This window comes from Chlamydotis macqueenii, chromosome 2 (assembly GCF_036417535.1).
Source record: "Chlamydotis macqueenii isolate bChlMac1 chromosome 2, bChlMac1.mat, whole genome shotgun sequence".
NCBI classification, from domain to species: Eukaryota; Metazoa; Chordata; class Aves; order Otidiformes; family Otididae; genus Chlamydotis; species Chlamydotis macqueenii.
Window position 1 is genome coordinate 88,533,066 of NC_141557.1, and position 288,358 is coordinate 88,821,423.

At 38.4% G+C, this 288,358-nt stretch overlaps 3 protein-coding genes across 3 annotated transcripts; all 3 read left to right on the top strand.

Annotated features, from left to right (window-relative positions):
* Positions 1-4,370: 4,370 nt before the first annotated feature.
* UPP1 (uridine phosphorylase 1) lies at positions 4,371-18,421 on the top strand. The gene is made up of 8 exons (XM_086742027.1): positions 4,371-4,463; positions 6,842-6,906; positions 9,317-9,434; positions 9,935-10,093; positions 13,871-13,985; positions 14,419-14,628; positions 16,119-16,265; positions 17,748-18,421. Exons 2-8 carry the CDS (start codon positions 6,854-6,856, stop codon positions 17,885-17,887), a joined length of 942 nt encoding a protein of 313 aa, XP_086598153.1. The 5' UTR covers positions 4,371-4,463; positions 6,842-6,853; the 3' UTR covers positions 17,888-18,421.
* Positions 18,422-47,078: 28,657 nt separating this feature from the next.
* Positions 47,079-70,471, top strand: LOC147601719 (ATP-binding cassette sub-family A member 13-like). Its single transcript, XM_086741486.1, has 11 exons — positions 47,079-47,242; positions 49,921-50,036; positions 51,138-51,271; positions 55,737-55,939; positions 58,016-58,143; positions 59,156-59,250; positions 59,495-59,671; positions 60,081-60,271; positions 62,948-63,000; positions 63,652-63,769; positions 65,785-70,471. Exons 1-11 carry the CDS (start codon positions 47,079-47,081, stop codon positions 70,469-70,471), a joined length of 6,066 nt encoding a protein of 2,021 aa, XP_086597612.1.
* A 1,919-nt stretch (positions 70,472-72,390) lies between these two features.
* Positions 72,391-218,333, top strand: LOC147601720 (ATP-binding cassette sub-family A member 13-like). Its single transcript, XM_086741487.1, has 44 exons — positions 72,391-72,427; positions 73,881-73,999; positions 75,271-75,443; positions 76,606-76,682; positions 77,216-77,337; positions 80,002-80,196; positions 82,194-82,358; positions 88,921-89,098; positions 91,340-91,479; positions 95,044-95,157; positions 96,261-96,351; positions 101,576-101,752; positions 103,342-103,642; positions 104,373-104,487; positions 105,699-106,028; positions 107,877-107,946; positions 111,576-111,710; positions 113,068-113,205; positions 120,014-120,200; positions 121,282-121,500; positions 123,326-123,522; positions 124,298-124,455; positions 124,904-125,134; positions 130,303-130,393; positions 147,242-147,488; positions 148,436-148,525; positions 149,118-149,190; positions 150,557-150,675; positions 154,708-154,795; positions 160,214-160,322; positions 166,827-166,881; positions 167,479-167,656; positions 171,031-171,146; positions 176,386-176,542; positions 177,477-177,730; positions 177,993-178,185; positions 179,297-179,406; positions 189,183-189,333; positions 197,823-197,957; positions 200,523-200,626; positions 203,902-203,994; positions 215,574-215,679; positions 216,552-216,689; positions 218,244-218,333. Exons 1-44 carry the CDS (start codon positions 72,391-72,393, stop codon positions 218,331-218,333), a joined length of 6,366 nt encoding a protein of 2,121 aa, XP_086597613.1.
* Positions 218,334-288,358: the final 70,025 nt, after the last annotated feature.

Below are 288,358 nucleotides of genomic sequence, written 5' to 3' on the forward strand. Positions count from 1 at the left end.
AGCATGTTAAAACCTGTTGATTGATGGTCAAGCTTTTAACCCTAAATGAACATCTGACTTAAGATGGTAGTGTCACACTCTCTAGGTTTTGTGTATATTTAGGATGCCAGACATAGATCAGGTTTTTATTATAATGAAGATTACCCCTCAGTTGTGTTGGTTCGATCGACGTTGAGTAGACCTTTTATTTTCAATATTACAGCATTATCACTGGCTGGTGCAATGGCCAAGTAAACTACTGGTTAGGTGACTCAGGTTCTGTTTCCAAGGAAATTCTTCAGACTCACATGGTGGTCTTTGTATTAACACTTGTTTTCCATCCAAAATGCAGACCTGCATTTTACATGCTGTGTAGCAGCTGTTAGTTGGTTGATACACTGCATTTGATACCAGCAATGATTTGCTTTGCCAAGTTAGGTACAGCTGAGTTAGTACTTCTCAGGTAAAGTAGAGAAAAATGTTGTGGTGCTGAGACCTGACGGGATTCACCTGTCCCAATGGGGAAAACGTGTCTTTGGACGTAAGCTGGTGGGACTGATCGAGAGGGCTTTAAACTGGAATCAGTAGGGGAAGGGGATACCAACATGATTACCAAAGGTAAGTCAGTGGTTGACAGGACATCGGCTGAGGATGGCAATGCTAGTGGGAACATTGATGCTGCTCCTGGGAGCATGGAGGGCTCAGGAGCATATCTGAAATGGTTGTACACCAACCCATGCAGTATGAGAAACAAAGAGGATGAATTGGAAGTATTGGTCAGCTCCCAGAGCTATGATACCATTGGTATTAGTGAGACCTGTGGAATGAGTTCCACGCTTGGAGTGCTGGGATGAAGGGCTACAGGCTGTAGGGAGGGACAGGCGGGCAGGCAAGGTGGAGGTGTTGCCCTATACGTAAGGGAGAGGCTTAATTGTACAGACCTTACAGTTAGTGATGGTATGGTTGAGAGCCTCTGGGTGAGGATCAGGGGGATGGAAAATGATGGAGATGTTGTAGTGAGTGTGTACTACCGATCTCCCAGTCAGGATGAAGCACTGATGAGTTATTCTATAGGTAATTAGAAGAAATTTCTGGATCAGTAGGCCTTGTCCTTATGGGAGACTTCAACTTCCCAGACATCAACTGGGAATATCATACTGCTATGATGAGCAGGTCTTGGAAATTCTTGAAGTTCTTATCACAAGTACTCAGTGAGCCAACTAGGAAAGATGCTCTCCTAGACTTGCATTTGTGAATAGAGAAGGACTTGTGGGATATGTGATGGTAGGTGGCTGTCTTGGCCACAGATCATTAAATGGTTGATTTTAAAATTTTCAACATAATGAGAAAAAAGGACAGTGGAGTTGTTACCCTGGACTTTAGGAGAGCAAACTTTAAGCGGGGATGTCCCTGCTCCTTGCAGGGGGGTTGGACTAGATGACCTTTGAAGGTCCCTTCCAACCCTAACCATTCTATGATTCTATGATTCTATTCAGGGAGCTATTTAACAGAGTACCCTAGGAAACCACTTTTGAGGCCTTTGGGGTCTACAAGTGCTGGTCAGTTTTTAAGAACCACCTTTTAGAAGCACAGGAGTGGGTAACTCCACAGTGTCATAAGTCAAACAAGTGGGGCAGAAGACCAGCTTGGCTGAATAGGGAACTCCTCATGGACCTCAAGAGGAAAAAGAAATTGTACGACCTCTGGAAGCAAGGTCAGGCTTCACGGGAAGATTACAGAGCTGTGATTCATTTATGCTATGGTATTCTAGTAGATGAGGGGATGTAGTTTTTCTGGATTTTGGTAAGGCTTTAGGTACTGTCCCTCACAGAATCCTTATGGACAAGTTGTCCACTGTGAGATAAGCAGATTCACAGTGTGCTGGATGAAGAATTGGCTGAAGGGCAGAGCTCAAAGTGTAGCAGCGAATGTAGCTGCATCTGGCTGGTAACCACTCACCAGTGGTGTTCCTCAGGGTTCAATTCTAGGGCCAGTTCTGTTCAATATATTTATCAATGATCTGGATGCAGGAGTCAAATGCACCATTAGCAAATTTGCTGATGATACCAAACTGGGAGGTGCTGTTGACTCTCTTGAAGGACAAGAGGCCTTGCAGAGGGACCTAGAGAGATTGGAGCATTGGGCTATGATTAATGGGGTGAAATTTAACAAGTCCAAATGTGGATCTGCACCTAGGATGGAGTAAAGCTGGGCACAAGTATAAATGGGGAGAGGAGTGGCTGGAGAGCCACCCTGCAGAAAGGGATCTGGAGGTGCTGGTTGATAGCAGGATCAATGTGACTCAGCCGTGTGCCCTGGCAGCCAAGTGGGCAAACCACATCCTGGGGTGCATCAAACAGCAGAACCAGCCTAACTGCTGTATTCAGCACTGGTGTGGCCACATCTTGAGTACTGTGTGCAGTTCTGGGCCCTGCAATTTAAGAAGGATGGGAAGACCCTTGGATGCGGCCAGAGGAGGGCAACATAGCTGGTGAAAGGGCTGAAGGCATGTCCTTTGAGGAGCCGCTGAGGACCTTGGGCTTGTCTAGTTTGGAAAAAAGGAGGTTGAGGGGTGATTTCATTGCTCTCTACAGCTTCCCGAGGAGGGGAAGGGGAGAGGGAGGTGCTGAGCTCTTCTCCCTGGGATCCAGTGACAGGATGCGTGGAAACAGTTCAAAGCTGCATTGGGGAGGCTCAGACTGGATATCAGAAAGCATTTCTTTACTGAGAGTGTGGTCAAACACTGGAACAGGCCTTCTAGAGAGGTGGTTGTGACAGATGTGCTTGACTCCCTGACCAGACTGGCAGTGGTTTGGTGCAAGCTCCGGAGAAGGTAAAGGCCTGAGCTGTAGCTGGGCCAAGAACTCCTCTAATTTCAATCTGTTCTCTGAAAATCCACAAAGGAGCAGAATGGCACAGTGAATGTAGATGCATATGAGCTTGGAACCCTGATCATGCAATTAACACATGAATAGCTGGTAGCATTTCCAAGACTCATTTATCAAGAAACAAAGAAAATTGTGGGTACAAGGAGTCTCATGCATATCTTTCCCTATTGCATGTAATTTGACCGTGAGCCAACCATTTTATCCCATACAGACGACAGCCTAAGTGAGCCTTATTTGAGCTCTCCCTGCTAGGCAGCGTGGCTGCACGGCAGTGATCTCCCCTTGAGCTGAGACACCCCTCAAGGTTGCTCCTCGAGGCAGAGAGACCCTTTACCAACGGTAGATTTTCGGTAAGTGACCGATATCGTGCATAACCCTGTAGTAGGAGAACTTTGATTTTGCCTTGGTAACTTTGATTGCATGCTGAATTGATGCTAATGAAACATATAAACTTTGCATATCTAATCCTTTAGACATAAACCATTGACTAAGTCTGAGACAACGTCTGGATCCAGCTGCACCTAGACTTGCCTCTGAGAAGGAGTTTAGAAAGCAAGGGGGTCCTTTCTGAACCTCACGACTCAATGGGAGGTTCTCCTTACCCTTTGCATCTCCGGTCTCTCTGTGAATCATTCTAACTTGAGTGTAACACAGTTTTCCTTTGCATACTTTTCCATGCAGGAATTAACAGAGTGATCCTTGCCAGTGAACTTTGCTAAGCGGCACTTTTACAACATCACATTAAAACCACTTTTGCTAAAGTGTCTTCGACAGCGGTTCTTTAAGTGATCTAAATCACTCATTCCCTACAGTGGTTGATGCCGCAAGCCTGTCAAGTGTTTCAGAGGCATTTGGACAATGCCCTTATCAACATGCTTTAATTTTTGGTCAGCCCTGAATTGGTTCGGCAGTTGAACTAGATGATCGCTGTAGGTCCCTTCTAACTCAGCTCTCCTCTTTCTCTTTCTCTTTTTCCTTCTCTTTCTCTTCCTCTTTCTTCTTCTCTTTCTCTTCCTCTTTCTCCTTTCTCCCTTCTCTCAGCAGAAGTCATCTCTGCTCTTTTCTCACCACCTTTTTTTTTTGCCCTACCACAGCGCTAGTAAAAGAAGTGCAGTCTGAGACAGTCCGCACGAATACGCATTTACAACGACAGATGTAGATACCAACGCCCCTACAGCCTAACCCGACTCTGCACTCCTCAGGGTGCCGACACGCACTTATACACATATTTTATATAAAGATATACATACACACATTGCAAGATTATCTTAAAAACGCGTAGCCTCGAGGTCGAGCCCCCAGAGGGGCGGCGGGCGGCCCGTTGCTCTCCCTTCCCTCCCGCAACGCCGCCCGCCCCTCACCGCTCCCCGCTCGCCGCCATGCAGCCGGCTCCGCAAGCCTTACCGGCACCCCCCACCCTCACCGGGCCGCCGGCGCAGCAGGAGTTAACCGCGCCCGGTGCTCCGGCCCCCGCCCGGGGCGGGGCGGTGCCCGGCCGCCTCAGGCGGGAGGCGGCTGTGCCGGTACCTCCCGCAGCCCGGCCGGGTGCAGCGAGAGTTCTTCCGCGGTTCCCAACGGCCGTTCCCGCCGCCGCAGGTGAGAGCCCAGCCCAGCCCAGCCCAGCCCAGCCCCCGCAGGGCCCAGGCGGGAGCGAAGCCCTGCGGCCCTCCCGGCAGCGGCACCCCGGGTTCCCGGGCGGCGAAACCTCTGCGGGGTGTGGGGCGGGGAGCGACGGAAACGTCTCCGCCGGCGGCTGGGGGAACGAGGAGCCACGGGCGCCGTGGTCTGGCCGGGTGGGTGGGTAGGGGGTGCCGGCCCCTGCGGGAGCCGCCGCCGCCGGCGCCGGCGTGTGGGGAGCGGAGGAGATGGCCTGGCCGTGGTGGTGAGTGGGCTGTCACCGCCTGTGCGGTGGGAAGCGGGAAGCCAGGGCATAAAAGTCGGTTCGGCGATGACTTCGGTCTCTCTAATGGTGGATCAACACCAAACTAGAGTTTTTCCTTAAAGATACTGTTAACTGAGGTTTTGCTTTTTTTTTTTCTTAAAAAAAAAAGAAGGTGAAAAAAAGGGAAATAGTAATGATAATAATAGATTCTGCATGGTTTTAAAACATCTGTCAGAGGATTTGCAGACAGGTTAAAGCGAGCTGTGCCCTTTCTTCAGCTGAGTTCTCCTAGGAGCGCATTACTCTTGAACATCACTTTTAGCTTTGGCTGAGGAAGACTGCCGAAACTTTTGATGAGGCTGTAAAAATTTCCATTTGTCTAGACAGTGTTAGGATTTCGTGGCTTTCTGTTAACTGGCTGCCTGTCAGCTACCACCTGGTTGCCGGAAGGGTCTGCCATGGGAAAGCTGCTTTCTGCTCGCTCCTTTCTTCCGTTCCTGCCAAGACATCTCCTGTTGGGCGCTGTTGGAGAGAGAGGGTATTCAGGACCTTTGGACTGTCAGAACTTTGTTCTCGGTTTTTGGAAGTACATCGTTACTTAGGGGCTCACAGAACCAAGAACACTATTAAAAATCACATGGCTGCTTAATACTGTGAACAGCAGCTGAGTGAATATCCTTGGTTTATTTGCAGCCGTTTGTCTTCTAGGTACATAAAAATCACTTTGCTCTTTCTTCTTCTTATCTTCCAACCCCTTGTTATTAAGACTAATGGCACTGCAGTCTTCTTGGAACCAATTACGCGTTTTTCCCGTAATGTACGAGATGTAATAGCAATACCCTGTAGTAACTGACACTAATCATACAGCCGTAAGGATGCATCATTGATTCCAAATGTGACTTTTATACTTTACCTCCCTGAGCATAGATTCTAGTATACATTTAGCGTATCTAGTACATGTACATGTGAAGTTTAGGTCTATTTCATAAAGGTGAGTATTTTAAATGAAGAAAACTAATTGTCCTTATAAATTTTAATACATTGCCATTATTCAGTGGCTTTTAACAGGCAGACTTCAGGTTTATTTTGTTTGGCTCTTCAGTTCTTTTAAAATTCACATATCGGGTAATCCTGTTGCAGGATTGATTTCTTTCTGTTTCCTTGTACTGTAATCCTGGGGTTTTTAAGGATTACAATCCAGTCTCTGTTATAATTTATGTGCTGTCAGGCCCTTTGTAAGGGAGGGTAGAGCAAAACCTAGTGATTCAGTACTTCCTGTAAGGCCTTTCCCAGAAAGTACCAACTTTGGCACATAGCCTTAGTCAGCTCTGAAAACAATAAGTTAATCGTTCTATAATTATAATTCTGTCATTGTATCAGCACCGAAGCCTCAGTGATACATTTGTCTATTTAAATAAAAAGGAGAATGCAGAAAGGAGAAGGTTTTTGGTATAGGTTAGGGTAATGCATTAGGAAAAAAGATACTCAAGATGGATGATAAACTAGAGTGCTGTGACTTCTTGGAGTCATGTTTTGGTTTAGTCTTCCTCACCCTTAGGCTGGGGCAGATAGAAATGCTCTTAAGGTCAGTAGGAGGAGTTTAATGAAGAGGATGTTATGAGTAACATGCTTCCTGGGCTCAGGTTTCAGGCATATGACAGAGATGAGCTTTGGAGACCTTCAGGAGCCAGAGGTGAAAGGGGGCTAAAGCTAGTTCAGCAGTCACTGTCGCCGTGGGAGGTGTAGAAGAAAGAGGATTAGTTAGTTGGCTGTGAGACTTGCCTCTCTCTGGCCCGTGAGCAAGGTGTTGCTTATACCACAGAACAGAAATAGTAGTGAGGTGGGGGTTACATTAGCAAGGGATTAGTTTAGGCTTCAGTGGCTTGAAAGCAGTGATGCTCGGCTGTGAAAAATTGGAGATGCTAATTTTCCTACAGTTATAAAAGCTTTAGAGTGGCTGGATTATTTTGGGGGTTTAATATTCATTATAGTATCATCTATATAGAAGGTTTCTCTCACTGCTAATGATGCTGTCTTTACAGATGGGATTATTCTGATGCATTTATATCTAATTTTCAAAATATGATTCTAGGTATAAGCATAGATGGCTCCTGGTGTCTCAAATGAGAAGAAAACTGATGATGAACAGTCTTCAAAGTAAGATTCAGAAATGAATTATCTTGTCCAAGTTTACACTTACCTTCTTCCTCAAACTTATTTAGTTTGAGATAAATCCTTAAACTCATTTAGTTTAAGATAAAGTTTATGATATAAATATTGATTATAACATTAAGTATCTTGTAAAAGCTGTTTTGACAAACAGAGTCTTTATCTGCTTTAACCACACCTGTGCAGAGGGTTTTACTGGCTAGCCAGTTTCATATATCACAACAGTGAATTTTTCCAGGCATAGGTGATGTTTTTATTGTTTGTTTTTTTTTTTTAAAAAAAAAAAATCCAATGAGCTGTTGAAATGTTGACTTTGGCTGTTGCATATGGCCAGACCTACCTGCTTCAAGAGCTTGAACAAATATTCCAATCTGTCTCTCTAATCCTTATTTTAAGCTTATTTTAGTAAAACCATACATGTATGTTTAGCTCTCAGAAACTAATGATTTATTTAAACCCCCTAGAAGTTGTAGGTGCTTTACAACCGTATGAGGGGATTAAATTGTCTGCTTCTGAGAGTTATAGGCCACAGATTTTTATCAGGCAAACTTTGCCTCTCCTGTAAATCCATGGCATAGATCCCATGTACACATAGTAATATGCTTACTTTTATTGCTCATTTTACCCCAGGGTCCAAGTCTGCAATTAGATCTGGATGGACAGATAACCAGTACAAGTTAGTGACAGCCCCTAACTGCAGTGAGGTGGTGGGTTGAAGAATGTTGCTGCTAGGGCATGAGATGGAAAAAGGTGAAATACAGACACTGCTGAGGCAGGAAGCTGTTTTTAGGCCAGGCATGAGGACAGTGCTGTTGGCACATACCACATGAATTTCTCTGTACATTTAACAGAGGCCTCACCTTTTCCCAGTTTATTTCCTGGAGAGGAGCTTTTATTGCTGGTATTCTCATAAAGAAGGAAATATTTTTTGGTTGCCTGAGAACAAGTTGTAAAGTGATTTCAAATCATATCCTATTTGTATGTAAAAGCCACTCCAATAAACATCAGCACAGCCGGCTATTTGATCTGCATTAGTAAGTGATGCATTAAATATGGGTAGAGAGTTCCACAAAACCAAACAGGAATAATTCAGAGGAGGCAGCCTGTGAATTCTGCTCAAAAGAGCCGACAAACTCTTGGGCTGTCTGCGCCTTTCTGAAGAGCCATAAATGTGCTCTTTATTTCTCCCAGAGTCAAACAGGTCTCTGGAATGGAAGAACAAGGGCAACCAAAGCCTTTGTTTCCACCTCAGGCGGGATTTATATGAAGAGAGGCAAATGGGGCACGTGGGAGATGGAAAGGAACTGCTGAAGGGGCGAATGAACCACCCGCTTTGTTGGGCTTCTTTTTCAGTTGCTGAAGGTGGTAGTCTGTGGTGGCCAGGAACCAGTAGGTGGATTGGGGTGATACCTCTTTCTTTGATTGTGCAGCTGCTGCTGGATAGTTAGTGACACTGGAGAGAGAATTTCAAGAACAGAAACAATTGTTATTCTCGGAATATTGAGGTTGTAACTATTTTCTTTGCTTTCCGAGGAGCATTCAGTGACCTCAGTATGGGAATCTAGGCTGCTTTGGACTTCTTAAGGTAACCAGTACATCCTACACAGGATTGACAAGACAAGACCTACAGAAAAGCACTGCCCTTCTGGAGAGGCATTAGAAGACAGACAGGATAACCTAAAACATCTAATATAGCACTAAATGCCTATATTTAGGCTTCAGAGTTGTTCCTGCAGAGTCTTAACAATTTTTTTTTGCATAAACTCCAGGCAAACTCTTTTGTTTTTCTTCTCTGACAAAGCAGCTTGAATTTGCTGAGCCATGCTGTGACTGCAGTGACCCTTCATTAAGTTATTAAGTCATCTTCTTGTGTCTGGGAGATATTTATTGCTTGATTTAATTTCTCAGAAACTACTTTGAAGTATTGGCCAGTATTTTGCTTAAGCTTGTGATTATTGACTAGTTTTTTTACCTGTTTCAATTGAACATAAAACATCAAGCACAGAAAGCAGACATTTTATGAATCATGCAGCTCGCTTAGTTAGTCCACTACCAAATTTTCCATGAAGGCGTTCGCACATGCTAAGTAGTTCAGTTCCCTCCTTGCCTTGTCATTTCCTAGTTCTTCATCCTACCGTCTGGGCTTTTCTTCAGCAATTTCATCGCGCACAATGAATGGAATGTTAAATATCGTGTGTGATTTATTACGAGACATAAAATGGTCATGAAATTTAGAATTTCCTTAACCTAATACATGAGGAACCAAAATAAGGTAGTGCAGGCATGCTTAGGTGTGGCATTTCCCAATTTGTACTGCTTGACTTTGCAAAATTAGCATCTGTTAAATGTAGGGGTTTGTATATACTCTATACGTTTCACAATGCTGTTGTCCTGGCAGAGAGAATTTTATCTGTCTCTGCAACCCTCACCTGGAGAAAATGAAAGAAGACATCCTGTACCATTTTGCTCTTGGGACTGGTACCCATGATTTTCCGGCGTTGTTTGGAGATGTAAAGGTAAGATGCTTCAATTCATTCAGCAAGTCCCAGCTTTTCTGCAGAAGCTGGAAGTTTAGCTGTCTTCAAAATAGGACTAAAAGCGTCAGCATACCACTGATTGCGGAATGAATGGAAAGGGGATGAGATTTTGTGGGTTCTTGTCACTTTCAATATCAGGCAAAATTGGGGATAATTGTTTCTGACTGTCTCTTTTCATCCAGTAAAAAGGCAAATGCTACAGTCTCTATTTGGGTAGAACTCCCTTTTGGGCGGGCCTTCAAGCCAATATTTGTCTTTTAGTAGTTAGGATGAAGGCATTTGAGTGCTATATAGAAGGGTTTTCTTTTCTCCCCATAATTTTTCTTCATAGCCTTTTAGAATGATTATGAGAAAAATCATATCTGGGAATAGCTTTGTATTACATGAAGGTGTTTGCATCCTCATGCTGATCTTTGTACATTCTTTAATACACTGATTCATGCAATTGATTTTGTTTTGTTGAATACTGTCCGCCCCAGTTTGTATGTGTTGGAGGAAGTCCTTCACGGATGAAAGCTTTTATTGCCTACATAGCTGAAGAACTGGGGCTTGGGAGCCCTGGTTGTGACTATCCTAACATCTGTGCAGGAACTGACCGCTATGCAATGTACAAAGTGGGACCTGTTTTGTCAGTCAGCGTAAGTACCTCACTTAATCAGATACGGGACACAGTTCAGTGATGCTGTTCAAAGTAGAAAATATGAATGCACATTTCTTTTAAATACTTAATAGATGGAGTTAGATTTTTTTTAGTTTTTATCAGCCATGCTCAAAATAGTGCAGTCAGCTAATTCAGAATTCCTTTTTAGCTCTTTCTTATAAAAGGGCAGATGTCTGAGGCTTTCATTCCTTTCCTGCCTCCTTTTTCCTCAATGTAGCACTGAGGTGTTGCAGGAATGGCCTTAAAATTTTTTGAGCAGAGTTACTCTTGCCTTGTCTCTATTCTTTATCCTGAATAATGGTGAAAAAAGGTCACTTGATGCATGTGGGGTATTGGAAAAAATGGCTTTATCACATCCAGAGCTATGTATCTGCAGTGGCATTGTCAAATGTGCTAACATAGCTTAAGAGTAGATTCTGTGGGACTTGTGCTGCTAACTCATGTGTGCATTTTAAAACTTCATACATGTCATGGTTTAACCCCAGCTGGGAGTTAAGCACCATACAGCTGCTCGCTCACTCCCCCCTGCAGGAGGGTAGGGGATAGAAAATTGGAAGGGCAAAAGTGAGAAATCTCGTGGGTTGAGATAACATTTTAATAATTGAAATAAAGCAATAACAATAATTATAATAATAAATTGTAACAAAAAGGAAAATAACAGAGAGAAATAAAATGGAGTGGTGTGAGAAGCAGAAAAGGCCTTGACTCTGTGTAAGCACTGCTCAGTAGTAACTGAGACATCCCTGTATTATCAACACTATTTCCAGCACAAATCCAAAACATAGTCCCATACTAGCTACTATGAAGAAAATTAATTCTACCCCAGCCAAAACCAGTGCATTCTCCACCCCTTATTCCACACCATTTATGTCATGTTCAGGTACCACACTATCGAATACATTCTCATAACCCACCATTACCCTTTGCATCCTGTGATACAATACACAGATATCATTCCCCTGGTCTATGGACTACCCCAGTGAAATGCCTGTAAAATGTCCATAAATGTCCACAAAATGTGCATTGAGTTAATATAGTCCACGATGTTGGGCTCCGTATATTATGGAGGTCACTGAGGACAGGAGAGGTGGTGTCTTGCATGGAGTTACTGGTCACCAAAGCTAGCTCAGGCTGGGTCATTGCTGCACTTGCACTGCTGCTTGTAAGGCTTGTCCTCCACTGGTTTAGGTTCCTGCTATAGTAATTCCTATAATATGTAACTCAAATAGTGGGTTACAACAATTTAAAGGTGTTTCCATTACAGTCTCCACCCTGGTCCCTTTGGGTCTAGTTATAGGGTTTAACATGGCAATGAACTCCTCCCATTGCTCCTAGCGTGGCTAGCACCAAAGGGTTCCTGCTATAGTAATTTGCATAACATGCAACTCAAATAATGGATTATTTTTGCCTAGGATTAAATCATGTTGAGGTATGTATTGGACTCTCCCATTCTTTCAGTACTACCCACCAAGTGCACCCATTCCCAGTTAGGCTTACCTTAGCCTCCAACACAGACAGTTCTTGGGATCATCCTACCACTCAAATACAGATGGATTCTGGACATTTTTTGGGTCAGTCTGTCCACAGCTGAGACCCGGGGCTCAGGAGGAAACAAGATTATCTTTGTATTCTCGGAGTTGTCTGTCCAATTCATCTATAGTTGGTGCTTCTTTGTCCAGCTCATTATTGCCAGAGTGTGGGTGTATGACATCAGTGCATTTTGTACAAACCTTCGCCCTGTGGACTGTATGCATTGGATTTAATCTGGGTCTCTGGATGCCTGGTTGTCACCCATGTTGTTATAGATCATGTCCAACATGGCTGATTTCCTCAGATACTGGATACCACCCTCAATGTTGGTCCCTTTGCTTTGGGAATTTGCAGGTTCTTCCTTGAAGGGCTACCTGTCCTTCACACTTGACAGAAGTTGCCACCAAAGACTGAGGACTCCTGTCTTTTTTCCAATCCCTTTGTCAATGGCCTTATCCTTAGCCAGGGATCCTACTTGTTGGGCTTCCTTACCCTCTAATTCCTGACTGCTGGCCCCAATATCCCCGCATTGGAGTAACCAGCTGAGACTTAGCTCACCTGGTTGACAGCTATAATCTTATCGCATATCTCGTAGCTCACTTAGGGATAGGGATTGAGTGGTTTCTGTCTCATTTATAATTGCAGTCTCTTCCTGTTCTTGGGGCTGCTCTGCTGCAGAATAGGCTGCCTCTTCTGTATTTCCTCCACAAAAAAAAAAAAACCTCTCAGAGGAGGAAGTATAATTGTTAATTGTCTCCATAAGATGGTACCTGAAGTACAGTAATGGCATCAGTACAGAGTCCAAACACCAGATTAAGCTCAGGGTCAGTGTTTTAATATCAAATCTCCCAGGCAAAACATCACTAGTCACTACAGAGCACAGCAAACTGCAAAAGCCAACACCAATCTTTAACACATACAGCAAAAAAAAAAAAAAAAAAAAAAGAGTATGGCACAGATTAGATAAACTAATATCAAGAACAAATGAATCAATATAATGACCTGCGACTGTTAACAGATACAAATCCTTTCAACATGCTGTGATCAATCTGTTATTATGTCAAACCCTTTGAGCCTCACGTTGGGTGCCAAAAGGACTGTTGTGGTTTAACCCCAGCTAGCAACTAAGCACCACACAGCCGCTTGCTCACTCCTCCCCAGCAGGGTGAGGGGAAGAGAATTGGAAGGGCAGAAGTGAGAAAACTCGTGGGTTGAGATAAGAACAGTTTAATCATTGAAATAATAACAACAACAATAAGAAATTGTAATGAAAAGGAAAATAACAAAGAAGGAGAAGTAAAATCCAAGAAAGACAAGTGATGCAAATGAAAAAAATTGCTCACCACCATCCGACTGATGCACAGCCAGTCCCCGAGCAGCAGTCCCCTGGTCAAACTTCCCTCTAGTTTTATTGCTGAGCATGACATCATATGGCTTGGAATGTCCCTTTGGTCAGTTGAGGTCAGCTGTCCCAGCTGTGTCCCCTCTCAACTTTTTATGCAGCCTACTTGGTGGTGGGATGGTGTGAGAAGCAGAAAAGGCCTTGACACTGTGTTAGCACTCCTCAGCAGTAACTAAAACATCCCTGTGTTACCAACACTATTTCCAGCACAAATCCAAAACGTAGCCCCATACTAGCTGCTACACAGAAACTTAACTCTACCCCAGCCAAAACCAGCACAATACCTTTAATTTGTAGATATGATTACATACTTGAATTGCAGCTGCATTACTGTAGTATCATTCTACACCCTTTCTTTTGAGTTGTAATTATTGCATTATCATGCAAGGTAAGGTGGATTTACATTTGCTGAGCTTTGTGACCAAACCACAATGTCGATGTTCTGAAAAAAATTAGCTTAACTATTCACTAGCACTTCAGGTTGCTAAAATATCAGAGTATCTTGTGTTTAAGAAAAGTTCTGTCAGGAATGTGTTTGTCAACTGTTAGGAGAGGACACTGCTTATACTTTTGAGAATGTAAATATTTTATAATTATTGATTTTTAGAAGTACTGTACTTCCTCCATACTCTACTAAAGCCAGTGGGAGTCTTTCTGTTTACCTGCAGTAGCCTTTCAGTAGGCCCATAGGTTAGGATTTTTGCAGGACTGAGTTATGTGGTATTTGGAAAGAAATATCTGGAAGGAGATATTGTGCAGCTCCTGTATGTATTTTGCTTTGTCTAGGTGAATGTCAAATATAAATTTCTGCTTTCATTTCAGCATGGTATGGGCATTCCTTCTATTTCAATCATGTTGCACGAGCTGATCAAACTGTTGTATCATGCCAAGTGTTCCAACATAACCATTATTCGCATTGGCACCTCTGGTGGAATAGGTATTTCCCCTCTTGATTTCTTTTTTTCTTCAAACTAAAGCATCTTTGTAAGAGAGTAAAGCATCTATCCTAAGTAAGTTTTCCACAGGAGATGACTCAGTTTGCTTCCGTAATTTTGAACAAAAAGGTAATATCTGCCTCTGGATAGAGAAAATGCACTTAAGAGATCTGACAATGTGAGGAGAAGGACATTCCTGTCTTGTAATAAAAGTATGAGATAAGAAAGAACATATAGTGAAAAAGGAAAAATTTTATTCTTTCAGAAATTATTTATGATAATAAATTGAAGCAGATAGGTATGCACAAAAAAAATTCTCTTCATGAATTCAGGGGCAAAATTGCCACCTTTAAAAGAAGCAGGATTGGGTTAAGTTGTATGTGTGCAGAAACAAGCATTAACTACATTGTGAAGCTATGTTTCTTTTTACTGCAGGTCTGGAGCCAGGCTCAGTGGTTATAACTAGGCAATCTGTAGATGCCACCTTCAAACCTCAGTTTGAACAAGTTATTCTGGGAAAGACTGTAATTCGCAGCACAAACCTAGATGAACAGCTAGCTCAGGAACTGATGCAGTGCAGCAAAGAAATCAATCAATTCAATACAGTCATCGGAAACACTATGTGCACTTTGGATTTCTATGAAGGTAAGGCTGGCAACAGACTAGTAGAAGTTGGTAAGCAGCAAAAGATAAATATTGACTAATATTTTAACATTAAGGTTTCAGTTCACTGAAAATAACTCATTCCCTACTTTGAGTTGTCTTGTTAACCATAGCTAACTTATTTTTTAAATATGTAAAATCATGCCTTGTGCTTAGCAGTTTGCTGTATCGAACTTTTAATTTTGTGGAGGTTTATTTCCCTTCAGTTCTAATAGATCCTCTGAAATGCATATAATCTACTATACGCTTTTCACATACTTGCCAGTTAGGCACGTTTATCACAAAATTTCTGTGATTTACTGAGGCATCCTAAAGGATTGAGAATTATTGTTGTCTCTTTTCATTTTTGTTTGTTTGTTTGTTTTTTGCACTGGTTAAAGTGTCTAAAGTAAATATTTTCTAAAAGAAGTGTTGGAACTTATTTCCCATGCACATATTGAGCAAAGCATTGATCAGACAACAGAAGACAGTGTTTTGCTGAGTTGTGTCAGTGCTGCTATGTAGGAGAGGCAAACCTCCAATGCTTACTTTGCATAAATGTATAGACAGTCAGGTGCTTTTCTGATCTCCCAAGTCTATTTACAAACATCTTTCAAATCTTGCAAGAACAGAATGTACCTGGCACCTAATACTACGTTCCCTAACTGTTACTGGATTGGTAACAAAGGGTGCAATGCGCACTGGAACACATGGTCTTCATAACAGTGTTCAAACTTTGTCCAAGGCAGACACTGTCAGTTCGTGTATCTCCTCAGACTCCCATCACAGGTGCAAGCTGCACTTAAAAAAAGTGTCAGGAATATTTTCAGCTCATACAGCAAAAACTAAGAACAGGCTCAAGAGCATTAATTTCAGAGTACATCTCCTGAAAACATAAAACAACTGAGTAAAACACTGTGTAATGTAACTTTACTGTACTGTACTGCTGCTGTTTTATCTGTAGCTGTTAGTCTTGAATAATTTGAATAAACTGATTTTCTCAAAAAATGGTAAAGTATTAGCTAGTTAGCTTTAGAGACTCTTCGTCTCTTACCTTAGGGAGTCTGTAAGTAATAAAATGTTAATCCTTCAAAGTAGCATCAGGGAGGCATTTTCAAGCCTGGCAGTTCTTTTAGACAATTAAACATAGAAAAATGCAGCACTTCCATACAGCTTCAAGTTTGTTGCTGAATTTTGATGCATACCCCACATGCAGAAAACTACTGCTTACATTTTCCTGCTTATAAATTTGAGAATTTAAACTGGAGAAGACCAATTAAACTGCTGTGATTCACATTATAAAATAATACAAATAATATGTAGAAGCTCTCTAGCAATAGCTAAAAACCACTTTGTCCTATTTCTCTTGCACATTTAAAGAGTAGTAGTAAAAGCTGGACACGCTGAGGGGAAACTACGATAATTAGGTGTTTTAGAAACTGCATTTGTTGTGTGAGTTCATCACTGAAAATTTCTACAAAATTACTTTGTAGGACAGGGCAGGTTGGATGGTGCAATCTGCTTATATAGTGAAGAAGAGAAACTGCTGTATTTGAAGGAAGCGTACGATTCTGGCGTTAGAAACATAGAGATGGAGTCTTCTGTATTTGCTGCAATGTGTAATCTCAGTGGTGTCAAAGGTAAACTAACTTAGTCACTTTATTTAAGCTGTAGGAAATTTTCTGCATTGCAGGGGGTTTGTGGTAAAAATTGCAAATGAGGTGTTAAGATACCTTCTGAATATTAAAAAAAACCCTAGTTCTTGTTATATTTCTGTTGCTATGATTGTTTGATTTGTGTCATATCTACTCAAAACTTAGGCAAACTTCCTCACATAGTTCTTATACAGTTTAGTTCTGTCATTTGCTATTCCAGCCCATGGCAAACACATAAATTATTAAAGTACCTAATTACCCTGTAGCATTCATTTATTTTCTTCAGTTAGTTTTTGAAGTTTGACAGGAAGCAACTGGTTAATTTAATCAATCAGGTGATTCTCGTATGCATAAAACTATAATAACTTTCTATACTTTCTTATCAAATTGAAAATAGAAGTATTTTGTGTAGACATGTGGCTTTAATTCTTAAACAGTTAAAGATTTTTAGTAACATCATGAATAAATCCTTTGTAATCATAAAATGAGTTTTAAATTTTTTTACAGAAGCTAACTGATTTTCTGTAAAGATTAGGAAAAAAATAAGCAATTACGAATAATCTAATACAGTGCCTTTCTACTTACCATGTTAACTGTAGTGTCTCAGTTTCTTTGGCAAGAAATTTGCCAATGTAAAACACTGATGTTTCTCAAACTTCCTTAAAATCAAGGAAGATAAAATGAAGAAAAATAAGCAAAAATGCCAACAATTATATCAAACATCCCTAGTTCTTAGTGACTTGAGAATGATTAAAAACCCAACTCGTGCTATCCCTGAGCCACTAGGGAACCTGGTCCTTTTTGCTGTCTGTACCGTATAGGTCTGTAATGTGTCTTACTGCTTGTGCTCTGCAAATTGGCACCAGCAGAAACCCCAGATACAGAAGGGTGATGGTAGAGCTCAGCTTGAGTGAAAGGAGGGATTTTACCTTTGGGGCTGTGATTACCAAAAGGCAGCAGATATGCCTGAGATGATCCACAAGATCCTCATGTACTTGCTGTGCTCACCATCAGTGAATGTCAAAGCAGCTCATCTGCTGGTTCCCGAGGGATGGTATTTACAGCACAGGGATCTGAGTAGGGGATAAGGTAGATAGCAGAGGGCTGTACCTACATCTGCGAGAACAGTGTCTCTGATCAATTCCCACCAGTCAAGTTCTGGGCTTGTAAAATATAATTCCTATGCAGAAAAACATAAGAATCATGGTATAACAATAAGTATGTGCAGCTGCCTGACACTTGCTTTATTATTGTAGCAGTCAGTTGTCTTAAACTATTTGTAACTTTTTTATATCATCCACAGCATGCCAGTCCCCTAGCATCTTATGGTAATGTGCACTGGTTTTTTTGGAGGTTTGTTTTCTTTCATATGTCTAATTTTCTAGCTGTTCATTCAAATGTTTATGATTTTGGACTGTAGAAGTTTCAGAAAGTTATTCCTAACTAATGCTGTTTTTTAATTTCTAGCTGCCGTAGTGTGTGTCAATCTTCTGAATCGGCTTGAAGAGGATCAGATTAGTAGCTCACATGATGTACTTGTGGAGTATCAGCAGAGACCACAGAAGTTAGTGGGGTATTTCATTAAGAAAAGTCTTGGGAAAGTATGAAATATCCATCTTTGTTTATGGAAGCAGAAGGCTTTTGCACAGCTGAAGTCATGGTCATTCATGGTCATGGACTTCAGGGCACTAAAGGTCTTTTTCTTCAGAATAGCTCACAGCATTCCATGTGTTGCGGAAGTTAATCATTTATGTCACTGTGCTTTGGGAACTGAATGTGCTGAATGGACTTCAGTTGAGTTTTTCTTAGTTATGCATTGCACTTTTCTGTGCATTGGAAAGTGGATCTGTTGTGAAGGACAAGCCTGCTATAATTTATAAAAAAGCTTTATTTATCCCTATTGTAAAATAAAAACTAGGAAGAAAATCAAACTTTATTGTCAAGTACTTGCAAACCACCAAATTAAAATTAACTTAAGAATGGTAATCCCTTTCTCATTGTTTTAAAAAATTGTATAAATTATAATTGTCTTTGTTGCTTCACTTGTAAAGAAAATGTAAAGCGAATGCAGTTTGTTTTTTGCAAACTTTAACGAATAAACAATACTATTTTCATATATTAAAATTTCATGAAATTGCAAAGTGTGGGACTGAATTCTCTAAGAATCAAGGACTCGACACTGAACTGTTGAATATCTGTACTTCCTAGATATTGATCCAACAAGGTCTTTCATATCCCATTTTAACTATACAATTGAATCAATACCCAGGAAACATTTATGCATTGAGTAATTTTGCATTGAAGAACTTGAAATCTTTTGCTGAATCAAAGCTCCTGCTTACCAAAGAGGAACCAAAGGCATTCAGGAGATGCACAGTATGTTCACAGGACTGCATTATGATAGTTATTTTTTTTTTCCTTTTACTTTGCTTCTTTTTAAATTGTTTTTCATCTCCATGTCTTCAGGACATAACACTCACTGTTGCAATGGTTCCCAGTTCTCCTGAAGAACAGGAGAATATCTATGGACTGTATATGCCATCAAAACCATTTCTGCATTTTTTAGCACTACCACTGGTCTAGTGTTTGTTTCTTTTATAAATCATACTCATTGCTGCTTTGCTATGGTTGGCATATAAATATGTGGTCAGCTAAAGATAAATGCATTTATCTCTTTTTCTACTGCAGTGGATGGTCCAGTCCTAGGAGAAGTCACAAGTTCGAAGGGTCTGAACAAACTCTCAGCTGTCACTGATCCAGCTAAAAGAGATTTTATTTTTGAGTATTGTAGTCTCCAACACCTTGTTAACAAGCATTAGGGTTACACCTAAGAGGGAGTGATGTAGTAGTAGGCACATTCACCAAGAAGTGGCAGAAACTGGAAGCAATGTAATGAAAATGTTGAAAAAGGAAGGGATGACTTATGAATAGGAAACTGCCAATGAGGATTAATCTCCTTAAATTTGATGATTTTTCAACTGGAGAACAGATAAAAAGATAAAAATATTGGATTTTTAAAATGTACTAATTTAGTCTTCCTCTAATTTTAAATATATATTTTCTTATTTATGCTTGGGATATACAATGAATGTAAGTTTTCAGAGAAAGTCTTTTTTTCCCTAAGCTTGAGGGAAGGAGTCAGATGAGAATGGTTCCACATTTTGTTTGAACTGTTCCTCCCTTATTAAAAAAAAAAAAAAAACCAAACCAAACCAAACAAAAAAAATAAAAAATCTGTGCTTAACTATGCCTAGTGCTTGCCCGGACATTGCACAAAGCCCGGTGAGGTCCCGTGGGGAACTTGAGCAAAGCGCATCCTTGCTCTGCAATCTCCTGTTCCCGGAACAGTATGAGGAGACAAAAAGATGACTTCAGAAGCAATGTGCTGCACTGAAGAACCGAGTTGACCAGTATGGGTTTGGAGCAGACAGTTTGCTGTTGTAAAAGAGATACTTACTATGAATTACCTAAAGAGGAGAAAAAATACTTTATCAAGAAAACAAATGAACACCTGATGTGGCTCTGTGAAGCTTTGGGAAAGCATGTTGCTGCAGTTATCCTGAGGGTATGAATCTGAAATGGTGGGATTTGTCCTTTTAAAGGAAGGGCAGCAAGAATGTGGAAACTGGTTAAAAATAAAAAGTTCTTAAATCATTTAACAGTGTGAGCTGTCAATTGAAACTACAAAGCTGTTGTATTTAAGGTCATATAAAGTAGGCACTTCTATTTTGATAACTGGTATGAAAGCTGTTCTGTGCTGCGTGCCGAAATAGAACTTCCATTATGGCCTGGTCGAGTTGGAGCTAAGGTTCCCCCATTCATGGAGTGATGCAACTATTCTATTAAATCAATACACAAGACCCTAGCAGAAACCCCTGGAAGACTGAAGCCATTCACTTGTTGCCAGTTTGTCCTTTCTCCTTCCCGCTGTTCCTAGGACATTGTACTGTTCTTCCTGCTACAATATTTTTCTTCCTGTGCTTCCTAATAGATGGAGTAAAGGGATGTATCATGACTTAAAATTAGAATTCAAAGGAGAGCAAATATTCTGCTGTTTTCCACTGGCCAACGTCCTGTAATGCTGTATCCCTAATGCAAGACACTGCTTTATTGACACCTCTTACGTGCAATAAAATGCTTTTCTTAGCTTTGCAGGAAACTTGCCAGAATGTTACCCTGATAAGAACAATTGTATTTTTCCCTTGTGACTGTAACTGGACAGAGCGATAAAGAAATGACTCAGCTGCGTGCATCCGGCAGTGAAGTTACCTTCCTGTAGGTTTTACAAAGACATCCATGAAGAATTAGAAAATATTTAACGGGCTTTTATCTGCAAATCAATTCTTTAATGTTAGCGATTCACATTATTTCTATATCATATAGAAAAGCAGCACATGTAGGCTGCAGAACATGAATCAGAATTTGGAGTGATAATATTTTTAAAGGCACGTAGGATACTACGTATATGTTTGATATTACATAGTGCAGTGTCTCCTGGTAAATCTACAAATCCTGCAAACCCCAGAAACCTCAATTTCAAATCAAAGGCTTGCTTTTGTTCTCCATGCCACCTCGCACCAGCAATACACTACATAATCAGTTTGCTCCAGAGATCAGAAGGTATAAAAGCAAAGAAGGAAGGCAGAAGATACAAATAGGACGGAAGTATGGAGAAAATGGTGATTTCTACCAACGGTTCGTTCTGTTATTCATGGTACTTTTCTAGCCTGTTCCTACCTTTTTTTTTTTAAAGAAATGGTTGAGACCTGTCCTGGGTTCAGCTGAGATGGAGCTAATTTTCTTCCCAGTAACTGCTGTATTTTGGATTTAGTATGGGTTTTGGTATGTAAAGAATGTTGGTAATACGCTGATGTTATTAGTTGTTGCTAAGAGATCAAGGACTTTTTCCAGCTTCTCAGGTTTTGCTAATGTGCAGTTGCAGGCAGCTGGGAGGGGTACAGCCACTACAGTTGACCCAAACTGGCCAAAGGAAGTATTCCATACCATACACGTCATGCTCAGTATATAAGTGGGCATTGGCTGGTGGGCAGCTCTCACGCTCTTCCTCTAGTTGGGATCATTCCGAGATTGCTCTCGGTTCTGTTCCATGATAGCTGCTCGGGATGGGCTGTATTGGCCGTTGGGTCATCAGGTGATGAGAAACTGTGCATCAGTTTTTTTTAAAAAAAGTCTATTATATGTTGTTATTATTATTATTTGTACATATATTATTATTGTATTTTCCTCTGCTGTACTAGTAAATTGTCTTTATCTCCACCCATGAGTTTTCTTTTTGTTCCAATTCTGTCCCCCATCCCACCTGGGAGGGAGGAGGATGACCAAGTAGCTACATGGTACTTAGTTACTGCTTGGGGTTAAACCATGACAATCCACAATGAAGATAGACTAGAACACATTTATTTCACATTTGCGAGAGACTGAGAATGCAAAGTAACTTGATTGGTGACTTGAAGAAGCAGATTTTTATTCTTGGCATCTTGATGTACTTCAGAGGAAGATTTTCTTTGATGGAAGGTATGAGAAGTCCTGAAAAAGAACATTTTGGAATCACCTATTGCCAAAAGTGCTGAGAATATAAATCTATTTATCAGTCCTTCAAAAAATAAGCAAAATAATTCAGTATTTTCAGTATTTCTTGAAAATATATGCATGTTATATGCAGTATTTTTTTTAACATTCTTCCTAAGTTCTTGCAAAGGAGTTTCAGTGCATTATGTAACAGAACTGCATTTTCTTCTCAAGTCCTGCTGGATCTCAATGTATTCCTAAATAAAATGTTTATACAGTGGATTTGGAGATGTGTTTCATTTCCACTGACAAGCTAGGTGAAAGAAACTAAAGTGTGAATGTTTTTGAATTTGCCCATCAGCAGTCAGTTCTGTTTTGAATGCAGCGCTCAGTACTGCATGCAGCAAACTGGGCTTTGGAGATTGGATCTGAATGCAACAACCAAATACGAAAAAGTACAGTAGTGTGATTTGATGGCAGTATTATGGTTTGCTGCAAGATGTTGAGGCTTGCTTTCCCTGAAGGTTTCTCAGTCTTTAAGTTGGAGTGACTTAAATACGTGCTCTCTCTTCTTAAAATAATAACAATTTAATATTATACTCCAAAGTATGGATGAAATTACAGTTTTAAAAGTCTTATGCCTGAAGAGAAAGGAGGTCACTGAACAGAGCAACACTAAGTCTGAAACTCTATGGTACCATAATAGAAGAAAGAGTAATGCTGACAGGAGCAATGCTTTTGCTCAGGCTACAAACAAAACGCAGCAGCAGAAAAAGACACAGCTGGTTTTGCATGACAGAGAAACCTGATTCCAGATGCTTCTTGTTGGCTGTGAGCTTGTAACTGTGAGAAAATTTTCAGTTTATTATCAGTCTGTCGTATTAGAAGAATAAAATTCCTAAAGCTTCCTAGAAACTCAAACAAACCACTGATCTCCTCGTGAGATTGGGTCTGTTTGTTTGTTTAATGCAGAACTCCATTTTAATCAACCCTGTTATTTGACCTTGCCCACAACTCATACTTTTCATCATATCCTAACTACACACAGGAAGTGTCTCCCAGGAAAGATACTACTTATTGATGTCATCCTGCAGGCACTTTGTCTGCAAACCAGGTCTCTGCTGTGTAAATATTTACAAGTAGTACTCCTAATAATGTTAAAAGGAGAGCTTTGTGATCACACAGTAAAGCTTGTGAAAGAAATTGGAGGTGGTGGTAGGAAAATACGCTAATTCTTCATATTCCCAGACATATTCTTGCATAATTCAACAGCATTCCTGTCTACCAAACAGTATTTTTGGCTCCTGGGCTTTAACCTATTTAACATACAAAACGTTGAATGTGCTGAGAATGTGCTTGCCAACCTACTTTAATTAGCATTTATTAAAACTATAGGCTAGACGTGGTGTGTTGATGGTATCATCTTATAAAGCAGTCAGGTTCTAAAACCAAAGGTGAGTGCTGCCAGAAGTTTCTCTGCCTTTTCTGCCCCTATAGTTTTGGATATCTTGCATACTCTAATAGTAAAATTTTAAACTAAAACCAAGACAGCCTGCTAAAGCTAAGCAGAAGCAGAAAAGGGCAAGTCATTGTCTAGTCCCCACTTGGAGACCTGTTTGTGAGCATTTTTTTTTTTTTTTCCATTCCAGAAGGAATGAGGACAGCCCTGAGGAGAAGGACTTGGGAGTGCTGGTGGACGAGAATCTCAACATGAGCAGGCAATGCGCCCTTGCAGCCCAGAAGGCCAACCGCATCCTGGGCTGCATCAAGAGAAGCATGGCCAGCAGGTCGAGGGAGGTGATTCTCCCCCTCTACTCTGCTCTGGTGAGACCCCACCTGGAGTACTGTGTCCAGTTCTGGAGCCCCCAACACAAGAAGGACATGGACCAGTTGGAGAAGGTCCAGAGGAGGACCACAAAGATGATAAAAGGGCTGAAACTCCTCTACTGTGAGGACAGGCTGAGAGAGTTGGGGCTGTTCAGCCTGGAGAAGAGGAGGCGGTTTAGTAGGGCCTGTTGCGATAGGACGAGGGGTAATGGTTTTAAAATAGAGGGGGGTAGATTTAGATTGGATATTAGGAAAAATTTTTTTACAATGTGAGTTGTAGAACACTGGAACAGGTTGCCCAGAGAGGTGGTGGAGGCCCCATCCCTGGAAACGTTCAAGGCCAGGATGGATGAGGCTCTGAGCAACCTGATCTAGTTGGGGAAGTCCCTGCTTCTTGCAGGGCGGTTGGAATAGATGACTTTTGAAGGTCCCTTCCAACCCTAACCATTCTATGATTCTATGATTCTATGAAATATAGGACCTTCTGATTTGCCCTTCAATATTCAGGATGCTGCTCTTGACTACAGACACTCTGCTAAGGAGCCCTGGAAGCATATAATTTATTTAGGCTATCAGCAACTGTGCCGCACTGGAGCCTTTTTAAGCAATTTGTAGATGCAGCTCCTAAACAAAGTTCCTATTTAAGGCTGGTACTTGTACAGGATACTGCTTGATGCTGTACTGATGAAATCTAGATCACTCAGAAGAGCTTCTAGGATGGCAGCAATATAGCTTACCCATCTTTCAAGAAACATTCAGAACTGATTTGCTTTTCCTGCTTGTGTGCTTAACTTTGAACACTATTGTCTCTTTTGTGCCAAGGGTTTATTGCGGGGTGCGTGTGTGGGGGGTGTGTGTTTTAATATTTCTCATATTTCTATAACATTGCAAATAATACAATCAAGCTCATACATCCTGTTTTAGAAGTAATTTACCAGAATGCCACTGCCGGGATTGCTCTTGGTTGAATGTTTATGACATTTATTTTCATAAATCGTCTTCTAGAAAAAAAAAAATATACTGCTGGAGAACACCATACCAGGCGAGAATGAATTTCTTTAGAAAAGGATAATGATCTATGAGGCAAATGAAATTAACAGATCTTGCTGATGAAAGGTGTTTCTCTATTGGGTGTCTTATATAGTAAAATGAGGAGTCAGTAGTTCGTTAGTACTAAACACTAATTGCATATAAAATAATTGTTTCCTGTATCTACGAAAAGCTGTATAGCATTGAAAATTAGAATGCAACATTTACAAGTAAGTAATTATATGGAGCATAATAAATTATGCACATCACACAGTCGGATGAGCAGAGATTTTGTGGAATTACTTGTTCAAAATAGTTTGGCAAATGGTTCATGTGAGCTGTTTTAGCTTATGTACTAGTGAGGAACTGTCTTCCGTTATCAGTTGCTTTGATAAGTAACTGCTTGTAATTTATTATGCTGACTGATTAGTTTATCATTTCCTACAAATCCCATACGATAGATTGTGCTCCCCAGCTTCCAAAATGTCTGTGTGAACCCATACATATATTCACAATATTCAGTTTTTGACACATATTTGTTTAAAAATGCATGCTTTGACTGTGCACAGAATTTACATCTCAGCTATTTCTGAACTTCACCTTTGCTCCTGGTGAGCAGAAGTACTGTATATGCTCTGAAACAGCAGGGATTTTAGCATTGCTTGACTAGAAGTGGAAACATCTTTTATACAAGTGCCACCTGTGAAGCGGGGCTCCTTGGTGAGGTACGTTCTTCCTTTTGGGTTGTTTGCCCTGGTGCATTCTACCACCACAGGCCATGCCATGAGAAGAGCCCCAGAGGAGGGGGATGATAGGAGAGGTGAGACGTGGGGGATATGAACCTCTGCTGCACAGCACGGGGAATGCTCTTCAGCACTGGAGGAAGCATAAAAAGATGGTGACGTGCTTGATTGCTTGACCACTGGAGGTGCATGCTTTGCCAGTACCACAACAGGGGAGTGGAGTGGGAAATACGGGTTAGTGGAAGAACAGCAACGTGCTCAATATCTCCCCCTTCATACAGAACTTAATTAATCCTGCCTCAGCGGTACAAACATGCTTAACAACCTTCAGGTAAACACTGAAGTAAATTTTTTAGTACCTTCTGAGGACTTTTGCATTTCTAGTTAAACCTAATGATTACCTTAGTAATTTTTTTTCAGCTGCAGAGCACAGAAAATAAAAGGAAATCTCATCATATTTGAGGAATAAAGGTGTCTACCTCATCATATTCTGCCATGACTGCATCTGTGATTTTTGCTTTGCTGGGAGGCGATTTTTACCGGTCCTTAAAAATTTAGAAATTGATGACACCTATACAGTCTGGTTTTTCTCTACCTGAACCCATGGAAAAATTAGAAATTAAAACTAAAATTTGCACTATTTCTAATACAAATATTTTGACAGATTAATCACACAGTTTAACATCAAGTGGAGTGACCAAGCTTCACAGCATGCTCTAGGGGGCCAAAAGCTGCTGCTGAGTAACCCAAATCTGAAGCTTGGGAAAGGGAAACTGCAGCACAGGGCATAATACACCAGCTGAACCTCATCCCATGGAAACTGGCAGAGCTTGGTGGAACTACAGATGTGCAGTTGCTCACTGCAGAAGTATCAGACTTCTTAATTTTTTAGATTGCTGCCTTAGCTCAAATCTAGTGGATGTCAGATTGCTCACTGGTGACTTCTGTATCCAAAAGTTTTTTAGATTTGGGGGGATTTTACTCTTAATGTGGAAAAACAGCTGTTAATGCTAAGATGTCTCTCTCTCATTCAATAGTAATAAATTTTGCAGAAAGTTTAATGATGCAATTTACTCAGCAGTAATAAGAAATAAAGAATGTTTGTCCAGGCATCGCACTGTCCTAATGTGTGATTCATGATTCAGAGTTTTAGTAGTTTGAATCACCTATAATGGCTGTGCTATATGTCTCCATTGACCATAGAGAGAGATTTTAGGGATCAGAGTCTATCTTAGGCAATTCATTTGGGCAGAACAAAACATCAAGAAGGTTTACTCCTGTGCTGAAAGTGGCATTCCTCATCAGTAGGGTAGTCATCTTCACCCCCCAATAAAACAGTACAGCTCTGCACCGCCAGACACGTGCTGTGTCTCCAGGTGGTCCTGGTGCTGCAGGTATGCATAAGCTCCCCTCCTACAGATCCCCCCGCACAGCTCCAGGAATTGCCCTCTCTCCTCTTTGCTGAAGGAAACACTGGAAACCTGATTTTCATCCTGGGTGGCATGTGGCAATTAATTAACACAGTTTTCTCACTCATTGGAATATTCCACCTTTATGTAAGCACCGTATGCTGAAAGAGGAGAATGGAATGTCAAACACGCACCCTTTTAAATATAAAATTAAACAGTCATATGACAATGCAATGGGACCACCATAGTGCTGGATGTGTACTTAGAAGGGTGTTCTAGAAGTGCACAGACATTCATAGGGCTATGTGGTTAAACAGTGTACTTATTTTCCTACTATTCTTTTTTTTTTAAAGAAAAAAACAACTAAGTGTATGTATGCAAAATGACATTAACACTGCAGTGACATAAAGTCACCAAACTCTGGAAAAAGACCCATATATGCTACATATTCTGTTTTCCTGTCATTTGCATTAATTTTTATTCCAGAAAAGTAGAAACAAGTGGAGAATATATACGGTGGAGTAGAGCACCCTGAAGGCATTTATAAAACCCATCCCCTTACTGTTCATTGCACTGAGAAAATGGAAAGATGAGATTCCTCAGCGAATGCAAAACAAGAGGCAGAAACATAACCTCATCTTTTCTCAGCAAGCAGGCAAATCTCTCGCACCATTCTCTAGTGCTGCAATTAATCAGCTACTGAATAATACGTTCAGACTTCTTGGTGAGATGATTCTGAGTTAGAAGGTCCTTAAGAAGGCACTCTGCAAGTGGATAAAGGAAAGAAAAGGCGATATGGGGCACGCTGTACACCAGTTCAAGGCTCTGTTTTGGAAGAATTGGCTCTGTCGTGTGAGGCAACCGGTGAGTTTTTGGAAATTATTAAAAAAATGAATATTCAAAATCATCCTTTAGTATCTGTTGGAAAGAATATACCTATCGGTTTTCCCTTTTCACTGCAGATTGTTAAAGACAGGTTGTCTGCAAATGGTTCTTGTTTTGCCTTTGGTCTCCTAATTGTTGAAAATATAAGCAGAGAAAAACAGTGTGTTATAACTCCAAAATGGCTGAACACAGCAATGCTCCTCAATTTGCGAATGATATGGGAAATCTCATAAAAGTTTTGAAGAGCCACAGCTTATCTTTTAATTATCATTAGATACTACCAGTGCTAGTAGCAGTGGTGGGGATGAAATAAAATTTCTTCACATTACAGGTACTCATTGGTAATGTAAGAAAGTTTGCACAATTGTGATAAAAATCTAGATATGAAGAATGCAAGAATTGTGTATTAGAATGGTATGTACTTCTAAATTTCCTTTCTTATCCACTCTACAATGCCTAATTTAACCTTTCAAATTCTGATACAGAGAAGAATGTGGCAGCTAGTTCAACAGCACTCAAAGTTAAAATAATACTCAAATATGAGAAGAGATGTCATTGTTTGCTTTTACTGTGATTGATGTGATGTTTAAATTTAAAGATAGAAGGAGGTGAATTTTCTCAAGTGAGATAACATTTTGTGGAAATAAAATGTCACTTCAATTAATAGTTTCTCATTGATGTCCCCTGTCTGTGATAATCTGGAGATTTGTAATGAGGCATGTTGGCTGCTTCAGATAGGATTACCTCAATTAAACAAACACACATCTTTTCATTTCAGTAATATTTAATTTTTTAAAAGTTGTGATTTAGAGAGAGAATTTCTCCTCCAAATTATTTAAAGTGATTTTTTTTTTTTAATAGGAAAGACATTTTGGGGAAGATATTTTCTTAGTTATGTTCTTCTCCATTCCTAAACACTTCTGTATAATCCCAGTTCCTTGTACTTCAATCTGTGTGCATTAAGTGGCTTCTCAGTATCTGCTATTCTTCTCCATACTGATCTTTTTCTCTTCTTGTGCTGTCCAGTCTTCTCTCTTATTTATTTTTGAAGGACAAAATCTTCATTCATGTAAGTTTTTAGTTTGCCTAATTGGAAGCTTTCCTGAACGAAGAGCTCACTGCTCCAAGTGTGCAGCTCACTGCACACTTCCCCAAACCAGGAATTACAATTAATTACTCAAATCAAACTTAACTCGGCCTGTTCAGAGCCAGGAGCTACCCTGGGGAATTTGCAAAACCTCCTTATGTGCTCATTGTGTGAACATCGAGCCATGAAGGCGCTCATTCTACAGTTACACAAGGAGAAATACAGGTGGGTTTTCCACCTACGCAAAGGGCAGGTCAGACCCTTGTGAATCGGAAGAGAGAAGCATCTCCTGAAAGATCTGATGTGCTTCAGCTCTGCATTATACTGTGTAGATCTATTTGTAAAAGGCAATTGTCTTATCACGGTTATTTATCAGCAGTTAGGGCTAGAAGACAAAGTGTGATCTGTTGAACTAAGGATGTGCAATGAGTGTCATGTGGCATTAGTTGATATTACACAGTGAAGGGGCTGTGAAAGATTAAGTGTTCTGTAAAGAGTAGGTGTTTTGACTGAAATTCAGACAGGCATCACTGCCTCTTGTTAACGTGGTTCAAAGGCAGCACAGTATAATACGGATGTTTGGACATCAGCTGGAGTTTGCAATTGCAGTTAGGCAGAAGATACCTTCTCCTTTTTGTTTTCTGAAGATTTTGCTTCTGAACTACAGATTCTGGGAGCCGGGGAGATACGTTCTACTGGGCAACTGTATTACTTAATATTTTCTATCACTGCATTTCTTAACTATTGTTTATATAGTATTTATTACCATTCAAATTTGTAGCTAGGTAAAGGATGAAATGTGATTCCCAAATTCTCTTGTTCTGATACTCTTATTTAGAGGAGAATTGGGTTTATAATCATGTTGTGAAATGCTTGGAGTGTGTAGTTGCTAATATGGCTATTAGGAAAAAAACAGAAACATAGCCTATCCTAAAACTATGCCTTTTTAAACAAGTTCATATTAATAATTATTTTAATTTCGGATTAAAGCATGAGAGAAAATGCCGGTATAATCCTTGCTCTTCATCTGCCCCTACACTGAGTGTCATTTTTGCCCTGTTTCTGTCCTTTACAGTTCACACTCCTTTCTTCCACATTTCAAAAGATATAAACATCCCTAAAAGTTGCTTACTGCCAAGTGCCCTCTGTTTTGCACATGTATGCTTTTGCATCAGTACAAAAAAAAAAAAAATTAAAATAAATAACAGTGAACAATTACAAAGTTGTCTGCTTTTATCAGCTAGGTTTTAAAGCTCCGTTACCAAATTCACCATTCTTACCAGGTGCAACTCACCAAAATGGCATGACCTCTCAGACCCCAGTTTCAGACTCTCAAAGTTTTAGGCCAAGTGTTATATCACATCCCATGAAAGTTGCAAAAGTGGGCCTCTGGTGAGCTGCTGTGATCACCAGGGGAGTGTCAATGTAGAAAGTCCAATTAATTGCTTAAATATGAATGACTGGAACTTAATGCAGCCTAATAGGCGAAATGGTAAGAAAAAAGAAAGTCCAGAATGAGGGTATTTATTTGGTGAACTAAGCTAGATTTTGAAGTCAGAAGCTTGCTTATTCTGAATTGATGGGAAATTTGTTTCTCTATTAGTAGGGTTTTGTTTTGTTTCATTCAACCAGAAACACAATATATTTTCTGCTTTTCTGTTGTGGTAAGCAACTAGAATCTTTCAGATACCATAACTCCTCTAAAGCTGTTTGTACAAGCTCAGAAGCATCCCACACTGCAGTACCAGTACCATGCTCTTCCTCAATTTCAGTGACAAGATAGTGTGACATTTTTGATCCTAGGTCTACTTCTCCAGTGATACTTAATAAAAACTGTTCCATTCCTCTGGGAAGGCCATTGTAATGATTAAAAGTCTTGAAGTCTATCTGTTTTCTGCTTTGTAGCACAAATAAATCCCTCTTACCAACATACTGAATCTCCTGCATTTTTTTTTTTTGCTTGAAACCTTCTTACTAGTTACAAATAATGTGTTAGATTTCCTTGATCAAACAGGTACTCTCACCAATAAGTGTCCGAGTGAAATGCTGCTTCAAATTCACATCTTTTTTAATAAGACCTAGATTTAGCTCTACACAATAAGACTAGCTTTTTTTTTACTAATGTTTTAGATACTGGTGACTGAGCCAGTAGGTAAATACATTCCTGTTCTTCCCACATCATGAGTTCTTGTTAAATATAACGAAGAACCTCCATGTTGTTTGGTTGGTAGGTGACAACTAGTGACTTGTTTTGGCTGTGAGTCCAGTCCTGGGCTTTCAGAAATAGAGCTGTCTGGAATTAGCTGTGGTAGCTCCTCACCATGGTTTTGTTTACATGACTTTGTGTTTTGTCCTGGTTGTTTTACTGAAAGAAAAAAAAACCTTGCACAGTTATTTTAGGGCCCAGAGCTCACAAGTATGATTCTGGATATTGTCCAATGGACTTGGAAGCTATTGAGCCAACCACACTTTAAATGTCTTTCTTTATGCTTTATCTGCTTGCAAGAGGTAAATGAAGTCCCTGGTAAAAGTCTGGTGGAGCAAGATAGAGAACAGAACAGCAGGCTTGAAATCAGAAAACTTCTGTTAGTCCACAAGTTGCCCAGACATGGTTCCCATGATACAGAATCTTAAGTGGCTTCTCTGGCTTACAGAAAGGTGAGTGGGAGGCAAAGAAGAGCAGATGATAAATAGCTCTATCCTATTTAGAGGGCATTATCAAGAGAATACCTAAATACACCTACAGCTCTGCTCAGAGGTGTCAGGGTGCTGAGGGCACCGATAGGCCTTAATGGCCCTGAACAGCCTCACCTGGGGCCTCCACCCGCACAGCCAGCCCTGCCCCTATTTAAGCTCAGTCTGGGGCCTTCACTAAGAGTGGTAGTCTCTGGCTCATAGGTATTTTCTCATGGGCTCTGCTAGTAATTGCAGGACTGTTTCTGACCCTGGCTGCTTTCATTGAGTATGACCATGCTCTGCAGGTTAGCTTCCTGGCTTGATCCTAGGCCTGTCTCATCACTGCAGGCTCACCTGGGGATCCAGGCTCTCAACTGAATCTGGCTGCTGTTGCCCAGCCTGCCTGCCTTGCTGGGGTACTGCAGGACAGGCCCTGCCTGACAAGGACCCTGCTGACCTGGCATCCCCTTTGGCTCCCTGCCCTTCAGGGAGCAGCTGGCCGGTGCTATGCCCTGACTGCCAGCTTAGGTTGCCTTGAACCCTGAGATGAGCACCTTGGAACTCAGCCTGTGGCTATCCAGGGCCTTTTCCCTATCAGCTTCCCTCCTGAGCTCTGGTCTCCTGCAGCCTTGACCCCCCCACCTGACCTTCTTATGGGACCTCCTTTTTTCCCCTCAGGAGTGGCCTGGGCAGAGGTGGTGGTAGTGTGCGTGTTACCCTTTCCAGCCCCTCACGGGCAGCCTGGTGACCCCTCCTCCAAGTCTTTCCTGCACTGTCCATTTTCTAATCTGCTGTACCTGGCTCTACATCCTTGCCCCTAAAATAGCCCACTGATACCCTGCAGCAATGGCACCACTCCACAGCAAGAGCCCTCTGATCCCAGTTGGGAGGCATGGGGATGAACATGCTGAGGAGGGGAGGCTGCTGCCAGGGCCCTGGGGGCATTGATAAACCTTAATGGTCCTGTCCAGCCTCACCTAGGGCTCTATATGGTCCCAAGCCTCATCTGAAATGGGGCTTCTGGCCTTGCAGCTCCTGTCTGGGTGAAGTCTGAAGGAGCACTGCCCTCCAGCTCAGCTCTTGTACTTGGCCGCTGTCTTTGTGGCTTGACCATGGTCTTGCCTCATGGTGGTGACCTTACTTGAGGATCTGAACTCCTGGTTGAAGTTGTGGCTGTGATGGCTGGGCCTGCCCTGTTCACCTTGTGAGGTCCTGAGGGACGAGTCCCCAGCTGGCGAGGCCCCTACCTTGCTCTGGGAGGTGTTACCATGCATGGCTCCCTGTGCCTTGCTGCTCCCTGAAAATTTGAAAGCACCAGGCCTCACTTTTTTTTTTTTTTTTGATTGGGTCCTATTGGGTTTGGAGTATGTTCAGTTTAGGTAAAGCAATTTCCCTAAATTTCAGAAAGGCTTTAGTTCCTTGCCTCATGTTTGGTAGAGCAAGCCTTTTCCACAGGGAAGACTCTGCCACTGGATTTTGTTCTTAAGCATTATGATCTTATTTTCCCTTAAGTAGTAGTAGAGGAAATATTTAATTTTTTTTTTTTAATTAAAAGCTATATGAATTTTAAATTTTTTTGTTCCCAAACCCTACTTTTGGTAGTACTGACAATATTTTGATTTGCCTTTTCAGGTCCTGTCTCTCACTGAAATCATCTGGCCATGTGTGCTTTTCTTGATTCTGGCTGCAATCCGCTTCCAGGAGCCCCCAAAATACAAGGAAAACTGTATGTTTTGTTTCACTTGTGTTCCAGTTTGGTTGCCTCTGCTTATAGAAGTATTTAGGAAATATTAAAGATATTCTAGAAGAGGGGACTTAAATGTAGTGGAGTCAATAGAAAGAATCCTACAGTGGGATTCAGTCTTTTCTAGCTGTGGATCTTAGCAAGTTATATTTAGGCAGAAAAGAAATACAAAGTTTAAGGTCTGATTTTTCAGACCAGTTTTAGACATCTACTTTGGAATAAGGTGGATTACTTGGGTTTTAGTTGTACTTATTTCTTTCTATTAAGTAATGGAGTTCAGATGCCTGGCTCAGAAGTAGATAATTATGCAGCAGATATTAACAGTTAGACAAGATGAGGCTCACCTCTACCCACTTCCTCGGATTTAGAATGAATATTTTGTAAATAATAAATTCTTCCATTTCCATCAACACTTCAAAACTTGTGACTACCTCCACCTTATAAAGTTCTTTCTGCTTTTATGTTGTCAAATGTTAACTTCATGCAGAAGAGTGACTTACCATATCGTCGTCTATTCAGTTTATTATGCTGTTATTCACAGATATCAATAAGCTGGGGAAAAATCAGCTTTAGCTACATTAGAAACCAGTTTGGTAAAACAATTATAGATCTGTAGAGTAAAACATCTGGAGAGAATCTAGCCTGTGCTATATACATTTACTTTAGACTTGCTCTAGTCTGGACCCAAGGATGTAATGCATGGTTTGAATACATTAAGTGTGCTCTTGGAGTACATCTGCTTTGTTTTGGCTGAAAGGGATCCAGTGTATGTGCTCAGAGAGCTTTCTACAATGTGAACTGGAGTGTGCTAAGTAAAAGTAGCTAATCTGCAAATGACAGTGGTCATTCACAACTCAAAATTCATTATTTTATACATCAAGTGCAGTTCCTGAGGAATGAAGGATGGTTTGACTAACAGTGCAATTTCTAATGGTATATGTCTCAAAAATAGTGGCACCTGAATTTACATAAAATCAGGATTTTTAACTATCATGTACATGTAGTAAATTCCTAATTTTTGCGTCTTTCAATTTGGAATATTCAGTAAGAGTGCTAGCCCAAATGCTAGCTTTCTTATCTCCTTCTTTTTTTCAGTCCCTTAATTTTGATGTAATGGTTGCCAAAAGAAGGTTATCCAGAGAGAGGGGAATGACATTTCAAGTATTTCTCAATTTTAGCTGTTTCAAAAAATGAAGTTAAGTTAAACAGGAATGCTGTAGCTATTTCTTATGTTTCAAAATAAGCAAAAAATTATTTTAAATTTTGAAGTTTAAATTCTCAGAACTACGGAGAGATATGGATAAATTCCAGAGATACAAAAAAGTTGCTGTTTAGACAGTCTTGATGGATGTACATTTAGACGTTGCAGAATACCAGTTCCTTCATCCCATGAAAGCCTGGGAGAAAAGAGGAAATACTATTTTTTTTTAAGAAGTCTGTATTTTAATCTAGCTCACAAGTCATTTTGGGCAGAGAGGCTAGCAAGCATATGATGCTGCAATGGTGTTACTACCATGAAAGTCAACTTTTTAAAGACTGCTCTCAAATGTTTTACCCTGTTGCCACAGTCTGACACACAAGTTGCTCATTTTCTGTGGTGAATTAATTGTTCTTACGTGGGACACCTGCTATTGACACAGCTTCATTGTTTGCAGGTGGCAAAGCCACTTTCTAGGAGAAGGGAACACAATGTGATGGTACAGGTTTCTAACTGCAATGTCACTGGTTTTACTTCTGCTGCTGCTTGGTTTTAGGTTACTTAGAAGCTCGGGATTTACCAAGTCGGGGCCTTTATCCTTTCATACGGACCCTTTTCTGTAATGTTGGTTCAAGATGCAAGAATACTAGTTATACAACACAGAAGAACAACCGCTTCCGGTAAGGTATACAAATTTGACACAGCTGTCAGTATCACAGTGCATCTTTTTCTACAGCAAAGGTTCTTATTGTCTTGTAGGCAGGGAGAATAGGAGTTTTGTTACTCTGTGCTAAAAGTTTCCTTCAGTGTCCTTATGAATGCAAAAGATATAGGGCCTTAGTCATGCCTTTTCCTAATTTTTGTTTGCCTTTCTTAGGCATTTCATGCTCTTACTAGATACTGAAAACTGTTTTAGGGGAAAATTGGAGAGGCAGCTTCCATATTCTTGCCTTTCACTGCTGCCACGTGAAGGCATACTTTTATCCTTCACTAGAAAGTCTTTTATTATATGAGGGTGAGATTGAGCAACAAAAAATTATATCATACATGGATTTAAACTTTGAATAGTTCAGGAGCATATATGGTGGGAGAAGTAACACAGAAAAGCAAACCAAGGATAACTTGAGTAAGACCCACAAAGAGCCAAAAAGGAGTAACAGAAGATCTGTAATAAAAAGACCTTGAAAAAGTAACCTGTAAGAGGGCCTTGTCATAGGACTTCAGGATGCAGAAAGAAAAAAAGATGAACTTGAATTTGGGCTTTTTCTTTAAGAAATGTAGTAATTTCATCTACTTCAAAATGTTGAAAAGCACTGAGATGCAAAGGCACATATGCAGATTGGCTGAAGGATGTAGTCATAAGCAACCTTTCAAAATACATAACAATAAAGTCAAATTAAGGTGAGCTAATCAGAGTATATGCGTGTATATATGTATGTTTATTCTTAGAAAATTGAGAATATCTGCCAAAAAAGATCTTAGATGTTTGAGCCAGGGAAGCGTGTAAGAGTATCAGGTTTTTATGGTTTATTGTAGAGGCTTATAGATAGCAATAAATTCAGTGTGCAGCAAACTGGAAAGCTTTAGTATCACAGTAACAGGCCATAATACTTACTGCTTGATCTAGACAGTTTGTTCTAGTTATTTGTACATGTAGAGAACTGTTGACCGAGCATAAGATCATGCAAAATAAATCTTGTTTATGGGCAAACACCTCCTGCATAAAGCAATAATTTGCTAGTAGAATTGAAATCTTAACAGTTTAAGCCATGAATCATTATTAGTCTAGATCTATTATTACACAAAATACTTATATACAAAAATAACAGTATTACAGTAATATCCATAAACAAAAATTCTCCTAATAATAATATAGTTAAAATTGTTGCACAACCACTTAGTTTCTACTCCTTTCCCTGGGGTTATGCTCACCTTTCCACTGCTGCTATGGGTCACAAGGTCAGTGGTGGTGGTGGGGTTGTTATAGCAAGTCATGATCTGGAGCCCTTTACCTGGAGGAATGCAGTGTTGATGGCTTCTTTTTTACTCTAGGGTGCACTTGGAGTTACTTGTATTTGCTAATGTGCTTTTATAACTTGCTTATTCTCCATTGGTCTGAATCTCTATGATGCGTCTGAATTTCTATGGTATATCTGAATAGACCTTGATGATATTTTACATTTTACATATGTTAGGTACCTGTTCTTTTTTCTTGATACTTACAATTGGCTTTGTCTGGCTACAGTTCTGCATTTTAACTGACCACTGACGAGTTGTTTATAGCCATGGGGTCCTCAGTGCCACCTAGTGCCCCATCTCTTATCATCCTGGACCTGTACTCCAGTACAGTGCATCCTATGTCCCCACTTCTCAAGGTCTCTACTACTATACTGGGCCTGTGTTCCTCTGCACATGTATTTGTTTAATCATATCTCATTTTGCACTGAATGATCACTTGTTACTACTATCTGTATAAAACTATGGTGGTGTTATACAATGACAAATGAAAGTAAAGCAAATAGCCATAGCCATCTGTCCAGGAAAAAAAAAAGTTAAAACTAAACCAAGTCAAAACCAAAACTGCAGGCACATTAAGGCAAGTTCAGACAAAGCAAAGGTGGCAAGCCTCTGTGCAATGGTCTTGCAAACTCAGTACAAAGCCTGTAGCCTGTTACTCGCAGTGGCAATACTGTTTCACTGGATCATAGAGTTACAATAACTGTTGGCCTTTTTAAAAGCTGTTTCCTAAAAGGATAGCTTTTACTTGTATCACAAGTCCAGATGCCATCTAAGTGTATTAAACCTCTAGAAACTGTGAACTATATTGACTGCTCTGCATGATTATTTACACCGCTTTGACTGAACTGCCCAAATTATATTTCAGTTCAAAAGAAAAGCAGAAAATAATTTCCTGGAGGCAGTCTTAGACCCACTTAAGAATTGGTGAAATTATTCATAGGCTTTCAATTTTTCGACTGAAAAATAGAATGCATGCAAGTATGCATATTTATACACTCAGTAGGCTACACTGAGCAGCATATAGCCTAGGTAAGGAAAAAGGGTAAAAGGTAGGATGAAGTTCATCCTGAGGTCAGTCTATTCCAGCAGGTCCATCAGTATAAATTAAATCAACCTCAGGGCTGCTCTGACTTATGCTGGCTGCCAACAGCCTTAGGAATACAGACTGTCAGCTTGATCAGCCAAACATAACTGAATCCTACAATGTCCTTGTGTTTACTGGAGAGAAGGGATGGCACAGGAACAGTAATATCAATTATCTTCCCTTTGAGGATTTATATCAAACCATAGCTTGTTCTTTATAACCACTTTTCAGGGACATTTTTTCATCAATAATGTTGTGTTTATTAAGGGTAAATCAAAGACTGTGCACAGTTTGTATGGACACTTAACCCATTTGTTTGCACAGTATGTGCCACATCGGTGCTATCAGTTTGAAATATAGTTGTTGTCTTTTGGAAAAAGTAATTCTATGACTTCAGTTGAAACCTCCAGTATGAAAGCCATAAACCACCCAAATAACTATTTGTCAGTGAGCAGCCCGAGCAAGGCTGCTCCATGAGGGGGACTGAGCCAGCGGTTGAAGTCATCCTGGTGCAGGCCATGCCCTCACAGATGTGGCACCATTCCCTCAAGCAATGGCCTCTGACATGGTAAGAAGATGAATCTGGTGAAGGCTACAACTACCTCATTAACTCTGATTTGTAGCAAAATCTGCCACTTCCTCTGATGCCTCAGAAAGCATCAATTTTTAAACACCTACAGGGCTTTGCTCCTTGCTCCTCTCTTCAGCCACTGCAAAAGCTGCTGGTTTGCAACTCTTTAATGTGATTCCCTAGCCTGTTACACTCATTAGTATCTCAGAGCAGAGGAGTAAGGAAATATTTAGGAGCTCCCATGGAAAAGGACATTTTCCCTGCTCTTTCCAGAATGGTCCACCCCCCTACCTCATCTTAATGAGCACAGAGTAAAATTGAGAGCATGCGAATACAATAAAAACCATGCAGCACAGTGTCGTACAGCCTTTCACCCACAACCACAAATGAGAGTGGGTGAGCATGGAAACAAAGTATTCCCAATACTCTTAATTCCACTGCAAATCTCACAGAATGTGCTGGGATTTGCTCTTGCAACTCAGACTCCTAGATCTATATTTTTTAGACCTCTCAATACCTAAGAGAAAATTAAGCTTAGGTTTTCTCAGACTTAGAATTACAAAGATCACAAAAACACATTTCTAAGCACATTCGTTTATTTATTTTTAATTAGCTACAAGTAGTAGCAGCCTGAGCAGCCTCACCCTGTAGGTGTGCTGGAGCCTCAGGTCTGTCTCTGGCATCTCCTGGATGGACCCCTCGGACCCATGTGGTAGCTCCATCTCCTTTTGTACCTGACCGGACTCCTGGGCTCATCCCACCATGCTGGGGCTGTCACTGGAGCCTGTGACCCATCCCTGGGTCTCCCTGCTGGCTAGGATCATGGGGGATGGTGCCTCATTGGTGAGGGCACGGCCTCCTTCAGGGTCACCTCAGCTCCTACCTTGGTCCCTGCCTGGAGCAGCCCCTCTCACTAGTCGCTTTCTTGTTACTGGTTTTATTGATACCTGGGCCTCTGTGGTTCTCTAGTGGAGTAGTATCAGAAGAGCTCGTGTACAGGAGCAGATGTGGAAAAACAGAATTAAGGAAGGTCTAAGCATCAAAGATAGCACTTGCATAAGAATTGCTTAGAGGGTCAAATTGTTCTATAATGATGTGTATCTTTAAATGAATAAAAATAATTCTGCAAGATAGATGCATGTCTGGAGCATACTGTTATTGGAACAGTAACCCTATGTGGTCTGGGCAAGCTTTTGTTCTATTGTGCTATGTAATTGGAAAACAGAAACCTAAGCAATTTTTTGTGATCTTGCTTATAGATTGTTAGAGAGTTGGGGAGAAAAGGAATTTTAAACGTGAGTTTACTCCACTTTATAGCCAATTAAGAACAACGCTTTATTGGTTCTTAATATTTTTTGGTCCACTGCATTTTAGAAGTGTTGTAATAGTATGCAACACAGAGGGGAAAGATAGTTCTGTGACAGACATGCAGTAGGCTCCTGTCCAGCATGTGCATTGGTGTTGATGGAGATGTCACCTCCCCAGGCTGTCCTGAAATGGTGCAGAAAGGGAGCTGGCACAGCTGGGCTTTGCAATTTTAGAGACAAATATTTAATACGATGACAGGGGTGAGGTTAAGACAAGAGTTTACTGAGAGGCTTATGAAATTCACCAGTATAAATGGCATTGCATATCATAGCTGAGATCTCAGATGATCTCTGAATAGCTCTTATTGTCATCCTGAGTAACTGGGTAATTTGGACAGAATTAGTGTTTCTGAGTCATAGCTTTAGGAAATGTCAATTGCTTTTATGTGCTCAAAGACACGCAGAGTATTTTTGCTCTTTTGCAGTGTTTTGCCATGGTCAAAACTCATATGAATTTATGTCTTTAGTTTGGTTTCTGTCCTCATGCAAGTATTTCTGGAAATGCACAATTAAGGGAAGAGTTACCATGGATGATAATAAAATGATAGAAATCTATGTACACACACACACATATGTATACACACACCTTCTCCTAGCACCCCAGTTCTAACTGTGGATGTCCTTTCCTACAAATTACTGGCTTCCTCCTTTTGTCCGTTTTGTCACCCCTTGCTTCTCCTCTTTGTTGTTCCTAGCAACTGCTGCTGTCAGCTTCCTTTACACATACATAAGTATGTTAATGCTGTCTTCTGCTCCAGAAAGCACACAGCAAAGGCTTTTTGGGAGAATAGCTGTACAACAATTAAGTATTTTTGTTGGCACACTGTCTGAAAATTGCTTGTCTTGACTGTCCCTGAATATGGTTTTGAAGTCTAGTTTCTTATCTTTTTGGCAGGATGGTGACCACTTCCTGCAATTTTTTGTAACTTGTGTTAAATTAAGAAATTAGTAGTATCTTGTAGCATTCTTATTAGGAGACAAGTATGATCCCCTGTTACCATGCTGAAAATATACAAAATATTTTAAAACTTATCACAGATATTCAGCAAACAGAACCTTTGTAATATTTCAATCTGTTTCATAAAACTGAGCCTGGTAACTAATATCGTGCCCGACACTATTTCCTCTTCCAAAGGAGGTTACACGTAGGTCCAGGAGTAACCACAGGAGGGCTGTGGCAATGACAGCAAAAAAGGGGCATAAGTGGCAGCTGACTGACATCACTCCTGCCCTGGAAATCCCTGTAAAGTCAGTAGTTCAGAAACAGCACATCTGAACCGCTGCTCTTGTCCTGCTGAAAGGCTTGTGCTTGGGATTGTGGTGTTTCTAGGAGTTTTTCAGGTTGCACGTGTCGCCCTCTCTTCTGTAATAGCTGGGTCTTATGCCTGGTTTTTGGTCCTTCTTCCATACCCTAAATATCTACACCTCCCTACTGTTTCCCAGCTCCCTCTCCAGTTCTACCATCAGCTTGCTTTTCCTTGCACTTCTCCCTGGAGCTTCTCAGAGCCATCACGCTCCACGTGCTGCTGGTTGTTTTCTTTCATGTTTCTAGTCGTGTATCTCCACCAGTCCCTCCTGTGTACTCCGTGAGACCCCTCGCAGGGCAGTGGCTTGTCTTCCCAGCCCTCAAGCCTGAAGACACTGAAAGCACAGCACAGCCCAGCCCAGGTCAGCTTGCTGTCCTGCAGGGGCAAGGAGCAGAGCAGGAGGGCTAAGCAGGCTGCTGCTGCTGCCTCACACAGCGCCTAGGGCAGCACCACCTGAAGCCTTTTGCCCAACTTCTTACTTCAGAGAAAGCTTTACAGCTATCAGTGAAACATTTTGAAGCTAAGTGATGAAGAGCAGACAGCATTTTTCCTTGCTTAAATTGCCGGGGTTCAGTTTTCCTCTTATTTGAAAAGCTATTGCTAGACAGACCCTGCTTATCTGTTACATTTGCTACATACCTGCTCTGAGATCTGCTCGCTGCTCTGCTCGTGCACTGTGAGGCTGGATGGTTTCTGGGCTGAGATTACTCACAAGAGACTCAGGTTAACAGAAGTGATTAATGTTCACACAATTCAGCCTGTGTGTGCTTCTGCTGTATATCAAACAGGTGGCTGTAGCACATAAGCTACATCCACCCAGAGGTGGTGGATGCCCCATCTCTGGAAACGTTCAAGGCCAGGTTGGACGGGGCTCTGAGAAACCTGATCTAGTTGGAGATGTCCCTGCTCCTTGCAGGGCGGTTGGACTAGATCACCTTTGAAGGTCCCTTCTAATGCAAACCATTCTGTGATTCTATAAAATTAAATGCCAAGAGTTTTTTTTTTTTTTTGTTCCCCTGCTCTTTACCAACCCAAGCCTTTTAGATCCAAGGTGCAGCAGAGTCAACGATGGGGGTACAGGAGAGGGAGTTACTGACTCCCCTGTCACTGTTATCTCTGCAACCTGCTGCTGGCAGGGAGGCCAGGCAGCACCAGTGGCCCTGGAGCCAGTGTTGAGCCCAGCCATATGCTCTGATGTGAGTAAAAGTGTCCTTTTTTCGCAGGGTATTATTGTTTGCCATGCTTCTAAAACAGGAAGATTTGTACATGTGGATGCAAGGCTTATGTCTAGTTTAGAGGAAAAACGATGTGGGTTGAAATACTGCCTTTATGCTTCACTTCTCTGAATACTCATGATTATTTTAAGTGGCCCTGTTTTTTGAGTTTAGTTGTCAATTTAAAGCTCAGCAAGTAATTTTTAAAAAATAATCTGTGGAAAATCCTGTGGAAACTGAGCTAGAGTATTTTTTTTTTTTTAAAGTTCTGACTGGATTTGTGTTTTAACCAAGGTGGTGGCTGTGATTCTGGTCAAGCCCTGGCCACTTGTTCATGCTCAAAAATCATAGTGCTAGAAAGTTTTCAGTATGTAGTTAGTGTTCTTGTTCTTTGGCAAACAGCAGTGTTTCTAGCTGTCTGTAATTTCAGGCAGTAGATGTGTTAGTAATACTGGAATTTATGTGATAGTTTTCAAAAGCAATAGCTAAAGTGCAGCTATTAATCACCCTAAAAGCCACCCTCTGAACAATGAAACCTACTTTTAAAACTCCATTTAAAAGGAAAAAAAAAATACAGTGAGGAATTGTTCTGCCATTAATCCATTGAAGTTTGAGGCTGGTGAAAGGGTTTTCCAAAATCCTACTGGCTGTTGGCCAAGCTGGGATCAAAATAAGCTGCACTGAAACAGTCAAGAAGTTGATTATTTTAAGATTAAATTTTCTTCTCATCCCTTAGTCTAAAGTTTCAGGTAGCTCTGGGGGTGTCTGAACAAATGAGAATCAGAGAGGGAGAGAAAGAGAAATGAGAGGATCAGAAAGCAGTGGCTGATGGTTTTGCTTTGGTTTCTGAATCTATCTCATTAGGTTTTTCTTTACCACTAAGTAATTTGGCTTGAATTGTGCTGAAAACTAGTATTCACATACAAGTTTGACAAGAAAGGAATGTAGCTGTCTATTATATTTTTGTAAGTGAGGCTTATGTGACAATTAATTGTTTTTCTGGTGAAAAATAGCAATATTTTTGCTACTCAGGATTTCACTTCGAGATCATTTGAACTTCCTGTGAGATAAAACAGAATTCAACTGCCTAGTAATATGCTAAAGATGATTATTCCATTGTTTATGGTGCCTTAGAAGAGTCTTAAGTAATTCTGTCCTGTAAAGAGATGTTTAAAGGACTCTCTGACCTCTGATTTAATCTTGAAAGTAGAAAATTGTTGTGCTGCGGAATAGCCACCAGATGGTAGTATGATAGAGAGAATAGACATAACTTGTACCAGGGGTTTAGCTCTAAGCTACAACGAGGGGAAAGCCTGTAGTGGTAATAGGATACTGTTGTTATAGGTTGTTGCATATATTTGAAAAAGCACACTGTCATATCTCAAATAAAAACTGTACGGGTTTTCCTAAAAACAAACACTTTTTGTGTGTGTGTGTAAGTATAAGGCAAAAATAAGTAACCACAAACATAATTCTTCTTGCTTTTCAAGTGGAAGTGTACCTTGAGGAGCATATTTTCTGGAATTGGCTTGTGTTTGTTAGTGTGGATGCTCTTTTGTTAAGGTGGTGGAATTGTTATCATAGTTCTGTTGCTTAGTAAACTGACTAAAGAGGAAGCACCAACTTTCTTCAGGGCCCAGAAAGAGGGACTTACCTATATTTCATCTGGTGACACTGACCAACTTGTCTGTTCTGGTTGCTACGTGTTGCTTTCATGCAGTAGCAAAGCCTGAACTTCAGGGTACAGGCCATCAAGGAACCATCACCTGGGCTCATGATAAACAGGGAAGAAAAGTTGAGTGTGTTCAGAAACAAAGACTTCTTTGGATGTATCTGTCTCTGGCTGCTGCCAGAATTGTGTTACTGGCGTAGGGGAGCTGGTCCTGCTCAGCAATTTTTCACTGCCCTCTTTCTTGAGGTTTTGAGACTCAGTGCTGCAACTTGCATGCTAACAAACTGAACTAAATAAAAGTTGTGTAAAGGTGTAATAGTTTTTTTAAAAAAATCAGAATACTACTGTGAGTATATACAGCTTTTTCAGCTACTTGCTTCCAGTTTGTAATTACCTCCCGTCCCATTTCTTTCTGTGAAAAAGTACTTCAGGCATCCAAAGTGGTCCAGAGAGCTTCACAGGACCTGATCTAGACTTCATGAAAGAGATAGAAGAACTTGCAAGGGGATTTATTGTGACCACAGAGAAAACCATGACTTTAGAAAAGCTATGGGAGGAAAACTCCAGTAGGTTCTCAGGTAAGTTGTGATCTTTCTAATAATAAAATGCTTTATCTATCAGGTAGTGATAACCATCAAACAAAGGAATACCCTTATCTTAAAAATAAAATGAACAAACCAAAAACCAGTTAGCTTTCTAAAACTGTGCCCTTGTTTTACTACTTGATAATTAACAAAATACTGTGAGGGGAAAGATTTAAAGGTAAGGATTAATAACCTGAGTACATGGTTACTTGGTCTAACATGCATTCAAAAGAAATTTAACACTTAAGTCTTTCTCCCCAGGTTTTTTTCTGTTGTACTAGGGAGTATAGGGATGGAAAACCTCAGTAGCTCACACCTGGTGACCTTTAGGCAAACAAGTCAGTCTTGCACTAAGAGAGTGAGGCTGGAAACACCAAGTTCTGATGCTCCTGCTCTGTTCCCAGCCATACTGTGCAGCTTTGCTGCTGTAGCAGGTAGGCATTTAAGACCTACTGCTACCATGCCTTTCTAGTTGAGTTTTCAAGTAAAAAGATTTGGGTGAAACAGTCATTATCATGCCTACCTGTCTGGGAGCTAGTATGTTCATCTAGTGTTGATGTGATGATTTTGTCTTACTGAAAAGTGAATGGTAAGCAATTTATTTTAAATTGTTTTTGTGATAATAGTAAAAGTATTGGAAAGCAGAGAAAATCAAGTGGATCATTATCTTTCTAGGGTATTAGTTGTTTCACACACATTTGCTCCTATAGAAATGCTCTTTACGTACTACTTGCTTGTAAAATTGATTCTTCTGAAGTTAATAATGCCTCTCTGTAAAGGAAAATATTTGGTTTTACAGGGTTCCATAACATCACCACTTTTCTTACTGTAAGTATTTTTACATTCTATTTCTAAATTACAGTTCTGGATTTTGAGGCATCTTTGTTATAATGGTTAGAAATGTATATCCTGTCAAGTTTTAGTAAACTATCTTTAAAAAACATTGGTATACTGTTGAAGAAAAAAATAATGGCTTGTAAATTTGGCAGAAGTTCAGTGGTTTTTAGAGAGTTGGGGCTGTTCAGCCTGGAGAAGAGGAGGCTCCGCGGAGACCTTATAGTGGTCTTCCAGTACCTCAAGGGGGCCTACAAGAAAGATGAAGAAAAACACTTCAGCAGGGCTCATTGCAATAGGATGAGGGTTAATAGCTTTAAGATAGAGGGAGGTAGATTTAGATTAGGGTTTAGGAAAAAAATTTTTACAGTGGGGGTTGTAGGACACGGGAACAGGTTGCCCAGAGAGGTGGTGGATGCCACCAAGGCGAAGTTGGATGAGGCTCTGAGCAACCTGATCTAGTTGGAGATATCCCTGCTCCTTGCAGGGGGGTTGGAGTAGATGCCCTTTAAAGGTCCCTTCCAACCCTAATCATTCTATGGTTCTATGATTCTCTTACTGATTTAAACCAGTCTAGGTTGTTAGTAGCTAAAATTCACAGCTATTTGAAGGCTAATTGTTCATTAGTAGCAATTCAAAAGTGCATCTGCCAGCCTTTGTGTAGTTGTATAAAATCATATTACAAAATGTCTTGCAAGGCACTCTTATAATAATGTGTACTTATTATTAAAAAAACCAAACCAAAACAGAAACCTCCCCCAAACTAACCCAAAACTTAAAAAAAAGATGGCAGTGAGATTGAAAAGATGGGGTGCTTGCTTGGATGAGGTTAGTTTGAGTTCAGATTTGTAATCCAGTAAATAAGGCAAGCAGACTCAAGATGGGGTGAAGGAAGATGGATTTCCAAGATGTAGCATAATTCCTTCCAGAATCAATTTGGCAGTTTATATGAAATGAGTTTGGTCTTTGTAATGTCCCTAATGCATTAGTCTTTCACCCTTGCAATCTCAACAAAAAGAAGAAGGCTGAATGGGCACAGTAGTGGATCTCCATTAGTGTCAATTTTTTACCTTTTACAGATCACTAGTTTAACTTTAAAAATATTTTTAAATGCATTTTCTCCATATGTGATTGATTGTGACTGCTACCTCATGAAACATAGATTTTCAATGCATAACTTAAAATCAGATGGCATTTTTATAGTAACATTTTAAAATTGCTCGTGAGATACTTGATTTAAAGGAGATGTATCAATATGAAATTTAATTTCTGGAATTGAATATAAAATATAAATAATGTCATTATCAACATTAAGAAAATATTTATTTGAAAGTAGCCTGTCATTATTAGTAACAGAACTTGTATACACAAGCTTCATTTTCTATAAACCGTGCTCATGTTACCATTATCCAAAAGAGCCCTAGTGAAACATTAATTTAGAGAAACAAAGACTGCATAATAGAAAAGTACGATAGATACCTACGCAAAACATAGGATCTGGTAGTGTAGTCCTATTAAAAAAGTGCTTTTATCCCAGTCTATCTTTAAACAGCCATCTTTATCAATTATTATTTGACACTCCCACACACCCCACATGGAGCTGTGAGGCAAGGATGACATGTCTCTGGCAGTCCCCTGGTCTTTATACTCTGGACTTAGAAATTCATTCCAGGACTAAATTGCTCCTTGTGTTTGAGATCTCAAAGATGATCTTCCTCTTTGGGAGAAAGTTACTCTTCCGAGCAGAAAGAAATTGCTTAGCTTTTCTCCCAGCTCCACTTTCCATCACAGCAGAGAAAGACATTTGGAACAAAGCTGCCACAAGTTCAATGTACCACCAAAATGATACGGTCAATTATCAGAACTGGAGGTACATTTTCACTTGAAAATAAATAAATAAATGGCTTAAAATTCAAGAGAGCAGGGGTAGAGGAAGTAACAGGTACTTGCTATTTTTTTTTCTCTTAATGGAAGTGTTGCTTCTATGATTCTATGTAAATGTGTTTTCTTCACATAAAGATGGATTTGGGTGAAGTGGAGGAAATGATTTATAGAGTAGAAAACTTATACAAACAACCGTATTTCTGGAACCTTCTGCATTCACTCCCTCGCCTTGAATTGAACAACTTTTATACAGAAGATGGGTTAGCTGCTGTGGCACAGTTTCTAGAAGTTATTCAAAAGTAAGTACTTCTACATTCTTGAAAGAGCTGTTTTAATATTTTACCTGCAATTCTTGTTCTTCTCACTGGCTATTTAATAAAATAAACATACTTACCAGTGTAAAGAGGCTGAAATTTCTTTCTGTTTATCAGATTCTGCTTTAGAGGTGTGATAGGAGTTTTCACCCATTCTGATTCCTTCATAACTGTATTTTTCATCTGTATCCAGCTCAGCAGAGATTCCTTAGGAGTCTCCAAGAAGTCACTTCATCTTAGCAATGGTTGCAATTAGCCTATCACGTAATATGGCTTTGAACTTTGTACTGTGCTTTGGGACTTTTTGAAAGACAGAATATTTGCATATGACTATAAGAAAAAAAAATAGTTTGGATTCTAATCAACTTAACGTGTATGCAGCACTTGGTCAATATTGGGAAAATTACTCCATTTTGTTTCTCAAACCTCTTGCTATCCAAGAGGTTCTCTTGCAAGAAATGAAGCAGTAACAAAAAACCCACAGAGACTATATTCTGAATATGAAAATTTTCTGCCCCAAGTGAAGGATAGCTGGATTCAGAGGAAGACATGGTATCAAAAGCACAGACTAAGACAAGTTATCTACAGGATTTTTCAGTAGAATAAGGGAATCATTAGGAAAAAGTAAAAATGTATTGGCCAGAGTAGCTAGGTGGTTGTAATAGGTTGATAGGTAATTGTCAATGTAGTAAATTAACATATTTACAAGGCTGGAGGAGGCCACAAAACCTGCCTGCCTGTGCAAGACTGGCCAGTCTTACCCCAAGGTGAGGCAGAGGGCCAAAGACTTTGAATGGGAAATAACTGTTATGCATGCTTTCCGGGAAGTGATCAGGCTTTTGCCTGTTGATGGGAAGTAGTGGATAAATTCCTTGTTTTGCTTTGCTTGTATGCACAACTTTTGCTTCACCTATGTCATGGTTTAACCCCAGTTGGCAACTAAGCCCCATACAGCCACTTGCTCACTTCCCCCTGGTGGGATGGGGAAGAGAATCAGAAGAGTAAAAGTGAGAAAACTAATGGGCTGAGATAAAGACAGATCAATAGGTAAAGAAAAAGCCACTCATGCAAGCAAAACAAAACAAGGAATTAATTCACTGCTTTCCATCAGCAGGTAGGTGTTCAGCCATCTCTAGAAAAGCAGGGCTCCAGCACATGTAATGGTTACTTGGGAGGACAAATGCCATCACTCCGAATGTCCCCTCTTCCTTCTTCTTCCCCCAGCTTTATACTCTCAGCATGACATCATATGGTACGGAATATCATTTTGGTCAGTTGGGGTCAGCTGTCCCAGCTGTGTCTCCTCCCAACTTTTTGTGCACCCCCAGCGTACTTGCTGGTGGGGTAGTGTGAGAAGCAGAAAAGACCTTGACTCTGTGTAAGTACTGCTTACCGTTTTCAGCACAAATCCAAAACATAGCCCCCTACTAGCTACTGTGAAGAAAATTAACTCTATCCTAGCCAAAACCAGCACAACCTATTAAACTGTCTTTATTTTGATCCATGAGTCTTCTTGCTTTCCTTTTATTTTCTTCCTGTCCTGCGGGAGAAGGGAGTGAATGAGCAGCTCTGTAGGTGCTTGGCTGCCAGCTGGAGTCAACCCCCAAGTGATTAATAAGAGGAGACTCAGATATTTACATTTGGAGTTTGGTTTTTTTTTTTTTTTTTTTTTTTTAAGACTTTGGTGCCCTTCAATGACCAAATTTGCCATAATTAATACAACTTGAAAAGCAAGCCACAAAAACCAATGCTCACTTCTTGACTAGCTTCGTATTACTAACATACATTTATAGAGGTCTTACAGGGCTCAGGCAGAATGTAGTCAGCAGAAAAGGTCCTGAATTTACAACTTCTCTCACTTGCTTTGCTGTACTGTTTTTGGTGTGTCTTTCAGAGACACTTAACAGAAAATTTCACACCTACTTGATGAAGTTAAATACTGTTGGTTTTGGGGATTTTTTTTTCCTCCTCTCACATATGTTGGAAACAGCTTATCTGCTCTTACAAAACTGGTTTCTTTTTGTCCTAGTTACAAAGGAATACTCCATAGGAAATAACTGGTAAATTTAATGTAAACTTTAAGGAGTAAATTACAGCTACATTGACAAAGAACTTTGTTTCACAGCCAAAGTGACTGAGACTGAGAGTTGTAAGAAATTCAATAGATATATTTTTATCAATGCTTTCTCTAATATCCTGTGTTTAGCTTGTTGTGAGAATAAGTGTTCTCTTACTTTAACGTTTCTTTTATTCTCTGCAGGTTGAGTGGATATAAAAGATAAGTATTCTGTGTCCATCCTACCGTATTGTGAGGATAACTCAGAGAACTCCTGTGGTGGTTTTGCTCTCATTTTTACTCTCACTTTTAACACTTTTTTTTTCTGCTATTCTTTTTTTTTTTTTTTAAGATGATATTGGTCCTTGTAGAAGACAGTTCCTTAATGAAAATTGAGTGAAAATCTAACTGTAAAATCTCAACTTGTTTTTGTTTTGTTTTGTTTTGTTTTTAATGAAAAGTCTAATTTCACAAGATGTCAGTTTTTCAACAGTAAATAAAGTATTTTAATATTCAGTTCCTTGAACTTCATCTTTTTCCAACAGGACCTTTCAGGTTTTTTTGGTTGTATAGAGAGCTTGATTTTTGGTTTGTTTTTCACTTTCAGTACCTTAGCATCATTGAAGGATCTAGCTATGATGCCATTGAGCAAAAGTTTCTATGAAGTGGTGAAAACAGCATTGAATTTAACTGCTGCATCAGTACAGGATAGGAGCTTAGAAGGTAAGAAATTAACTTCATTTTTTTTTTTTTAAGTAAGTACCTTATAAGCATGCTGAGAAAACACAATAGCACTAACTGTCTGAGCTTCTGCTAAATACCTAATGTAAAAAATCTAATAATTGAACTATATTGCTGTAGTGCTTACCTATTTCTGTATTGATCTGGTTTTTAAATACTTATAACTAAATTTTGTCAGACTCTGGTAACTATTTCATAAACAAAATGTGCTGGTCTCATATATTATGTTTAGAATGATCTTTTAGTGGTGAATTCTGGAGAGACACTAAATCACTGCGAAGGATAATTTCTTCCATTTGATAGGAGGATAGCCTCTTGTTTTGCACATGCAAGTTAAGCATTATGGCTGTTTCACTTTAAGCTTCATTCTTCTGTTATCATAAATTCTGGTCTCAGCTGATGTGCTATGTTTTCCCATCTGCTGCTTGAGTATGGGAGATGAGTTTAACTGGAGAAGGTAGGCTGGCCCCAGAAAAACTCCTCAAGAAAAGGTCAAGAACAAATTTAATTGGCAAACTGTCTGGTGGCACACAATTAGTTTCTAGGTGCAGCTGTCTGCTCTGCATAGAAGGTCAGACTAAGAATTACATGTGGTCTAAGTCTCGCTTCACTGTCAAAACCGAAACTGAAGTGGTACAAAGGTGATCTCCTGGAGCCCTTGCACAGAGGGGGAGCTTGAATTCTGTGGGTCTTCTGGTATTCTCCTGGTGTTCTCCCTCTCAGCAATGATTCATATCTAACCTATATGCACGCATTTGCATGACTACGTGCAGAATTAGACACACAGTTCGGAATGGCACCCTGCTGGGTCTGCTGGCAATCACTGTGCATCTCACCATTATTGTATCAGCTGTTGGAATACCATCAGATTAACTGACCTTACTGTATTACTAATGAAATAATGAATTTTATCCCAGTGAAATTGGTGTTCAGGTGCAGGTTTTTTTTTTTTTTTTTTTGCTTTTTTTTTTTTTTTCCCTAAGGCTGGAAACATAGTAATGGATCTCATCTAGTGTGAATTATTAAGAAACAACATGAACAAAAAGAAGGAATAATGCGAACAGACTTTTTTTTTTCTTTCAGGTTTTCAGTATAATCTTTCTCTTGGGGATATTTTGTGGAATCCACACACCGTGAGATTGGAACTTGAATCCAGGTTTGGCTTTGATGATCTACATGTTGAGAAGCTGCTAAGTTACACAGCACAATTAACAAAGGTAAACCACTTTAAAATTTCAGTATTCCTTTCATCTTTTTTTTTTTTTTCATTTGTATCCTGAGGGATTTTCCATGCCTTACAGAAGTTATAGTCATATCTTAGATTTGTGAAGTAGCCACAAGACTGTTAAGTATTCTGGCTTCATTCCCATCAAAATACATGTATTTAGCTTCAGCTGGAAATTCGGCACATGAAGATGCTAATAGGTCTACTTGTGTACATTAATGAATTTATGGTGCTCTGAAGTCACCACTGGGTATGGCAAAGCCCTGAGTTTATTATGCAGTCCTGTGGACAATTCTGGGGTTTGCTCTGCTAAGCTTTTAAACTAGATCCTAGATCCTAGCTGCCTGGATTAATTTGGCAGGTAGCATTTTTCATGTAATTTGCTGGTCAAATAATGCCTGTCTCTTCTGTGTGTAAATTAAGGCACATAAAGAGTCCTTTCTTCTCAGTTGTGTAGTCTTGATACGAATATGCTTGTTTGATGAGTTGTCTCAGTGGGGCAGTTCAAATACACTGGCAATGTGTCAAATTTTGAAGAAAATCTCATTTCTCAGAGAAGGTTTTCTAAACTTTCTTCTAGACTGAAGTGATCTGTTGTGAGGGTCTGGTTTGAACCTCAGAAAACTTGAAACACCTTTTGAATTTCTACTGAAGTCCACAGTTTGTAATTAGAACGCACTGGTATTTATCTGAAATCTGTTTGCTCTTTGCCAGGGTACAGACTAGAGTTGTACTCCAGAAGAGGAGTACATCATCATAAAAATAGCTGATTTAAACAAAGGGCTAAATTATAAAAAAAACCTTGACTTTTGAAAGATCTTTTAATGAAATATCAGTAATGGCCAGTTTGATCAACTGAACTAAATTAGCTATGAACTAGTTAGCCTATTAGCTATGGTTGGCTGTATAATCACCAAGCTGTGTGGTGCCATCGACATGCTGGAGGGAAGGGATGCCATCCAGAGGGACTTTGACAGGCTGGAGAGGTGGGCCTGTTGTGACAGGACTAGGGGTAATGGTTTTAAAATAGAGGGAGGTAGATTTAGATTAGATTTCAGGAAGAAATTTTTTACACTGGGGATGGTAGAACACTGGAACAGGTTGCCCAGAGAGGTGGTGGATGCCCCATCCCTGGAAACATTCAAGGCCAAGTTGGATGAGGCTCTGAGCAACCCGATCTAGTTGAAGATGTCCCTGCTCCTTGCAGGGGACTAGATAACCTTTAAAGATAGCAACCCTAACTATTCTATGATCCTATGATTCTAGTGAAAAATTCTAGTGTAGGCCTATTGTATAATTGTCAAGTTAATTCAACATCAGTCTGAAAGTGACTGTAGAAGTAGCAACACTGGTGTAGCTACATAGTGAAAATTCCTTCCATATACAAATGTAATCATTCTGCCTGGTGTATCAGAACCCTAATGGGGCCACTGGTATTTTATATAGCACTCTGCATGTGGAGTGCTTTGAAGTACTTGCCCCAGAATATGAGGCTGGATTAAATGGGCTTTGTTCTCACTGAAGGAGGCTATGTGATATTCCTTTTTTTCAGCATATAAGTAAGTTGATAGTAGAGATGACACTCAGCAGCTCTCTTGAGATGCTCATCAATTTCTTATGTCCCTGCCAGATTCCCACAGGAGAGACACTGGAGCAGTTTGTGTGCTCTGCTTTGTCCAGTGTGCTGGAAGATGAAGCAAACAAAGAGAATAATGAAGAGGGTTGTATTCATGAGGCCAAACTGTATCTTGTTCATGCTGTCAGCAAGCTCAGACTCTACGCACAGGTAGACTTCAATAAATTAATAGATTAAATTCCTAATTTTTGCATGTAGGCTGTCAGCAGTAACTCAGTTAAAAGATCAGAGTTAACTATTAAATCTTAGTGTTATGAGCTTTTTTCTTCTTGCTAATAAGACAAAGTAATTCTTATAAAGAATTGTTACAGTGGAAATATAATCTATCACCATGTGTTTGGTTAATCAGATTTTCTCATTAATTCAAATACAGATTTGAAATCTAATAGGGAATATAGTGAAATATACTTCACTGCAGATGCCGGACAGGAGGAAGACTCATTTACTCTCCGACCTGAGCCTGAATTTTGGACAAAACTGAAAGCAGGCTACAGGCCTCGACAGATATAATATATAATTCATTTATTTTTAATTCCTCTCCACTATCTCTTGCAATAGTGGCCGAAGCATGTTGGATGGGATGAGAGCAAATTTCCAGTATAGTATCTTAAAATTCTGCTCTGGCAGAACAGCTTGGCATGCAGTCTGTATGATGATATATTTCTAGTTGCATAGAGAAAAAGATAAACTATTCAGATGTTCCTAAGGAAAACACTTACCTAACTGCCTTAATGCTGGTGTTTGTTTTTCCACTGAAATATGGGGTTTTTCCATTAAAAAATATCAGCTCTGTATCAAGCTGCTCTGGAGATGTTTGCAATATCATAGAAAGAAAGGGTGTGGAGCTTATCATGTATTTCTGTTGCAGTTCAGTTCCGATCGGGACCAGACTACGCAGTCTCTCTCTCACTCCCCCCACCCTCCAAGCGAATAGGAGGAGATGATATAAGGAAAACGGCTTGAGGTTTGAGATAAGGACAGGGAGAAAATCCTTAAAGTTACCGTTAGGGCAAAACAGACTCAACTTGGGGAAAAACTATTCATTTATTACTAAAACTAGCAGGAGAATGAGACAGAGAACAAGATAACCTCTTCCCACCCCTCCCTCTTCCCAGGCTTAACATTATCTCTATTACCTTCCCCTCCCAAGCGGCACAGGAGGGAAGAGGGAATGGGGATTGCGGTCAGTTCATCACGCGTTGTTTTACGCTGCTACTTCGTCGTCAGGGGAAGAACTCCTCGCATTCCTCCTCAGCTCCGGTGTGGGGTCCCTCCCACGGGCCACAGTCCTTCATAAAACTGCTCTGGTGTGGGTCATCTCTTCCATGGGGTGCAGTCCCTCCAGAACAGCTGCCCCAGTGGGCCCTCCACAGGCCACAGCCTCATTCAGGCCTCCACCTGCTCCGGTGTGGGGTCCTCCACATGCTGCAGGTGAATCTCTGCCCCTCCGTGGACCTCCATGGGCTGCAGGGGGACAACCTGCCTTACCATGGTCATCAGCACAGGCTGCAGGGGAATCTTGGCCAGGAGCTGCATTACTCCTTTCCCCTCCTTCTTCACTGACCTTGGTGCCTGCAGCTGTTCCTCTCACAAGAAATTCTTCATTGTCAGGCTCGGGCAGACGCCTCTCACGTTCTCTTCACATCTCATCTTCTCTCCACTTCTTGCAGCTGGGCCTGGCCGAGTTGGGCCCAGTCTGCTGCCCGGTGGGAGGCCAGAGGGTGAAGCCTGCAAAGCCCACAAGGCTAGCGCCACCCCTGCTCAGCTCCTTCACATCTTCTCTTTCTTTGTTTTTCTTTTTTTTTTTTTTTTTCCCCTTCTTAAATTCGTTATCGCAGAGGCATTATCACAGAACATTCTGCTGCCAATTGGCTCAGCCCTGGCCAGCAGTGGGTCTGCCCTAGGCCCAGCTGAGTCCACTGAACAAAGGGGAGCAACTTCTAGTAGTTTCCTACAGAAGCTGCCACCTTAGGCCCCCCCTCACTAAATGAAACCAGAACAATTTTCTCAAAAATGTAGCCTTTGATTTCTCTCTTGATAAAGGTTTCACTGATGTGTAATTACTTGAAGTAATAATTTAATGTGATTGCCAAAATGAATGGACTAATTGCTATTGTAGCTGTAGGAAAATCCAGTAATAATTTCAGCCATTATTTTAAAACTTCATGATAGCTGACATCTTTGTGATGGCAACTTGAAGTACTGTAAGCTGCTGGCCACTGGGAATTCCCTTGGTGAACAGGACATCTCTTACAGTAAAAATCTGTTATAACCACTTGGCATTAAAAAAACGTAATAGTGGAGGAAAGGAGAGTAGTCAGTAGGTTTGGACAGGCCTTGGTATGCCCTGCTTTAGGCAATACAATGGGAGCATGCATTCATCTCTTTCTGTAATGGGGCCCTAAAAATGTTGAGGTTGCTGCCTTCCATTGTGTTGGTAATGTATGCAGAAGTCCTGTAAGGGAAAGCAAATCTGACTAACTGACCATGGAGGTCTGCTTTTGGCTGTGTTCAGTCTCAGGCCATCTTTTTACCATTCTGGGGTCTTTGGGCAAGGACAGCACAGCATAGGATGTTAGTTCTCTGTATGGTGTAGTATGTTACATTGCCAACTTGTAGGTCAGTCCAAACTGTATTGAAAGTCAACCTTTCTGAAGCCAGACATTTCAGAGTCTAGAAACATTGTTAGGGAGAAATTTTACTATCGTTGTTGATTGTGATTTATTTTTTTTTTTAAGACAGGCAAATTCTATATATTGTCTAAGTAAGAAAGCTTTGATTTTCTAACAAGGTGCATTCTGTTTTGCATTCAATTTCCTAGGTATTTGAGCAATGGTTCTTCAGCAGCAGGCTCTCTCAGAAACTTCTTTTGGAACTTGAAAGAATCATGGCTGATTTGACGTCTCAGTTTCTAGATGAGAGGGAATCCAGGGAACTTTTTTCAGAGATAAATACACTAATCCAGCACTGGAATGAGAAACCAGATGCCTACTTTTCAGAAGGATATATTGCATCTCATGATCTGTAAGTTATACTCTTCTTTCTGCAACTTGTCTCATAAAGTTCAGATCAACTCGAGTATTTATTTTCACATTACATTTAGTTGATTTCTGATATTTGTCTGTTTTGTGTTTTTATTTTTTATTCTGCAATTCAAAACCTCATATACAGTCAAATAATTGTGCTGATGCACACACGTTCTGAAAAATAAATTAAATCTGTGATTGAAAATGTAGCTACTTACAGGTTCAGCAGAGGACCTGAGTAGATGATCAGGACTTGTAAGAATCAGCAGCTGTGTGTAATTAAGCATTTTAAACTAGGACTTGAATTCTTCGTCTTGTTCTGCAAATAAAGTCTGATTCCCACAAATAGTTGCTGTGACTCAGTAATACTTCTCATGAATGTATGCTATAGGATCAATCTACTCATCTACAGCAAGTCCAGTGCATCTGAAATGTTTTGGATTTTTGTTGTAGTAGTAATGCCCATGTTAGTTTGTGCAGGAGATCTTGGAACAGAAGCCTACTATGGGGAACAGAATTACAATATAATGCTATGTGTTTATATATAGATGTAGCTTCCTATCTTATCTAGGGCACTCTGGGGCTAAGATTCTTTTAGTGTTTTTGAACTTTTCTTAGAGTTTCAAGTTCCTCATTTGGCTTATCACTTAATGCAAATGTAAGCAGTTTATATGAAGATACAGCTATAAATTCTGTACTTATTCAAAATGACTTATTTTGTTGAAGCAGTCCAAATTTTCCTGTCCAGTAGAGTTATTCTTTCAGCAGTGGGTCACTAATCTAGTAGAAATCTATTTTGTTGCAACTTTGGAAATGCCTGCAGTTTCCATGTCAGGACAAGTGTAACTACAAGCTTGTATGGTTTAATTTCAGGTATTCTGATTGACAGCATATGTTTTAAAATAAAACAAAGATGATTATTCTGGGTGATTTATGCAAAGCAAAGTAGTTTAAGAGCTCTGTTTCCCTATCTATTAAAAAAAAAAGAACTTCTTATAAATGATCTGGAAGGTTCTACACAGGATTTAAAAGTTGTGGATACAGGAAGTTAATGTTTGCAGAGTTGGCAGAGCCTCATGAATACTCTATGGCAGACCACAGGAACTGATACTTCTTTCTAACTGTGCATTGGATGACTTGCATCGCCTCTGGGAGTTATAATGTTGGCCTCAATTTGGAACTGCTTGTAATAGCTGTCCTTGTTCATTGGAGGAGGTATGATTCATTCTATCCAAGTCAAGATCTGAGGATAAATCTGAAAGATAGAAAGTGCTCTAATACAGCACACCCCCAAGGGGGAAGTGACCAGGTAATATCTTTGGTTCTGGATTTGTTGCTATTTTAATGAACTTATATAATGGACACAGGCCTCTTTCCATTTCCAAACAAATCTGTTTGGAGAGGGACACAAAAAATGAAAGATGTTTTGAATCTCACTGATGTGGGATTATAAACAGGTATATAACTTGTGTGCTTAACCTAACAGGTGCTGGTGGAATAGCAGCCACTATCTTCTTTTCCCACCTTTGAGTGTTCATAAACAATTTTTTTTTTTAGTAAAGTAAGTGGCTTGATAGAAAATGAACGCTTTCTTTTTTTTTTTTTTTTTTCCCTACAAAGAGGAGGAAAGGAGATTATTTTGTATGTAAATCTTCCCTAACATTAATGGGTTTGGCCTTCACGTAAATTAGTCTGAAAAGAAGGAGACTTGTCCATGAAAACAAGTTGTACTTCTCACCTGGGAGGCTGAGCAGTCAATGCTGAGAGTTAGAGGGGTTCTTTTGTTTTGTTTTTGCTGTTGTTGCCTTTGTTTGCCAAGGTTTTTCTAAAATCCATTATCTGCTGTCAAGAGGGAGACTGCAGTCAAATTGTTCAACAATTTAGTAGTATATTTTGGAGTTTGGTTCTTTTTTTTTTAAAAAAAAGGAAACTGGTATATTGCTGCTGTTGTAAGAAACTACAAAGTAGATGGTATAGTGACTCCACAACCAAAAAAATCCCATATTTTTTCAGCAACTTTACCTTTTTGTTTGTAGTACATAACGATTCTGTGCTCTACCTCTTTTGATTGCAGAATTCTGCATCTGGAGAGAATGCAGTCTGTACTCCAGGGTGTACCTCAGTGGCCTGTTACAAAGAAATTGCTTCTGGTAGATGGAGCTATAAGGAATGTGATAGCACAGTATTTATACTTCACTGAAGGTAAAGCTGCATGGTGGTTACTCATTACTAGCACTCAAATAGCTTCCACAGAGTAACATGGGAAATGGATGACATTCTACCTCTAAGAAAGCATTTGGGCTCTGTAATACATGTCACACTTAGATATTTAGAGCAGCTTTTGAATTCCTGAAATTTTCTTTCTCTTAGTGATGATAGAACACAACCTAGTACCTGTTCCCACTTTTCATATCAGGAATATCAGTTTTCTTAGGTATCTTATGCGATGTTGTATGCTGCTGCTCTTTAAAGATCTAACTCAAGAAAAAGAGCCTACTTCATAAAAATTGAAATTATCAATGCCTGAGAAGTTTCTGATGCCATCAGTTGTTTGTGAACAAGAAGTGTTGGTTTTAGATTTAGATACAGCTTGATTTTTCTGGCTGGTCATTGCAAGTGAAGGAAAATGCTGAGCTGGACATACAGATTTTCTGATCTCTTTAAGCAGAGTGACAGTATTGAAGAACTCGGGGCAAGTGGAGGTGTATTTTACAGGAAGTTGGGGAATTGGATCAGTTTTACGCAGTTTTACTGAATAAGATGAACTAGCTCCCATGAAGTTCTCTTAAATATGTCTGTTCAGGAATTGTGACTTTCCAATTTGGAATACATTTATGATATTATAGGGTGTGCTAGGACTCAGATTGTGTGATGCTCGTCTCCATGATGCCCAAAAGTCTTTCAGTGGAGAGCTGCAAGACTATAATGCAGGCATATGGGTATATATAGGAAGAACACTTGTATTACTCAGGTGTAATTAGGTATGTGAAAAATGCTTTAGTCCTTGTGGAAACATTGATAGTCTTAAATTACTTGAGACTGGCATATGACTTTACAATAAAGTGAAACCATTATGCCTCTCTAGCTGCTGTATTTTTAAACCAGATAATGCACAGTATTCTTTCCCAGAAGGATGCTTCCTACTCTACTGTCCCTGAATTACTCTGTAGGTTAACTATTTTCTTTGTGGGGTATGGGGGGAAATGTCTTACAGAAGCTTTACATAGCCTGGAAAAACTGATTCCTTTTACCCAAAGAGATGGATTAATTCATCTAGACGTCAGAAAGCTCTTTGTGGAGATAAAACAGGTATGTTGTTATTTAATTTTGTGTATTAATTTGCATAAAGCTGTAGAGGCTTATTTTGGGGAGTAAAAAATACTTGCTAAGTAGATAATTTCACTTCTTTTTCAGCAGTGTTTTGGTCCAACTTTACTTTGTACTTTTTTATCTTTTGACATTTCATGGTGAAAATTAATATGGAATGTGAATTAAATCTGTTCCTTCACCATGAATTAATTTTTAAAGTGATACCATATTCATTAAATTTTAGATGTTGCTGAGCAATGCTTCCTATATATGCAATGACATGCTTACAATGTTTAAGAAGACCTTGAGGCTTCCACAGGGCTCAGATGACATTGACATTTTGGCAACATACGTGTGCCCTGGCAATGGTTCAGAGGTGATCTTCAATCTAAGTAACCAGGTCCAGTCACTAAAGGAATCTGTAAGTGTTTCTGAATTCTTTTCATGTTTAAACTTGCAGTGCCTTACTTCTACTATTATTACAAAATGTAATGAATTACCAGGAGTTATAGCTTGCTACTTAGTGTTTGCTGTTAATAAATGGATAGGTAACTGATTATTCAAACTGATTAAAATGTCCTTGAGAGCAAGGCAGACGTGGTCCTGAGAAGTCTCTTGAGTGTATGGGACATTTTTAACACACTAAGTAGATGTGACTTCCAGAAAAAATTGAGAGGATTTGAAAGACTGCTCATTTAATGTGTCTTGTGTTGGATTTCAATATCATCAATATTACAAATCTAAGAAGCAGAGCCAAAGTCTCAAGTGAGTTTCTCTTTTACTGGTTTCAAATATTGATTTCTTTACTGTGAAAGGTCCTGCTTCTGCAGAAAATAACTCAGGGACGCCAGAGTGTGCCAGACTCTATAATGGATGATTTTTTGGGATGGCAAGAAATCGAAGAGCAGCTAACGGAAAATTATGTTTATTACTGTGAAATTAATCAATTGCTGAGCACAGAGGCACCATCTGAGGAGGATGTCCATTTTGGTTCTTGTCAGGAACAGCTGCTCTTTTCACTGTATGTATCTTGTATACCTTTTAATACGTAAAGATCCTGACTGGTACCAGCCTGAAGTAAGATATTATGATCAGTAACTGAATAGATAAAAAGGCTAAAGCCCTGCTTTTTGCTTTTGACGACCACCCAGTGTTAACAATTTTCTATAAGCACAAACAGGAAGGTAGAGGATGGGTTTTTTTTTTTGTTTTTTTGTTTTTTGTTTTTTTTTTTTAATAATTAGTAGCAGTATTTTGGGGGAGTAGGGGTGGAAACAGGCTGAGGATAGAAAGGTGTCTAGGATTCTTAAAAGCCTGTTCTCCCTTTTCATCTCCTCACATTCAGGCATTTTCTCATACTTTTCAGCCTGGTTCCTGGTACGTACCTCTCTGTTAGTGTGCTGCTCAGGATGCTTGGAAACTTGGATCTGAAAGACTCCTGGGAGATGCAGGAAAACATTAAAGACAGAGTAGTTAGAAAGTGCACTAGGAAGGGTATTGCAGCCTCAAGTTGCTTTCCGAACACATCAAGTGGTCACCATTCCTTATTTTGACAGAAAATCCATTCATCTGTTTATTATGTTGATTGTCATTTGCAATGACTCAGTAATTCTGCTGATTTCAAGCTTTAATGGTGTTAAATAAGAGTATATTACAGACAAATCCCTATATCAGTAAAGTGCTTTAAAATAGGATAAGATTTTATTATTCTTGCTTGGCAATGTAAAGCATAAGCAAAATGAATTTCATGTGAAGTTGCATTTCTACTGGACAGATGTCCTAGGTCTCAAACTTAAACATGTATAGAAGACAACTATCTACACTACTTATGTGTATGAGAAAGTTGACAGAAGAGTTTGCTATTGAAGCAGTAAAACTTTAGCTCTAAGCATTCAAGAATCTGTCAGAAATTCCACAAGCTTCATTGGCAGCAGGGATTACATCCACAGATACTAGTAACATCTTAGATGTTAGTAAATGTATGTAATTTTTCTTGTCCCTTTTGCTGCTGGCTGGTCAATGGTTGATTGCATTCCCACCCTCAATGTTTCTAAGTGACTGTGAAATCACTGGGAGGACTAGTTTTACTTTTTCTTTTTTGAGCATCAAAAACATTGATAGAGCTAAAAGGCCCCTGGAGTAGGGGCTTGTGTTGAAGTAACATTGAAGAGCAAGAAAAGCTTAGTGCTACTTTTATGCAAGGTGTTTTTTTGTTGTTTTGTTTGATTTTTTTTTTTTTTTTCAGGGACAGAGCAATGATTTTTTTTAATGCAAAGGTTTATTTCAGGATAAGAGGAAGCATTTCTCCATAATTATTTTCAGTTTCAAAATGCTACTTTTTGAACCAGAGAATTTTGTTGGGCGTTCCTTAAAAGGCTTTTAATTTATTTTTTTTTTATTTTCTGCTCACAAACCTGTGTAGTAAAGTCTAGTTGTGGTTAGAGTGATGTAATAGCTATGCCACTGATTTCTTTAGGAAAGGACTCTGCTATTAGCCTGCCTGCACCAGTTCTTCTCTAAGTCAATAGCACTGCCTGTATGCATAAAGTAGCAATAGAATTTAGGTAGAAATTTACAGAGAAGCAGCATGTGTTCACAAGGAAATTCAACTTTGAAAGAAATCACTGGTTTAATCATGGTAGCCTTGTTTTCTGTGTCGTTTCAGAATTAACAATACACTTGAAGACATTTTTTTTGCTTTTGAGGGAAACCGATACTGGAAGGATTTAACAACTTTTATCAGTTGGACATGCGAGGTAACTCAATATGTGAATGAGGAAGCAGGCTCCACGGGAGGTCGGTCAGGTGAGGAGGCAGTGACTGCACAGCACAGGCTTCATTCTGATGGTTCCCTGTCTGGTTTAGAGTATGATATTCCTCAGAAAGGGAAAATGTGATAGTTGTGAGCCTGTTTCTGTTTGTGTTTTCATCAGCCTTAGGATTCACCAGCTGACTGAATCATTAGCAAGGAAAACTTATAATATACAGAGAGACTGACTCTGGTAAGCAGCTGTGACTTTAGTGCCAACTGGAAAATTTTTGGATTGTCTGTTTCTATGAGGAAAATTACAACTGGTTGAACCTGGTTGAGTCTCTACTTTTGCAACAGTATTCTGTCAGGAAGACATCTTAAGTCCAGGATATAAATGGGAGACCAGACTAGCTGGTCACCCAGTAGAGGTATTTCTAGGCTTGTTTTATACTAGGCAAGGACTTCATACTTGATTTCCTTCATCCCAGTTGTCCTGTGATATTCCACATGTCCTCACCCATCTGCTGTTAACTTTCTTGGAATACACTAGTTTTTCATTATCTGGGGAAACCTTTGAAATATCTGAGATTTATGCTGAGGAATGTTCATAACTCCTTCTCATTAAACGTTTGTGTTACTCTTCCCATTGTTTTAGTGGAGCTATGAAGCAGGGCACAATGTGGATGATTCAAACAGCTCTAAAAAAATAACCTCATTCAAGATCACCTATTTGTTTCTTTTAAGTATTCTTACCATGCTTCCAATTCTTCCTTTTTTTGATCACTTATATTTCCATCTTCTGAAGGATTGAGGTTACTACTGTATTTTTTTTTTTTTTTAAGCTAGTTCTTGGGATTTGTGAAATATCTTATTTTTGCTAAAGTTCTATTTTTCTGAATACACTTTTTTTTTTTCCTTTTTCCTCTCTGCTCTTTTTCTTTGTAGAGTTAGTCAGAAATGTGCTGAATCCCTCATCAGTAAGTGGGCAGCTATGGAATGTATGCAAAACTAAGCAGTACTTTTTTAATCAAAGAACTGTGTTAGTGAAATTAACTGGTCAAATGTGAATTGACTGTAAAGGTTTTTTAATCTATTACAGTTCCACATATTTATCTGAGCAGTAATAGTGAATTTCACAGAACTGCTTTATCTTTACTGAAATTCCAAGGAAAAAGAAATATTAAAGTTTATTTTAGTTCTGTGTACAGCACTAAGTGTGCTCTGGTATGATAAAACTAATTTTATTTGAACTAATTCTGCTGTTCATGTATGATTCAAAAGATACCATCTATTTTTCCTTTTTTTTTTTTTTTTGTGAATATTTGTATTTGAATTTTACTGTAAGGAATTCTGTAAGGAAAATACAGATATTGGCATATGGTGCTATTTAGAGATGATATTTACTGATTCTGCATTTAATTCCTTTAAATAAATCAGTAAAACTTACATAAAACTCTTTAAGAACTACATGTTTACTTCTTTTAAAACGTACATAATGTATTTCTCTTTCTGCACACTCAAATTCTACTAAATTTGATAGGACTTATTGAAGTTGTTTCAGTGGAAGTCAATCAAGTGGTTCATATATGTGTTCATAAAAACTTTTTTTGATCTGTCTTTTGATGTTGAAATTTTTATTTTCTTTGCAGGTGCACTCTATGCATCTCTATGTTCTAGAGAAAAGCTCAGTCTGAAGACCATTCTAAGTTATTATTTAGCATTTCTGCACAACTTACAAGATTATTCCTCATTTGTTTCCTGGGCAAGGTAAGCTTGAACTACTCAATATAATTTCTTTGTTTAGCCATTTTCCAGAAATCCTTTATCCCACCTCCACTTTGGAATTTTTTAATTCTTGAACATAATTACCCTGCCTCTTTTCACCAAGTGACTGGTGTTTTTCAGTATTATTGGGAAGAAATAGAATAATGCAAAGAATGTTATGTCTTGGTGACTGTCATTCAAAAGTGTTAAAAAAAGACATCTCAATTGCTGGTGTGTTATCAGTAGTAACCAAAGTGGTGAACTCCTGATTATTGTCATGTATGGTTACAAGGACTTCTTGTCACTAAGTTACTTGCATTATAGCCCTGCTAATGTGTAGATGAACAGTGAAACAGAAGCCATTTAATCATCACTCTATTTAAAAAAAAACACAACAAAAAAAAAAGTCCCTCATGGAACAACTTCAGACTGATTGTTGAGTGCTGCCTCTGCTTTAAATGCTATTAACTATTTACCGAGCTGTGCTGGTGGTCACAGCTATTAAAAGATAAGAATAATTTCTAAATTACATTTCTGGACTTTGAACTTTACTTTTCATTATGGTGCTATTTAGTTCTTTGCTAAATCAGTCCCTTGTTTAACCTATCAAATGGAAATAACCACTATAAATGCAGTGAAAGATGACGGATCTAAAGTTTATAAATGGTACAATTGGAATATTTGCTCCACTGTAGACAGGTCATATCATGCTTTTAATTCAAGCAGAACTTGACAGGGACTTTAGCAGCTTGATTAAAATGGACTCTAGAAACAAAGAAGTCCTGTCTGGGGTTTTGAAAATCTTAAATATTCTTGATATCTACAGAAAAAAAAAAACCAAAATGGAGGTTAAGGAGTAGAATACAAATTGATATCTTGAATGTTCAATTCCTTTTCTTTTGTGCTCTTTCCCAACTTTATAATAAAGATCAATACAGACACATTTACTAGGGCAAGGATTTGGATTTGGTCTTAAATGCTGTTTCTGGAGTATATGCTGTTTTCTCTAGAGAGTAGTACTTACCAAATCACCTGACTTCATCAGGGTTCCTTTGCTATAGATGCAGAGGTATTTCTTTCACTTGAATATATCTAGGAAAGAGATTCTACGTGGGGAATGCTTTTTTTTTTCAATGTTTGATATCTTGATTTCTCTACTGTAGAAGCCATTTCAGTAATTGACAGAGAAGTTCCTTCACAAAGCTTTTTAATGGTGTGTGGTGTTCTATTAACAATATTAAAAGAAAACATATTTAAGGAGAAGGGTGTTTTCAACTCGAGACCTTTGCATTGGAATGCTCCTTTTTCCATGCACCTCAATCTTGACTAATCTTACAGAGCTAGGAAGCATTTTTTTTTTCTTTTGATAAATAGTATTGACACATTGGAAACATCAGTTGGAGTATTCAAATTTTCACTGCGATTTCATATTTTGGTGTTTTTTTCTAGATATTAAAATAGCAGCGCTCAACTATCAGTCAGTCAACTGGAACATTTTGGCTTTCAATAATTATCAATAAAAATTATTCAGAATTCACTGAAAATTAGAGGTTTTAATCAATTTTATTGATACATTCCTTTCTATAAAATAATTAGTCTGTAGAGCATAAATCTTTGCTCTTTTCAGCAGCTGAAAATGTGGTGTACTTAAATTAAAGATGTTTGACTCTTGATGGCTTACAAACTTGATTATAATTGCTGATAAATGCACACTTCTTTAACCTAACTGCCTGCATTCAGGCTTTGATTTGAATGTGACTGTGACTTTTCAGTGAGTTGTAGCACATTTTCGAAAACCAAAGTGATTGTTATTTCTGTTACTTCAGGTTTTGTGGTGATTAATTTGTGACTGTTATTTAAATGATATTTGAACTTTCTTTGAGTTAAGTACATAAACCTATATTCTAAAATTATAAAATACATATTTAACCAATTCTTGTCAGCCTGCTATGTAACTAACAAGAAAAAAAATGTGCTTAATTTTTCAGGATTTTGATGTCTTTCAAATATTTTATGAGGAGAGAAGAAAACTTCTGGATTTCTGATGAAAAGGAAATAGATAATCTTTTTAATATTGTCAAATTTGCAGAAGAAATGAGGCATTATAATTTCTCAGGTTCTTCAAACCAGTCTCTAATCGTAACTGTCTTGAATAATACAATTATATGGATGAAAAAAATTGCTGAGGGGAAGGAATCTGCCACCAATTTCTCACTTGCAGTTTCTGAACTCCATAATGAGCTTCAAAAAATTTTCCAGCCTCTTCAGAGATTCCAGACAAAAGAGAAGACAGAAGTTTTCTGGCATATAGTGAAAATTTTATTCTATGAACTTGATTCTAGGCTCTCTCATTTGAGTCAAGTGGAAGAAGAGGAGGTATTGGAGAGCTTATCTAGAATTATATTTTCCATTACAGAAAGTAAAATCCTTAGTAGAAGTATGCTATTGCTCCAAAATATCCTGACTGGTTGGCCAGACTTAGATATTGCTGCATTGAACCACCTAAAACACTTAAGTGAAAACTTCCTAAGGAATCTGTATGAGGTCAGATCATTGATTGATGATCATGTCAATGTGTCTTTCAGCACAATTCATGGCGTCAGTAATGCCTCCTCTTTAATACTCTCAAATGCAACTTTTATATATAAAGTACAAGAAATAGAAGAAATTGTGCACGATTTCTTCAAAAACATAAAACAATTAAACAGCACTGGTGTGGCCTCACTTGTTCCAATACTTTTGTCTCTGTATCACAGTGATGATCTGATTTTAAATATAGAAAGCAATAGCACTGTTTTAACATTTCTTTATGAAACTTCAAAAGATATTTCATCTTTTAACGTATGGCATGATTTCCAAGATAGGGATGAAGTTTTTGATTTTCTGTCTGAAACTTTTGATCTTCTCTGGAACTTCACCAGTAAGCCTATCTGTGAAAAGATACTAATCATTTACAACTACACAGAGTTTCAGGCCCAGTCTCTTGCACAGAAAGGAAAAAAAGAGATGCAAGTTGTCTATAGCACTCTGAGCATCCTTAAAACCTTGTTTATAGATGAAGAGCTCCAAACAGTTGCCTTTTGTTATTTGGAACAGTTTCTTGATATCTCCCCAGAATGCCTGGTAAATAATGGGTGCATTGATTTTTATCTGTCAAACAGTACTTCTGTAGATCATTCAGCAGAGGTTTATGACTTACTTCTGCTTCCATTGGACAGTGTTCTGTCTAATATAACAAACCTGGGAGATAAGATAAGTGTGCCTTCTGCATTGCACTGCACTTTTACATGGCTTCAAACCTGGACAGAAATTTTTGAAGAAGCATCCAAAATCTTAAATTTGAATTCAACCTTTTTTGTCCATCTAAGAAATTATTTAGCAGATCTCTCCGAAAGTCTTTTAAATGCAACTGATGATGAACTGTGCAATAATACAGCTATGGTTATTCTTGAAGCTACAAGAGCAGCAATGAATCTATTAAAAATATTTGAAGGAGGTGGTGATTTAAATGACTGGAAAGATTTTGAAGCTTTTCTTTCTAATCTTCAAGGTTTATTTAACAATGCAGTTGATGTTGCAAGCTTGCTTAAAGGTAACAGTTTAGAAAGTGGTTTAGAAATTATGGGAGTCATGATAACTGAATTGCAGAAATCTATACTGAAGGTTGTAGATGGAGAGTTTTTGAATTCTTGGCTAGATGCTTTCATCTCAGGAGGATCTGAGGGAGAAGATAGGGGTCCTGGTGTATTTTCCATTGGAAATTCTCTTTCTGCTATTCTCAAGCTCTCCCAAAAGGAACTTGGAATTATTCTCACTGAGATAAAAGAGACAATTACTTTCATTAAAAGTATACCTCAAGGCAAATATATGGTTTGTATCAGAGTTTTCCAGAATATTACCAAACTAACTTTGAACAATACTCTGAAAGACATAAGCCATTCACAAACAAATTTTACATCTCATCTTCATTCCTTTCTAAACTTCTATAGTACAGTGGATGAAGCAGAGGATTGTAACACATGGATACATGGATTAAGTAATCTCAGTGAAAAATACAAGTTATCTTCCCACCTTGAAAGTGCTAAACATATTTTATTTTTACTGAAATCTCTGGGAAACGTTGAGACAGATGCTAAGCTAATGAATGTGATGGATTTTATTAGTTTGATTTTTGATTTGATACTCCCTGAATGTTCCCTAACTAGTTCTGATGTGATTTGTGTAAATGTTTATTTTAATATTATAGCAAAAACTTTAAAATCTATTATCCCTGAATTTTATGTAAAAGGTTATATTAGTGTGCTTGAATTTATTTTTACACTTTTAGATAACTCTGGAGGGCAAATAAAAATGATTGTCAATGATTTAGTGGGCCACTCATGGGACACATCAAATAAGACCCATTTTACTCAGTCAATCCATGGATTTAACAGGACTTCGAGGATGTTCCTTAATCCTTTTCGGCACGTTCAGCTTTCCTCAGCAGAACTTTTGGCAGAAGTTGAAACTCTTCTGAAAAATAAAACTTCTGAAATCCAAGAAAACAGCTCCTCTCATTTGGATATTGAGACTGAAACTTTCTTGCATGAGAAAAATACCAGTTTGTTGATGGAGTTCTTGCAATATGTGATTAGTAACCTTGACTCAGACTTGCAGAGTGAACACAACACATTTCTCCAGAAACTGATAGGAACAGCAGCTCTGAATGTTGAACTGGTAAGGAAGGCACTTAAAATTTTCAAGTCTTCTAGTTATATTAGCTTTCCATTAAGAGACAATAAAGAGTTTCTAAAGCATATGGTAGCCTTGGTGCAAAATATGAGGAGCATGGATGTTGAGTTCTTGATAAGTCAATTCAAACATGTCCAGAGGAGCCTAGATAATTTCTTTAAAATTATCAAACCTTTGTATATTGAGACCTCTGAGTCAGGAATGTTAACAGACTGGTGGGATGCATTTGAGAACAATTTGTGTAATTGGAACCTGACTGGCTTATGGCAAATAACACGACTTTTTGAACAAAATGAGGTCTACAATGTAGAAGAGATGTTCCATCTGCTCCTTGATGTCATCAGCCTTACAGAAAGATTAGCTCATGGAAACATCACAGAAGCACTGAATGAAGTATATGCTTTCATAATGACTCAGGAAGCAAAAATGCCAATGTACACTGAAGAGGAGTTATCTCATCAAGTAGAAAGTCTTCTAATGTTACTGGAGACATTGACAGATACGTCTGACAAACCTGCAGAGGCCTCAGTTTGTTTTCCTGCAGCATTCTGTTGGACTGTCACAACAGCAACACCTCAGAGTGATCCCACTTTTAAACCCTGTGACCCTGTGCATAGCAATTCTACTCTTAGTTACAATGCCATCATTGAAGTCATTAAGGAGCTGAAACTCATTGCTCTGGAGGACAGTTCCTTATGCACTATGGAAGACTTTCAGATGGATATTACTCGCAATCTGACTTGCTTTTTTCGTCAGATCAAAGAATGGAACTCTATTCTTTTGAAGTTTTCTGAGTTCCATCATGTAAATGGCTCAGTTCTCAAAGAGCTGATAGATTTTTGGAATGAGCTATTCCTCTATGCTGTGCCACTGCAAGTGAATAATACATCCTCAATCAATTGTTCCTCCACACCAAAGACACAAATGGCTTTACAAATAATAGAAACACTGGGTAGTATGCCAGTAACAGAAATGGAGATGGCCAAAGATGTTCTTGAACAGCTGGATAATCTTTATGGTGGTTTAAGTCAGAAGCGACATTCAAGAACATCACTTATAAGGGCTGTTCTTACTAATGTTAAGAATATGACCAGTGAAGTTTCTGAATTCCTGGATACAGAAGCTGTCCTTTCTTTCCTTTCTGTAATTCAGCCTTTAATGATGCTGTCTTCTGTTGGAAACCAGACATACTCAATGCTTATGATATTATCAGCTTTAAATGGAAACAGTAATATATCTGATAACTTTGAGAACTTCTGGTTTCCTATAGTTACAAGCATAGAAGATTTATTGGTGAATTTTAATGTTAGACACTTACTTGCAGTGATAGATCAAGAGTTTCAATTACTAAGGTTAGCCACTGGACAGTCCTCTTCAATGGCTTTTGATGTTTTAATACAACAATATAATACATCATCTGTAGATGCTATGTTAAGAAGTTTTGAAGACATACAAGAGATTGTGAACAGCTTTCTATGCGAGTGTAACAGTACAAATTATTCTGAAATAATGCACACTCTAATTCTCTTTATGGCTAATGAAAATTCATCAAATGACCTCCTACTGGTTGTCAAAGACATTATTGACTTTCTGGAACTGTTCCAAAATAAGTCCAAGGAAGATTACACTGGTATATTGTTTGTTGATCGTCATCTTAGCAGAGAAAAATTGAATAGCACTCATACTGCTAATTCAGTTTTGCTAAACAATGTCCTTAATATAATTGTTGATCTTGCTGTTATAGAAGAAACTCTGTATACAAACAATATTTATCTTCAGATAGTTGACTTCATTGATTCATTTTTTGATAACACACAATATAGGGAAGTTTCTACTCAATCCCAAAACAGAACTCTGGAGAACATGCAAGAGATCTTGCAAATGATATTTCAGTCTACCACAGAACATGACAGAAACAAAATAGACTTCTTACTAAAGGATTTGCATAAGGATATAATGGCAGAAGTGAGGTGAGCATTTTCTATGTACCCGTTTTGACTGTGTGCTGACAGTGACAGAAAGGATCTTTCTTTGTAAACAGCTCAATCAAAATTTTTATTGATTTAATTACTATTTAATTTCAGATTTGTGGCTCTGAGTAAAACAGTATTTTGTATCAACTTATATTGTTCAGACTAGCTATATTTGGTATCACATTACATTGTGTGGACCAAGTTACTGATGTATTGCAGTCATCTGTATTGATACTCAAAGTGCTTTTTTTGGACTTATTATAGAACCAAATGTTTGAAGATAGTGGTGTTTTAAAGTCCTTGCGGGTCTGAACACTGAACTCACAGTTATTGCTGGACAGCAGTCATTTTGGCTATGGAGCTAAATGTCAAGGAGTGCTTGGGACTAATGTTTTGTGGTGTTATTTTTTTTCTTTCTATATCCAAATGTAGATATACTGTATTTGAAATGTCTTAATTAATTTGAAACGTAAATTTACTGATGACATGCAAACAAGATGACCTTTTTGGGGCTATAGTTACAATGTTAAGTTGTTCAATTTAACAAATACAGTTTCTGAAGGAATTTGAGCTGAAGGTAATTATTGCTCAATTAATCAAATCAAATGTAATCCAGCAGCAGAGGAAATTGTATTTTAGGCAAGTGCTTACTGACAACTTATTTAATAAAAGTATTGCTGGACTGGAGTTGCTGCATTTAAGTAATACATACTGAATGAGTCCCACAAGATGATTGCTCCAAACAGCTCTAGATTGTCTTGCTGATGGAGCTACTGATTCTACTGACATAGACCAGCTGAGAAACTTCATACTGAAACTGATGCATGACTCTGATTTAGACCTTTATGATTAATTTTATGCAAATATGTCAAACCAGTGGTCAGCAGTGACAGGTGTTAGCCAAATCTGTTTAAACATAAAAAGCAAATACTAGAAAAGTGGTTTATTTTCTCCAAATGCTGATTATTGAGAGATTTTGAGTATTCTGCTCTTTGCCATTGAGTCAGTATATACTGTGGGCTCTCAGTGTTTCTGAAGCCATTATGATTGTGCTTATTTTGCTAAGGTACTTTCTAGCACTCCTAAGTTCTTAAGAAAGCTGACGACTTGCTACCTTGATTAAAATGTGTTTGGTGGGGTTTTTTTTAGTGTTTTTTTTTTTTTTTTTTTTTAAGATGGAATTATGTTATGATTTTGAAATAGTTTAGACAAATGTAATAGCTGTTAGTATTGAAATCCTTATACGGTCCATTGAAGATTGCAACCATACATTTCACTTGTTGAATTTTCTGTAGCACCCTTGTTATGAAAATAATCCTTTCTTATTAATCTTTCTACAGAGCATCTAAAATCTGCAAGATTCTTCAGAAGCATTTACACCCTGCTAGTGTTCCACTATTGCAGAAGTTGCAGTTTACCATTTTAAATGTTCTTAAAAACTTTTCAGGTTGGTTACCACAGAAGTTACTGTATTGGTCATCATACATGTTAGTACTATAATATTAAGGCTTTACTCTGAGGAGCCTTTTGTAAAAATAAGTTAATTTGGGTGATGCCAAGTGAGGCAAGCATACTGATGCCTGGAAATTAACCCAGCAGAGGCACAGGGAAAATGTTGATGCAGATCACATAAAGTGATGAATTCTTTCTGGAGTGATCATGTTGATTCAAAGTCTCAGAGGAAGCAGAAGGTCTTGCAGCTCCTCTTCTCTTATTTTTAGCTGTGTGCTCCTTCCCTTCCTCCTGCGCTTACTCTGATACACCAGGATCTCTTCCTTTTTTGATTTGATTCTCAAACCCGGCAGAAGACTGTGTACACATTTGGGTTTTGTCTTATCTTTTTTATTGGATATTTTTCTGCCAGGCTAGTGAACTGAGTCAAGTCACAGAGGTTTTTTTTTTAAATGAACCAGAGTTGGCATGAGGCAGCACGTAGCTGACAAAAAGGAAAAATTAGGCAAGTATATAAAGGAAGTGGCACCTCCCACTTCTGGCTGTTTTGAGCCAGTGGATTGGCTACCTGTAGCTGAATGATTTCACCTTCAACAAATTGTTCAAATTTTAATATGTTAGCCTTGTTTTATTCCTTTCATGTAGGCATCCAAAATGAGCACTTTAAGAAAGGCTCTGTGTTGACCTAAGGATGTAATTTAATTTTATATTTTCTTTGGGAAAAGCAAAGCCTTTGCTCTTCAAACTTCATATTTTAACCCAACTATCACCAGAATTGTTTGCAAAGAGCAATTAGGAAGCATTAACTTGTTATTCTAGAGTAATGTCTTCTGTCAACATCATCATTTCCAAACAAAACATAAGATTTGATTAAAACCCAGTTCTTACTATATTCTCCACTCTCCTGTGACTGATGTAGTTCCCAAAGAGTAAACAGTAGTAATGTTGAGCTCAGAATGAGTAATACTGAAAATGCATGCCAGGTACCTGGGATCTGTCTTTGACCTCTGAAGAACAGTCTATTTACTGGGAGAACTGAGATTAAGGAATTAAAGTTTTGTCATTCTTATTTCCATGCTCTGGTCATACGGATGTTTCAAAATGTTTCATTTGATATAGAAAACATTACAAAACCTAATAAGGAAAGATGAAAACTGCTTGACATGGTTTGCATTACTGAGCTGCTTTGTGTTACTTCTGTGAACAAGATCAAGATTTGCTTGTTTCAGAAGCAATGGTGAATGTTTATTATTCTTCCTTCTTGACTTCTTATCCAAACATAAGGAAAAAAGCATGGGGGGGAAAAAAAGAACTTGATCCTTCCATAAACCAGCATTCAACTGTCAAGCTGAACTCCTTTCCTGCTATCCCATGTACAAACCCACTACAGATAGGGGAATGGAGCTTTTTTTCAAGGATATGGGGGCTGCAGGCTTGGGTATAAAATTCCTCCATGGGTGCTCAGGTGATAAAGCTCCCCTATATGGATTATTTATCCCTAGATATGCAAAATGTCTATGTAATGCTGTTTCTCTCCCCTTGCAGCTAGGGTGTGAAAGTTACTATTCACTGGAGGGTTAGTAACATCCTGATGTTTCCACAGGGAAATAGGGCCAGGGGAGCCTGCCCGAGCAGGGGGTAGATGTGGTTAATATACACGGCTTTTCAGAGTTATACTTCTTGCTCATAAAGAGCAAAAATGAAGTTTTCTTCTCTGATTCTGTAGCAGATATTGCTGTTCTTATTATTGATAAGGAAAGTGTAATGGAAATTGGATCAAACTAGCTCTTTTTGCCCTCTACAATGATAAATAAGTTTAGCCAGAAATATTTCTCAGCGCCTTAACACATCAGACACTCTTTGCTTTTCTGTTCCTTATTATTTGGTTAACTTTTCATCTGATTACAGTGATTTATTTATTTTTTTAACCGATTAAGTGTGGGCACTTTCTCTTACAGAAGAACCAGTTGTCATTGGCAACCTTTTCTGTGTTGTTACAAAGTGTAAAGATGGATTGATAAGTCACTTACTTCTCTCTGTCATTGAAGGAATCACTCTGGTTCAAGATCATTATCAGGTTTGAGTGGATTCGACACCTACAACTGTTCTTCATGATGTGCATTAAACTTTGGAAACTAATGGAAATGTCTTATTTTTTTTTTTTTCCTACTGTCAGAATGATGAGTTCTCACAGTGGCTATACACAGCTAAGGTTTTTATGGGTATAGCTCTGATGCTTTTGATGGTTATATTCAGAAGGAATTCCTTTAAACATTGTTGAGCTTTTAAAGCTGCAAATATAACTAGAATTCCTAGAATTCCTATGACTAGAATAACTAGATTGCCAATAACTAGGTTACCAAACAGCAGCCCATTTTAAATTCCTTTAAATTTTGTGATACGGCTAATTTAATGAATCAGAGTCCATTTATACTTTTAAATCTTCACAGGAACAGCTGTGAAATGAAGCTAGATACAAATAAACCTTTTGGCCAGAGTTCTTCAAGTTAAAACAACAACTTTGGTTACTAGTTGGGGTTAATCTGTTTTTCTTTAACGGTGCATGAAGCTACCAACAGGAGAGAGTAACATTTGAATTTAGAGACTCATCCAGAGCTGGAAGCAGGCCATTCCATAGCACACATATATGTGCACACGCAGACAAAATACTGAAGTCATACTTTTAATTTAGAGTTTGCCTCCTTTTTATGAAATAGCTTTACTAGTTTGTCTGCCTGGACATTTTGCTGATATGAACAGCAATGTTTTAAGGTAAACAGATGTCAGAGGCATCACTCATATCTCAAAGTAGACTTTTGCAGAACAAATGTATTTCTGTAGTCACCACTATTCTGTGACCTGCTTCTGCAACTATATATATAAAAAAAACCATAGCAAAATCAGAAATATGAATATTCAGGAGAAAAGGAAAAAGTGATTACTACACACAGCATAATACAAGAACAACTTTGGATATGGGTATCCAGATATTTTCTTTTGTTGAATGGAAACTTATAATGTTTAGAACAATTTTTTTTTTGAGCACAAGATAAAAATGGTCAGCCTGAAATAAAAAAAAAAAGAAAAGTTCATTTTATTTTGAAATTAATTTTAAATGAAAGTACTGGCCTTTCTATTACTGGATGAATCTCCTTGATAGGCTAGGTCAAATTCACGATTATTTTTGGTTGTTTCCAAAACTCAAATCTTTGAAAATTTGTTGATTCTCAAAAGCCCCTTGCTCAGTTTCAATTACAAATGCATCATCTAGTTGCCAAGACCTACTACTTCAAGCAATAACATAATCTCTCATGAATTTGCTAACCATATGATCACTGTGTTTTGCAGGATATTGAAAAAATGTGGCCTGCTTTCAGTAAGGGGGGTTGTGAGAATATGGCGTATATACACCAAAAACTTTCCAATACTGTGGAGAGCTTCCTGAGAGCCTTGCAGAATACCAGCAATGGCAGCTGTGAATGTCAACTAATGTTGGGGAACGTACGGAGAAAGCTGCAAATGTAAAGCCTTTATGTTTTGGTACCCCAAACTATTCTTGTTAGAGATGTTATTTTGTGCATATGTCTGTGTTCTAAATTACATAATTACAGGAAAAGTACTGTTTCTCAAAGCCTCTTTAGGCTTTGCTTATTTAACTGAAAATTGAGTGGATAAAATGCACAAATTATTTAAGTAATTTAGCAAAATTCTGGTTATTTCTAAAAGCCCTTATACTTTTGCTGAGCACTTGCAGTAAATCTTGCCACTCTACAAGGAGAATGCTTTCATTCACAACTAAGAAAATTTTCAATTTTTCATGATCTCAGTTAGGTAAAAATTTTGCTATCTTAATTTTTTATTTAAAGCTGTTTTGCTGTGGCCTTTTCCTCTCAGCAGCTGGATATCGCATGCAAAACATTAAATATTCAGATCAGTTTAGCAGTTCAAACAGTCAGAAATGCAGGATGGTGCTTGTAAGCTGGCAAGCTTGAACCCCAAATAATTTCAGATATTTGAGGAAAATTAGTAGATTTTACGTAAATGAATAAAACTGCTACTACTGAGTATTTCAAACTTGCTGTCAGTTAGAAGTGGTCCTTGTTATACTTGTTGCTGTACTGGTTTGACCATTGGATTGTTTTCATAATAGGCTTGAATGGTCTCTGTCAATTTTAGTAGTAATACAGAAGAACTTGAGCATAGGTGCTGCTCTTATGGACTATAGCCTCATGTCCAGTTTTTGAATGGTAAATAATATCTGATGTGTGTATACTCTCTATTACTTAAATTAAAATTAGATAGACTTTTTAAATCCTGAACTGCAGTTCTTTGTATCTCTAGGTTTTAAAAATATGTGTTCAAAAAGCAACATGGGAGTAAGATATTGCTATACCTATGCTCCTCCATAATATGCTATTGCTATACATATGCTCCTCCATTTGCTACAGCACTTAGCCAGCATGGGAATATCTTTACATTTGCAGTCTCATTTAGGCATGAAATATGATGATCCTTGCACCATATAAATAGAGTTTCTTACTGCATGCTCAGTGTGTGAACATAGAGCATAACATAACAATTTTGCCTCGTTTAGTGGCTTTTTCACTATTCATGTTACTCTCTATAGATAGTAATGTCCATGACTTAGTTCTGATAACTATGAAACTGAGGCTATCATTTCAGGGTGGCTGAAAATTTGGAGCTACAGTTGTCAGAAAATCCAGTGGAAGCTTTTCGAAGCAATTTTAATCTTTTGAATGGTGGGTTCCAGTTTTCTTCACTTTTTTTTTTTTTACAAGTCACTGCTGCGTAATTTTGCAGGACAATAGTTCTTCAAACTTTAAAGGAATATTGCTTATGGATACTACTGACTTAATGCAATATATTCTCATTGTACACATGTGCACATACATGCGCTTGAGTTGGCACAGGAGAGCATAGTTTACCCTCAGGCCCTGTCCAATAAGATGCAGGGATTCATTAGAAAGAAGGGGACTTAAGTTAGTGGAAGAAGAAAATCTTGAAGGCCTAAAGGCTGCTTCACTAATTTCAGATGTTCTCATGATACAGAAATGTAGGATAACCTGAGCTCTTACAGGATAATGCAAACAGATGCACAAGCCCTTCAGTCTACCAGAAGAGTGATCTTTACATTTGAAGAAGTTAACTACATGATATGGAGCTTTTGTGTCCTTTATTACCCCTCAGAATAAATCTAACCAAAAGGATACAGTCTGTGGGCAATTTAATTAAGCAGATTGGTACTGTTTGCACTATTTTTCCTCTTTTCCAGATGTGAAAGTCAAAGAGTGTGTGCAGAATCTTACTCAGTTGAGGCTGGACATTGTTTCTTCTGTCAATATTTCTGAAGAAACTGTCAGTGCCATCTTAGAAGCCAGTATTTCTCATTCAAAGGTAAAAGACTGAAAAGAGATGTTAAATTAACGGGTCAACCTGTAGCCTTATGTGCTAACCAAAACAAAACAAACTACATTGTTGGTGTGGAATCTTGTATTTTCAGTTGTCACCTCTATATGGAATATTTTGAGAGATTTAGGACTTCAAAATAGTAATGAGAAGAATTAAGAGATCAATTTTTAGTAGTATTAGCTTTCTGGTTTAAATGGCACTGCTTCATTACTTTCAGCAGTGTTTTACCCCTTTTGTGCTGACACAGAATTTGAGCTTTGCTATCTTGGTACTGTAGAAAAGGTGAGGGTTCCTGAAGAAATAATTTTGTATCTTCCCACCTCTGATCCTCGCAGTGCAGAGTTGTCTAACCTTTTTTTTTTTTAAAAATTCCTTATTGTGCTCCTCGCTGTTCTTACATTAACTTACCAGTAAGTTGCCTTACCTGCACTTTATTTATCTGTTGTCTCTTGAGTATTGTCTAAAGGGTGGATTGTGTAAGTTTTCCGAGTGAGGGACTGTGTGTATTATCATTGCTGCTGTTTCCTGTGATCCCAGTGATTAGTGGAAATAATGAAAAATGCCACCTAGCTTACAGGTTCTTTCTCCTGTTAACATTTGTATGATTGAAGACTTGGAGCTACATTTGGTATAATCTAATCAGGTCAATCAAGCAGCCACTGGGTGTCACTGATACTCCACTTGCAGAAACAGTTGCAAGTTTTGTTCATGAATAGTGTGGCTATTAAAAAGGCAGTTCAGACCGTCACAACTACTTATAGGCAATTTGTTCTTCTGCTTCTTTGGCAGGGTGACTGCCTTTATTGTTAGCTTGTTATTTTGACACCAGTACATGGTAATGAGAGAAGTCACCTGGAAGTGACTCAGTTAAATGGGATTCTTGTGCACCTTTGATCTTTTTGAATAATAATGCTAATTGACTGTATTTTCAAATTACTTTCTGTCTTTATTTTTTTGCCAAAGTCCTAGGTAGAGTTTAGATACATGTACACATTTCATATTTGCATATCTAAACAGAATTTTTTGTTTGCTTAAGTGCTTAAATCCTCCTCCAGTCCAACTGGGGCATTAAAGCCTATGCCTCTTGCTGATCATGCAAGATGCAAAGTACTTTTCAAAGCTGTAATTTAGGCATGCCCATTACGTTTATGGTATATATAGCCACTGTCTGATAACCCTAATGATAGCTGCAGGCCCATTGCAGTCTTATATTTCCGTGATTGTATACTGCTACTGTGCTTGCCTCTGGAATGGTAAGAGTAAGGCTGTGAGTTGTTTGTGCTTATTGCACTTACCCTTAATTTCTACCACAATATTGTGCTCTGGCCATGCACATTGCCATGTGTTTAAGTGTTTTGAAACTGCTCAAAATATGTAATAAAGACTATAAGCATTCATTTACTGAGTATAGGAGTTTGGACTAGCTCTGGTACTCATGAAGTTCAGAGGGACTTAATCTAGTGGGTAAAATGAATGGATTAAAACTAAACTGAAATGGTGATATTCATGTAGGACATGAGGAAATACATTTCAAATTGTATCACAGAGTCAAATTTCCTCCACAGTAAGAAGTCAAAATCAGTATCCTTTTATGCTGCTAGCAGTACTATATTTATATGCATATTCTGCTCCTTGTACATGAACAAAAAAGTGAAGATTTAAAAATATAGGAAATCTTTTGGAATCACAAAGGCAAATTTCTATTCCAGAATAAAACTCAAAAGTCAAATTAATAAGTTGGAAATTTAAATGTACATAGGAATTAAAGAGTTAAATTGCATATCTTTACTAACTTTGGCTCTTAATTTGATTTTCTTGAGGATCCCCTCCCTCACTGAGTACTGTTACTAGCTACACATGCATTCAGTGGAGACAGTACAGGCAGATTCTGTCCTAAAGAGTACAGTGGAGCCCTGAGTACTGTACTCAGGCTCCTACAGGCTCCAAACTTGTGATGTTTCTGGACTTGCTGCCATTTGCTTTCTCTCAGGCATTTCAGGAGAAAGGGTAGCTAAATCTCCTCAGATATATGGGCTGCAAGCATTTGTCTTCTGATGTGACATTTTTGTAGGAAGAAAAAAACCATCGTCATCAAAGGAGTTTTTGTTGTAGTCTCATCCAAGGTCTGCTTAGGCTTTTGTCCCTTCATCCACTATTAAATAATAACACTTCAAAGGAGTACTGAACTGAGAAATGTGAGCTGGCTTAAAGTGAACATTGTGCCATATAGGCATCCCAAAGCATTAAATTTGTGTGTCCTCTGAAAGAGGAAAGGGCCATATTTTTTAATTTTAGTGATTCATACATCTAGATTTTAATCTTTAGGTGTTTCTGCAACAAAGGTGTATACCTGCTAGAATAGGTATATTCAGCCTTGCCTCCTTATGGTATAAATGCTCATAGAATGAATAATTGACCTATTCACAAATGAAAGTAAATATAAGAAATATACTTCATCTTTTTATATGTATATAGAATATACAGTAAGAACATACTAATCTTATATAGAGCTATATAGTTCATTATTTCAAGTCTGTTGATGACTGCAAATTTTCATGTTACTGTGACGCAAATTCTCACCTTATTGACTATAAAAGTAGATGATGCATTTCAGGGAGAAAAAAAAGTAATACACCTATGTTATGGTAGGTTTTTTACAGTGCCTTTGTGGTAGCTTTAACTGGAAGATGTGATGAAGAAGTACTCAGCCTGCTGCTAAAGCTACCTGAAAACAACAAAACTTCCCTGGTAGCAGAAGAATTATGTTCTTTACCAGCACTGGACTTGTATACTATGTTTGTACTGATTATACAGAATTTGAACTTGCGTCATATCATTTACAGGGTAAGATGGGAAAAAAAGCATTCAGTTCCTACATTTTTCTTTTGAAGGTAGTCTAAAGCATGCAAGTATATAAATGAGTAATTCTATAATTTCTTCAGATGTTCTTTCTCTGTGGAAGCAACACTGGATTTATGGCATTTTTTTTGGTCTTCATTTAGCTCCACAAAGCAAACACAGCAGTTGAAGAATGGGGTTGGTAGACTCTACAGTATTCCATTTCTTGCTTCCTTAGGAAAATTTTCACTGAGGAGTTAATTATAAAAGCTTTAGAGAAAACACAGGATGTCAAAGACGTAGTTTTATTAATCTTCAGCAGAGTTTGCAGTTCATGCAATTAGTCACTTCTTAATTTGTAAGTGTGGAAGACTGATCTGGCATCATTGGAACCAAAACAAGCATAGAAGCTTACATTACAAGAATTATAAAATTATTTTATAGGAAAAAAAGCATAGCACTCTGGAATGCATTTTATTTGCTGTAGAAATCATGTTTGCAATTCAGGTGACTGCTTCAAGAAAGAGCTTTTCCAGCTCTTTATATATTTTATGACTCGAGTTCAAACAACTTTGACAAGAATAATATAGTGCCAAAACTATAACGAAGGGGATACAGAAGGCTGTAGCAAAACTATATTATCTCTACAACTGTAGATAATCTGGGATCTAGTGTTGGTTTTCAGTGAGATAATATTTTTACTGGTAAGAGTGAAATTATTGGATGGAATTTGTGATAGCTAGCAGACATTTATTTCGGTTCTTTAGGGGCAATTGATTGACAGAACATAAAATGTTGTAAGTACAAATAGTTAAAAATAGTTATAATGTTGGAAAGAATAATACTTTGGTTTAAAGCTGGGTTATATTCTGGATGCTGCAAATGCAGTTTAAACAGGTTGGACACACACTTTTAAAAACAGGAAAATTTTCCAGAATATGTTAAGATACCAGAGGGAAAAGAAAAGATTTCTACTTTCTGAATTATCTGCCAACCTGGAAGTGGGAGGAGGGGAAAGAAAAAAAACCAGTGCTTATTCTGATGGGCTTTTCTACTGAACCCTGCTGAAGTGTAATGAATTCCTAGCAAAGAGTAAAAAATGTTCTCAGCTCATCTTAAATTATTATTGAAGTTTGGCTAGATTTTAAAGTGAATTAGATTTTTTTTTAATATAATTTCTTTTTTTTTTTTTTTTAAATGTGTAAAAGCGGATGAAGGTTGAGAAGAAAATTAAGCACAGACATTATTATAGTAGGAAGTCAAATAAAGGTTGATAAAGTAAAGATAATCAGAGGAAGCAGCTGAAAGTATATTATGACATTATATTGTTTTTATTATCATGCATAAGCAGGTAACAATGAATCAGTTTGTACTACCATATCATCTAAATAAGAGAGAGAAAATTCATAATGCTAAATATTGCATGATGGAAACAGCAAACAGCCAGTTGAACTTTAGTCAAGGATAGAATGAAATGCACACAATTATTTTAGGTAAAAGGCAGCGTGTATGAAAAATGCAAAGGGAGGAACAGTGTGACAGGAAAGTTTGTTGTCTAATACAATTCCTAAAACAAATAAAGGGGTTGCTAGATTTAATTTAATTTATGAATTATTTTTAAGATATTAAACTCTTGCACTGAGAATCTTGAACCTTTTGAGGGAAAAGTTCTCATTTGTACTGAATTCCAAGGGGCCAAGATGTTGCAGATCCCATTAGCATCTTGGGTAGTAGTGCTCTCTTCTGCTTGGTACCTATAAACATGTTCTCTAGATTTTAATTTCTGATTTGTCATAGGCTAGTTATAACATTACCAGATAATTTTTCTTTAGCTGAATTTGAGAGTTACTGGGGAGTCACACTAAAAGGAGTTTCTTAAACGTGGTTTGCAGGAACATTTTATAATCAGTTTCAGAAAAATACTGAATAATTTTCAGTGTTTCATTGAAAGGTTGAAATTTGTTTGGAATTTATTTTTGTGATTTTTTTCCTTCTTTTCCAAGATTAAGATACCATCTGAGATAGGCAATGTACTAAACATGCTACTGGATGTGGTTTCTAGTGTCAGCTCTCTTCTCAATAAAGCCCAGCATATCATGGAAAACCTTCCAGTGTTCCTCCAAGGAATTAAAAATACTGGTGTCCTTGACTTCTCTGCATTGCAGCAGGTATGTGTATGGTTTCAATATGCAAACTCAATTCCCATTGTGAGGTGTTTTAAAAAAAAAGTGGCATGAGGTATGTGTGAGTATATTTCTTTTGTCTCTGTCTTTAAGGGCAGTTGCTGTGTGCATGTCTATACAACTAGCACAAGGGTGCATCTAGTATTAAATAAATCAGAAAAAAGAGCTCTGTTTTTAAGCAGTGTCCAATTCCATAAGAAGATCTGCTGACCCTTAGAGCATTACCTTCTGCCTTTGTTACTTTGTGTTGAAAGTTTAGGATTGCGTCTGGTTCTAAAATTGCAAACATCTAAAAGATCTCTCGCTGGTAAACAGTGCAAACTGGTTTGTGACTACAGTGCAGAGTAAACACTGCCTTAAATACTGTTTTCCCTAGTGATGTAAATATTTCTCAAGATCTTCTAATCCCTGTGACAAGGAGTCGTGTTGTAAAATGATTTCTGTGCGTATTAGTTTCGTTTTCGAGCCCCTCTTCTTTGGGGTAGCTTTTGGCTGCAACGATAAAAGGTGGCTTTCATCAGATGCTTAATCTTTCCTGCTTTCCTTAAACTAGTCTATTCGTGTCAGACTTTCCTTCGAACAAATGAAGTATTCCTTTTGGAGTGAAATCCCGAAGTTGCTTATTTGATAGAAGAACCTCTCAAGAGGTCCTGTTAAAAGTTTGCAGAGGAACAAATCGAACAGCAGAGGGCCATCTTGTCACAGTTTTAATCTTTACTCTGTGGCAACCCATATTACCCCCTAGTATAGCATAGATTTAACCTTGGAATTTTTCTTCCTTTTTACATTTTACCTTTTTTGGTCACTGTCGTAGTTCAGCCCTGATCGGGACCAGACTACGCAGTCTCTCTCTCTCACTCCCCCCACCTTCCAAGAGAACAGGGAGAGAAAATATAAGGAAAAACGGCTTGAGGTTTGAGATAAGGACAGGGAGAAATCCTTAAAGTTACTGTAACGGGCAAAACAGACTCGACTTGGGGAAAACTATTCTTTATTACTACAAACAGGAGGATAATGAGACAGAGAACAAGATAACCTCCCTCCATCCCTCCCTCTTCCCAAGCTTAACATTATCTCTACTACCTTCCCCTCCCGAGCGGCACAGGGGGGAAGAGGGAATGGGGGTTGCCATCAGTTCATCATACATTGTTTCACGCCACTGCTTCATGGTCGGGGGAAGAACTCCTGACATTCCTCCCCTGCTCTGTTGTGGGGTCCTACCCCTACGCCACAGTCCTTCGTGGAACTGCTCTGGCGTGGGTCATCTCTTCCATGGAGTTCAGTCCCTTCAGAACAGCTGTCCCAGCGGGCCCTCCACGGGCCACAGCTGCCTTCAGGCATCCACCTCCTCCAGTACGGGGTCCTTCATGGGCTCCAAGTGTATCTCTGCTCCTCCGTGGACCTCCATGGGCTGCAGGGGGAGGAGCCGCATTACTCCTCCCCCTCACTTCTGAACTGACCTTGATGTCTGCAGCCGTTCCTCACAACAGGCTGGTAGATGTCCCTCAGGATCTTTTTTACATCTTATTCACTTCTCATCTCCTCTCCACTTCTTACAGCCAGGCCAGACCGAGTCGGGCCCAGTCGGCCACCTGGCGAGAGGCCAGAAGGTGAGACCTGCAAGGCCCATGAGGCCTGCGCCTCCCCCTCTGCGCCTCTGCCCCCGCTCAGCTCCGTCACATCTTCTCTCCTTTTTTTTTCTGTTTTCCCCTTCTTAAATACGTTATCGCAGAGGCATTATCACAGGACATCCTGCTACCAATGGGCTCGGCCTTGGCCAGCAGTGAGTCCGCCCTAGGCTTGGCCACGTCCCCTGAACAAAGGGGAGCGACTTCTAGCAGTTTCCTACAGAAGCTACCACCTTAGGCCCCCCCTCACTAACAAAACCACAACAGTCACATTGAGTGAATGAATAACTTCCTGAGGAAAAACACTACTGATTTTGGTCATGATTTTTGTTTGATTGTTTACTGTTGGAAATTATTCACTTATATTTGCATATTTAATTTTCAGTATGTTTGTCACTCATGTCATTCTGTAATCACCCTGCTAAGTTGTTGTCCATTAAAACTATTACTGAAAAGCCTCTTGGTGTTATATATGTATAAAATTCTGACTTAATTTTATCCATAGCTAGTATGTTTACTTTTGTTTAAAAAACATTCTGTAGCTTTTATAACTTCTCTGACTTGCCCAAGTGTTTATGGAAGGCCAATCATAGTTTTTCGCTGTTTTGATAGGTTAAATAGATTTATTTTAGTGTTTGTTTTGTTTTGTTTGTTTGTTTAGTAACAGGCTTCCAGTTGTCTTGGACATCCTAGTGTCATCTTCACATGCTGTGTTAAGGCTAATCTTGAATGTTGGGAACAAGAAATGTGTGCAGTCTTGGAGGGGAATTATGGCTGATGACTCTAGTAGTTCTGCTCATTCGTGTCTATACCTACTAAAATAACTTTCTCTATCTTGCATTCATCTTTTTCGTAAGCCACATACTTTTTTGTCTCTTATTTGATCAAGGATCAGTGATATACTCAGATAAGCTCTGTTTTATAACAGCATCCCATGATTTCAGGTGATAAATAATGTTTTGCACTGGTTATCTTTATATTCAATTCGCTTTAAATTAGGTAATTTGTTTCTTGTCATATGGCATTCTGATCTTCTTTTCTCTTGCAATGCCTTGTGCTATTAAATAGGCGAATTTCAGTCATTTGCTTCTTTCACAGCTAAAAATCTTATCACAGTTGTCGTGGTTTTGTTTAGTGAGGGGGGGCCTAAGGTGGTAGCTTCTGTAGGAAACTGCTAGAAGTCGCTCCCCTTTGTTCAGGGGACTTGGCCAGGCCTAGGGCGGACCCGCTGCTGGCCAAGGCCGAGCCGATTGGTAGCAGAATGTCCCGTGATAACGCCTCTGCGATAACGTATTTAAGAATGGGAAAACAGAGAAAAAGAGAGAGAGGAGAGAAGATGTGACGGAGCTGAGCGGGGGCAGAGGCGCAGAGGGGGAGGCGCAGGCCTCATGGGCCTTGCAGGCCTCACCCTCTGGCCTCTCGCCAGGCAGTAGACTGGGCCCGACTCGGTCCAGCCCAGCTGCAAGAAGTGGAAAGGAGATGAGAAGTGAATAAGATGTAAAAAAGATCCTGAGAGACATCTACCAGCCTGTTGTGAGGAACGGCTGCAGACGCCAAGGTCAGTTCAGAAGGAGGGGGAGGAGTAATGCGGCTCCTGGCCAAGATTCCCCTGCAGCCTGTGGTGACGACCATGGTGGAGCAGGTTGTCCCCCTGCAGCCCATGGAGGTCCACGGAGGAGCAGAGATCCACTTGGAGCCCGTGAAGGACCCCGCACCGGGGGAGGTGGATGCCTGAAGGCAGCTGTGGCCCGTGGAGGGCCCGCTGGGACAGCTGTACTGGAGAGACTGCACCCGTGGAAGAGATGACCCACGCCGGAGCAGTTCCACAAAGGACTGTGGCCCGTGGGAGGGACCCCACGCTGGAGCAGGGGAGGAATGTGAGGAGTTCTTCCCCCGACCATGAAGCAGCGGCGTAAAACAACATATGATGAACTGACCGCAACCCCCATTCCCTCTTCCCCCCTGTGCCGCTCGGGGGGGGGGAAAGGTAGTAGAGATAATGTTAAGCTTGGGAAGAGGGAGGGGTGGATGGAGGTTATCTTGTTCTCTGTCTCATTATCCTGCTGTTCGTAGTAATAAATGAATAGTTTTCCCCAAGTCGAGTCTGTTTTGCCCGTGATGGTAACTTTAAGGATTTCTCCCTGTCCTTATCTCAAACCTCGAGCCATTTTTCCTTATATTTTCTCTCCCTGTTTTTCTCGGAGGGTGGGGGGAGTGAGAGAGAGACTGCGTAGTCTGGTCCGATCGGGGCTGAACTACGACAACAGTGGACCTAAGATCAGTCTTACAGGAATAACACTAGTAACTTCTTTGTGATCCAGTGTTTTCTTTCCTTTTAACAGGGTCCCTGCCATATCTTCTTAACACCATTTTTTACTTACCACATAGTTATTGGATTAATGCTGATTAATATTTTCTAGGACAAGAACATTAATTGGTTGTTAGAGTTCACCTAGTTTAGAGATGACATATGTCTTTTTCAGGAGAAAGCACTTGCCCTCTCACATAAATATATTGTATTGATCTGGAGTGATAATTTGATAATGCATTAAATTCTACTTCTCACATACTTTTTGTCTTTAAGCACTCTCCATTTTAAAATTTATTGTGTATCTTGCGATATTAAAAATCACAACAAAATATCCATTATTTTCTGGAGCATTATGTCACTCATTCTTGAGTATAGATGAATTTTATACTTTTCATTCAAATATTGCCATCTGAATTTGATAGGCTTCTGAAAAATAATTTAACCAAATAAGCAATTTTACGGGTTTTTTCCCCCTGATTTTGTCAATTTCAGTACAACACAGACCTTGTTTTGTTCATGGCTCTACCCAGAAGTAGGAATATCTATTTCTCTGCATTTATTTCCTTTAACTCTTTGATTTAATAAAATTTTGAATTTTCTTTAACCTCCCTTTATTTTTCCAGGAAAACTGCATTTTCTTTTTCTCTCTCTTGATGTAATGATTCTGAATTTATTTTAGTTTTATGTACAAGCTGTAACCTGGCTTGACTTTTAGGTTTCTTTTGTTGAATTGCTGATATTTCTACTTCACATTGATTTGTTTTTATTCATAATATGTTTGTAAGCATACAGCTGTCCAATTAGGTTAGAAGCCCCTGTGCTACTAGGTTTTTGCCCCCATTTGAGAATCCAATTCCAGATAGCTTTTTAATCTGCAGTACCAGCCTTCCTCTTCAATGAATTTGTTGGAGTGATTGGTTTGACTGCTTACTCTGTTTGTAGGAGGCTGCTTGTTTGGATTCATCATCCATGGTTACAGACCTACTTAATCTAGTTTAAACTAGAACAACTGAATCAAAGATAACTTTTTGCGAACATCCATCCTACACAATTCTCTCACTTTATTAAAGACAAATTTTAGGAAACTTATCTTATTGAGTCAGTGGATATTTAGTTATAAAACAGTACGTAGATTCAGTCTGTTGGTGGCAGCTTACCCCATAAATATTCATTATTTGAATTTCAAGTTATTTTGATTGGTACCGGAATTAATTAGGAAGTTTGTACTCTTTGACTGAAATAATTCTCATTTATCCTTGTAGTGCAAGTAGTCACTAATAAAGGATTCAAATCCACTTTTATTCAACATTGTGCATAAATAAAGTAGATGATGGTATTCTGAAATGAGGATATTATTTATTTACTGTGCTGTATGGTGAAACTGTATGAAAAAAGCCAGATCTTGAGAGCAGCCAATACTGAGTTTTTAATAACACTTCCTGATATTCCTCCAGGATTACTAAAGAAGCACCTGGCACTTCAGTAAATGCATTGGTCAGGATAAACTGTTTCTAATAGCACATTCTCTAAACTGTCTGTGATTTATTATTTATGTAAAGTGCTGTTCTACTTTGAAAATTGACTCTTCTGTTTAAAAAAAGAAAATCCAATGATAAAATGATAATTTATTTCAGTGTCAAATGTATTTGGTTGACATATCACAGTCTTTTTTTCTATTTACCAGTTGTACAGTCTTCAAATTATATGTGATAGTCAAGTTATGTTTTTCTTGAGAAGCATCTGCAACAGTATCAGACAGGCTAATGCATCCTTCAGTTATACTCTAGTAGCACGTTGCCTTGCAGTTGTGTCCTCTCTTAGAACTGTGCAGCTGTATGGACTTCCATGAGAGACCAGTTACAGCTGAGCGCATTATTTGGAAAATGAAGCTGCATAGAGGAGGCTGGTTTTGGTTGATCTTTTTTTTTTTTTTTTTTCTTCAATGTTGTGAATGATGGTGCTTAAGCCATAAAAGCAGTCAGATTGCTCTCCCCATTAAATGTATGCTAGTCATGCTAGTAATGAGCAAATGGCAGTAACAAATGCTGGTATGACTCAAGATGTGCAAGAACTAGAAGCATGAGAACAAGTTAAAAGATGTACTTGAAAAATTGGTGTTTAGAGCATGTGCACTTGAACACTTTTTTTCTTCTTAGCAACCATTTTCACTGCAAACATTCATATGCAAAATAGTTTTGGTTGTTTCTGCTGTCTCTGTGACACAAGAGTATTCTACCAGAAAGGCAGATTTTGCGAAAACTGGCATTGTAATCAAGGAATCTCTAGTCCAGTTGTCTTGATATTTTAAATTTATTTTCTGCCTGATACATAGTATTTTAAAAAGTTTAATGTAGCACATTATACGACTGTCTTTCATAGAGTATCCTAGCAATTAAAACTGCATTACTTTCCCACCACCCACCCCTCCATGATAAAAGTGATCAAGAGAACAGAAAAGAGCACAGCAGGCCTTTATCCTTGACAGCAGTTTCAATAGTCTAATTTTGTCAGTCTCCTTGGATGCCAATATTGAGAGAACATCAGTGCTGCTCCCTGAAGCTACTAAAACCAGCTTCGATTCATCTGTATTTCTGTTTGTTTGTTCTAGTTCTTGCAAGGTGGGCAGTTCAGAAGTTCAGCTGTTGGATCCCTGGAGTCTGTAATCAAGGCAGTGTGTAAAGAAGAATCTTCATTTTTCAGCAACGCAAATCTGTTCATTGACATGCCCAGAATCATGGGACTCTTGGAGGACAATATGGCAAAATATGGCATTCCTGAAGACTCAAGTAAGAAAAACTATCAATCACAAGTTACATGTATGCATTCAGAGTTTAGAGAAGTTTTTCCCTCTTAAATGGTAATATTTATATACCAGTCGACATCTCAGTTGACACTGTAATCCTGAGCACAAGGGTTGATCAATAAAAGTTTTATGGCTATGAGGTAATTGTTGATGAGACACAAGTGATTCTGTTTGTTTTCTATCTTTGCAAAAAATAAATAAGAATATTCCTGTCTTAGAGACATATTTATTAGAATTTTTAAAGCACTTGGTATTAAAAATGTGTCTTTGAGATACAAGATTGAGAATTTATTGCTGCATGCTTTTCTTCTGTGAACACAAATCTGTGGTATTATTGTGCAGTAAAATATGCAAACTCTCTGGATAAAATAAGTTTTTTAACAGTTGATATTCCTATTCTCTTTATCAAGTGCCCAGAAAAATCTCTTAGCTCTTATATAATGTCACCTTTGCTCCCTTTCCTCAATACACATTTGACTTACCCAGATTAATTTTAATGTTGTTAATAACCTTGCTAGTGCCTCGGTGTCCCTCTGCAAGAGAAGAATACAGTGATAGAGTGTCACTAGGGAAGGATCTGTGCCTGTGAATCATGGTGCTCTCATCAATCAGTTTCTACAACCAGAAACAGACTCTGGCTTGACTGGGACCCTTGGGAGGGAGCCAGAGCTCTGCCCTGGCCTTCTTCACTTGTGTGAGATATCAGTAAGCAGGCAGCTCTGTTTTTCTTGCCTATTTGAAGAATGGAGCTAGCAGAATGGCTGATTAGAGAGATTGTTTGGGACTTAGTTTCTTTCGAAGCTGTTTAGGCCAGAAGTACTATCTGTTTCTTGATTTTTTTTTTTCAAATACTATCACAGCTCTGGAGTGTTGTAAGGCCTTTTACCTTAGGACCTTGAAATATCTTTAAAGTATCAGTCAGTTCCAGCATTTCTATAAGTGAATTAATACACTTTCCCATATTTTACAAATTGGTAAATGAGGCAATGGAAAATTAAAATTAAAAAAAAATTATATGAAGCCACAGAAACTTTATTTCTGTTCCTTCACAGTGAGTAACTTGTATATATTTTGTGTACTAGACACTTGACAATGACTTTCTGAAAATCACAGCAAACTCAGACCAAAAAGTCCTCTGTGTCTTTAGCATATTGATGTTTCTGACTGGTCAGGTTGGAGCCTCTTAATTCTTTGCTGTCATTTAGTAATGATTGTGTTTAGTACTGATTGTTTCCTTGAAAAAAGTAAAAATTTGGGCAAATAACTTGACAATCTTAATGATACATCAGTAACACTTGTTAGCAGAAGTTTAAAAGTTTTGGCCTAGTTTTTCATTACGTACAATAATTTGTCTTCCTTGAGGAGTTAATGACATTACTTAGTATTTCTTCACATCACTGGAAATGGAATATTTCTAAATCCACTCAAAAGAAATAATGAAAAACCCCAAAACACATGAGCTGGGCATAAAAATCTAAATGTTTCTCACAGGAAACTCATTGCCTTTACTTGAGTACAAATGCAGTGGGATATCTTGGAAGCTATTCCTTGGATCCTAGTTCTGAAGGACATACACCCTAATGCATTAATAGCTCCATCTGATGTAGGAACATGTTTTTTGGTTAAAGAATGGAAAAGTGATTTGATTAGATTTTTGAAATCAAGAAGTTAAGTGTTGCGCAATTTTTTCCCTGTATTTTTTGTAGATTCTTATCAAACTATTAAAAAAAAATCTATATTTGTGAAGGAATTTGTGTATAGCTACTTTTTTCTTAAGTAGGAATAGAAAGCTACAGAAAAACCAAGAGTGTGGAGTGAGTCTGTTTTTTTTTTTAAGGTGACTTTTCCCTCAGCATTCATTTTGTGGACAGAGGTTTTGCAGATGTCGTTCCCCTCTAAAATGCACTAATGTAACTTTTAGGACAGATGGGGTTCACAGACCGCTTTTCACAAATATAAGAAGCTATTTGGATTTTGATTCTTTTTTTTCTTGTCTTATGTTTAGAGTTCTGCATCCTCAAAACTATCATAGACTGTGGTTAAACAGTTTCTATTCAGGGACCTGTAGTGATTGCTTAGTGGCAGTGGGATGGTATTTGGCATGGTGCTATGGCAGATCCTAAACTAAACCCCAAACTTTTCTTTGAATTAAAAAAAAACCAACAATAATCCAACCTCATCTGTATTGTCTGTCTTAAATGTGAGTCTATCTTTGGTTTTGCAGCTCCATTTTGCTTGAAGCTTTATCAGGAGATTTTGCAGTCTTCTAATGGGGCTTTACTATGGACTTTCCTGAAACCTTTATTACATGGGAAGATACTGTACAATTCAAACATCAACATGATTGACCTGGTGATGGAGAAGGTGAGTATCAAAAGAAACACTATTTCTGTTCATTGATTTTTGTCTTTGTACTTAATTTTGAAGGCCCACTTCTTTCAGGGTAGGTAGAAGCAATTGGATAACTGCCTTTCAGAAAACTGCATCCACCCTGCCCTCTGAGTTCTCATGTCATTCTCACTTTAAGCTTAGTATTTTTCTTAACTTTTATCCTACTTGTTACAGTGGCTTCACCTCAGTGTGAAAAGCAGAATTTTGTTCAAAGTCCCTTAAGCCTTGTATAGAAAGATTAAAAGAACACATAAGCAGAAGTGTTGTGTGAATCATGTTGTATCAAGGTGTAGGATATAAGTATTCCAAAGTGAGCTTTTGCCCTCAACGTTTTCTTGTGATGGGAACTCTAATGGAGCAGTATAGGGAGCTGTGGGGAAGGGATGCCCCCGGAACGAAAGCCTGTTCTGAGGGAGTCACTGAGCTGCAATTAAAAAAACCCAACAAAACAACAACCTAGAGTGCATCTTTCCTGATTACGTTGCTAACACCAGTAGTATGAATGACCAGTAGTAGCTGAGCTGCCTGATGACTTGATATTATTCATCAGTTTTACTGTCTCTGCAGTTTTGCTATGGTAGGTGCTCTGTCTTGAGCGTGATTAGCTACAATGACATGTTTGTTTATGAGTAGCTTTGAGGCACTGTGCAAATTTTGTGTTTATCTTGCAAATATATGATTTTTACCCTGGAATACTACTTATTGCAAGAATGGTAATTTAGGCTAATTTAAAATATGAAAAAAAAAAAGCATTACTGCTTGTAAGTGGTACACAAAAGGTCTATGGTAACTTTAAATGTGATGGTAACTGTTTTCCATGTAAATGAAGTGCAGCATGGTATTCTGACTTATGCTCTAAAAAGACAGTAAAAAAAAACCAAAGTCAGAAAGCACATAGTAGATACTAGGTGACTTAATAGTTTCTGCTGTGAATCGGAAATAAGGTTTCAGTGATTTCATATTTTGCAGTTAAATAATTTAATTTGGGCAACAGGCCATCTCTCTGGAGTTGAGTATAATTAATTTCAAATTTTTAGTCAGCTAAAAATGAAGTTACTTTTGATCTTTATAGATGGAAATTCAATAAAGAATGAGTTGTAAGAAATTATAACAATTCCAAATAGTTTTGAATACATAATTATATTCTATGTCACAATTATATTTGGAATAATACACTTAATACATTTAGATGTTATTTTGCCAATTAATATGCCAAATTAATATGATGGGTCAGGCTTGCCAGGACTTTACTGCTATAATCTGTCAATTTGCTTTTTGAGCTTATATAAACTCTTAGTATTCATCGTGCCTATGGTGAGACGTTTTGCATCAACAACCTCTTCCTCACTTGCTTGTTCTTCAGCTTCAACTGAGGCAACTTCTTTTTAAATTCCTGTGTTTGTATGTCCCAACTATATTTATTTCTATTCTCTATTTCCACTACTGCTCTTTATTGTAATTTTTTATTATCATTATAGCAAAATTAAAATTTGCTCAGTACAGATTTCAGAATTATTAGTCTGTAGTCCCCTGGTTCCCCTAGCATCTTTTTTATGAATAGCATCGCATTTGTTATTTTCCAGTTCCCTGATAACAAGGGGATTTTAATCAGGAGGTTACACTAGAGTTAGTACTTCAACTATTTAATCCTTGAGCACTCTCAGAATTCTTGACTGGATGTCATCTTGTCCTGGAAACTACTTATTGTTCATTTTGCAAATTGTATGACCTTTTTTTACGGCTGCTTCAATTTGAGACAGAATCTATAAAGTGCTTCTGACACAGGAATGTCTTAAAGGCTTACTGTGGTGAATGAGAAAGCAAAAAAAATTTAAACAAAACCCTTTTTTTTCCCCCTAGTCTTTCTTGTTTTATTTTTTGGATGTAATGTCAATTTTTTAAACGGATATTTTCTAATAGCTTCCTACGGTATAATGTGTGTATGCACATGTATAGTCTTTCTCAAGTCTCTTTCAAATATTTTTTTGATAGGTGATATGTATTTGTTCAGTTTCCTCTGTGCTGCCTTAAATAATCTCTGTACCTCCCACACACAACTTGTCCCTTTGCTGCTTTTAATTTTTTTCGAATAGGCTTCTACTTTACGTAAAGTTCATTTTTTTCCCAAAATCCATGCTACTGCAGTAAATTTTTTTAAATTGTGTATATAAGGAGGTTGAATACAAGCACAGTATGGTTACTGCAGATCTTTGAAAGTGACTTTAGCAAAACAAAGAAATCTTTTGCGCTGTTCAGAATCCAGATCTGAACTCAGGAGAGTTTATGAGCTACTTGATATAACAATTTCTAACGATGCCTGAAAATTTGATCTCCTTGTTTTCCAGTGTGACCTGTTCTTGCTCTGTACTCAAGAAACAGCAATCTCTCATCTTGACTGTTCACTACCCTTACAGCCTTTCTAGTCTCCCTCACTGGCATGCTTGGACAGCCCGTTACACAATCCTAAAATTGTCAGGCCTGGAATTTCAGTTCATGAGGTTTCTGTGTTGCTTGTTAACAGAAGAACTTGTTTAGCTGATTTGACACCAAACTTTAGTTTAACATTTAGGATCACTCTCCTTTTGAAAGTGCACTGGGGAATCTCGTAGAAGTTAAATGCATAAATTCTTTCAGGAAAATGAAATTATCTGCTAGGGTCTCTTTCCCTTCTGTGCTACAGACGGGAAGAAAGATCCGCCACAAATTGTTTTCCCATGTTGTGCTAGGAGTGGGATTTTGCCAAAAACTGTGTATTTTCAGTAGGAATTATTGCAAAAAGTATGGTCCCAAATTGGAGTTTACAACTCATTGCAGACACTCTTTGCTGAGAAATGTCACAATCTCTACCGTAATAACAATGCTGGATTGTTCTTAAATGCATTTATGTGACTTATAACACCAATTTAAACAAAAAGATACTGCAATATTTTCTAATCTTGAGTACGCTTGTGATCTGTTTAAAACAGACTGGAAAAAATTGATAGTTGTTTGCTGGTGGCTAAGAGAGAAATTGTAGCTTATGTTTGGCTGGGTCAGAGAATATTTTGCTATACACAAGTCTTACTCTGTGAAAGTATTTTGAAATAGATTGATTGGTCTATTGAATTTATTGTCCAGACTGTGCTTACAACTTTCACTTTTATTATATATTCAGTCAAAATAATTGGAATAAAAGACCCACAAAATCTGGAAAGGCTTCCTTTTGAATATGTCCTCACTGTATATTTTTTTTTTGTCTTTCTGAAGCACCTTTATGAGACTCTGTATGAAAGAGATGTAAAATAAAGAGGTCTTTATGATACTTCAGGTAGGAAATAGACATGCTGCAGAGTTTTCTTTGGTTTGCTTGGTATTCAGAGACTGCAACAAATAATTTTCATTGCCTAGCAGGAAAAAGAAAACAGATATCCTTGCTGCTCACTGTCAAAGTGAAATGAAAAGAAATTGCAAAAGAACTGAAGCTTGCCAATTTTTCCTGTTTAAGATTTGCTGTGCATGATTTTTACTTCATTTGTCTTCACATATTCTTTTTCCCAGGCTAATTTCACTTTTGCTTTTGTGGAAAACTTGAAGACTTATTCTGAGACATGGCTTAGGATGTCTGAGGTTTTTAAAACCAGTGGAAATGTCCTTATGGTCTCACGACTGCAGGTTGGTGAACTGTAGGAGGGCTTCCTATTTTCCAGTTATTTGCTATGTGATCTAGACAGGATTTCTGTACGTGAAAAACTGCCTATCTATCTGGTTCAGGTTTAAAAAGAGATGAAAAAGAGGCAGGTTAGCTTTAAATTACGAGCCTACAGTGTGATACTAAGAAGCTTCTGAGACAAAGTGCTTGAAGTGATGTTACCTCACTGTGTCCAGTATTACCAGGCAATAGGGGAAATAAAATGAGTAGGTACTCTTACAGGCTTTATACACTTATTTAAAACAAATGTAAGATTGTAGGAAATGAAATATTTTCTGGAACATGCTTATTTGTCACTTGCTTTTTTCAAGAATATGTGCAACTGATAAAAAAAACCCCAAACCAGACGTGAGAAAAAACTGACTGAAAAAAAGAGTATTATTGTTACTGAGATTTTTTGCATTCTACATATTTGTGTCCTTTTTTTTTTCCACAATAAAACTTAGTTTTGCCATGTTTGACTTGTTAAAATATGCATGGCTGTTACACTTTGGGAAACTAAGCAGAATCTCATAATGGCCTATGCATATCAATTGATCTGTTAATTTTAAGTTAAATTGAGGAATGATGCTAGTAATCATGCATTAGACTTGCAGATACCAGGATGCTCTTATAGAGCTAATAATTTTTTTCCCCCTTAGAACTTGGCAAATGAGGTGAAGAAGTTAAAATAATGTTAAAGAAATTTCCGAATGCCAGGTTTTTAAAGGTATTTATTTTACTACTACCAGTGCTAATAATATATGTGGCCCAAAAGTCTTGCAGAAAAAGAAAATGGGTTTCTGTCCTGGAAGACTTGCAAGAACACGGATGGACTCACAGTTAAAATATTTGCAGTAAAGGACAGTGATGTAGAGCAATGGGGAATATATGTTCTACTGTTTGTTTGAAATGTGTGGAGTAAACCTGTTAAGAGGGGAAAACTTAAGACATGGAAAGGCTAAGTGACTTCTCCAGTGTTATGCAAGAAGTCTTGGTAATGGAATTGAACATGAATGCTTCTGTATATTTTATATTTCTTTAGAAAAAATAAACCTGAGGTAACATCTAATACTTTTCATTTTAGGAAGCCCTGCAAAACAATTTCATAAAGCACTTTATGGAAAGCAATTTGGATATTGACATGGAAAAACTCTTTAAAAAAATGCAAGCATATGGTATGTACATAAAAGTGCATGTACTGATTACCCTTATTAGACTTTAACTTGAACTTAGAACTACATTCAGTTGAAATTGAATGTTTTACCTACTTAAATGATACTAAAGTGCAAGACTTCAAATTCTCTTGTTGAGTTAGTCTCAAATACTTCTAATTATCTTTTTTTCTTCTGAATGACTGGATAATTTGCATTTCAAAATATTGAAAAACTTGAAAAATCTGTTAACAATTAGAAGTGGCAAACTGTCATAGGACAGTTATAAATATTATAAATGTTTATAAAATTAAAGGGAGAGAAGGACAAAGTAATCCCAGTACCCACAGTTCCATTAGGTAGTAGTAAATTTTTGTAGTAAATTTTGAAGGAGATCTATATACTTTAAATGGAAATAAATAGAAAATGAGATTGGATACAGTGTGTTTAATCAAAAGCTGTCTGTATTTTTTTCCTCCTTTTATTGCGAATTAATTGTGTGTGGTCTCCTTGAGCCTCAGAAAATCCTAAGATACAGTTACAATCAGGGAGCAGCAAGGCTGAGCTTAGGTCAGTACTGAGCAACCAGGGTCAGACCCAGCCCTGGGATGGCCAGACAAGGCCATGGGTGGCAATGCTGAGGCCAGGGCAGGATATCACCCGGTAAGTAGAGATCTGGGCCCAGACCAGCAGGTCCATGGCCGGGTCCACGGCCAGCCTGGGCCAGGCCCAGCCACAGCTCTGTGCAGCTCTGATGGGAAAGGAGTGGCCCTGGTTCAGATGTCTGTATGAGGCTGCCCAGCATTGTCCCTCTGGGTCACAGCCATCCTTGGCTGCAAGTCTCTTAACATGCAAGTCCTGCTGGAAATATGGCTGCCTCAGTATATTAGTTGAGCAACAGATGGATTTTGTTTGTTTGGACCTAACACTGGGAACTACATGATAGGTTATGGGCAAACTTCATTAAGTAGATATTGAGATCTCTGGAGTTATCAGGCCCGTCTTCACTGTTGCAGACAACATGATCACAGAAATCTGTGCATGTGTTTCTCAAGCTGTAGCTTTTTAACAGAGCTAAGGACATTTGACAATATGTAATATATGGTTAATAGTCTTGGATGGTAAATACAGGAAATCAGTTAAGTAGAATGGCTTATGAAACTAGAATTTCTTTATTTTACTGGAATACAGTCAATAAAATTAACATCATATAAAAAGTGAAAATCGATATGGCTATAGGTCACAATAGCATTTATGCCTTTGTGAAGCTCATCTGCCCAAAGTGCCAGAGCACTCTTCTGCATTACACTTTGATTACACTTCTTTTTACAGATTCGCTTTGTCATTTTGCTTCTTGAAAAATGACTATTTTTATGTTGGTTTTGTATATGCGTTTTGTTGATTTTATTAGTTTATAATCGTGTGCAGCTGCTACTGTAAACTCTTGTTCTTATGGGTTTTTTAAAATTCCATTACTCTTATACTGCATACAGCTTTTCAGTGCTGTAATTGTCTTGCTTGGATTCAATTAAAGTCTAAAATGTATCCATATATGTTATTGGTTTTATCACTCACAACCTGTTTATTTCCATCCAAAGCTCAAGTTTTCTAAAATCATCTAATCTATGTGAATATGTATTTTGTTTTCTAACTAAAGCAAATATTCCCTTAGTTTATTACATCTACACTAGCATTAAGCTGACTTCTAATTATGCTCGAATCCAAGGTGCTTGTGTTTGTATATCTTTTTTATTTTTTTACCTCTCTATGATGCTATAAAAATGGTTAACAGTGACATGTTGTTCAGCCTGCTACTCCAGCTGGAAAGTGCCATGGACACAGAGTGCATTGATATAGAACTCTTCCAACCTTTCTGTAGAATTATCATACTATAAGACCTTGCAGAGTTATCAGTTTCTCAAGCTGTTTTACAGTGTTACTGTATCAGTTTTACTCACCTGGAATGAAGTAAATATTTAACTGAGGGCAGAAAACTTTGTGGTTTTCTTTTTAAAACCTTTACTTTCTAAACTTGCTTTATATAGACAAGGCAACTGTATTCCTCTGTGCTTGCATTCTGACCCAGCAATTCGCAATACTTTACTGTCTGTCACTGATTTTGTATAAACCCTGTCACGCTAGAGCCTGTGTGCTCCTTGCTGGGCATGGTGCTTAATGAACCTCTCAAGAGGCACTGGGAGGCAGTTGTGCTGCAGCCTTTTATTTTAGATTCTTAGTCACTGAGTCTTTCTCTTGTCCTTCTTCTGTGATTTCTCCCAGATGTGAAGTGTTTTTTCATTATCAAGGAATCTCCCTTATGGAGGGCTATGTGTGATCTGGAATGTCACCGCCAGTGTGAAAAAAAACCAAGCAGCTTTCCTCCGTGCTACCCCTCTGTTGTCCTCGCTGTAAGAAGTAGTTTTATGTGTATGTAGGAAGCTGGAAAGAAATAGCTCTAACATCATCACTGAAAACTCTACCACCACCAAAATCACCTGATAACTAGAAACTTTCTCCTAATTTCTAACCTAAATTCATTTGTTGCTTATTTATTCCAATTTATTCTTCTTGCAACCTTTTACTTAAATAGCACACATAAACCCGTGTATTGTGTCTGTTCATATATATGTGTTCCTTCTACGCTAGAGTACAGAAGTTCATGCTCATTGTGAAAGACAATATTTTGCTTCCAGAAGCATTTAAACATGATGCCAGCTAGTTAATATTTCTTATGCTAAAATATTCAATAGTTTAATTCATAAGAGAGAAACTTTTTTAGTTAATTATTGATTTCAAATTAAGATATTTCAAAGATCAACTGGTGAAGAAATCTCTGGTGATTTTTGTGTATGTGTATATATAGAGCTATGTATAATTACACACACACATATATATAAAAATATAAGAATATTCTGTGAAAGCTTAACCCTACTATTTGAGCATAATGTTAGGAATATTCTATTCTCTCTAATGCCATAAAACAAGTAGCAGCTGTCGTAGTTCAGCCCTGATCAGGACTAGACTACGCAGTCTCTCTCTCACTCCCCCCACCCTCCGAGAGAATAGGGGGAGGTGATATAAGAAAAACGGCTCAAGGTTTGAGATAAGGACGGGGAGAAATCCTTAAAGTTACCGTCACGGGCAAAACAGACTCGACTTGGGGAAAACTATTCATTTATTACTACAAACAGCAGGATAATGAGACAGGGAACAAGATAACCTCCTCCCACTCTTCCCTCTTCCCAGGCTTAACATTATCTCTACTACCTTCCCCCCCCCCCCCCGAGCAGCACAGGGGGGAAGAGGGAATGGGGGTTGCGGTCAGTCCATCACGCATTGTTTTACGCCACTGCTTCATGGTCGGGGGAAGAACTCCTCACATTCCTCCTCAGCTCCAGCGTGGGGTCCCTCCCACGGGCCACACTCCTTCATAAAACTGCTCTGGTGTGGGTCATCTCTTCCATGGGGTGCAGTCCCTCCAGAACAGCTGCCCCAGCGGGCCCTCCATGGGCCACAGCCTCCTTCAGGCATTCGCCTGCCCCAGTGTGGGGTCCTCCACGGGCTGCAGGTGAATCTCTGCTCCTCCATGGACCTCCATGGGCTGCAGGGGGACAACCTGCTTCACCATGGTCATCACCACAGGCTGCAGGGGAATCTTGGCCAGGAGCTGCATTACTCCTCCCCTTCCTTCTTCACTGACTTTGGCATCTGCAGCCCTTCCTCTTAAAATAAAAATTCTTCACAATCGGCAGGCAGATGCCTCTCAGGTTCTCTTCACATTTCATCTCCTCTCCGCTTCTTGCAGCCAGGCTGGGCCTAGTTGGACCCAGTCGGCTGCCCGGTGGGAGGCCAGAGGGTAAGGCCTGCAAGGCCTACAAGGCTCGCGCCTCCCCCTGTCCCCCTCTCTGCCACCACTCAGTGTCTTCACATCTTCTCTCCTTTTTTTTTTCTTGTTTTCCCCTTCTTAAATACGTTATCACAGAACATTCTGCTGCCAATTGGCTCGTCCTTTGCCAGCAGCAGAGCCACCCTAGGCCTGGCTGAGTCCACTGAACAAAGAGGAACAAGTTCTAGCAGCTTCTTACAGAAGCTGCTACCGTAGCCCCCCCTCACTAAACAAAACCAGAACAGCAGCATAGGTATTTCCTTTGTTGTCCTCTTCAAGGATAGCAGTAAATAAGACAGAATATCTACAATTGACATTGTTTTCTCTGAACACATGAATTCACCCTGACATTTCTTGCCTGTCATCTAAGTTCTAGACTATCAGTTCCTCTACTTTTTCTCTGTGATCTTTGTTTGTTCTCACTGATAATAATGTCTTTTCTCCAGCCTACTCTATACATTTTTCTTGTTATCTACCTTCCTATTTTAATATTTCCTATGCTGATACTGAATACAATCTATGATCCAGGGTTTGCCTGTCACCACTGTTATGAAATAAGGTGATTGCCTATCCTTTTAAAAGCCTATATCTTCAAGTGAGTCTTGAAAAATTTAAGATGGAAACTTGTATTGGATGTTTTATAACATTGTTTGTTACCTGAGAAATTCAGAAGTTTCCATTAAATCCAGACCTGTTAAGATTGTTTCTAGATCATGCTATCCTTCTGGTTATTCTCTCAAAAGTAAGGATATAGCACTGTCTCTACATTCTCTACCAATGGATGAAGATTGGTATTCCTCCAAAGGTTCAGTGTTTTTGGAAACCAGGCTTTGGTTGAGGTATACATTCATCCTGGCTCCATAGATAAGATAAAAGTCAAAATGGAGGAGTGTAGGTTTTTTTCCAGATGCTTATGCCCTGTATAACAAGGTGCTTGAAATATTTGTAGTGTCAAAGAGACAAAAACTGGCCAATGTATTACTAGATGAGAGAGATGACTCTCTTGTGATGTTCAAAGTACAGTAATTCACTTGTATTTGTGGGAGTAGTAATGGGAAGAGAGGGAAATGTTAAAAGTCCTACAGCTTCAAGAACATGGTCTCTTTCTAGAACTTTGCTAGAATTTGTTACGTTTTTCTTGTTCTGAAATTAAAGGAAAACATAGCTGAGGACTTGTAAAAGCCACTGAGACATGAACTACACTTCCACAAGTTCACACTAAAATTTCTCTGTTTTCACAACTTCTTCCTTTTTTTTTTTAAATACAAAGGGTGTTTGCTCTTATAGGACATGCAAGTGAGAACATACATTTCTGTTCTGTTCATTAAATCTAAGGAAGTCCAATTTGTTTCCTCATCTTAGAAACTATGATGAACAAGATATTTAACAGCTCAGCAAGTAAACAGATCGACCTGTTGTCACAGCTTGTAGTAAATATCTCTTCCTGTGTGTTATTGGACCGCTTCCAGCCTTTTGACTCTGTTGAGAAATTGGAGGAGAAGGCTCATGAACTTATGCAGCAAAATAATTTTTTGGCTAGTAAGTACCTTATTTAAAATGTATATCGACAGAAAACATCAGACTTTGTATTTGTTGTCTATGTTTATTGATAAGGTAGGTTAAGCTTACACAGTTTCAAAGAATGTATGAAAACCCATGTAATACAGCCCACATTTGCCTTAGAGGTGTTCCCCAACATTTAAATGCTGTAATACATGCTGTAAAGATTAGTTATATTGTTGTTTTAATTGTGGAACTACCAAGTGAGTTCTTGGAGTCTGTTATTTCTAACAAAATACTGAAACGACTAGTCATAATGTTTAAGGTAGAATAAAAAGAGCTGAAAAATATATAGTACTGAGGAAACTTGACTACTTGTGACAAGATAATCTAGTTTGCATTCTTTCAAATTTTAATTTTTATATTCTTGGATTTGCAAAAAGGAGGAAATAAAGGGTTTTTTTTTTCTGGGGAAGTTTTATTCTTAAACCAACACTTCAGAGAAATTAACTTGCTTATTCAGAGTGAATAAATTCTTAAGAAGTGGATATATTTCTTTTCTTCCTGGTGATTACACTATCTATACTTTTCTTGCACTATATCCTTATTGCTTAGAATCAATTAATTGTACAAAAGAGTTTAAAAGTTAGGAATGTTTTTATTGTTACAGACACTTTTTTTTTTCCTGCATAAAATGTTTTAAATTGCATGTAGCCTTTTCCAAAGAGAACCCCATTTAAATCTATATAAAGTGTGCCATGTTTCTTCCCCTCTTGTTTTGGTTTTTATTGTCTCCCTGGACTCATGTAAGTACACAATAGAAGACATGTCAAAGCAGTTCTAGAGAATGAAACCACTCAGTTTGGAATCCTGTGGTTTTTTTTCTGTAACCTGCACAGTACACCCATTTGCAGAATGTGGAAATTACCACCCTCCATCAGTATAAAAGCAACAGGCCATACAATGAGATAAGGAAAATTTCTCAGGAGTATTTTGTAGGGAGTGAAATTGTTTGCCCCTTCCAGGGAAGAAACAGACAGATAGATCGTGACCCTCAGAAAATTGAATTGTCAAGTTCTAGATGTTGCTTCCACTTATATAGGGAAGGGTCATATGCTAACATAAGCCAAGACATTTCTTGGGAGTTTTTTCAGTACTGTGGCGTTATAATCTCTTCACTTGTTTAAAGAGGGAAGATGGCATTTTAAGGGACCTAGCCATGTCCAACATGTCGATATTACATGCTCAGATATAGGCATACAATCCTTCCATAGTAAGATATGAAACTAAAGTAGAATTTTCCTTACTTTCTTTGTAGTCCTCAGAGCCTTCGTAATCTCATGAAATGTCTTAGGAAGTTAAATGTTTGCATAAATGGAAAAATGAGATTGGCTAGTTGAGAAAATAAGCTTTACAACAGAGTAAAGTATTCTAGACATATTATCTTTCAGAAAGCCAGGCAGTAGGTAAGACATCTCTCCCCTTTGCTAAGGTAAAAAGGTCAATATTTCACATTCATCAAGAAGTCCTAAAAAATCTGGGTCATCCAGAAAGAAAATACAAGCAATTTGCTGCATTTGACTTCATCTTTCCAGCTACAGATTAAGCGCCTTTTCTTCTTGTGTCAGGTATCATCTTCGATACGCCAAAGAACAAGACGCGAGATTCTAGCAATCTCCTTCCACGACATATTTCCTATACAATTAGAACCAGTGTTCTCTATAGCATGAGAACAGATTTGATTAAAAACCCAGCATGGAAATCCCATCCCCAGAAATTGCCATCAGATGGGTTTAAATACAATCACATCTTTGTTCCTCTTCAAGACATGATTGAAAGGGCAATTATTTCAGCACAGACTGGGACAACTACCTCAGAGCCAGCCATTCAGGTGCAAGCCATGCCTTACCCTTGTCATACCAGTGATCTGTAAGTAAACTTTCACTTTTTAATATGTATGTCCAGTATCAGAATATTACAGCATAGCAATTGTTTAACAGCTGTGACCACAACACATTATGCAACTTCTGTCTGGCAAATGATGTTTTACAAGCAGCTATACTACGGAGAAGTCTGATGGATGGAGACTGTGTCAACATATTGTGCGACTAACATAGACTGTGCTAAGAAACCCATTTTCCATCCTTATTTGTCCTATACACAAACTGTAAATCGGTGCCTGGTATGTGCTGAAATACAGCGTAAAGTTGATGAAGCAAAAGAAAAACTGTAGGATTGTTTTTTGTAAAACCATCAAAGCATCTTGACTATTTGAATATAAAATTAGTCAGTGGTAATAAATCTGTTAAAGCAGAGCAAAAGTTAACTGGCTTATGTTATTCCTTACTGTCCAAATGTATTACTTAGGTGTAGGTACAAGTCTGAATTCTGTTTGACTTTGAATGGAGCCCTAAAGAGTGGTTACATTACTTGTATTGTTGACAAATAGTAATCTAATATTGTAGTACCAATACATATATTTAACTTGTTACGTGAAAAGTAAGCAATTCTAAACAGAACAAGAATAAGTCTTATTGCTCATGTCAGATCTTATTTTGTGCATCCTTTGAGAATAGTCCCAGTATTAACCTGTTAACGTTCTGCTAAAAAATATTTTACCTTTGGGGGCTAACAAGTCTGCATATATATTTTTTCATAGATTCTTGAACAATATAGGGTTTTTTTTCCCACTTATGATGATGTTAACATGGATGCTTTCAGTTGCTGGCATGGTTCGCAAACTAGTTTATGAAAGAGAAATTAATCTTGAAGAGGTAAGAGATTAGCCTCTGAAAATAAAATGTATTTATTAAAGTGTAATGAAATACAGAACTTAAATTTGAGGTACTTTTGTGTACTTATAATCCAACTGGCTTTATTTTCACTTGTTTCCTCTGGACAGTAGATTCTAGTTCTAGCTTCCAACTCGGACTCACAACATTGAGCCTCAGTTCTCTTAGTGTGCAAATGTTTTCCCTGAAACAAAAAGCAACAAGCAAGAGATCCATAAAAGTTGGAGCTCAAAACTGTTTCTAAAAAGTAATTATGATTAGAGTGGTTATTATTTTTGATTCTTTTTCATATTTTACTATATGTGGCCTAAAATGATAAAACTTCCTAAACCCAATAAAAAATTTGACATGTACAGTGTAATTGTCAGAAATCTAAAAGAAGATGACAGAAAAAATTAGACAATTAATTGCTTATATCAACAGCTAGTCTTAGCAGGTGCTAAGCATAGGGAAGGACGGGGGTTTTATGATACATTTTCTGTATGGATAAATATACTTTTTTAAGAATTATACTGGACTTTATATTGTTGGCATAAGCTTTTTAATTTGGAAAATTATTTAATTTCTCTAAAATTTGTGTTGTAAAATAGACCTTTTAAATACTTTAAAATATTAAACAACATAATAAATTTAACTTTTATCATCTTTTGAAAAATGCTTCGGAGGTAGTATTAGCTTGTTTCCAAAAACATTTTTTAAAAAGAATGGGTGATACATCATACTTGGCTAAATTATTATTTGCATGCTAATATATAAAGGTATATACATATCCATATATTACTATTAGTTCAACACCAAGTTGTGAAAAAACATTTGTTTGTACGGTGTTCTAGATATCCTCAGTACTTTTTAGAGTATAAAAAGGCACACTCCTCACTGGAGGACCAAGTAATCTGACATCTGGTCCTGCAACCCTGTGCAAAAGAGAGTTGTGCCTGAGCACTGAGATTCCTCATGTTAGTATGTGATAAGCTCAGAGCCAGCCCTGCTCAGGAACTGTGTTTGATCCAGGAGAGATCAGCAGAAGGGGTAGCACAGGAAAAGGGAAAAGAGATTAGTAATTTAAGGGGAAGGTAACTTCCTTTGAGGAGCTGATAGTGTCTTGGCAGCAACATGTTTTGCTTTTTAAAAAAAAAAAAGAGAACAACAACATTTATCTCTTAACATTAATTCTCTGCTATGTTGTCTTGCAGTATATGAAGACAATGGGTGTACATCCAGCTATTCATTTCTTCGCTTGGTTTCTGGAGAATGTCATTGTGCTCACAATAAGCAGCTGTGCTCTGACCATCATTTTAAAAACAAGTGGTATCTTTGCTTATAGCAATGGCTTCCTCATCTTCCTTTTTCTCCTGGATTTTGGAGTTACAGTTATTATGTTAAGCTATTTTTTAGGAGCGTTTTTCAGCAGTGCGGATACAGCAGCTCTGTGTGCCAGCCTTGTGTATATGATCAGTTTTTTACCCTACATAGTTTTGTTGGTCTTGCAGAACCAGTTGAGTTTCACCAACCAGATTATAATGGTAAACATTTATTTTTCTTTTCTAATTTTTCTCCTCCAACTATCTTGTAGATTTCCATTATTTTGAAACTTCAGGCTCTAATTTACTACTTTTTCCACAGGTTTCTGTTTGCTTTTGTGTTTCACTGGAAATAAGTCCCATTAATAGATATTAAACTGAGAAAATGTTTTGAAAGTAGAAGGGAATAAAAAAAAATTTAAGGTAAATCTTGTAAACCTACAGAAAATGTATGGAAGTTGCATTCCTCACGCTGATGAGTTCTCTTTATGTTTTGGCCTCAAAATGTTTGTAATGTTAGTGTGCTTTCAAGCACACCTGATGACATGCCACTGTTGAAAGTCATGATTTGTTTTTAGGGAAAACTAGTGATAAATTCTCTGTTAAATACAATTTGGATTAGATCAGTACTTATCTAGCTATACAGTCTGAGGTATATGTTTTTTTTGGCATCAGTTCTTCCATATTCTTTCCTGTTTTATGTATGTCATAGGCTATTTTATGTCTTTGTACTGTCTTAACATACTGTATCCCTGATTGGGGCATCAAATGTCATCATCATACAATGCAAACCATATTTCACACATTATGGCTTCACTTTTTCAAAATAACTCACATGCTACATTAAGCTTATGGAATAGTTCATACACTATTTAAAAAAAATGGACACTTTTTCAGTGTCAGTCAGATAAAATATATTGATTCTTTGCATACAAGTAAGCACAGGTGCAAGATTGCAGAATTAAGGCATAAATAGGCAGGGTGGAATTTGTTGGATTTTTTTTTTTATGTTATTGCATTTTTTTTTTTCCCTCTGGACTACAGAGAGGGAAAAGTATGCATCAGATAACTTGCACACTTTAAAATCAGTTATTTCAAACTAAGTCTTCAGATATCCTGCATTTGCTGAATATCAGAGGCAGCAGCATGTGAAAAAGGTAATAATTTTTGAAGAGAGGGGAGAGGCCATCAAGTGAGATGGTGAAGCCTTAGCAATGGAAGAGGCAGGGACTCAGTCAATGGGAATTAGTGTGAACTTCTCTGTACAAAAATGTAATGCATACCACTAATGATTTTGAAATTTTTTAAAGTAACAACGTGTGTCATAACTTCTTTCTTCAGACTGCTGGCAGGATAAGTCCTTTTGTGTTAAATATTGCAGAAACTTTATTTAATTGCATTATTTTAAAATAGGAGATAAAACAAACTTCTATTTCAGCTCACTTTCAAACTGCAGACCTTTATCATTGAATAGTGCTTATTAATTTTAGTGATGTTTTGGACATCAGCCTTCACGAGCACACCAGTTTTTTTTCCACTGATCATCAGTCACACTTTTTTGTTATAGTAAATCACTAACTTGCTCATTTTCCATTTGGTACTGTTGTGATACAGCATGACTGTATTGCTGCTTGGAAGTAAAACATTACTTCCTTGCATAAAAATGCTGTCTCAGCATATAGTACCAAGTATGCATGTTCCTTCTGCCTCTGTGCCTTCTTGAGTTCTGGTCTTACAAAAATAAGTAGGACCACTGCTCTTAGTACTGAAATTATATTCCTTTGCATGTTTTTACAGTGTTATACATTTCTGATGGTCTGTAACTTGTTATGAAGTTAAATAATACTTTCCAATATTAATAAGTAGGTCAGTGAAGCTCTTTAAGGAGGAGTAAATACTACTGCAGTATTGTTAAAACATAAAAGGAAATAATGACCATTAGCTTATGTGAAACAATGGTCTATTTATTTTGTGCTTGCTTTTAATATCACAAGCTATTTTATTTCATGGAGCTTGTTAACAACATGTTTTGTTTGATGTTCACATCCTATTTCTCCTCTGGTGTTGTAGTGTCTCCTGTCTACAACTGCCTTTGGGCAAGGAGTATTTTTCATTACATTCTTTGAAGGACAAGAAATAGGTAAGCTCTCTGGTTAGAAGAAAAGCTCTGTAATTATTATTTCAAAAACTACAGTTTGAAATGTTTTTCACTTTGTTCTGAAAAAATCTCTAATCATGAGTTAACAGGATAGATCATAATGGTCCTATGATTCTATAACAGGAGAAAAACTTATTAAATGCCCCTTGAAAACTAAGTTAAGCTTGTGTCACAGTCTAGCAGTAAATTAACGTAGGCTTAGCATTGCTTTATTTGCAATAGGTAGGAGGAAAATCTCCACATCCTGCTAGATGACAGAATGAGTGTATTCAGTCAATGAAATTGTTCTAGAAATGCAAACCCAAACTTTATATTTAGTGAAATTCAGTAAAGCTACCGAAGAGTGAGCACCTGACTGAATATTATTTCACAGATTGAATGTGTTTTTTCTCTTAATCCAGTGGAGGAAACTTTAGCAAGGCATTTAAAGCAGTCTCTTTGAAGTCCTCATTGATGTCAGTTGCAGCTCTAATGCTTGCTTTCTGATGAGGATATCAATAGGCAGTTTGATAGAAGCACAAAATGGTTGAGATTGGAAGGGACCTCTGGAGATCACATAGTCCACCCTTGTTGCTCAAGTAGAGCCATCTAGAGCTGGTTGCCTAAGACCGTGTCTGGACGGCTTTGGAATATCTCCAAGGTTCGAGACTCCACAGCGTCTCTGCACAACCTGTGCCAGTGCTCAGTCATCCTCACAGTGAAAAGTGTTTCTTGGTGTTCAGAGGGAATCTCCTATGTTTTAGCTTGTGCCCATTGCCTCTTGTCCTGTCACTGGGTGCCACTAAAAAGAGCCTCACTCAGTCTTTTTTGCACCATCCTTTCAGGTATTTATACACATTCATAAGATCTCCCTTGAGCCTTCTCCTCTCCAGGCTGAACAGTTCCAGCTTTCTCAGCCTTTCCTCATAGGAGAGGTTAGGTGCTCCAGTCCCGTAATCACCTCTGTGGCCCTTCACTGGACTTTCTGCAGTACCTCCATGCCTCTCTTGTACTGGGGAGCCTAGAACTGGGCACATTACTCCAGGTGTGGCCTCACCAGTGCTGAGTAAAGGGGAAGGATCACCTCCCTCGACATGCTGGCAATGCTTTGCCGAAGACAGCCCAGGATATCATCAGCTTTCTTTGTGACCAGGGCACATTCCTGGCTCATGTTCAATTTGGTGTCCACCAGGACCCCCAGGTCCTTTTCTGCAAAGCTGCTTTCCAGCTGGTTGTCCCCTAGCATGTCCTCCTCCCAACTTTGTTTCATCCCCTCATCTACCTTTCATCACAGAAGTTTAATCAAGTTCATCAAGCATGACTTCATCTTGGTGAAGCTATGCTGACTACTCCCAATGATATTCTTTTCCTTCATGTGCCTGGAAATGGTTTCCACAATTAGCTGCTCCATCACCTTCCCAGTGATCAAGATGAGGCTGATCTGCCTGTAGTGCCCTGGGTCCTCCTTCTTGAAAACAGGACTGATATTTCCTCTAGTCTTCGGGTGCTTCTCCCAGTTGCCCTGATCAATCAAAGATTATTGAAAGGGGCCTTGCAATAACATCTGCCAGCTCCCTCAGTGCTTTTGGGTACATTCTGTCAGGGTTCATGGACTTAGGAATGTGCAGTTTGCATAAGTATTCCCTGACCTGATCCTCTTCTACCAAAGATACATCATCCTTGCTCCAGACTTTTCCCTTGGTCTCTGGGACCTGGGATTTCTGAAGACCAGACTTGCTAGTAAAGACTGAGGCAAAGGTGGCATACAGTACCTCAACCTTCTTCCACATCCTGTGTAACCAGTTCCTCTGTCTCATTGAGCAGTGGGCCCTCATTTTCCCTGGTCTTCCTTTTGTCACCTGTGTACTTATAGAAGCCCTTCTTGTTGTCTTTGAAATCTCTGGCCAGATTCAATTCTATTTAGGCTTTAGCTTTCACACCTTCATCCCTGGATGCTCAAAGTGTTTCTGTATTCCTCACAGTGTTATCTGTCCTTGCTTCCACCCCCTGTATGCTTGCTTTTTGTCTTCAAGGTCAGCTAGGAACTCTTTGTTCATTCATGCAGGCTTCCTGGCATTTTTACCTGACTTCTGATTCATTGGATTGGACTACTCTTGAGCTTGGGAGATGTGTCAGGGTTCACACATGCACTAGTGTATAGCACAATGGAGGTTTATGAGAACAATATTGTACAGAACAAGAACAGTGTAAGTCATTCACTCTCAACATAATGCTAAGATGACTATTTAACTATTATACATTGGAAAGTAAGAAAAAAAAACCAACCTTTACTTTGTAAAGTATTTTGTACGTTTCTCCTGTGTAACCCTATTCGTACTCAGCCTGAGCAGCAGCTTGCCTCTGCAAGCTTGAAGAGAGCTGGTGAAATCCCCACTGGGCTACTGGGCAGGTGCAGAAATGCATGAGAACACCCTATTTAAGTGTTTAAGTTTTAGGAATGAAAAAAATGTTTGGAAACTGGCTAAATGTTCTAACAGATTGCTACATATATTAATGTGGTGATCCCTACTATCTCCAAGCTAAGAGCTGCCCAGCTGCTAAGGTAGTGAACTTCTAGAAAAGTAAGAACTAAATGTCTGAGCCCTTGGTAAATGTCTACAAAGGATATACATTTATGTATCTAAATATATAAAGAGATGTAATCCCTTTCTTTTTTTTTTTTTTGCTACTATGGCAAGTTTGATACTTATGAAAGTGGATGTTTCAAACCACTAGGCATTGAAAAAGTATCATGATGATACAAAAGTTGGTAAGAGTGGAAAAGACAGTTGCAGAAAATATGACTTAAATTTCCCACCAGACACTTAATCAAAATGACTCATCTTTACTGAAGAAAGGGCAAATCATGCTTTGTGGAAAAACTGCTTTTCTTGTCGATTGTAGAAAAAGAATTGTAGGAACAATATCATAACCCACTGTACTGCAAACAAAGTAGCATTTTCAGAAAAAAAAATGCAATGCTTTTTTGTAAATGTGCAATTTGGTTAATTTTGTTTTCCATTTAGCAGTACGGTAGCTTTCTGTAGTACTAGTATTTTGCACCTTCCTTCTTCCTTTCATGTCTTCTGCAATGTAGTAATTTTGTGAAGCAATTATTCGGTGAGTTTGTTGTTCCAGTTTACCTCTAAAGACAGTCAATGCACACAAATACTTGCTTCTTAGAATTCACAGATTTAAGTTTTAAGATTTAGCACTATAGAAATGACTGTAAACTTTGCGTAACGCATTTCCTTATAGTATCAGCAGAACGACATAAATCTTGATTCATTAAAGAGGTCAGTGCCCCATTTTGTCGGAGAGTCATAGTTCTTTTTCTTTTGCCAAATTAAAGGCCAACTAAAATTTCATAAACAGCCCTTTCTACAACAGCTTCTCTGCATTTTCCCGGCCGCAGTGTCACCTGCTGTTCTAAACAGAGGCTTGTAGAGGTATAGCAATTCATTTCTATTCATTAGGATTACTGTTATTAAGTACAGGTTTTTTTTCTATGAGTGCTTAAAAACACAGAAGTGTGTGGTGTTGGTGTGTTTCTGATCTTTAATGCTGTACTGATTTAGCTTTGACCTTTCAAAAATCATTATTATTATTATCATTATTATTATGACTACCAGGAATTCAGTGGAATAATGTGCACCAGTCAATAGCACAAGGAGGATACATGACCTTTGGATGGATGTTGTGGATGATGTTCTTTGACTCCATTTTATATTCTATAGGCGGTTGGTATTTCAGCAATATTATTCCTGGTAAGATCATGGAGTTGTTCTTATTTCATGTTTTTGAAGAAGTTACTGAATGGAATGGATAGAATTGGCTTTCCTTGTTCTATGCAACTAAAACAAAAATGTATCTTTTCCTGAGTTGAGATTTAGATGTGCAGTTTGCACATCTGCCTAATTGCCTTTAAGGGCTGGGTAAGAAAGTCTTCCTACATACATAAATATTGAGTAGTGCTAACATGGGAACTAGAATTTGTACCCAGGCATGAAATATCTTCTCTTTGGTTACAAGGATGACTAATATTTGAAGGACTTAGGAATTTGTTGCACTTGACAGTAACAGAGCTCAGTCTACTAGCAAAACTTCCTGTGAAAATGTTGAATCTTCTGAGTCAGCACTTGGTCTGAAACCCATGAACAACAACATGTTTTCAGATCACAAAGACCTTGAACTGCCTGGTAACTGTATCTTGCTCCCAGTCAATTCACAGTCTAATCAATAAAAGAAAACTAATTAACTTTCAAGTATATTTTCAGAAAGTAGTGGGATTTTTTTTTTCATTAGCCAAGTTTTATGAATATTACTGAGTTGGCTGATGCATTTTTAATCATAGCCTAATGCCTCACTAGCTGTTTGAAATTTACCTTGCCTCTGATTCTCATGTCACCTTTTCTCCCAGCTACTCTGTATGTGTTTTAAAAATATGAAAATGAAAAAATGAATTTTGCCTTGAAAGATAGCGGCATGTGGAATATACAACTGTATTTTACAAATTTTGTATTAAATTGACACCTACCCTTCAGTGTCAGTGAAATGCAACTCCAAACACACAAGGAGTGTATTGTGTAACTGGTAAATGAAGCCTGGAAAAATCAGGCAATGCCAAAGTTTAGGTTGTGTGTAGGAGTATTTTTTTTCCCTTTCTGTTTGCATGCTATAATAAATGTTTCTCATGCTGGCTGATTCATTTAAATTGTGCAGATAGTAATGGAAGAATAATCTTTAATGATTGGTGCAACGGATTACTGTTATAATTAAAAATAAGGCTGTTTGCTTTGGCAGGGCATTTGGTACATTTTCTTTCCTCTAGGTTACAACATTGTGTTAGGCTGTGCCTACATATTGTTAAGTCTATGATTCTGTTGTATTTTAAAGCTGATTTGGAGATATCACTGAAGGTTGATCATTTTATGGCAGGACCTGGTGTTAGAGCCAAATGACTTTTTTCCACTTTATTAAGGTTTGTTAAGTGCAGCTAAGAGTTTGAGCTAATGAAATGGCCTAACCAGCTCTTTGTAAGTAATGATAGGACATTAGTGGTCTACAAACAAATATAAAATGACTATAAATCTTGAAACAGTTTCTATCATAATTATTACCTAGGAAAATTTGGATTAAAGAACCGATGGTACTTTCCCTTTACTCTTTCCTACTGGAAGAATCTATGTGGTGCAGAGAGGAGGAAGAGACATTATCTGAATTCTAATATGTTTTTCTTCAATGAACGCTTCCAAGAAAAAGGTTTGTAGTCATAAAAAATTTTAATAATGGCTCTTTTCTGAATGCTGTGCTGATTTTGATCAATCTGCTTTTACCATTTCTTGATCCTATATTACGTAATTAGATCTTGTCCCTTTCTCACCTCCATTATGTAGTGTATACTGTGAACATTATTTACTAACTGTTAATTGTGCTGTCACCTATAATGTTTAAATGGTTCAATTAAACCATTGTACACAATTGTTTAAGAAAACTCTTTTAAAAATAAGTATCTCCTGGGTTCATCTTGTCCCTGTGTATTACTTCTTTCCTTTTTTAGGATCTTCTGAAGTTCCTTGAACCCTTTTATACTCTTATTGAATCTGAAAAGTGTTATGCATTATTAACCATTTTTTTTTCCCCTGCAGTTTGATTTTCTTCTCCTCCTTTGCTGTTTTTATTTGCTTCTTGTTTCAGTGGAAAAATTAGCTTTGTTCATGTCTTTCCCTTCTATTTCTATAGTCACTGTTCTTTGCCACTGATTCTTAGAGTTTTGTTTATAAAGCTACTATTATTGTAAATAATTTTTATCTGCCTCCAGATACTTCCACTGCTTTTCTATTTCTGTGTTCATTTGCTTAAAATTTTTCCCCTCTCAGATCTCCTTAAAGACTTTCTCGCATTTAATTTATATTTGTGAATGAAGGAGTAGAATCATAGAATCAAAGAATCATAGAATGGTTAGGGTTGGAAGGGACCTTCAAAGGTCATCTAGTCCAACCCCCCTGCAAGGAGCAGGGACATCCCCAACTAGATCAGGTTGCTCAGAGCCTCATCCAGCCTGGCCTTGAACGTTTCCAGGGATGGGGCCTCCACCACCTTTCTGGGCAACCTGTTCCAGGGTTCTATAACTCGCATCGTAAAAAATTTTTTCCTAATTTCTAATCTAAATCTACCCCCCTCTATTTTAAAACCATTACCTCTCATCCTATCGCAACAGGCCCTACTAAACAGCCTTTCCCCATCTTTCTTGTAGGCCCCCTTGAGGTACTGGAAGACCGCTATCAGGTCTCCACGGAGCCTCCTCTTCTCCAGGCTGAACAGCCCCAACTCTCTCAGCCTGTCCTCATAAGAGAGGTGCTCCAGCCCTTTTATCATCTTTGTGGCCCTCCTCTGGACCTTCTCAACTGGTCCATGTCCTTCTTGTGTTGGGGGCTCCAGAACTGGACACAGTACTCCAGGTGGGGTCTCACCAGGGCAGAGTAGAGGGGGAGAATCACCTCCCTTGACCTGCTGGCCACGCTCCTCTTGATGCAGCCCAGGATGCGGTTGGCCTTCTGGGCCGCAAGGGCACATTGCCTGCTCATGTTAAGCTTCTCATCCACCAGCACTCCCAAGTCTTTCTCCTCAGGGCTGCTCTGAATCCATTCTCCGCCCAGCCTGTATTTGTGCCTGGGATTGCCATGACCCAGGTGCAGGACCTTGCACTTGGCCTGGTTGAACTTCATGAGTTTGGCACGGGCCCACCTCTCCAGCCTGTCAAGGTCAAGTAAGTCACCCTCACCTATATTTCGTCTTGGGCCTTAGAATAACATGATCAGTTGTAATTTTTTGGAAGTTACAGTAGCTTGGAAATGATCCAGTTGTCTGTAGCATAGATGAATCATGGAATAGAATAGATGAATCATAGAATCACAGAATGGTTAGGGTTGGAAGGGACCTTCAAAGGTCATCTAGTCCAATCCCCCTGCAAGGAGCAGGGACATCCCTGACTAGGTCAGGTTGCTCAGAGCCTCATCCAGCCTGGCCTTGAACGTTTCCAGAGGTGGGGCATCCACCACCTTTCTGGGCAACCTGTTCCAGTGTTCTATATCCCGCATCGTAAAAAATTTTTTCCTAATTTCTAATCTAAATCTACCCCCCTCTATTTTAAAACCATTACCTCTCGTCCTATCGCAACAGGCCCTACTAAACAGCCTTTCCCCATCTTTCTTGTAGGCCCCCTTGAGGTACTGGAAGACCGCTATCAGGTCTCCACGGAGCCTCCTCTTCTCCAGGCTGAACAGCCCCAACTCTCTCAGCCTGTCCTCATAAGAGAGGTGCTCCAGCCCTTTTATCATCTTTGTGGCCCTCCTCTGGACCTTCTCAACTGGTCCATGTCCTTCTTGTGTTGGGGGCTCCAGAACTGGACACAGTACTCCAGGTGGGGTCTCACCAGGGCAGAGTAGAGGGGGAGAATCACCTCCCTCGACCTGCTGGCCACGCTTCTCTTGATGCAGCCCAGGATGTGGTTGGCCTTCTGGGCCGCAAGGGCGCATTGCCTGCTCATGTTAAGCTTCTCATCCACCAGCACTCCCAAGTCTTTCTCCTCAGGGCTGCTCTGAATCCATTCTCCGCCCAGCCTGTATTTGTGCCTGGGATTGCCATGACCCAGGTGCAGGACCTTGCACTTGGCCTGGTTGAACTTCATGAGTTTGGCACGGGCCCACCTCTCCAGCCTGTTGAGGTCCCTCTGGATGGCATCCCTCCCTTCCAGCGTGTCGACGGCACCACACAACTTGGTGTCGTCGGCGAACTTGCTGAGGGTGCACTCTATCCCACTGTCCATGTCCCCGACAAAGATGTTGAACAGGGCCGGGCCCAGCACGGACCCCTGAGGGACGCCACTCGTGACCGGTCTCCACCTGGACATCGAGCCGTTGACCACCACTCTCTGAGTGCGGCCATCCAGCCAACTCCTTATCCACCGAGTGGTCTGTCCATCAAACCCATGTCTCTCTAGTTTAGAGAGAAGGATGTCGTGCGGGATAGTGTCAAAAGCTTTGCACAAGTCCAGGTAGATGATGTCAGTTGCTCGTCCCTTGTCCACTGATGCCGTCACCCTATCATAGGAAGGCTACCAAATTGGTCAAGCACAATCTGCCCTTGGTGAAGCCATGTTGGCTGTCACCAACCACCTCCTTGCTCTCCATGTGCCTTAGCATGGTTTCCAGGAGAATCTGCTCCATGATCTTGCCAGGCACAGAGGTGAGGCTGACTGACCTGTAGTTACCTGGGTCTTCCTTATTCCCCTTTTTAAAAATTGGAGTTATGTTCCCCCTCTTCCAGTCATCGGGCTCCTCACCAGACCACCACGACTTCTCAAATATGATGGCCAGTGGCTTGGCAACTTCATCCGCCAGTTCCCTCAGGACCCGCGGATGGATCTCATCAGGACCCATGGACTTGTGCACCTTCAGGTTCCTCAGATGATCCCGAACCTGCTCTTCGAGTACAGTGGGCAGTTCTTCATTCTCGCAGTCCCTGCTTGCACCTACTACAGCTTGGGCGGTGGGACAGGAACTCTTGTCGGTGAAGACAGAGGCAAAAAAGTCATTGAGAACCTCAGCCTTCTCCATGTCCTGGGTAACCAGGACACCAGTTCCCTTCTGGAGGGGGCCTACATTTTCCCTGGACTTTCTTTTGTCCCCTACGTACCTATAAAAGCTCTTCTTATTGCATTTTATGTCCCTGGCCAGATTCAGTTCTGCCAGGGCTTTGGCCTTCCTTACCTTATCCCTGGCCACTCGCGCAGCCTCTTTGTAGTCCTCCCAGGCTACCTGTCCCCACTTCCACCCTCTATAGGCTTCCTTTTTCACTTTCAGTTGGTCCAGGAGCTCCTTGCTCATCCACGCCGGCCTCCTGGCCTTTTTGCCCGACTTGTTTTTCATCGGGATGCACCTCTGCTGAGCTCGGAGGAGGTGCTCCTTGAATATGGACCAACTTTCCTGGGCCCCTCTTCCCTCCAGGGCCGCCTCCCATGGCACTTGGCCCCTCAGGTCCCTGAAGAGGCCGAAGTTCGCCTTCCTGAAGTCTAGGGCAGAGAGCTTGCCATGTATTTTCCTTGCTGCCCCGTGGATCTTGAACTCCACCATGTCATGGTCGCTGCAGCCAAGGCTGTCCTTTAGTTTCACATCCCCGACCAGTCCCTCCCTGTTGGTGAGCACAAGGTCGAGCATGGCACCCCTCCTTGTCGGCTCCTCTATCGCCTGCAGGAGGAAGTTGTCATCCACGCATTCCAGGAACCTCCTGGACTGCCTGTGCCCTGCCGTGTTGTCTCTCCAACAGATGTCAGGGTGGTTGAAGTCCCCCATGAGGACCAGGGCCTGTGACCGTGAGGCTGCTTCTATCTGCCTATAGAGCACTTCGTCCGCTCTATCCTCCCGGCCAGGCGGCCTGTAACAGACCCCTACCGTGACGTCCCCTGTCCGTCCCCATCCTCTAATCTTGACCCATAAGCTCTCTGTCAGCTCCTCCTCCATCCCCAGGCAGAGCTCCACACACTCCAGCCGGTTGCTGATGTAGAGAGCGACACCCCCTCCTCGTCTCCCCTTCCTGTCTTTTCTAAAAAGCCTATACCCCTCCATGTTGACGCTCCAGTTGTATGTGTCATCCCACCACGTCTCCGTGATGCCAATGAGGTCATAGCCCTGCTCGTGTGCAAGCATCTCCAGCTCTTCCTGTTTATTCCCCATGCTGTGTGCATTGGTATAGAGACACTTCAGCTGGGCCCCCAACAAAGCCGACTTGCTGGCTGGAGCGACAGGGGTGCTATTGGACCGCAGTTTAGGTTTATTTGCACTTATCTGTGATCCCTCCTCAGCTTCTGGACCCTCGGTGCTGGCACTGGCGCCATGCTGACAGCAGTGGGCTGAACTGTGCTCCCCCTCCCCCAGCAACACTAGTTTAAAGCCCTCCGGACAAGCCTGGCAAGTCTTTGTCCAAGCACACTCTTCCCCCTCTTGGTTAGGTGCACGCCATCCGCCCCTAGCAGCCCGGGCTTCTCAATGCACGCCCCGTGATCTAGATACCCAAAGCCCTGGCTGTAGCACCACTCCCTGAGCCACGAGTTAACCTGCCAGATACGTCTGGCCCTTTCAGGTCCCTGCCCTTCGACCGGGAGGATTGATGAGAAGACCACCTGCACTGAACAACTCAGCAGTTTAACATATTGATATCTCCTAGAGTAGGGCAAATTTCAAAATGTTTTGAGGTTCATTTAAACATTTGTGGAAAAACTATCAGTATGAGTTTTGTCTGAATTTCTGCAATTTGGAACAATTAAATTTTGTTGAGGTGATTTACAGCTGCTAGCTTGGCTGCTCCAGTGCTTGGATACTGGGGCTGACAGTCAACAATTAGAAGGTAAGGAAGTCCAATAGCTGGGATCCCTTACCAGAAACTGGGGAATTGGGAGAGAAATTGGAAGAGGCAGCAATTTGCAGTCTCTGGAGATGTCTCCTTTTAAGTGTGAGGGCAAGATATTAATTCAAGGAAGAATGTCCCCAGGAAATTGGACTACCACAGATAAAGGCATCCAGTACCTGAGAGAATTAGCAGTGCTGGAAGTAATCTACAGTGATCTAGACAGTGATGAGGTTTCCAAAGATGAAGAGGATGTCCTGTGCACACAGGTCACGTGCAAGTAGGTGATTCAAAGTGCCTCAGCATCATATTCTAACAGCAACTGCAGTGGAAGAGTGAGAATGTGTGAGAGCAACAGCTCTGCAGATGTCAGTGAAGAAGGAGGGGAAAGAGTAAAGTTGGTCCTGGCAGAGATTCCCCTGCAGCCTGTGGTGCAGACCACAGTGAGGCAGGCTGTCCACCTGCAGCCCATGGAGGCCTATGGAGGAGCAGAGATCCATCTGCAGCCTGTGGAGGACCCGTGCCAGATCAGGCGGATGCACCTGAAGGAGGCTGTGGCCCCATGAGAAGCCTGTGCTGGAGCAGGTTCCTGGCAGGACCTGTGGCCCCACGGAGAGAGGAGCCCAGGCTGAAGCAGGTTTGCTGGCAGGACCTGAGACCCCATGGGGGACCTAGGCTGAAGCAGTCTGATCCTGAGGGACTGCACCCCATGGAAGGGACCCACACTGGAGCAGTTTGTGAAGAACTGCAGCTAGTGGGAAGGACCCACATTGGAGAAGTTCGTGGAGGACTATCTCTCATGGCAGAGATCCCGTGCTGGGGCAGGGAAAGAGTGTGAGGAGTTCTCCCCCTGCGGAGGAAGGAGTGGTAGAGACAGTGTGTGATGAACTGACCACAACTCCCATTCCTCGTCCCCCTGCGCTGCCTGGGGGCAGGAGGCAGAGATATCAGGAGTGAAGTTGAGCCTGGGAAGAAGGGAGGAGTAGAAGGAAAATGTTAAGATTTAGGGTTTTTATTTCTCATTACTCTACTCTGATTTGATTGGTAATAAAATTAAACTAATTTCCCCAAGTTAAGACTGTTTTGCCAGAGACAGTAATTGGTGAGTGATCTCCCTGTCCTTATCTTGACCTACAAGCCTTTTGTTATATTTTCTCTCCCCTGCCCAGCTGAGGAGGAGAGGTGATAGAGTGGCTTGGTGGGCACCTGGCATCCAGCCAGGGTCAACCCACTGTAGCCTGTTGTTGTTATGTGCCTGAAACTGGCTGGCATATATGGAGTAGTTCACACAGTTCAAATGTTCTCATACTTATGGGCATAAAACAATGATGAAAGCAACATTATTTTAAGTGTTTTTTCTGCTATAAATAACATGTAAAAACTATTTTATGACTCTATGGAGACCTATGTGGACATGCACACAACTTGGCATTATTGTTTTAGGTTGCTTTTTAAAATGGCAAATAGGCCAAATTCTTAGCGAATATTAACTGGCATAGTTTCATCTTTGATTTCAGTGGAGTTTACGTCAGATTGGAGCATCTGAACATCTGTTCTAGGCTTTGGTAAATGACAACAGGGATTAAGTTAATTTGTTATTCCCTATAAACACACACACATGTTTAGATTCAACAACTCTCTCAGTCTGCTGCTCTTCCCCATACAGACCCAACACCTCCAAGTTGGAAAGGCCCTTGCATTGAAGAAGCCACCATTGGTGTCGTGCTGCTGTCTCTCACCAAAGAGCACGTGGATGGCCAGAAGGCTGCTGTTAAAGATCTAAGCCTCACTTTCCACAGAGGTCAGATAACAGCGCTCTTGGGACCTAATGGAGCTGGCAAGACAACAGTTATGTAAGTCTGATATTTAATGATATTACACTCCCCTCTGATCTCTGCTATGCTTTCTCACTTCAAAACGTTTGTGAACTCTTTCCTATGTCTTTTTTTTTTCCCAAATAAATATTTAATAAACTCCCTAAAGCACATGGAAAGTGAAGACTATATATCTATAAGAAAAGTAACATAATGAATAGAGAACTGGGTCCTTTGTGCCCCTGAGACCATTATGTAATAGTTCAGGAGCAGCTTAAGTAGGAGCTGGGCATGTCTAGTTGTGGAGTTGATCACACGACAGAAAAGTGTTCTTTTCTGTCATCACGTGTATACTCCTATCACATGGAGAGTGTAGAGTTTTATGGGATTTTGTGCTTTGATCCTAGAGGTTGCCAGGGGCTTCTTTCTTGGCAGTTGACCAGAAACAAAAATAACAAAATTAAAATTACATTTAAAAATATCTCAATTAAGAAGTCTGTATATTTAAATTAGAAGGAGGTAGGTTTAGATTAGATATGAGAAAAAAATTTTTTACAATGAGAGTTGTAGAGCACTGGAACAGGTTGCCCAGAGAGGTGGTGGATGCCCCATCCCTGGAATCGTTCAAGGCCAGGCTGGATGAGGCTCTGAGCAACCTGATCTAGTCAGGGATGTCCCTGCTTCTTGCAGGGGGGTTGGACTAGATGACCTTTGAAGGTCCCTTCCAACTCTAACTATTCTATGATTCTATGATTCTATGATTCTACCTTTGTTAACTATGATCATCTTTAATAAAACCAGAGATGTAAGATAGGACCCAATTAGAATTGCTCCTCAGCTAGAATACACATATGAAAAAGGAAACAATGATCTATTATATTTAGTTGGGAAAAAATGGATTTTCTTCTGGAAGTAAGGAAATGAAGCATTGTTGAGATCTTGGTTTAAACAAACAAAAAAAAAAAGCCCCAAATATTAGCAGTGTTTCTGTAACTATGATCAACTGAATTGGTGTTGCTGTAAGGATGCTAAGATGTGCCTCAGGAAATCCAAGCGTGAGCTGTGTAATACAGTCATTACGTGTGATCTTGCTGAATTATTTTTTCTTTTCTTGTATCAGATCACTGCTGACTGGTCTGTATCCACCGAGCTCTGGTACCATTATTATTAATGGAAAGGACATACGTACTGACCTGGCCGCCATCAGGACAGAGCTGGGTGTTTGCCCACAGTATGACGTCCTCTTCAACACACTAACAGTGCGAGAACATCTGCTGCTTTATGGATCAGTGAAGGCACCTGACTGGACAAAGGAACAGTTGAATCAGCAAGTCAGTGGGTAAGTTTTCCTTTCATTTATTGAAATCTGCCAAGCAAATAGGTAGTGTCTGTTGCAAGCCACTTAAACAAGAAAGTGCTAAAGCGAAATTGCAAGTAGAGGTGAGTGGGAACTGCAGGTTTTCCATGAGTTTTTATCATACTTCATGTCCCAAAATCATGTCTTGAGAATAGATTTCCTAGTTTCTAACCTTTACCCAAATGTATTTGTAGTGAAACTATCAATGTTTAGAAACCTGGTATACAGTACCATCAAATAATCATGTTTTGACTGGAGTGGAAATGGTTAGCCTGGTAGCAGCTGCAGTGGCTCTTGCTTCGTGGTGCCTGCCTTACCTACACCCTTGCTGGAGAGGCAGATAAAAAATAGACTGCTGTGTGTTCGCCCTGAGTTTTCAGATAAGATACTTCAGGTATTTATTATCCTGTATTCCCTCACCTGCAGTAGAGGGAAGACTGGAAAACCAGAAAAGGCAGGTAAAGGTAGTGCTTTTTACAATCTTTTTTAATAGGCGATAATCTTTTTACTTTGTCAAATTCAGAATTTAAATGTGTTTAATAAGGGAAGGGGTTTAAAAACAAACAATCCCATAAGAAAAACAAGACGGAGCTCTGACATGACCTCAGAGGATTTGCCACATGTCAGGTTGAGAATGTTTGCTAGTGTTTTTAGACTGCTGTTTCTTTGATATAGGACTAGATCTTAATTTTTGCATCATGTATATTAAACTACTAGTAAACCATCCAAGGTGAGATCTTGTTCACTAATAGCAAACTGCATTTTCTGAACTTTAGGGATAAAATATGTGCTCTTCTAATAGTGTAGCAGTGTAAATAGTTTCTGTTTACCTTCTGATTTATGCTAGACTGTGTGGAGGGCTTGGCACTTCCACACTTCAATGGAAATAAATGCCAAGTTGATAGGACTTCTTATTAAGTGTACAATTAGGCATATGCAGACACATTTGTGGCAAAGTGGCTTTCCTTTTTAGTACCTATCATCAAAGTTTGTTACTTTAAAATTTTGATCTGAAAAATTTCTGATGTGGGACATGGCATCCTCTCTAGAAAAAAACAGAAACAACTTTCTAGAACAAGGACAAACCAAACATAGTGTTTGGTTAAAATTTATGCAAAATAATATATTGTATTTTGTTATACTTAAGCTGCTGAATTTTAATTTCAACAGTAGTCTGTCATAATAACGGCACATAAGAATACTCAGGACTCTCAGGCCTTGCTATTAAGAAAAAAATATTTTTTTTAAAGGCGTTGAATGATATAAGATACTGCAGAGGAGTTAGAAAAATAACAAAACAATGAAAAAAAATTGCTTTTTACTAAGCAAAAAAAGATGGCTTCTGAAGAGATTAAGAATAATTTTCCTGTATATATAGCTACTATAAAAACCTGTTTTCTTAAAAATGAAAAATTCTCTTAGGGTAAATGGCATGGTTTACAGACTGCATATTCACTCAAATAATTCAGGAGATTAGCTTAGAACTGTTGAACCTTTTACGTCTTACTTGCCAGGCTGATAGCAATGGAAAGCTTTTAGGTCAATTAGTGGATGTTCAAAGTTATGAAAAATAAATTTTTGGTCTTTCAGAGCTGCCTGTGTTGAACATGTTTCCACACACCGCTCAGATGCAAGATCATATTTTTTTTTCTCTTCATTTTTTTCACCAAATTGTATAATCAGTCAGAGGTAGTGGGTTTTTTCACTTTCCGTTTGCAGTGACTTTTCAGTAATTCTGCTCTGAGTGGATGGGATGTGACTGGAAAAACTTTTAAAAAAAAATTCCATTTCTGTACTGCTATTTCAGAGCTCTGGAAGATGTGGATTTATCCCAACATCAGTACAAACCTGTTGGAGCCCTTTCTGGGGGAATGAAAAGGAGGCTGTCGATTGCCATCTGCTTTATTGGAAACTCAAAGACAGTTGTTCTAGATGAACCCACCAGTGGAGTAGATCCATGTTCCCGCCGTAGCATCTGGGATGTTCTTCTAAAGTACAAAGCAGGTACAAAGCTTAAACACATTATTTGCTGCTTATTTTCATTTCTGGAATTCTGATTCAAAAAATGGAAACAGAATCGTCAGAATATTACTATTGCTGTTGAGTAACTAAATGTGTTAATTTCAGAGGTAACATTTGATTGAATTTGGGAAATTCTAAAGCAGCCAAGTGAGATTAGAAGAATTATCTGCTGTCTCACAGAAAGACGCCCAGTCTAACGGAAGATTGAGCTTAGTTCTGAGTCCTGTCCTGAAGTTTCTCTTCTCTCACCTTTTCCTTTTTTGTTAGCTTCTCAAAATTATTTTTCATTTCCCATTTTGCACATATCTCTATATAGATGCATATATACTTCTAATGAAAATAGACTCATCTGTCAGTCTGGTGCATTAATTTAAGTGCCAGAAGGTTAAAAACTAATTGTGGGAAGCAAACTCTTCAGCTAGTGAGCACACAATTAGCTGTAATAACTCACAGTGAATGATCCAGAGAAACACACACTGCTATTATGTGGTTTTAAGGAATTAAGCTTAAGCTCCTGAAACAGCCTGAAGTTGAAACGGCTTAATACTGCTTACTATGTGTAACACAAGAGAAAGCACGTTTAGACCTGAATCTAACTCCAACTGTAAATCTGAATGCAGATTTTGTTTGTGTCTTGCAGTTATGTTTTAAAGGGACCTCAGACATGTTCCCTTATGGTTAAAGGACCTTTGTGAAAGCAAGACGTGTTTCTCTAGAAACCAGGTTTTGTGGACATGTACCAATCTTTCTGATGCAGGTTGCACACTGATCTTTACCACTCACCATCTTGATGAGGCAGAGGTGCTCAGCGATCGCATTGCCATCCTGCAGCGTGGCCGGCTGAGGTGCTGTGGATCTCCCTCTTATCTGAGAGAAACATATGGCCAGGGACACAGTCTAACGCTCATAAAAAAGGTATACTAAAAATGTACGGTACAGAACTTAACAGTGCCTGCCAAGTAATAGCTGTGTATATTCTAAGGGAGCTGTATGTCCCTGCCAGAAAGTAATATGTGATATAGATTTTTAGAGAGCCAGCAAAATATGTTTTTATCAGCTTTTTTTTTGGTTGTTTTGGGTGGTATTATTATTACTATGATTACTTCTGCTGCTGCTGCTACTACTACTACTTCTATTATTATTATTTAGAATAACACAATGACATCTTTGAAAATGATGAATTTCAGTATTTAGCTGAAAAGGGCTTTGACTCACTCTTTGTTCCTGGGAAGTAGTCTTTGCATTCCAGGTTTAATGCAGTTTCATAAGAGGAAATTTTCCTGTTTGAATTCTACTATCAAGTCCCGTACTTCTGGTAACATTTTTTTTTTGTGTGTACATTATTATCTTTCTTTCCTCATAGCCCTCTGTGTTTGAAATCCAGGATCCTAAGCATACTGTTCGAGTCACATCTTTGGTACAGACCCACATTCCAGAAGCCTTCTTGAAAGAGAACAGTGGGACTGAGCTGACCTATGTGATTCCAGAAGGGGCAGACAAGACCTCTTTTAAAGGTCTTTTTCAGGATTTGGATCAAAGCCTTCACTATCTACATGTGACTGGCTATGGCATTTCTGACACCACCTTGGAAGAGGTACTTTTAGTTTTTCTGTGTAATGGAGTTTTCTTGGTTAGAGAACCCTGTACTACCGTTCAGCTTCTCTTATTGTATCTTTAACATTTCACAACAGTTTCTTGTGAGAAGCATGTTTTCTGAAAAAAAGAAAAACAAACAAAACCTCAGCCAAAATGTATACTTTATAGTTTTGCTGTACTGTTAATTTCAGCACCCACTCTACTATGACTTATTTCTTATTTCAGGAATCTGATGTGAACAGTGAGGAACTGTACAATTCTTAAGTGTTTGTTTCTATATTTACTTAAGGAAAATTTAATGTGTTATTGATTCAATAAGAACCACTGTTGTTGTTCTGAATCTCTAGCATTGGAATGATCTTTGCAATTACAAGGCTGAAGGTTCAGTTTGGATAGCTCTTGGGACACAAAAAAAAATTGCTGAGAATACTCTCTGACATACAAACATCTATATTATAGATCTCTGAAAAATATATTTTTTCCACTTATTCAAGTGATAATAGGAGACTAATGTCAGTATTTTTTTTTTGATGCACAGAGCACATCTCTTTCAATTCATTCAGTATCACTTTGTGAAACTGATTTCTGCAGTGATTACCTATAGTGTTAAAGACAGGCAAGGCTGGACTCTTTTCTAACAGAAAATTTAATATATGTTAGAAAAAAAACCCTCAAAAATAATGAAATGCAGATTCCCGTAGAGTGATATTTTTTAATATATAGCAATAAATACTTAGTATAGAAAAGGGATGTTTCCCTTCTCCCTCTGTTCCCTGGAAATGTATGAGATTATATGATGTAGTAATGTGGTCAGCTGGAACACAACATCTCACAGAGAAGATGCTCATCTTTCCTGGTTTTATGAAGATGATACACTTTATGGCCTGTCAGATATCACTTATGCATTGTATTTTTTGATGAATGAGCTATACATATTGGAATTAATAGGGTCAGATATTTGAAACTGCATCAGTGGTTTTGCAAGTTTAGAATTGTTCGTCTTATGTAATCTATGGAAAAAAATGTAAATAGAACCCCAATAATGCAAGTAAACCTGAAATGACAATTGTTCATTAAATTTATTGAACCACTACATGACCACATGGAGCTGCTATATCCTGAAGTAGTCCATCAGGAGACATCTTTAGGACTACATTGATTTGCTACATAGGTCTTTAGGATCCTGCACAAACATAAAGGATCTAGTTTTGCACATTTGTTTTTAAACTGCAGTTCAAAGAATGTTCTTCCACCAAGTATGTGGTTTCCTTTGAAGTTAAGCTCTATACAACTGAGTTATTTATAAAGAAAAAAAAAAATTGTCTCTTCAGTGCTTCTCTTATAGATGACCACAGTACATAAAGCTAACGTGGCAAGCATTTGTTATGGCAATGGGAGGAAAATAAATCATACCAGTTTAATAAACATTTTACATAATGCTATAAAGTAAATCACATTCCAGCTATACAATTTTATGAGTCAAGTCAAAAGCTTATTGAAAAAGCTCATTGAAAAATTGTTAGTTTCTTTCAAATTATATAGAGTGATTAACATGCTATAAGAAAGAATACTGTTCACTGCCAAACTTTATAGATTTTGAGGTAATATATATTGAGAACTTTTTTTTTATTATGTCCCTGTGGGATATCATAGGACTTTCCAGACCTGGCATCTGTAAAGTAAATGTGAAGTTGTCATCATATATGAGGAAGCTCCCCCAGTGTGTTGCGTCTGTTATTCAGTTAAAAGCTTACTTTTCGTTGTTTTTTGCAGGGGAGGTTAAAAAAAGCTTTAAAGGTGGTATTAGATATTGATGTATCATTCTTCGGCTTGAAGACTTAATGCATTAATTTGGGGTGATTTCTGTCATCTCTGCATCGAATCATTAGTCGTTGTTACAACCTCAGTTCTCCATTTTCTTATCAAAAGCCTCTTTGCATTGGCAACTAAATGGATAGCACATAATAGCGCTATTTAGTCTATTCAAACAATTCAATCTGGAAACAAAGAACTCTAACTTTAAAGAAGAAATGTGTTATAATTTTTATTTTATCCTTTCTTTTCATTCTCTCATATACTTGCCGTTATTCTTTTTCAGTCTGAGGGACACTCACGCTCTCTAAAAATCTTACTCTTCAAGGGAAAGCAGGCTTCCATTCATACTTTACAGGAATCTTGAAGTTGTAGCAAAATCAGTTCCTGACATTTTCAAATCTCACTAATATTATATTAGCTTCATCTTAGGTCTTAAATATATTTTCAAACCGCTTGTATTTGTCTACTTTATAATGCTTGTAATCCAAAGAGTGTTAGCAGAACCAAAAGGAGGATAGAAGGATGGTTAATTAAATTAAGTGTATAAGAAAGCTCTCTGGAGGAGAGCTGGCAACTCTGGAGGTTTCAAAGCTTATTGCTTTCTTGCTTTGCTTTGAGGATAGAACAAAACCATTGAAATATCTTTGCAAAATAAGATGTATTGAAATACCTATTAATGGAGTACTACTTTAAATTCTCTTCCTTGAAATGACCAGAAGGTTTGCCCCAAAACTTTCTAGGGAGAGCCATAAACCTCCTTGAAATACTTAAGCCTTAAAACACTACGTAGCTTCTAATGAGATTCAGTTTTGTTGAGAGTGCTTTAACAACATAAAATAAAGGTACAATCATATTAATCTATTTCACTGTAGTGTTGCCATCTAGCCAGACCTTTTTGCTAGAGGGGAAAAAAGCACTTCCTATACCTACTGACCTGGTGGTTTGAAAGAAGCAGCCAGGGCAGTGTCTGCTGCTTGCAAGTAGGTCAGTCCTTCTGAACAGCCAATACGACTACCTGCTCTCTCCATCCCCAAGAGTGGCTGAAGTCATCCTTCCGTGCTTGGCCTGGAGCAAGCTCACAGGGGCAAGCGCTGGAAGTGAGCCATGCTGCTCCTTACCTATTTTAAGCCTTTTCCTCGATAGCATACAGAGATTCTTCCTACAGCTTTGAGCTGTGCCAAGTGTCTGTCTCCCTCTGTGTGCGTGTATTTAACTGTGACGGTCAGAAGTGTTCCTGTTTAGTGGATAAACATTGACCTGCTTGCAAAAGTTCCTCAGTCAACAGTCATCCACAGCGAATGGTTCTAATACTGCTTTTGCGTTGTTCTGCTTAGTGAGACACACTTGTAGCTATAGAAGGCTATAATGAGGGTGGACTGCCTGGAAGAAATTACAAAAACAATCTGAATAAAAATGTAGTAAGAGGAAAATTGGCTTCTACATAGAAAAGTTATTTAAGGTAAAATATGGGTTACATACATAGGTTTAAAACTTAGAAACTTCCCAGGGATACTTGCCCTGGTACTGCTCAGTTACTGAAGAAAATTCAGTGATGCTGAATTACGCAGAATGTAAACGTTTCCCAAATGGAAGATGAATATTTCTTGAAAGGAAATATTTCTGCTAATAACATGGTTAGGCTAATACTACTTCTATCCACAATATCTTGTGCAACATTAGATAAATTGTCATTTCTTCTGTACAATATGGTCCCTAATGACCAGTAAGGATCTCTCTCCAGGGTCTAAAATAGAAATGTCAGGAGGTATTAATTTCTTCTGGCCTTGCAGTTGTTAACATCCAAGAGTGTTCCCCGAAAGCTGGTAGGTAACAAACGCAATCAATAACCACTGTTAAATGGCAATTATATTGACTAAGCAAAATACAGTTTATGTAACAGTCAGACCGTAGCAAATCAAGAAATATCTTTCCACAACTATAAAGTACTTCAAATTGACTGATTTTTATTGTCTATCATATGAGCTCCTTGGAAACAAGGAATTTTTTTTTTAATAGCTGATATCAGGTTCTTTTGTGGGAATAAATAAATGGTTTCTTAATGATTTCTGAAAGTCGCACTGTGGTTATTATCTAAATCTTGCAGCTCGATTCAAACAGATAAGAGAAAATAAGACAAAGCTTTCATCAAGAGAAAGCAAAACGTGGTTGTACTTTTGCTGTTCAACTAGAGATGCTTGTGGTACCTGTTAATTTTTCTTTTATTTCTTTTTATCTGAAGTTTCTAGATCACTATTTAAATTGCAGTTCAGATTAAGATAAGAAAATATTAATTTTATTTTTCATTTGAGCTTTTGAGAACTGTAGTGAGTATTAATAACCGACTCGCTAGGAAAGCTGTTCCAAGCTTCTGCAAGGCTGAGGGACTGATAAATGAAATACATCTCTATGAAATTCAAATTACTTTATGTGGACAGAACTGTGAAATATGATTAAGCATGAAGTAGCAGGTCGAACACAAATCTGTTTGGCAAAGTGTATATACCATTTAAATAGATCTTGTGATTATGAAGTTGTTTTTAAAAAATGTTATCTTTAACTCCCTTCTGATGTGTCCCCCCATGCTTAGGAAGATTCAACCCTTACAATTTTACTCTAGTGAAGATTTTGGATTGTTACTTTTACAAAAAAATCATTTCAGCTTTTCCCGCAGTGATTTTAGGTAACAGGATCCTATCATCTTCTTCCACTTTGGCGTATGTATGCTAATGGTTTTGCTACAAAACATGCATTGTTGCCCAGTCTTCTCCATAGTATTAGCTAAACATGACTTTGTTAATGTTGGCTGTTCCTGATGACTGCATTGTCCTTTAAATGTTTTTCAACCGATAGCATTATTGCCCACATGCTTGCATAAGTCTATGGACACTTCCAGAGCTCTGTGGATTCTCAGTTCTGTAGGATTTTGTACATTAGATTTAGTCGTACTTGTACAACTAGAATTCTATGGTAGCAATTCCAGTTGCATCCACAGATTTCTAGCTAGAGTACCAGAAAAGACTTCAAGCTGTCAATATGCACTTGGTAAAAACTGTGCCGCAGCTTAGGAGCATAAAATGTCAATCAAGGGCAGCCCATCTTTGCAGACAGTAGTGTGCATGCACCAACAATGCTGTGCAAAGATACTTTTGTATCTTTTGATGTTTATTCCTTTCCTTTTATCCCCAAGATTCCTCCACTGGAGAGCTTGACTAATTTTATAGTCATATTCCAGCAGGGTGGCTACAGCAGCCACTACTACTATCTGACAATCTGGATGGTTTGATATATATATATATATAAAGCAGTTTTTAGAACATGGATTCTAAATTTTTTTTTCCTATTTCACGAAAGGTATTTCTGAAGCTACTGCAGGACTCAGAGAAGATGACCTGTGTTCCACAGGGAGCACACCTGGACCATAAGAATGGTGCTGAATCAGCCTGTAAGTAGAAAATTACATACCTTCTGAAGCAGGCAGACATATAAAGATCACAAACATAAAGATAAACATGCACGAAATTTCCAGAGTTGAGGAATCCACAAGTAAATGGAGAATACTGTCTGCTACCATCTGGTAATCCTCTTTTTGTGTATGTGACATGATTTGCCTTGGGTAGCAGGTTTTTATATGTCTACTGTGATTCACCTCTGTATCACTTCGCAGTCACCTTCCCACCCTTCTAGTATGTGTACACATGCACACAATCATTTTCTCACTGCATCAGCACTAAGGTACTGCTTCCTACCAGTCCCTGGCAATTAGTTACCCTCTTTGACTCATACTGACAATGGATAAATATTGCTGAGATGTAGCACAGATATAAAATCTAAGGTGCATGTATCTCCATCCATGTGCAAAAAAAAAAAAAAAAAAGCTGTTGCCCTCATTTTTCCTCTCAAGCATATTATTTCAGGTTCCCTTACACAGCTGTTTTAAAACAAGTCACTTTGTGCTTTCTATTTTCCTGCCCTGCAAGCCTGAAAGGAGGCCCTCATTAACGTGTCTGAAAACTTAGGAAGCTTGTTCTCCTTAAAAACTCTTCTTAGAAGTCACTAATGTGATACCTTGCAAAATGCAAGACTCAAGTTCTCTAACGACAGTGCCCATCAAGCTCATCAATATTTTCTCATTGTTCCTGGGATTCTCATACTTCTATACTTCCCATGTTTCTTTCTATTTGATGATTTATGTCTAGATTATAGTTGTCTTCAGTTAGATGTCAAATATTTTGTTCTATATGCAATCCTTTTTGTTTTGTTTCTATAGAACACAGGCACAGAGTGGTCCTAGTCTGTGACTGAGGACCTTCGTTGTTACAGTAATGAAAATAATAATTTTGAACCAAGGTTCTTTTATTTGTTAAGAGAAATTAAATTGGAACTGCCAGTAATGAGTAATCAGTGGCAAGAATTGTGACCAAAGATGAGATCTTTTCTCACAAAGAACAAACTTGACTGCATGAGTTTTTCCAGAGGGCCTTTTTGCTGAACCGTTGCTGTCTCTCCTTAATCAGTGAAGATGTAACTATATAGCAAAAGCCCTCACTAAACAAATAAAATATCCACTCCTGGGAGTGGTGAGAACAAGACTTCCTTTCAAAATACAGCTTTGAAGATCCCTTTATTTCATAACAGTCAGTTGTGTATTTCTTCAAGGCTCAGCTAGGATACCTGAACTAATTTCAAATCAAAACAGCCTGTCTTCTCCATATTGCATTTTCATTACAGAGTAAGATTTACAGTTCCTAAAGTAATGAAAACAGAGTATACTATACCTAACAACTTGATATCTTTTACCATCCACATTTCAAAACACATAACTTAGTATTTGTTCAAGTTGTTACATTAATAAAGAATCTAGTAATCAGAGACCGTATTTTTCAATCTGATAAATTACAGCAAGAAAATGTGATGATAATGCCATTTCTTTGGGGATGAGAGTACTGGAAAATTGTCATTCATTGCAGATGACTGTCATTCATCATTAAGGGCAATTGTGAAGTGTAGGCATAAGGGATCTGGGAAATGGTCATGAAAGGTATCCATCATTGTCAAAGCTAACCAGAACACTCCATGGGCAATAGCTTGACCTGTATAATTTTGTCTTTGAAAGCAAATTCAAAGGCAGTCAAACTTTCTGTTGTCAAAGTAGTCAAATGAATTTTCAAAACCCCCTAGAGCAAACAGCTGGGTTATTGAGAAGATCACAGGATGCTGCTATTTGATTTGTAAAAGAATTTGGATTAGAGAGCTGCTTTGACAAAGCATGAGTCTGAGCGCAAGGACGGGTATTGGCTATCCTTTACTGGTACTGAGCCCTTGAGGCATCAGGACTGTGTAGAAACCAAAATGTTTCTTCTTGTCTCCCAGACCAGGAGGTGTAGTGGAGCAGTATGTGTGTCCCTTTTTAGATGAAACCACAAAAAATCAGTACATGATTTAGGCTGATGACCAATGCCAAAAACAGGCAAGAGACATTACTTCAGCAATATATGACAGTACCTCACTGAAGTCAGAGATTTGGTAATTTCTAGTTGTGTTTTACAGTGTCTTATTGTACTGGATCTGGCTGGAATGGAGTTAATTTCCTTCACAGCAGCTTTTATGGTGCTGTGTTTTGGATTTGTGACTAAAACAGTGTTGATAACAGGACAGCATTTTGGCTGTCGCTGAGCAGTACTTGCAGAGTCAAGGCTTTCTCGTTTTCCCATTCTACACCCCCTCCCTGTGATGAGTAGGCTGAGGGTGAGCAAGAAGCTGGGAGGGGACATGACCTGGACAGCTGAGCCAGATTGACCAGAGCGTCACACGCAACAATAAAAAGTGAGGGGAGAGTTTTTCGGGGGAGGTAGCCATTGCTGCCAGACTGGCTGAGCCTCAGTCTGCTTATGGGAGCTGACAAGTGATTGCCTTTGCATTGCTTGGGTTTTTTGTTGGTTTCTTTTTTTTCTTTCTTTTTCCTCCACTCCTTCTTAAACTGTCTTTATCTTGACCCATTGCTTTCTATCTTCCTATTCTTTCCCCTATCCTGCTGGAGGAGGGGAAGTATGAGCAAGAAGCTCTGTGGTGTTTTGATGCTGGCCAGGGACAACACACCACAATAATGTAAAAAAAACCTCAGAATTATTTGACCCTTCCTAAATGCAAATATTAGAGGTAAGTAGCAGTCCATTAATTAAATTAATTGTAACAATTTTATATTGGTAACTTTAAAGATACAAAGCACACTGTGTAATTTCTAGTGGTTTAAATTTTCTTTGTGGAAGTTTTACTTGTAATTCTTAGTTTTATTACAATTAAAAAAATGCAATATAACTCACCTTTTGGGGAGAATAGTGAAAGTTTTATTTTTAAGTTAAGGAATGCCTATGTGTGCAGGCATAATACTTCTATATATTACAATACAGATGTGCATAATTAATTTCTACACAGCTAAGGCACAGAAGTGATGGTTATTGTTTTGTAGATCTACAAAGTGCATGCAGAAAAAAGGTTAGAACTGAGCTTGCAATGACTGCATGACAGGATCATTGGAGCCAAATAGCCTTGAGAAAATGGAGAAACCAACTCTATGGAGTCCAATAAAATTATCATAAACTGCATCAGGCACTGTGTGTACAAAATAACCTGGAAAGCTAAGAGCAAGTCTAAGGGGTGACTAGCCATCCATGGATATATAACAAAATATGCTGAGCATATGCAAAAGCAGACAATAGGCTACAGAATGGGGTAACTGGATAGTTAAGGGACAAATACTGCAGAACTAAGTTCTTTAGATATCTTGCTGAAAAGCCAAATTAATTAATTTTATATTATTCTCTGTCTTAGAAATGTTTGTGGGATACCAACTATGAAACTAATATCTTCTGGCAGAAAAATACAGTTGGAACCTGACAGATAGTGAAACTAAACTGTAGAAAATTCAAAATGGATAAAATTGTATTTTTCACACAGTGATACATAAAATTTGAAATTCATTGCCATAAAATGTTATGGAAACTAAGATTGTGGTAATATGTTTGAAAAAGCAAAAGTGTCGTTATTAGCATATATATAACATTAATAGCTATAGTAACAGAACTGCTATTAAACCTTATATATCTTTGAACTTCTTGGATAGTTAGCCACTGAAAGTGCTGGAGTGGAAGCAGGTTGATGCATAACTAATTTTTATGGCTGCTTAAACCTTTCTCTGAAGCAACTGGTATTAGCCATTTTGAAGGATGTCAGACAAAATGTTACATTGCTTCTATTAGAATTTAAGAGATAACAATATGCAATACTTAGAAAGCACATTTGAAAGCTGATTTAATTAAGCAATTGTAGCTGACAAAAGCAGTCATCAATAGCAAAACATCAAACTGAAGAGCTTTCAGTGAATTTTAGACTCCATAGTTTCAGCTCTGCCTTTTGATTATTTCAATCAGTGATACTGGAGTAGATATAAGCTTGCTTATGAAAAAAAAAAAAAAAAGTGACTGCTGCAAGGGATTGGTAGAATGGTAGTAAGTCAGACCAGTCCTAAAGAGTGAGTTAGATCACCTGAAAAGCTGAATCTGTTTTAAATAAAGTGTGTTTAAATTAAGTCAAATGCTAGGCAAATCTGTGTAATGGGGAGTAATATCCTGGAAAACACTGATTACTAATCCTAGTGAAAAAGCATTTTAAGACAGTATGGCTAAGATGATTTATATTTCAATTTCATGTACAAAAGGATGTGAAGAGATCATCTTGACTGTCAGCACAAAATTGATGAGACTGATGCTACAATACTATGTACAACTTTTACATCCATGTTTTTAAGTTTGAATGTTGAAGGAAAAGTTAAGAATTTGGAAAAGCAACACAGAAGAGTTGGAGGTGAAGTCCTTATAAAGCCACCATCAGGGCTCAGTTAATGTCATTTATCAAAAAGAAGATAAAGAAGTGATTTGCTAAAAAAGCCTTTTTTATGCAAGGAGAATATTTTCTATTAAGGAATAGTTCTAAATTTATAGGGTAAGAAATGATAAATAGAATAAAGGAAGAAAGAAGAGAAACAAATATTTGGAAGCTAAAGGCAGGCACTTCTCCTAGATATTAATTAACAGTTGGAGTTCGTCTACCCAGGGAAGTGTATTTCCTCTCCTGGTGCATTTGACACAAGCCTGAGGCCTTTGCAGAAAATATGCTACAGTAAAAGGTGTTATTGATTTCTGCACATTGGTAACAGAGTGGAATTTGGTGTCTGTTGATAGGTGATCAAGTGGTTTATTCTGTTCTTAGAGAGGAGGTTTTAATCCACTATGACACATTGGGTTCCCTGTAATTACAAAATAAGAGTTGACAGAGTACCTATTATAATATATTTGAAAACATTAGTTTTTAAGTGGAACTCTCTTCTTTCATTTCCCTATATAATTCACTTAAAAGGATCTAAGAATGACTTTAATGCTCCACCTTGCAAAGTGTAACTTGATTTCTGAGTAGAAAACTGTGGACAATAAGTAGCAGTGGCTCTGTTTAGAAGAAGTGGCTACTGACATGAGACTGATACTAAAATTTTCAGATTTTTTTCAACTACTGATAAGGAGAAGATGCAGCATACATTTCAGTCTTTTGGTAGTCTAACACTACCACTTAAATTCAGCACTAGACCCTGAAAAAGAAGTGTCAAAAAAGCTGGTCTAAAAATCTTGGGTATATTATATTTTCCTTTGGTTTTTTAATTGTTGTTTTAATTAGTTTCTTGCAGGAAATCTTGTCATTGTAGCATATGTTGAAAACTTAATTTCACCTTTTCTAAATTTTGCTTCCTTTTCCTTTTGTCGCCCTTTCAGGATTGTCTCAAGCATAGAATGAGGATGGAGTATCTTTATAATGTTACCTATCATCAGTCACAAAAATATATCTGATCTCAAAAATAAGATCATCTTACTTGCTTAAGGTTTATATAAATGTGTTTTCTCAATAAGGGCCTAACTGTTACTCCTTCTATCCTTCTGAAAGTAAGTGGTCAGGTTCTTCCGCTTACCTCAAATCTGTTTCACTTTTTTCTTCCACTACTTTCTTCTTTCCTCTAAACATTTTACCTACCAGTTTGTTTCCTTGTGGTTGCTGCCTGATCCTTTTCCGCTTTTCATCCACAGTATGAACATCTTAGGCTCTCTGTTACACATGCTCAGACAGAGAGCTGTTAGAAAAACAATGGAAAGACAGCTGTTTTCTAGCAAAGGGAAATACTCTTACAACACCAAGAAGCCGACCCACTTCCTGTTCTCCACCTGCTTGTCCTCATGTTCAACTCCTAGCTGTCTGCAGATGAAAGAAGTGAACCCTGCCTGCCTTTCTCACAGAGGTCTTTTGTTCCCTTCAGCTCTAAAAAAAAAAAAAAAATGGTCAGTAAAGCAGCTGCTAAAAACAAGGATCAATTGAAAAAAAGACTGTAGTTTTCTGCAAATGCTAAAGCACCAGAGAACAAAACAATAGTCCCTCCTGAAACTTCTATTTTGAAAAGAATATTAATTGTTCATTAATGTATTCTTTTGATGGAAATAGTGTGATTCCATAAAAGATCACTGGTGTCACATACTAGTTGCTTTCCTTCACTGTGTAATTTGGTATTTTTAGCTTGTTCTTAAAATATATGAATCTCATTTAGACTAAAAGGTATACTTGAAGAAATATGTTGTGTGGTAGATATAGATCCAAACTTCAAATTGTGGTCTGAAGTTTACTGAGTATTTCCAGTTCCCAACTGATTGAAAATGAATGAGGAAAGATGTTGCATCACTCTATCTTATGAGGGAAGAGATGATGCCTTTTCTATCCTGCCTAGAAGAAACAGAATCATCATAGAGGCCTTTTTTGAAGTGATGGGTCACCAGAACTGATACACATGGTGATGTGATGACTATATATGTTGATGACTATATATTGAGTTTCTACATATCTCAAATACCTTCTAAAAAGAAAATTGTATTTGATATTGACATCTCTCAGCTCTTGCTGCCGGATGTGCATGTATGAGAATATTTTGAATCTACTTTTTCCAACAACCTACTGCCTTGCCTTCGTCATGATCTAGATTGTTTGTCATGTTAGTTATTAGTAGTGCTTCTTTCAGAAATTAAATAGCTTGGAGGCTCATCCACTGTGCTCAGATATTTCTTTGAGTTGAAGGACAAAGGATACATATAGTTGTGGGAGCACTAGGAAGGCTTTATTTGTCCAAAGGTAATTGTTAGATTGTGAACTTCCTTAACATCTTGAAAACCAAGTCATCAAATAATCTCAGCTGTGTAGCTCTTATACCTTGCTTATAATCGTTCTTTGATTTCTTCTTGACAGTGTATTTCTTCATACAGGCTCTTTTTTTTCCCTCAGACTTGCTAGTACTTCCTTCTGTTTTAGGAGTTACACTGACAACACCCGAAGTAGATTCAGTATGAAAGGCAGTATGCCGAGCAGCCAGCACTTAGGACTGCTCTTCTTTTTGCTAATTATTCATGCAATAAATTTATATGGGTCACAAAGTGACACCTTTATAAGATTTGTATATTACACTGCTGCCAGTTTATTCCTCATCTGAAATATATGTGGGACTTTATGATACGTAGATGTGGTGTTGGACTTTTGTATAGGCTGAAATTTTTACCCATACAATTTTTTCTCTGTCTGTCTCTTGCTCTGTTTTGCAGTTTATCTAGGCTACCATATTAACTGAAGGCATTAGAAAAAACGGAACAGTTGGTTCTGTTAATCAAGATCTTTATAGCTGTTTAATACCGCTATTTATGAGACAGCAGAATGCCTGAGGAAAGAGATTATTCACCAAATACATTTTTCAATTGTTTGCTATAGCTGTAGGTCTGAATAAAACATGCCTCCTGTAGAATTCAGTCATCTTTCAGTTTTGAATTGTTTCCCTGCACAAACTTTGATATAATTTTATTGTTAAAAGAATGACTCCAGTAGAGATAGTGTCTAAAAATATTCTTGATTATGGAAATTGCAATATTTTAGACCAAGTACTTTGTTCATGTTAAGCTAATACTTGCAAATATTGTAAAAGTCAAAGTGGATAAGAATGTCCTTCTCTGTCAGGTTGAAACCTTGGCCCTGCTGAAGAGGTTTGCTCCATTTGGTGTCTGAGTTTTCTCTGAGCAATTCCAGGAGGCTTATTCCAGAGTGTTTTTTACACTGCCTTCAAAGGCCATTCACTGCAAACTGAGCAGCTGCAAAACAAAAGTCATCTGCAGTATAATACTGAACAGCTACAATTTAAAATTTCCCTTTCTGGGAAGTAAGTTACCAGTGGGAAGTACTTGAGAACACCTGATTTGAATACGTAGTTCCTTCAACTCTTCCTATGTTTAGTCTGTCTAGTTTTGAAAATGCTAAGATATTTAACATTGTCTAACACTTAATGTTAAATGCCATGGTAGAGAGAACATTCAGATTTTATTGCTGTCCTGCTGTTTCACTAAATCTTCACCAAAATCCAGCAAAAGTACTGTGGGTTGTAGCCCTACTGGATTAAATCCTGAAATGTTGTAACATGAGTCTACAGGTTGAATCCAGTGGGTTGAATTCTAATAGCTTTCTGAGTATTGATTTAGACTTCTACAAAGAAAAGGAACTGATCTTAAAAAGTTTGCTGCTCATTGTAGTAAAAGGGTACTTTCTAGTGCAGAAGATGTATCTGGTGGATGTTTGCCTGTGCATGTACAAATGTATTCTTGTCTCTGCCAAGTCTGAGAGAGAGATATATACACACACACACAAATATGAAATCAGTTGGGATCCTTTTTTTTTTTGAAATTCTGAAAGACTGTACTTCTCCACTTTTGTACTTGTACAGAGATAAGGTGCAAATAGCCTTCCATTTTGCAGCCACCATTCTGTGCCTGTTTTTCAACTATTCCTCCTCTTGTCTCTGCCTCCACATGGCAATTCATTGCAGGTGCATCACTTCAGGGGAGATAGTACTATAATAAAAGCATATCTATTTGGAAAATTATCTCCTGGAATTTGAAATTAGCATATTTGTTAATGTTGCAAGTTAATCATGTAGAAACTCAGAATCAGAGAATTAAGGCCCCAAAATTAGAGTACTTTTTATTTTCAGGGCATGATAAGATTGTGTCCAACTGGCTGAATATTTGTCTTTTAGTCATTTCTGAAGAATATACCCATCTCATCATGATGAAGGTTCTCTGGCCACAGTAGAGTTCGCTACACAAAGCTAAAAAATACTTAGTGCTTAATTGCAGCTTCTTTTTCACTGTCATTTAGACTGGAAGCAACTTCAACTAAAATGTAGACGAGAGGTATACACCAAGGCAAAGCAGAAGAAAACATGGAAATGTAACAACAGAGATTGTATTAGGTACTGAAAGTCACAGCTGTAGCAAGAAATGAAACTCTGTATTTGTGACTTATGGAAACAGTGCATTCAGCAGTGTGTCCTTCTCTTCCATCAGGACCAGACTACTTTAAATGGCCATTCATCAAACCAGCTTCACTGTCAGTCTAACAACCCTTTTTGGTTCTCTTTGGGGTCTGTAGGCTAATGGATAGGAAGGCAGCACCATTGTTTCTCATTTCTTTATGCTTGTGCGCTATTTGTGTGGTTCTGACTGGAGAAGGGAAGAAAACAAGAAAAACAAGAAAATTAATTCCCTTCATTGAAAGTTATGACAGCGCTTTTATAACTGGAGTAGGTGCTTCTGCTATTCACTAAAGGAGTTACAATCAAAAATAAATATATACTCAGTGGAGTTTCTGTTATGGCTACATGCCTACCCGTTTTCATACTACTGAAAACAAGAAGTGGTGTTTTGACATCAGCTAACACTTCAGCAGCAACCAGAGTGCTGGTTTTTTCCTAGCTGTTGTGGTGGCTGTTATTGTTTATTATATTAGCAGCAGTACCTTGGAAACCAAATCTAGTCAAGCCTGCTTCTTCCAGACACCTTATGGACTAATAGTAAGGATAAAAAAAAAAAAATCCAGATTCTCACTACATTTGACAGCTTGCAGTCTAGTTGTAAGACTGAATGCAATAAGTAGATAAAAAGACAAATAGATTTGGGAAGGTCATATTATAAATCAGGTCCATAAATTAAAACAGAGATCTCAGTTCACTGGCTTTATACTTAACATATTTACTTGCTAAATGCCACTGGGACAATTTTGCTTCCCTAAATTTACCCCTAAAATTGAGAGTGGCTGTGATGCACATCTGTCCTAAAATTCTTATCTATTACCACACATGAGGTGCTGTTGCATGGTGTGGCATTTATACTTTTAGAGGTTTTTCTGTTATTTGGATATGAGTGAAGAGAAAGATTAATGGGTTTTTGCAGTGGTATGAGATTGGGTGTTCTTGCATTAAATAGAAGGTTAAAATAGTCGGGAAATGCTATGTGTATTTCAGTATTAGTTATATGTGAATTCAAGGGCCTGGCTTACCTTGTTTTTATTTCATATGGGCAGTAGAAATACCTAAATTAATACTTCATATGATAACATTATAATGTTTGCTATAAATAGTTGTGGATGTCTGAGAAGCTATAGAGGAAAGGAAAACTGATATCTGATTTTTTAGTTTTTATCTAGTGTATATGATTTTAAAACCTGTTTGGTTTACATTCAATAGTACTCACCTATTTGTCTCTATAATACAGGTAATAGCATGTTCTAACTTTGAAAAAATGCAAGTTCTTGAAATGAAATGAAATGAAATGTGGATGAGGCTATGGTATGCCTGGAAAGAACACCTTGAATTGGATTCTTTCTTACATGAAAATCTCCTGTTCTGACTATTATGTAGATCTTTGCAGCAGCATACTCTGATGCTGAACTGCTGTAGGTATCTGTTCAAGTTGACTTAGTAATCTGTATGAAGGCTGAAGAGGTTAGGCGGCAGGACTCAGTCTTTTTGGGGTAGTCTTTTGCTGAAGAGATGTCTGCAGTGTTGAAGCTGTGATTCCACATTTTCATCTCCAACTGCTCGGCTCGTGTCAGCAAAGGCAATATATCTGTTTAATGAGCTGTTGAGAATCTAGATAATGTATTCTATTCAGTTCGTTATTTTGATGTCTGTAATATTTTCTATTCAGTTGAGTTATTCAGTGCCCCAAAATTAGTCCTGGTTTTAAGTATTTCTCAGTTTGCTATTTAGCCATCCCAAAGCTATCCCGTGGAAGGTAGGGTAAAGGTGCATCACTGTGCAAGAGGAGTGGAGTATTTTAGATTAGTGCTTGAAGTGTTTGTATCAGTTATATTTCATGTGAAACAGTGACTGGAAAATTCCTCATTTTAACTGTTCCTACTCTCCCAACAGAAAAAAAAAAACAACCAAACAACAACAAAACAACCAAACTGCAGTTCATTTTTTTTTGTTAACGAATTGACTTTTTTTGGATGATGTCAGAGTGCTTTGTGAAAAACTAAACTAAAATAACAGGAAGGAAGGGGACAAAAACCTGCTATACCTCTGTCTTGTTTCTTCCCTTTTCTCTGGTGGATACTAGCAATGTATTTTCCATTGCCATTTAATTATGCACCTTATGTGACTTTGTACAAAGTGTTTACCACCTGAAACAAATCTGAATGAAAATCCTGGATGCAAACAGTGATGTCCATGATCAAATGCTGTTGCTTGGATGCACCTCTGTCACTGTTTTGATAACAATGCAGCAAGAAACTGTAAAGAAAATTATTTTGCAGATGAAGGTCTTGTCCTTTAACTCCTGTGTGTTTTACACTTTTCCTTTGCACAAAAGCACTTTACATGACTGTGTCTTTTATTTAGCCAGTGAAGGTCAGATGTATCTCCTCTTCAACCAATTGAGTGAGGGCAAATGTAAAACGTTCCTGCCTCTAAGAGATTTAGGTACAACGGTGCCTTACCAGTTCTTCAGCCTCTTAAACATTGCTGTGGGTAGATCATACCTGCTGTGTTTAGCCCTGACTTTAGAATTTATTTCTTCTAAATGGAGAGGAGGGTAGTTTGAATGAAGTTGCCGGGGTTCAGTTTTCCTCTTATTTCAAAAGCTATTGCTAGACAGACCCTGCTTATCTGTTACATTTGCTACATACCTGCTCTGAGAACCGCTCGCTGCTCTGCTCATGCACTGTGAGGCTGGATGGTTTCTGGGCTGAGATTACTCACAAAAGACTCAGGTTAACAGAAGTGATTAATGTTCACACAATTCAGCCTGTGTGTGCTTCTGCTGTATATCAAACAGGTGGCTGTAGCACATAAGCTACATCCACCCAGAGAGGTGGTGGATGCCCCATCTCTGGAAACGTTCAAGGCCAGGTGGGACAGGGATCTGAGCAACCTGATCGAGTTGGAGATGTCGCTGCTTCTTGCAGGGGGGTTGGAGTAGATAACATTTAAAGGTCCCTTCCCATCCAAACCAAAGTGAGTAAACAAATATGTAAGAAGATGAAGGACATTTTTATTTCTTCTAATGGAATGCTGTGCACAGCTTGGTAGGCTAGCACTAACTCTACACCAGTAAGGCATATGCTAAAATGCAGGATGATATCAGATAAGTAGCTCAGCCTAGAACTACTCGTTGGCACAGAATTTCTGATTAGCTAATAAATATACACTGCTTCTAAATGCCCCCAGTTTTATGTGAGCTAGCTCAAAAGTTTTGCCAAGGTATTTCATTTCCAGAATTGTCTTCCAAAATCTGGACCTCCTCTAAATTACTTGTCTAAAAGCCAAAACGACAGAAGCAGAATTTAAAATGTATACTCCTGGCTCTTAACATAGCCATTGCATAGCCCATTTTACTTAATTTTATTGTGCTATGAAAAAAAGTTTAGAATTACATTATTTTATAAAAAGACCATGTAATATCCACTTAGAGACTCCTATTAATTTTGGTTCTGCTCCCAATTCTAGAGCAGTCTATAGGTAAGGATTTTCAAAATCTTGGTTCCCAAATTTTAGGGCTTATGCTCTGTTTCCCTGTACCTGATATTAACTGTATGAATTGGAAAGTGGCAAAAATCTTCTCCATAATACAAAAGAGAAGCTTGATGAATTGGGAATTACAACTGCCTTGTGAACATAATTGCACTTCTCATGGATAATTGCAATTATAAGTCAAGCAAGACAGCTTCTAACAGTTGGGTCAAATTTTTAATTTTATGATCTAAATTATTAATGAGAATATTTCCATAAGCTTTCTGCATAAAAATTGACTTCATAACTGGGAGGTCAGCTGGTCTTGACTTCTAGGCTTTATGATCATCAGTGGTAATCAGAAACTCTTTTCCTATAAATGCGTGCTTCTTTTATGCCTCCTACCAAATGTAGGTGGTGAATTAGTAACAAGCTTTATGAAGCAAAAATTAATTTTGTAGGTTCTAGTTAAAAGAAAATTAAATTTGACTAAGCGTGTAGGATTAAGAAAGATGAAGGGTTAAATGGCAAGTGTACACAGGAATAGCATTTAGCTTTTTCTTTTTAGTATTTGATACCTTGGGAATCTTGAAAGCTTTTTTGAGTCAATTATGGAAAGCCCAATTCAGGCTGCTTTTCACAGTGTGGCCACACAGCCAGACAGAATTGTATGATGCATCAAAAGACAAGCAGATCAGTACAAGAATGCATAATGCTATTGTATAAATCAGTAGTGTTTCCACATCTGATAGACAGCTGTGTTGAACACAATGTGTCTTGAGACTGATACAGAGGTAATATAAGGGGACCTGGGGCAAGTGGTGAGGGTGATTAGGACTATAAAGATTTTTATAAGAGGAGACTGAAAGGTTGAGCTTATTTATGCAGAAAATAGATTGGAAACTTCTATAACCTGCCTCCTAAAGCAAGATTTAAGAGCATATCCAGTACCATCAAAAAGAATAAATTCAAAACAGATAAACAAGATTTTTGGTTTTTACCTGAAACACAAAGGAATAATGGAATTCAAGGTCACAAAGATTGAAATTTAGATATGATTTTGAAAGACATTTCACACCTTTTCAATGAGAATTTTAAATAATAAACTTACACTTTTTTATAGAGAAGACAAATCATTTTAAAAAGAAGTGCCTGAGGCAAACTTATACTTTTAATATAATAGTTTATTGAATTTTGTGATGTATTTTGGCTAGCTAGCATTAGAAATATTGAGTAAGAGTCAGGATATTGGATAAAATTGACAATTATTTTTATTCAGGATGACAGTTTCTCTTCCTATTGCAATCAGAATTAATTTGTTATCATTTCTCTCTGCTTCATTTATCAAGAAAAAAAGAATGAATGGCAGCATTAATTTCCCTTTCTGCCCCCAGAACGTAGTTGTCATAGTCCACTTTCAGAGATTCAAAGGGGGAAATATTTTGAAGCATCTTTCACTCATATTTCATGCTTATAATCTATGAACATGTCCAAGACCATGGCAAATATCTCATTCTATGCTCCTTTTCTGGCATTTCACTACTTTGATAAATGAGAGATGGTATATTTTACAATTTCAGGGATGCTCAGCTGGAAAAACGTGCAGGATCTGTTTTATTCTAAGAACACTAATCCCTTGAAAGTTGTTCTGCTTCCAAGAATCTCAGTTTCTGTATTGAGTCAACTCTTGAAAGACTTACCATAATAATTCCAAGAGCTTAATACATTCATAAGAATTTCTCTTTAAAAAAAAGATTCCTTTACTAAGATTATCTTCTCCTACAAGTCCAATTTATAGAAAAAACAGGTTCCAAGCCAAAAATGTAACCATTATTGATAGGGACACTCGAATACTGAACCAGGATCTGAATTTTGTAGCTACTTTTTCTCTCCAAAGAGATTCAAGATCCTAAATTCCATTTGTGTTAGCTGTCAAATTAGCAAGATATGTCTGTGATTAGAACTGCTTAACAACAGAATTTCTCTTCTATGGGATTTTCTAGGGAAAAAAAAGAAATGTTATTCAGTTGCAGAATTAAAAGAATAACTACTGGATTTTTTTTCCCATAAATAAACCCAAAATTAATTACTTAGAGTTAACTGGCATCTGAAAGAATCGGAGAATATGAAGCTTGGAAGAGCAAGTCGAGTAACAGCAAGTTACTCAGTATGTTGTCCAGTCTTGTTTTGAGTTTTGGTTGTCACCATCACAGTGAAAATTTTTTTCCTGATATATTAAGTCAGAATTTTCCATGTTCCAGCTGGTGCCTGTTGCTTCTTGTCCTTTCCCTAAGCAGAGACTTTGCTCCCCGGTGCCGCTGGGGTCCCCGGTGCTTCTGGAGAGCTGCCAGGAGGTTCTCCTCATCCCCAGTGCCTGATCCACAGATGCCTCCAAACAGTGTGGATCCCCTCCAGAAGCAGATGTGCACATGTGTGTGTGTGTACTAACAAGTACTGTTAATCAGCATTTTCCTCATCATCACCCCTGAGGGACAGCCCTAGTAACCAACTGCTCCTCAGTTGGACCCAGTACCCCTACTCACAGCCCGCAGTGTGATGCCTGACAATCTGGCCAGCAGTCCTTGTAGTCCTCCTCACCCCATTTGCTCTAAGGACACCGTGGGAGACCATGTCACAGGCTTTCTAAGTCAAAGTAAACAACATCCACTGCTATTCCTTCAGTCACCAAACCAGTCCTGTATTCATGATGAGCTCTCAGGTAGCATTGTACAACCTTACCAAGTCCATCTTGTCTATTCCCAGCCATTTCTTGTTTTTTGTATGCTGGGTGTTGTTTTCTGGATGATTTGGTCTGTAACCTTCCCAGGACCTGAGGATGATTAGCCTATATTTACCTGGATCCTCTTTTTTGCTCTTCTTGGAGGTGGATGTGATGTTTATCTTTTTCCAAAAGTCTTAGCCTTGAGATATTCTGTGTCATCATGAAGCCCTATCTCACCTGACTTCCTCTTTTTATGCAGGCCAACCCTAAAAGCCCCAGTCTCCCAGGGGAGATAACTTTTAATGTCAAAATAGATGTAATTTTTGATATAAGAAATCATAACTTTATAACTCAAACTCCAGTTGTAGAGTACAGAATTTGAGCTGTTTTGCTCAATGGCCACTCTGTCAGAAGCACAACTTATTTTTCTGACTATTTTTAACTCACATTTGTCCCACAGCTCTCTCTTCTGAGATTGAAGTTCTAGTAAACCAGGAAAAAAACTGTGCTAAGTGAAGGACAGTTAATTCGAGGTTACTTGAAAGCTCCCATACTAGTTGTTAAAATGTAATATGAAAATGCTGCTTAGAATCATAGAATCTTTAAGGTTGGAAGAGACCTCCAAAATCATCAAGTCCAACCGTCAGCCTAACACCACCATGCCTGCTAAACCATGTCCTGAAGTGCCACATCTACACATTCTAGAGTGGTCTCGATATATAAAAGGGAAGGTAATAAGAGACAAATCACAAGGGATCATAAAATATAGTAAGTCTTTGCGTGCTATGATAAACAGGCTAGTCAGTCTTGCTACAGTGCAAATACTGTAAACCTACCAGACACTGCTATGCTGTAAGGAAGACAAGAGGCTGAAGCGTGTTCAGTCTAGCAAGACCACAGGTAAGAGAAGCTGGTAACAGCCTGCACATACCTAGAAGACACTGGGGTCTAACATGGAGGCAAAGTGATTGGTGTGATTCACAAGTGTTTAACAAAAAACAATAAGATGACATTGAGGAAGAATCTATCAGGAAAAGATCTGATTGATGAGATGTTAAGCTGTGGACATACTTCCATGGGAATGTGAGGGACAGCCCATGAGCTGTATTGACTAACACATTAGAAAATTCTATCAGTCCCATATGAACAGAGAAATGAAGGGAATGCTTTTATGAGAATCCATGTCTCTAACATCTATGATGCTCTGTTACATAGTCTGAAGATGTCCCATTGAAATCCCTGTGGAAAAGTTTTGACTGATTTCAGTCAAGGTGAATCAACTCCTTAGTGCTAATACAGGCCATGTTTGTCATAATTGTTTGTCTAGGAGCAAAGGTGGTAATGCACAAGGAATGGTTGTACCAGTGTGAGGACTCTGGGAAAACAGGTATTCAGTACTCATTTAGCTGGGCACAGGGAGCTATAGAGATAGTATGTTACCTGAATATCTGTTTTCCCTTATTAGAAGAGTTAATTAGTTATACCGGGGGAGGGTTGGGGGGGGATTATACTATTCCATCCAGGAGAACATTGTAGGTTTATGTAGTTTTGCTTTTCTGTCAAAAAGACGATTATATTCTGTATTTGAAAATGTAGCACATGAAAGCTTAATTTCATTGTTTGTCAGGGGTTGGGTTTTCTTTTTTTGTCTCACTCAGATGTCTCACTTAAGGGAGCCTCAAGTGTGCATGGAGCCCATCTTATTCTTGCACAGATTCTTGCCCTTCTGATGAAGAGGTTCCACCACACCAGGCGAGGCTGGAGAGGAAGTCTGTCAAACGTGCTACTGCCTGTCCTCTTTGTTGCACTGGCAATGGCCTTGTTTAGTGTGAAGCCGCTGGCTATTGATTATCCTTCTCTCAAGCTGACACCAAGACTTTATGACAATGCAGAATCCTTCTTTAGGTAAAGGGAGTATCCATCATCATCATTATCCAGGGTTCCAGGACCTTTACCCTTCATATCTGGTATTTTAAAGACTATTTGCATTCTAGGAAGAATATGGTGTTGCTTCTTACAATAGCTGTTCATTTTTTTTGATGTTTAGTACATTTTTATAGATTATTATGAGGGGGAGATAAAATTAGAAAAACATTGTGCAAAGGATTATCTGGAGGAACGAGCAAAGACTGGAGCAGTTTGAACTAGGTAATCTGTTTCAATACCAGTCATGACCATTTAAATGTAAATGTGCAAGTGTATTTAAACAAGCCTTTCCATGCTTCGTTTTAACTTATCGCTTAAGTCTGAATCAATTTTTTTTCAAAATAATTATTGGGTTTGAAAGTGCCACACAGTATTAACAAAGCCTGGTACCCTTCTTACTCAACCTCTAGTTTCTAAATGTTCAGCTTTTAAACCAACTAGATTTATTTGTTTATTTATTTTTAACGTGCCGTGTCTATAGCTCAGCTCTGAATTATTCTGTACTAAGTGTATATCACATAAAGATCACTTTCTCTACTGGACAAATATCCAGATATCTTCAAATATAATATCATGCTGTTTGAATTTATAAATGAAACACAAAAACAGTTAAAGCATGCTGTTAGGAATGAATGCCTGTAAAGAGAAGGATGGCCATGAGGAGACATTGAGATTTGTTTAGCCGTAATTGTATTGAATTTTCTTTACGTGTTCACATATACTTTTTGAAATGAGAACATTTTGCTGCTTTGTTATGTTTCCTATGCATGAATTTTATAGTTCTTTAATTTCTTGGCAAACATGAAAGATCTTGAGCCTGAAAGTTAATAGAACTAGACATATTAATGTGTCTGTGTTTCTTTTTTTTTTTTCTTTTTTTTTTTTCTTTTTATTTTTTTTTCCCCTCTATGGCCCACTTTGAACAGCATTGAAGATGATAGCCTAGGAAACCTCTCTCAGATTCTACTGAGATATTTCTCTGATTGGGACCACACATGCATGCATTCAAAACAAGGGTAACTGTGAAAAACGTAACTACTTCTTTAATTGTAAATTGTAAATATTATAAAATCTTTTTTTTTTTCTCTGTAATGTGGACTATCTTAAGCTTATCTTGGCAGCATGAGGTTAATGAAAAATCTGTTCTTATGAAGGAGCTGGCATCCAGGTAAAATATATAAGTAGGCTTAATTGTTAAAGGTCTGATCCAAATCCCTTAAAAGTTGGTGACAGCTTTCTAATTAATTTCAGGAGGATTTTGATCAAGTCTGTTGTCCATATGTGTGAAGGTTAGGCAATAATTACAATATTTGTTAGGAAGCATTCCAGTTTTCCAAATTTAGGAATGCAGAGTGGTAACCATCCTTTACTTATCTTATTGCTGCAATCACAAGGAATGCAGCTCATTTGCTGCTTTACTTATATAAATATTTTCAGTTAATCCACTTTGATACTTTTGAATAAGATTGATATAGCTGCCACTGTGATAAAATGCTAAGAAGGTGTTCAAGATGCCAGATCTGCTTGTTACCCTGTGGATTTCTTCTGTTAAGTAATATATTCCTTTCCTTCAATTGTTATTCCTATTGTTATGTTTATTCTTATTAGAAAAAATAATTCGTGTTGGCAGATGGAATTCATGTCACCCCAGGATTCATGCGGCTGTGTGTCTGAACAAGAGGTATGTCATTTTATATTTACTTATGTATGTAAACATTATGTGTGTGTATATTACATCCAGTATCTTGACTCTTATTTTTGAAAGGCTAGAGAAAGGAATGCGAAAATAAACCCTCAGAGCACTAGATTTGTTATGATAGGAGATTTTCTTCTGTTTCATTTAATGTTTCAGCTACACATTCTGAAGTCTTCAGGGAAAGAGCTTGCACAATTTTGATGTATATATATGTGTGTATGTGTATATGCACTAGAAACTGCTATAGATTGATCTGAAATAACAGGAATCAGGAATGGCTAAACTATTTTCAGCAGATGCAACTTTGTTTAAAAATGTTATAGGGCTTTGCTTACAAAAAACCTAATGTAAAACAAGGTTAAAACATAACACTTCCATAATATCTGGAAGACCACCTACTTACAAAAGAGAAGGGCAAGTGATCCTAGCTAATAGTAGCTACCAGGGAATCTACATATGAATGATATTTAATTGTTGGAGTTTGTTTTTGGTTTGGATTATGTATTTGAAAATAAGACAGCCTTCAAGGAAAGAAAGTATTTTGAAAAAGATAATTAATTTCTGACCTTCATGACTAATTTTCCTGCTGATTTGCTCTGAGGTTGAGTAATAAACAAGAATGTGAAACTGTGTCTAAAGTCACAAATATATTTCCCTGGATGCAACCATTCTATCAAATAAATTCTCTCTTTCATAAAGACATAAATATTTAGAGTAAGAGTTGCATCTAAAATATAGCAATACAGTTCTGGGAAAAGTGGAAAGAGGAAACTAATTTTTTTTGTTGTTGTTGGGCAAAGAACATATTTGCATTTAATACTACTGAGACGTATACTTAGAATACAAGAAGCTTAAATGAAATGGGAATGGGAACTCATATAGGGAGAGGCCCATTCACCATGAAAGCTCAGAGGAGAGAAGTCGGTGGAGGCAGAACTATGAACTATGGAAAATCAGAATCTGTGAGACTGAATTTTTAGAGGCATATTGCATTAATTAGAAGTTTGTTTTCATCTCATATTAGTTTTGTGCCTTTTTTTTTGCGTTTCTTCTCAAGCACTACAAGTGGATAGCAGTGGATTTTTTCATTGTTGCAAGCCTTTCTAAACATACATACAGGGTTGCAAGAGAAATCAAATGTGGTTTTAATATGTAGGTGACAAAATTATTTGAGGTGCCTTATAAACATAACACCATACGTAGTTTATTGAAAAGTTATCAAAGCTGAGAAAGGCAAATCCAATGGAAAAACAATACTGTAAAATCTACATAAAAATTGAAAAATACAGCAAAATGTAGTGCCACTGATTTTTAAGACTGCTTTACTTATTTTATGTATACTGTTTTTCAGATATGTCTGAGTTTCAATACCTCTGCTCCTTATGTGAAGAATAAGAAAGGACATATTTTGTATAATCTTTCAGGGTTCCTTGTGGAAGAATATTTAGTGAGGCCTTCCAACAAAGCAAGGTAACCTTAAAATATCTAACCTTTGTTTATCCCTTATGTATAAAATCACAGTTCTTCCTGATCCAAAGCATAGACCTATGTCACTGAGAATATAAGGAGTAGTTGCCTTTATCTGTTGGTTGTTATCAAGGTGTCGTAGTTCAGCCCCAATCGGACCAGACTACGCAGTCTCTCTCTCGCTCCCCCCACCCTCCGAGAGAATAGGGGGAGATGATATAAGAAAAACGGCTCAAGGTTTGAGATAAGGACGGGGAGAAATCCTTAAAGTTACCGTCATGGGCAAAACAGACTCGACTTGGGGAAAACTATTCATTTATTTCTAAAATTAGCAGGATAATGAGACAGGGAACAAGATAACCTCCCCCCACCCCTCCCTCTTCCCGGGCTTAACATTATCTCTACTACCTTCCCCTCCCGAGCGGCACGGGGGGGGAAAAGGGAATGGGGGTCGCGGTCAGTTCATCACGCGTTGTTTTACGCCACTGTATCATCGTCAGGGGAAGAACTCCTCGCATTCCTCCTCTGCTCCAGCGTGGGGTCCCTCCCACGGGCCACAGTCCTTCGTGGAACTGCTCCAGCGTGGGTCATCTCTTCCACGGGGTGCAGTCCCTCTAGAACAGCTGTCCCAGCAGGCCCTCCATGGGCCGCAGCCTCCTTCAGGCCTCCACCTGCTCTGGCGTGGGGTCCTCCACGGGCTGCAGGTGGATCTCTGCCCCTCCGTGGACCTCCATGGGCTGCAGGGGGACAACCTGCTCCACCATGGTCTTCACCACGAGTTGCAGAGGAATCTTGGCCAGGAGCCATATTACTCCTCCCCCTCCTTCTTCACTGACCTTGGCGTCTGCAGCCGTTCCTCACAACAGGCTGGCAGACGTCTCTCAGGATCCTTTTTACATCTTATTCACTTCTCATCTCCTCTCCACTTCTTGCAGCCGGGCCGGGCCGAGTTGTGCCCAGTCGGCTGCCCGGCGGGAGGCCAGAGGGTGAGGCCTGCAAGGCCCATGAGGCTCGCGCCTCCCCCTCTCTGCCCCCGCTCAGCTGCTTCACATCTTCTCCTCCTTTTTTTCCTGTTTTCCCCTACTTAAATACGTTATCGCAGAGGCGTTATCATGGGACATTCTGCTACCAATTGGCTTGGCCTTGGCCAGCAGCGGGTCCGCCCTAGGCCCGGCCGAGTCCACTGAACAAAGGGGAGCGACTTCTAGCAGTTTCCTACAGAAGCTACCACCTTAGGCCCCCCCTCACTAACAAAACCAGAACACAAGGCATAAAGTCAGGCTAAGGTAACATGGAATCCGCTCCATGGTCACTTCCCAGAGCTTCCTCCAGCAGTTGAATAATAATTGCTTCTAGGCATACCATGGCTACTCTGGCCACACAACGAGTTATTTCAGCATCTCAGAGAAAGAAAATGTATATGCATATGGAAATCAGACGAACAGTATAGTTTCCATTCCTCAGAGAATCAATCATAGAGGTGGATATGCTCCAATTAATCTTTTTTTTTTTTTAAACTAAAAGAGCTGGTATCCCTCTGGCAAGACTTCATTTTCTGTGATACCAGCCTCAGAGGTTATGATCTGCTGTATTTTGAAGTTTACCTATATGCCTTTACAGCTCAACCACTGCCTTTGACCTAAGTGCAAATACTGGACCGAGTATGATTTTATCAAGGAGAAGGAAGTGTTAGTCATTTATGCATTAAAAACAAAAGAGTGTATCTGATAGGATAAAAATAGAGGTAAACATCTTAGGATGAACGATTTGAGCTAGCTATCACAGGTAAGCAGGAGGGCACTTAAAGAGCAGCTCAAAGGAATTCCAGCCACTCCAGCCAGCAAGTCAGGTTCATCAGGGGCCCAGCTTAAATGCCTCTATGCTAATGCATGTAGCATGGGGAATAAACAAGAGGGGTTATAGATGTGTACACACCTGCAGGGCTATGACCTTATCAGCATCACAGAGACATGGTGGGGTGGCTCCTATAACGGAGGAGTTAGAATGGAGGGATATAGGCTCTTTAGGAAGGACAGACAGAGGACACGAGGAGGGGGTGTCACCCTCTATGTCAATGACCAACTGGAATGCATGGAGCTCTGCCTGGGGATGGATGAGGAGCTGACCAAGAGCTTATGGGTCAGGATCAAAGAGATGGCAGGGACAGGCGACATTGTAGTGGGGGTATGCTACACACCACCTGACCAGGAAGATAGAGTAGATGAGGCTCTCTATAGTCAGATAAAAGCAACCACCAACCACACAGTCACAAGCCCTGGTCCTTATAGGGGGCTTCAACCACCCTGACATCTGTTGGAGGGACAACACAGCAGGGCACAAGCAGTCCAGGAGGTTCCTGGAATGCGTGGATGATAACTTCCTGCTGCAAGTGATAGAGGAGCCAATGAGGAGAGGTGCTATGTTGGATCTTGTTCTACACCAACAAAGAGGGATTGGTGGAGAATATGAAGCTCAAGGGCAGCCTTGTCTGCAGTGACCATGAAATGGTGGAGTTCAAGATTCTTAGGGCAGCGAGGAGGGTGTACAACAAGCTCTCTATCCTGGAGGGATCAGGTTAGGGAGGCTAAAGCCTTAACAGAATTAAATCTGACCAGGGGTGTCAAAGGTGACAAGAAAAGCTTCTATAGGTACATTGTTGATAAAAGGAAGAGCAGGGAGGATGTGATCCCTCTCCAGAAGGAAATAGAAGACCTGGTTACCTGGGACATGGAAAAGGCTGAGGTACTCAATGACATTTTTGCCTTAGTCTTCAGCAGTAAGGGCTCTAGCCACATTGCCCAAGTTGCAGAAGGGAAGAGCAGGGACTGGGAGTATGAAGAAGCACCCACTTTAGGAGAAGATGAGATTTGAGACCTGAATGTGCATGATTCCATGGGACTCAATGAGATGCATCTGCAGGTCCTGAGGGAAATGGCAGATGAAGTTTTCAAGCTACTATCTATCATGTTTGAGAAGTTGTGGCAGTCTGGTGAGGTTCCCACTGACTGGAAAAGGGGAAACATAACCCCCATTTTTAAAAAGGGAAACAAGGAAGACTTGGGGAACTACAGGCCAATTAGTCTAGGCTGGGTGGAGAATGGATTGAGAGCAACCCTGAGGAGAAGGACTTGGGTGTGCTAGTGGATGAGAAGCTCAACATGAAGCCAACAATGTGAGCTTACAGCACAGAAAGCCAACTGTATCCTGGGCTGAATCAAGAGGAGCGTGGCCAGCAGGTCAAGAGAGGTGATTCTGCCCCTCTGCTCTCAGGAGACCCCACCTGGAGTACTGTGTCCAGCTCTGGAGGGCCATGAAGATGATCAGAGGGCTGGAGCACCTCTCCTATGAAGACAGGTTGAGAGAGTTGGTGCTATTCAGCCAGGAGAAGAGGAGGCTCTAGGGAGACCTTTTAGTGGCCTTCCAGTACCTCAAGGGGGCTTATAAGAAAAAGGGGAGAAACTTTTTAGCAGAACCTGTTGTGATAGGATGAGGGGTAATTGTTTTAAAATAGAAGGAGGCAGATTCAGACTTGATAGAAGGAAAAAATTTTTTACGTTGACGGTAGTGGAACAGGTTGCCCAGAGAGGTGGTGGATGCCCCATCCCTGGAAACATTTAAGGCCATGTTGGACGGTGCTCTGAGCAACCTGATGTAGTTGGAGATGTCTCTGCTTCTTGCCAGGGGGGTTGGACTAGATGACCTTTAAATGTCCCTTACAAATCAAACCATTCTATGATTCTGAAAGTCAGGGATACCTTACTTGTTCACAAACCCTCCTGTTGCTCAGGGATTTCAGCTTTCAGAAAGTAAAAATTCTTATCTAAGGGAATCTCTTTGCCAGAAAAGAGCAATAATGTTCACCTGATTCAAGAGTATAGTGAGCTCCTCCTTTTTAGCAGAGAAACAGTTTGTGAGGGGTGAAGTTTTACTTTCACTTGAAAAATAAAGCATTGATGTAGATATTACCACTTTATCACTGCAAGAAAAGACTGCTTAAGGCAGGTAACATGTTATTACTTTATTTTCTGTTAACAGATATGGTGGTTGGTCTTTTGGAGGGAGTAAAGCATTTGAACTTCAAGATAAAAAACTGAATAACACCAAATCTAAGTCTCTGGCTAAGGTAAGGGTTGTATGTATGTGTGTGCATTTGTATGTATGTATTGCTTACTTATTCAGGCTCCAGACTTCACAGCACTTAGCAAATAATAAATCATTACATATAATCCTTGCATTTAAAAACTGGGAGAAAAACCCTCTGTCTATTATAGTCCACTTCTCTGTTCATAATTCTTGAAGTATTTTCCTGTGTTCTGAGAAGCAGTTTTAAATGAGTCAAATGATAAGGCATTGTCTTTTTGTCTGTGAACATATTTCAGAGTCTAGCTGAGCTTACCTTTAAAGTTGGGGTTTTTTTAGGTAGTCAGCCCAGATACTCCTTTTTTTTTAATTTTCTACAAAAAAGTCAATGTCATAATTGACAAAAGTTTATTGAATGTCTCAAAAATGAGTTATTATTGATGCTTTTTTTCTTTCCTGCAAGGAATACTTCTCTGTTACATTTCTCTGTTTCTTCCCCCCCCCCCCCCCCCCCCCCCAACCTTTTCCACTCCACCAAAATGTAAAGATTTTGCTTCTAGGAGTAACTACTTCTGCATAACAAATCTGCTACCATATATTTATAATCCCCTTTTCAAATATGAGTAACTTTCCATTTTTACCCCAGAGAAACAGAAGTATGCCATGCTGAAACTAGACTAGTTGTGAAATCAGAATCTCTATGGACAGTAGATCTTACTGTCTTGCTATACAGAGACATTGTTTTCTGCCTGGAGCTACCTCTGAAGTCAGGAATAGGATTATTCTAAGCACAATTGAAATAAAGAGCTTTTCCTTGAAGCCTTTCGGTATGCACTGGAAGGATACAGTATCTCCATGCTGTGAAAACTTGGGATGGGACCTAGAGGCCAATAGGCAATTACCAGTGCAAGAGCTTTTATTTTCCTTGGGAATGCTTTGAAAGGTTCTTTTGATGTTCATTCAAATGTAGACCAGTAATGAGTAGAGAAACTATGGTCTTGGAGGAGTATTGAAGAATATCAGTGAGGGGTCTCTATTTTTGTATTCGAGGAAAAACAGATTTGTTAAGAGGAAGCTATGGACTTTTCAGATTCCAGATTAGAATATAAGGAAAGACGCTTTTGCCTCTAAATTGTTTTATGGGGGTATAGAAACTAGATTGTATTTGCTCTTATAAAAGAAGAAGAGAAGGAACAGTGTAAATAAGCTCTGTCTCAAAATCCATTTTGGGACAAAGTGTTAAAACAACCATGTGCTAAAACAGCATACAGATATTCTGCAATCCAATATCATTTCAGACTTAGTTTTGCAAAAATACTGCCTGTTTGCAATGCCTTTTCTATGTAGTTTGGTTAAAATCTATCTTATATACACACTCTACCTTATATATGTTTTAATTTTAATCATTTATGATCTGCCTTCTACCCCCAGATTTCTTATAGCTTTGAACTCGAGTACCATCAGTCCTTCACTAGGAACATGAAGTCCTAGAGGACTGCAGTAAGATGTGTTTTTCTGACTACTATTTTTGTCCTATGTATCTTTAATCATTTTAGACTCTTGTTTTGACACGCCTGCACTGTGGTTTTTGTCAAGGTCCTTTTTTATAAAAATGTCTTTGGCATAGAGCTCCACCTGCCATCAGCCCAGGGATAAATTATAGTTATACTGTTAGTGAGTAAGCTTCATATTTCAGATCCAGAGAAAATAGTCGAGTAGATTTATAAAGGGCACTGTGTTATCTAAAATACCTCCTGGAAGTGGCTTTCAGCTGATGCAATATCAAATTATTGCATTAACCTTTCAGTAATTAATGACCAGACTTTTACTTTGACCTTTCAGGCTTGTTCATGAGACAGTGAATGTACCATTTACATAGACTTCTATGAAAGAAAATGAGAAATTTGCATTTGAAGAGACATACTGTATGATTCATTTCATTTTAGGAATTTTCTGAACCTTTATACATTATTCTCCTCTGCTCAGAAAGCCAACAATTTTTCCAGTTCAAATTAAAAATACTTATTCAATACCTATTTTACTTTACTAATTATGCCATACTGTGTGTACTGCATGTATATGCATCAAATATGGCTGATTAAAACCATTGATTATTCACATTCATTGATGATTGCTGCTACATGGCAAATGCACAACTCCTCAAATTTTCTGTGTTTTCATGACTGTATATTCTTTGATTTCTTTTGATAATGTGGGCAAAAAGTGTTCTATAGTGATTTGGTAGTTGGTGTTGTTTGTAACATAATTAAACATAGGAAGACCATGTGGTAATTTTAAATAGTTGTGAAAGGCAATTTGTACTGTGTACATGGCATTAGTTTTCCAGTCTCAGAGACTGGGATTTGAGGCTCTGCTGTACAATAATAGTATATGTGTCCAGAGGAAGTTACATCTCTCCAGTCTAATACCCCTTCTCTCTGCCACCCCATCATGAACCTGGTCCAGCAATGCTTAGGGTTTTCTCTGCCCCTCCTCACGCTTTTTTCCTTGATAGATAATAGATTAGTCAAAATGTCAGTCTAGCATTATTCTGGAATATTAATAGCAGGTAAAAATGGTATGGAATAGTGGAAAATATGTATTTACAGAACTTATATCTAATGTGGTGAGAGGCCATGTTTTGACTTGAGAATGAATTTTATCAATGATAGATAGAAGATAAAATAGTGAAAATAAAAATTAAGCATCTTAATCTATTTGTTTTTCCATTGCTCATCTGTCTTCTGCCCTCTGTAAATAATTACCTGTTTGACACACAAGAAATATGAAAAATATTTCATCTGGAACTAATATTTTTCCTTTTTTGTATTTTACTTTTGCAATCAGTTTAGAATAAGACACAGGACTTTAGAAGAAAGAGCTAAATATATCTTCTGATGAAGTGAACAACCTCAAATGCCTCTTTTGCCAGATCATAAACAATTAAATATCCAGCTTCAATTTTATTATTTCCTGGTCATTTGATTCAGTTACATAATGTAGCTTGAAGGAAGAATTCTAATTAATATGTGGGATGTTGAAATATACTGTTAGACACAGTGCTTTATTGCGGTTTTTGTATTTTCTTTTGAATATTGGTCACATTATTGTATTTTTAAGGTAGTCTGTAAACATTTGAGACCTTTCTCCTGCTTCAATTAAATGAGGATGTGTCATCAGAACTTTGCTTTATTGTTTTATTAATTACCTTTTTTTTGAATACAAGGAACACAGTTGCATTGTAATTTCATTATGTACGTATGTATAACTTTCTATTTGACAGAAATTTTTTTTTTTTTAAAAAGACAGAATAAGTAATGGATGTGTGGGGGTGTGAAAAAGACCGGCTACCCTTGATCACTTGTTTATGTTTCTTAGCTCTGGTTGCTATTTGCACAGGAGATCCAGCAGTGCAAAAATCTGTGACTTTACAACACTTAGATTCTATTTCGCTTTAGTTCTTTAAATAACTCTCTTATTGATTAAAGAAAGGGAGATCTAGTATCTGTAGTAATTTGTGGGAACTGAACTGGAGGAGAACAAAGAAGTTGCATGAGTTTGCAAAGGGGGAAAGAGTTTGGGATTTGTTCTTTTTTTTTTCTTTTCTTTAAACATGGGGACATAAGATATTGAGTTTTCAAACAGTTGTGAATACCACATAAAGAAGAGTAGAAAATGTGAAAGTTAATGCAAGCAAGAGCAGTGGTAGACCCAAGCTGCTCATTTTTTAAATAATGACTAGCAGAGCTTATGACAAAGAAGATTCAAGGGTGGGAGGCATAGCAGAAATGACAGTGGAGCTCAGTGGTGTTTGAAAGCATGATATGGGAAAAATGGGAGGAAATTGAATGGACAATTAGAGTGTTGTAAACCTTGCCTCACAACAGAGTACAATGGAGAGATCCAAACAAGTAGGTAGTCAGGAAAATAAATCAGAAGAAAATAATTATTAAGAGAGGGAAATAGAACTGAAGATTAGACAAGCTGCACTGGGAAATATAGAGAAGAATGCAGCAGGAAAACCAATCAAAGTCTGGAACTAGTGCCCAAGTAAGGATTGTAGCTGGATACTACAAGAAAGAAAAAAAAAAAAACTATCTGCAAGTAAATAATAAAAAAAAAAATCTGACAGTTTACACCAGTATCAAGAAAAGGCATATATATATGGAAGAGCACTACATGACAACAGCATCAGAGTGATGAGAAAAGAATATTTAGGGGATTTTCCAATATGTATCTCTGCAGATGGTAATTTTAGAAAGGATCTAAGAAAACTGAAATCCCAGAAGAAGGATGTTAAGGCAAGAAAGACCTATATTAAAAATCATGCACTTTGCAGTATGATTCAGAATCCAGACACAAAGTGAGAATTGCCCAGCAGCAACCTGAGATATACAAAATGCAGAGTAGCAAATAGCTGATATCAAATAGGAAAGATTAAGTTTTCAACTGTATAAACAAAAAGGGGAGATGAAAGGTTGCTGTGGAGTGAGGAATGGATAGTAATCAAAGATGATTTTTAAACACGTCAGTAAAACTGAAAACAAACAGATGTAATAATTTGACCTAGTTTTCAGTACGGATAGTGTGGGTTCAAAGGCACTATGATTAACAGTAATGAGGCATTAGAAATGGAATCAATTTCCAAAGGCAAAGCAAAACTCAGACCTCAGTATAATCCGTTTGGGGGCATATTGGGCTCTCAACAATGATTCTAGCACATGGCAGTGTGAATTTTGAGTATATGTATCAAATCAGGGTGATTCTGCATGGTTAGAGGATAAAGTATATATTTTAGCAGAATTGCTTCCCTTTGCCCCTCGGAAAGACAGGCTTGCCTTGTCTTGCTTAAAGTTTGTTCATATTAATTTCCACGATGCTTAACAAACCACTGGTAATTGCCTATTGAAAGTGGAGACACAGCTTTGTCCTCTACGGAGTAGTTTAATACTCACCTTGTAAGCAGTGCCTGCTTGATTCTTTCCCCACTTTCCAGGATATTTTCTTCCTGGACGTTTTATGCTGTGTGTCACTTGTGGGTATTATTTAGATAGGTCTTTTTGGAATTTCAGTAGTGTTCTCCACTTGTAACACTAGGTTTACTCATCTTTTTGTATTTCCAGTTAAATTGGCGGATGTTATTTTTGCATTGTTTTTCCTCTGTTTGTTCAACCAAATGTGTGTAAAGGAAGGGACACAGTGTTCCATTACATCAGAGAATCTCAGTTCAATAATTAGCATAGGTGTACAGCTCCAACAGTAGGAAACAAACTGCTGCACTTTGATGAAATACCTACACAAATGAACTGATTCTGTTCTTCCTAGTTCACCTTCTTCTATAAATAGGTGTCATAACAGGAGAATTAGATATCTTTATGCAATTCTTCAAGGTATGGGAGCTTTCAGATCAGCATTCAGATTCAACAAAGTTTTGATTCACAATTTCCATTTTCTTTTCCAGGTGTGGTACAACCAAAAAGGTTTCCATTCACTGCCATCCTATTTAAATGAATTCAATAACTTCATTCTGTGGCTGAATTTGCCTCCTAATGTGGATTGGAGACAGTATGGTAAAGTCCTTCTTTAGGTCTTTTTCCATATATTTTGAAAAGTAGTTTTAAAATAAACTAAAATAATTTTAAGTATGAAATTTTTTTTGTAGTATAAAGTAGGATTGCAGAGTCACATATTTCTTGGGAGGATTTGAAAGTGAAATTTTTAATTAAACAGAAGGTTTGTGTGAAGAATGTGGTACACAAAAGGTAAAATTTGAATTTATAGCTCGCTATGCCATACGGGTTTCTTACAAAGGACGTTCCTGTGGAATAAGCGTAAATTTGCTCGCTACACTTAGGGTGTTATCTGGTGATCAAAAATACTTCCTTTTTATTATTATATCATCTGATCTTCAAATACTTTCTTTGCAAGTGGAGAGATTTATCTTTTTTCCCCCCTCATGGGATTTTCTGTAAGCTTCTCTGTGAGGATGGTTGCAAAGTTACAATGTTTACTTCTTGTAATTTTCACGTAAAGAGTGGTATGATTGTTGAAGAAAATGTGTGTGCCAGCTGGAGGTATGTGTAAATAGATAGAGCAACAGAACTTAGTGAGATTGATTTACATCAATTTATCACAGTTAGTTGATCGGATGTCTATTTTGGAACAGCAGTTCAGGAATACTTCTTGTATGAAAATAGCTCATTTTCTGTACCATGTGGGTAGCCGCCTCTAGCTTCATAATCATGTAAGTCTGTGTTTGTATTGTGCAAAAAATCTAACTCTACTGGAAAGGAAATGAAATACATTTCGTTTTCTAGTGGGTTATAAATTCAGTGAAAGATAATAAAAATTCAAATGTTAATTTTTAAAAAAGTGAGAAAGACTATTCAACAGAGAAAGTAAGACATATTGGGTTAAATTCTTCAGCTCTGGCTGGTCTTCAGGCTTACATGAATGATGTTTGTTGTTTTTAAATCTCTTTCTGAAATGCCACATTCCTAGAATTAGATAATGTAATTATGAGCACATAAAAAAATGGAATAATGAATTGAGAAGCATAAAAAACTAAAAAGGCAACATTTTTTTCTTAAGTCAAAGTAAAATTCTAATCAAGTAAAACTATGGTATTTTTTACACCTAACTGCATACACTTGAGTCAGAATGTGTTTATCCTGCTGGAATACAGGGGAAGGACTATTACTTACCTCTTAAGGTAAAGCTATATAAAGAAAAAAGGAGAGGTAGTTATCTTTAATGATGTCTGTAAAGTACAGTGGCTAAAAAAAGTTCTTACACCATTACTCAAAGAACAGAAATGTATCAATATAGAAAGGCCTTGTGTGATGCAGCTGCCCCATCTCAGGACTTCTATTGAAGTTTTTGACTTTTAAAAAACCTTTCATGCTAGGGCTCTTTGTAAGCGTTTGTAAGCATACTCATTTATTTCAGATTCAGTTCTTCAAAAGAGCTGAAGGGATCAAGAGACCCATTTTCAGCTGAGTTTTGGTGGAAAGTGACTGTATAGTTTCCTGATTGCTTTGCAAATTGTAACTTTAAACCTCTTTTCAAAGGAACGTGTCAAATGACTAACCCATGTATGGCTAGTGGGGGGGAAAGTAAAGTATAAATTATAAATGAGGGTACTGCTTGGGAAATTCTCCATAAAATATAAGTTGTAATTTTCAGTAATGTCTTGTTTTATACAAACAGAAATCTCATAATAAATGTTAAATACCCACAAAGAAAAGCTTCTAAAAAGGACATATATATATGCAATATCCATTTTTTTAACATACTATTTTATTTTATTCTAATCAATTTTATTCTAATCTGAAATAAAATATGTGGAATAAAGAAACCTAGATTGGTCTTCTATTCAAGCCCGTAACAATTATGATATTTACAATTAGTAGCACAGATCCAAATTAATCTGTGTACTCCAGGCTCACCATGCTGTGTGACAGAAAGAAGAGATATTTTACATAGGAATTCCAAGAGACAGGATAGATACACCCAAAATACAGTACAGAACCAGAAATATACCTGGCAGCTCTGATTAGCCTATGGTAATGGCATACAAACTTGAAAACCCTTGTGATTTTTTTCCTCTAGATCTCCCCACCCTATACTGAAAAAGTATCACTTGGTTCATATCACTGTCCTCATTTTTACTGCAAAGCCACAGATTTTGTAACATGCAATTGTGTGGAAAGTTACACCCAGGCAGGATGGACTGGGCTACCAGTGCCTTGTTCTTTATAACCTACAGAAAGGAAACATTCCAGGTTTCTAAGACTATGTCAAATTGCATGTAGTTTTCTTTTCTGACAGATAGTCAGGTGGTTTAAATTTGAAATAGAACATCTAGAGCACTTTCTCTTGAAGGTTCAGTTTGCAGACTGTTAATAAGATGTTGATATGGGGAAAGGTGTCTCGAGTTGTGCGGCTTCTGAATGGCAACAGAACAGGATTTTTCCTATTACAACCAAGATTCTGTTCATTTCAGACATCTGTAATGTAGATGCATTTTCCTTTTTCCTGTGAACTGTCCTATCCAGAATGGAAAAGGATAGTGTTTTATTGTAGAGAATGTCCTAATGTACTAAATCATCTCTGTAAAAAGAATGTGACCAACTCTGTGCCAAGGGCATAGACAAAGGATGTTTTAAGACAATTGGGAAAATCCTGGTTGTGATTAAGTCAGGAGAATATAATAGCAATATGTAGATGTGGAGGAAATAATTTTATGTTGAGAAATTTATGAAAAGGAGCAGAGAGACCTAGAGCTAAATCATATCATATTTGTTGATATTGTCTGACTTATTTTTCCTTTGTGAATACTGATTTGGTAAAATTTGCCCTGAAGGCTGTTCGCACAAGGCTTGCAAATACAGTCCTTAAAAAATTCCTTGCATAAACACCACATACGTCTGTTTAATAGAAACTTTGTCATTTAGAACTTCTTGGTTTATCTGTCATTTATGGGTTTTATTTCAAGTCCTCAAGCATGGTGTTTAGTTTTCAACTTAAGGAGCATCATTATAGCAGCTTTACGTAGTAAGAAGGCATATAAAGGCAAGAAAGCATCAATAAGTACCTTTCACATCATGCTAACAGCTGTATTGGGACAGAGGTATAAGTAAAGAACAACGGTCTCGGTGGTTAGCAGAAATATGAGAAGGGATAGATTATAAAAGTAAGTGGAAGGGAACTTTTTTTTTTCCTCTGTGAATTGCAAGCCAGTTTGTTAGCTTTATGTAAATTCATCATATATTTTTGCTTAATGGGAAGAAATCATTATACTAAAAAATGTAGGAAATGCAGAAGACCTTCATGTTCCAGATTTACTGAAGAATTTCAAATAATGAATGAAAGGCAAGTATTATATTTAATACATTGATAGAATTTTTAATTCTCACATAGAACTGAACTTAGCTTAAGACAGTCATACTTTGGTTAATCATAATTCAGCAACCCTGGGAAATTTAATCTCAATTGTGCATGTAAATTTTTGAAAACGCAATCCTTTGCTTCATCTACACAATTTGAATGGAAATTGACTGTAGAAAATGGTTACTACTTTTAAGAAGGGCAATTACTTTTTGGGACTCTTCCACTGAAGGAAATTGATTCAGTACAATTTGCTTTTTGACCAGTATTCTATGATACAAGACTGCAAGTAGCATTATGCTATTTAATGTCATTTTTTTTTTTATTTCCCCCAGCAATTATCTCTTTTTCACAGTCTATGTTTATTCTGTACTAGAAAGTTATAGCAATGTATTTCTGCATATGGAACCCAAGTCAACTGCCATAGACTTTTGTTTTACAGCAATGCAGTAATCTGAAATTTTTGTTAGTTTCCTCTTGGGATCTGTGGACTTAGAAGGAACAGGCCAAGGTAATTTCAGCAGAGAGATTATTTCCAGACACATTAAATATTCCTGAGCAGAAGTTATTCCTTGTAAAATATTTGATGTCATTTTTATCTTTGTTATGTTTTGCATGTTTTGTTAATTCCCTGTGAGTATTTTCGAAAAGTTCCAGCAGTGCAGATGATCTTGTCCTATAAAATTTGTTCTCAAAATGTGCAAGTGGGTAAACCTATGTTTATGAGCATGAATTTGTTTGTACAGAAGATTGCACAAGCATGAATTCATAGCTCTGATTTTGCTAGTGTATATTCTTCTCACTGAATACAGCAGATAGTTGACAGCAGTAGAGCAATGGGATATGATTCAGATCAGCCTGGATTAATTAATGGTATATAGTGGAGAACCTTCCTCAATTTCTGGCAAACTGCCTCAGTTCTGGACACTTTATGGGCAATAATTCTGTAGTCCACATACAAGTTTACCTGTCTCACAAATCTGGGGAAAATGGATGTGAATCAGTAGGACCTATAGGTCTCCAAGTCTTGGCATTTCCTGATCATGGGCAGTATTTTAAGATTTGCAGTCTCTAGAAATGCTACCCCTTGAGCTGGAGCAATTTTACTGTAGGATTTCGGTCATCTGGAGCTTGGGGGAGGACAGCTTGGTTAGAGCATTCAAGTTCTTGATCATGAAGGCAAGACCTTGACAATCGTGGGAAAATCCTCTGTTACTAAAACTTGGCCAAAAGAGGAAACCTGAAAGATGTATTTCTGCTCTTTGCCAATTTAGCTGAGTGCTAGTGAGTACAAGAAGCACATTTCATGTTGTTAACTTCTTATTTTCGTGCTTCTGAAATTATCAAGATTCCAGTTTTCCAAAAGCTTTCCTTTGTTGTAATTGGATTAAGTCTGAAAGTTAGATTTTTTTTCCTTTTTTTTTTTTTTTTTTTTCCCCCCTAACCAGATCTGAACATAACTTCAGATTGGTTCCAGTTTTTCTGTACAGTAAAAATTTGGTTTAATTCTATTTTTGGCTACTAATTTCTAATTCAGTAGGAATCCTGTATGTAAGAATTAAAGACATTCTTTCTTCTAATATGCACACCTTTATTCAACCATTGGAAAACCTTAGACAAAATTTCTGGGAATGAAGCTTTTTTTCCTTTACATAAATGGAATTTTGGCTAATACTTGTTTCCAGTGGAAAAAAAATAATGTTTTCTTTGGTATGCTGTTTTTTCCTTCAGAACACATATTAGCTATTGTTTAAAAAATTAATGGTGTAAAAGAAAAACAAAGGAAAACTTTAAATTCTAGGCCAATAACATGAAAGACTTCTGCAAAGAGCACATGTATCTACTAGTGATGAATGAAAACGTTATCGGCTTGAATCTCCTTTTGATTTGTTAACTACTGTTGGGCTTCAGTGTACAGCTTTTAACTGTATGTGAAAAATCTTTACCTTGTACTAGTTTTGTATCAAGATAATCATCATCCTCTGTTGTTCAGCTTACCGCACAGTGACTTAGTGATGGTTAGATTAATTTAGCTTGAAGGTGAGTAATGAAAAATTAAAGGGGCAAAAATAAATGTATAGGTATACTTGATCAGATTGCACCTGTTACTGGAACAAAGACAATTTTAATCTTTATACAGCTGAACTCTAGCAAAATATAACAAAGTGTGTTCAGTTAAGTGGCACCCTGCAGAGTCCACCTAAGGCTACTAACAATTTATTGCTTTGCCAAAGATACTGCGAATGTTATAATCGCTGCTAGGATGGATTTTATTTATTTATTTTTTTTTAATTTGGAACAGCATAGATTTATTTTAGATACTCTAATAAGATGATAGTGCTGGTTTGATCTCACTGCAAGAATTTCCAGTTGGTTATGATACAGCTGGTACACCTGTGAGGTACACACATTGAACTAAGTCAGGAACAGCATCAAAACCAACAACAGCAACTTTTGCACTGACAAAACTTTGCACGCCCCCAGCCCCCAATTTTTCTTCTTCTACTTGAAAAGAAAAAAAAAAAAGCAAACAACAAAAAGCCACAGTTTTTGTCCATTAACTACTTTCCAGTCCAAAGTTCCTTCTGCTTGCTTGTTACAGGCTGGTTGTACCAAGAACCAAGTAAGCCTAAGAATGCGTTGCCTACTCAGCAGTTTTATTGGTCTCCCAAGCTGGATATCCTTTTAATTTAAAGCTCTACTGTTTCAATCTGAGGTGTGCCTTTTGTTGTGAATTTAGCTCAACATTTTTTCTCTGCAAAACATCAGCAATCTAAAAATGTTTTTAGCAATTATGAAATACTAAGTATGTAAGTTTCAATAACAACCCATGTTACTCCAGAAGATTAGGTATATGTGCAAATTCTACTTTAGGTTTTGTACTTGGTCTTTTCTGTGATGTAGATCCTGCAGCAATATATAATATTGTTGAACCCATTTCTGCAGTTCAGAATGCAGAAAAGCAGCTATTACTTATGTTTATTCATTAGATTTTTGTGGATCAGACTGGACATCACTCAACAGGAGACACTATTTGTTTTGTCGGGTTGGTGGTTGACCTCTTTCTCTTGCTTACTATTTAGCCTTTTCATTCATCTTGTGTAATAAGGGGCCAACAGTGTACTCTAGAACTTGAAGTCCTGATGTAGTATTTACTATTTCATAATTTATTTTTCTTTTCACAGGAATCACACTCTACAGCCGACCATATGGAGGAGCCTTGCTGGATGAGGACAAAATGTGAGCAAACTCTTAAAATATATAGCAGCTGCAATGAGTAGACAATTGAAAATATTAATTCAATAAGTATGTATATTGCATGCAATAGATGTGACTTGGTAGATGCATTACAGTTCCACTGAGTGATGCATTTTCTCTAGTCTGGTATTTATACCTCAAGTATACTGTTTATATCAGATATGGTTGCATTATTTTGTAGAGAAAAATACTGAATTTACGCTGACTGCACTTTACAGAGTGTTTGTAAGCAGGCCATAACATTTTCAAACAGGTTAACTGCTTTAAATTATTGTCAAGTTTTTAAATTTTAATTTTCTGTAGAGAGGGAATTATTTGCAAAAGCTTCACTTTACTATTCGGACTTTAAACACACACTGTGTTCTGTAACTCACATATAGTTTTGTAACTTAAAACATCATCTTGCTCCTGTTCTCTAATTAGATGTTGGCAGTGTACAAACATATTGTTTGCAACAGGATTAAAGTCCTGATGTCTAGTGTTGTTTTCGTAAGAAGTTGGCCTTGAAAATGTTTGGGTTTGGTGAGGTTTTTTTTTCCCCACTGAGTTTTCATTATGCCACTTTGCTTTGTACCCTAGAATGGAGAATGTTCGTCAGTGTGGGGTAGCGCTGTGTATCATGCTGGGTTTCTCTATCCTTACCGCGTCCATTGGAAGTGCCATAGTGAAAGACAGAGTATCTGGCACAAAACGCTTGCAGCACATCACAGGCCTGGGTTACAAAACTTACTGGCTGGCTAATTTCTGCTGTGATATGGTACGTATGATGTGGGCCAGCATGAGTTCAGGTGTAAATTTTTAACTAGTTTTTCATAAATGAGCAAAAGGAGATATGGATACAAGACATGTGAATAAGATTTGAATTGTGCAGAGCAACAGCTCTTGGTTGTCATGTTAACAAGCACTGGAACACCATTTCTACTTTAATACTGTCAGATAAAATTCTTTAAGGCAGGGATTGTGTTCTTTGTTTCCAAAGTCGAATTGTGAGGTAAAGCATATGCTAGCTTTAGGTACCTACATTATTTTACAAATAAAAGGGAGATGGCTAATCAACCTAGACAAAGAGAATCTTCCACACAGCAGTTCATAGCAGGAGTTTCTGTGCTTTGAGTTGCCACTGGCAAAAATCTTTCAGATTATTGGAGAAACCTGAAGATACTAGGCAACACTTTAAAGGTATAAGTGTGTTGTCTCTTGGTGGGTAATATGAGAGAGACTCCTAACTGGTACCTTTTTATTCTGACAAGATAGATAGTGTAAAATATTATTTATGGATTCACATACACAGAATGACCTAGATAAGAAATGGGTGAAGCCTCTGTCCTGAATGTTTTTTTTTCTCATACAAAGTAATTTCTACCATTGTTAGCATTACAAATAGCATTGTCTGCATGCAGTTCATGAACACATCTGAAAAACTTCTCCTCTTTTGAAAATACCACAATAGTTATTATTTTTCCCTAAATCTTACCCTTTTAATCAAATGTAAAGACAGAAGTGTCACTGGGACCTGCTTTGGCTGGTCGGATTTAGGCCAACACAATTAAATAAAATAGGAAATTTTGCTTACCTTCTTCAAGCCTGTGACGTTGATTTCTGTTCAAGCCAGTAAGCAAAGGTGGTGAAATAGAATTAACTTTATCAAGTTACTGCTGTCCCCAGTCACTGATTTTTTTCATTGGCTGTCTATTGGAGCTCATTTGGATTCCATTTAAGCACAAAATCCACAAATTATCTTCAAATATCTTTTTAAAAGGTGACTCTTTAAAAACTACAATTCAAAATTGCTGCATTATATATCTCTTTCTCTCTCACTCTGCGTGTGTGTATATATATGTAAGGCATACATATATGAAAGACTTCCATAATTCACTTGTGATAAGGCTTGCTATAGTATTAGTTGAGGGTTTGGTGAGAATTTGAGATTAGGTCATCTACTTCTGGGAAAAGGATAGAATTACTCTTTTTGAAGAACTAGGATGCTGCGTGTTGATAATTCACTTCTCAAAGAAGGTGTTTTGGATTGGGAGATTGGTTTCGGTGGCAACAGTGAACAATTGGAGTCACCTGAATTATTCAAAAGTAGAAAGATTCCTGGCCCCAGAGAAGGGACATAAACTTTCTGCACCTTGCTTAACACACTGGGTCATGGAAAGAAGGGCTAGGATCTAGCATAGACAACAGAAACATGAACTAGCTTGGTCAGTAACAGAGATTTTTGGAACACTGTTCTCATTTGGCCTATTCTAAACCTGAAACACTAGAGCTTCACCCATTCATGCTTAAAATCAGAATTTTCACACTTGAGCAAGCTTGAAGTAAGAGCACATTTCTCCAAATGTTATTTACTTGGCCAGTCAATCTTTGTGTTCCTTCTTCTGCCATGTCAGTCCTTCATCATTCAGTTTCTCCTTGTGCTGTGAAGTCAAGTCCTCATTATTTTCTGCCAATCTCTTCCATTCAAATGTTCTCATAAATTCAGCACAGTACTGCATGATCAATCATGATGTGGGAAAGAACAGACACTGCTTTAAATACTAATTGTGCTGCAGATCATTTAGGGACACTGAACACATGAATATATGAACTGTCAAATTAGAAATCCCTCTACGTATTTTAAGTATTACAGGCTGTGTCCTGTATTATTGGTAGCATAATCTTTACTAGACCTGCAGAAGTATTTGATTTATGAAACTGCTGTCATGTGAATCAAACTATTCTTAATGTATTTATACATGTGAATAGTATTCTTTACCATGTTCAACAACTGGAAAATGTGTAAGTGCTAAGAAAATTTCATGATGAATAGAGATGTTTTTTCAGATTAAGCTTGTGTCACTAGAGGGACAAAAATAAGTTTATTCTGTTTGTGCATGCCTGAATTTTATAACACACCATACCTTCAGGTAAGACTTCTAAAATAATTTAGTGTTTAAATTTATTTCTAGAAAAAAGTCCGCAGTCTGTTGAAACATACTAGGACTCAGATGCTTTGTTACTTCTCTACCACATTTTTTAAACAACTCCAGGATAACTGAAACCTAAATCTCTGAAGTGGTATGGTATGATAGTTGTATATGACACTGAATAAGGTACACTGTGAGCCAGATGAGAACATTACATCAGTTTATGTTTCACTCCATTGCCCTTCTCTTAAAAAATGTCTGTCTTCCCATCGGCAAAGAAGTGATGCCGTCTGGTTTAATTTTGAACAGGTTTGCATTGTACTTCAGCATAAAAGTCCAATTTTAACAGTAAGGATATTGTTCGTCTACACTGAATATTTAGCTAGACCTTGATTTGTTGTCTCTATTGCAGTTGCATCTCAGAGTCTCAGCTATATTAGGTTAAATATTATACAAGCAGAAATAGAGGCCGTCACTGCCCTAATGAGCTCAGCTTCAATGCATAGAGCAGGCAGACACTGGGGATGGAACTGAGCACAGATTTCCACATCTTGCCATTGTTAGCGGCAAGCAGAATCTGTCTCTCTAATACTTGGATATGAGTCACCTGTACCAATCACATCTTCCCCCACTTAAGTATTTGGTTACTATTTTGTCAAGAGATTAAACAGAGAAACTGCTTTCCCTGTTGCCTAATACCTGTAACTCTTTCTAAATATTATATCTGTTCCCATTAAAAGTTGTCATTTTCTTCATCAGCACACACGGTCCTTCATTAAAGTCCGTTTTAAAATTGTATCCTTACTATTCTCCAATGACTGAAGCACCAATCAGTGAAACTGCTATTTCTGAATCCTAGACTCTGTTTTCATAGTATAATGTGGTGTTTCAGAGCAATAGTCCCATACGGACTCATTATCCGGAAGTGTTAGCTTGTTAAATGGATGTATGGGAAAGGTCAATAGGAATGGAATTAAGGGGAATAGTCTGTAGTCAGATTTTATTTTGTCAGGCTGTTTCATGTGTATATGTTTAAGAGGGGCAGTTTCACAGCAAGTGTGGACTATGAAATTTCAGAGCTCTTCTGCCTAATTGTTCCTAATTTATAGTGTAATTATATTGCGAATATGGAAAAGTTAATTTGTAGAGCCCTTCTCTACTAATTAAGTAAGACTGGTAAGAGATGCTTACCTGCTAAGTGCCTTTCTTCTTCTATTTTTAGCTGCTTTACATGGTTCCAGTCACTCTGTGTGTTGGTGTTATTAGTGGCTTCCAGCTATCAGCCTTCACTTTCCGAAAGAACTTGGCAGCCACTGTTCTCCTGCTGATACTCTTTGGGTATGTGATTGGAAATGCTACTATGGAATTATAGCTTGTAAGAAACAAACAGGAATCTTTAGACTTGGTTTACCCCTGCTGCTGGATGCATGATTTTCTCTCTTTGGAAATGATTATGACTCAGCAAAAGATAGTTTGAAAACAGGCTGAAACATGAATTTGAAAGTTCCATGTGGAAGGTGGAGGGAGATTTGTTTGCACATTCAAAAAAAAAAAAAAAAAGAAAAAAATAAAAGGACTGGAAATGTGTCAGCAAATACGCATCTTGTATAACAATCATTTGCTGTTAGAAATTGATTATATGTTATCTTCCAGAAAATTAGGGAATAATAACATAAGTTACAATTTCAGTGCTTAGCTGTGCACAGTATCATCAAGAAGGTAAGAAGTGACTGTCTTTTGTTACAGTTCTATGTAATTCTGTAATTTTATATAGCTCCAGGAATTTTTACTTCTAATGAGAAGTCTGCGCGATGTGAGGTACTGGGATGGTTGGAGATTTGTCTCCAAATAGTACTGTGAGAGACAAAAGTCCTCCCATATCACCCTCTTGCTTAGTTTCATGTGAAAAAACAGTTATAAAAAGTTAAAATAACTGGCTAAACAGAGGGTTGATTTCCTTATAGAAATAGACCTGTTGGGCTCAATCAAACTAATGGGCTGTCTATTCTATTCCTTTAACTCTTCCCATGTGCAGTTTCAGGTGATGTGAGAAATGCTGAATGTGAAGAGTTACAGGATAAGCATTCTAAGAAAAAGTTTCTTCCTTATCTCAACCAACTAATTGTTGCTATCTTTGTAGCGGGGAATACTGATTTTATGAGACAGATAATGAAATGTAACTGCTCCATGGCAGAATCACACGGAAGGAAAGTAGAAAGGACCTTCTGCAAGATCAGGACATGTTCCATTCCAGGAAGAGTCTCAGATAAACACTTAAAAAAAGAAACCTTACTATATTTTATCTTGAAACTATTTTCTATATCTCATACCTCCAGCAACTCCTTTTCTGGAAAACTGTTTCAGTATCTCCACAGCTGGATGTATTCTTTGAAATTCCAGCCTAAGTTTATTTGGAGGCATACTTCATAGTTCTCCCTGATCAAACATCTTTTGCAAGCCTAAACAAGCCAAGTCCTCTCTTGTAAAAAGGCCTTCCCATTCTCTGGATAATTCTATTTATCATTTTCCCCTATAACTCCAGTTTTAGCTCATCTTTCCTTGGTATGAGTGGCCAGACTAGTATGTAATATTCTAGAGGTCAGGATGCCAGGATCTTGTAAATAAATCAGATTAAACATCCAAAGTTCCTACTTTTCTCCTCTCTGTAACACTCTCTTCTTCCTCCTTCCTTCTGCACTACTACCAATTGACTCCTTTAAGTTAAAGGCAGAAATTCTTATCAGTCTTGGTGCAAAGGCTTTACACTACTAAATCTCATCCCTGTTTTTCTTTTTTTTTTGTTACCTTTATAATGATTGAATCCTCCTTGTAGTCCCATTGCTGTGTTCCTAGTGTAACAATATCCATCTATAGAGATCTTTGTCAAGCAGCAGATGAAGCATACAGTACATACTTGCATGTCTGCTGAAGTCATGACATGCTTTCTATGGTGTACTGTAGGCTTTGGTCCTGCCCAGAGTGTACTACTAAATCCCAGATACTAAGACTTACACTGGCATTGTTTTAACCAAAATGTTGACTTAAAGTTTGGGTATTTCAGAAGAAACAAACATTAACTGAAAAGCTGTACTGCCTTCTAAAAATGTTTTTGTTGACTGTAGATGCAGTTTAATAATTTTAGCATAATTCCTCCTATAATGTTCAGCTTTGGCTGACATAGAAGATAATATAGTGATTTTTATCAAGAAAGTCTATGTATTCAGTGTGTATCAACATGTATTAAAGATACAATAACTGTCAGTCAGTAAGTTTAACACATCTCAAAGACACACTGATAAATTTCAGAGTTGCCACTCTTCCTATTCTACCCTTTACTCAGCCTAACTACACAGTAAAGGTGGTTAGCCTATTTTGTCATTTTATCCTTCCTCAGTACTGTGCATGTAATTCTCATTTATCTGCATTCCATAATGCACTTTTTCATTTTAATTTTTTTTTTATTTTTCTCTTCAGGATACACTTGTGCAGCATCTAGTGCAAAGATAAAAATAGTCCAGCTATATGAAAAAGTTAAGCTATGTGCCAGAAAGGGGTGTGCTTGAAAGAATAATCAACAGTTTAAAACTGATTTGCTTTAAAAATATAATGGTCTCTTAACTAAACTGCATTTTTTCCTCTTTTAGCTGATAGCAGAAGTGTTTTATAGTGCAACTGCTTAAGCACTTTTGTCCACAATGCTCTATCTATGATACTTACAAAATAACAAATTACAGCTGAAACTGAAGGAAAAGAAAGACTTAGGATAGAAATGTAGGTGTGAGTGGCAGCTACTTTAAAGGCTGCATTTGAACATCATACAACTTGAGTATTCTGAAAGTCTTACTCATTTCCTAGCAGCTATAAGCAAACAAATCAAATTTTTCTTTCATTTACGGCAGAGTAACAGCACTTTAAATCATATCTATTTCCTGAGCTGTTTCCAAGGATGGACTTGTCTTGTATTTATGGTATTGTAATTCAGAGCAAAACTTAGAAGAGTGATTTTGGTATGTGCGTGAAGGGAAGAAAAGATTGTGTCACTAAGATGAACAACAGGATGCTGAAAAGTATAGTGTGATCTTTAATATTTGAAGTCTTCATTTGAGACCCAAACATTAAGTAATTTAACCTTTATCTTCCTGTAAACTGAGGATAACATCACTATTACTTCACAGCAGCATTTGAAAGTTTGTTTCTTAAGGTAAAGGATTTTGGCATTCTTAGATGAAAAAAGTTCTGTAAAGTACACAATACTGAATTTAAAAAGGACATTTATGGCTCATAATTTAAACTACTGTTTAATGCAATGAAGAAGTGGATTCATAGATCTTTGGCTAGTTGCTCTTGCATAGCGCTCACTATTAAAATTAGTGTATATATTAATACTATATAAGAAGTATTTATATATACAACTACATATATATATACTACATAGATACTTATCATTATGCAGTGGTGTATGCTGATATCTACACTCCTGCAGTCTATATACTATTTCTTTGAGAGATATGTCTTGCGCTATGTTGAATGGAAAATAAATTTCCTTTACATGATATTCATGCTTATCAAATTGCCTGGGCATTTTTGAAGTCTGGATAGACATATATTACTCTTTATAAAAAATATGACTACTCCATTTTGGATAGGTGTTATTTGGCTTGCCAGAATAAAGTGTGCCTTCCCTCCTCCTATAAAGATTTGCATTGAAAATGATTGTCGTAGTTCAGGCCCGATCAGGACCAGACTACGCAGTCTCTCTCTCACTCCCCCCACCTTCCGAGAGAACAGGGAGAGACAATATAAGGAAAAACGGCTCGAGGTTTGAGATAAGGACAGGGAGAAATCCTTAAAGTTACCGTCACGGGCAAAACAGACTCGACTTGGGGAAAACTATTCATATATTATTACAAACAGCAGGATAACAAGACAGAGAACAAGATAACCTCCATCCACCCCTCCCTCTTCCCGGGCTTAACATTATCTCTACTACCTTCCCCCACCGAGCGGCACAGGGGGGAAGAGGGAATGGGGGTTGCAGTCAGTTCATCATACGTTGTTTCACGCCGCTGCTTCATGGTCGGGGGAAGAACTCCTCACATTCCTCCCCTGCTCCATCGTGGGGTCCCTCCCACGGGCCACAGTCCTTCGTGGAACTGCTCCCAGCGTGGGTCATCTCTTCCACGGGTGCAGTCCCTCTAGAACAGCTGTCCCAGCGGGCCCTCCACGGGCCACAGCTGCCTTCAGGCATCCACCTCTCCTGGTATGGGGTCCTTCATGGATCTCTGCTCCTCCGTGGACCTCCATGGGCTGCAGGGGGACAACCTGCCTCACCATGGTCATCACCACAGGCTGCAGGGGAATCTTGGCCAGGAGCCGCATTACTCCTCCCCCTCCTTCTTCACTGACCTTGGCGTCTGCAACCGTTCCTCACAACAGGCTGGCAGACGCCTCTCAGGATCCTTTTTACATCTTATTCACTTCTCATCTCCTCTCCACTTCTTGCAGCCAGGCTGGACCGAGTCGGGCCCAGTCGGCCGCCTGGCGAGAGGCCAGAGGGTGAGGCCTGCAAGGCCCATGAGGCCTGTGCCTGGCCCTCTGCACCTCTGCCCCCACTCAGCTTCTTCACATCTTCTCTTCTCTCTTTTTTTTTTCTGTTTTCCCTTTCTTAAATACGTTATCGCAGAGGTGTTATCACGGGACATTCTGCTATCAATTGGCTCGGTGTTGGCCAGCACCGTGTCCGCCCTAGGCCTGGCCAAGTCCCCTGAACAAAGGGGAGCGACTTCTAGCAGTTTCCTACAGAAGCTACCACCTTAGGCCCCCCCCCACTAACAAAACCAGGACAATGATGTAGCCATGGACATGCTGTATCATCATCATTGTGCTATGAAGTAACTATGCACTCATTTTTGATGCCTACTGCTCTAGTAACTGATGACCTGTTTTAGGTAATAACAATGCTAACATGATCTCTGGAAAATTTCAGTTCTCAGATATCACTGGCACAAAATTTAGTTCCGGTTAAGAATTAATGCTTTTTTCTTTTTTTTTTTTCTTTTCTATCTTCTTATTTTTTTTCTTTCTCTTTTTCCCTCTCTCTCTTTGCTCTCTCCTTACTTTTTCATTCTTTTTACTTTCTGTGAAATCCTTTAGGAAAAGCTGATTGCTCACCATCCGTGATTTAAACTTCAAATATTTGATTTTAATTCTTTCTCTGTGTAAGAGGCTTGTTAAGACGCATGGTTTTGCAGTAATTCAGAGATAAGCGTTGTGAGCTTTCTGGAACAGTGAAAGTTAATCTATGCAGTTGGTATATGCAAAAATGGATCAAAATTGTCCAGCACATGGCATTAGCTATGCCAACATTTATGGAATTATAAGGTAATTTGATAAAGAAAATATATCCAAAATTTGTCCTTTTTTTTCCTCAATTGGTCAAAAGAGTTGTTTGCATATCTTAAAAATAAGGAGTAACTATTGGGCTTTTTCTAGTAGGACAACTGCCTTTTTTTTTTATTTTTTTGGCGAGGCCAAAACAGAACTTCTTTGTGACAGTTTTGTTTCTTTACACTTTCAGATATGCAACTTTACCATGGATGTACCTTGTATCCAGATTCTTCTCAAGTTCAGATGTAGCTTTTATTTCTTACATCTCCTTAAATTTAGTGTTTGGCCTGTGTACCATGCTGGTGACTCTCTTACCTCGTTTGATAGCTATAATTTCCAAAGTGCAGGTCAGTATAAAACCTTTGCTTTACATTACTCATAAGTGAGATGTATCCACACATGTGCATGTTTGTGTTTATAGATGTATTTTTACACATATACACAGACAAGATTTTTTCCACCAGAAAAACTTAGGTGTTTTAGACATTCATGATTTTTCTGTCCTAGTGCATACTGTATTGCTTGTTACCATCTTGAATTTCAACTTGTTTATAACAAAAAAAAAAAAAAAAAGCACTGTAATAATGGAAAAACAGTGTTAATTGAAACCTTGGCATTTTCCAGCCCATTAAGTTGTAATTGGCACATAATGGGAGCTGTTCAGGTCCATTGAATAGATTACGTGCGTTGTAAAATGTGTTTGAATAATATTGACATAAGAGATAAGCTGCCTTTTCCTAGGATCTGTAATGCACTGTATGAATAGTAATATGCATTCTCACTCCATGCATGTAATTTTCATTAGTCGTAATGGTAATTAAGCAACTTGATGGAGAGGAGATCCAGAATATATATAAATATCTATGCACGTAGCAGGTAAAAAACTTGATGTTTGAAGTCATAACTGGAATACATGTCACCCAAGTTTTGAGGCAGATTTGGTGTTGACTTCCGTTTAAGTTGGTGATTTAGAATTAATAGTGTTCAAATATTAAAATTTTGAGAAAATAGAATGATCGTGTCTACATGTATTTTGTTACTGTCTGTGAACCTCAACTAAAATGAGAATCCCATGGCCCTAGGCACTCTGAAACACAGCGAGAGATGAACACTCCCCCAAAATAGTTCACAATATGCTCTTCTGAAAGCAATTCACCTTGAGTGAGATTTGAGTGCTGTATCCAGCTTTGTAAGTGTGCTTAATACACTATTGGAGCTAATTTTTTTCCTTTTTTTTTTTTTTTGTTTCTCCTCCCTCTCCCCCACTGAATCTTGATACAGAGTTTTCAGAATATCTACAGTACCCTCAAATGGGTGTTCATTGTATTCCCACAATACTGCTTAGGCCAGGGTTTAATAGAACTTTCATACAATCAAATCAAGTTTGACCTCACGAGCAGCTTTGGAATAGATTCATATGTGAGCCCCTTTGAGATGAATTTCCTGGGCTGGATTTTTGTGGAAATGGCACTGCAGGGAACACTACTTCTTCTTTTACGGCTTTTTCTTCATTGGGATCTCCTCCAGAAACCAAGGTATGTTATCATTTATATTCTGCCATAGTGGACACTGAACTAATTTTCAAAGAAAGAAGGCGATGGTTTCCATTGAGCACCTGATAAATACTAATGATAACATGGTGTACCTGAATTAGTGGAAACTACATAAAAAATACAAGTAGTTACTGTTTCCCTTGGATCTGCTTTAAGGGATTGCAACCAGGGAAATAAAACAGTTATCCAGAGTACAGCAATGTCCAATTTGCCATGTGTCATTTGTTATCATCTTCTGTTTTAGGGGTGAGTGTTCAATTAACGGCATGGTCAGCCCTTCAGAAGATGTTGATGTAGAAATGGAGCGACAACGACTCTTTGGTGGAAGAACTGGTAATGATTTCCTCCTTCTGTACAACCTCAGGAAGTGTTATGGAGGTTTTGGTAAGAAGAACACAGCTGTGGAAAGCATAAGCTTGGGAATACCAAGGGGAGAGGTAAAGAGGTCTTTTTTTTTTTTTTTTTTTTTTTTTTTTTTCAGAAAATAATACTTTGTTCTGAGCAATGATTCAGACATACACAGGATGTCTACAATCAAAGATATGTAGATAGCAGGAGAAGAATTTCAATTGTAGTAATTTCTGAAAATCAATAACTGGATAAAAGCAGAAGCTCTGGCGGTGTTTAAGAAGTAAATGTTCATTTATTTTTGGAGGTTCAAATTAATCAGTGTCTTAATTTTTTCTTCTTGCTTATCTTTACCAACTTTTTTTTTTTTTTCCCCACAAGATTTTGATGCTTTTGGGAGTTGCAGATATTCATCCGAAAAATACTGATAAGGAAAAGACTTTTCTTGGTTGCTAATAGCAAATTGGAAGATATGAGAAACTAGTGCATGGCAGTGCAGGTCCAATGAGATCCTGCCAGTTATAGATCAGTTGTTGGTTAACTGTGGTAACTAGGAGGATGTTATTGCTGATTAAAGCCTATTTATGAATAAGAAAGTTCAAGAAAGAGGTATTTCAAAAGTTATGAAGTTCTATATGTAGCCTTAATATGGATCATGTCCTAGCTTAAGCATATATTCATTATAGCTAGGGGCCTGCAATAACTGTTTAGAGTCAGTGTGTATCTCGGCTGTTCAGTGTTCATTGACTTGTACGGAGTGAAGCAGCTCATCAGAAACTGAGAAATATTGGCTCTATAGATAGACGGGTAACCAAGACTCTCAAGTAGGACTTGAGATACTCAGATTCAAATCTAGTATTTACTAATAATATGGATAAATAATAGATTTAGTTACTGGGCAGGGTTTTAAGTGGAGGGCTAGAATCCTAAATAAGTCACTTTTAGGAATTAGGGAGTAATAAAAATGTATATATGGGTTTTCTGATAACTTATTTTCTGTGAGAAAGGAAATTTGCACATACAATAAATCCATATACAGACATATGATAGGAAGTATGACAAGAGGAGAAACTGTTGAAGAATTAATAGTAGTTATTTCTTTCAGCATAGCAGATTGATTGCTTTTGCTCCTTTTTTTTTTCTTTTTTTTTTTTCTTTTTTTCTTTTTTTTTTTTTTTTTTTTTTTTTGATCTCTGTTAGTGTTTTGGACTCCTGGGACCAAATGGAGCTGGGAAAAGCACAACATTTAAGATGCTGACTGGAGATATCATTCCATCTGCAGGATGTGCTGTTATCAGGACTCCTACAGGGTAAATAAGACAGAGTTTGATCAGAATAGTGCTAATTGATAATGCCAATGATCAAAGACTCAGCACATCTTCAGTCCTTTATACTGTACTCTAAGGACCCATTTTGTTCCCTTTTAAATGTATATTGCTTTATTGCTGTTAAGTCTCTGCAGGAAAGCATGTTAGCATTATTTAATTCCATCTGACAGCTCTGTTAATTGAGAGTAAACTTATCTGGTAGCAAAAGTGTGGGCTCCAGGAAGCCTTAACTTACAGCCTTTTAAAACTGTAACAAAAACCTTAACATACTCTATGTCCACATGCGTGGACATATATCCCCCATATTAGTGCTGCACTAAAAGGTTTCCAGGCTTAGGCTGATGAGCAGTGCTTCAAGTGGATAATTTTTAAATATTTTCTGACACTTGTGTCCTTCAGAGTAATTAATTAATTATTTCATCAATATGCTATGTAATTAGGCTAGGAGGTAGTGTTGGTGATATTGAGGCTAACTTTGATGGAGTGATAAGTGAATAATGGACTTTTGGGGTTAGATGTAACCAACATTTACCATTTCACCAGGCAAAATTGGAAGGGAAGTAAAGTTATTTTTTTTAGTCAGGCTGAAGTAAAATGTAGACGTGTATATATAAATGTATTCCGGGCTAGTTAAAAAATTTAAATCCTCTATTTTCCTAAATGAAGTCTATTTCAAAATACATATTTTGGAGAAGGACAGGTGAAGGGTTTAATTCAGAAAAAAATTAAAGGAAGTGTTTTTGAATTTCCAAAATTACAAGTTACATGTCTTTGTTCTAGAAATTAAGTGCCTTTATAGGTAAGTATTTGCTCACTTCTTTGCAAAGATAATGATCAGCAGATTTAACTTCAAAATGTAAATAATTTCAGCCATTGCAAAATTAAGTTTTCTGGAAAGTTTACACTTCTTTTGAAATGGATGCCATCACCACTACCAAACGTGATTATACTTAAGAGGGTTTTGTTTGCTTTTTTCATTATCTTTCATAACAACTTTTTTTTTTCCAAGAGATTCAGTGTAAAAATAATTTGATAACAAATTTGATAACAAATGACCATGAAATAATTGTTAATCATGAAGAAGAAATGACTACAAAGATTTCAGAAAAATAATTAAGAGAATAAGAAGTGATGTGATGTAATTATTCTGAGGTCAACTTTAGTATACTGCTGGCATTTAACAGTAGGTTAAATGCTCTCCCTGCACACCATGTGTGCTACTTTCATTTCCCCCAATGTGTTTTATAAAAACAATATGAAGGCATGCTTTAAGATGCAATGTTATTTACCGTACACTAATATATATGTAGTGAAATTTGACACATTTAGGAGGCTCAAGAAGAAGCCTTAGACATTTGCATTTAAGTGTCCAAAATACACTTGGCAACATTAATTATCACCCTGTATTATAGTGGTGTCAGTCCAGGTTATGGATTTTTATATGTTTGAAGTGGCTGACACAAGTGTAAAACCCAGTTCCCAAGTTTTCAAAACTTAGCACAAAATTGAGAAGTCAGCCTCAAGCAAGAGCTGCAGTTACAAACTTGGGGAAATAAGGAAGTTCGAAGCTGAGAGAAGATATTTATGTCATTCCTGACTTAGTTCCTTGCTTCATGTTTTGGCAAATGCTTTTAAGCAGATCATGGTGCACTGTGCTGCTATACTACTGAAAATCACGAGGGGACAAATTTATTGACTCTTCCACAGGTAAGGTGATAACAACAACAGGTCTGGAGAACCCTTCCTCAGCAGTTTAAGAATGTTATTCATCCCAGGGACTTTCAGGTGGATTGATTTGTATTTACACCTGAGATAAATGCAGGAAGGGGAATATCATAGTAAGAAATCTTCTCCTTTTCCTACTCCAGTAGTGGGCTCAAAAGCCTGATATTCCTGGCTTTTGAAGAAAAAGAGGAAGAGATGAGAGTCAGCTGAAGAAAGCTGGTCACAGCTGCAGACAATTTGCTGGTCAGCAGATCTAGGCTTCTTTGTTTAAAATCTACATAATGAAGCAGATTCCATAGAGACATTACCTCTGCTAGTGATTCCTGATAAACAATTTGGGCAGCAGCTTAGATGTAGGTCCCATCTCTGTTAGGTTTGACTGGAAAGAACACAACTTTTGTCCTCTGTGACCCTAAAGTTCAACATAAAACATCTTGGAGGTGCATGAGGTAATACAGAAAGAGCCTTCCATGTTGATAATCAAGTTGTATTCAGGGAACTCCTGCTAGATTATCAAAGAAAATAAGAACAATGTACTTCTGAGCAGCAGCTGCCTTGGCAACAGGGCAGAAAAACAGATTCACATCATCTTCAAGTCCTTCTAAAAAGATTCTTTTGCCTCTAGATTGTTTATTTGTTGAACGTTTAATACCATAAAAAAGGAGCTTATTCCTAAGAATCTGAGAGAAAACTGTGCCTGTTTTTATTACAAAAGCTTAGTAAAATGCATAAAAACTAGATGTTATGTAACAGTTTTCAGTATTACTGAAATTTGTAAGTTGAGGTGTTATTAAGCAAGAAGGTTTTTTAAGTACTAGAGCCAACTCAATCTCTTCAGGGTGTATTAGATCTGGCTGAGATGGAGTTAATGTTCCCCATAGCAGCCCTCATAGTGCTGTGCTTTGTGCTGGCAGCCAGAAAGGTGTTGATAACACACCCGTGTTTTGGCTACTGCTAAACATCCAGTAGGCTAGGGGTGGGCAAGATCTTGGGAAGGAACATCGCCAGGACAGCTGACGCGAGCTAACCAAAGAGATATTCCTTACCATATGACGTCTGCTCAGCAATAAAAGCTAAGACAAAGGAGGAGGTGGGGGGGAGCATTTGTTATTATGACCGCTGTCTTCTGGAGCAACCACTGTGCATGCTGAAGCCCAACTTCCTGGGAAAAGGCTACACATCACCTACTGATGGGAAGTAGAGAATAAATAATTTGTTTTCCTTTGCACAGCCTTTGCTTTATTAATCTGCCTTTACCTTGACCAATAAGTTTTTTTTTTTTTTCCACTGCATTTTCTCCCCACCTGTCCAGCTGAGGAGGGGAGATGGTGTCAAAATCACAAAGTATCTGCTTTATATGAAAGCTGAGTGACAGAGTGGCTTGGTGGGCACCTGGTATCCAGCCAGGGTCAACCCACCACACAGGGTTCCCTGCTATTGTTCCTGATGGGGGCATTCTTTTAGGGAAGGGAAAGCTTCTGATCTGCTTTTATTAAGCTTTTCTCTTTTTGATATACTACAAATTAAATAGATATTTTCAACGCACTATGTGCCTACATTTTGTATATTACTGTTTATAGAGCAATGACTAGAAAGGAGAGTATTTGAATAAATTTTGCTTACCTGTATTTATAAATTATGGTGCTGTAAGAAATTAGGAGACTGACTGGCTTTTGAACAACATCCATCCAATGAAGTTGTCACGCTTAAATATGTATGATAGTTAAGTGCATGGTCTGCTTAACTTTTAGAAGGGGTTTTTTTTTGTGTGTTCTGTGGAGCACAGCTGTTCCTCTTTAAGAGTCCAAATGGACTCAAATAAGCTTATGCTTAGCTCTACTGCTGTAACTAGATTGCCACCAGTGCGGTAGCTGGCTAAATGAAAGCTAGTATATAAAACTGTAAGCATTTTTGTAGTTACATTTTCTTTCACACAGCTTGAAGAAGTAACATCTGTATTAAACAGATACAAAGTGGTAAAACAAAGGAGAACAAAGTGAATCCATATAGTCTTTGAATCTCTGCTGGGCTGATATATCAGCAGATATTGTACATCTGCTCCACTTTTTTTTTTTTAATTTTGAGTACATGTTGTCCATTCTTTGTTTTGTTAATCTTAAATATTTATGTCTAAACCTTCTTCAGTGACTCTGTGTCATAAAGCCTTCCTCAACTGAGGAGGACTAAACACAGCTTGGAATAATGCGACTAGTTGTTCATTTGCTTTTTGGGCACTCTCTGTTTTGCAGCCTTTGCCACTTGTATTTTGCTGAATAAACTTGACTTTAAGTTCATACTTAGAGCAAAGTCTCACTGGTAGTGGGGTGCGTAGAGGAAGAAATACATAAGCTGGGTGTCATCTTGTTCATAAGTTGTCTCACTGAGGCCTGAAGCATTTGGCAATCTTCCTCATGTAATTAATTTATCTCCCATCTTCCTTTTGTGTGGAGAGATCCTCCATGATGGCAACTCCCCATTCTATTTGAATTTAGTGTCAGTCATCTCAGCTGTTGGATTACAAAGTCATAGAACCAAAGAACTGCTGTCCAAAGAGGAGAAAGTAAAATATTTCTTTATAGCTGGAACTTGGACTCTTTTGATAGTTATGATATTCAGCTTGATAAATAATTAAAAATGTAATTCAAATAGCTTTACTTGAAAGGCAGAATAAATTTACATCAATACAATGGCTGAGGTAGCTGTTGTTACACTGTATATCAGTATAATTAGTTTAATTATAACTAAGGCTGTAGTTACATTAATTATATTTTAACCTTGATTTTTTATAATGTTAATTGAGCATTAATATGCATTGAATTGAATGTGCAGTTAAGAGTACAATGGAATGTCTAACTACTTTTGCAATTTGTAAATTCATATTTCATTTTGACTAATTAATGGAATTTATCTCTCTACAGAAGCCATTTTAAGTACCATATATATCACCGCCTTTATTTTAACTGTATTCAAAAACTGCAGAAAAAGCATACAAAAGAGAAACAAAGTGCACAGTGGAGTCAATAGTGAAACAATTTTTCCAAAAGCAGCCATAAGGCTGATATTGAGGGTACTAAGTTGTCTCTGGAACTTGAAACAGAGATGAACCTTTGAGTGTCAGCCCATAGCTACCTATAAGTGATGTTGCCGGTAACCAGTGTGACGAGTAAGAACCAAATCTAGTCTTTGCAATAACCAGCCTATACTTCTGGAAACTACAGGTCTGCTACAGACAGAAGGCAACAGGCTTTCTTCAAGATCATTCTCTCTCATTCCAGTATTTTGATTTCTTTTCAGTGTCAGCAAAGGCTTTCTGACTGGAGTGCCCCATGCCACCCAAACGTAGCCTTCAGGGCTAGAATCAAATGTCATGGGTTTATTTCAACACGTGTTGTAGTTCAGCCCTGATCAGGACCAGACTACGCAGTCTCTCTCTCGCTCCCCCCACCCTCCAAGAGAATAGGGGGAGATGATATAAGGAAAAATAGCTTGAGGTTTGAGATAAGGACGAGGAGAAATCCTTAAAGTTACTGTCACAGGCAAAACAGACTCGACTTGGGGAAAACCATTTATTTCTAAAACTAGCAGGAGAATAAGACAGAGAACAAGATAACCTCCCCCCACCCCTCCCTCTTCCCAAGCTTAACATTATCTCTACTACCTTCCCCCACCCTGAGCAGCACAGGGGGTAAGAGGGAATGGGGGTTGTGGTCAGTTCATCACACATTGTTTCATGCCGCTGCTTCATCACCGGGGGAAGAACGCCTCGCATTCCTCCTCTGCTTCTTCGTGGGGTCCCTCCCACGGGCCACAGTCCTCCGTGAAACTGCTCTGGCATGGGTCATCTCTTCCACGGGGTGCAGTCCCTCCAGAATGGCTGCCCCAGTGGGCCCTCCATGGGCCACAGCCTCCTTCAGGCCTCCACCTGCTCCGGTGTGGGGTCCTCCACAGGCTGCAGGTGAATCTTTGCCCCTCCGTGGACCTTCATGGGCTGCAGGGGGACAACCTGCTCCACCATGGTCGTCACCACGAGCTGCAGGGGAATCTTGGCCAGGAGCTGCATTACTCCTCCCCCTCCTTCTTCACTGACTTTGGTGTCTGCAGCTGTTCCTCTTAAAATAAAAATTCTTCACAACAGGCTGTCAGACGCCTCTCAGGATCCTTTCTGCATCTCATTCACTTCTCATCTCCTCTCCACTTCTTGCAGCCAGGCCGGGCCAAGTTGGGCCCAGTTGGCTGCTCGGTGGGAGGCCAGAGGGTGAGGCCTGCAAGGCCCACAAGGAGGCTCGCACGTCCCCCTCTCTGCCCCCGCTCAGGTGCTTCACATCTTCTTTCTTTTTGTTTTTTTTTTTTTCCCCTGTTTTCCCCTACTTAAATATGTTATCGCAGAGGCGTTATCACGGGACATTCTGCTACCAATCGGCTCGGCCTTGACCAGCAGCAGGTCCGCCCTAGGCCTGGCTCAGTCCATTGAACAAAGGGGAGCGACTTCTACCAGTTTCCTACAGAAGCTGCCACCTTAGGCTCCTCCTCACTGAACAAAACGAGAACAACATGAAAGAAATGGATCAGTGTAAAAGGCCTTAAAATGATCAGCGGAGGAACAGCTTTAAATCAAAAATTTAATTCACTCAGAGTTTAGTTTATTATCCCCAGTATCTTGCAAGTCTGGCAAGTTTCTTTAATTGATAGCACAAAACTCTGTAAGATGAGCACTCCAAACTTATGGAAGCCTCCTTGAGTCCTGGATTTTTTTTCTGGATTATTTGCATAAAAGTATCATAATTCTCACTGTACAAATGGAGACCAAAGCACTTAGAAAGGGATGGAATACAGTAACTTCCATGCTTCAAGTGCTAGGCTGTGCTGTTTTTCTGGAAGATGCCATACATTCTGTTGACCTTTTCTGGAAGTGTACTAGAAATGTAATTTTATAACTTTAAAATTTTGTTTAACAAATAAAGTTTTATGGACGTGTTCTGTTGATTTTGTCTGTCGCAGCTGTTCTGCTTTAAAGGGAAACTTAAATAGTGGAAGTATTGACTGAGCATAACAATATAGTCTAAAAATTAAGTCTTCACTAGGAAGGAGAAAACTCTTGTTCCATGTTAGTTCGATGTCTTAACTTGATCAGGATACGTAACCAAAGTTACTAACAGAATTTAAAGACAATTACTCAGTGTTTTTATAACGATACAGAAGGTCCTTTATTAGTGTAAAAGTCTGGGGTTTTTTTCTCTGTAGTTTTTAGATATTACACTGGAATTGATTGTGTCTACTTTACCATGGACAAAAAGACTGAGAGGGGCTAGAATCTGTTCTTAGATGTTCTTTCTCTCTTTATAAAATGAGCTCATTTTTTCATTCCTGTATGTCCTGTTGGTAATATGAATGGCCTAATGAGAAATGCTAGCATGCTGATAATAAAAGGACATAAAACAAGCCTCTGTTTTTCTCCACCTTAAGAAAAATTATCAGCATTTTGCTGAATGCTAATCTATATAAATATAAAAATAAAAACATAAAAAATATATTTCCAATTTGATTCTGATAACATCATATATGAAAATGCTTGTTAAGGAAGAGGAGGATCATAATTACTTTAATGAATGGCATCAATTTTTTTATTTTTAAAAGAGAAAAGCATTTACAGTATACCATTTAGTGAAAAGGTTTTCTGGTATCATGCCATCGCTACTTGAAATGTTCATTTCATTCAGACCTATGAAAATTAAATCTGAGAGATTACCTGAATTTCAAGGAAAATCAATTTCCAGAGGTGAGGGCAGTTTTCTGTTTTAAGATGCGTAGCATAATTAAAAATTATGCTGTGCTTTGCTTTCATCTATTCTTTCAGTATTCAGAATAAGCTTAGGGCCTGTCTAAACAAAACTGAGGATGATCTCCAGCTTCTTGCTTTGGAAATCTACTCAGTGATATTGCTGAGGAAGGAATAGTACAATGGAATTGTACTGTACTGTACAGACCAAAAAAGTCTCAATAAAAGACCAGAATCCTCATATGGCTCTTTTTTCCTTCTAGTCAGGTTGTCTTCTGCTTTGACAGATACAGAGATGGAAAAAAAAAATAGTGCTTTAGTGAATACATTAGAATCTCTTTATTAATGGGAACTCTTTAAGTGTGCGAGGTCAGTACTAATGGATAAAATTGCAAGACAAGGACCAAACTGAGTAAGAATATGAAATGATCTATTCACACTGTACTCTTCCTTTATGAAAGCTAAAGGTCAATGGGTGACATATTGTTCATCTAAGGCTGTGTGCTTTATGGGAGGCACAACTGTAAAATCGTATCTGTACAATTAGCACTGGGGACACTGATATGTTTTTATTTCCTGATACAAACTGAGTAACTGTTGTCTAATCTAGCTAAATAATACATATCTGATATTTCTTGCAGTCGTGCACTTATTTTTTGTTCGTCATATTATGGACCCATTCCAGACTAGATGTATCTGTCCAGCTACAGGGTTCGTGCTGAGCAAGTGTCCCTGAAATTACCCCTGAGTGTGATTTGTTCTCTTGTGACTGAACTTGGCATATTACCAAAAGTCCCGTCTCTTGTTTCTCCAAAGACAGCAGGTGCACTGAAAGGAAACCTTGTTAGTGTGCCTGAATCTTCCTAGTAAAATAAAACTCAGACACATCTTTCTGTGTTCAGCAGCATCCAGATAGCATTTCATTGTGGACAGTATTTCACTATGTCAGAGTTCATTGGATGGGGAATTCACTGCTTCTAACAGGTTATGCCAAAAGGTCAACATTAATCAATCCATATCTTATGGTAAAGATGACCTTAAAAAAATGTAATTTGATTGAGGTATGGCTAGAAACTGAGCTGGTAAAAATTCTATGTATACACTTCATTTAAAATAATCTATAAGTGGATATAAATTAATGAGGAAGTACACTTCTGGTATCCTCTTTTCCCTATCACCTCTTTTCTTTTTTGCTTAATCTTTGTCTAGAGAGGTATCTACAGGCAGGTAACTTCCTTGGCACCATCCAAACCTACTAAAATTTTGTATCTTTGCCATTAGGAGCAAAGGACCATTCTAATTAATCCCCAGCAAGGTTTGTCATAATCATAATAATTTATCTTTTGATGGCATGAAAATATATTTTGATGCTGTGGTTCGTTATGTAAAATACAGAATTTCTTTTTTCTTTTTCTCCCTAGACTCCTGAATCTTGTTAACAGGAAATACATATTTATATTTTCACTAGTGCTGGTATCTGTAGATTCTGCATTTAATATATTTACTTTGTGTGTAAATGATTGATCATATATTTAGTTCTCTTAACCAGAAACATAGAAACCACTGAGGGGAAAACCATTCTGTTACTCAGAACCTTTTAAAAACTTTTTTCTTTCAAAGCTTAGATTTTTTTTTTATTATGAAGTATCCTAATTTTGACAGGTCTTTTCTGCACATGTAAATCAGCATCATTGAATGTTGAATTAGATGTTGGAATAAATAGGATAGATTTAGTGTCATTATGGGTAATGAGACATCCTTGCAATCAAGCTTGCTTCTTAGCAATGAATGTAATTTCAAGTAATGCTGTACAGCAAGAAAGTGATGGCCAAAGTCTCTTAAATCAGGATCATTTTATATTTCTTTCCTATATTGTCTTTTAACCTACTAGGCTTTAATATTCTGCATGTTGTTTTACTCTTGCTGTTTAGAGAATGCATGCATACCTACGTGTGTGCACGGACACACGAAGAATACACAGCAACATTTCCCTCTCTCTTTCTCAATTACTGCCCATTTAATATTGAATGTGGTGCATGCAGTATGGTTTTGAAATACATCTCCTTAAGGCAGGGTCTACCAAAGAGATAAAGGAAGTAAACCTGGTAAGAATTAGTTCTCATAAATCTATCCTGCTCCTGTGTGATCTGCTCACCTTGACACACACCCCATAAAAAAACTCTGTATCCCAAGGGTGAAACCGAGGGCTAGGGGGGTTTTAAACAACGTCCAACTCTTTTGCTTTTTCTTTAAACAGGTCTGAAATGGATATACTGTCTGCTAGCTCTGAAGGCATTCTCGTTGGCTACTGTCCACAGCAAGATGCCCTGGATGAACTTTTAACGGGTTGGGAGCAGCTTTATTACTACTGTACACTGCGTGGAATTCCAAAACAGGATATCCGTAAGGTAACTATCCACAACAGATTTTCAGAAGGAGATGAAGCCAGATTGGGCTGTGAAGTTTATGAAACAGATGTACTTTTTTTTTTTTTTACATGGGAGATATCTAATATTTCCTCTTAACAGCTTTAGTAATAAGATTTTTCATAGCTTCTACTTCATTTAAACTATATGGATTTTTTTCTGTCTGTTATACCAGTTCAAAACACAAGAACTTCACTGAGGATAGTAAAATAACGCTAATGCAAATGAAATCTCAGCACAAAAACTCTAAAGGAAATGAAATTTATGAATGGTTCAACACCTTCATTATCACCTTTGGAGAACTGGGAGGGAACACCACATGTTCTGAGTCATGCACCTCTGAAAAACTCTTTTCTTCAGAGTCGGGATTAAAGTCTGAAGGAATTTAAAGTTGTTGAATAATTATATAAATAAAACAAACATCTGGCTGCTGAGATGGCAGCTGTCAGCACTCTGCTAGTAAGTGTCTTAAACTTCACAAGATGGTGGCTGCATTCAAACTGCCTGCTGCCAGCTGGCAAATATTCCAGCTGCCATACCAGGCCTGGAGTTGTCCAAGGAGAGGCCAAACCCATGTCAGAAAATGCTTTAAGAGCTTACTAGCTTAGATGATGACAGTATCTGGGAATGTCACTGAGAGGTTTTGAATTTATAGATACAGATGTAGCTGTGCTGACTAGCAAAAAGTACTCTTTTTCTGTAATGTGGCCATCAGTCAGCCAATACCAGAAATTAAGTACCAAATGGATGTATTTTAAAATGTGGAGTTTTCTTCTGTCTCTGCAGATGGAAGTTTCTGATCTGACCTGGACTTGAGCAGCTCAGTCTTTTGTGCTTAATTGCATCTCTATTAACATGAGAAAACCGGAGTGTGATATGAAATTGGTGTCTGTCATTCCTGCTGTATATACTTTTCTGTGTTCCATTTTCATAAGAAAAGACAATATATCCTTGTAATGCATATGTCCAAATGGTACACCGTGTACTATAAATGAAGTGGTTTTTAAGACACTCTAAGAAGAATAGAAATTTCAGAAGCACCTGAATGAAAAAAGTACATACTTTTAATTAAATTTTGTGAGACCCACTTAACTCACATACTTTGGGTGATATACATACAGTGTTACTCTGAGCAAGCTCCCTCCAGAGTGTAGAGTAAGCGTACTCCCCATTTGTGAATAGGCTGAAGGACATAAACCCAGGCAGAGGGTGATCCTCTGAGAGAGAAATGGAGTAGTAATAAGCCTATGATGTAGGCTAAGGAGGACTTCCCCACTGTCCCACAGTTAAAATAATTGTTTCAGCCTTATTGGTAGAGTTACTTTTATAACTGACTTGAATTTGCCATGAGGGATGTCTTTGAGTGAGAGCTGAGTAGGGCTTTTAGTGCAGTGGTACCATTCTGACTCCTGGCATTGCAGACTCTTAGCTCTTGTTTTATTTTAGTACTCACAGGTGTGAGGAAAAGCTGTTCAGGTGGCACTGGCAGACGTCTTGTGGGTAATACCTCATCCGCAGACAACTGAAGACAGTAGATTTGAGAAGCGTGAACCGATCCATACGTTACAGTGGGATGTTAGTGCTTTAATCTCACACTCTGCGCAAAGCCTGTCAACACCGGGTAGTAGAGGAGAGTGCATCTGTGCCTGTGCGTCTATGTGAATTGTGCTGTCGCTGCTTGATTTAAAACTGACTCCTTTAGGTCATTTGTCCTCCCAGCCAACTGTTTTGGAGGATGAGGAGCAGGACCAGGAGCTGTGTGGAGGCTTGAGAATGGAGAGATCTGTGGTGTGCTTAAGGACCTAGATTTCATAAGTAAACCATCCCATGTACCGCTGAGCTTTTCTCAGGTGCCTGAGAAGCTTCCCAGATTGCAATGAGTAGGACGATACGAACAGATTTCTATTCAGGGTGTCTCGCTGCATGTGCGTATGTAAATGAACACTACCACAAATGCTGTCTCCTCTCTGTGTTTGGTGAGAAGACACAGGGGTACCCTGGCTTCATATACTTTCTCTGTAGGTAATGTGAGAATAGTGCTCTCTCTGAAATATCTGGCATTCATAAAACCCATTTCAACTGCAGAAGTATTTATGAGGGAACTGGGATTATTCAGTCTAGAGAAGAGGAGGCTGAGGAGAGACGTTATTGCTCTCTACAACCTGAAAGAAGGTTGTAGGGAGGCAGGTATTGGTCTCTTCTCCCAAGTAACTTGTGATAGGACAAGAAGAAATGGCCTGAAGTTGTGGCAGGGAAGGTTTAGTTTGTGTATAAAGAAACAGTTCTTTACTGAAAGAGTGATCAGGCGCCAGAACAGGCTTCCCAAGGAAGTGGTGGAGTCACAATCCCTGGAGGTGTTCAAAAAACGTGTAGACATGGCACTTCAGGACATGGTTTAGCAGGCATGATGATGTTAGGTTGATGGTTGAACTTGATGATCTTGGAGGTCTTTTCCAACCTTAAAGATTCTATGATTCTATGAATAATTGGTATACCTAAAAACTTCAACTTTATGTTCAGATCCAGCTATTATCTGTACAGTTAGTACACAGCTACTCCCATGGCAGTTCTCAAAACTGTTTGGGGAACAGTTCCTCAAGTGGTGTGGTATTTCACGTACAGATCCTGCTTCAATTAGATCAAAATCAATTCTGTGTTATTTAGAGATGAGTTATATTACTGTGCTGCACTGGGAGAGGATACATGTTAATCTTCTTATTATCCTGCATCTTAGATGATCTAGATGTAGGCTTAGACTATTATTTATATGCAGCCTTCTGTGCTTTAGTTTCATATTTGTGATACAGGGACTGTTTTTCCTAATTTTTTATCTGCATGGATTGCAGAGCAGACTTTGTTGCCATATGCTTGCGATCAAGGCATCAAAGGGCTCCTGCAAATAATATTTAGCTACTCTGGTTTACCTTCATCAAAAACTGAAATGCAGCTATCTCAGAGGAAAACAAATGTTTTTGTCAGCGGGCCCTTCCGACTGTGTGGCATTGCTGTCAAGTGTTGAACAGCTGCTGTGTTTCAACTCAGAAATGGCTGGCGCTTGGAGAAAGTGTGTGTTTTAGTTGCCTATAAAGAAAACAAGGCCTGGGAATACTTTGGAGTAGCAGCTGTATGGAAATGTAAGCTGTTATTTTCTCATTCTCGCCTGCCTGGGATACGGTGCTCCAAGCCTGCCTCTGAATGTTTACCAGTGAGTGTTTATGCTAAAGTGCACACACATATATTCTACAGAGTACATGGTTTTGATGTGGAAAGCAACATTCACTTTATTTTTTAATAAATTGGCAAGCAGGCAGGTGACTTACAGGATGTGTTGCTGCTGAAATAATCTATTGAAGCACTAACTTCAAGGATCAAATCCTTTCCTAGACAGATTTATCAGCAGCAGGAGTTAAGTGCCTGACATAAAGTTGAGTGCACTTAATGTTCCAAAACAGTAATTAACTGAATGGGAAAGGAGGAGAAAAATGGGTCATTTGCTATCAATGTTAAGCTTCATGTAATATGAAGTTTTACTTTACTTCCCAAATCTGCTCTGAAAGTGTTTTTTTTTTCTGCAAAACTGGAAAAGTCAGAATAGAGATTTTGGGCTATTTAGACAGATACTAGTTTAACATAGTATTTTTCACTCTTATTTTTATATCTTTAATATATAAAGTTTTAATATCTCAATTTGTTCCATGAGACAGCATACAGCTTCTTAAAAAATATAAAAAAAACCTAACACAGTATTAAATGACATCTCTCATCTACATTAAAACTTGTGTTGCAAATCTCAAAACCAGCTTCATCAGGCCTTCAGAGGTGATTTCGTGGAAAGTCAGTATGATTTCTCTTTACATTCACTCTCCAGGAAGATTTTTGCACTGACTGTGGAATCTCATTTACTTCCTCACATGTTATATTCTACAGCTGCTGGAAGCAAGAATTTGTAAAATCTTCTGGTCTTTGTGTAGTTGCTTTTTTATGGGCCCCAAACAGAATTAGTGTGTACAGTTTTATAAGATTCTGGGATAAAGAACTATTTTCCCCTAGAACTGTGACCATGAGTATATGCTTTTCTAACATAAGGAATCTAACAATTCTGAGTTTACTCTGAAGCAGAATGAATACTGTTTGGTGTGGAATTGGTGAATGGTTGTTATTTAGGAAGCTCAAATTACACAGCATTCACTTACTCAGAGCCCGACAATTTGAATTATTATTTTGTAAGTGTGTAGTTATTTTTCAGATGACTCTAGAATTCATCCCATGCGTATTACAAATAATATACAAATAATTTTGTATTAGGTATGATACACGTTTTCAGCATTAGGCCAGGTTTGCTTGATTAGGGATTTGTTCAAAATAAAACAGCAAGGAGTTATACATCGTATTTATTTTGTCAGAAATTATGCAAAATTAATACACTGATGCTTACAGACTTTCAAGTCAGGATAGACACGCTATCACATTTCTCGTCTTCTAATAGATTGAGTCTTCACTAACTCTAAGTTTTTCTGTGAGACATACTAACTGGGAACTCTCAGTACCACTCTCAGTATTTTTTTTACTTGAATATTCATGGTAAATTTCAAAGAGAGTGGAAAATCATTAGCATTAGTGGTTACATAATTAGTATCACTTACTACTTTTCAGGGAGGTGTATGTGCCTCTTGGTTCCTTGGTGGACAGAGGACACCATGCCTACTTAAACCTTTACTCCCACAAATACTAATCTCTGTGCAAAAATTCAAGTTGCCTTACTGCCTCTTCTTGAATGAACATAGTCTTTAGGAAGTGCACAAAATATTGGAGGATTTGGTTTAAATTGTACAGATGGAAGGCCTCATTCCAATGTCTATGCCAAAGCTAGGGGAACTAGTCCCAAGTAATTTAGGGAAAAAGAACTTTTGCTGAAGATGTTAGAACTGATGAGGGCAAAGCAAATAATTTTAAGGAATATTGGAAAATAAGGAAATTGTTAGCTGATAGATGTAAAGTCTCTTATAGTCTGGATTTGGGTGTGGGGGAAGGAAGAGGAAAGAGTTTAAAGACATTACTACAGCCGCCGTGACTAGATGTAAAATATCTTTATGGTTCAAATGCACCCACAATGTGTATATATGCATACAACTCTGTCTTTTAGTTTGGCATCAATGCTACCAGCTTGCTAAATAAATTGATGTATCTCCTCACTCTTCACTGCTGAAAGTAATTGAAACCAGAAATAGAACATCATGATGAATATGACAAGGAGGGAGAGAATGTGCTTGTGTATGTATCTCACATTCACTAAAGGAAGGAAACCATTAGAATTGTAAATCTCTTGCATAATTGTGTGTATCTGAATATTTGTCACATGTTGAATTCTGAATTTAATTTAAAGCAGTTTAAGAGGGATTTTCATTTTTATTTTATAGTATAATCTGATACAAACCACAAGATATCACTGGTTATACAGGTAAATGAAGTTATAATGGAGATGTGCAGGCTCCTACACAACATACCTAATACATGATATCTCTAATTTCATTCAGATGATATTTTTGTTGTTGTTTAGTTCATATTGATGAATTGAGACTGTTATTGCTGGAAAACTTATGATATACATTAAGGAAAAGAGAAAAAGGTTTGGGGTCATTTCTTGAAAAAAGAATGAGCTCTATATTCATATATTTGCTGAAGCATTCTCTGCAGTGCTCCTTTGAAATGTAAGGGTTGAAGAGGATAGCAGGAATAGGAGATTTTTTAGGTGCAGTTGGGAAATCGTTAGGAGTAAGAAGTCTGGCTAATTGTTCTACCTTTGTGTTGCTGGTGTGATTCAGCTCCAAATCTGTTCTAATTTGGTATGTTTTGCACCAAAGAAGCATATCTAGACGTCAAGCCAGATTGTGGTATGCACTGCAATGATCTGCAAGGTTTAGCTTGGAAACTGTATACATTTGAAGTAGCAGCAAAATGGGTACTATGAAATGATTCCCACTCCTCTCTTTTTACCTTAAGTAAACCGTGTCTTGCAAAATTCCTATAGCAGAGGATTTACCAGACTTTCTCTCCTTGTACAAAAGAGGAGATGGCATAGTCATGATTATCTGTGCACTGAATGCTTGAGTACACACCAGATAGTTGGGAGGATTCTACGTGTGGAATTGTAAATCTTGCAAAGTCAACTCTTTTTAATGTTGCTCCCTACAAAGAGCATTATGTTCATACCTGATACATGATTCAGTCTCCTTTGGGGCTACTACAATAAGACAGTTAACTTGAATGTTTTTTTTTATTCTCTCTCTGGCACTTTTTCTTGGCTTTCTAAATTCTTCCCTGTGTAGTATTCATTGTCCCTTTCAAAGAATGGCATTTTGCTGATTTACACTAAGAGTTTTGCTAACACTTCAGCGTGGCCATAGAATTAATGGTGGTGGTCATAGCTAAAGAATGGAGTTTGCTACATTTCAGCTATGATACGTAGTCTTATTTTCCTTATTGTTTAATAACTCCTGAAGCCTGTTGTAATTTGCAATATATGTTAATCTTGACGTAAACAAGAGATCACACATTTTTTTCACTTTCTGGTCTTAAATTTTTATGAGCTTTTCTGTGCAATTCTCTGTATGTTGTTGTTGGATTTGCAGGATGATAATGCTGCTGTCATTAACATGCATGCGTTCCCAATGGTAGTAAAGTCAAGTCAGTTTGGTAGAGTGGATAAGCTGTCTACCATGTGCTTTAGAGGTCTTCACTTTACAGGCTGTTTTGGTGTATATGTTTGGAAGTAAAAACCAACCAACCAAAAAAGTTCAGCTATTATATCTTAGAATATAGCTTAGGTCTTGACCGTTTTAAAGCCACAGAATATTTGAATATGCAGCACTTCTACTGATACTCAGCAACAGCATCTAAACAAAAGTAAACCCCTGTGAATTAACTCTGAAATAGAAGACTTGAACTTTTCAGCATAAAATTACCTGTGGGTGGTTTAATGGTTGTTGATTAAGGGTTTTTTCAAAAAACTCTTTGTATTTAATGCAGTCACAGCAATATTTATGAAAGGTACCTTTTTATCTGAGAACATGCATTGCTGTCAGGTTATGCATTAAGGTGCACGAGACACAAGTGACTATTAATACCCGTGCCAGGATCCACGCTAGAATACTGCAGATTCTCACCACTGCAGTATTGCTCTTGCTTGTAGAGATCTTACTCTTGGAGAGGCCTCTTATTTTCATATGTAACACTGAAAAATCTTGCTAAAAAAGTAACGAATATCTTTATCATTTCCTGAGGAGTTTGCATAAAAATGACTTATGGAAAATATTATTATGCTTATGGCTGTTTATTTTAAATGGATAATGACTATTAATTCACAATATTGTTTATTGCTTTTTTTTTTTTTCTATTGGATTATCTGAATTAACTGGAGATTGTCCATTTGATCTGACTAATGCTTCCAGTCCTTCCTTGCTTTTTGGTAAAGGTAGTTCAGAGGGAACATAAAGAGTGTACCATGCTGCTGGGGATGCTCTGCCAGTTGATCTCAGGCAATAGAGCACCATGCAACTACTTGTTTTACAAGAGTCTCCCAGCTGTGGTACATCCAGGTTGAAGGCATACTGGCTTTATTACAAATTTGCTCACCCCTTGATGATACAGCCACCCAGCAGCGTGCCACTAAACACCTGCTGCTTTGCAGGGCTCATCTAGTTGTGGTGAGTAGAGAAGTCGCTGCCGTCCCCCTCATGTTTTTGCATGAAGTCTCCCTGGATGGTCCAGCAGTGGAGCAAGGCTCTTGCTATATTTAAAATTCTTTAGCAGCAGTATTTGAGGGAGCCTTGTACATTAGGACTGTCTCTGACAAGTAGAGAAGAAAGGCCACAGAGGACAGCATGAACACTGTCTCCAGCTGTGCTCATATGCCTGCCCAGCTTACTGGCATCACACCTACTGATTTAAGCAATTACAACCAAACCAGTTAGGGCCAACTCTCAGTTATTAGAAAGGTATATTAATTTAACCCAAAGTTACCTTTTGTCTTTAAGAATTTCTAAATTCTGGACCTATGACTTGCTTTTCTGTCATTTCCATCTTTTTGTGGCTGATGTAGAGTTTGATCTCCTGAATTTTCGGTCACTAAGATGTTTGATCAAATAAATACCAGAGAACAAGGTGAAATGAAGAACATTTTAGATCATTGACTCATAACCATAAAATGAATGCAAGCGACTGTTACAAGCAATGATAAAGCCAAATTTTCTGTATAAGAAAATCCTTATCCTTTGTGGATAACTAAGGGGTCTTGGAGCAGCTTTTTGCATGTGTCTAGGATTCAAAAGTAATAATATGAACCAAATGGGGTTAAATAAGGAAACAACATGTACATTTGCTTAATATGCATGAACAGAGTGTTATTTCAATCTAAGCATAAACGCTACCTAATTTGGTTCATCTTTGCTGGCCTTCAAATTTCTAAACTGCAGGTTGCAGAGGACCTTGTTAACCGGTTACACCTCAATGCCCATGCTGACAAGCTGGTGAGAACATACAGTGCTGGCACAAAAAGGAAGCTCTCTACTGCTGTGGCTTTAGTTGGTAAACCCCAAATACTTTTACTAGTGAGTAAAGTTAATACTGTACCTATGATAAATAAGTTACATTGAATTTGTTGTCTTGGATGTTGCTCTAAAGAAAATCAGGTAATTTGCTGGTCACTCAGAGAGAGATTGATACATGGATGTACAACTGTCCCCTTTGTTCTGCTGTATGACCACTTCTTATTTTATACCTTAGTGCTCACAAAAATAAAAAGTGAAATGGTCTTTTTTTTTTAGGTGTTTTTCCTTTTTTTTTTTCTTGGGGTAGTTGGGTGAGTGGGAAAAAGAAAAAGACCGTAAACACACACAAATGCTATTGTAGCAGCCCATGGTCCAAATGGATATGTATTTTTTTTTTTTAAGATTTCCTTATTTAGAAGAAGCAAAAAAGAATTTAATGTAAAATATATTAGTGCTTTATGTATCATCTACTTTGTATATAATGTGAGAAAAATATAGATGAACAATTCTACTGACTTCCTTAAGGAGAAAGAGTCTTATTTTAATTAGTAATTTGGAGCTAGTGTTATTAATTATTGACCCATATTTTCAGGATATTCATATTCCTTGCTATGTCATGCTTCATAAATCTGACTAGGTCTTATACTTTTGTTGAACTGGCAAATCACACGATCAAACTAATACTCCTGACTGATATTAATTTGAATTATTTATCACATGTTGTTTTGATGTTTGCATCCTACTGCTTATTGAGCTCTGACACTGGCTTTTCCAGTTTAAACAATGCCTTTTGTATTGAGAATCAGGGAATTACAAAGCTTTGGGAAAGGCATCATTATGAAAACACATTCTCTTTCTTATCATTGCCTGGAGAATTATTCACTGGAGAAGATTGAACATCCATTTCTTAAGCCTTGGGTGTGAAGAGCTAAACGAGTTCAATAGTGGAATAAAACTTTCAGAACTGTCAGAGGGAGGGAATGTGCTTCCCGGACTTGGGGAGGAAACCACTGCTTCCAGCAATAGACCACAGGCTAAATAGAACCAGATAAAACTGGTGTTCTCATGGGGTTCATGTTTCAGAAGATCAGACAGACTTTGCTGCTTCTAACTTCCTATCATCGTCTCACTTTTGAGCTGAATTATTTTATTTACATTTTATGCTTAAACTGACTCTGGTTCAGTGAGTAAAAAGAGGAGATAATTTTAAATCAGTGCTTTTTCCTGATCTTAGAAAATGCTCCAACTGTTTTTTAATGTCTTTATGACAGCGTGATACTGGAAGTATCCATTTCAACCTACTTCTTGCTGCGGGGCACAGACTATTGCATATATAATAAGAAGAGGAAAGAAAAATATCTAAACATGTAAAATACTTTAAAACATTTGACTGACTTTAGAAAGCTAGCAGATTTTAATGGAGTTATCCAGCATTTTAAAAGGCTGCTTTTTTTTTTTTTTTTTTTTGTCTGAAAGAAAAGACACCAATGTAAATGATGGAGTTTACTTCTAGGTTGCTTACAGGATCATAGGCATTAATTTAAGTAATAGGGTGGATTGCTTTATTTTTATTGCTTTTTATGTTTTCTTTATTAGCTATCTCTAGATAATAGGAGACTGATCTGCATTCTTTTTCACCTCTGCCATTGGTAGCTAAGCACTAAAATTAGCATCAAACTGGATGTTTTCCTTGCTCTGGTTCTTGAGAACATTGCTTACAGGTTTTGGCTGGGACTCTTTGCTGCAAATATATTGGCCAAGGCCATACTAACCTAATAGGTGCTGACACCCCTCATGAAATCCCACAGTATAAAAAGCAACTGGAAGAGTTTCCTTCTCTCTAGTTTTGTAGTGACAGAGACTGTCTTTTGACAATCAGATACCATTCCTTCTGCTTCCACGAGCAGATGAAGTAAAAATTCAATTTAGTGAGGACAGTAGGATTAGATAGGAAGAGGAAATGTAGTTTCGGTATCTGCACTTCTTTCTTCATGAAAGCCATCAGGATGGGAAATAGGTTTTCCAAACGATTTGCATTGGGCAGCACTGACTGGGTTGTTATTTAATCCTGTGGATTCTCTCCACCATGAGTGAGAGTTCCTCTCGAAGGGACTCTGAGCGTAACTGCTGGGGCATGTCGAATCCAAACATACTAACCATATCTGGCTATGAATGGGCGGTGCAGGCAGCTGGGAGTTACAGGACTTCTCCACTTCTTTTTGCTCATGGTACATGTGGATATAGGGGAGAAACAGGCACCAAACCCTCCTAGAAAGTGAGAAGAAGCACCTGCTTGTCTATCCTATTAAAAAAAAAAACTATATGTGTATGTAAATATTTATAAATAATATTGTATTTATTATATTATTATATAATATATAAACATATTCTTTTTAATATATAAATTTCTTTAACAAACAGTACCTTCTACAAATTTAGAAATGAAACTATTTGTGTTAAAGTAAAAAACTGAGCAGGATGTCTTTTAAGTGATCACCTGAAAATGTAGGGTTTTTTTAGAGAAAAATGTATTTTATTATGAGTTTTGTTTGTTCTTCATGCTGGGCTGGAGCTGTGATATGTTTTTCCCATGCTGCTGTATTAGCATTTTCATTTTTCCTGTAGGATGAGCCCAGCTCTGGAATGGATCCCTGCTCTAAACGCTACCTTTGGAAAACCATCCTGAAGGAAGTTCAGGATGGCTGTGCAGCTGTGCTGACATCCCACAGGTAAGATCCTTATCCCAGCAGCCAGCATATTCCTATTCTCTCTCCTCACCTTCTGTCAAGTGACAGCAGAAGAGCATATTCTGAAGGCATGCTCACCCTGCTGTGAAACACAGAATATGTCTTGGTATTTCATGGCAATTCCTTCCTGCTTGTGACAATTTTCACAACTTGCATAAATCTTAAATATTTTTATCTATATTTAATTTTCAATGATTAGAATGTAGTTCAAGGGTGCTGCAGGCACAGAAAAAATGACGCAATAAATTCTTCCTTCTCTGTGCTCTTTCTATTCAATGTTGCAGTGTCTCTTCTTGCTTGAAACACCAGGTTATCCTTTTGCAGCTGCCCACTTTACAAACCCTTACAAAGAGAGATGGGAGTGAAAAATCCTCTTCTGATTTTGTTAAGAATTCTGGTTTGCATCAGCTTGTGAAAAGAGTATGCCATAGCATCCCAAAGACAGATGCCGTATCTATTCTCTGCGTTACTGGAAATGGGAGGGATGTCCCCATCCTCTTAGAAGAGTCTATCTGCATTAAATATCTTGTCAGTTCTCTGATATGGTCATTGGTATATCTATTTAATGGAGGAAACATCAATACTGTTTTGTAACATCTATAGTAAAATGGAATTTTAGGAATGTTCTCTTAGGAAAAAATACATATAAAATAGCTTTAAGTAAGGGAGAGATCATGAAAACATGCCCAGAGAGGACAGAACTCATGAATCAAAACAACAACATAAAATTTTGGCCAAATTATATATTTGAAGCATAGATGAATCAATAAAAGAATGCATCAAAACTTCCCTCAATATTTTCTAGATATTTTTAAATTTTTTCAGATGTTCTCAAAATGCATTTGTTGTCCCTGTACATGTGTGTGCTCACAAAACTTTCTAGTATTCTATTTATGGAAGCTGAATCTTTCAAGTCATATGCCTGTATTTGATCTCCAAGTGCTTACCAGCTCACTCATTTAGGGAACACAAGTTGTGCATTGTGAATTAAGTTGAGTGATTTTCAGGAAGCAGTGTCCAGATTAAGAACCCTTGGTTGTTAAACACCAGCTAAATAGGACAGAGCTTTGGTCTCATTACTAATATCTTGTAAACAACAACAAAAAATCCATTGAATTCTTACTAATTACTAATTCTTACTAGTTACTCATTTAGCTCTACAAATGAATAACTTGAAACAGATGTAACTACAGTGATATTGTATACATTTCATTTCTAATTAATCATAGATGGTTAGGGTTGGAAGGGACCTTCAAAGGTAATCTAGTCCAACTTCCCTGCAAGGAGCAGGGACATCTCCAACCAGATCAGGTTGCTCAGAGCCTCATCCAGCCTGGCCTTGAATGTTTCTGGGGATGGGGCTTCCACCACCTTTCTGGGCAACCTGTGCCAGTGTTGCACCACCCTCATTGTAAAAAATTTTCCTTATGTCCAGTCGAATCTACCTCCTTCTATTTTAAAACCATTACTCCTCATCCTTTCACAACAGGCCCTGCTAAAGAGTTTCTCCCCATCTTTCTTGTAGGACCCCTTTAGGTGCTGGAAGGCGGCTATAAGGTCTCCCTGGAGCCTTCTCTTCTCCAGGCTGAACAGCCCCAACCCTCTCAGCCTGTCCTCATAGGAGAGGTGCTCCAGCCCTCTGATCATCTTTGTGGCCTTCCTCTGGACTGTCTCCAACAGGTCCATGTCCTTCTTATGCTGGGGGCTCCAGAGCTGAATGCAGTGCTCCAGATGGGGTCTCACCAGAGCACAGTAGAGGGGCAGAATCTCCTCCCTCGACCTGCTGGCCACGCTTTTGATACAGCCCAGGACGCAGTTGGCTTTCTGGACTGTGAGCACACGTTCCCGGCTCACGTTGAGCTTCTCATCCACCATCACTCCCAAGTCCTTTTCCTCAGGGCTGCTCCCAATCCATTGTTATGCCAAGGTCAAGGAAAGAGAAATTATTTTATACTATTTATACTATATGCTGAAGGCCACTCGAGATTTATTTGAGATTCTTTCATCTACTTGTATAAGTAAAGGAATTTTTCTTACGAAGTGAATCTTCATGCATATCAGCAAACAAGTGCATAAGGTATAGAGATGGTTTCCTGTGTAAAATTAGTTTTTGAGATCTATTTGCTTCATTTTCAGAGACAATGCTTAAATTCCGTTTTGAGGGGAGGAGGAGTGAGATTATATTAACTGTCCATACATGCCTAAATTTGTGTTATTTTGCCACATCTGGGGAGTGTTATGCCAGGGGGAATATTAGGAGTTACTGCACCCCAAAGAGACTCGGCTAACTTCCTGATTTTTGGAAAGATGTGTTAGCAAACCCTCTCCCCATCTCTCTCAAATATAGTGGTTTGGCAGTTCTTATCCTATCCCTATCCTATTTTAAGGAAGTTGTTCCTAGGAGGGTACTTAATTGCCATGCTTGTTCAGTAAAAGCACTTTAATTTGGACTGGCATATGGCTGAGGCACACGAGACGACTCTTGTTTAGCTCTCTCAGAAGGTTTGGGGAGTGCACACGATGAATTGCAGAAACACCAAACAACTTTGCCTCCTCTTTGAGATTATGGAATGCCCTGACTGATGTCCTATGTCTGAAGTGATGTTTTGGAAGGACTGCTCTCACAATTCTGTATAATATGTAGAATGGCAGCTCATCTAGCCTAAGCTTTACAAGTCAAAGTTATTATTTATTATCTGAAGCAGTTATATATAACAGGATCCTGCTTTTCTACTCAGCTGCGTTTCCATGTCCTAAATTCTGTTTGGATTGTAGTGTTTTGAATCTTCTTCTATCCTGCAATCAGACTAAAGATAACTACTTTTTAAGGGTATGTACTATATAAGAGGCAAGCTGAGCAAACATTGTTCTTCTCTCTCTATCCTTTAACTCAGAATGACCACAACCAGACATTACAGGGAATAACAGAGTTTATGGCTCTCACACTCAGTGACATTTCTGAGACTGCCGATCGGGTATTTGCCTGTGGTAATAAAACCTTTGTATTGTGGCCAGGATTGTTCAATTAGTTCTGGACTATTTTAGGGCTCTCTTCTAGCTGTCATGTGGTGATAACTTTTGGTATGTACTGACTGGGCTTACAATTTGGACTGTTGTCTTTAAAGTCAAAGGTTTTGTGTACCCATTTTTGCAGCTGTCCAGATTCCTTACACTTTAATTAAAGTTAGGTAGAAATAATGTCCTCTGTTTTCACTAGTATTCTTTTAATATTTTTCTTTTTTCATTTTATTTTGTAGTATGGAAGAATGTGAAGCCCTCTGCACAAGGCTTGCTATTATGGTTAATGGAAGTTTCAAGTGTCTTGGCTCTCCCCAGCATATTAAAAACAGGTATTATATGTCAACATCAAACTTTCTGCAGCTACATTCAGTCCAAGAGCTGGCTAGATGCTTTAATGGTACCAAGGCATAAATACTTATGACTGCTAAGCACATCTTTCTTTTCCTGCCATCACTGGAGTTAAAAAAGAGCCAATTAGGATATCATAGCAAGATAAATTGACATATGGCATAGCTAAAATGCTTTGTAGTCTGCACTGGTAATTGAAAGAGACAAATCTATATCTAAAATTAAGCACTTCTGCACTCAACCTGAGAAATACGTTGTGAGAATTCAACACATTGAGATGAAATACACTTTGGTTCCTTGTGAGGATTTGTCGTAACAGGAAGAAGCACTTTTAACAGGTTGGCAGCCAGTAAGGTAATGTATTTTGAACCATCTCTGCTTCCTACCAAATTCACTGGCAATTGTGGAAAAAGGCTTTCTGTCCTTCCTCTTGGGTAGAACTGAAAGCCCTTATTTCCCAGCTACATTAGCACGATGCGCCTGATTCACATTTACTTTAAGAAGCTCTCTCCTTCCAAGGTTTTTTTTCATCAAGACAAACTTTCAGCTAGAGACCTTACAAACTGGATGGTAAAAAAAATAATGAGGTCTACACCTATATTTCTGATTGCATACCTTTCAGAGAGTAGTCGCTTCAATTTCTAGAGGCATGGGAAGTCAATTGCTCTTCAGCAGTTTCTGCTTCTTTTGTATCTAGCTCTTTGTCTTTGCTATCCTGTCTCTTATTCCCAAATTTCATAGCATAGGGTGGCCTGTTGTCTCACGAGCTGGGGTGCTTTATCAGGACTGCAGGCACCCTTTATTCCTTTTGTAGCAAGAGGGACAGGTGTCTGTAGAGGACAATGCAGACCTTGGGCAGATGAAACTGCTTTTTTGAAGGTGTGTCCCCTAATAAGAAAAAAAATGGTATTAGTTAGGCACTTTGGTTGAGTGCATAAAGTTAGCTGGGATCAATGTGGGTCTCTCCTTTGGGAATCCTCTGGAGTGAGTGCATGTCTCTGTCTTCTCATCTTGACCTTGAGAGGGTGAAATCAGGCATTCCACAAAGGCTAGCTTCACCTTTATCTTCTCAGTGACTTTGTCTTTTTTTTTTTTTTGCCACTTCTGATGTTTCCTTTAGCAGCATCTTTTTATCCATAAGCATGCTCGTAAGTTTGCACCATATTCATATAAATAGGACAGTTATTTCTCAATTTGCTGCACTGTCTCTGTAGATATACCTCTTTCAGATCACAGTAAGCAAATCAGTGCAGAAGAAAAAACTGTATGACATGTATCTTCAAATTAATTCTGAGGATATCTAGACATGCACAGATCAACTGTTCATGAATCAAGGCTGTATGAGCACCTCTCTTAAATTCTCCAAAGCAAGGTCATGATAAGAATGTTTGGCAGTCATATTTGTAGCAGGTTTTTTTTTTATGTAAAATCATGGTAACTTTTAAAAAAGCACACCTTCTTTATGTTAACAATGTTTTGTGCATTCAGCAGGTTTTCGTTCCTTGTATTGCTATGACAGTTCTTTAATGTATGTCAGTGGGATAATATGTGCATTCACGTGGGATAATATGTGCAGTGGATACCAGTATTGCTGAGGCTTTCCATAGAAACTGTGTAGCTGAAGCTGAACTAAGATTTTTCATTTAAGGCAGAACTAAAATCCCTTTAACTCCTAGCTTATTGATTGATTCAGTCTCCAAATTTTCTGCACTTATTGTTCAAGAACCTATTGAATTTTTCTAAAACTTTAGAACCTTTTATTAGGAAAAAATAGTCACTAGCTTTATCAAAGGATTTAATTAAATTCACACAGTTGTCTGAGTTTGTTCTAACTGCCTAATTCATTTTCTTGGCTTCCAGGAGCAAAGCCACTGTAGAGAGCATAATCTTAAAACCTCATATAGACACAGCTGTTAAAGCTTGCTTTTTTTTTTTTTAATTAAGCGTACAGTAAAGACATTTCCATACTTTCTTTGGAAAACTTTTGATAAGTGCTGGGGAGAAGCCAAAGGCTGTCCCTATACTCCTCTTATTTTTTTGCTTACTCTAGCTTCCGAGCTTCCCTCCAGACAGAACTCCTGACTGTGGTTTTCTTTACTTGCCAATACAATCCTCCATCATAAACCCCAGGCTATCACATATCTAATAAATACAGTAATTATTATGAGGTTAAGAAGCCCAATACCTCTGTGCAATTCATGTTCCAAACATATTTGAAGACAATTTCCAGATACACTACTATGTACTTTGTGGAAGACTTCTGCATCTACATGAAATAGGAAAGGTGAAGAGAATTCTTTTGCTCTGGTCTACAGAAAATCATTGAAGTAATTAAGCTTTAATTTATTTTAATATTTTCATTTTCTGACTTTCTACTCCACCTGTGAATATCCTGAAAAATATCCAGGACTTGAAAGAGTATCCAGTTACTACTTCCTTCCCATTTTCCTTCCTTCTGTATGATATACATCATACAGAGAAAGCCCTAGCATTCTCACTGACATACAGAGCAAAACGTTTTTCCTTCTGTCACTCCTACAAGTGACAGATTTTAAGGACTTCTAAATCTATTAGGAAACAGCTACCAGTAGAACACTTTCCTTAACAGCCACCTCCACTGGTACAGTCACTAGTCATCTCTATTTTTCAATGTTTGCCTGTAATTAGCACTGTCTGATGTATTTCTCCTCGGCACAATTTCACAGTAAAAACCCAATCATCTTACATTTTGTTTAACAAAACTGTTCCATGAAGCAATGTAAGTGAAGAAAACCATAAGCAAAACTGATTTTGCTGCATCTGATTTCATCTAAATTATTTGTACCATAAAAATGATTTTTTGATTGTTCTATTGTGTGCTGTGTCTGTGAATGAATTATGCTAGTAATATAGTTATTTAAATTAACAGCCAAGAATGGTACTAAAATAAATTCATGGGGACCATAGTTGTATATTATTGTGTTTTCTCTGTTAGATTTTACAGCTCTTTTTTTTTTCTTTATTTTTTAATTGCTCTCGTCTATAAGCAGCTTTTGATATCCTTTAGACTATCTTCAGTTTGTTTCTACAAATCAAATTGAACAAATATTTTAAAATCAAATACAAGTGACCTGATCTAGCTTTGAAGATTGGAAGAAGGAAAGAAATCTAAACAAGATGTGAACGCTTAAACCAAAGAAAACTTTCATACAGCTTTTATTTATAATAGAATGAGTCCTGTATTGTAAGAAATAACAGTAGGAGTACATTTGGATTTTACATGCTGTTACATTAGTGTATGTCTTAAGAATTTTTTTCCTCTTTTAAATGTCTTTTTTTTTTCTTCCCTTTCTGACGATTCTGTCTGTCTTGATGGAAATTCTCATAATTGTTTTATTTGCTTTTCCTTTAGTACCATTCCAGCCTGTAAAGTTCTAGATTATGATCATCTTTTTGATGAAGGCTTAATCAGTCTTCCTTGGGGCCTTGGTAAATTTGTTTCTTTGCTGTGGTGGGAAGTTTCAAGGATTCAGCTTTCCCCTCTCACTACACTTTCAGCCCTTGGCAGATGTGAAAAACCATAATCTTGGACCGAATACAGCTTTGTCAGATGGCGGTACAAAATTCTGTTATGAAGGGTATGGGTGAGCTCCAGGAAGATGCTAATGTGAAACATGAAAGCTTCATAAGGATATAAAAAGGGGCACATGCTGCTTCTAATGTGTGAGACTTAATTAATTTTTCCAGCTCTTGTGCATACCTGTTAAAAAATGCTTGTCCAAAAATGTCTTCTCACTATAAATGTAGATGTTTGGGTTTCTGCTCCCAACTGTTGAGCCCTGACTGTATTTATCTATGTTTAAACAGATTTAAAGTACCCTCAGATGTTTCTCAGTAGAATAATGTCAGACTTCTTTCGAAAGGCCTTTTGTTGCAGGTGACAAATTTCTGAATAATGCCAAGAAAGGTGTTAGATGAAAAGAGCCAGCTGAAGAGCAATTTCCAAAAAGTTAGCATCTTCAGTCTAGATGTAGTTTGTATGAGATAGATGTGTTAGCAGTTGTGCCTCTTAAAAACTAATTTCAGATGACTCCTGCCAGCTAAGTCAATTACGCTAAATTGTGAATGGATTACATTTAACTGCTCTCTCTAGTATTCTCCATTATACTTAATTTTTTTTTTTTTTTTTAAATTCACAGAACCATTTCCATGTTAGATACAGCTGGCCAGTCCTCTGGGAACAACATTTTGAATACTATCCTTCATTCTAGGGCCATCTGGACAGAATTCTCATAGCTGAAAAACCCATACTAATTTTTCAAGTGCTGGACACACATCAAGTCTTTGCTCAAATTGTATCAGCAAGCCATCTGATTAAATTACCCAACAATTAATTCAGTTGTTATAGCAGAGTTAAAATGGAAAATGTGTTGGCAAGCTGTTTACACTTTACCTTTATTTAGAAGGTCGATTGGAAATTTTTTATTGCTTTTCTCAAACTCACACATGTAGATTTCTTAAATGGAAAAGAGAGGATTAAGTTTAAAGATATCATCAGTATTTCAGCCTTCAGTGGAAATAGCATTATCATACTAACAGATATACTATCAGTAAGTTTCTTACATGCCATAAAATACAGAAGTGAATGCAATTTTTATTCCTGTTGACTAGAAAACAAATTCCTTTTGTACTTAAAAAATGTATTAAGGCAGTGGATGTGTATTCATGTTATATAGCTATTAGTTTATCTTCCCAGTGGAGAGCTTGAAGAAAAGAGTTCTTATAACTTTTAAAACCACACAGATTGAGAGTTCAGAAATGAGCAATATCATTGCACTCTCATAAAACTTTGTGCAACATTAATTCAGGCCTACTCCATGTGTGCATTACAATGCATTTTTTGGTAATTTTATACTGTGTTTTCCACAGGACACTGCGTTATATCTGTGTACCTGTTCATTCAAAGAGCAGCAGCTAATTAAGATTTCATATTCTCCTCTTTCCATAGTATGTGATCTGTGTCAGTTTTTACTAGAATTTTTTCAGACCTGTCTCTAAATATTGTGTTATCACCATTCATTGGAGCAGTGCTTCATAAATATCAACATCTATAGTTTCCACAATATTTTGGGGAAATTGTATTTGAAATAATTATTCTCATTTTATAGAGGAGTAACTGAAGCATGATGCTAAAGTTAAAAGGGTTTGGGTAGTTAATCTGAGCAGTTTATGGCTAAATATTTTCCATTTGTTTAACATTGCTTTCAAAGTACAATGCTTGTTAACTTCAGCCGTAGCTGTGGGTGTTTCTGAAAGTACTACAAATTCCTTCTGCAAATTGGAGCCCTAGGTCTCAAGGTGGGTGCTTGACCAGATAGGAAAGCAGTAGTGAAAAATGTGCTAAGCCTGTTACCACAGATCACACAGGTGTACTGAGGTGGAAGGGTAGGATTTGGTTCCCCAGGGCTGTATCAGAACCATGAAGCACTTTCTTTCCTTTTCTCATCGATCTGCTATCTTATTTGCAACATTTTCTAGATGTTGCAGTAAATAAAGCCACTTGTCTGAGTAGGTACCTCCAGTATATCTTGTAAGGCATTGACGATGGGGATTTAATGAAGAGATGTTATATGATGATACTTATAACATAATGCCTGGTATATACCAGTGGTTTAAATTTTAATTTCACCCCTGGTCTCCATCCTAGCACTTTTTAACTTGAGAATTTGACCTTGAAGTGTTGATAAAGTCCTTTTAATAGGCTTTTTTTTTTTTTAAACTCACTTAAAAAACCAGTACGCCAGAAAACAGTGATAGCAACACAATGATAATGTTACTTGCTCCTGCTTTTTTCACTGTTGAGGCCCAGAAGGTACTTTGAGGAAACAATTTTGGTTCTTTGTAGGCTACGCTATCAGCCTTGCACAAAATTACAATGCTACTGTTCCTGTTTCTGTGGGAATATAATATAGAAATAATACAAAAATAACAGATCTCTGATACTTGCCTGTATGTGCAGACATACAAGCTCATATACAGACAGATTTTTGTGTGTGCACGTGTATAAACAACTAACAAGATTTTCTGAGGGTTTTACCACATATTTGGAAATTACACCTAAGCACATAAACGCCTACATCCAGAGAGCAAAGCAAAGTTGTACCCTGGGTTGCTCATAGCCTGAGGCTGGCAATGTTATGGCAATGGTATTGCTGAATACAGAAATTAACTTTAAATGGCTTGATATGAAAGCCTGGAGTGTGTCTGAACAAGTAGTGCTTGTACAATATACTTGAACAAGTGTTACTCCTTGTTTTAATAACTGTTTTCATGTTTCTATTGTTACCCTGGAAAAATCATAATCAATTAAAAACCAATGAAACAAAATGTATGAATAGTATATGGAAGACAGATTTTATAATTTATTTGTTATGTCTGTGTGTTTGTTTGCATCTAATCAAGTTTATCTGTTCAGCAGCACTGAGGTTGTTCTGAATAATTGCAGAAGGAATTCACATTTTGCAAGTGATAGTACATTTGCATTTGATTTTAGAATTTTTTTTTAAAAACAAAGCATGTATTTCAAATTTAATAACCTTTTTTTCCTTCCCAGATATTATCTCTACCTGCCACTTAATAGATGAAATAATTAAATTTATTGTGCAATTTAAAATTATCTTAAAGTGTGATATATTTTTAAAATAATTTTATTTCAAATTTTGTTTCTTTTTTTCCAATGTTTTTGAAAGCATTTTGTTTTCAATCGTGTTCAAGTTATGTTCTCTTTGTAACTTTTACTTGTGTCTAGAGCTGCAGGAGAATGACCTGAATCTGTATGCTGTGCTTCAGCAATCGCACCAGAATAACTCAGTTAGCTTGCGTAGATGAGGCCTGTTCACTGAGGGAAAGTAGAACCATGTCTGTCTGCAAATAAATGTGAACCACAGCAGAGGGGCAGACAGCACAGTAACAAATTATTCCCCTTCTTTGATTTATGGCGTATACTCTAAAAGATGCAGTTTCTTGCAGACATTAAGTTCCACTGTTCTCTTTGTTACTTTTTATTTTGTTATCCAATAATGTCATTTTGAAGTAATCTTTTGATCAATCAGACTAGCGCATACATAAAGTATGCACATTATATTTCCACCAGTAAACTTGCTGAGAGCTGTAACTTTTTGATGTATATATATAGCACAACATTCTCCAGGAAATGTAATCTTTGATTAGTGGAAAAAAAGCATATGGATGATTAGATGCTTTTCTTATTTATCAAGGTTTAGGAAATAGGGCCATATTCTTGATTGCCTGAGGTTACATACAGCAATTTTGATCAAGGGAGAGAAGAGATGGTAAATGGGCTTTGGGAAAAGTGTAATTCAGTGAACTGGTCATTCTAGGCCCTTTTGTGAGTTAAAAGAGTGGTTTTTAGGTTTGGTTTTGTTCATTTGTGGACAATTAAACTCCTAATTGTTTTAAGTGAAAATACAGATTGTTTTTTTTAATTTTTTTTTTTATTTTAAAGCAAATAGAAGCCTGTGATAATGGACTTTCAGCCTTCATAGAAAACAGGATTTCATGGGTCAAGCTTCAAAAACCACTCGATTAGCACCACGAGAGACCCCTTGTGACCAGCCAAGCATAGGCTCAGCTGTGTGGTCAGAAGGCATTGTGTTTCAGCATCTTCTCTTCTTGTTCCCGTCCAAATATCTCAACTAGGACCTCTGAGGACTGGGCAGAATATATTTTATATTATCTATCTTTGTGCTGCTGACAGTGTGGCTGTGGAACTGCATCATGGGCTGCAAAACCCTTCTGAGAATGGAGGAACCATTTGGGTGATTAGCCCAGGCTGACCTCCTCCTTGTGATATTTATTCTGAAATAACTGTGAGGTCAGGTCAGATCACAGACCTGTCTAGCACAGTATCCTCTCTCTGACAGTGGCCAAGAGAGAAAAGTACAGGAACAAGACAGGCATGTGAAGTTACTTTTCCACACTACTAAACCACCCTTCAGCAATTAGTTGCTTAGAGGCTTCCTACCCCAGAGGTGGTCTTAGTGGACTCCTCTCCCCAGGCAATTTCTCTAATCTCTTATTGCCTCCCCAGGCAATTTCTCTAATCTCTTATTCAACGCTTGTCAAGTTCTGGCATCCAGCACATCCTATGTCAATAAGTTGTACAGTTTCCCTACGTGCTGTAAGAAAAAAATACTTCCTCTTACTGATTTTGCATCGCCTTCCCTATAATTTAATTTGCTGCTCCCTGTTCTTTCATGAGAAACATAGGAGAGTGAAGAATCATTCCTTAGGCCAGTCATGATTCTGGACTCTGCTCGTGCTTCTGCGACTGATGCTCTTGTTAATACTCAAGTTAATTAGTTTACAATCAGTCTGGGAATTTATATTTTGGTTTCAGTTTCATGATGGCATTCTAGTGGGTAAAGCACTCAATAAGTAATACTCACAGAACTGCTAGTGAGGTGCAAGTCAGGCCAGAATGACTAGTTTGGAGAAAAGGAAGGATAGAGAGGAAAAATATTTTTTTTTTGTCAGAATATGTGTTTTTGTGTGTGTGTATACAGAAATAAAAATGCAGGTGTTGTTGAAATAATGTGGTAGAAATTAGCAGTGGAAGATGTTGAATAGCTTTGAAGAGATGGTGATTCTTTCGCAGCAGATGGCTGCTGAACAGGTGTGCTGGCTCAGCTTATGCCATCTTAATGATAATGTTCCCCTCCTTAGGTCTTGAACTATCAGGTGATAAAGGTTTGATCCTAGCAGTGCTAATCAAACCAGATTGTGCTTTTCTCTGCAATTCCACTTTGGGTTTCTGAATTAATGATATTGTCTGAATCAGAGAGGAAAACAGAGTGAAGAAAATGGTCAGCTCAGTTTCCATTACCTCAGTTTGCTACTGAAAGCAGCTTGCTGATTATAGCAAGGAGAAATGTTTAGTGCTTATTAGCTTACTCTATATAGGGAGCTCCTGTACTAAAATGAGTTATAAAATCAAGATATAGAAGCATCATAATTTGACAAGCTTTTAAAGCTTTTTATTTGTACCATGCTGGTGTTTAAGCCATTCACAATTTAGAATTAAACCAAAGTTGCACAGACTTCTCTGTCTTTGCTAATCAGAATTTTGATTCATTTTCTTCAGAAACTTTATTGCATACAAAAATTTCATTTTATGATACTGTTGAACACCTCCATAAGCCAACATTTTTTTTTTTTTGCAACGGTAGTTCAATGGTGTCTGTGTAGAGATGCCAGAAAACTGATCAGAATCAGTGATCTCTCGTAAAATGTTGCCTCAGGTTGGCTGTCAGCTACATTGAACACCCTTGTTAACTATATCCATCTTTGTAACATCTTTTTTTTTTTATTGTCACATGTATTTTTTTTCAGGGATAATGCTATGCATTTAAAACATTTAATTAGAGATCTATTATGTGCCAGTAAATCACTTCAAAGCAAATCAGCCAGCTACTCCTTTGGATTCCAGCTTATTCTGGACATCTTTTGTGGAACACCACTGTTCATCTGTCAGGGCTTACTGCTCAGTGAATATTTGGTACCCTGCAACTTGGACCCAATAGGACTTAATTCATATAATGTCCTTCGGGAACCATCAAACAGGACACTGCATCAGGAAAGTTTCATCTTACTCCATTTCAAGCAGTTCAGTGGTTGCCTTTGACTGCAACAAAAAATAAACAAAAAACCTCAACTAAACACAAAAAACTCTACAATAATTTATTTCTAATGTGGCTTTTCATACAGTGCAACTTCCTATGCAGAGGCTGTTGCTGTCATACGTAAAATGTAGCAACTATGATTTCATTCTACACAAACAAATAAATAGGATTCTTCTCTGAGAAGATCCCTAGAAATTATATTTTTAATCCATATGAAATTCTTAATAGAATAAAATCTGCACTCTAGAATTTCTCATTGTAGAAACTTGCACTGCTCTGAAATCAGTGAAGACTTTATTACTTTATACCAACAGAAGTTCTGGTACAACAGAAAATCAAAGTTAAAGCACTTAGATTGCTATACGCGTATTACAGATGAGGAACACGTGGTGCTTCATGTGAAGTATTTTGCTAGGAGTCACTCAGACAGCAGTTAAAGTGGACATAGGTCTCAGAATAGTACTTTCTATTTTTTATTACACTTTGATATTCTGTAGAATTTGTTTTCTGTATTGGAAAAGGGCAGCATCATAGAGTGTGCTGTGATACATGCTCCTGCTTTGATCACATGGAAATGTGCTTCACACCTGTCAGATCCAATTAACCCACCCAGCTGGTACCCTGAATCACAGGTTGTACACAAAAAGATGTGGGAGAGGAGTGAATTGGTGCAAGGGAGTAAGGCAAAGAATAGTCACTAGAAACTGAAGAACTGTAGTAAAGGGTTTGGTGGTGGGTAATCGTGGAGCTGAGGAGTGATGAAAAGGAAGTAATGCTGGAGTGAAGGAAGTGGGAGTGCTGGTCAGTGGGAAGATAGAGGAGGTGGCAGGTTTCTGGAGGGATGTGGGCAATGCAGTCTGATCTCCCTGTTACTCTCCCAGCTCTGCCTCTCCATTCCTTACTGGCAACAAGGAACAGTAACAGCAGAGGAAAGCTCTTCTAACTTGCTCCTGCTGCTCTTTTTCCCCTAATTAACTGAGAAGGTGAACGCAAAAGGAAGACCCTTAGCTGCAAAAGAGGGCTGGGAGGGGAGGGATGTGGCAGCAGCCCCGTGTCACTCCATCTCTTTGCTGAGCTCTGCCCTTCCACCTCACTCTGGGAACTGGTGCTGCATCACTTCCCTCACCTAAGCAATGTGTATAAAAACACGGTTGCCATTTCGGTGTTTATGAGTTTATTGCAACTTCCCCAACTAAATATTAGCAGTGAGTAAATCTAATAAAAAAAATAATGTGTTGGTTAGATTGCCTGTACTTAACTTTTATCACATGTGTGTTGCGGAGGAGAAGTTCATTTGCTAAATTATTCTGAGACAGATTGTGTGGCCATAGAGCTAAAGAAAATTCATTAACTTTACTGTGTCTCTAAATAACTCTATAGTTGCTTTTGTGTATCTGTAAAACACAATTGTCTTCATATTGCTGAAATAAAAGCTGTGCAGCTTTGTTAAAAGATTTGAAAAATAATGCTACATGCCCATTTTTCTCATTAGAAAAGTTAAGGACTTTTTTTCTTCTCTCTTTGTGATTGGTAATCTTCGTCATAGTTTTTTGCTAACCATTCAAAGCAATATAGTAATTAAAGCATCCTTTGCATCCTTTGGTTAGCATAAGTTCAGGTATGTTGGATAGTGAAATATCCTGTAGTAATAAAAACATAGGCATAGCACATTCTCTTTTATTTCTGTTATCATTAATTTAACAATTTTCTCATTGAAATTCTGTTGTTCAGTATTATAATACTAAAATCACAGTGATAATACAGTAGGTATGCATTGTGTTATTTGACATAATCATTATAGAAAAATCAATTGAAACAAATGTTCTGCCTGTCTTCATAGTGTAGACAAATGGATTTATGTTTCTATGTATCGTTCTCAGGTTTGGAAATGGCTATTCTGTCAAGGTTTGGCTTAGTAAAGAGATAAGCTATCAAAGAATGATTTTGGACTGTCTACAACTGCAATTTCCTGGAACACAGTTTAAGGTATGGCTAGAACTCCTCATCATAGTTTTTGTTCTGTGGCAGAATTAAGTATGGGCTTGTAAGATCTGTATATACATGTTTGGCTATATTGATCTGTTTGGCAAAAGTATGTATGAGCATCCCTTTTATTTTCCTATTAAGCAGTTCTTAAAAATCTGACTTTTAATATTGATAAAATCAACTCCAAATAGTTATTTAGGCAACATAAATATAGAAGCCCTTTCTCTGAGCGAAAATATCCTTTTGCTTTTCTTGTTGAACTCACCTTTGTGTTCACCTGAAGTAGGAGTGCAATGCAGTCACTGAGAGTATTTGCTTTGTTTGCTTTCTGATAAGGTCCGTAGATGATGTCTCTCAGTCTGTACCAAAATCTTTCAAAAGACCTATAGTAATTAGATTCCAAGAAAAACTCTCAAAGCTCTTTAATTTGGATTTTTTTTTTTTTTTACTTTATATGTGTTCAGGAAAAGAATAAAGTAAAACTATGACCATCTTAGATATGAACCTGTTTTTGTATAAGTTGGGGGTGGGGGGGAAGGTGTCTGTATATTCGCTCAGCCTTTTCCCACACTGCATTGTAACAGCATTTGGACTATTGGATTAAAAACCTATAGCATAAAGTTGCCCTAGGTTTATATGTCTTTTATGAGATTAACAAAATCTCATCTCAGAACAAGCACAAAATATGTGCTCTGAGTATGAACATTTCTTTGTGCTACCAGTGTGGATAAAATACATTCTTGTTAAATACATTCTCAGATTTTCCATGTTAAACTTCAATGAGAGCCTGTTGAAACTATACTGGTTAGAAGCAAGTGTAACCTCATTATAATGTACTTTTATGTATTTCTGTCATTTTTCCTTGTTTTAAGGGACAGCATCTTAACCTGCTTGAGTACCATGTACCACGAAGTCAGGGATGCTTAGCAGAGCTCTTCAGAGTCCTAGAAAATCTCAAAGTTTTTCTCCAAATCAAACACTACTCCATTAGCCAAACCACATTAGAACAGGTAATTTTTTTTCTTTTTAAATCTTTTTCCTTTTTCTTTCTTTTTTTTTTCTTCTAACACCTTCCTTTTTTTTTTTTTTGTCTGAACGTGCTGTGTACTGTAATTATTGATGTAATTGAATACTGTATCATTTGCTGGATTACCCACATGTATAAGACAAACCAGCAGTTCCAGGTTATCTCAGGTCTACACAGCAGTTTCATGAACCCTACTGCTTTTACACTGGAGGTTATCACAGTAAAAGCATCACAATAAACCACATATTTGTACTCTGCGCAAGCATAACCAGTGCTTAGACACATCTAGATCTGTACGAAATGAGAAGATGCGACTGTGAACTGCTACCTCCACAGTCCAAAAGTTGGGATCTTACCAATGCCCTTGAAAAGGCTGAACCAGTCTCTGCAAATTACAATAAACCTTAGACTTATGGGACATTTTCCTTTGGGAATTTTCTTTTACAGTGAGTATCATGCTGTACATTATAGAACAGTGGAAATGTACATGCAGGCAGAAGAGATCCCAGTTCTAAGGACTGTGAAATCCTATTTGTGCAACAACAGAATAATGGCAAGGACGGTGTTTCTGGGTGGTTGTGATGTGTTAGAGCATCTTCATATGCAAATTCTTATTATGCGTTCTGGAAACTAAGAGTGTTACATCTAGTCAAAATATTAATTTTCCACAGGAAGATAGATGGTGTGAACTTATTCTTCTTTCCCATGTGCAAATTTTAAATGAAATATTCTGATCTGTACTGATCTATTAACTACTTGTAAATTATCTATTCACTGAATGGCTGAATATAAGGTACTTTCAGCCTGTTGACTGTTCAGGCATTATTCACTCAAGCTTACTTCCTCTCCATTATTCATGGTGATTCATCACCTCAGTCACCTACCCTTGTTTTCTCTGGCTAACGAGTGTCAGTTTTAAACAGGAAAATAGTTCTGAATAACAAACACCTTTATAATGCATCCCGAGTTTGTTTGCATATGAATGTGATCATTTGAATCAAGACTAGCCATCTTTCACTCTCCATTCCTTGCTGTCAGATTGTTGTGTGATTAAAAAGCAAACAAGCCTTTTTGCAGTAAGATGTTTAAATAAAAAAAAAACAAGAATTCATATTAGTTGTTGAATCATCGCTCTGGAATGTTCAGAAGTGTACTTTCACCTTCAAATACCTGGACCCTCATATGTGATGGTTATGGATAGAAACAGCAGGCCCAAGTTCCTTAGGTCTGTCATTTCAAAGAAAATTAAAACAATTGTTTCCCACTAACTTATGCAGCAGTAAAATATAATTTTCATACGTAAGTTATTAATTTTAACATTATAATTCATCCACCACTATGTTAGCTGGAGAGGTGAAGAGGGATTATTTATAGAGTTTACAAAACATATCTCTAGAGGGGTTCCCACCACATAAACTTTTAATTTTTGTGTCACAAAAGCTTATGAAAGCAACTGAAAAATATAATCAGCTATGTCTCCAAAGTTTCAGTTCAAGTGCTGTTATTTTGAAAGTCCTACTTTTTTCATGTCTTACAGGTATTCATTAATTTTGCTACACAACAACAAGGAGTCTCACATACTTCACAAGAATCTCCTGTTGTTCATCGTGACCACCTGCCAGTCTAGGCTCAAAATAGGATACAGCTTCAGCAGCATATATGTGTGTGTATGTTTGTCTACATATATATATGCACATTTTACATACAATAACTTTACAGCTGTTAACAGTTCATGTGTGAGAAACAAATACTAGAAGCAGAGGTGAGTTTGCATTTGTAGGCCAGAAGGAATGCTACCAATTTTCAGTAAAACAAGAAGCTTGTTACCTGCAGACCAAAAATCTGCCAAAAAGTAATGATTTTTAATTAGCTGGAATTTTATAATTGGAATTTTATAATATAAATGGCCTAATTAATGCAACTTTGTGTAAAAAAAAAAAAGTTATCTAAAACGTCACAGTGTATATTAGAATTTTTTTTTGATGGTGGATCTACATTTATTTCACTACAGTAATCTTCTCTTGCATGCACATTTTACATCTAATTTTTACATTACAAGGCAAGAAAAATCCATTGAATGGTAGCAATAGCTAGAATATCACCCAATATTTGTATTTAATAGCACAAATTGAGAGCCTTTTGACTTTTGTATTAATTCAGTTCTATGTTGTGACAAGCTAAGTTAGTCTTTTTTTTTGTAGGAAGGATGCACTATATTCCGTAAGGTTTTATGTTAAAGAGGCTATTAGTGTATTAGTCTGCCTCCCAGTTATCTTAAGTAAATTTAACAAGGTTTCATAAATCATACTTGACAATGAGTTTTCCCTTCTGCCTGTAGGTTGCTGCAAGTATCTCAAGTATCTTTTTAATGACCTATTTCCTTGTTCTCATCTTTTTGTTTCTTTTTTTTTTTTTTAAAAAAAAGGTCAACATTCTTTTTATTGGGCATGTTAAAGGAAAATAAGATAAGCATTCAGACATTGATCAATAAACCCTTCAATAAATGTAAATTATGATGCTAGATACTTCAGACAAGGCCATACCACAGCCTTGAGCCTATGCGTAAAAGAAGTGAACATTTAATGAATAAAATCTCCATGTTAATTTTGATGGGAGAAAAAAATTACAAATTTTGGAGTAAACTGCTGCCTCTTCCAAAACAAGTCTTTGAGACTCCTGTGAAAAGAAGCTGATGCCACTTTTATTGGGCTATGTTGTCTGATAGTTAAAATTGTAGAACTAATGACTTAAAAGTGAATTGTTGCAATATAATTCTGGGATGGGCTAAGCAGGGGGAAGTGTACTTTGAGATGGAAGAATTTGGTTTTAAATGGACAATTTTGTAGTGCTGTTGCTCTAATTCCATTCTATATGATGATAAGATGTTAAAAAATATATTTGAGTTTTAGACTTTGCAAGCTGACTCAGAAGACTGTTTATTGAGACTTGAGTTGTTGGTGTGGTTTTGGCTCACTATGCTTTTTCAAAGTCAGAATTCTGGTTGCCTGTTTCTGTAGAGGTGAAATTAAATCATGGAAAAATTTTAAAAAGTGAAGATTTACACACTTGGTCTGCATGTACATATGGCTCAGATTGAGTGAGCTTACGAAACTGCTTGCTATATACAGTCTGCTGCATAATATCAGAACTCTGCCTTACTCCTCAAGATCCAAAGCACTGAAGAGTCATTACACTCCAACAGTCGCTGTCCTGGTAGTTATACCACGGCAAAATGGGAGGGCTGTGTTTGAGGTGAAATCGGTTATCTTTAATTCCTACATGAGGCTGGGAGCGGAAAGTTTCTAAGGTCCTCAATCAGAACAAAAAAAGGTCAAACTTACAAAGCAGAGTGTGAAAGAAGTAGTGGAGGTGAAAGAAAAAGACAGCAGATGTGGGGAATTTGGGCAGAAGGAGGGATATGCTGTCTTACGTGTCCTGCTTAATTTTAAGATCTTGAGGTGGGACAAACTGAAAGTACAAGGCACAGCCAAGCATCTTTGAGTCAAAGTCTGAGACCACTCATCGGGAGAATATTTCTGAAAAAAATAGAAGGGAAAGTATGTGAAGAACATGTACACAGGGCTTTTTTTTTTTTTTTTTTTTCTGTTGGTGTGTCTAGATCTGTAAATTGCTGACATTATGATTGATTGGCTTTCTTTGTTTTTATTGTTGTTGTTGTTGTTTTTATAAACTAGCATCTCTCTCTCAACCATCACAAGTCCTTAAAAATACTGAACTGTACACAAAGAAATTTAGAGGATGGATTTGGGAAATGAGATGGTGCCAGTTCTCAGGGTTTAAGGTAGCTGAGCCAGAAGATCCCATGTGTGTAAAATTGTGACAAGAGTGCCTATTCAGAAGTGTGCCAGGGAATTGTTTTAATAAAACAGTCCTGCAACTCACTTAGACCAAGGAAAGCATAAAAGTGTACAAGATTCACTGTGGTGAGACTGAAAATCAGTGACTTGGCTGAATGCTTAGATAGGGGAGCTTTTTCAGGGTTTGGCTGTGTAACACTAATCAAATGCCATTTTTTTTTTCTGATTAAAATATGAAAGATTATATTAGTTCAATAGATGAATGCAATAAATAAGGTTTAATTCAGATTAATGGTTGAGTAAATTCAGTTAACAGTGTTTTTCTTTTTTCAAATTGCTTCATATGCATCTCAGGAGACACAATTTAAATCAGGCAAGTAGCAAACAATGTCTGTCTACCAATCCTTTATGGCTGAAGAAGATCAAAATCTAGTTGATTTCTAGTGTACTGGATCCTGAAGTATGTAAGTTTCAAGACAAGTCTTTGAAGATTCTTGGAGTTTTCGGTGGTTGTTGGCTTTTGGGGTTTTGTTTGTTGTTTGTTTTTTTGAGGTTTTTTTATTTTTTAAAAATTCCTAAACTAAGAGACTGGAGAGAAAAGGTCATTTATATGTTAATGATGAAAGAATTATTAAATTTATAAATCACACAAAAATATTTATTCTTCTAACAGCCCAGGATTTTACATCAAAGACAGCTGAGGATTTTAAACAATAACTTTTCTTGTAAGATTTTTGTTAGGGAAGCTTCATGTTTTTTCAGCTGGAGATTTCTCTGACTATGAAAGTGTACCCTTAACCCTGAAAGATAAATTAGAATTAGGCTTGAAATTAGAAAATCAACTGAATGTCTGAAATGCTCAACACTAAAAGCAGGGAGATGATTTTCATAAGGGTCTATTCCACTATCTAAGAAGGGCTTCTGCCAACCAAGGAACACATTGTTTCAGGCCCTAATTTAATTTTCAAACCCTTATAGAATGAGGTGGGCAAAAATAAACTGTAGGACTGAACTTTCAATCAAAGGACCACAAATTCAGCGGAGGTGGAGGAGTGGTAGTAGTAGTGGATGGATGTCAAAACTCATGAATTGTCATTTTGAATCCTGCTACATATTACATTTCTGTATAGATTTTTGTCCTGAGAAGAAAGAATTTATTTCTCTGGTTTGATTCTATCATGACCAAAGATGATAAATTTCCCCCAGGGTAGTGGAAGGTATGTAATGTGATTTCCAGCAGAGAAATTGGACACTTTTTGAGCTTGTTTGTGTTTGTGAAATTTGAATCATTGGGGTCTGAAATCTCATAAATTAGGGAGTTGAATCTGACTCTTGCTGGAACTACTTGACTCCTAGATCAGTTTAAACAAAATTTAGGTAAGGATATTGCTTTCCTGGTCTTTTCCTAGTAAGTAGTAAAGCTGACAGTTTGTTTTATTCAATTTAATGCGATTTAACATTTTTATGTCAGCACTTCCATATTTTTTTCTTTCTAAAGAATAGGGAGATCAAAGCCAGGAGTGCAAAGATCTTGCTTTAAGTGACTGAGAGCTGACTAGGTCAGACAGCTTTCCTGGGACTTAAAACAACTAAAGAGAAAATCCTTCCTGAGTTGCGTGTTAGATACTTACATTACAACTAAAACTGATGCTGCAAGTGCAATAATAAAGGTGGGCAGCAGGTACGAAGCAGAAATCACAGCTATCTTATTCTTGCAGAGGAAGCAATGGTCTGCTCCTATCAACAGGCAAGGTACTGCTGAATATTTTGATGGATGAATTCTCCATGCTGAATAATGATATGGATCATTGAAAGAAATAAAAGCATTTTCCTTCCTTATTAAATTTTAGTATCACAGTGAATATTGTTTCGACGTAGAAGTTTATGCACATCTTTAGCTTAGATCAAATCAGTGAGGTTCATATCTGTTTTCCCAAAAAGTACAAATGGAAAAAAAAAGCAAATATATGCTATATAAGCAAATGGTTAGATCAATAGCTGAGATTTCCATTTACAACTAATTTATTCCAGCTATAGGACACCATACATGCATAATTTTGCTGCCTGTTAGAGTGCGGGTGCATGCCATGGACAATTGAAAGAAGTGCCTTGGGGTTCAGCTGACTATGAAGTACCCAGCAGGAAAAGAATAGGATCTGCTAACGCACTGCAGTGTGAGATAAGATGAAACAGGAGTCCTTCCACTCTCATACTGAAGCAATAAATGCTAGTTTGTAATTAAATGTACTGCATATAATTCAAGAGAAGTATCAGAAACATTTTTCTTTCAACATGTTCTGAAATAGAGAAATTGCAAACTTTATTCCATATAGCATTTTGACACAACTTTTAACTCCTAATCTACATACCTTACTATAAGCAATAACCAGACTCCCCAAAAATCTCAACTTTCCCCTCAGATTTAAATCTTTTGACACTTGATTCAACTTTTACAAAACATAAAAGTTCGTGGAGATTTTTTCTTTAATTTTATTCAGAGCTGATTCTTAAGACTTTAATAATTAGAGCTGAGAATTTGAAGTGTGTGACATTTATTCTGAATCAAATGGAATATGCATGTAATGATCTAGTTGAGAAGTTGTAGTCATCCAGTACTTTGTAACTAATGATAATTGTCTAATAAGAAGAACCTGAAATTGTTTTCTTACAAGTCTGTTATTATGAATAATTCTGTTAGTAATATGTGAATCCAAAAAAGGTTGAATCTAAATGAGAGAGTATTCTCATTATATGAAAGGTAAGAATCAAGGTCACACATAGCATTTTGAAGTGTTGTTTTACTGTGTGTTTTTTTTTTTTTTTTTTCCCTGTCCAAAGTTAACTAAGTGATTAGAAGTGGCACTTGTCACTGGCCAGCTATTCACTGAAAATGCTTCTTGATGGCGCAGAGCTGAGACTGTTTAAATACTGGTCACTGAGACAACCCTATGTTCCCACTTCAGCAGTCTCTTGTTTGCTAACTGCATGTTTTGTATGAACCAATAGTAAAAGTTAATGCATAGAATTGTATTGTATTTTCAAGATTGTCTTTCTTTTCAAGCTGTGGAATTAGAAATATATTTTCTAGATGTTCAGCAACTGGGTGACATAGAGGAATTTAAATGTTTCCATATATGTCGTAGTTCAGCCCTGATTAGGACCAGACTACGCAGTATCTCTCTCGCTCCCCCCACCCTCCGAGAGAATAGGAGGAGATGATATAAGAAAAAACGGCTCGAGGTTTGAGATAAGGACAGGGAGAAATCCTTAAAGTTACTGTTACGGGCAAAACAGACTCGACTTGGGGAAAAGTATTCATTTATTTCTAAAATTAGCAGGAGAATGAGACAGGGAACAAGATAACCTCCCCCCACCCCTCCCTCTTCCCGGGCTTAACATTATCTCTACTACCTCCCCTCCCGAGCGGCACAGGGGGTGAAAAGGGGAATGGGGGTCGCAGTCAGTTCATCACGTGTTGTTTTACGCCGCTGTGTCATCGTCAGGGGAAGAACTCCTCGCATTCCTCCTCTGCTCCATCGTGGGGTCCCTCCCACGGGCCACAGTCCTTCGTGAAACTGCTCCAGCGTGGGTCATCTCTTCCACGGGGTGCAGTCCCTCCAGAACAGCTGTCCCAGCGGGCCCTCCACGGGGCCACAGCCTCCTTCAGGCCTCCACCTGCTCCGGCGTGGGGTCCTCCACGGGCTGCAGGTGAATTTCTGCCCCTCCGTGGACCTCCATGGGCTGCAGGGGGACAACCTGCTCCACCATGGTCTTCACCACAGGCTGCAAGGGGAATCTTGGCCAGGAGCCGCATTACTCCTCCCCCTCCTTCTTCACTGACCTTGGCGTCTGCAACCGTTCCTCACAACAGGCTGGCAGACGCCTCTCAGGATCCTTTTTACATCTTATTCACTTCTCATCTCCTCTCCACTTCTTGCAGCCAGGCCGGGCCGAGTTGGGCCCAGTCGGCTGCCCGGCGGGAGGCCAGAAGGTGAGGCCTGCAAGGCCCAGAAGGCTCGCGCCTCCCCCTCTCTACCCCGCTCAGTGTCTTCACATCTTCCTTCTCTTTCTGTTTTCCCCTTCTTAAATATGTTATCGCAGACGTGCTATCACGGGACATTCTGCTATCAATTGGCTCGGTGTTGGCCAGCAGTGGGTCCGCCCTAGGCCTGGCTCAGTCCATTGAACAAAGGGGAGCAACTTCTAGCAGTTTCCTACAAAAGCTGCCACCTTAGGGCCCCCCCGTACTAAACAAAACCAGAACAATATATAAAATGTTTTAAAGTAAATTTTAAGAATACTATTTCAGAAATGTGTTACAAAGTTATGAGTTACTGTGTATATATACTCTATAGAAGTCTATCTTTAGTCTAAATGCAAATAAATAAGTCCACAATTCTATATTTCTAATTCTGAATAGGATAGTTTTAGCTTTAAGCCATTTGGACACTTGTGATTCTACAGTTTTGACAGTTATCCAAGCTATTTCTATTATTCATGCTAATTGTAAGAAAAACGTAACTATTTCCATCTTTAAATTAGAATTCTGGCAGTTAAATTTGATTTATCCCATGATATTGTTCATGAATTTGAAGTTGGGCTTGTCCCAATGCCAGGCTAAATGATGATCAAAATAGCACAGGAACTCTGGTTGTTGGAAGGATGGGAGACGTGCTGTTGAATGGATATTTAATCTTGAGCCCCATGGTCACTTTATATTATGAGGAATGCAAAACAACTTATAACAAGTGAGTACTATCCAAAAAGTTTAGTTAGAAATATACATTATTACAAGACATTCTAGCACCCAGATGAAAAGTGCTATAAAACAGCTGTTACAACTTTTCATGCATCTGTTTCCTGCTTTTACAGGAAACCAACAGGCTAGCCCAGAGAAACTTGACCTCTTTTCCCCATTACAAACTCTTTATTGGAATACTACTTTACAGCAGAGCTTTGAGTATTACAGGTAAACAAATAAAAATCTTCCAAAGCGAGTTTCAGATCCAATGCAAACACATACTAACAATGTCTTACAGCTCTGTTTTTCTTTTAATTCCTTCATATCTACACTTCTGCTGTGTCAAAGAAGCAAATGTAAGCTGGATCAAATGGAGAAGGTGATTTGAGACATTTTATACAACAGTGTATTGTTATTTCAAGCAAATTTTGGTAGATAAAATTGGACAATGAAGACTGCAATCCAGTTGCCTAGTGTATCCTGAAGGCATGACAGTCTATGGTTTCAAAAACTTTCAATATAAATAGTCAAAAATAGTTTTATGAAATAAGAACATAAGCACAGAATTACTAAAACAATTCTGTGGGGTTGCAAAGGAAGATAGTGGCAAAATTAGGAAAATACCCCCCCCCCCCCTTTTTTTTTCAAGATTAGTAACGGACATATGCAGTCTTGTTACTGAGTTTAGAGACAGCCAGTTATCTGAGTATCTGGATTTTTTCAGTCCATTGGTCCATAAGACAGATTTCATTGTATTTAGGACTAGAGAAAGACTCTGTAGCTCAGTGGATTTGAAAATAAGCCACATTTTCAGTTCTTCAAATCTACCCCATGTATGCATCCAGACCAAAAGAGAGAGAGTAGGAGAGGAAAGAGGAATGAAGTAAAGGAAAGAGGGAACAGAGTGAAAGAAAAAAGTTTTCTGAGGGAGAATTTGTATTTCTGTAAGACTGAAGGGGAGGAACCTTGGAGGTAGCCAAAGAAATAGAGAGAGAAATAGAGAGAGGTCATGTAAAGTATTCTGGGGAGGGAAGGATAGGACTTTTATAAGATAACAAAGAAAATCTTTATTGCCAGTGGAAAAGAAAACTGACAGAATATGATATTCTTCTTCTTGTTAACATCTATGAACACTGCTAGGCCAAGTTTATTTTGCATTTGGAGGGTTACTCTCTTATATGAACTTGGTGGGTATTGTGTTGATCACCTACAATCCTACTCGTTTCTAAGGTCTTTGTTTTTTTGTTTGATTTTTAATATCCTGTTGCCCAGTAGAAAATATGTGATGAAACACTGACACATCAGGATGGCAGAATTCTGTATTCCCAGGTAAGCATGAAGCAATAGAGAGTCAGGACCTGACCTTCAGTAGAAAGTGGGCTACTTCAGCATCTCATAGAACTTAACACTATGTATTAATTGCTGTATCTTGTGCTGCTTTTTTTTTTTTTGCCAAACGAAGAGTATGAAGAGTAAGAGTTAAATTCTGTTTTCTCAAGAACTTCATTTGCTGTGTTCCCATAAAAGTTCAGTCAGGACCTGACAAGACTTTTGTAAAATAGATTATCTTGCCTGTTGTTCCACAAAACCAGGAGTTGGTTTGGATCTTCAAGCAGACATAATGAAAAGAAAAATCCCGCACATTTTGATGACACCAAGCTGTGTGGTGTGGTCGACACGATGGAGGGACTGCATGCCGTCCAGAGGGACCTTGACAGGCTGGAAAGGTGGGTCCATGCAAACCTCATGAAGTTCAACAAGGCCAAGTGTAAGGTTATGCATCTGCATTGAGGCAATTCCAAACATGGATACAAACTGATAAGTAGATAGAGGGCAGCCCTATGGAGAAGGACTTGGGGGTACTGGGAGATGAAAAACTGAATATGACCCAGAAATGTGTGCTCACAGCCAGGAAAGCCAACCATATCCTGGGCTGCATCAACAGAAGTATGGCCAGCAGGTCAATGGAGGTGATTCTGCTCTGCTCTGTGTCCAGCACTGGAGCCTTCAGCATAGGAAAGACATATGGACCTGCTTGAGCAGAAGAGGGCCACGAAGACAATCAGAGGGCTGGAGCACATCTCCTGTGAGGACAGGCTGAGAGAGTTGGGACTGTTCAGCCTGGAGAAGAGGAGGCTCTGAGGAGACCTTATAGCGGCTTTCCAGTACCTAAAGGGGGCTTATAAGAAAGAGAAGTTGTGGGTGCCCCATCATTGCAAGTGTTCAAGGCCAGGTTGGATGGGGCTCTGAGCAACCTTGGTCTAGTGGAAGGTGTCCCTGTCCAGGACAGGGGAGGTGGAACTAGATGACCTTTAAGGTCCTTTCCAATCCAAACCTTTCTATGATTCTATGATATTCCTTTTCGTATAAAATTACATCAGTTTCTACAGACTTGCTTCCCTTGCACCCTGTTCCTTGGATCCTGCTCAAGAATTGGGTTTATTCTCATATGTATGCTCTGTTTACAATTAGGTTAAGTTTAAGACATAAAAAAATTTACATGTTACACAGCACTTTATCGCAGTCTTAAATTCATCTTCTAATGAAGTTGTGGCTGAAAATAAGAAGGCAGGGAGGTGACTTTTGCCCTTAAGAGGATGAAGAAATGTGATCCAGTGTTTGGGAAAGAACTGGCTACACAGCTATTATTAAAAGCTGACTGGAGGCTACAGTTATATTATACAAAAATGTGTAATGGAAAGGAATAAAGGGCAAAAGACCAGCAACATTCAATTTCTCCAGACACTAACAAGCCCTCAGTTATTCATTTGCAATTACAGTTCACTGAATCAGCTGCATGAAAACAATAAAACATGGGTTCTCTCAGGCAGATTCTCAACAATGATGTTAGAAAAGAAAGGTTAGATAGGGCAAAGAATGTGAGAACTCTGATTTTGAACTTGTTCAGTAAATCAGTTCAGCTTGGATTTTCCCCATGCTCTGTGCACTTTCTCCCGTCTTTTACCTCTGTGCCTCACACCTTCGGGTGAGAGTAGCAGGAGCACCAAGCATCTACTACGTGTCTCAACTCAGGGACAGAGTCCAGCAGCAGATATCTAAAGTTACTCTGTGCCTGAAGAGTGCATTTCTCTAGAAAGTGCAAAGAGCCCTCTTTTTAACCACTTTGAGACACAGGAAGAAAATGAAAGCTTTTGCTGTGAGCCTTGCTTCTTATAAATAACTGTGACTGTACGTATAGAGATGTAGCAGAGAAACTGCCACAAGGTTTTCAGGAAGGATGAGATTTTGTCTGCACCAACATTACATTTTCTAGGACTTTGCTCAAGATTATTCTTTTTTTTTTAATGGGCTTTCAACAATCAACGTTTTTAGTCTTTGGCTTTTACTCCACTGCTGCCAAACTGCAGCTCATTTCATGGTGGGGTTTTTTTGGTACTGTGCATTTAAAGACCTGTGTAATGCACAGGTCTTGATAGCTGCTTTCCTTTTTGCTCACTATGCTGATGGCCATGTCTTGGATGTGAAAAGCTTCCCCTAAATTGTCTTTGTAGGGAATACTAAAGACCTGGGACTTTTTCTGTGGATCATGACTCTGTTTCACTTCTGCTAAATCATTAGAGCATTTTATCTAAATAAGTTTGCTCCTCTCGGCGAGCTCAAATACATTGGCAATGTCTTTCATCTCTTCTGCTCAGTAGCAGATCTCACACTTGTTCTTACGTAGCGTCTTCCATCAGAGGGTGCATCAGTAGGCATCAGGTGAAAAACACCATGCTCGGAAGGACCTGAAAGAAAACACTGATGCTCCTGCGCTATTTAAAAACCAAAGTTATGTGGCTGTTCATTTATTAGAGAATGTTTCCTAGTAGCTGTGTTCACAAGAGCAGCACCTATTTACAAACATTATATAATATTAACAGAAAGCGAATTTTGAGTCTATTTAAGCCAACATTCAAGAGTGAGAGTCAGAGTTCTTTTTGCTCTGTCGCTCTTGTGCATTGCCAATGTGCCTGGTCAGATCTTAGCGCTAGGGTTTTAACGTGCTTCTTCAATAATTGCAGAAAGTTGTGGAGGGCTTCTGGCAACTAATTTTCATTTATTGCTCTACGAATTAGAGTTTTACTTGATTTCACAAGATGGAAAAAAAAATGTCAGTTTGACTACTAGCCTTTCTTCATGTGACTTTGGAAGTAATGAAAAAGTGCATGTCTCACAGAAAGGTCCTTATTGACACAGCCAAGACCCCAAATAGTAAAAGTATCTCAAAAGTTATGGACAGGTTTTAGGGATTTTTCAGTGAGTTTGAGCAGAGTTGGGAAATCTACTATAGAATTAATTGCTTCTGTTGAAGGTTTGAATCTTCTGAGGCCAGAATAGGTGAGACTGCCCGACTGATGTCCTCAGGTCAGTCCTTCGGAACTGGATGGGAAATGTTGAAATGTACAAAACGCTGCACGTGACCTCAGTTGCTGCAGTTTCTGCCTCTGTTGCTATGCAGCATATAAAATAGTTATGACACTGATTTAGATCACAGTAATATACAGTGACATAAAAGCAAATAGTATGTTTGCATGTGGCCCTTTGGCTTTAATGGATTGCAGAGGGGCTGTAGCAACCTAAGTCTTAATTATATTATAACAGCAAGGTCTGATGGCAAGAGCCATCTCAAAAGGACAACACCTGCTGAGAAGAGCCACTAAACTAGGTGTAAAATAGATAGAGAAATGTCTGAAAACAATGGTAGTGTTCTGGTGAGCATGAGGAAACCAAGGACCTGTTCCTTCAAGCAGTTCCCAGCAGAAAGCAGTTATGTCACCTAGCAGCATTGCAAAGACAGGATTGTGACTGTTCAGGATATAACTGCTTTTTCCCTATTATTTGGTTTGGGGAAATGAAGAATCCTTACATGGACTTTCCATATATTGTAATATGTTCTTTTTTAGAGTCGTCTGGTCTGCAATTATTGAAATTCACTTGCTGAAAAGTGTTTTCAGTTATCTTTTACAAAGAATAACAAATATTCTTTGATAAGAAACCAGTAAAATACAAGCCATTCTTCTGTTTTTTCTATTTTTTTTTTTGTTTGGTATTCCCCCTTCTGCTTTTTCTTTTCCTTTCTCTTTTCCCTCTCTCTTGCTTTCCCTCCCCCCCAGCCCCCCCAAGGAGATGTTTTGTTTTGTGTAGGGTTTGTTGTTTGGGTTTTTTGTTTCCCCGCCACCCCCACCCCCCCCCCCCCCCACGCCCTGCAGCATAGGAAAGTAGAAGAATGAGAGCAGAGGTGGATGAACAAAGTAAGAGAGTATTTTTGGGTATGAAGTTTTTCAGACAAAATAGATCTTTTAAAACCATGAGTTGTGGTTTGGCTTTAGTCACCACACCGAGCAGGATGAGGAGAGAATTGGGAAGAAAGGAAAACTCAGTGTATTTATCAACATTCTTCACATATGAAATCCAAAACATGTTTTCTCCTGAGAGGAAAATTAACTCCATCCCTGACAAAACCAGGACAGTATCCACCCATTATTCCATAACATCTATGTCATGCTTATATATATATATACACACACATATATAATTCCCTCAATCTACAGGCCATCCCTCCAAAATGCCTGTTGAGTTCATTTCGTCCATGACCTTGGGCTTTATCCATCATAACAATCCCATTGAGCTACCAGTCACTACCACCACTGTGCACTGACAGCCATATTGCACCAACCGAGACTCCCTGATCCCCATCCATGAGCTGATTCATCAACTGGAGAGACAGGGAGTTATCAGAAAGACTTTCTCACTCTTTAACAGCCCCATATGGCCAGTGCAAAAATCTAGTGGAGAGTCGAGACTAACAGTGGACTATCGTGGCCTGGATGAGGTTATGCCACCACTGAGTGCTGCCGTGCCAGATATGCTAAAACTTCAGCATGAACTGGAGATAAAGGAAGCCAAGTGGTATGCCACTGTTGATATCGCCAATGCGTTCTTCTCCATTCCTTTGGCAGAAGAATGCAGGCCACAGTTTTGCTTTCACTTGGAGAGGCATCCAGTATACCTGGAATTGACTGTCCCAGGGGTGGAAACAGCCCCATCATTTGCCATGGACTGATCCAGACTGCACTGGAAAAGGGTGAAGATCCAGAACACCTGCAATACATTGGTGACACCATCATATGGGGCAATACAGCAGAAATTTTTGAAAAAGGGGAGAAAATAATCCAAATCCTTCTGAAAGCCAATTTTGCCATAAAACAAAGCAAGGTCAAGGGGCCTGCACAAGAGATCCAGTTTTTTAGGAATATAATAGCAAGACGGATATCATCACATTCTTATAGATGTGATCAACAAAATAACAGCTATGGCTCCACCGACTAACTAAAAGGAAACACAGGCTTTCTTGAGCATTGTGGGTTTCTGGAGAATGCATATTCCAAATTACATTATGGTTGTAAGCCCTCTCTATGAAGTGACCCAAAAAAGGAACAATTTTAAATGGGGCCCTGAACAATGACAAGCCTTTGAATAAATTAAACAGGAGATTGTTCATGCAGTAGCCCTTGGGCCAGTCCAGACAGGACAAGATGTTAAAAACATGCTGTACACTGCAGCTGGGGAGAATGGCCCTACCTGGAGTCTTTGACAGAAAGCACCAGGGGGAGACTCGAGGTCGACCCCTAGGTTTTTGGAGCCGAGGATATAGAGGATCTGAGTGGGGGTGGCTAAAGCAATGGAAGCAGAGCAAGTGGCGGTGCAGAGGCAAGTCCATCTGGGCTGCCACACGTGGTAAGATATTGCTGCCGGTTACAGAAGCTGGTTGTAAAAGTACGTCACGTAGATGCCCACGTACCCAAGAGTTGAGCCACGGAAGAACACCAAAACAACCAGCAGGTGGATACGTTGGATACGAAATCCAAAACACATTGGATACTGAAAGGAAAATTAATTCCATCCTTGCTGAAACCAGGACACCATGTTAAGCTTCTACTTTTTTTTTTTTTCAGTCTACCCAATTAAAATTACTCTGAAAATGAATCCCTTAGGTGCCTTTGAAAATTCCATGCTTTTTTACCAATTTGACCAAACAAACATAAACTTTTTTTTTTAGTAATAAATATATTAATGATTGTTGTAGTTCATGTACTTATCTATGTAGAGATTTTTTTTACCTTGTATGTAAGTGCAAATAAGGTATTTACTAAATTAAATTAATTAGTAAAGTATTTACTACCTTAAATAAAGCTTCGTTTTCTGCAAACATATATTATATTTTCTTACCAAAACACAATAAAACAAAATATATGAAATATTATGTAGTAGGTAAAATGAAATATATTTCTAGTCAAATATGAATAACAGATTAGAAGAATCTTTAATTCACTTTTATCTTGCTTTGATCTGAAACCAAACTATACACAGCCAGAAACATTAAAGACTGTGAGGAAATAAGGATGACTCATTTTCTTGATTCACATTGAATTGATTTTTTAAAGAAAGGAATATGACCTTGTTTGTTAAGAGAGCATTATGTGCACTCTTTAAAATGTTTTTACTTGATTTCTCAAAAGGTACTTCTGCATATCAAAAGAATCTCATACTATATCAGTGATTCAGCATTAGGTATGAAACTAAAACTTTCTCTGGTATTCATCACTACCTTATAGTTTTTCCTTCTACACAGCAGTTGGCTGAAATCTGCCTTCCCAGACTTAGGCACATATGATGGCAAAAGAAGTAGAATTTAAATTGAAGTACACAAGTGAAAAAATTTCCCCTCTAATATATCATTAAATAATATGACATTCAATTAGAAATGCGAACTTGAAATAATATATACACATCAAGACCATCATTGTCTATGGTAAGATTGATAGGGTAATTTGTAGATGGAGAAAAAAGAAGGAAAAGTTTTATTCTACATCTTTCTGATCCAACACGTTCCTGTGCATATCAAAAATAGCTTTTAAAAATGTATCTAAAAACTATGAGAAGCAAGGGCTCTGCTCTTCCCCATCTCAAATTTAGACAGTGGTAGGAGGGCTGTGCTGATGCAGCAGAAAAGGCTTTGGTCCCTTCACATTTTATTGCCTTGAGGATGCTTCCAGCTTGCCACTGGCAGAAGTCAGACTGGAAAAACTACAAGTGCTAGTTTTCTAGACTCTAGCCATGCTTTTATCACAGAATAATCATAGCAGAGTCTGCAGAAGCTTATACTGTAAGTACTCCTACTCATCAGGAAGCTAATTAACATGATCTTGTCTTGCTAGCTTGACGTTTCAGACTTTAACTTGTTCCACTGAGGTGCCCGGGAGCACCGTTGTCTTAGGCAGTTTGGAGTTACAGACAGTCAATGTGTCATGCTGTGTTCATGTCTTGGATCTTAGCTTTGCAACTTATATTTTTAAAGGTAAAGATGAGCCTGTCAAAGGTAGTAGCACTGGTGTTTGGGGAATAATATGAATTTGCTCCTTGCTGTCCTGTGCAAGTGTAGGAGTACTGCTTCTCTAATCAAGTAGTTTAGGCATTTGTTGTTCAGGAATACTGCCGTCTATAGCAGGTCAAAAATGTTAACGATGACAACTTAGTGGAGTTTTGCTTTTCCTTTAAGCTTAGAAACTTGTTTTCTTGAAGCTGATAGTCACTAGTTTTATCTACTTCCACCAATTTCGCAGTCAAGTAACCAAGTACATCATGCAGACACATTTTTTCCTTGGTTATGGGAAAGTTTAACGAATGATCGCGACTTGGGTCTATGACACCAATGTCTAATTAGAATGTGTGCTTAAAAGCGGCTGCAGTAATGCATATATTTGTATTTTGTTTCTCAAGTCCAAACATTGCTTTGTCTGCAGAAGCTAAGACAAAAAAAAATTGAGCAATGTAAAGGATCTTACAGCAGCTCGGGTTACTTAGCAGCATGCCAGGTGAAGGTTTACATTTCAAAATATTGCCATAATAAAGTTAAGTCTCGGTCCTTTCCTCTCAAGTCACTTTGGTTGGACGAGATAGGAAAGGAAATAATGATAAAAAATATTCTGGTTAGGGCTAGGTAAAAGCGCAGATGATCTCTCGGAGCACTAGAGGGAGCAAGACGGTAAAGTTCGACAAAAAGCAGCTGCTTCCGTGGAGGTTGAATCCTCGGAGAGTAAGTTTGCCGTATGAGGCAAGTAATTAAAGAAGCTGTTACATCATTGAAAAAAAAAAATCAAAACCAAAATCAAAGTGATCTCTTACATGTAGGTTGTTTTTTGGTTTTTTTTTTTAGTTGTTTGTTTTCCTTCTCACTCTCCTCCCACCACCAAAATACTAGCAGCATTCTTCCCCCCCCCCTCCCCCCCCATTTTGTTTATTATTTTGAGGGGATGCTTTTGGTTTCAGGTCTGAATGCTGAGTGCGTGCTCATCTAGGCTAACGCTAATGGACTGACGGTGACGGAAACCAAAGTCCTTGTTTCTCCTCATCAGAGACTCCTTTAGGCAAATGTTAACCTGCCAAGAGCATGTGCATTCCAAGGAGGATTTGCAAATGAACTAGTTGTTTCCCATGAACAATATTTCCTGACCTAAATCTTTCTACGCTAAGAAAAAAAAAAAAAAAGTAGAAATAGTATGCACTAAGAGGCTATTACAGATGAGAGAATATTTTCTCTACTGTTCCCCTTGCCCACCCGTATTAATATTAACTATTTCTAGAATACGATAACAAATTCTGGTGAGCGTAGCACTACATTTTGATTATTCACAGAACTGACCCTGTGCCTATAAACAGATGTTGTACATAAGTGCATTAGCCCACTTGCATGTTCTTCTAAATAAAAGTCTTCCAGTAGCCTTGGAAAGTCAAAGACATTTGGGGACATATTCTCATCTCAATGTGTTGGATGTTACTGGCTGACTCCTGCTGGGATTTTTGAAGAACATTGCCAGGACACTGAATTGTAAATGCAGCTCTATAATACTGAAAAAGCCCGTTTTTCGTGTGGCACCACAAGCATCATGACAGTAAATAAATTTAAGTGCTCTCTTTCCTGTTTTCCTCTATACTTCTAGAAATCTTAAAGCACTACTTTTGATAAATGAAGAGCGGGAGAATTTTAGAGATGCAGTGGATGATTGATCTAGAAAGTCTACCTACTAATGCACAGTCTGAGGGGACTGTGAGGTGACAGCTGCTCCTAAGGACTGTGGGGGAGGTGGGGACAGGCAGATGGCTGCAGTCCTTGCTAGAGGAACACTCTTAGATGCAGAGTGTGTGTAGCAGGTGGTACCCAATACAGAGAGCTGGACTTCTGTCTCTCCCATCTTGCCCAGAGACACTTTATTTCAACTTTGCAGCACTATCAGCAGGAAGCAGGACAAATTTCCTCATATAGTTGCTTCTTCGAAGGGTGAAGTGGGAAGAAACACGCTTTTTTTCCACTAATCTGATTCATTTACACAGGAGTAGGTACTTCCAAGACTTCCATGTGGGCTGTACTGGCCCTGCTCTTGCAATACTTCCACTAAACACCGCAACAGGACAGTCAGCAATGCCAGTTCTCACCCACAGGAATAATGGCAGCATGAAAACCAGTGCGTAGTGAGATGTGGAGCTCTCTTTAATGGTTCTTTATTGCATGCAGACAGTACATTTTACTTCAATATTTGTGCACTCATGGTAGCTCTGTTGTAATAGCTTCTACCTTTAAATTCTCTCCTGAAAATTAAAGAAGAAAAAGCCAACCCTTTGTATAAGCTTGAGTTTATTTCTTGACTGTATTTGCTGATATCTTTGTTACACCTCAGCTTTCTTTGCTGCTATTGCTACAGTAAGCAAAAGTAAGTCAATTCACACCAGCTGATGCTTTGCCTTCCTTGCCTAAGTTTTCAGTTGCCTCTCTAATTTCTCAGTAGCTGTTGGTAAGGAGGTGTGGTGACTTCAGTAAGTCCAATGAAGCCAAGAAATTTCTTTCATTTCCATGGATGTAAGAACAAAGACAGGCCCATAATTTTTATTTGAAATGCACATAAGTTTGATCTTTCAGTCTTGTTCATAAAATTCTCTGTGTTTTATAAGCTAAAGCTTTCTGGTAACTGTTGTCTCTAAGTTATCTAGCATTTCTCCACAACTACTACATAGTCAGACAATATTTTTCCACTATTGCTATGAACAGGTAATATGATGACACGATTACAAGACATAAAATTCTCGCTTACTTGCGGCATACTTATCCGACTTAGATATATTGCCTAGGATGATAACAAGGAGACTGCTAGCAAGACTCTGTCCTTTGATTTTACCATTGCCCACCCCATGATGTAGTGAAGCATTGACATTGAGCAAGGTCCAGGGACATGCTCAGTGACTCCTGCTCCAGTGAGAGAGCTGCTGTGGTGACAGGATCAACCCTACAGAGTTTTTCCCTTGAGCTGTTGATTATCTCTGCAGGACTTCCTTGGCCTGATGCATGCACTTCCACTGGACATCTTTTAGCACTTTCCTCTAACAGCACTTTAAATATTTATTTCTAAGTATCCTTACTTATGAAAACAAAACTTTATTTCAAAATCAGGTCTGAGGGATAAGCAGGAGGTTAGATGTCAAGAAGGCTTTTGAAGCCTGACTCAAGGCTTGAACTATTATTGAAGAACAGGTGTTTGACTGAGAAGGTAAGGCCAGAAGCATGATTGGTCTCACTTAGTGAAAGTTTTGTACTGAAGCATATTCCTTCCCAATGTAGTCTATCACTACAATACTGCTCCTAAAGATTACCTTAGGCACTACAGATCCCAATTTAGGAAAATATCTCTCTGGAAGACAACACTGAAAGAGCTATTTAATCATAATACTTAAATTTAATTGAGAACAAGAGAGTTCAAAGCATTTTGGAAATTTAACATGTACTTAAAATGTTTCCTCAAATGAGAAGGACTTAAAGTTCACCTTTGGATGGTTGCTTAGCTGGATCTAAGACTCTGGAGACATTTACTCCAATCCTCTGTCCCTTTCTGAAGTTAAACTCCCTTTGGTTATGCAGGCCACTGTTGTCACAGGTTCACAGGCTATGGGCTGTTTTAAGACTGCTCTGATCATCTGATCTGGCTTCCTGCAGCTCAGATCTCAACTTTTGCACCAAACCCACAGCTATTTGTTGAGTCAGAGCAGATCATAGGAAGAAGCAGCCACCTGAGTGCCCAGTGCTTAGGAGTGGAGGGTCAGCCATGCTGTTGGGTAAGCTCTCTCAACAGTTCTTTACCTTCTGTGTTCAAAGTGCAAGCTTAACATTGACTCTGGATGTGTCTAATTTTTCTGCTGGTTTATTTTTTTAGCATCTTTAGTATACCTTTCTTTTCTTTGCTGCCTTCCATTCTTTCACAATTTTGATGCACCTAAAATGATAAGAACTTTCATTTCAAGGAATCCCATTTCTGGGATTCCAGCTATTTTAGGCAGGCAACCTCTATAAATACTTGTATACTGTATACTTTTTTCTATAAAACAAATCTTACCTTCCCTGCAGTTTTCCAAATGAAGTGATTGAAATCACTGGACAAGAAGCCTTAGATGAAATAGGTTTCAGTTTCAATATTTGTAAATTATCCAGGGTAATAATGAAAGACTCTCTACTTGAATGTACTTGCAGACTCTAATTCTTTTTTCAAAGCCAGAGAACTTATTTTCTTTATACTTTTTCATTATAATTTTATTTAAATATTTTTTCATAAGTGCAGGAGTTTTTAAAATTTTCTATTTCTCATAGAGGAAAAAAGAACCACATTTTACTTTCATATGTTCTTATTAAAAAAGAAAAATAGAAGAGTTTTCAAATATCCTGGTATGAACTTATAGTAGTCACTTCTTCTGGGGTGATTCTACATTTACATAATGTTGAAGGTTGGAAAGGTCTGAAAATGACACTTGTGAGAGGGAGGAATTTCTCTTTATTGAAAGCCATGGAGACTGGGAAAGCTGACCTGCTCACACAGCCTTAATTTATTGATTCCCTACTTGTGCTAAGGCGCCATAGAAGCAATAAGTGAGTTGGTTCTATTGGGTAAATTACTTCTGGTTTTGTGTAATCCTTTTATGTACTTACAGAGCACTGATCAAGTGAATGTGACTTCTTAAAAATGGATCGTGTTTTACTTCATTGTATTGATATTCTAGATATCCTGCTGTTTTGATAATTATGCATCTGTTATCAAAGACTTTCAGAAAGTGGAATTTAGACTATTTTTTTCCTGGAAAAATTCAGCTTTCACAGTCTCTACTTGTGTAATAGCTGCAGGTGTTTAGCACTTATTAAAATCAGGTAATTAATCTATGATCAAAATGTACATGCTCAGGCTTTTTACCTTGTTCTGGTTTTGTTTAGTGAGAGGGAGGGGCCTAAGGTGGCAGCTTCTGTAGGAAGCTGCTAGAAGTTGCTCCCCTTTGTTCAGTGGACTCGGCCGGGCCTAGGGCGGACCTGCTGCTGGCCAACGCCGAGCCAATTGGTGACAGAATGTTCTGTGATAACGCCTCTGCAATAACGTATTTAAGAAGGGGAAAACAGGAAAAAAAAAAGGAGAAGATGTGAAGCAGCTGAGTGGGGTTGAGAGGGCCTCCCACCGGCCAGCCAGCTGGCCCCAACTCGGCCCAGCCTGGCTGCAAGAAGTGAAGAGGAGATGAGAAGTGAATAAGATGTAAAAAGGATCCTGAGAGGCGTCTGCCAGCCTGTTGTGAGGAACGGCTCCAGACGCCAAGGTCAGTGAAGAAGGAGGGGGAGGAGTAATGCAGCTCCTGGCCAAGATTCCCCTGCAGCCTGTGGTGGTGACCATGGTGGAGCGGGTTGTCCCCCTGCAGCCCATGGAGGGGCAGAGATTCACCTGCAGCCCGTTGAGGACCCTACACTGGGGCAGCTGTTCTGGAGGGACTGCACCCCGTGGAAGAGATGACCCACACCAGGAGCAGTTTCACGAAGGACTGTGGCGTATGGGTGGGACCCTACAAAGGAGCAGAGAAGGAATGTGAGGAGTTCTTCCCCCGACAAGGAAGCAGCAGCGTAAAACAACGTGTGATGAATTGACCGTGACCCCCATTCCCTCTTTCCCCCTGTGCCGCTCGGGGGGGAGGGAAGGTAGTAGAGATAATGTTAAGCCCGGGAAGAGGGAGGGGTGGGGGAGGTTATCTTGTTCCCTGTCTTATTCTCCTGCTAGAAATGAGTATTTTTCCCCAAGTTGAGTCTGTTTTGCCTGTGATGGTAACTTTAAGGATTTCTCCCCGTCCTTATCTCAAACCTCGAGCTGTTTTCCCTTATATTATCTCCCCCTATTCTCTCGGAGGGTGGGGGGACTGAGAGAGAGACTGTGTAGTCTGGTCCCAATCGGGGCTGAACTACGACATACCTCTGCACAATACTGAATAAAGTTTTGCTAGAGACTTCAAAGATCCAGCTCACTGTCCCTTCTTTTGAGCTATTGCAAGATAAAGGAATAACTCTTGATTTCTTTTATGTATATACAAGTAGATACATAGATCAAATTAGTTTAGTTCTGCTTAAATATTTGGTGCCAAAAGTGCTTCCTTCCTCTAGCAGTTGTCTATAACAAGCTGGAAAACAGATAGCTTTTTACTTAAGGAAGACCGTCTCTTTACCAAGACAAGTATTGTGTGTGCTCTCTTTTGATGTTTGAGACGATAGTTGGATATGTCTTTTAAAAATATTACTTTCTTTGCTGCTCCGCTTTGAGATTTGAAGGAAGTGAATGAAAGAGAGTGAGAGGCTAACATGTTCAGCACAGAGCACCCTGGAGAGGCAGCTTGGCTTCTCACGTGAGATGTAGAGCCCTTTCTGGTCAGCTTGGGTCGTGGAAATTGAACATTTTGCTCCTGTGTGCCAGTCCCTGGATAACGTGGGCTGCAGTGTTCAAGCTGTCCACAAAATGCTGAGACCACCTTTTCTCTGTGCAATACCCAAAATTTAAAGCATGGAACCACCTTAGCTTTCAGGTACAGTGTCACTGTACCTGACTCTTTGTCACAGAAGTAGCCAAGCTTTGGTTTTATTTGCCTCATACTTCAGGTGTCTTAGACTGTGTTTCAGACACTAAGCTCTGCGAGCATGTCCGAGTTGAATGAGGATGTGAAGCCCAACCTGAGATGTTCAAGGCCCCAAGTGCAGATTCATGTACCCCAGTGAAAAGCAGCTGCTATTTATGTAGCTTCTGCAAAGCGGGCATGAGGTGTTTCAGTTGAATAAAGAATAGCTTTGCCATCACTGGACCTCTGAGTGAATCAGGTCTGGGTGCTGTGTTTTTCCTATAGCTGTGAAATCTTCTAAGTGTAGGGAAGGATTTTTATAAGTTATGCATTTTTTGCTGTTGTTTAATAGCCTATTTTTTACTTAGCACCAGCAAACCCCCTCAAAATTACTAGTAATGTATATTATATTTTATATTTGCTCTCTTTCATGATGGTGCACTATACAATGGGAGCATTGATAAATATTCTACAAACAATATGTACTGATTAGCTTGACAATAAAAGGCAACTAGCAATTTTTTCTGAACTCTACTTCTGGCATCAAAGAAGGCAAGGTCTGAAGTGTTTTCACTAAAGAGAAATTTTCAGTTCTAGCAGAATCATTAGTATTTTTCCCCTCCACACTTTTCTAAAGGCGGTTGCCAATTCCTTTGATCTGTTAATGTTGATCACAAAGTTCCTCAGCTTCATCAGGTCAGTATGACGTAACATTTAACCAACAGTGAAAAGCTCCAAAATTTGATTTTTCTTTAATGGTTGAGAATGAAAATGACAACCCAGAATGTCACGGGTTTTTTAAAAACTTTCATGCATAATTTTAAAAACCAGTCTTCTCAATAAAGAAGAGATGCCTGGAACCATAAGTTCAGAGTTGTTTGAATGTAAAAGTTTGTCTTGTATTTAACTGATTAGCAGTCTAGCTATGATTGAAAAATAATGTCTTTTATAAATTTGCAGAAAGGAAGTGAAACAGTATTGCTGCTTGCAGATAGTTTACAGTCACATCAGTGCTCTTAGACTGTGACTTCATGCCTACTTTTATCACAGTTTGTAGTGGACAGGGAGGGCCGTCAGTCCAGATTGTCAGTTTCATTTCAGTAGTTTACTAAATAAAATTAGAATTCCCAATTACATCCCTTCTCCTCTCTCTAGTTATTCTACCAAGAGTGGGAGTAGTTACACTGAAAGCGTGCAAGTAGCTAGAATGGGAAATTCTGTCAGACCCGGCACCCAGCGTATCAGGGGCAACTTGGAGTATTTGTCTTCTGTAGTTGACTAGTGGCAATGCATATACATCTGCTAAAACAAAATGTGGAACTTATTAAAGCTAAACTGAGCATCTTGAATTTTCACGATCAAGTGTATGCTCATGAATCAACTTACTGCCAACAGACTATGCCTAGACAATACTTTTCAGACAGGCTGGAGGGTTGAATTTGAGAATCCCTCCCAAGTGACAAGGGTCACTTTTTGGAGACAAGAAATATACCCCAGGATTTCATTCACGGATTTGCACGGTTAATGTTTTGTATTTAGACAACAACAGGTAGGTGGTATGAAGAATTAGGCCTACATAGGATAAATGAAAATGAATTTGCTCTTAATTAATTTTGCTTGCCTGTGCTTAGAGTTTTGGAGATTAAAAAAACCAAATAATTAAATTTTAAAATTGCTTCTTCATTAAGTTTGTAAAAATACATTGACCCCTCAGTTAATTAATTTACAATAATTATGGACAAGATTCTGCTTTGTTGTTCCACATGTGAATTAGTTGGAGAAAGGACATGAACTGTTCATTTACTTTCATTACTCTTATTTCCTAGAATGGTCATCCTCACATCTAGACATGGCTTGGAAGAAAAAGCCTTCCTAGTATTAGTGGTGTTTGAAACAGTACTATGACATTGTGGGAATATTCAGACGGCTTCATTGGCTTCCAACTAAAATCTTCTGAGTACCTATGTACTCCATCTGGGCACCTACCTCTTTTCTCCAAATATACAGATCTTGGATTCTGAACTGTGCCAAAGTTACTGTGTGTGTGTATGGTGCGTATATTCCCATTATTTTTTATTTTGCAACAGCTACATGGCCTCTGTGAAACTTTGACATCCATTTAGCACTGATACTGTGTAAATGTTGGAGATTTTTTATTGCATCTGTAAATCTTTGTCAAGAATATGATACTGAAATAGTCAAGGAATAACTAAGTGAACAGTATTGGAACACGTAACACAGAAAACACCCTGATCTCAGAGGCGATTAAATGAACAACTCTTCTTCTAAAAGAGTATTTTTCTTGCTGTTATCATAAAAAAGAAACCTTAGAAGTGCAATTGTACCTTCTATAAGAGGTTTTTATTGTTCATAATTTTAAGACAGAATAATTGAAATACTGAGGGAGGAATTGAAGAAAGGTGTAGTGCGTGCTTGAAAGAGCTTTTTGAGGTGAGCCATTACATAGAAGTATGACTTCAATTTAAAAAGTTACTTGTTTGTATAGTAAACTGAATATTATGTTTCCTTATAGAAGTTTGTATATGGAAGTGGTTTGAGAAGGCAAAATAAGCTTTTGAAATACTATAAATGAAACCATCTCGGCACATCAAATGGAAAACACAGGATAATGCCAAAAAAGATCCAATAACATGAAGATATGTGCAAGATATAAAGTTGCTATGCCTGTCAAAGTATGCTCACTAAGAAAAGAATAATTTTCTGTTCTCTCTGAAAAGTACCAATTCTGACAGGCATGGAGGCACTCTTGTGTCATTTTCAAGAGAGTAATTGTTGTTCTGTATGAACAAAGCATTTTAAGAGAGATAGCAATCAGGGCAATTCCGTGAAGCCTGATGCTATAGGAGTCCTTCCTAGATTAAGTCTGATGGCATTGGCTGTCTGTCCTCCAGTGCATGAGTTCGGCACGAGCAGGGAAGACGCTCAGGGCTATCCTGTTTCTTGGGACCTTTATTGACTCCAGCAGAGTCCAGCTCTGCGTGTAACTCTTACATTCAAAACAATTTTACGATTACAAATCCAAGCACTGAGGAATTAAAGGAGGGTTACTTTGTGATAGCAATTCAGCCCTTGTGTGTTTGAATCAGGCTAACAGCAACTCCAGCAAGGTAAAGTTTGGAAGCATCGTTCAGGTCTAAAGAGGCTTAAAGCTCTTTCCTTTTATAGTGGTTTTGTGTTTAACTGATTAGCTGCCTGTCCTAGGCATGGATCTTGTGGAATAGTTACTAAGGGATTGTGTCATGAACTGTTTGGAAAGACAGTTCCTACTATAATGAGAGACTTAGCTTCTGTTAAAATTACTGATTTGTGCATATCCAGTCCTCCACTGGGAGGACTCAATGTGTTGGTAAGAATCAGAACTGCTAAATTCTCTATAATCCTCTGATTGTCAAGGGTGCATCCCTGGTGATAGAAAAAGGAAGGTTTGGGAGGGGGAAGCCTTTCATGTGTCCAAGAGAGTAAACTTTGAAATATGGGCTATGAAGATGAGACAGAATGTCTGTTAAATGCCTTCTTTGTTATGTTTTCACTGCTCCAGGTTCGTTTTATTTTGATATGCAATTCCCCCTATCTTGCTTTGTCTATTCTTGTTTTTCTACATTCGTATTTCAGGATCTAAATTTGAGTTGGAAAAGACCTCAGGACATCTCTAGCCCAATCTCCTGATCAAAGCAGAGCCAGCTACGTCAGGCCAGGTTACTTCAAACTTTTTTGGACAGGACTTGAAAACCTCCAGGGATGGAAGCTGAACAGCCTCTCTGGGCAACTTGTTTTAATGCCCAAGTGCCCTCATAGTGAAAAAGCTTTTTCTTATATATAGTCTGAACCTCTTTTATGTAAATTTATGCCTAATGTGTCTCTTCCTTGCCGTCAAGAGCCTGTCTTTTTTCCTGGACGATCTCCTTGTAGATACTGGGGGACTGCTATCAGGTACCTCTCTCACTGAAGCTATCTCTTCCCCACAATGAGCAAGCTCTGGTCCCTCAGCCTCCCCTGAAAGGGCAAGTGCTCCAGCTCCCAACCATCTTGGTGGCTCTCCAGTTTATCAATGCCTTTCTTGTACTGAAGGCACCAAAACCGGATGCAATGTCTAATGTGGACTAACAAGAGGTATAATCCCTTCCTGTGATCTCCTGGCTAAGCTGTTGTTCATACAGCCCAGGATGCTATTGACCATCTTTACTGCCAGGGCATGCTACTGGCTGCCATGATACCCAGGGTCTTTTCTGCAGAGGTGCTCCCCAGCAAGCTCATCCCCAGTCTGTGTCATTGCAGGGGCTCTTCTTTCCCTCATGTGTGGCTGGGCATTTGTCCCTGTTGAATTGCATGGTGTTCCTCTTGGCCCATCCCTTCAGGCTCTCTGAGTCCCTCTTAATGGCAGCTCTGTCCTGGAACATTTTAGCTGGTCCCTCCAATTTGATGTCATCTATGAATCTGATAAGAGTGCACGCTGTTGCCTCCTCCAGGTCATTAAGAAACACGTGAAACAGAACAGATCTCAGGATAAATTATTGTGGCCTTCAAGCAGCATATAATCCATTAACCATGGCCTTCCACTGTGGATAATCCAAATAATTTTTTACCCATCTACTTGTTCACTCATCCACACTATAAGATACTAACTTGGATAAAAGATTACTGTGTATTGTGTGTGTTTAGTCTTGCTAAAGTCAGGGTAAATGACATCCATTGTTCTTTCCTTCTTCATAATCATTGTAATTTTGTCATAGAAGGCAACCAGGCTGGTCAGGCACCATTTACACTTGGTAAACCATGCTGACTGTTCCAAGTCACCTTCTCATTCATGGGCACATAAATGTGTCCTGCTAATGAGAAAAGGGAAACTAAGCATTTTGAAACTAAGGCTGGCTTTTCACAGAGTCATTGAAACTGGATGGCATTTGTGTGAAGGGCAAGACACTGCATGTTTCAAGTCAGCAGGAGTTTTAGCAGTTATTTCAGTGGAAACAAGTCAGGTCCATAAACTGGAAATGGGTTTGTTTGTTAATAAAAAACCTTTCTGAGTTAATCACAGTTTAAGACTGAGGATAAGATATTTTTTTTGTTTGCTTGTTTTTTTTAGACAGAACTCACAGGCCAAACAGTAATAAAGAATGATGTCTTGCCCTGGGAGCTGCTTCACCCAGCTGCTCTTTGAATTGAAGTTCATATAAAGTGGAATGCATTAGGAACTAACCATAAAGAACACTAGGGATATCTCTTTTATCATAGCTGCGCCTGCCTTAAGCGCACAATAGTTAAGGTTATAAGCTGTGTCTTGAAACTCGGTCTAGGGGGGGTTCGAACTCAGCAGAACTCAGAAGTTAGGAGATGGCTCGAGGGTCAAACCTGGCCTGCCTTTCTAGGTACCTTCAGCAGCAGCATTGAAAGTAAAATATACTTTTAGTTTTTCTATCTTTTTTTGGTTTATTTGAAATTTGCAGTCCTTAAATAATTAATTTGAGACTGCATGTGCTACTTTAAAACAAAAAGGCAGTGAGACACACCAGCAAGGTAAATAACTGCTTTGTCTTATTGACTGATAAAGTAATCCTTCCTTTTTCTTGTGTGTTTTCTTTTTTCCCTTTTGCCTACATTTGGTTCTCGCATGTTATTTCAAGTTACATTTAAACTGTATGCTAACACAATTCCTAGAAAGGGGTGCTTTCTTCACTACATAATCAAGGAGTTTTGTAAAACCTTTAGTGCTCAGAAAATAATAACTGTATCCTATACATGCGGTCATGTTCCACAACTGGTACAACTTTAAATCACCTGACCAAAAGGACGCTCATTGCCAGGAGTAGAGCCTGTTCTCCACGTGACCACACACATCAGAGACATTTGATATGGGTTTCTACCTGCCTCTTCACTATGTACTAATCTGGTGATATTAAAGAACTTGACATCTTTCCTTACTCTGGCTCAGATTCACCTAATCTAATTTGACACCCTTAGCTACAAAACTTAAATTAGAAGCATGGTCACCTTAGAGTGGCTTGCAATCAGTACAAAGAGATAAGTACACCCCAGGAATGATTCAGCCCATCTCTCTTTATCTGTCTGCTACTAATCTAAGGAGTTTTGGATAGTTAGGCGGCTGTATAGGTGCCTCCCTGAAGTACCTGTGTTTTTCCATGTTTTCATTCAATCTTGGTAAACTTTGTTGCAAACAGGGAATTACAAATTATTTCAACCAGTTTCAGTCCTTTGAAGGATTAGAATTTTTCCTGCCTCTTTTAGTATGTTCTTGCAAGAATGAAGGGGAAAAAAAAAAAGAAGAAAAGAGATATTTTAATGAGGAAAAAAAAGTTAATTGAGCAGATTTTAATTTTCTGTTGTTGTTTTTAACTACTTTCTGAATTGAAGTCATTAAATGCTCAAAAAGCTCAAAAATGTGCAAAGCTAAGAGCTGCTGTGCAGCCAGAAGATGATATCAGGAGCCCTCAAGGTACCACTTCAGTACTCTAGACTCAGCTCATCCCCTTGGCTTCCCATTGCCTTGCTTTGGGCTTTAAAATCAAGTGGAAACACAGATAACAATTCAGGATAAGTGCAATAATGGATTTTAAGGTATAGTTTGGTTTTGCAGACAACCAGACTTAGTCAGAGATAGACCTTTTTTTTTGGAGGTACACCCTTTCTAGTTATATGGCCGTAGTAATGGAGGAACCAGTGACAGCTGGGAAGGCGTCAGATGTTTCTTACAATGGACTGTTGAGTATGGCTGGAGGGAAAAGCTTCAAGAGAGAGCCTCCACAGGAAGAAAGATGTCTTATAGCCTGCTCTAAGCAAGGGAAAAAGACAGGATTTATGTGTGGAAGTTTTGTTCAGTGTATTTGATTTAAAGGGTAAACCATATTTGAAAAGGTGCAAATCTCTCTTGGTCTGATAAACTGGTCTACGGCAGGTGCTCTCATTTTTTTAGCTGTTTGCTCAGTGCATTGTAGAAGTGAAAAGCTGATGTAAACCACAACCTGTGGTTGGTGTTTTCAGAGTAATTATTGACAGGGCAGATCTACTCAGGGGTAAGAATAAGAGAGGCAGGAGACACGATGTAAACAGCATCCAGGCTTCAACTCGTTACCACCCAGCATTCAGCTCTATTATCTTTGTGATGTACAGAAGCACTGTTGTTTTCAGGGTACTGACGATAAGTACATCAAAGTCTAGAGGTATTAGCCTGTTTATGCTAAATCCCACAGTGAATCTGCAGAAAAGCACGAAGACAATTTGTGAGGTCAGATCGGAGCCCTCACTCTAAGACACTGCATCTCTTTACTCGACTTCTTAACAGTGAATTCTTCCCAACCTAATGCAAGCTGTGTTTTCTCTGATGTGATTTCATTGCTTTTTCCTGTCCAACTCTCCAACCCTCCTGGTGCTTTGATCAGCTGAGCTTCCAAAACCAAAAGGAAATTTATGAGATTTCAGAAAAGTAAGAGCATGTTGTATGCTGTATACTTCTGTGGAATTGTTACACCAAATGCAGAAAACAGCCTTGTTCCTCCCCTTGCTAGTTTAAGTTGAACCTATAATGTAAACTGTGAGATTTATGCATAGTGTAACTTTTGTTGCTGTGTAAAGACAAATTAATACTGTTTTTATAGCACAATAAAAGACCTGGCACTGCCCTATGCTTTAACAGAGCACAAGTAAACCCAACATCATATGTACTATTTCTGTACTTACTGCTGCACATCTCTTAATTACTTTGACAAAAAAAAATCAAATGCATTGAGTTCCTGCAAAATCCCATAATCCCATTGCCTAACCCTGAGGAATTATCGGAATTTGCAAGAGTGCAAGTATACTCGATGACTAGCCCTTTCAGCATGATATCTTCTTAACATAATTTTTATTTTATTCCCTATTGGAAAAACACAAGAGATGCTTCAAATAGCTGTCCCCTAGTGCATGTAGGATGATGACACTTCTGCTGAGCATTTTTGCTTTAAAAAAGTAAGCCATATTAGCTTGTGGTGAAATAAAATACACATCAGTTACCTGGGAAAAGAGACTGACAGTGAGTAATAGCTCAAAGTGAGAAAAGGTCATAATGGGGAAAATATTAATCAAGAAGTTTCAAAAATACAATAACGAGAAGGTCCTTAACTGCAAAACTGAAAATGGTTGCATTGACGCTGGAAGGCATGATGCCTTTTGGCCGACTGCATTCTGTGTTGTATTTTACTCCTCTGGAGATTTCCATGCTTCAGCTCTCCCTGGTACTGTTATCTCGTCTCCCACAAGCAGACACATGTATCTCTACTCTTTCTGGAGAAAACTCATGCTATTTAGAGGTTTGGAAGCAGTCATCAGAGACACTAAATAGCAAAGCTGTTTGAAAAAAGACAGGGAATACTTTAGGGTATCCTGTAATTACTCAAATTCTCCTTAATTTAATGTTCTTTGTCACTTTAATAATCATGGTCTCTGCTCCATCATCCCAGGTTGTTCACAAAAATATTTGCAGTCATAACGTACTAGTAGTTACCACTAGGCATTATTTGTCCTTTATATTTGAACCCAAAAATAAACCCCTCAAACATAAATTTTAACAAATTCTGTGGTACTACTTGAAAGAATAACATTTCTCATAAAGTGAACCAGTGGTCTCAGGCTGCATACCCACAGCATGATAAAGAAAGTCTGTTGGTGTAAACTAAACCAGTTCAACTTATCTTCAGTTGTTGTAATTTTGTCACTCAGCTAATCATCCTTCCTCTGGGCTAATTTTTGAACATGCTCTTTATTTGCTCTCTACAGCTGTACTTAGGAAAGGAAGGGACACTAAGAAATAGCAGTATTTTTCTCATTTATTCCTTTAAATGAAGTTAAAGAAACTCTCAATGTTAAGAAGCGAAGAATCTCAGGAAGTGTTTTCATTAAAAAGTCTGCTGGCAGCAACAACTGTGCCTCTGGCACTGAAGGTTGCCTGTGTGCTGCTTGATTCTCAGTTGCTCTAATAGACTGTATAATTTCTTCCCATTGAAGTGATTCAATGGGAGGAAGCAACTTTTTTCTTTTCTTACATTCTGACATTTTATAAGTTATTTTAAAATGTAATACTTTTAAGACTTTCTCATAACATTGTCAGTGTATTTAAAAGCTTTGAAAATACTAAGGCATCCATCATAGAAAGGGAGAGAAGGAACCATTCTGAGAATCCAGTGACATCAGGTTTGGCCACAAAGTTGTCAGGCAGAATATAGACGACTATCCCATTTCTCCTGCTAGCTGTTCTGACAAATGTATAATTTGGTAAACATTCATCTAGATTTCTTATCAGTTTAGGTATTTTCGTATTTTCTCAAGGAACCTTATAGACACCAAGAAGCGGAGACCTCTTTATTTCAGTCTAATGGCAACTACTTCTCCAAATAATGAGAGCCTTCCTCTTCGCTTAAGCCATTTCCTCAGTACATTATTATTATATTACATACAATCATATTCTTTAACTGATAAGTTTCACTGCATTAGTTTTTTTGGGGAAGATCTATGCATAACTTTCAGGCAGACTTTTCCTTTCCAGATTTTCTCTTGTCAGTGTAAAATACCTAACTTTAAGGTGGTTAATAATTGGATTTAGTAGGTTTAGCTCTCTGTATATACAAGAATGATTGGAAAAGAATTCTGGATATTAAAGAATACACTATGGGAATTTTGTCACATTCAGAATACTGTGATTCACAATATTTGACTGTTTTTAATCAGATCCATAAAGTACTATTGTTGTGACACATGACATCCCAAGGGAAACTGCCACTGTAACTGCAGCTTTTCTGTATGCAGCTGAGTGCTTGCTAGTCCTTGTGTTCGCGACTTTTTGTACAGAACAGAAATTCTGTAGTGTGTGCTGGCTTTCTATAGGTTTCTCATCTTGAAAGTGCTGCAACATCAGCATTGGGCAGAAGGGGAAGCAGAAAGCTTTCATCTTGTAAGCAGAGACAAACAACATATTGTCTTGTCTTACTTGCTGAAGAAACTGAGAAGAAGTGAAGACTCAAGAAGACAAAACTGAGAGGAGGGAGGAGGAGAACCAAGGAAAGCTTGTGAATGCACAGCAGTTTGATACCCAAGGCAGCGCATTTTGAGGGATTTATGTTGGTATATTCAATTCGTGAAAGCTTAAAGCAAAATAAAGACGGAATACAAAGTGTTTTCATGAATCTAAAAATGGGAAGGTCTGAGAATGTTGTTTCTCTTTGCTGCTCGCTCCTGATGCATTTCATGATCTGAGCAGGCTATCACTCCTCTCTTTCTCTAGCTGGAACCCTCATCATGGTGTATGGGGATCTTGGTGTGAGCAGTGCTGTAGATTGAGGGGTTTTCTATGTGGGAATGAGAAGGTTAGTATATGGAGAATATATAAAGTTCTATATATGTACTCTTACGTATATATTGTGTATATATGAGAGTGAGAGGGAATATAATATGTAAAAATATACAGAGATATGTATAAATTCTTACCCTCTGTATTGTGGCAGTATTTACTAAAAAATATCCACAATGATTTAAAATCAAAGGATGAGAAATACAGCATAGCCTATGTCCATCTAATTGTAGCAGCATCAGAAATGTTTCTTAATAATAATGAATAGCAAACCTATTATTTATTTCAAATACCAAGTCTATCAAGTTTTCAGAGTTAGACTCAAAATTACTTGTGTATATATCCCCACATCCATGCCCCAGACAGGTATGTATGCATAGCAGTAGAACTCCTCAGTATTCCAGTGACTCCTGGAAAGGTCTGGTAAAATATGCTGATGACAAACAAACTTCTTGTTTGTCAGATATGCATAGCTGGTATGTCTGAAGAATATTTGACATACTGACTGCTTGAATTAAAGCTAAGATGGAAGAGAAGCTGACTAGGTCCCCAGGGGAGTAAAGTACTCTTAATATTTTAACTTTTTGAACTCATTTCAAAGCAAAGAGCTTTGTTTGTGTACACAAAATTATAGCTATTTGTAGATACAGGTGGCAATGCTTTATTCTTGACAATGCAGTTATGAGCACTTAAAGGATGCTAACAATTGTGCCTGGAATTTTTTATACTTTGTCTTACTCAAAATCATACACTTTCATGTTCCTCAAGTAAAATAGTTCATACTGCACACATTTTCGTAAACTAAGGGTGAGATCCAAAAAATCTGTGCAGTAATTTGCTTGTAAAAATTATTTGACAATGTAGAACTTTGCTTCTTCCACTTGTAAAGTGAGTCATACTAGTGTGTACAGTTGTTCTTGAGTGAATATTCCTGTTATTGAAACAGCAACAGCAACAACAACAAAGTCCTTGGTGCATTAAATTCCAGAGCGTCCCATGAAAGCACAGTAGTACAGTCATGTCAGGGTTCAGAAACAAGAGATAGGTTGGGGGCTGTGGGAACAAGCTGAAGAAAAGTCTGAAGAGATTTCCCCAAGCGTATACGGGTATTTTAAGTGGTCCCTCGAAGGAAAGTACACTTTTCTGTTTTAAAGTCCTAAAGCTTCTCTAAGTCTCAGTCTGTACCCTGGGTTCTTTCATGTGACAGACATTAAAATAATGTTAAAACATCCGTCCCTGTTCCTTCAGCATTTTCTGAGTGAAGTCCGTTAGTTTATTATTCAAAGAACAAAGAATTTATTTATCTGCATTTTCTATTTTGGCTAAATTCACAGAGTCGTTTTATCTTACTGCCTGCCATCTCATCGTGGTTTAAGCTTAGCTGGATACTAAGCACCACACAGCCACTTACTCACTCCTCTGTGGTGGGAAGAGGGAAGAGAATCAGAAGAGTAAAAGTGAAAAAACTCATGAGTTGAGATAAAGGCAGTTTAATAGGTAAAGCTAAAGCCCTGTGTGTAAGCAAAGCAAAGCAAGGAATTAATTCACTACTTCCTATTAGCAGGCAGATGTTCAGCTCTCTCCGGGAAAACAGGGGTTCAGCACCCACAACCATTTCCTGGAAAGACAAACATCATCACTCTGAACATCCCTCCCCTTCTTTCCTCTTCCTCCAGCTTTGTATTGCTGAGCATGACATCATATGGTATGGAATATCCCTTTGGTCAGTTGGGGTCAGCTGTTCCAGCTGTGTCTCCTCACAACTTCTCGTGCACCCCAAGCCTGCTCACTGGTGGTGTGAGAAGCAGAAAAGACCTTGACTCTGTGTAAGCACTGTTCAGCAGTAAGTAAAACATCATTGTGTTATCAACACTGTTTTCAGCAGAAATCCAAAACATAGCCCCATACTAGCCACTATGAAGAAAATTAACTCTTTTCCAGCCAAAACCAGCACAAATCTGCTACAATTTTTCCTTTGATTGTAAATTTTAGTGTACAAACTTCATAGTAGTGTAAATTAATGAAGTCTTATTGACTTAAATGGAATAATGATGATTTGCAGAAGTTGAGGATTTGGCATTATATCTTAAATAAATACGTTAATGAAAATTGTGATGCTGCTATTGGTTACACCATATCCCAAGAATGCTCTTAAAGTTATTTATTTTTCCCATGTGTGTTGTTGCATGGGTTTTTTTTTTTAGTTGTTTCAGGCAGTATAATCTATAGATCTCTCTCCTTTATTTACCTTATTTTCAGAATATGCAAATTAGAACATTCTTTTTGTCATGCTGTTTTTCTCTGTTGTAAATTGTCTCTCTAGATGCTTGCTTCCCATCATAAAACAGGTGGGATTAATCATCTTCTGGGAAGGTATAGTGTGTCTCCATCATCTCTAAAGGAAGAATAAACGATTAATTTAGACTAGACAGACAAAGTTAAGTTAAAAATATTCTGCTCATAGTGACAATCTACCTTTACTGACTTTGTCAAATGGTAATTTTTTGAGCACACATTGACATTTCTGAACTCAATCATTCTCTATTTCAGTGATATAAAAAAAAAAAGAAGATAAATGTTCTGAAAGTGTATCTACCATTGATTTATGGGAAGTACGACTCAACATGCACCACTAGTTCCTGTTCCTTTGGCTAATCTCTGTTTAGAGATTTTTCAAAACATTTTGCAATGTCAGAGCTGTAAGTTGTACCTGAATAACCCAGCTAGGGCTCATATCTTGCCCACACTATTCCATTTGGTTCTTCCTTTCTTTTTTGAAATAGGATATTAAGGAGAATTATTTAAATTGTGGCTTGACATCAAAATCATTAGACGTGGCAGTTGTACATTTTCCTTTACTTTCGACACTCTGTTACAGGGCTGTCCTATTTTGGATTTGCCGTTAGTCACTAACCCAAACAGCATGATTATTTGTAGTAACATGTAGGGAAGTCTCCAGATAGTGGAATCTGGAAAGGTAGTACCAGAGAAAAGTTCCCATATATGAGATATTTTCAAACAAGAAGTGAAAGGTATCAAGTGGCAGCCCTGTAAATAGGAACATAATTAAAAGTGCAGATGGAAAAAATAAGGAAAAGTAGGTCAGGAATTATTCTACTGATGCAGCCAGAGAATAACAGATGCTTGTACAAGAGGCTCTGTCATTTCCATGAAGAACTTTATCCTACAAAGCCAGCAAAAAATAGAGTTCAAAGTGCAAGTAACATTGAGTGGTTTGGAGCATGTTTGCATTTCAGAGAGAAAAACAAGTGTGCTGTATGTCTGCAGTCAAGAGTTTGAAACTGCAACAAGAAGAAATCTAGACAGCATAACTTGTTGGAATGCTATTTGTTCCCTTCTTTTTACTCAGTTACTTTCCAATATATATGATGTCAAAAATGTAGTTGAATGGTGTTTGTTCCCAAATAGCTGACGTGGTGCTGTGTAAAATGAGTCTTTTTAGGATGGTGTCATTAGTCTGGTGTGATAACACTGCTAAGGATTTTGAAAATCTTTTCCTTAAAGCTGTTGTTGGCTTCTGGTTTTAGCTAGGACAGAAAGTGATGACTCATGGGTGATAATTTGGGCTTAAGGTTGTATTTTTAAACCTCACGCTCTAGTTTGTAAGTGCTCAGAGTCTGTGCAGGAACTGAGACTTGCTGCTATTTAGGCGTTATTTATATCCACAGCATATTCTTGTTTCAAAGGACAAGATCAGTCAGGGCATTGTGTTGAATCAACATATGTCAATTTGACTGAAAGCATCCTAATCTGCACGTTCATCACTTGAACTGTCTCAGTGGTTCTAATTTAAGTTCCACTCTATGCTTTTACTTGTGTTGTCTTGTCGCTGATAGACATTTGCTTAACACACATGAGTCTTTTCTTTGGGTAGTGTATATTAAGACAGCTCCCTCTCTTAATGCTTGTGGTTGCTTTGAGCTACTCCAATAATGCAAAATGGTGACAAAATTTTCTGGGACAGATCTCAGGCCTCCAGAGTTCCCTTTGCACAGGGAAATGTGTTGGCATCAGAAAACTCAGAGAAAATAGCACTGCAGTGCCCCAAAGGCTAACGTGCTTCTAAAAATGTCTAGATAATATCTATAGATATGTGTACTGTTTGGATAATTTATGTTTGGCTGGAAACATTTATTAATTCTGTATACATTATTCACTATGAATAATTACTATCACCACTCTTCTGTTGCAGTAGTCAATTAAACTTAATAGGACTTTTTTTCTAATTAAGCTTTTGTTTATTGTCTGCATTTAGGTAGCCGTGAACTTGTGTTTCCATCACCTGAGAAATATTTTTCATTCTGAAATTCAGATGTTCTGTTTTTTCTTCTCTGCCCCGCCTCCCCATTTCTGATCAATACCCTTTGTTTCTTCCTGAACTTATTATTTTAATGCTTTACTAATTGTCAGTCCAGATCATTTGATAAGTAGGTTTAAAATTGTTCAAAATTGATCTACCCTATAGCTCTGATTAGCACCTTAAACTTCAATAATTGGTTCTAACTTTCTACAGTTACAGTGCCTGTCACTTCAGGCTGCCAGTCAAGTTTGTATCTATTGTAAAGAGGTTATGTTAACTTTGAAAGACCTTTATATAGGCAATTTTTCTGTCCAGTCTACGATTTTTCTCTGTTTGTCATGAAGTTGAATTATTAAAGGAATCCTCCCTATATGTTCACAGACAAAATATGAAGGCTATCTTCTCAGCAAGCATACAATTCTTGGACCTGGCACATTTGGGGCAAAAAAAAAGTATGCTTGTTATTAAATAATTTTCATTATCAGAGCGTTTGAAAGCTACTTGATACCCTGCTTATGCCTTCTTAATTTCTGCTCACTGTAAACTTTCTTACAGTTCTTTGTTTTTGACAAAGGATTTCTCTTGAATGTCCAGTGAAGAACAGTCCATCTTCCAGTCAGTAATAGTGCTTACAGTGGATGTGTGTGTGTATGTGCATTCCTGTGTACATAAATTAAAACTGGTCATATAGTGCTAGACAGAACAGACAGCTTTTATGTTTTTGACTCCATATGACAATGCTGAAATGTAACCTACAGTTAATAATCAGACTTATTTTTAGGAGCTAGGGACAAGATTTTTTATCTCTGACTAATTCACGCACTTCCATTGTAAGCAGTTACATAGAAGGTAGAAAATATTCATTGGATTTTTCTTAGCATCATTCTTAAATGTTAAGTACTGAAATTTGAATTCAATAGTCATAGATCTCTGAGTTCAAATTGCAGTAAAAGTAATTGCTATAATAATCTATAGAAATAAGTGCAATCATCAACAAAAAGCAATTAATCGATTTATTACTTTTGTTTAAATGTGTTTCTTAAGGCAAGAAAGTGGTACTGTTTTAATCTAGTCTCAACTATGTGTAAAAAAAAATTATGTGTAACACTGAGTTATATAAAAAAGACAAACAATGAAGCCCCGGTAAAAGTAAGTTAGAAAAAGGACAGATAATTTGTGTGGGTTTGAAAAAAACAGTCAATGTACAAGATACGAAAAATAGACAGGCGTAACTTCTCATTAGCTTTTTTTTCCCTGTAACTAATAGTACTCCTGTGAAAATTGTCTTGAGATTGATCTGAGAATAGTGAACCTGAAGGTTTCTCTTTCCCTTTCATAATATTTGAATTTGGAGTACTAAAGAATTACTTCACAAAAATAAAAAGCACTGTTACATGGTGCAAAGATGACCTGCTTCCCATTTCTTCCCCTTCTCTTCACACCAATTTGGAGAGAAGAAACATTGCATTTCCCTGAAAAATACAAAAGGGAAGTGAAAGGTGTAATGGAGGCAATGAAGATATGTTGTTAACAGTAGAAAATTAAAAAAGCAAATGGCTCCTAAAGTTAGGGAGTAAGGTATAAATTTTATCCGACTCTTATATCTCAGTCACCCCTTCCCAACCTCATTACATTTTCCCTGTTTTGAAATGTAGATAAGTTAAGAAGACTGACTTGCTTTCTTCGCACATTATATATGCATCTCCATGGTGCTTCTGGTTGAAACAATATTATTAACAAAACAAAGAGAAATCCCAGCACGAAAGTGAAGATAGTGTTCCAACTGTTCTTTGTGTCCTTTCCATCCTCTGAGCTGCATCCTGCTCGCTGGTGTGAGCTCACCTAGTCTCAAGGAAAGCATTCGGAGCCGTAAATCAAAGTGCCTCGTTTTGCCTATGAGAGCAGAGATGTTTATCAACAGAGACTGAAGCAAAGTGCAAATTTGGAGCTTGAAACGGGGATCAAACAATAATCCTCTACTCAGTCCTTTCAAATATTCTGCTGGTCTTGGGGCCTGAGGGCAGCTTAAAAATTAGTTTTGCTGCCAATACAGCTGCATAGCCCCATCTCTTTGGTTTTAAAATTCAGTTTGTGCTCAGTACAACACAAGATGAAGACAACTTTTAAGACTGAAGGCTTTGTTTATATCTGCATCATCAAGGGTGATTTCCTAAACCACTAGTTCAAAGCAATAATATAAAAGAAGGGTATTTTTTATCTTTTTTTAAAATAGAAATTGTGTCCCCATTCTGCATTATCTTGAAAATGACAGCTCTTACTCTTTGAATACAAAAGGTACAAAACTGTGATGTTGAAAACAAAATCAGACATTTACTACCTGTCTCAAATGAATTCAAAACAAGCAAAAATGCAGTATGTCAAGCAGCGTGTCATTACTGTTATCTTTTGAAAAAACAAGGGATACAACTGATGAAATAGCAATATGGATGCTGGTGAGTTTATTCTGAGTTTTGAGGAAAGCAGGTGGGAGGATTTTTTTTTTATTATTTATTATTTTATCTGGTTTCTTAGTTAACACTCTCAGTGGAGGTTCAGCTGGTTAGAATTTGGTTCGTTAATTAACTGTAGACCAAGACACATCATTTCAGTCTGCATTTTCAAAGTTATTTGATACAGAATTTCCTCTGACATTGATCAGTGGACACGAAAATTCACTGAGTTTTTGTCTGCCACATTATCCATTCAGAAAATGGAGGCACTAATGTTTACTTCTTCCCAGCTTTTCTCTCTCCTTCTGTTCCTTAGACAGAAGTCTGTCTTACAGTGTGTTTGTGCAATATCCAAGTATAATCATACCTCCCTCTTAGTTGGAGTCTCTAGGTACTACTGTCATATTCAGAATGATATCAATAGGTATGACATCAACCTTACATTTGCAGACATATTACTCTATTTGTAGAAGCAGAATAAGTAGGTGATTTAGTGAAAATGGATGTTGGTTTGTTTTTTTCCTGAGTGAATGGGTATTTCCATGTTACGTGTTACCACTACAGATAGCTGATTATTCCCAAAATGGCTGTTTTCTATCCATCCTTGATCTGAATCCTTATGCAAATACTTCAGCTTTGTGGATCCAAATATGCAATCATTGTCATCTCTCATTTTTCAATTATGAACTGCGTCCACTTGAGTTACTGTCTGCAAGCATTTTTATAATGCTTGAAAACAAAATACATTATAACCTGTGTCCCACAATTACACCCATCACAGTATAAATCTGAGTATCCCTACTGCATTGACAGTTAAAATATGAGACCTTTTTATACACTCTAGGAAATACAACTTGAAATGGTTTGGATTGGGGCTTTTTTTAAATGTATAGATCTAAGTCGGATGTTTCAGAAGTTGTTGTTTTGCTCAGAATTAAACCTTGTGCCCTTCCCTCCAAGTAAGAACTTCCCCCAAAGGTTTACGTTCTAGTGACATCTAAATGACAGAAGCTGAAGCTATCATTATGTAATAGATTGATACATTTGCACAAAAGACATATTTTCTTTTTCCATTTTCTACAGCAAAGATATGCAGGTAATAAATTACTTGTGCACTGGAACTAACAGTAAGTATCATACTATCATACATACTGAGGAAGGATATTTTAAATGTTACATTCTACCGAATACCCATAATTAAGCTTCTTCTCTTTACTCTTCAGTATTTTAGAGTTTATCTTGAGCCCTGTTATGTATCTCGGAAGAAGCACAAGCAAACAGTTCACACTGAAAGCAGGAGTCAGAAACAGGGAATTTTACATCTGTCATGTAAACTACAGTCGAAATGAAAATATGACAGAAAGTGGATGGCTAAAATTAAGTTGTTCATTCCTTATTTGTATGTTTAAATGTGTGACTTAATTTTTTTTTAAAAAAGCAGCACAGTTTCAGATACCTCTATTTAAAGCATAACACTCCTCACGTACCATGCCACACATACACATTCTGTATTGTCTGCTGAGTATATACACTGCCCTTGCTGCTGTAAGGAGGCTTCTGTTTTCCAGAGAGCTCAGTCAGTGTTGAATCTACTTGACAAATGAAAGCCTCCTGGTTTTCAGCTGTGTGCTACAGAATAACAAAGGACACAGAGCTGAGGTTGCTCCTGTCCTTTCTCTGTAGCTCCTGTTTGAACTGAGGGTTAAGACTACCCGGCAGGGCTGCGGTGACTCCAGTTCATGTACACTGCCCAAGCTGTTTTCCAAAGAGATGGTTCAGGTACCCCTGGCAGTGTAGTCACGGCAACACAGAGCTTAGCGTAGCCTAATTGCCCAAATATTTGTACAGCTTCTCAGGAGGCCTTTATATAGCCTGTGCTGAACCATTGTACCTTCTTCACCCAAACTCGTCCATTTAAAGGTAGGTCAGAGTGGACACAAAAGCTGCAGTCCCACCTTTGTCGGCAGAGTGGATATGCTCTGTTTCAGACAGGGCAATCGGACTCCACTGTAGGAGTTCGGTAGCCCGGAACATAGAGCAACAGGTCAAACTCAAACTGATAGGCTGCCATTATATAAATCAATATTATGTCCTCCTGTGGCTGCTGCCTTCTGTAAAAGTCCTTCTTAAAAAGAAAGGAAAGGAAAATAAACAAAAACATTAGGAATGGAGGAAATTTAAAAATAGACATAAAAAACATGAGACGATGCCCTGTGTGAAGAAAGATTGACAATCCCAGGACCATGCAGTTAGAGAGAAAACAGACTGTCTCCATGGGTGATAGAATCAGGAGTAATATGTGATATGTAGAATGTAAATCAGATGTTCTTATTAATCATCTCTCAAGATGACGGTTTATGCTATTACGACCTCTGAAATAGCTTCAGGCCTGCATGCCTCCTGGGTCATGTAACAGGGGATGTTATATGAGCATAGTTACACATATTTTTTCCAAAGTGTAAATTTCAACACTTTTTGTTTATTTTTATCCATGTCTGAAGATACCACCTGCTTCAATTCCACAGCAATACACACTGCAGCCAAAACAGCTTTGAACTCAGACATAGTACAGGTTTGGACTGTTCAAAACAACCTTCTTAATAATCTCAGGTTTATGTTCCTGAACCTTGTTTTACATGAACTGGTGTTTTTTGTTGTCTTTGTCTCTGATAATCTAGTTTGTAAACTGATGCCTTAGATACATAAGTGTGCCAGTGCATTAAGAAACTACAAGAAAGACACCATTTTTCATTTTTATGCAACTTGTCTGTCTTGCGATCAAATCCTGAAGCAGGTAAAGGGCATCAGCAAACTGCAATCATTATACATACATCACCTCGTTGCAAGCTTCTTCAGTCTTTGTTTCTCTTGGGAAATGTCAACTGTGGAGCTGATGGCCTTGAAGACTCACATCATAGGTTTCTTGAGTTTCTATAAACTTGACTTTGAGTTTTGAAATTGTTAAGGCAAAGGAGTATCAAACCTCTCAACTACAAGGGAGGGGGGAATGATTTACATGCAAAGGAACAGTCTGAACAGCACCTTAATTTTCAACAAAATAGGAGTTGCAAGTCTGAAAGTCAGTAGAGCATAGCTCTTGTGTTTTCTTGTTGGCAATTATGATCATTATTAACAACATAGACTTTATAGGGAGTGGGACAGATTGTTGCTCCAGAGAGCTTTTTCTGAGCAGAAGCAAATACTACTGTCGGTTTTTCAGAATTTTAAAGAGCAGTTTGGATTTTGGAGATTCTCAGTTTAACTTTGAAAAATAAACAAGATGATAAATTTTTAAATCTAAAAAAGTCTTGGTGAAGCAGTAGGAATTTTTCAGATGCATTTCACATACTGTTTTTCGTATAAGTAAGTGAGTTATATAAGAAAGAACATGAGCTTCAACAGCTATCAGCAAGTTTATTACTAAGTTCCTGAGTCCGCATAAAGAAAATTCCACTGTTATCACAGGCAACTTAATAACTGGCAGCTGAATATGGCTCCTGTGTTTAACCTGCCCCTTTCTCTTTCTGTTTGATGCTTCGACATCTCCATCAAGCTAGATCTAACTTCAGTGCTTTGAAAATTTTCAATAACTATTCACCTTTTTTCCTACCATTATTTTGTCTTCAGTGACAGCATGCCACTCCATGTACAACTGAGCAGATCCATATCTCTAGGATTCTCTTTTGTATCCTCTGGTAGAATAGTGGTTTATACTTCTGCAGATTCCTAAATTTACATGGAGTTTGCTGGGGTTTTGATTATATTCTCTGTCCTCTACGTACAGCTCTGGCTGTAGCTGGGTATGACTTGCAAAAATAATTTGAGGAGCTTCTTTGATGCTTCTCTGGTTTCTCAAGGGAGTGAGTGAGCATGTTGTAATGGCTGCATAACTGTTCCTTTTGGACAACTTTATGGGATGCTGATTAATTTAAGTAAGACAGCTTCTGAGGGCTGTCATTTAGCATATATAGATGTTATGGGGAAGTACTGGATTTCCATGCTACCTGTGATTGAAGGCAGTATGGTTTAGTCTGAAGCTACTGTCCTGCTACGCAGGACTTGGTTCTTGTCCCCTTGAGTGTCCATGCTGTCTTGCAGTATCTCATTGCAGTTATAAAGTCAGGTACCAGCGGCCTGGAAACAAATACAGAACATTAAATTTTTAGTGGCAACTATACGTGAATGGTTTTTCAATATGTGTGTCCTGGTTTTGACAGGGATAGAGTTCATTTTCCTCTCAGTAGCTGGTGTGTTTTGGATTTTGTGTGTGAAGAATGTTGATAAACACCCTAATGATATGAGTTGTTGTGAATGAGACCAAGGACACTGTCCAGCTTTCCAAGTCTCACTAATTTGCAGATGCAGGAAGCTGGGAGAAAGACACAGAGTAATTGACCCAAACTGGCCAAAGAGAGAGTATTCCATGCCATAAACATCATTCTCAGTATACAAGTGGGGGCTGGCCAGGGCGGGTATCTGCCTTCCTGGCATCCATCTTTCTCTCTCATTTGCTGGCATTGCTCCCTCTACCTTGCTGGCTCCCTTTTGCTCCTTTGCTTGCCGCTCAGTTTTGTTTCCATGATCGCTGCTCGGGACGGGCTGTATCTGTCACTGGGACATCAGGTGGTAAGAAAACACACATTGTTCACTTTGTATATTTTAATATCCTTATATTCTGTTACTATTGTAGTTTTCCCTTGTTATTTTAGTAAATTGTCTTCATCTCAACCCACGAGTTTTCCTTCCTTCCCAATTCTCTCCCCCATCCCACTGGGGAGGGGGAGCGAGAAACTGTGTGGGCATTTGGGCTAAACCATCACAATGTGATTATGAATAAAGCAGAAATCTTAAAATGTATATCACAGATTATGGAAAATATTGCATAGAAAGGTATGTAATGTCATTCCAGGTTTTCCATGCGAAGTGGCGAAAATAAAAAAAATTATCCAGGCCACGGCTTTTTTTGTTACCTTCAAGAAACTATTCAACCAGTAGTTGAAAAATGTTTTTTTCTAGATAATTTAAGTGCTTTTTATCCACACAAGATAATGTTGTAGTGGGTTGTATTTTATATGATTTTCATATGAGGCATTTCAATCAAAAGAATGTTATTTTCTGTATGAGACAATGTTAATTGAAATTGGTACACCCCCCAGCAGGTGACATCTGAGAGTACTCAGACTACTGCTACAGTGCACAGTTAGATTTCCACTAGTTCTTGGTTTGAAAATCTGTCATTAAAATGAACTGGAAAGCTCAAATAAAAAATGAATTAATTCTAAATTTATGTTCTTGAAGACACTTATTGACCATGCTTTCAGGGTATGTGCTTGTTGTGGTTTAGCTGTAGTCACCACAGTTTCTCACTCACCCTCCCTCTTCCCAACAGGATGGGGGGGAGAATTGAGAAGAAAGGAAAACTCGTGGGTTGAGATGAAGACAGTTTACTAGATAGCAAAGGAAGACTACAATAATAACAGAACGTAAGGATATTAAAATATACAAAATGAACAATGCATGGTTTCTTACCACGTGATGTCCCAATGACCGATAGAGCCCATCCTGAGACCTGGAAAGCCAGGCAGTGTCCTTGGTCTCATTAGCAACAACTCATATCAATGTGTTTATCAACATTCATCACATACAATATCCAATCTGACTGAGAAAGGCCACAGCAGTGCTGTCACTGAAAAAAAGCCTTTGCACCTGCATTTCCTGAGGTAGGTAAAATGCTTTCCATATTTCTGAAACCACTGTTTCATAGTAGACTTGCTGTTTATCAGCCCGTACCCAATCTACCATATGAGGAGGACCATCACACAGAATGATCCTGGTAAATTCCTGAAACCTCTTGAACTCTTTGGTTCCCTGGATGCCAATGAATTGAGTTTTAATCAAACTTTGGATTTGGACCTGCTTTGGGGTAGAAGCTGGTCCCAGCCATCAGTACCTGCATGTGCTTTAATCGTATGGGCAGCATTTGTGGCTATGGACCATGTGAAACCATCTGGCTTTACTGACTAATGCTGGGATATTTGTGGTCATTTGCTGACGGCATAGTGCTACTCTTGAGTATTTCTAACTGCTTTTAACAAGCAAGCCTTGAGTAATTGGCCATTTAAAAAAAAATCTTGAGCTCTCTCTTAAGCCTTTGTCTATAAATATCTGATTATATTTCATATGATATATTAAAATCCATAGGAAATATACAATAAAAATACAACTGCAGTGTTTTCAGTATACTGGTGATATTCAGTTGTAAGTTTACCTTGCATAGAAGATCAGGCACACAGTAAATATCTCAGGTGTATTTTACGAAGCTTGTTAATACGGGGAGGTTGAGATGGCTGAGGTCTGATACCTACCAGTATTAATTGTAGGAGTCTACCAGAAAAGGTGACTCTGAATTCAGGTGATTAAATGAATCAATTACTTCAGTCTCCAGTACTTGTTGTTGGAGATAACAGAAAGCATGTTCCCATCCAATCTGTTAAAAGAATGTATAAAGTTTTCTTTGAAGTTGCCTGACTGGATTGATGAAGCTGTCTCCAGGACCCTTTCACCTACCTCATGTATACGGATGAGTTTCTTGTTTACTCAACTTGTTTATTAAACAGTAATATTAAGCAGTAGATAGTAAAGAGGGGTGTTCAGAAAAAAATAGTATAGGAATTTAAACGCTAGTGAACTTGACTTGTAAAGGAAGGTAACTGAGTGCATCCTACTCTCCTATTGTTTGGGTCTGATTGATAGTTCTGTGTTTCTCCATTTTTTTTTGTAAAAAAAGACAAAAGACAGTAGCTCTTCTTCCCTGCAGGTAAAATAAGTTTGGTTTTTTTATATATATACCTGTAGATTTCTATCTAAAGATACAAGCTCTTTATTTATATTAATATTATATTAATATTATACTTTATTATAATATACTTTATTATACTTTAATTAAAGGTCTTGCATGCGTATGCGTGATTTTTTTCTGTCTGATATAAATATGTAAAACTGGATAGATTAATTTATGATGATGGTAAGAAAAGTTCTGGTTTTATTTATGACCAATATTTCTGATTGATTTTACTGCTAGATAAAAAAATGTGTCTCAAAGCCATGTGTGGTCTTCCTTTCTTCTCTTTGATTTCACTTTATCATGATTTACTACACTCAGTGGTTGTTTTTTTTTTTCAAAAAGTTCTCATGTGGCACATATGAGCCCAGATACAGCTTTAACCTAAAAGATATTCATTGTCCGAGGGAATGTAGCAGTTCTGTTCATCAGTATTCATATCAGGATGAGTAGTGCTTTTCATTGTACATTTTTGCTGTACTACTATGCCTTCCTACAGCAGCACAGGATCAAAGAAGGCAGTGTTGGCAAGACTGTAGAGCGTTCTGGATTCAGGGCTGCCGCTGGGATAAAAGCAAACAGTTCAGTTCCTCTGCTAGATGACAGTACATACCTACACCACCAAAATCTTTGTGGTTCCCAACCAAAGAGCCATCTCACCAACTATCTCTGGGCAACAGCTGCTTCACTGCAATGAAGTTTCTGAGAGGTTGTCCTGGTTTCAGTAGGGATAGAGTTAAATTTCCTCTCAGTAGCCAGTGTGTTTTGGATTTTGTGTGTGAAGAATGTTGATTAAAAAAACCCTGATGATAAGAGTTGTGAATGAGACCAAGGACACTGTCTGGCTTTCCAAGTTTCGTTAAAGTCTCGTTAACGGGCAGATGTGGGAAGCTGGGTGAAAGACAGACAGAATAATTGATCCAAACTGGCCAAAGAGAGTATTCCATGCCATAAACGTCATGCTCGGTATATAAGTGGGGGTTGCCCATGGGAGGGGGCATCCATTCCATTCTAGCACCCAGTCGAACACCCTTTGCACCATTTTCTTCTCTCTTGCTTGCTGGCATTGTTCCCTCTACCTTGCTGGCTTGCTCTCCCCCTTTTTCTTGCTGCTCGATGTTGTTTCCGTGATTGCTGCTCAGGACAGGCTGCGTCGGTCATTCGGACGTCGGGTGGTGAGAAATTGTACATTGTTCATTTTGTATATTTTGTATATATTAATATCCTTATATTCTGTTATATTTGTAGTTTTTAGTATTTTAGTAAACTGTTTTTATCTCAACCCACAAGTTTCCTTTTCTTCCCAATTTCTCTCTACTGTCCCGCTGGGTAGGGGGAAGGTGAGTGAGAAACTGTGTGGTGATCCAGGCTAAACCACCACAGAGGTTGCTGACAGGAACAGACTGTTAAACTATCAAGATATATCAAAGACATTTTCTTGCTTGTTTTCTTTGTCCACTATCTAGCAGAATATATCTGACATCTGGCAATATCAAGTCAGCAATATTTCTACATTGGTAACTTTTTTTTTTTCTATTTATGCAAGTATTGATACTGAGGAAAGTCAGTACTGCAACTTTCCATTGAAAAGACAGGGGTTTTGGTTGCAAATATTCTTACGTCTTTCCTTAGGATTCTGTGGGCAAATATATTCAGTGAAGTCTGTTTCTTTAATTCAACTGCAGCAGGCTTTTATTGCTTTCAAGGATTTGCTTATAGAACTTAGAAAAGTATCTGGTTATTAGCCTCTCTGTCCATTTGATGGTATCTGGGAAGCTGTGAGTATAACCCTGTAATTCTTTTGCATGATAAGGTAGGAGCATACTAAATACCTGCCAGAAAAATTTCTAAGGTAAGTTCTTTTAGTGTTGGTATTATATTTTGTCAGTAGTACACCTGACTATAGGAGAAGTTAACAATACAGACCAACACCCTGTAGCAGATGAGACCAGACTATGCATGTGTGTCATTAGTTTACATTGAAACAACAAAGAAAATTAAGAGGTCTGTGTTCCTAGTTAAGAGCACTCAGGAGCACAGATTTTCTACTCTGGTGCCTGGATCCAATATCTAGTATCATTAACAGCCTGAGTAAATCCCATTGCAAGTAGAACTATATCCAGCTCTATAACTCACAATGAGCTGGGACATTGATTTCCTGCTGTATATGGACATAACTATCAGCTATGACAGAAATTGTGTATCAGCTCAAAACCGAAATGCTTAACAGTGTTCCATCCTCTCTACCCAGTTCAGCCTTGGGGTCAGCAGGTGACTTTTGTTTGTCCTAATCGCAAATTATTTTTCCTAAATAAAAGAAGGCCATACGGTGAAGCAAACATCCCAAGACCTGTGGTCCCAGTGTATGCTCTGGATGGAAAAGGAAATAAATTAACTATAAGGAGGAGACCTTTGTAGGCGACCAGCCTTTCTGAGTCTGAGACATGCAAAGGAAAGTCCTTTAGAAGCTCTCAATGTGCAGAGGAAAATGAAGGTCCTTATGCTTTCTTTGGAGCAGATAGACCCTTACTGCAGCTAAGAACAGATACTGATGTTCTCAGTGCAAGATATTTTTAAACATCTTAAAATATCATCCACATACTATGTGCTTTTGAATACCTTGTATGAGTTAGCCTGCTGGTCTGTTCATCTGTTCTTTAGGGTATTGCAAAGGGTATTCTAGAGTATTCTAGCTGGGTATTCTTTAGAAGGAAAAAGCTACTATAACTGCAGAGATTCAATGGAAGAGAGATAGATAAAGCACCAAGAATGGAAACTCTTCTAAACAAAAAAGACATGCTTGTTTTTATAATGCTAAAGAGTAATAAAATTGTCTGAAATGAAGGCTTATTTGGCAAGAGGAAGTTATGAGGCTCATTGCCTACAGATCATTAAAGATCCATCATTGAGGTTGTAAGCTCAGGTCATGCAATATTTCAGAAAGACAGAATACAAGAGGGAAATAAAGCCTAGTAATATTCATTAGATGTGTATAATTAAAAGAGTAAAGTGAATGAATCTATTATGGCTTGCATTACAGCAGAGAAGGACTAATGGCCGAAATCAGAGATTAGCCTGAAGAAGTCTAAACTGTTGTAATTTACAGTTTACGTAAAATCTTCCCTGAAGGACTGATGCATCGTTCATTTAGAAACCTTTTATTCTAGCTGTGCAGAGGAGGCCTTAATACTGGACATGGAGCATCTTTGTTGGCTCTGAGTTCCCCATAATGATGCCTGTGACACAGAAGTCAGAACAGAAATTTCTGGGTCACAAATGACCAAATGACACAAGTCTCCTGCTTCCTGCATCCTTGGCAAGGTAGTTGGGCTTGTGTCAGAGGTGGTCCCAAAGGCTACTTGTGCTGGCTAGCTCATCCAGAGGGCAGAATATTGCTATTTGTCACTCTTGGAGATGATGAAATAATGAATGCTGAATTTAAGTTTAAATTAATTTTTACTAGAAAGTGAAATGATCAATATCTACTAAAAAAAAAAAAAAAAAAGAGATTCGGGCTGTGGAAGATGGGACCTCTAGATCATGTCTGCATTCAGGGCATTACCAGTATTGCTTTACTTCAGACTTAAAATTTTATGTAGTAATTATTTGTAATGGTAAACAAAACAAGCATCTGAAAGTTCAGTGGACTGAACTGAACTTGAGTGAACTTGAGTTCAGTGGACTGAAATAAACTTGAGTGAAATAGGAAGGACTGAGCAATAAATATCCTAGTTTATATAAATATCAATAAGAGATATATATCTCATAAGAAACGATCCTGACCAAACAGTGTAAAATCACTGGACCAATTTAGACAAGAATAAAAGTAAACAACTATGTGAAAAGTGTAAGCAACAACAGAAGAGGACATAAATAATGAAAATAATTTAAGCAAAATACTGAGCGCTATAAAAAGAAGAATGCATTAGCAATGCCAGGAGAACGAAAATTAGACCTATAGAAATACATACACAAGACTTTTTTTTAGGTAACAAAACAGAATTCACTGAAGAAAGAAACTGAAACCTCAGATGAGTGGCTTAGAAAAGAAGATGGAGGGAACGATAAAGCAATTACATGGATGCTTCTCCAGTGTATTCACTTGACAGATCAGGAAAAATATGTCACCTGACACTATTTGTATATGCAGTATCCTGAATGATTTTGTGACCAGTGAGGCAGAAGCTTTTAGTAATTTAGCACAAATTAAAGCTATCAAGTCTCCAGAACTAGATGGGATTTCTTCTAAGGTTTTATTAAGCAGGCTGTGGAAAATATATTCAGGGCAGTGAAAAGCAGCATAGAACAATCGTCAGGCTACTGTGTGTTAAGAGAAAAACACTATGGTAAAAGCAGGCCAAATATTGTGAAGTTCATTTGTTGTCCTTACGCATGTCTTAGTAAGGTAGATTATTATTATTATTATTATTATTACCAAGATTGGAAAAGACCTAAAAGATCATCCAGTCCAACCATCACCAATACTTCTCAGCTAAATCATATCCCTCAACACAACATCCAAACGTTTCTTGAACACCCCCATGGTCGGTGACTCCACCACCTCCCTGGGCAGTGCATTCCAGTGCCTGACTACCCTTTCCGAGAAGTAATATTTCCTAATGTCCAGCCTGAATCTCCCCTGGCGCAGCTTGAAACCATTGCCTCTAGTTCTATCACTGTCTACACGAGAGAAAAGGCCGGCCCCTAGCTCACTACAACCGCCCTTCAGGAAGTTATAGAGAGCTATAAGGTCTCCCCTGAGCCTCCTCTTCTCCAGACTGAACAATCCCAGCTCCCTCAGCTGCTCCTCATAAGGCCTGTGCTCCAGACCCCTCACCAGCTTCGTAGCCCTCCTCTGAACGCGTTCCAGGGCCTCAATGTCTTTCTTGCAGTGAGGGGCCCAAAACTGAACACAGTACTCGAGGTGCGGCCTCACCAGTGCCGAGTACAGGGAGACAATTACCTCCCTGTTCCTGCTAGTAACACTGTTTTTGATGCAAGCCAGGATGCCGTTGGCCTTCTTGGCCACCCGGGCACACTGCCAGCTCATGCTCAGCCGAGCATCAATCAGTACCCCCAGGTCCGTTTCCTCCACACAGTCCTCCAGCCACTCCACCCCAAGCCTATAGCGCTGCCTGGGGTTGTTGTGGCCGAAGTGCAGGACTTGGCATTTGGTCTTGTTGAACCTCATCCCATTGGCTTCAGCCCAGCTCTCCAGCCTGCCCAGATCCCTCTGTAGGGCCTCGCTACCCCCAGGCAGATTCACGCTCCCAGCCAATTTGGTGTCATCTGCGAACTTACTGAGGGTGCACTCAATGCCCTCATCCAGATCATCAATAAAGATATTGAAGAGGACAGGCCCCAGCACCGACCCCTGGGGAACACCACTTGTGACCGGTAGCCAGCTGGATTTAACTCCATTCACCACCACTCTCTGAGCCCGGCCCTCCAGCCAGCTCCTTACCCAGCCAAGAGTGTACCCATCCAAGCCATGGGCTGCCAGCTTCTGCAGGAGAATACCGTGGGGGACAGTGTCAAAGGCTTTTCTGAAGTCTAGGTAGACCACATCAACAGCCTTTCCCTCATCCAGCAGATGGGTCACTTGATCATAAAAGGAGATCAGGTTGGTCAAACAGGACCTGCCCTTCATGAACCCATGCTGGCTAGGCCTGATCCCCCGGCCATCCCGCACATGCCGCATGATCTCCCTCAAAACTATCTGTTCCATAACCTTCCCTGTAACCGAGGTCAGGCTAACAGGCCTGTAGTTCCCCGGATCCTCCTTACAACCTTTCTTGTAAATGGGAGTCACGTTGGCAATCCTCCAGTCTTCCGGGACCTCACCAGTCAACAAGGAGCGCTGATAGATGATGGAAAGCGGCTCGGCTATCACCTCCGCCAGTTCCCTCAGCACTCTTGGGTGGATCTCATCCGGCCCCATGGACTTGTGGCAGTCCAGTTAGAGTAGTAAGTCTCTGACCGTTTCTTCCAGAATCACAGGGGGGTTAGCATGCTCCCCAGCCGAGACTACCAGGTCAGAGAGAGGAGTACCCTGAGGATAACTGGTCTGACCTTTAAAGACAGATGTAAAGAAGGCATTCAGAACCTCCGCCTTTTCCTTATCCTCAGTGGTCACATTCCCAGCCTCATCCAGCAAAGAGTGGATATTCTCCTTTGTCCTCCTCTTACTGTTAATGTATTTATAAAAGAGCTTCTTATTCCTTTTCACCCCGGTGGCCAGGTTAAATTCAAGCTGGGCTTTTGCCTTTCTGATTTCACCTCTACACATCCTAACGACTTCCTTGTATTCATTCTCAGTTGCCCGTCCCTCCTTCCACAGGCGGTAGATTCTCTTTTTCTCCCGGAGCCTCAAGAATAGCTCCCTATTCATCCACGCCAGTCTTCTTCCCCGCCGGCTCATTTTGCAGCTCAGGGGGACCGCCTGCTCCTGCGCCCTTAAGACTCCTTTCTTGAAGAGCAACCCGCTCTCTTGGACCCCTTTGTTTGCTAAGACTGAATGCCAGGGGACTCCCCCTACTAGTCTCTTGAACAATTCAAAGTCCGCCCTCCGGAAGTCCAAGGTAGCAGTTTTACTATTCCCCCTCCAAGCTCCACCATGAATTGAGAAATTTATCATTTCATGGTCACTCTGTCCAAGGCAGCCCCCAACCTCCACATCTCCCACCAGACCTTCCCTGTTTGTGAACAGCAGGTCTAGCGGGGCAGTTCCTCTCGTGGGCTCTCTGACCAACTGCATTAGGAAGGCATCCTCTATGCACTCCAAAAACCTCCTAGACTGCTTCTTCTGTGCTGTGCTGTACTCCCAGCATATGTCAGGGAAGTTGAAGTCCCCCACGAGGACAAGGGCTGACAACCGTGCAGCTTGTGCCAGCTGCTTGTAGAATACCTCATCTGTCTCTTCATCCTGGTTTGGCGGTCTATAACAGACGCCCACCAGGATGTCTGCCTTGTCAGCCCTTCCTCTGATCTTTACCCATAGGGATTCAATATTATCATCCCCAGTCACAATCTCAGTAGCAGAAAAGGATTCCCTAACGTAGAGAGCCACACCACCACCCTTCCTTCCTTGCCTGTCCCTCCTGAAGAGTCTGTAGCCATCCACTGCAGCGCTCCAGTCATGGGAGCAATCCCACCACGTTTCTGTTATGGCAACTAGGTCATAGTTTGCCTGCCACACTATGGCTTCCAACTCTTCTTGCTTGTTCCCCATGCTGCATGCATTAGTGTAGACACACCTCAGCTAAGCCCCTTGCCTCTCTCCTAATCCAAATACCACTTCCCCAGGCCGATCTCTAGGAGGCCTGGCTTTATTCCCTTCCCCCTTCCTATCTAGTTTAAAGCTCTCTCTATAAGTCCCGCCAGCTCCTGGGCAAGTATCTGTTTCCCTTTTGGAGACAGGCAATTCCCATCAGCCGACCTCAGGCCAGGTGCCGAGTAGACCACCCCGTGATCAAAGAATCCAAAATGTTTGCGTTTGCACCAGCCTCTCAGCCATGCATTTATAAGATGGCTTTTTCTGCTTATCTCAGTGTTTGTCCCTGCCACCAAAGGAATACTGGCAAACACTACTTGTATGCCCGCTCCATCAACTAACTTCACCAGCCTCCTAAAATCATGTTTTATAATCCTCAGGCTTCTATCAGCAATCCCATCGCTGCCAGCCTGAACTATCAATAAAGGGTAATAATCAGAGGGGCGGATAAGGCTGGGGAGTTTTCTAGAAATATCCCTGACCCGGGCCGCAGGAAGGCAGCACACCTCCCTATGGGTAGGGTCAGGCCGACATATTGGACCCTCTGTTCCTCTCAGAAGAGAGTCGCCCACAACTATCACCCTCCTTTCTTTCTTGGAGGAGGCAGTCTTCAAACGTGGAGCCGTCCGCCTCACCTTGGCCAAGCTTGGCGGCAGCGCTCCCATGTCATCATCACTCACCTCTCCCTCTGGTTTCAGGGCTTCATACCTGTTACAGAGAGGGACCAGGGGAACCGAGGTAGGTCGGGATGGGGGTTGCCTGCGATGCCGGACTGAGACCTGCTGCCATTCCTCCTCTCCTCTCGAGCTGTCTCTCCCTGCTTGACTATGGTGAGAGAGAGGGGCCATTACTCCCAATACTCCCTCAGTCTGGGAAGTGCAATCTCTGCGCCTTTCTCGCAGAGAGTCACTCCACCAGTCAATCTCCCGCTCTCATTCTCTGATGGTCCGCAGTCTATCTACCTCCTCCCTAAGCTCCACCACAAGGCTGAGCAGCTCGTCTAGCTGCTCACACCGCACGCAAGTCACATCCTTCCCATCCTCCCCTGGCAGCAGCAGTCTGAGGCACTCCCGGCGGCCAGAAACCTGAACTGCCACATTATGGAGCAGACCCTCTGTCTGGGTTGCCACAGTCTTCGTGTGGGAAGCCCATTTCCTGGTGAGGACCATGTTTGAAGTGTTGGTGTCGGGGCCTGTCAACCAGAGAGCAAGTTACCTGAGAAAAGACAAGAGCAGTCACTCGTGCTGATACAAGACACAGCCTCCACTCCCACTGCCATCTAATTGAATGGGCAGTGCAGGCAGCCCTCAGATACTGACTACCTCCACCCTAGGTGCTCAGAAAGGCTTTCCACACCTTCTGTGTTGCATTGTGTGGGTGGGAACTAGTTCCAGGTCTCTCTTTATCCACACAGCAAATGGGTCAAGGTCAATTACCAGAGATAAAGAGCAGGCAGTGTCAGCTCCGCCCCTGGTGAGTCAGGAGCCCTCCCACAAGCTGCCAGCCGCTAGCCCAGGCAGAGCACGGCTGCTGGCTCAAAAAAAAAGCTCTAAAAAAAGAGCTTTTCTGGTTACTTTTCTTCACTTCAGTTTCCTTCCTCAGTGCACTTTTACCTGCTTGAAGGATCTCTAAACAAACATCATAGTGGAGTTTTGTTTGAGTTAGAATGTCTAGTGAATTTGATCAGAGTACCATGATTTGACCATGATTTGCATGCCAGAGGAGCACTCTAATCTGGTGGCTATAGTGAAGGCTGAAGATGGCTTCCCTGAGGTTCTACTGAGATTACATTGATACAAATAAGTACATTTTCAGAGGACAAAAAAGGAGAAGAAACTGATTTAGCGAATACCTTCATGTTAGCACAAATAAAAAGTCCGTTTTCTGTATAGCTTGATAAGTTTATGAGATTGATCAGAGCAAGAGTGAAGGGGACAGAAAGGCTCGCTCATACAGTGGAGCATAGAGAAAGTGAGTAAAAGGAAACAAGCTGCATTAATTTGCTTGAGTCAGTTGAGCTGACTGGCCCAAGCTCTCAGGTGTTGGTGTTGGAAAATGTTTTATCTTGCTTTCTATATAAAAAAAACACCTCATGAGGGAAGCTCTGCTTGTGCCCTAGGCTATTCCTGTTCATTGGGTTAATGGAAAACTGCAACTGCCCTTCACCAGGCCAGATTTAAAATCCTAAATGTGCAAAGCATTACCTGTGCTTTACATCAGCTGCACATTTGTCTCTTCAAATGATACAAAAGGAGAACATGATCTGATTTGGTTTGTTTTTTTTTTCTTCAGTACTTTGTTCCTCATATCTAATAAACAAGTACACATGTTGCTCATGTTACTTGACATCTCCAGCTGGTCCTTTCAAAACTTCATAGTCTTCCTGCAGCTTTCATGATTGTGGCAGGTGTGTACTTTCTAACTGGAGTTTCAGGACCAAAAATTTCAGATATATCACTTTCTCTCACCTTTGTGACCACTTATTTTTTTTTTATTTTCATATACATATTTTCTTGCCAGTTTGAAGCTGACATCTTGTGGTTTGTTGCTACACACCCTCACTGATGTAAAACAGAAAGAACTGCTTTACGGAGGAGTTTGTTCACCACTGTCCAAAGTAAATGTTTCTGCATCTACTTCTGTTAATTTATTTTAATTTTTACATGTGAAGAGCATAATTAAGAAAATATTACACTATCCTATACAGGTAATTGAGACTAGACAGTCGTAAATCCATTTTCCTCTCTTACTTCTATATGTTTTCCTGTTGATTTTGCTGACTAAATGTGTCATTGAGACAATGTGTTGGAAACTGTCAGCTCATGCTTCACCCATCCGATTTTTAACATAAAGTATTAGCCTGGGAGTGATACTGGAGCAAGAACGTAGTTTAAATATCAGGTCCAAGGCTGAATTTGCTTGTGAAATGGCTCCATGGAATAATATTTTTACTTTTTTGAAGTATACTTTTACATTTTTTTTAAGACTTAAGAGATAATACACAATTATGCTTTTTTTTTATGTGGGCATTTTTCAGAAGAAAGGCAGACTTTACCATCTTCCATAATAAAACTGAATGGGAATAAATGTTAAAGGGGACCTAAGCCTCTGAATTGTTTAATTTTGTATATAAGTTCCCTTTTTATATAATAAAATCTGATCTTCTGCCTGTTTCTTGTCTTGTATCCTGGGAGTAAAAGAAAATTGTGAGGAAATGGGATATTGCATACATTCATACAGTATCTTTCGTCTGGGGACTGTGACATTTCATTATGGGCTGGCAAGAACTGTAGTAATATATATTGCAGCTCAGCTGGGGTCTCCTTAAGTTCGTGTAGAAGTGGTAAATATTTTCCAGGCACAATGTCTAAGATTGTCAGAATTTAACAAATGTTTCCTTGAGCAAGAGGCCAAGTGGGATGTTGAACTGTGCCAAGAACCTAACTTTATGTACAACTCTAAACCTCTAGACACAATGGTCATGTATTTTCTCCTGAGGCAAAGCAGCATTATTTTATAGGTGGATGTCTTTTATTATTATAAAACTTTGATTTATGAATTTTAATATTAAACAAAACAGTGCTTTCAAGTGAATTATTCTCAAAATAAGCAAATATGTTGTCATTTAACCATATGCTTAATGGTATGCTACTTATAATTGTAATGATTGTTTGCCAAGCATAGTTTCAAATAAAGACAGAAATGCACAGATGGTTTTCTTCTTTAAGTGCATTAAAATGCATACAGAATGTTTAGAAATGCAAATCCTTTAAATCAACTACTTGACAAAATCAGGCTTTGTTCCAAGTTGTTGTAATAGAGTCTCTTGCATATAAATAAAAGATTGTGTTACAGAACGAGAGAGAATAAGTCATCTGTAGAACAGCAGTCAAGAACTGGAGTCTGAAAAGGGCAAAAGCACGGGGCTTTTATAGTACTGAGGAGTTAGAAGCACTGTAGAAGTAAATTCTCTGCAGTTATTTCTGTGGCTGATTATACAGTAGCAGCAAGATTATGTTGATGCATTTGCCCCATTATAGTGACTTAAAGGGAGTTCACTCCTTTTAATATCTCGGCGCCAGAAGCCAGCATTGCATTATTTTGATTTATAGCATTATTAGCAAAGTTTATATTTCAGTGCCCCCTCTTAATCCTTACATTTACAGTCTTATACCAGTTTCTCTTGGATTTCAGCAGTGTCTTCAGAAAGAGAGTAGTTTTCCAAGGGAGTAGGTGTTAAACCAATGCTAACTGTCATTTATGACAATCAAACAAAATTAATGCGAGGGCATAAGGATAGGCAGTTCTGTGACGGAAAGCTTGGCCTTTATTGTGCTGGAAACATTTTTTTTTCTGGAAAATTCAGAAGGGCTCTGCAATTAGATCAGAGTCTCAGTAAAGATACATCTGAGATGACTATCTGCCTTAATGAAAGGGAGATTTGAGGAAGCCTGTGAAGAAAGAGTCGGGAAAAAACTGAGAAAATAGTGAGAAATAGGAGAGTTTTCTTCGCAGAAGGAGCTGAAGAGAGCTAAAGACAACAAATATGAAATATATAATTTGACAAGGTTGAAGGTAGGTTTGTGATCACCAAATTGACTTGTTTTTTACTGGCAAAACTCTGATTTTGTTGTATGGTATCTCTTCTTTCCTATGATTATAGACATCTAGGTCCATCTAGGAAAACTAATGAGCAAGTAAGGAAATATTGGTGGAGTCAAATTAAAAGGGAGATTGGCCTAAACATGGTGTAAGAAACTACAGTGGCTCTTGGGCAAGAGGGGTGTGGTTTGGTGTTTCAGGTAGATAAGACACCGTATATGAAATGCCTGCTGTCAGGATGTGGATCAATGGATTATTTGCTAGCTCAGTTGCCTAGATGTCAGGTTGGATTTGAGAAGGTTTCATTTTAATTTCCCTATCTTGTCTTTACAGTTGGGTAACTGGAATACTGAAGACAGCTATTTAGGAGATAGCAGTACATATCTCAGATATCTCAGGCAGAGTAAGGAATATTCTTTGCTGGTACTGCAAATGCAAAAAATGGAACAGTATCAGAAATACATGCAGTAGGGAAAGGCTTTCATCAAAGACTATTTTGTAGTACTAAGCAGATGAAATAGACAAGAGATCTTTGTAGCTGCAGCTGCCAATCTTCTAGTTGGATCATTTTGATCTGCCTGTTCTAGATGGCGACCATAATAATGCTGGGCATTACCGTTTAGTGCTTTTGCAAGCAGGATAGCAGTACTGTTTGCTTGAATATATGGGATTCAGAGACTGCAAAGCATGCTTGCCATCTCTTTTGGTGACTCTTTAATGAAAGATGATAAAATAGCCAGTAAAATTAAAAAATTAATCTGTGACAGGATAATTTTTGTGTTGCTGTTGTCTTTATTTAATGCTAAAATAAGAGACAACTGATGCAGCATAAACACATTACAATTGTGTTTAACAAAAATGAGTATGTTATAGCAACTTTCTTATGATTCATGGTCTTCAGAGGACGGAATTTGTTTGATATCCTCCAAAGATCTGAGTTAATGTATGGAATTACCAGTAGTGTAATAAAATACTGACTTTGCTTAATCAGGTGTAGGTTAGATAGGCTCAGGAAGAGTGAAGATAAGAACAGCATTTTGTTCTGTATTCTAGTTTTGTCATATCTAGGGATAATAAATTAATATTGGTACAAATGAAAGTGACATTTATTTCTGACTAGTTGTATTTTATATACTCTTTGCTCTCATGGAGTAAGGTTCAGAGAAACAGAAACAGATCAAAATCTTGACAGAATAACTCTCTGTTTAAAAAAAATTGCACCTGCCAGTGATGCATTAATTTCTTTCCTTCTCACTGTGGGCACGTGGGAGCAATTTTTTGTTCACAATAATATATGCGTGTATATTTGAATGCATTCTTGAAGTTAAGCTTGAAAGCAGACTTCATAGGTATTACTTTTTTATTCTTTCAGGTTTGGGGTTCATTTAAGAAGTAGAGGTAATATCCTGTGCGGCCAGTGATCAAGAACAGATAATAAGTACCAAATTGTCAATAAAATACTTGTCAAATCACAATCGGAAAACCAACTCTACTAAGTTGGACCAAAAGATTGTTTCCCCCAGTATCCTGTTTCTAAGAGTGGTCATGAGCATCTCCTAGAACAGAAGTAAGATTAGGCAGGCATACTTTTTTTATTACTCCTCTAGACTGCTGACATAGTTATGTATATCTACTCAGTAGCTGTCAATAACTTTCCTCTGTGAACTTGAGCCTGTATATTCTCTCTAACATCCTATTGCATGAAGAATTTCCTCCTTCTGTTGGATTTGAGGCTGCTTGCTAGCTGCTTCTCAGTTCTTGTCCTCAGAGAGGGCATGAGCAGGTGGCCCACCCTAGCACTGCTGCTCCTGCCGCTTCTGATAGCACAAAATCCGTTGTCACTTGTTTGACCTAAAGAGGCCCAATTTACTTCTTCCTCAACCAGAAGCCATTCTGTATCTTGCAGTCCTTCTCTGAACCTTTCCATTTTAACCTCAGATGTGAGTAGATGTATAGAGTAGCATAAAGACATTCTTCTGCTTGTGTCATAATGGAACCAGCCTTTTAAAAATAGTGTTTCATCACTAGTACAGTGTACTCTCTCTTTCTTGTGTTTCTTGTACGTTGATGTTTCTGTGTCACAGTTTTCCTTCTACCAAGTTTCCAGCATGCTTATTTGTTCTTAGCTAGACGTTCCTTTTGCACTTTCTTATTTCTTAGATTTTTAGCACTGGCGTTAAAGCATGTGTTTTGGTCCTCTTGGCATCCCATTTAAATGGCACTCTGCCACTTCTTATATGACTATTTCTTATCCTTTATGGCTTGGAGAATTTGTATGGCTTTCTCTGTAAAAGATACACATTTTTTTTTTTTACATCTTAGCTTTTCCCCACTCTTCAGTTTACCAGTTCACTTGCAACCTTCTTGTCTTTAAAGGGCAGCAGTCTGCTTCACTCATAGTTCAGATGAAATCCATCCTTCCTCTTTGGCCTTCTTTTACTCCAGAAGCATTCCATCTGAATCATTGACAGGGAATTAATCCCTGATACAAAATCTGTTTACAAAACTTGTTCTCTAAATATATTTAAAAAAAAAGCAGGAGAAAAGGTTTTAAAATACAGCAGGATACAGAAATTTGATATAATTTTTAAAAATACTGTTGCTAGTTTTCAGATATTTTGTGTAATATTCCAAAATTAAAGAAGAAAATTAACCTATCCTTTATCTAGCTACTCCACAAAATAGTTGTGAAAAATTTTCAATGAGATCAAGACTGACTGTAATTGCAACTTCAATTCTCTCAATAAATATTTAAGAATATATAAGTGAAAAAGATTCACTGTGGTCTTTATTGCCATTTTCATTATACAAGGGACAGTCTTGTTCTCGTGAAACATCCAAATAATATATTAGATAGAAATTCTGTCTTTTGAAGAAATATGTATTCTGACTATAAAAAGAAGCATTTTAATTGCATTCAGTTCTGGCAATATTGAAATAGAATTTCAACAGATGGTTTCTGAAAAGTCTTTATTTTATGGGAGAAGCCCATCTTACATTAAAGCTAGTGGAAGGTCACCTTGGAGACCACTCACAAATCTGACAATGAGCTAGAGGGTAGAGAAAGGATTGTCTAAAGGTGGTACTCATCCTTTTCACAGTAACAATTTTTTTTTCCTGTTTAATGAATTTATAAAACTATATTGGGTCTTCACCTGTCAGAAATTAATGGTTAGTCCTTTAACGTAAAAAAAACACAACAACGCTGAAACTGAACCAGGTTTCAACATTTCTTTCACATCAACAGAATTGTTTACTTGGATTATTTTCACCATCTAACCAAGTTAGTACCAGGAAACTAGTTTCCTGAGGCTATAGATGATGGAGAGAAAAAATAATCTTCCAGGTTATGGCTTAGATTAGGAATTTAACATTGTCTGATTTGCCCACTGAAGGTTACTTCTCTTGTCTAGAGAGGGAGCGAAATTACTGCTGATGTTGGAAGTATAAAGCCAATAACTGTACATTCACAGCAGTTTTTGTGATTGAGCTTTATGAGGTTTTTCTCAAGTGTTGTCATTTTCCCTTTCATCTGTATCCGTACTAATAATGACAATATTTGGAACAGAAAAAAATGACTGGATGTGGAGAGTGTTAGAAGTTAGGAAATGTGCTTTTGTATGTGAAATGAGCACTTCTCAGTATGGAAATCAATTGCTAGAGATAATAAACAAGGAAACTAATAACAAGACTTGCTTTTTGCTTTTCATAGGAGGGTTGCAATTAAAAACAAATAATATTTAATTTTCTGATAGAATAACAATTAAATAATCTTTACTTCTATTAGACTGGATTTATTAATATCTTATTATCTTAATACATTCTAATTTCTCTTTAGCAATTATCTGCTTTTTCTTGTCTGAAAAATCTTTCCCTCAGTATGCTGAAATGCACTTGGTTATTCAAGTGTATACAGGATTGTTGCTAGGTAAAAAATACATTCTCTCTGCTTGTTTTTTGAAAGAATTATATAAAATCATGTAAATGTAAATGCAAATTAACAGAATGTATAAGCATTCTTTACATCAAATGGTGACACTTTTAGGAGAAACTAATTTAAAGATGGTGTAATATACACTACATGTAAATTCTGAACAAAAACATCCAGAATTTAAACTGATGATACATAATAACATATAAAGATTCTATTCTGTTTGAGTAGTTCTAGTGACCGCAACTTCTTATCCTACTCTTGCCAAGTCTTTTGAGGAACTTACCTGATTTTTTTTTTTTTTCAGAACAGTGAAACCTGAGATTTGCAAAATGTGCAGCACAGCCTTACACTTCAGTACTGCAAAACAAAGTAAATAATTTATGTGAGAATCTGACATCTTGCCATATGTGACACATCTTGTTTCTTTCTAATTCTGACTTAGTATACTTTGATATCAAGTTCTTTTTTACAGAATCAAGCTGTATTTCACATTTTGTTACAGAAGTAAACAACTTATCGAAAGGAATTTTTAAAAATCCATGTAGTTTACGTGTATCATATTGCTTGATATATGAGTGGACTCCACTATGAGTGGAGTCTGGAGAAGAGGAGGCTCAGGGGAGATCTCATTGCACTCTATAGCTTCCTGAAGGCAGGTTGTGATGAGCAGGGGTTTGGCCTCTTCTCCCAGGCAACAAGCAGGAGCCGAGGAAATGGCCACAAGTTGTACCAGAGGGGGTTTAGATTAGACGTGAGGAAAAACTTTTTCTCCCAAAGAGTGGTCAGGCACTGGAATGGCCTGCCCAGGGAGGTGGTGGAGTCTCCGTCCCTGGCAGTGTTCAAGAGGCGGCTTGATGAGGAGCTACAAGATATGGTTTAGTAGCTGTGGCAGCAGTAGTAGTGGGAAGACAGTTGGACTAGATTATCTTATAGGTCCCATCCAACCATGTGATTCTATGATTCTATGATTCTATGATTCTATGACATAAGGATGTTACCTGCAATATGCTTTTCAATGAGTGTTGGGAATCGTAATTTAAAATTATTGTTGTTTTAATTAGATATTTTCTCTCTCCCTAAGAAAATAGACAGATTTCCCTCTCCCTTGAACTCACTACTAATTTCCCTTCTGATTTTCTCTTGGCTTTGGTATACAGTAAGTATATCCCAGAAGATGAGATAGTTCAGCAATAAGAGTGTTTTTATTACCAAATCCACTTGCCATTGTTTCACTGCAGTAATATTAAAAAGGGATATCATTTCATAAAGTAAATTAAGAGTTTATTAAGGGTAGAAAATATCCTTTTCACAGAGCTCCACTCCTTGCTGAAACCATAAAAACAATAATTGTATATTTTCTGTTAAAGTATTCTGTTCTATGAACTGTATACATAATAATTATTTTGGTTACTTCATGCCCATGAGATCTAAAATCCGTATAACATTTCCATAAATTATGATATTATAAGAATCATAAGAGACTGCTTTTTAAAAAAGGACAATATAAATCCACTTGCTATTACTTGTCTTGCAGTTTTGGTGTGGAAACATACTTTTTGATGAAAGAAATATTGACTTTTGATTATGACAATTTGACCACAGGAGTTAGGCTTTAATAAAAGTAATCAAATGCCATGAGTTCACAGCAAAATTACCTAATTTTAAACATTACTCTTGAGTTAGACTCATCCAGTAATGAGTAGAGTATTTCCTGACTAAGAATTAGTGACTTGGGAGTTTCTGGGGAAAAAAAAAAAATCATATCTTATCTGAGTCCTGGAAGTAAAGTCAGTAACCAAGGTTCTGTTGTATTTACAACTGCTTGAGATTTTTCCCTTATGTAACATGAACAGATATTTCATTTTTTTTCCAGCTGAAAGATCAAGACAAGTAGTCTTGCTTTTTCTGAAGAGTCTTGGAGGGGCTGGGAGGCAGAGGAGAAAAAAATGTAGATACAGAAATTGTAACACACAAGCCTTTTAATCATCTAAGATGATTATTAGACAGGTTGTCTTCAACTTTGTTACTGCCCCTGGGAAAAAGATTACCCACAATTTCCATCAATGGAAAACTGTTAATACTTCCACTGCCTAGCAAGTGCTTGAGATACTACCCATTAGGCCTGTGAAGTCCACAAAATGCAAAGCAGCTCAGCTCCCATAAAGAGTAAAACCCCATTAATATAGACTCACTCAAATAATTAATAGGTTAATAGATTTACTGGATCATAGATCTATTAAAAGTTAAAGTATATTGTCATGGATGGAGTGTTGTAGTGACATGGACCACCACTAACTTAGTGCCTCTATGTCCTGCTCCCTTATGCTGTACAAATGTACCCAAGGGACAGCTGCTCATTAGAAACTAAGAATAAACATGCATCTCAGATGCTTCATGGGCTTACTATTTGTCTTATTGTTCTTATAGAACAATTTTAGAATTCAAAAGAATTAAAATGTTTTTTTAAAAAGCCACCTCTAGTCAAACAATTATGCCTCCCTTATACGTCTTCAACTGAGTTTGTATCACACATAATATCCACACAACCTTCTTCTGCAATAAAGAGCAGTTTTTCTGTTGACAGAAGTGAGTGTTCTCTGGGCTGCAGTTCTACAGAATGTGTGTCTTACATCTGAAAAAAAAGCAGATATCTTTGAGTTTTTATTGCTAATTTCTGAGCAAACTGGATGTCAGCTGCCCCGGATGAGAGACGACCATGTAGAAAAGCAATAGTAAAACTCATGTCAAAGACAATGTTACAAGTAAATGAGAACTAAAGTGTTGGGGGTTTTTTTTTATGTTTACACTGCATTGCTCATCTGTAGTTTTCAAAAAGGGTGAGCCATACCCGTGTTTTAGAGTCGAGAAATGGAATCAGCACAAAGAAATCCCTCTCACAAAAATTGCAGAAAGATGATATGGACCTCTAGCTATCATAAGTGATTTCCCCATGGTCACTTGAGAAGTCTGGTACAGAATCAGAGTGAACCCATTGGTTCCTCACCTGACAATCTATTTTTGAACTTCTGAAGAAGGGTATTGCTTTATTTGAAAGTCATATGCATATGATATGAATATGATATGGATATGTTTCTTTAGTAGTGATGCGTGAAGAGATTATTGAAATGTGTGTCCATGTGTGAAAGTTTCTTACAAAAGAGCAGTAAGTATTGACAATAGGTATAATGGAGATTATATTGAATGACAAAAATATTCCATGTGCTCTGTGCTTCCTGGTGCTTGTCACAGATATATCTCCAGAGAAACTATGACTGCTCCTTATAATAAACTGGCAATGCCACACAGTTGAAACTTCATTTCTGGTCAGATGCAAAACAAAAGTGGGGAAGTAAAAGAAGCCTAGTCTACTGAGAAATGAAACAAAATGTTTAGGTAATTGAACAATTATTTACCAAAGAAAAAGAGACTTATTTTGAATTATGTTGTTCTGCCAAGTTGAGGATCCTTGTACCCTGGTGACACAAATGTTTTCTGAAGGGCAAATGACGGAGGGAAGCCAAAGCTGAACTGGTTTTATACATAATATTACTTCTCGGAGTAATAACCAAACCTATTAGGCAGCAAACTTAGGGGGGAAATGTATGCAGAAAGAAAGAGATTATTCCCCTGAGTCTTGTGTTTTACCTTATTACTTCCTTTAAGTCACCAAGATGTCTGTCATTATTACCACTAATGGTTACTTGGAATGCAAATGGGTTGAAGAGACAAAAATTGTCAGCTTTCCTGAGTAGGATACAGGTCTGCTCTCCCCAGATTTTCTTCCCTTGTAATTATTTTGTGTCCATGGTAATCATGGCATCCCAACTAACTATTGATTTACAATTCTACCTCCTAGAATTTGTCTCTATCCCTATAACAGTAATTAATAATAATGAGCAAGAGGTCCTAGATACAAGATACTATTTTGCACACCTGCAAAGTATTTATTTTTTCTGCATTTGGTAGACGGCATAGAGAGAAAAAGCATTTTGTTGTAACTGAGTCACAAGATTTTTGATGTTAACCTTTGGCATTTTCTTGTTCTAGCAATGCCATCTATTCTCAAATGCCTAATGAATGTTCATTAAAGGTATATTTCAGTGTAATTCTATTTTCCAGCACACCTTTTATCTCAATAAACAATTCTTCATCTTGTCTCTGGGCACTGGAGGTCCTGTCATATTAGTGAAAGAAGCACCAATGACAGATGATGGGAATGCCACTCAGCAATTATTTGCATCTTTCATCTCTCATTAAATAGAAAGTCTTGTAGAAAGATTTAAGTGTAGCTGCAACTGCCACATGTGATCTCTGTCAAATTATGATAAATTTACAGTTTTTCCTTAGCCTCCTAACAGTTTGGACTGAACAACTAGAGGAAGGCCTTGTTTGCTTCCAAATTACCATCTAATTTGTGAGGTAAACTGCCTTAACTGTAATTTCTTTCATTGAGATTTAAGCTAAGAACTTAGCTTTCTAGCATAAGAAATTACTGCTTTTCCAACTAATCTGCTGGACTTCACATTGCAGTGGGCTGAGTAGTAGACTGTACACTTACTGTGTCTGAGTGCCTGAGGGGTGCAGGCTCCATGTTAATTCACTTCCCTTTCCCCTGAATATTGTACCTTATGACTGAGGTGGATTGCCACTCTACAATAACCAGTTGTAGCCATTCAGTGGATAGTGGGGCATGTTTAGGCATTTGTGGCTCTGCTGTGCTCTGCTGTGTGCTCTGCCATACAAAGCTTCACTGACTCTGGATTCTGCTGATTTCTCAGGTCTTGTGCAGAATGCATTAATAAGGAAATTGTATCCCCTACGGCTTGTAATTTCCCCCACTAATGTTAACATTTTGAATTGTTTTCTAAATTGCAGAAAACTCTGTAGTTGATTAATAATTAAATATTTTAAGGTGAAATCTTTGTTGAGTCCTTAGAAATGTGTGAATTGCCTATTTCTCAAATATTGGTTGAAAGCATATAAGAGAAGAAGTGAAGTTAAATATCGCAGACATTTGAAAATGCACAGGGAATTGCAGGCAGGGAAAATGAAACTTACAGATTACATACTTGATTGAGATGTTGGAGGCTCTTTTTTAAGTCATTATGCTGTATCATTCTTCCATTTAGTGTAATTTATATTGTATCCCTTGAATCTGTGCAGACAGATTTATTAAGATACTGTATCTATTCTGAAACAGGTACACATTTATCTGCAGTAAAATTGCATTTGCCATATACTAGCCTAGGTACTTAATATAAATGACATAGTCCTTCTGGTTTTGATTGCACAAAACCCAAGCAATTTGCAGCATTGCTGTGGCAATTACAAACTTAGAATTTTTACCTTTTCAAAAAATCATTTTTTAACCATTTGAAAGAAGCTCACTCTTTAAAATTATTCCATACAGAGCTTTCTGCAAAACAGAAGTGGAGAGGAGCCAGTAATTTCAGATATGACTGTAATTGTGGTTAGTAGTTGTGCTGGTTTTGGCTGGGATAAAATTAATCTTCCTCATAGTAGCTAGTACAGGACTATGTTTTGGATTTGTGCTTAAAAACACAGGGATGTTTTAGTTACTCCTGAGCAGTGCTTACAGAGTCAAGACCCTTTCTGCCTCTCACACCACCCTACCAGGGAGCAGGCTGGGGGTGCACAAGAAGTTGGGAGGGGACACAGCTAGGACAGCTGACCCCAACTGACCAAAGGGACATTGCATACTGTATGGTGTCATGCTCAACAACATAAAGATGGGGGAAGAGTAAGGAAGGGTGTCTGTTTGGAGTGATGGTGTTTTTCTTCTCAAGTAACTGTTACATGTGATGGAGCCCTCCTTTTCTGCAGATGGCTGAACAGCTGCCTGCTAACGGGAAGCAGTGAATGCATTCCTTGTTTTACTTCGCTTGTGTGCATGGCTTTTGCTTTACCTATTGAACTGTCTTTATCTCAGCCTACGAGTTTTCACACTTTTACCCTTCTGATTCTCTCCCCTATCCCACTGTGGAGGGAATGAACGAGTGGCTGTGTGGGGCTTTGTTGTCAGCTGGAGTTAAACTGTAACAGTAGTATAAATTTTAGAATAGATTAGTTACTAATAAACATACAGCTTCATAATAATATTTTGAATATCCTGTGCTAAGCTGGTAATCTATACCCTGGTTTAGTCTTAAGGTGTCTAAAAATGCTAACAGTAAGTCATCTCTGGCTAGTCTTGACTTCAAAGGACAGAGAGCTCATCCAAACGTACAGGATTCAGAATGTAAAAAAAGGAATACTCTATCCTAGCTGAGTCTATGGTGAAAATATCTTCTAGGGAATATAGAGTCCGTTGAGACTCTGGATCAATAGTAGTGTAGCTAGTGATGTTGACATTTTACTTTGTCTTAAGGGGCATTTAATAAAATATATGGAAAATACTTTAGGGAACCTGATACATCAGCAAGTTACATATTCTTTGCCAGCTAAAGTAGGAAATGTGCTATTCATTGAGTCATCAGGCCCATTTCTCTATAAACACATTGGAATTTCTGGACTGAAAAAAGGAAGTCATACATTCAGCAACTGCCTCTTCCCTTTATTTGCAAAACCAGACAAGAATCACAGTACTTCAGATACTCCTTGCTAAGCTTTTGGATTTTCCTTGATGTTCTTGTATACACACATCAAAAACAGAAGGAACTGTCCTTTAATTTCATAGCTGTTAGTTTTGCAATGTATAGAACTAGTTTATATATTTTCTTAGAACTAAGAATCCCGAATGTATCAACTCTGCCAATCCTCCCTTATTTTACTATATACAACTATGTTTTAACACTAACAACTTGTTCTACCTTTACAATGTTTATAGCTACCAGTAACTATTACGGTTTGGCTGGAAATATACTGGATTCTCTTGAGTAGCATCATATTCCTCTAGTGTCCCTAGTTTTCTTCAGGATATCAATGTAATCTGTATCTGTATCTATATCCTGATATAATTTCTTCTTTAACAAGTCTCTTTCGTCTTATCTCGTAAACATACAGTCTGTAACAACAAACTTCAGACAGAAACTCTGTGAAAAGCTTCCAAAAAGATATCACCCTCTTATTAATATTCTCATAGCTCATTTACTATTTGAATAATGTCCTTTTACCATGCCAGTAGTGAGCATAGCCCCTTCTGGAAAATGGTTATCTGTTTATTATCAGCTTGTCACCTTTATTTTCTATTAATCTCTTTGTGTTTGCTAAAGTAGTTCAAAGACAGAAAATAAAAGGTTTCAGATTAATTTCTGAAATATCCTTACCTACCCTTTTCTTGCCTTGATTGAACTCTTGACAGGGAACTGAAAATAGTGTTCAAATTCAGGTTATATATCTCTAGGTTCCTCTGTGATTACCTTGTATCTTCAATTTCTTCTTAAATATAGCTTAGAATAAAACTAGAATCTTGTTTATAATACCTGCAAAGTTGTGATTTAAGCCAATGCTAATTTTACATCAGCAGAAATCTGAACAGCAAGATAATGGAGGATCAAAGGATCCTAGCTTTATAAAGTGAAATCAATTTCTGAACTGGTAAAATGATTGCTAAATTGATGGTAAACAGTATAAATTATCACCATGAGGACCTGTTAGGTCCAATACAATCCAAGATACTGATGGTCCTGCACCACAAAATTGAAACACATCTTGAGAGGTCATGCAGTCCTAGAACAGAATCAACTATACCTCTGCTATTTTATGAATATAATTTGCTTACCTAACTATCCAAAGGGTGTGTTCTAACCCTTTACTAATTTTACCATAACAATATGTAATTGAAAGGAGAGGATGCTTCGGTGTAAGTTTTTCTTGTCCCACATACCCTAAGAATATAGGAAATGCCTCTCTGTATCAGAGAAGTGCTGTTTGGGGAGAACACATCAGCATAGCTGCTTTCTGTGCCCTTGTACTTCGCTAGCACCTGAACCTGTTAGAGTTTATATGCCTAATTGTGCAATCCTTTGAAGGGTTCAGCTCTTTTGTTATCTACTTACAGATCCGTATATTTCTCTCATCCTCTTTTTGAAAAAGCAGCTAACATCTGCTACCTCTCTCCTGTTGCAAGTACCAGAAGGCCACTGTGTGTTGTGTAAAGTACTTATTTTTATCTGTTTCAAATGTCTCCTACTAGTTTAATCATATTTCACCTGCTTCTGCAGATTTTTAAGGAAAAGTGTTGTTCGTTTTTTTTTATTACTACCTTTATGATACGGACGGTAATTTTCAACATTTTGCTCCCTTTTTTTCTATAGTTGTTTGAATACTTCAGGAGCATAATGATTGGCATATGATTTTGTCTTTTAGAAATACGGATGCAATAGTGTCCCTTTTTCTGATTT

What these genes read in the sequence shown, in the direction of transcription:
- UPP1 (XM_086742027.1), top strand. Translation starts at nt 6,854, where the DNA reads ATGGCTCCTGGTGTCTCAAATGAGAAGAAAACTGATGATGAACAGTCT. An exon ending in GACCTGTTTTGTCAGTCAGC is followed by an intron (nt 10,094 to 13,870) that starts GTAAGTACCTCA and finishes CTTTCATTTCAG; the next exon opens with CATGGTATGGGCATTCCTTC. An exon ending in TAATCTCAGTGGTGTCAAAG is followed by an intron (nt 16,266 to 17,747) that starts GTAAACTAACTT and finishes TTTAATTTCTAG; the next exon opens with CTGCCGTAGTGTGTGTCAAT.
- LOC147601719 (XM_086741486.1), top strand. Translation starts at nt 47,079, where the DNA reads ATGGATTTGGGTGAAGTGGAGGAAATGATTTATAGAGTAGAAAACTTA. An exon ending in ACAGGATAGGAGCTTAGAAG is followed by an intron (nt 50,037 to 51,137) that starts GTAAGAAATTAA and finishes TTTTTCTTTCAG; the next exon opens with GTTTTCAGTATAATCTTTCT. An exon ending in TAAGTGGGCAGCTATGGAAT is followed by an intron (nt 63,001 to 63,651) that starts GTATGCAAAACT and finishes TTTTCTTTGCAG; the next exon opens with GTGCACTCTATGCATCTCTA.
- LOC147601720 (XM_086741487.1), top strand. Translation starts at nt 72,391, where the DNA reads ATGAGGCAGCACGTAGCTGACAAAAAGGAAAAATTAG. An exon ending in GAATGGTGCTGAATCAGCCT is followed by an intron (nt 130,394 to 147,241) that starts GTAAGTAGAAAA and finishes TGTCTCACTCAG; the next exon opens with ATGTCTCACTTAAGGGAGCC. An exon ending in TGCATGCATTCAAAACAAGG is followed by an intron (nt 148,526 to 149,117) that starts GTAACTGTGAAA and finishes TATTCTTATTAG; the next exon opens with AAAAAATAATTCGTGTTGGC.